This window comes from Hoplias malabaricus, chromosome X1, assembly GCF_029633855.1.
Source record: "Hoplias malabaricus isolate fHopMal1 chromosome X1, fHopMal1.hap1, whole genome shotgun sequence".
Classification (NCBI taxonomy): domain Eukaryota; kingdom Metazoa; phylum Chordata; class Actinopteri; order Characiformes; family Erythrinidae; genus Hoplias; species Hoplias malabaricus.
Window position 1 is genome coordinate 6,036,855 of NC_089818.1, and position 257,500 is coordinate 6,294,354.

Consider the following 257,500-nt stretch of genomic DNA (forward strand, 5'->3'; position numbering starts at 1 on the left):
CAGTGTTTAAATTCTACAAGAGAATGAACCCACACAGACACGCTGAACAGCAGCATCAAGAAACACATGGACTGATCTCATCACTGGATTATTATTATCTACAGAAACACACACAGGACCCAGTGTCACACACACACACACACACACACACACACAGACAAAAGGGTGGGCTATAAAAGAAGCTTTGGCAGAGAAACAGATCATTACAACACCCTCAAGCCCACAGACCTCTCCTGCTTTAATCCCAGATTGTCCAGCTCTGTCCTGTCTGTAATTACACAGTGTTATTCTGTGGACAGGAGGAGGGAGAGCAGATGTGCTGTGTCTAAGACTGGAATTACAGACTGAGAGACACTCCAGTGATTCACACGCGGCTGATAGGAGTGAGACACTTCAGTAGGTAGATCTTCAGGAGACTTCCAGAGCTTCAGTGCCACTGTACAGGAAAATGCCCACTACACAGGACACTGTCCACCCCACAAAACACTGTCTACTGTACAGCACACTGTCTCCTGCACAGGACACTGTCCACCCCACAAAACACTGTCCACTGTACAGGACACTGTCTACTGCACAGGACACTGTCCACCCCACAAAACACTATCCACTGTACAGGACACTGTCTACTGCACAGGACACTGTCCACCCCACAAAACACTATCCACTGTACAGGACACTGTCTACTGCACAGGACACTATCCACCCCACAAAACACTGTCTACCGTACAGGACACTGCCCACTGCACAGGACACTGTCCACCCCACAAAACACTGTCCACTGTACAGGACACTGTCTACTGCACAGGACACTGTCCAGCCCACAAAACACTGTCTACCATACAGGACACTGCCCACCTCACATGGCACTGTCCACCCCACCAAACACTGTCTACCGTACAGGACACTGTCTACCTCACAAGATACTGTCCACCCCACAAAACACTGTCCACCATATAGGACACTGCCCACTGCACAGGATACTGTACACCCCACAAAACACTGTCTACCGTACAGGACACTGCCCACTGCACAGAACACTGTGCATCCCACAAAACACTGTCTACCATACAGGACACTGCCCACTGCACAGAACACTGTCCACCCCACAAAACACTGTCTACCATACAGGATACTGTCTACTGCACAGGTCACTGTCCACCCCACAAAACACTGTCTACCATACAGGATACTGTCTACTGCACAGGTCACTGTCCACCCCACAAAACACTGTCTACCATACAGGACACTGCCCACTGCACAGGTCACTGTCCACCCCACAAAACACTGTCTACCATACAGGATACTGTCTACTGCACAGGTCACTGTCCACCCCACAAAACACTGTCTACCATACAGGATACTGTCTACTGCACAGGTCACTGTCCACCCCACAAAACACTGTCTACCATACAGGATACTGTCTACTGCACAGTTCTCTGTCCACCCCACAAAACACTGTCTACCATACAGGACACTGCCCACTGCACAGGTCACTGTCCACCCCACAAAACACTGTCTACCATACAGGATACTGTCTACTGCACAGGTCACTGTCCACCCCACAAAACACTGTCTACCATACAGGATACTGTCTACTGCACAGGTCACTGTCCACCCCACAAAACACTGTCTACCATACAGGACACTGCCCACTGCACAGGTCACTGTCCACCCCACAAAACACTGTCTACCATACAGGATACTGTCTACTGCACAGGTCACTGTCCACCCCACAAAACACTGTCTACCGTACAGGACACTGCCCACTGCACAGGTCACTGTCCACCCCACAAAACACTGTCTACCATACAGGATACTGTCTACTGCACAGGTCACTGTCCACCCCACAAAACACTGTCTACCATACAGGACACTGCCCACTGCACAGAACACTGTCCACCCCACAAAACACTGTCTACCGTACAGGACACTGCCCACTGCACAGGTCACTGTCCACCCCACAAAACACTGTCTACCATACAGGATACTGTCTACTGCACAGAACACTGTCCACCCCACAAAACACTGTCTATCGTACAGGACACTGCCCACTGCACAGAAAACTGTGCATCCCACAAAACACTGTCTACCATACAGGACACTGCCCACTGCACAGGACACTGTCCACCCCACAAAACACTGTCTATCGTACAGGACACTGCCCACTGCACAGAACACTGTCCACCCCACAAAACACTGTATACTGCACAGGACACTGTCCATGCGGAATTGAAATTGAGAGAGAGAGAGAGAGAGAGAGAAAGAGAGAGAGAGAGAGTACAGAGAGAGAGAGAGAGAGTGTGTACAGAGAGAGAGAGAGAGAGTACAGAGAGAGAGAGAGAGAGAGGACACTGCCCACTGCACAGGACACTGTCCACCCCACAAAACACTGTCCACCGTACAGAACACTGCCCACTGTACAGGACAATGCCCACTGCACAGGACACTGTCCACCCCACAAAACACTGTCCACCGTACAGAACACTGCCCACTGTACAGGACACTGTCTACTGCACAAGACACTGTCCACCCCACAAAACACTGTCCACTGTACAGGACACTGCCCACTGCACAGGACACTGTCTTCCCCACAAAACACTGTCCACCGTACAGAACACTGCCCACTGTACAGCACACTGTCCACTGCAAAGGACACTGTCTTCCCCACAAAACACTGTCCACCGTACAGCACATTGTCTACTGCACAGGACACTGTCCACCCCACAAAACACTGTCCACTGTACAGGACACTGCCCACTGTACAGGACACTGTCCACCCCACAAAACACTGTCTACCATACAGGACACTGCCCACTGCACAGGACACTGTCCACCCCACAAAACACTGTCTACGGTACAGCACACTGCCCACTGCACAAAACACTGTCCACCCCACAAAACACTGTCTACGGTACAGCACACTGTCTACTGCACAGGACAATGTCCACCCCACAAAACACTGTCTACTGTACAGCACACTGTCTACTGCACAGGACATTGTCCACCCCACAAAACACTGTCTACCGTACAGCACACTGTCTACTGCACAAGACACGGTCCATCCCACAAGACATTGTCTACCGTACAGGACACTGCCCACCGCACAAAATACTGTCTACTGCACAGGACAATGTCCAACCCACAAAACACTGTCTACCGTACAACACACTGTCTACTGCACAAGACACTGTCCATCCCTCAAAACACGGTCTACCGTACAGGACACTGTCTACTGCACAAGACACTGTCCACCCCACAAAACACTGTCTACTGTACAGCACACTGTCTACTGCATAATACACTGTCCACCCCACAAAACACTGTCTACCGTACAGCACACTGTCTACTGCACAGGACAATGTCCACCCCACAAAACACTGTCTACCGTACAACACACTCTCTACTGCACAGGACAATGTCCACCCCACAAAACACTGTCTACTGTACAGCAAACTGTCTACTGCACAAGACACTGTCCACCCCACAAAACACTGTCTACCGTACAGCACACTGTCTACTGCACAAGACACTGTCCATCCCTCAAAAGACTGTCTACCGTACAGCACACTGTCTACTGCACAAGACACTGTTCACCCCACAAAACACTGTCTACCGTATAGCACACTGTCTACTGCACAAGACACTGTCCACCCCACAAAACACTGTCTAACGTACAGCACACTGTCTACTGCACAAGACACTGTCCATCCCTCAAAACACTGTCTACCGTACAGCACACTGTCTACTGCACAAGACACTGTCCACCCCACAAAACACTGTCTAACGTACAGCACACTGTCGACTGCACAAGACACTGTCCACCCCACAAAACACTGTCTACCGTACAGCACACTGTCTACTGCACAAGACACTGTCCATCCCTTAAAACACTGTCTACTGTACAGCACACTGTCTACTGCACAAGACACTGTTCACCCCACAAAACACTGTCTACCGTACAGGACACTGCCCACCCCAAAAAAAAAACACTGTCTACCGTACAGCACACTGTCTACTGCACAGGACACTGTCCACCCCACAAAACACTGTCTACTGTACAGCACACTGTCTACTGCACAAGACACTGTTCACCCCACAAAACACTGTCTACCGTATAGCACACTGTCTACTGCACAAGACACTGTCCACCCCACAAAACACTGTCTAACGTACAGCACACTGTCTACTGCACAAGACACTGTCCATCCCTCAAAACACTGTCTACCGTACAGCACACTGTCTACTGCACAAGACACTGTCCACCCCACAAAAAACTGTCTAACGTACAGCACACTGTCGACTGCACAAGACACTGTCCACCCCACAAAACACTGTCTACCGTACAGCACACTGTCTACTGCACAAGACACTGTCCATCCCTTAAAACACTGTCTACTGTACAGCACACTGTCTACTGCACAAGACACTGTTCACCCCACAAAACACTGTCTACCGTACAGGACACTGCCCACCCCAAAAAAAAAAACACTGTCTACCGTACAGCACACTGTCTACTGCACAAGACACTGTCCACCCCACAAAACACTGTCTACCGTACAGGACACTGCCCACCCCAAAAAAAAAAACACTGTCTACCGTACAGCACACTGTCTACTGCACAGGACACTGTCCACCCCACAAAACACTGTCTACTGTACAGCAAAATGTCTACTGCACAAGACGCTGTCCATCCCTCAAAACACGGTCTACCGTACAGGACACTGTCTACTGCACAAGACACTGTCCACCCCACAAAACACTGTCTACTGTACAGCACACTGTCTACTGCACAATACACTGTCCACCCCACAAAACACTGTCTACCGTACAACACACTCTCTATTGCACAGGACAATGTCCACCCCACAAAACACTGTCTACTGTACAGCACACTGTCTACTGCACAAGACACTGTCCACCCCACAAAACACTGTCTACCGTACAGGACACTGCCCACCCCAAAAAAAAAACACTGTCTACCGTACAGCACACTGTCTACTGCACAGGACACTGTCCACCCCACAAAACACTGTCTACTGTACAGCACAATGTCTACTGCACAAGACACTGTCCATCCCTCAAAACACTGTCCACTGTACAGGACACTGCCCACTGTACAGGACACTGTCCACCCCACAAAACACTGTCTACCATACAGGACACTGCCCACTGCACAGGACACTGTCCACCCCACAAAACACTGTCTACGGTACAGCACACTGCCCACTGCACAAAACACTGTCCACCCCACAAAACACTGTCTACGGTACAGCACACTGTCTACTGCACAGGACAATGTCCACCCCACAAAACACTGTCTACTGTACAGCACACTGTCTACTGCACAGGACATTGTCCACCCCACAAAACACTGTCTACCGTACAGCACACTGTCTACTGCACAAGACACGGTCCATCCCACAAGACATTGTCTACCGTACAGGACACTGCCCACCGCACAAAATACTGTCTACTGCACAGGACAATGTCCAACCCACAAAACACTGTCTACCGTACAACACACTGTCTACTGCACAAGACACTGTCCATCCCTCAAAACACGGTCTACCGTACAGGACACTGTCTACTGCACAAGACACTGTCCACCCCACAAAACACTGTCTACTGTACAGCACACTGTCTACTGCATAATACACTGTCCACCCCACAAAACACTGTCTACCGTACAGCACACTGTCTACTGCACAGGACAATGTCCACCCCACAAAACACTGTCTACCGTACAACACACTCTCTACTGCACAGGACAATGTCCACCCCACAAAACACTGTCTACTGTACAGCAAACTGTCTACTGCACAAGACACTGTCCACCCCACAAAACACTGTCTACCGTACAGCACACTGTCTACTGCACAAGACACTGTCCATCCCTCAAAAGACTGTCTACCGTACAGCACACTGTCTACTGCACAAGACACTGTTCACCCCACAAAACACTGTCTACCGTATAGCACACTGTCTACTGCACAAGACACTGTCCACCCCACAAAACACTGTCTAACGTACAGCACACTGTCTACTGCACAAGACACTGTCCATCCCTCAAAACACTGTCTACCGTACAGCACACTGTCTACTGCACAAGACACTGTCCACCCCACAAAACACTGTCTAACGTACAGCACACTGTCGACTGCACAAGACACTGTCCACCCCACAAAACACTGTCTACCGTACAGCACACTGTCTACTGCACAAGACACTGTCCATCCCTTAAAACACTGTCTACTGTACAGCACACTGTCTACTGCACAAGACACTGTTCACCCCACAAAACACTGTCTACCGTACAGGACACTGCCCACCCCAAAAAAAAAACACTGTCTACCGTACAGCACACTGTCTACTGCACAGGACACTGTCCACCCCACAAAACACTGTCTACTGTACAGCACACTGTCTACTGCACAAGACACTGTTTACCCCACAAAACACTGTCTACCGTATAGCACACTGTCTACTGCACAAGACACTGTCCACCCCACAAAACACTGTCTAACGTACAGCACACTGTCTACTGCACAAGACACTGTCCATCCCTCAAAACACTGTCTACCGTACAGCACACTGTCTACTGCACAAGACACTGTCCACCCCACAAAAAACTGTCTAACGTACAGCACACTGTCGACTGCACAAGACACTGTCCACCCCACAAAACACTGTCTACCGTACAGCACACTGTCTACTGCACAAGACACTGTCCATCCCTTAAAACACTGTCTACTGTACAGCACACTGTCTACTGCACAAGACACTGTTCACCCCACAAAACACTGTCTACCGTACAGGACACTGCCCACCCCAAAAAAAAAAACACTGTCTACCGTACAGCACACTGTCTACTGCACAAGACACTGTCCACCCCACAAAACACTGTCTACCGTACAGGACACTGCCCACCCCAAAAAAAAAAACACTGTCTACCGTACAGCACACTGTCTACTGCACAGGACACTGTCCACCCCACAAAACACTGTCTACTGTACAGCAAAATGTCTACTGCACAAGACGCTGTCCATCCCTCAAAACACGGTCTACCGTACAGGACACTGTCTACTGCACAAGACACTGTCCACCCCACAAAACACTGTCTACTGTACAGCACACTGTCTACTGCACAATACACTGTCCACCCCACAAAACACTGTCTACCGTACAACACACTCTCTATTGCACAGGACAATGTCCACCCCACAAAACACTGTCTACTGTACAGCACACTGTCTACTGCACAAGACACTGTCCACCCCACAAAACACTGTCTACCGTACAGGACACTGCCCACCCCAAAAAAAAAACACTGTCTACCGTACAGCACACTGTCTACTGCACAGGACACTGTCCACCCCACAAAACACTGTCTACTGTACAGCACAATGTCTACTGCACAAGACACTGTCCATCCCTCAAAACACTGTCCACTGTACAGGACACTGCCCACTGTACAGGACACTGTCCACCCCACAAAACACTGTCTACCATACAGGACACTGCCCACTGCACAGGACACTGTCCACCCCACAAAACACTGTCTACGGTACAGCACACTGCCCACTGCACAAAACACTGTCCACCCCACAAAACACTGTCTACGGTACAGCACACTGTCTACTGCACAGGACAATGTCCACCCCACAAAACACTGTCTACTGTACAGCACACTGTCTACTGCACAGGACATTGTCCACCCCACAAAACACTGTCTACCGTACAGCACACTGTCTACTGCACAAGACACGGTCCATCCCACAAGACATTGTCTACCGTACAGGACACTGCCCACCGCACAAAATACTGTCTACTGCACAGGACAATGTCCAACCCACAAAACACTGTCTACCGTACAACACACTGTCTACTGCACAAGACACTGTCCATCCCTCAAAACACGGTCTACCGTACAGGACACTGTCTACTGCACAAGACACTGTCCACCCCACAAAACACTGTCTACTGTACAGCACACTGTCTACTGCACAATACACTGTCCACCCCACAAAACACTGTCTACCGTACAGCACACTGTCTACTGCACAGGACAATGTCCACCCCACAAAACACTGTCTACCGTACAACACACTCTCTACTGCACAGGACAATGTCCACCCCACAAAACACTGTCTACTGTACAGCAAACTGTCTACTGCACAAGACACTGTCCACCCCACAAAACACTGTCTACCGTACAGCACACTGTCTACTGCACAAGACACTGTCCATCCCTCAAAAGACTGTCTACCGTACAGCACACTGTCTACTGCACAAGACACTGTTCACCCCACAAAACACTGTCTACCGTATAGCACACTGTCTACTGCACAAGACACTGTCCACCCCACAAAACACTGTCTAACGTACAGCACACTGTCTACTGCACAAGACACTGTCCATCCCTCAAAACACTGTCTACCGTACAGCACACTGTCTACTGCACAAGACACTGTCCACCCCACAAAACACTGTCTAACGTACAGCACACTGTCGACTGCACAAGACACTGTCCACCCCACAAAACACTGTCTACCGTACAGCACACTGTCTACTGCACAAGACACTGTCCATCCCTTAAAACACTGTCTACTGTACAGCACACTGTCTACTGCACAAGACACTGTTCACCCCACAAAACACTGTCTACCGTACAGGACACTGCCCACCCCAAAAAAAAAAACACTGTCTACCGTACAGCACACTGTCTACTGCACAGGACACTGTCCACCCCACAAAACACTGTCTACTGTACAGCACACTGTCTACTGCACAAGACACTGTTCACCCCACAAAACACTGTCTACCGTATAGCACACTGTCTACTGCACAAGACACTGTCCACCCCACAAAACACTGTCTAACGTACAGCACACTGTCTACTGCACAAGACACTGTCCATCCCTCAAAACACTGTCTACCGTACAGCACACTGTCTACTGCACAAGACACTGTCCACCCCACAAAAAACTGTCTAACGTACAGCACACTGTCGACTGCACAAGACACTGTCCACCCCACAAAACACTGACTACCGTACAGCACACTGTCTACTGCACAAGACACTGTCCATCCCTTAAAACACTGTCTACTGTACAGCACACTGTCTACTGCACAAGACACTGTTCACCCCACAAAACACTGTCTACCGTACAGGACACTGCCCACCCCAAAAAAAAAACACTGTCTACCGTACAGCACACTGTCTACTGCACAAGACACTGTCCACCCCACAAAACACTGTCTACCGTACAGCACACTGTCTACTGCACAGGACACTGTCCACCCCACAAAACACTGTCTACTGTACAGCAAAATGTCTACTGCACAAGACGCTGTCCATCCCTCAAAACACGGTCTACCGTACAGGACACTGTCTACTGCACAAGACACTGTCCACCCCACAAAACACTGTCTACTGTACAGCACACTGTCTACTGCACAATACACTGTCCACCCCACAAAACACTGTCTACCGTACAACACACTCTCTACTGCACAGGACAATGTCCACCCCACAAAACACTGTCTACTGTACAGCACACTGTCTACTGCACAAGACACTGTCCACCCCACAAAACACTGTCTACCGTACAGGACACTGCCCACCCCAAAAAAAAAACACTGTCTACCGTACAGCACACTGTCTACTGCACAGGACACTGTCCACCCCACAAAACACTGTCTACTGTACAGCACAATGTCTACTGCACAAGACACTGTCCATCCCTCAAAACACGGTCTACCGTACAGGACACTGTCTACTGCACAAGACACTGTCCACCCCACAAAACACTGTCTACTGTACAGCACACTGTCTACTGCACAATACACTGTCCACCCCACAAAACACTGTCTACCGAACAACACACTCTCTACTGCACAGGACAATGTCCACCCCACAAAACACTGTCTACTGTACAGCACACTGTCTACTGCACAAGACACTGTCGACCCCACAAAACACTGTCTACCGTACAGCACACTGTCTACTGCACAAGACACTGTCCATCCCTCAAAACACTGTCTACCGTACAGCACACTGTCTACTGCACAAGACACTGTTCACCCCACAAAACACTGTCTACCGTATAGCACACTGTCTACTGCACAAGACACTGTCCACCCCACAAAACACTGTCTACCGTACAGGACACTGCCCACCCCCCAAAAAAAACACTGTCTACTGCACAGGACACTGTCCACCCCACAAAACACTGTCTACTGTAAAGCACAATGTCTACTGCACAAGACACTGTCCATCCCTCAAAACACGGTCTTCCGTACAGGTCACTGTCTACTGCACAAGACACTGTCCACCCCACAAAACATTGTCTACTGTACAGCACACTGTCTACTGCACAATACACTGTCCACCCCACAAAACACTGTCTACCGTACAACACACTCTCTACTGCACAGGACAATGTCCACCCCACAAAACACTGTCTACTGTACAGCACACTGTCTACTGCACAAGACACTGTCCACCCCACAAAACACTGTCTACCGTACAGCACACTGTCTACTGCACAAGACACTGTCCATCCCTCAAAACACTGTCTACCGTACAGCACACTGTCTACTGCACAAGACACTGTTCACCCCACAAAACACTGTCTACCGTATAGCACACTGTCTACTGCACAAGACACTGTCCACCCCACAAAACACTGTCTAACGTACAGCACACTGTCTACTGCACAAGACACTGTCCATCCCTCAAAACACTGTCTACCGTACAGGACACTGCCCACCCCAAAAAAAAAATACTGTCTACCGTACAGCACACTGTCTACTGCACAGGACACTGTCCACCCCACAAAACACTGTCTACTGTACAGCACACTGTCTACTGCACAAGACACTGTCCACCCCACAAAACACTGTCTACCGTACAGCACACTGTCTACTGCACAAGACACTGTCCATCCCTTAAAACACTGTCTACCGTACAGGACACTGTCTACTGCACAAGACACTGTCCACCCCACAAAACACTGTCTACCATACAGCACACTGTTTACTGCACAGGACAATGTCCACCCCACAAAACACTGTCTACTGTACAGCACACTGTCTACTGCACAAGACACTGTCCACCCCACAAAACACTGTCTACAGTACAGCACACTCTCTACTGCACAGGACAATGTCCACCCCACAAAACACTGTCTAACGTACAGCACACTGTCTACTGAACAAGACACTGTCCATCCCTCAAAACACTGTCTACCGTACAGGACACTGCCCACCCAAAAAAAAAAACACTGTCTACCGTACAGCACACTGTCTACTGCACAGGACACTGTCTACTGCACAGGACACTGTCCACCCCACAAAACACTGTCTACCGTACAGCACACTGTCTACTGCACGAGACACTGTCCATCCCTCAAAACACTGTCTACCGTACAGGACACTGTCTACTGAACAAGACACTGTCCAACCCACAAAACACTGTCTACTGTACAGCACACTGTCTACTGCACAGGACAATGTTCACCCCACAAAACACTGTCTACTGTACAGCACACTGTCTACTGCACAAGACACTGTCCATCCCTCAAAACACTGTCTACCGTACAGGACACTGCCCACCCCAAAAAAAAAACACTATCTACCGTACAGCATACTGTCTACTGCACAGGACACTGTCCACCCCACAAAACACTGTCTACCGTACAGCACACTGTCTACTGCACAAGACACTGTCCACCCCACAAAACACTGTCTACTCTACAGCACACTGTCTACTGCACAGGACAATGTCCACCCCATAAAACACTGTCTACTGTACAGCACACTGTCTACTGCACAAGACACTGTCCAGCCCACAAAACACTGTCTACAGTACAGCACACTCTCTACTGCTCAGGACAATGTCCACTCCACAAAACACTGTCTACCGTACAGCACACTGTCTACTGCACAAGACACTGTCCATACCTCAAAACACTGTCTACCGTACAGCACACTGTCTACTGCACAAAACACTGTCCACCCCACAAAACACTGTCTACTGTACAGCACACTGTCTACTGCACAAGACACTGTCCACCCCACAAAACACTGTCTACTGTACAGCACACTGTCTACTGCACAAGACACTGTCCACCCCACAAAACACTGTTTACCATACAGCACACTGCCCACCCCAAAAAAAACACTGTCTACCGTACAGCACACTGTCTACTGCACAGGACACTGTCCACCCCACAAAACACTGTCTACCGTACAGCACACTGTCTACTGCACAAGACACTGTCCATCCCTCAAAACACTGTCTACCGTACAGCACACTGTCTACTGCACAAAACACTGTCCACCCCACAAAACACTGTCTACTGTACAGCACACTGTCTACTGCACAAGACACTGTCCACCCCACAAAACACTGTCTACTGTACAGCACACTGTCTACTGCACAAGACACTGTCCACCCCACAAAACACTGTTTACCATACAGCACACTGTCTACTGCACAAGACACTGTCCATCCCTCAAAACACTGTCTACCGTACAGGACACTGCCCACCCCAAAAAAAACACTGTTTACCATACAGCACACTGTCTACTGCACAAGACACTGTCCATCCCACAAAACACTGTCTACCGTACAGGACACTGCCCACCCCAAAAAAAACACTGTCTACAGTACAGGACACTGTCTACTGCACAAGACACTGTCCACCCCACAAAACACTGTCTACTGTACAGCACACTGTCTACTGCACAAGACACTGTCCACCCCACAAAACACTGTCTACCGTATAGCACACTGTCTACTGCACAAGACACTGTCCACCCCACAAAACACTGTCTACCGTACAGCACACTGTCTACTGCACAAGACACTGTCCATCCCTCAAAACACTGTATACCGTACAGGACACTGCCCACCCCCCAAAAAAAACACTGTCTACCGTACAGCACACTGTCTACTGCACAAGACACTGTCCACCCCACAAAACACTGTCTACTGTACAGCACACTGTCTACTGCACAAGACACTGTCCACCCCACAAAACACTGTTTACCATACAGCACACTGTCTACTGCACAAGACACTGTCCATCCCTCAAAACACTGTCTACCGTACAGGACACTGCCCACCCCAAAAAAAACACTGTTTACCATACAGCACACTGTCTACTGCACAAGACACTGTCCATCCCACAAAACACTGTCTACCGTACAGGACACTGCCCACCCCAAAAAAAACACTGTCTACAGTACAGGACACTGTCTACTGCACAAGACACTGTCCACCCCACAAAACACTGTCTACTGTACAGCACACTGTCTACTGCACAAGACACTGTCCACCCCACAAAACACTGTCTACCGTATAGCACACTGTCTACTGCACAAGACACTGTCCACCCCACAAAACACTGTCTACCGTACAGCACACTGTCTACTGCACAAGACACTGTCCATCCCTCAAAACACTGTATACCGTACAGGACACTGCCCACCCCCAAAAAAAAACACTGTCTACCGTACAGCACACTGTCTACTGCACAGGACACTGTCCACCCCACAAAACACTGTCTACCGTACAGCACACTGTCTACTGCACAAGACACTGTCCATCCCACAAAACACTGTCTACTGTACAGCACACTGTCTACTGGACAGGACAATGTCCACCCCACAAAACACTGTCTACCGTACAGCACACTGTCTACTGCACAGGACACTGTCCACCCCACAAAACATAGTCCACCATACAGAACCCTGCCCACTGCACAGGACACTGTCTACCGTACAGGACACTGCCCACCTCACAGGTCACTGTCCACCCCACAAAACACTGTTCACCGTACAGGACACTGCCCACTGCACAGGTCACTGTCCACCCCACAAAACACTGTCTACCATACAGCACACTGTCTACTGCACAGAACAATGTCCACCCCACAAAACACTGTCTACCGTACAGCACACTGTCTACTGCACAAGACACACAAGACAGTCAACCTGAGGCACTAAATCATTAACTTATTCATTCGTCTATGCACCCTCTGTAGCTGTTTCATCCTGATCAGGGTTGTGGTGGGTCCAAAGCCCACCCAGAATCACAGAGCACAAGACAAGAACTAAACAGAACAGGGGGCAACACACTCACCCAGTCACTCACACACTATCTCTCCAAACCACACTCACCTGTGGACAGTTTCACACACACACACAAAAACACACACACACACACAGAGAGAGAGTGAGAGTGAGAGAGAGAGAGAGAGAGAGAGAGAGAGAGAAAGAGAGAGAGAGAGATGCTTTCCTCTTGTTGGTCCTCCTTGTTCCTTGTTCCTTTATCCCTTGTTCCAGTCAGTGCTCCGTGAAGTGGTGAAGGTGTAAAAGGGTGAAGATGAGGGAGCAGAGTTCATGTGAAGGTGATATGGTGAACACACCTGTCCCCGATCCCTACGCAGGGCTGCTTGACTGACTGCTCCATAGATTCAAAACCTGTGTGCGCCTGCCCTCTGCAGGCCATCTACAAAACTGTATCACAGGCTATGATGAGGTCCTCAAATCCAGATCTTCAATCCATGTTCCAAGTCGGGGTTTTAAAATGGTAAACAGGGGTGCTGCTAATTCCCTTGACTGACCACACTGTAAACTTTGATAAAGTGCATAACTCAAAAAAAAAATTTAAAAGACAATCAGTCGCCTTAATATTTTAAATTCATAAACTCAAATGTCAAAAGGGTGCATACATATTTAATTTTAAAGTGTCTACAAGTTCATTTAATGTTTCATACAACTCAGAAAATATGCATTTCTGGTACTCAGTACTATTAAGTACTATTAACTAATTGGAAATTATTTTAACTAAATATTGATTGTTGTCTAACCTTATCGTGTAAGAGCTCTTCTAACCTAACTATAAATTTATTGTCTGTAACCCAGGCATCATTCCATCACAGCACAGGACTGTGGACACTTTTGCATGCAGTAATCCAGTACAGGTCTTGAACCCACATCCCCAGGATTCTGGAGCTGTGTGACAGCGATGCTACCTGTTGCATCACTGCCACTTCCACTGAAATGAATGCGTGAACCTGTCCACATTCATTCATTATCTGTAACCCTTATCCACTTCAAGGTCACAGTGGGTCCGGAGCCTAGTCTGAAACATTAGGTGCAAGGCAGGAACACACCCTGGAGGGTGAGTCAGTCCTTCACAAGGCAACACTCACGCACATTCACTCACACCTATGGACACTTTTGAGAAACAATCCACCTACCAACATGTGTTTTTGGATCGTGGGATCCACGCAGACACAGAGAGAACACCCCACACTCCTCACAGACAGTCACCCGGAGGAAACCCACGCAGACACAGGGAGAACACACCACACTCCTCACAGACAGTCATCCGGAGGAAAGCCACGCAGACACAGGGAGAACACACCACACTCCTCACAGACAGTCATCCAGAGGAAACCCATGCAGACACAGGGAGAACACACCACACTCCTCACTGACAGTCACCTGGAGGAAACTCACGCAGACACAGGGAGAACACACCACTATCCTCACAAACAGTCACCCGGAGGAAACCCACGCAGACACAGAGAGAACACACCACACTCCTCACAGACAGTTATCCAGAGGAAACCCACACAGAGACAGGGAGAACACACCACACTCCTCATAGACAGTCACCCAGAGGAAACCCACGCAGACACAGGGAGAACACACCACACTCCTCACAGACAGTCACCCAGAGGAAACCCACGCAGACACAGGGAGAACACACCACACTCCTCACAGACAGTCACCCAGAGGAAACCCACACAGACACAGGGAGAACACACCACACTCCTCATAGACAGTCATCTGGAGGAAACCCACGCAGACACAGGGAGAACACACCACACTCCTCACAGACAGTCACCCGGAGGAAACCCACGCAGACACAGGGAGAACACACCACACTCCTCACAGACAGTCACCCGGAGGAAACCCACGCAGACACAGGGAGAACACACCACACTCCTCACAGACAGTCACCCGGAGGACACCCACGCAGACACAGGGAGAACACACCACACTCCTCACAGACAGTCACCCGGAGCGGGACTTGAACACCTGGAGCTGTGTGACTGCGACTCTACCTGCTGCGCCACCTGAATGTCCAAATGACATTCACCAAAAGCAGTGAACCCCAATTCATCCGCCATCTTTGGCTGAAAACTGCAGTGCACTGGTTCTACGTATGTGACTTCAGACATCATGACTCACAAACTTACAACACTTATGTTCAGTTATATCTCTCATATACAGTTATTTTGACTTAAAACCACAAACAGGAGTCATGCTAAATCAAAACTTAACCATTCAACAAACTCAGGTGTTTAAGATAATTGTTAAATTGAGTGCAAATTTTCAATGTATTTTAAGTTAGAATCACTCAGTCCAGTTAATTACTTGGAACCTTAGGGCTTACAGTGCCGTATAGTGCCATACCTGCCGGCCATTTTAAAACCCCAGGCTGGACACTGAATACATGTTTGGCCCTGGAGCCGGGAGCACAGGAACCCTGACCTGACCTGGGCAGCTGTTCAGGGGGCTGCCAGGGGTGGGGGTGGGGGTACAACCTACATAACAACCAATCAAATAAAAGCATCCGTCCGCTACAGGAACTCAGAGACCAGCACCCCACAGCTATGAAGGTGCGGGGGAGAGAACACTGATGCAACTGCAGAATATATATTTATTTAAAGGTGTGTGAATGGAATATGAATGGAAGTGCGTTTTCATGAAAAAACGAGACAATTTTACGGGACAGACAGTAAAAAATAGAACAATCCAAACAAACCAGTACGTGTGGCAACACTAGCCGCCACCCAGAGGGCACCATGGGATAGAAATCACACACACAAAAAAATTCAGAATGCTGACATGTGCCATCACTACATCACTACAACAATTCCACGGTTCCCAAGAGTGCCATACAATCCAGATTTGCCACTAATGATTATCTGCCTGCTGTGATTAATCAGTAAAAGCGCCACCTTCAGTGTGGTACTGCTTTATACAACAGGGGTGGGGTATAGGTTCTTTAAAAAGTTTGTGTCCTGGTCCTCGTGGTAGGTTGGTAGGCGGAGTAGGGGCTGATGGGCGGAGCAGTGTTTGGTGGGAGGAGCTGTGGTTGGAGGACAGAAAAGCGACTGGTGGGCGGAGCAGTGTTTGGTGGGAGGAGCAGTGTTTGGTGGGAGGAGCTGTGGTTGGAGGACAGAAAAGCGGCTGGTGGGCTGAGCAGTGTTTGGTGGGAGGAGCAGTGTTTGGTGGGAGGAGCTGTGGTTGGTGGGAGGAGCAGTGTTTGGTGGGAGGAGCAGTGGGGTTGTGGGAGGAGCTGTGGTTGGTGGGAGGAGCTGTGGGGTTGTGGGAGGAGCTGTGGGGTTGTGGGAGGAGCTGTGGGGTTGTGGGCATGGCTGCTGGACTGTTTGCTGAGCGTCACATCCGTGAGGTGGAGGTTTTTATACCAGAGTTCAGGAAGTTTTATGAGTTCTGGAGCGCATACTGAGTGAGTTTCGGTCACGGTTCATTTCCTGCTTCGGTTCCGTCTGAGAATGGGCAGCTGCGCAGAGAGTTCAGTCGGAGTCTGGGTCCGAGCCTGAGAGTATCCGCAGACCGAGGAGAAGATGCTGCTGATCCGGGAACTGCTGCTCTGCCTCTGCGCCTCCGCGGCTCTCGGGCTTTACCGGATCCGCCTGAATATCACCCCGACCCGAGCATTCAACAGCTCGGAGCAGCTCGAGGCTTTGGAGTGGAACCAGGCGGCGCCGGAGAGCGCTGGGTCTCTGGCTCTGGCCTCGGACCCTGCGGGAACAGTCAACTTCTTAGATATGGTCAACAACCTGAGGGGCGACTCGGGACGAGGGTATTACATGGAGATGGTCATCGGAACCCCGGGACAGAAGGTGGGTCATTTCAGAGAGAGAGTCTTAAATGAGCCTGAGCCAGGTCTGGGGTCAGCTGACTGTGGTCACTCCTGCTTCCCAGTTTTAGTTCAATTTTAGATCCACGACCACCGAGCTTCCACTGTTCCACACTGAAGGACACTCGCAGCTGAACGCTCTTCCACTGTTCCACACGCTTTAAAACCCCTTCAGCAGCAGCAGCAGACCCACATTCTTCCTCCTATAACCCGTGTCCCACCGCTGCTCGTTTTAATAGTTTGTTTTTTGTGTTTAAGGTTCTAGTGTCCAGCCCCTGAGAGTAAAAGGGACAGTCCACCAAAAACTCATCCTTATTAAATCTGCGCTCTTATGGATAAACGGGTGTCTACAAACTTTGGAACTGTAGCGTAAGCCTCAATCAACGTGTGCTCCACAGAACATCATCACCCCAGGTTTCAGGAAGTGTGGAGTAAGGTATTAACTTTATTAAAGCCGAAGGGGAAATCTAATTGGCTCTAATTGATGGGGGAGGGGGCTGCTAACTCCAGCCCAAAGTTGAGAATGTTTGGCTGGAATCTCCCAGCTCTGCTCCTGCTGAACAGGCTTAAGTTATCTGGCTAAACTGAGAAATCCTGCTTTGTGGAACAGCCCACTGCACTCAACTGTAAATAGACCCTGACCTGTGCAGTATTTCCTGTTTTTTTTTTTTATTTGTAACATTCCTTGTTTTGAAATAAGACTCTGAGTAAGTAGGTTGTCATTCTTCAAGTTTTAAAACACAGAGAAACAGAGCCTTATAGTTTGTGTTGTGTTAAATGTACAAGGCCTGTCAAAGCTGAGCGGCTTTTCAGAACAAGGCCCGTCATTTACATAAAACCAGTCTTAAAGCCACAGTAACAGACACGGCTCGCTTTAGAGAGAAATGGAATCATTGTCACTTTCCAAAAGGGGAAAAAAAACTTTCTCCAAAATATTAACTTCACAGGAGAAGGGGAAAAAACCTTCTTAATTTTAAAAAGATGTCAATGTAAAAAGGTTCCAAGTAATTTTGGATAATTTCTATTGGTTCATTTATTGTCAAATTTACACACAGTGTGAAGGAGCTGTTGTGTCCAATTCATGTGGTAAACTAAACATCCACAAACATGAAGAAACATTTTTATGGACAGCGGTTATCTAGAAACATGTTGTTTTGAAGAATAAACCACACGAGTCCGAGGGGAGGAGAGGAAATGAGGTGCTGCAGTGGTAATGACTGTCTCTTTAAGGCTGTGGGTCTGAGGGCAGCATGTGATGTGAGCGCCCCCCGGCAGCACGAGGGAGACCAAGGCTTCCTTCATAGGTCTGAGGTGGGAATGTAAGCTGGACCTCACATGAGTTCACATGACACCGGGCCTCGGGCCGGAGCTCTGCAGGCAGCTGACTGAGATTAGACCAAGGGAAAAAAAAAAAAAAAAACAGCTCCTCAGTGTAAGGGAGCCACCCAAAAGCCACAATATTAAAAGCATCTCCTCCTTATCAGCTCCCCTGACCACTGACGTTGTGATGTTTTGTTAGTATGTGTTGTGCTGGTGCGAGTGGATCAGACACAGCAGTGCTGCTGGAGTTTTTAAACCCTGTGTCCACTCTCTGTCCACTCTGTGAGACACTCCTCCCTCGTTGGTTCACCTTGTAGATGTAAAGTCAGAGACAGTAGCTCATCTGTCGCTGCACGGTGTGTGTCGGTCGTCCTCTAGTCCTTCATCTGTCGGCTGGATGTCGGCACTGAGGGGTTTAAAAACTCTGAACAACTTGTACAATCACAACACGCCACCACGTCAGTGTCACTGCAGCCCTGAGAATAATCCACCCCCCAAATCAAGGGGTCCTGATCTTTGAAGATCAAGTGGACAGGGGGAAAATGAAGTATGCAGAGCAACACAAGGAATACAGTCTGTAACTGTAGAACTACAGAGAGACTGGAGTGGACAGTGAGGTGTCAGTAAGGGTACAGTGAGAGGTTAGCAGACAGTGGTCACACCTGAGGTCAGGAATCCCCCTGTGATAGATGTGTGATGTGAGTGTTACTTCAAAAACCCTGTGTTTATTTAAAGGCATGTGGATGCATCAGGCTCGTTATCCCAGCTCCTCACATCTCAGCCGTCTCTCCTGTCCTGGGAACAAAGAGGTGTGTGTGTGTGTGTGTGTGTGTGTGTGTAACCTGTGCCGGGGTCTCTGTGGATGTGTGATTGTGATGAATGGCACTTGTGTTAATTGAGGCGGGGGTCTGTAATTGTGGAATCCGTGGAGTGGCTCACAGCTGCTAATTGCTACAAACAGGTAGCAGATGTGTTAGTGGCGGCAGAGCGGCAGTAATTAGCTCAGCATCTCAATGAGGGACAATTAAACCCGGCGCGCTACAGCAGAGCGGAAGAATGGAGGGGATGAGTGTCGGATGAGTGGTAGATTAAATCAATGTTACGGACCCCCAGAGCGTCCATATTTTGCACATTGCTGGCCATTTGGTTACGGCTGCGGCACTCCAGCCCTGTGTTGTTGGAGAAGAACACTACTGGAGCTTTTCCACTGCAGGGTCCCTTCTCTGCTCGACTGGGCTATACTAGGCTTTTTATGCTTCTCCATCAGGTAAATTTGGTCCTAGTCCCTGGAACCTGGTTTTTTTTTTCTCCTTCCTATTCTCTCATTGTTCACAGTAAGCAGTGTAAGGACTAAATGGTGACGTATAAACCTTGCAGAGCGCAGTTTGTCCAGAGGGACTTGTCACTCTATGCAGACATCCAGCACAAACTGGCCATCTGTAAAAATTTCCAAGCTACAGCAGAGATTACATTTGTTTTTATCCAAATCACAATGGCAGCGTAAAATTACGCCTTGGTCTTTTGGATTGGTGTTCAAAAAAGAATCCAGTGAGATCTGGATGTTACTGGATGTTACTACTACTACATACAAAGAATGAGCAAGCTCTACAGATCTCTCTGAACTGATGACGCCGCTGCGTTAAGTCCCAAACTACAACAACACGCAAATACACGCTTAACATTACCATCGCCATTGTAGCCTAAACTTCCAAAACCCTGGCTTCAACCACATTGCCATAAACTGGTTCCAGAACACTGTGGGTTGTCTCTCGGCCCCAGCTGCAAGGTCTCTGGGTCCTAGTGATGCGAATTTCGGCTCTTTTGGCTCGGCTCTTCATAAAGAGCTGGCTCTTTCGGCTCCTAAATGGCTCTTTGTTTTACCACTTATTTCCACTGGTACAGAACAATATTACCTACATTTTACATGACTATATGGACAAAATATTATTGTTCAATGCTAAAAATAATAATAGTGTTGCAATGGCCAATTGTTTTTATGGCTGTCTTGTAATAACTCACTGATTGCACTCACACATTAATTGTATAAATAATTGGATTTTTATTTAAACACCTTAATAAAAAATCACTTGTAAACTCTGAAATATAGCCAATGGAACCCAAAAGGTAGGTATTACAAAATAGCTTATTAAATTAAATCATCATCCATTTCTGGGTAATAAAATAAACAAATAATCTGCAAAGTGCAAAACAGCAGCATTCAACGGTAGTGATTAAAACAACCACAACTGTCAACAAACATTTAACTGATTTAACATTTTCTTCAACTATTTTTTGGAAGGCAGATTGGTATTCAGGAAAACCAAATGTCTCAGCTTGGAGGGTTGGAGCTTGCTTGTTGTTCTCTGATTGGTTGAATGACAAGCCTTAGAAAAAAATGGCTCGGTCTTAGACGGGAACCGGCTCTCATCGTTCACTTACAAGAGCCGGCTCTTTGAACCGGTTCGTTCGCAACCAACACATCACTATTGGGTCCTGGGTGGAATCCTGTCTGTGAGGAATGTGGTGTGTTCTCACAATTCCTTCCCTTCGAGGATCCAACACAGGTCACTGAAGTCACTATAGGTGACTAAAGAGGTGGACCCTAACCGTCCCCCTGTACAGGTGCTGGTCATAAAATTAGAATATCATGAAAAAGTTGATTTATTTCAGTAATTCCATTCAAAAAGTGAAACTTGTATATGATACTCATTCATTACACACAGACTGATATATTTCAAGTGTTTATTTCTTTTAAGTTGATGATTATAACTGACAACTAATGAAAACCTCAAACTAATTTCTCAGAAAATTTGAATATTGTGAAAAGGTTCAATATTGAAGACACCTGGTGCCACACTGTAATCAGCGAATTAACTCAAAACACCTGCAAATGCCTTTAAATGGTCTCTCAGTCTAGTTCTGTAGGCTTCACAATCATGGGGAAGACTGCTGACTGACAGTTGTCCAAAAGACAATCATCGACACCTTACGCAAGCAGAGCAAGACACAAAAGGTCATTGTAAAGAAGCTGTTTACCGAGCTGTGTGTCCAAGCTCATTAATAGAGAAGTGAAGGGAAGGAAAAGATGTGGTAGAAAAAAAGTGTAAAACCCATTCAAAAATGTGGGGGAGATTCACAAAGACTGGACTGCAGCTGGAGTCAGTGCTCCAAGAACCACCACCACACAGACGCATGTAAGACATGGGTTTCAGCGTCGCATTCCTTGTGTCGAGCCACTCTTGATCAAGAGACAGTGCCAGAAGCGTCTTGCTTCCAAAAAGGACTGGACTGCTGCTGAGTGGTCCATGATTATGTCTCTGATGGAAGTAAATTTTACATTTCCTTTGGAAATCAAGGTCCCAGAGCCTGGAGGAAGAGAGGAGAGGCACAGAATTCATGTTGGTTGAGGTCCAGTGTAAAGTTTCCACAGTCAGTGATGGTTTGGGGTGCCATGTCATCTTCTGGTGTTGGTCCCCTGTATTTTCTGAGGTCCAAAGTCAACGCAGCCGTCCACCAGGAAGTTTTAGAGCACTTCATGCTTCCTGCTGCTGACCAACTTTATGGAGATGCCATAAATTAAGAACAGGACTGCACACAGTGCCAAAGCTACCAGAACCTGGTTTAAGGACCATGGTCTCCCTGTTCTTTATAGGTCAGCAAACTCACCTGACCTTAACCCCATAGAAAATCTATGGCGTACTGTGAAGAGGAAGATGTAACCCAACAATGCAGAAGAGCTGAAGGCCACTATCAGAGCAACCTGGGCTCTCATATAACACCTCAGCAGTGCCACAGACTGATCCACTCCATGCCGCGCCGCATTGCTGCAGTAATTCAGGCAAAAGGAGCCCCAACTAAGTACCGAGTGCTGTACATGCTCATACTTTAAAGTTGGCCAGCGTTTCTAAAAATCCTTTATTTGTACTGTTCTTAAGTAATATTCTAATTTTCTGAGACACTGAATTTGGGGTTTTTATTAGTTGTCAGTTATAATCATCAAATTAAAAGAAATAAACACTTGAAATATATCAGTCTGTGTAATGAATGAGTACCATATACAAGTTTAACTTTTTGAATGAAATTACTGAAATCAACTTTTTCATGATATTCTAATTTTATGACCAGCTCCTGTCTATATTTTGTGGCTGTCGCAACAACACCAAATACAACTGAAAGGAGAATTCATGTATTTTCTGCATAATTAAAGGATTAAGGTTATGAACATGGTGAGTGATGATGTGTTAATATACTGAAGCACTTAAGTTTCTGAACAAGGAACTGTTTCTCACTGAAGCAGTGGATGATTCTCTTTAATCCAATGAAAGCAGATCTTCTCAGAGCTGAGGAACACATGCATATTAAACAGCACAACAAAACTCTGATTGTCTTTGGGGTGTGTACACTCATGTGAGTGTCTGCTGTCCGAGGCAGCAGTGATTATGGGCAGAGAGATGGAGGTAGTGATTAAAACACACTGGTCTGGTTGGACGAGAGCCGGAGAAACATTCCCTCATTCCCTTATAACGAGTACAGGATGAAGGCCTGTCTGAATCCACTGTTATTCCATTCTCCAGGGAACATCTCCTTTAACACAGAAAGATTTTCCTGCCTTGAATCAGTGAACATCCGGGACAAGAACCTCAGGGCCTGCTGGAGCTTCTTAGAAGATCCTGATTCTCTCTGCAGTTTTAGTTCTTGTTTATGGGGGAGGACTGAGAGAAATCTCCGAAGAGAAATGGTTAAAAATAGCAGCTTAACTAAGAGAGAGTGAATTAATCCCACCTTTACTCCACTGAGGTAACGATGCTGGGTTGATTGGAGATGGGGCGGTGTGCAGTGAGGTGGAGCCCGTTGGGAAGGGGTAGTTGGGGGTGTTATTGTGATGGAGTTAACGATGAGTAATGCCCGTTATAGCCCCTCTGCTTCTCGGCACGATGGCACCGCTCTGTTATCTCATTAGTTCCCCCTCGTTTAACCCACGCTCCAGCAACATTATTCCAACCACTTGCTAACATGCGCCTGCCAAACACCAGCAATGTGTGGAGAGGTTCGGGGGGGGGGGCATTGAGACAAAGACGAGAGAGGAAGAGAAGAATGGAGGGACACTAGAAAGCAAGGTGTCTAAGCAAGAAAGAGGGGGAGTGATGGGGAAAGAGAAAGGAAAAGAAAATGATGGGAGAGAGGAAAAAGACGAAAGTGAATTACAGGGAGAATGAACAGCAGCTGAAATGATTCTGATTAATCTCTTGTGAAATCCACAGCCACTGTTAAAGGGTAAATACACCACATTAACACTAGTTTATATCACAACGGGAGCATTGCCTTCACTCACTGCTTCTCTCTGCACTTTTCTAATGTCAGAACTAAACCCTGTCCCTGAATCTCTGTTCCAGAGGTAATGGGGAGCTGAATCACTGGGAGCTGAACACAGTACATGGTTTTCCACAATATGAGCCCTTTATGGAAAAAACTTTATGGAACAGTGTAGGGCTGGGCAGTTAATCGAAAATTAATCAAAATCGACGTTCAGAATTTCTAATAAGCTTAATCTTGTCTATATTATATCAGTAATAATATGGAGTAAGATTATATCAATTAATTTTATTCTGTGATGTCCACACTGTTTATTCATGTACTGTCCCTTTAAAACCACGCTACCAAGCTGGGTCATGTGATTCTGCTCTCATCTGCCACGTGGAAGCAACCTAAACGCAGAGGACGATGGAGTGTCTCGAGCAGCTCGTACCAAAGAAAAACACAAAGCTACATTAAAAAAAAAACTGTCAAATACAAAACCAAAATAATCGTTCAGTAATCGTAATCGTGGTAAAATGTTAAATTAATAGTGATATTGATATGCGCTCATATCGCCCAGCACTAGAACAGTATGTAGAGCAGAATGAAAAAATATATTAAAGGTTCTAAAGAGATTTTGTGTAGCATATAATTTTATCTAAAATGTCAAAAATTCTCCACACTTTTCATTTCATGGTAACTGTTGTGTATTATTAAAATCACGATTTACATTTTTAGATTATTTCTTCTTGAATAAAATGACAAAGTATGAATGTTCGTACATATATGGGCTGAGCTGGGCGTGGACCCCAGTGACGGGTGGTGGTCTGGGAAGGTGTGTGGGGCTGAACTGGGTGCGGACACCGGTGCCCAGTGGAGGTCAGTGATTGATCAGTCTGACTGTGCTACCGTTTGTGTTTCAGCTGAACATCCTGGTGGACACTGGGAGCAGTAACTTTGCGGTGGCTGCGGCTCCTCACCCCTACATCACCACCTTCTTCAACACAGCTCTGTAAGGCCACACCCACCACCGAAGCTTATCTTTCACCACTCTGACCATGCCCTTACGGCTCTGAGTGAGCTTTACTCTGTTTAGTCACCCTGAGTTTGCTTTGAGATTGTTTATCCTGACTCCACCTCATCAAACACACTTTTACAGCCACTTTTCTATCTAGAAATCTATGAGGTGTTAATTCTCCTGACTCCTTGGAAACTTTTTCTTTCAGCTTTTGTCATTAAATAATGATATTTTTAAATAAGTATTTGATACACTGCCAAATGTAGAGGTCTGGCATTTTTATTGTAGGTACACTCTAACTGTGAGAGACATTGTATGATTTTTTAAATAATTAATTAACATTTTATTCCATGAAATAAGTATTTGATCACCTACCAACCAGCAAGTAGGAAACAGACCTGTTAGTTTTTCTGTAGGAAGCCCTCCTATTCTGCACTAATTACCTGTATAAACTGCACCTGTTTGAACTCGTTACCTGTATAAAAGACACCTGTGCACACACTCAGTCAATCACACTCCAAACTCTCCACCATGCCCAAGACCAAAGAGCACAAGGCTGGGGTGTGCTGGACAGTAGGCAGCAGCTTGGTGAGAAGACAACAACTGTTGCTGCAATTATTAGAAAAGATGACTGTCAGTCTTCCTCAGTCTGGGGCTCCATGCAAGATCTCACCTGGTGGGGTAAGGATGATTCTGAGAAAGGTCAGGAATCAGCCCAGAACTACACGGGAGGACCTGGTCAATGATCCGAAGAGAGCTGGGCCCACAGTCTCCAAGATGACCGTTAGTAACACACTACGCCGTCATGGATTAAAATCATGCAGGGCACGCAATGTCCCCCTGCTCACGTCAGCAAATGTCCAGGGCCGTTTGGAGTTCACCAGTGACCATCTGGATGATCCAGAGGAGGCGTGGGAGAAGGTCATGTGGTCAGATGACACCAAAATACAGCTTTTGGGTATCAACTCCACTCGTTGTGTTTGAAGGAAGAAGGATGAGTACAACCCTAAGAATGCTGCCCCAACCGTGAAGCATGGGGGTGGAAACATCATAATTTGGGGGTGCTTTTCTGCACAAGAAAATCTTTGGAGGGAGCTGAAACTCAATGTTGCCCAGCGACTGCCCCAAAACCTGAAAGATCTGGAGAAAATCTGTATGGAAGAGTGGGCCAAAATAGTGTGTGCAAGAACTACAGAAAACGTCTGACCTCTGTAACTGCAAACAAAGGTTTCTGTACCAAATATTAAGCTCTGATTTCCTATTGTATCAAATACTTATTTCATGCAATAAAAAGCTAATAAATTTATTTTTCAGATTTTTCTCAATGTTCTATTATTATTTTTTAAAAGATTCCGTCTCTCACAGTTGAAGTGTACCTATGAGAGTTTATCGAATTTCCAATTTTCACAGTTTTGAGTTGGTCCACAGAAGTGTGTGAGGTTTTTTTTTTTTTTTTTTTTTTTTTTTTTTTTAGGGTGGTGAGGAGGATTGTTGGAGCCTCAGTTGTCTCCTAAACAGCAGGGGGCATTCTAATCATGTTTCTGTATTCCACAGCTCCAGCACCTATAGGACGGGTGGGAGGCCGGTGTCGGTCCGGTACATACAGGGGAACTGGGAGGGGCAACTGGGCTCTGACCTGATCTCCATCCCTCAAGGTCTCAACAGCTCCATCACCGTCAACATCGCTGCCATTCTCGCCTCTGACGGGTTCTTTCTCCCTGGCATCAACTGGCAGGGCATTCTGGGCCTGGCGTACCCTTCACTGGCTCGGGTAAGGAGAGAGAGAGAGAGAGAGAGAGAGAGAGAGAGAGAGAGAGAGAGAGAGAGAGAGAGAGAGAGAGAGAGAGAGAGAGAGAGAGAGAGAGAGAGAGAGAGAGAGAGAGAGAGAGAGAGAGAGAGAGAGAGAGAGAGAGAGAGAGAGAGAGAGAGAGAGAGAGAGAGAGAGAGAGAGAGAGAGAGATTTACACTGCTTTTATTAAAAGAAAACTAACTATATACAAAACATTCCACACTTTAGAAGGGAAAAAAACACTCCCTCAAACCCACCCCTGACAGTCCTTCATTAAGAAAGCTCCCTCTGTCCAAGAATGGGAGGGACATCAAACACACATCAGAAGAACTCCATCTTCAACACAATACAGTGCTTTGTCAATACACCACATGGTTTCAAATATTATAAAATCTAAACTAAAATATGCAAAATCCACCTTTTATCGGTATCGGTAAGTCCTTTTCCTCTCATCTTGTTTCTCCTAGTTAGCCATATTGCCAGCCTAGCCTGGCCAAATATATTTGTGTGTGTTTATATATAATATGCCCCTCAGAATAAACGCTCCAAAGGTTAAAACCAGTTCTAATCGTGAACAAAGTCTATTTAAAAAAACGAATAGTTCTGTCAAGATGGGAACAGTTTATGAAAAGACGCTGTACTCTCTCAGGCTGGGAGCAGAAAAGGCACCCCACATTTACCCCCTGGGCAAAGTGAGCAGTATGTGTATTCATGGCTATTGCACCATCAACGATCTGCCACTGCAGGTCTCCTGTCCTCTTGGGGACAGGCAGTTTGTTGAGGACACTCCACCTATCCTCACTTCAATGCACACTGTGCACAGAGCCTTCCCATCCGCCTCCTCAGCTCCTTGTGATTCATCAAAAAAAACTCCTGTACTTGTTGAGGCTGAACTTTCAGCACTTCACGCAGGAACTGCCCGAGAACTGTGTGTGGAGATTCCAGTCCACTGGGCAAGCAGCTGTACTGACATCCACCCAGTGCCAACAGCCCCATCATGCTCAGCCTTGCATTCAGAATCCTCCTTATCAGCTTAGTGGAGTGCATAGAGTGGAGGGGTATTTTTATTATTAAATAAGGGCCCTTCCTACACCCATGGTGTTGGCTTCATCGTCGGCGCATCCAGAGGAAACCCACGTGGACATGGTGAGAACCAAAGCCCTCCCAGACAGTCACCCGGAGGGACTCGAACCCACAACCTCCAGGTCCCTGGAGCTGTGACAGCGAAACTACCTGCTGCACCACAGTGCCACCCCAGATCTAATTTAAAAAAATAAATGCTGATCAAGCCCCATTCATCCAACTACAGCAGTCTTTGTGCCACTGTCAAACGGAAGGTTTGACTATTTCTGCCAGCAGACCAGCAGGGTCATTCAGGACAGCCTTCCTGTGCCACAGGGTAGATGCTACGAGGTTGTTAATTACAAGCACTCTACCAGTGTAATATATTTGTGTCAGCAGCCATTTCCAACGCTCTGGTCTCTTGGTTACTGATGTCAGTACACCATCCCAGTTTTTCTGAGTCCAGTTAAATGCCCAGCACTTTGAACCCCATCCTACTCCACTGTAGTACCCCAGGCAGTTGTGGTGGTTCTGCAGTTTCCCAAAGACCACAATATATATTTAAGCATCCTCCAGCTGTTGTGCATCTTTTCCATCACGAACAAATACAGACTCATCGTCTGCATGTGATGAAACTGCAATACATGGCAGCCCACAAATACTTACTCCATTAACTTTATTCCGCATCAGCCGCAGCTGAGGCTCTATGGCAAGGGAGTATAGCAGTCCTGCCATGGGACATCCTTGTTGGATTCCTCTCCCTAACTCAACTGGTCTGGATAATCCCCCTCCCACTCTTACCAGGCAGGTGACACCAGTGTACAGCATCTTCACACACTTAATAAAGTTCTCTTTCAAAGCCAAAACTTGACAATGTATTAAAAATATATCTATGATCAACTCGGTCGAAAGCTTTTTCTAAGGAGATCAGTCCAATATCAATAGGAGTAATCTGTGCCAATTCCAGAACAGATCAAGTATCAAGTATTGATTGACCAGGAAAGCAGTACGCTTGGTCGTGATGTACCATTTTGTAAAGCTTATCTTTCAATCTATTGGCTAAGGCTTTGGAGAACACGTTATAACCTGTACACAACAGCCCAAGTTTTTCAAATCAGACAAATCTCCTTTGTTGGACAAAAGAAGCTGTTAAGCGCTGTTCTCCTACAACTGAGGGGCAGCTCACCATTCGTTATACATTCAGACAACATTAAATATAGGTCATAACCAATCAGCTCCCAAAAGGTTGTTTAAATTCCACCGGCAAGCCATCAATGCCCAGGTCTGAAACACACCAATCTTAAGCTCCTCTGGAGTCAGAGCAGACTGTAACAAGTTCAGATCTTTAAAAGTTTAGGCAGGTCAGCCAACAGTGTTTTGTACACATACATTGTCGCATGTGTCTGTATTGTACACGTCAAAGTAAAATTCAAATGCTCTGTCCCATTTAATTCATGTTAAATGGCGAACAAAAATTGGACATGTACAAAGCATGAATCTGCTTGCTTTCATTGTATTGTTTTCAAGATGAAAAAACAAGGTACCTGGAGCATCCATGTCTTTCGAAGTTTTTGATATTTAGCTTTTACATTTTTGTTTTGCTTTAAGAGGAATGCGTCCATATTGTGGCACAATCCCTCATTCTACCTGTTTGCCCACAATTTGTTGCAACTGAGCTATATTTTGTCCAAGAGTTGCAATCGCTTGTTTACCTCTGATGTAAAATATGAGGTAGACTTTTGACCAAACAACCTGATCTGAACTTTCCCTACATCCCACCACTGTCTAAAGGAGGTGAAATACACTTTTCTATCTATGATCTAAACCAAAAAAGTCAAAAGCCGGAGCATAAGTCTAAATCTTGTCAAAGCTTTACATTAAACAGAACAGAACCAGAAGACACCAGTAGTGTTGCGCAAACCTATCCGTCAAACTATATAAATTCAGGCTTTTATGTACAACTGTGAACACAGTACTTCTTTAACCTGGACCGTCTTTTTGGGTGAGAGCGCCATAAGGGTCTAAAATTTTAGCAGCATGCTGTGCCGGACTAATATACATTTTTGGGAATCAGGAAAAAACTATTCAAAGATCCTAGAAATTGTTGATTTCCGAGAGTGTATAAACATCATCTGTCTGTCTGTTCTCTGCAGTAGATGCCTCAGGTTGTCTAGGCAAACTAGGCTGGAATATCAGACAAGTCTGAGCAGTCTGAGATCACTCTCTCGGGCTCAGACTCAACTTCCTTAAACCATCCCATGAGTTCTTCTCATTGCTTATGCTTATGCTTACGCAGTGTGTATGCTGCTCTAATATTTGCCTTTCATTCACAGTTAATGAGTCAATAAGTCACAGGCTTATTGCTTTTAAACTGGGCTTTCCTGTTTGCCAGTATGAACTTCCACAGTAACAGTAGGAATGAGCTCCTCATGTGTGTTTACATTGTTACTTCTAACTGTACCATCAGCGCCATTAAAAGTTTTAGGAGTGTTTTGTTTGGCGGCTGGGCGGCACGGTGGCGCAGCAGGTAGTGTCGCAGTCACATAGCTCCAGGGGCCTGGAGGTTGTGGGTTCGATTCCCGCTCCGGGTGACTGTCTGTGAGGAGTTGGTGTGTTCTCCCCGTGTCCGCGTGGGTTTCCTCCGGGTGCTCCGGTTTCCTCCCACAGTCCAAAAACACACGTTGCAGGTGGATTGGCGACTCGAAAGTGTCCGTAGGTGTGAGTGTGTGAGTGACTGTGTGTGTGTCTGCGTTGCCCTGTGAAGGACTGGCGTCCCCTCCAGGGTGTATTCCCGCCTTGCGCCCGATGATTCCAGGTAGGCTCTGGACCCCCCGCGACCCTAAATTGGATAAGCGGTTACAGATAATGGATGGATGGATGTTTGGCGGCTGAACATCAGGAGTCTTTTATTCAACAGTACGTCAGGGTTCAGGTCTATTCTTTTGCTTCAGCTGCGTCCTCTATATGCTCTATACGCCCCTCAAACGGCCAGAAACAGGTTTGCACCAACTACACTAACTTTATTTTAAAAAATTAATAAAAAATATCAAACGTATATAGGCAAGAAGAGCTGGCAGTGTCTCTGTATCGACTGACCTTTCTTTCATTCTTTCTTTCTGTACAGCGCATTACTCAGTAATACAGACTTCCAGTGATTGTAGGAAATTGTGGACTATTAATGCAAGACCGACCAAGCTAAAAGACCTTACAAAAATATAAGTGAAACTATAGATGCAAGAGCAAAGAACATTGCAGTGATAGACCATGCAAGAAGGTGCAAAAATATAGAAGGTCCTGAAATAAGGTCTCAATATGTGTAAACTGGCTAATACAGCCATTAGACTATATGTATATGAATCATATATAAGATCTTATACATCAAGAAGAGGAAAGTCTGAATGAGCTCGTAAGGCATTGGGGTTAGTTGCGATAACTGAACAGACCCAAGTCTAATTGCTCTTGGGGTGGAGGGAGGAGGATCTCTTGATTCTCACTAGCACTTTGGTCCATGGGTCGGAGAAATCCACACAGATAATGATGAGGTTCTGATGACTTAGACATGCATTAGCACAATACTAACCGGAGGTGTATTAGCTACCTTTTAGTTGTTTGCTTGGTTAGCTTTGTTAGCTTACAGCTAGAATGTAAACCTAAAACTGCCGCCTCCGGACGCCCGACTGAACTCGGCTGATGGATGTTTGGCGTAAACTGATGATGAAACGAAGCTGCTTGACCTTCGCAAAACAAACTGCTGCTTTTCTCTCAGCCAGATCCATCTGTAGAGCCATTCTTCAACTCCCTGGTGCAGCAGACCAGCATTCCAGATGTCTTCTCTCTCCAGATGTGTGGAGCAGGAGTCTCCATCAGTGCTGCGTCCAGCCCAGCAGGGGGCAGCTTGGTGAGCACTAGACTTTCTTTTAATTTAACTAAAGATGGAAGTTTTACAGAGTCCTTGCCAGCTTCACCTCACCTCACCTCGCTTCCTCAGACCTGTGCCACAGCGGGTCACTCGCAGCACGTGGAGGAGGGAGAGCTTAGCCTCAGGGATATAATACAGAAGGTTTTATTGAGCAACTGTTTAATCTGTGTGGCACTGTGGTGCAGCAGGTAGTGTCGCAGTCACACAGCTCCAGGATCCTGGGGTTGTGGGTTCAAGTCCCGCTCCAGGGTAATCTCCAGATGCTTATCCACGACCTTTAACTGGAAAAGTGTTTACAGACAATGAATGAATGTTTGATCTGTGTAAAACCTGTGGATAATTGCCTTCTCTAGCTTTAAACTTCGGTGTGCACCCCTTAACTTAGATTCCAATATTTGTAACCAAGCTGCCTTCCAATACTGATCTAACAAAATGCAGGACAACTGTTGTTCATGATGACGATGTTTCAGATCTTGGGGGGCATTGAGCCCACCTTGTACCGGGGCTCAATGTGGTACACTCCAGTCCTGCAGGAGTGGTATTACCAGGTGGAGGTCCTGAAACTGGAAGTTGCAGACCACAGTCTGAACCTGGACTGCAGGGAGGTACTATAAAATATTTTATATACTTTGTGTGTGTTTAAAAATCAGACATTATTCATTTTCAGACTACATTCGTGTGCCTTAAGTCCGGGATATTAAAACAAGCTGTGTTCTGACTGGTGGTGCCTCATTAAGAAGTGGTCCACACTGAAGCACTCCTTTTGAACAGACAGAGCTGACCTGCTGGAGGCTGATAAGGGAAATGTGTTTTGGTTTTAGTGACTTCAGTACATGTTTTTAATGGGTTTGTGTCCATATTTGGACGGTAAGGACAGGTAAATTTGACATTTGTGAAAGCACTGCTCCACCATAACATGCCTTAGCACAGCTCAGCCTCACGTTCTTATTGTTCTCCTCCGAAACAAATCCCCTCAGTCTAACATGTCCCTCTTGAGGGAGGGAAGAATAACAGATTGGACATTATAGAGACTTGAAAGGGGGAAGCAGCTCTGACTTTGCTGTTGCAAGGATATGAAAACACAACTGCTGATAAAGACATGAGAAGAACAGAAAGACTTTATTTGTTGCAGGTCTTGACAAGTTTAACCCCTTCACCTTTGTTTTATTCAGTATAACACAGATAAGGCCATCGTGGACAGTGGGACGACGCTGCTTCGGCTTCCCACCAAGGTCTTCGATGCTGTGGTGGAGGCCATTGCACAGATGTCACTGGTATGTGTGAGTTGTCTTGTAATAGAAAGCTTTATGGATCATCAGAAAAAAATCTGTACCTCATTTTCCTTAAGCGCAGGTTTTTAAACATTAAGAATTAAGTTTTAAAGCATTTTCGTGTTTTTACTGCTGTCTCGCTTTAGTACTTAGCTTTTTCTTTGTGGAGGTAATTAATGTCTGCATCAGTTTTAGCAAGACATCACAGAGGTCATTAAAACTTGATCTCCCCCAGATCCAGGATTTCTCCTCAGGCTTTTTTACCGGGACGAAGCTGGTGTGTTGGGTAAAAGGAGAATCCCCCTGGAGCTTCTTCCCCAAACTCTCAATCTACCTCAGAGCAACCAACACCAGCCAGTCCTTCCGCCTGACTGTTCTCCCACAGGTCAAAGTCTATATATATATATATATATATATATATACACACACACACACACTCAGCTGTCCTGATATTGATAGGATTGATTTTACTGTGGCATTTTTCTTTGTGTCTTGATGATTGTTATGGACCTTCATATCACAATAATGATAAAAATCTTCATCAGGAAGCCCCTATTTTAAAGCCATTGGATCTGATCTTTTTGAATGGAGTGGGCGGTAGAGGGTCCATATCAATGGCGTAGATTTGCTCTTGACATTGGTGGGGACCTATGAACCATCTTTAATTACATTTTTATTTTTTTTCTCCCCCCCTTTGCTCAGAGATAAAAAGTCAATGAAGGGAGCTGACAATTGGCAGTTTGTTGCGCAATTAATTTCCAAACCATGTTATTCCTAGCTAAAGACGATTTTAGCGAACTTGACTTTAAGTGACTTTTGAAAAGTCTCTTTGAAAAATAGCCACCTTCTTCATTTTTGCTGACATTCTCACTCACTTTTGACCCCCGTGTGTCACCCACGATGCTCCTGAGTCTTGCACAGTAACACCCGCTTATGACTGGAAAGTTTTCCTTCCAGTGTTGGCGCTGCTCACAACCAAACTACAGAGACTGTGACAGCAGGGAAAGGCCAATCACACTGGCCTTGTGTTACCAGTGTGTGTGTGTTTTGTTTTTTTTGTTTTTTTTTCTTGAGGGGATCAAATTATTGGTGGGAAAAATTCAACTATTGATAATAATAATTATCAATAATTGCTGGATATTGGTGGGACACGTCACCTCTGTCCATGCTAACTCTACACCCTTGGTCCATATGAGATGTGTTCATTAAAACTGACTCTGAATCTCAGAAATCTTAAACCTTAACTGAGCAAGAAACTCAGAAGTCATTGAGGCTGCTCTTACCTTGTTTTGCAAAAGTAAAATTGTAATTAATTAAACAAGTTTATATAAAAGCGGGATGTTTGCCAGTTTCTGGTGAAACCGTTGGACTCCTGTATAAAGATTAACTGACTTGAGTGCAGAGTGGGCACATTTTCCTGGTTGCAACACAAAGTAGCACTAATTCAGCGAATTAACGGTTTTGTAACTGGACTCGGGGCTGACCATGTCGCTCTTAGGACAGAACACTTCCGTACAAATCAGACCAGACTGACTCACTGACACTGAGTGAGGCTTTAACCCAGAGCTCTACTTCACACACCTCGCTCCCTCTGAGTCCTCCAACCCAATCTGTAATGACTGCAGGTTCCAGAATGAGAATAGTTTTCTTGTGTGATGTGTGTGAAATGTGAAGAGACCCTGGTCCTGCTTGTGTAGTCTCACTGATAAATGCGGGTATTATAATTATGATTGGTTTTCTGTGTAAACACTGACCTCCATCCACAGCTTTACATCCAGCCGGTCACAGACGTGGACGGCACACTGAACTGCTTCCGATTCGGCATCTCCTCCTCCACCAACGGCCTTGTGATTGGTGCCACTGTCATGGAAGGCTTCTACGTCGCTTTTGACCGTGCAAACAAAAGGGTCGGCTTCGCTGTGAGCTCCTGCGCAGGTGAGTGCACTCGGATCAGCTGCGCTGGGTTAGGGTTAGGGTTGATTGTCCAGAGGGTGGCGCTGTTGTGGCAGCTGGTAGAAGGCAAGGCACGTTTATTTATAGAGCACCTTTCATACACAATAACCATTTTAAAGGGCTTTACAGAAACAACAGGAACCATAAAGAACAATTAGTTAAGATACATTAAAATAATTTATATGGAGACATGAAATGAATGTTTATGAAAGGTAAAGTGTAGCAGAGCCCTTCTACAGGAGGACAGCTTAGATTCGGAGACCTAAATGGGCTTGACACCATCCACACGGTGATGACCTCCTGCTCTTCTTCCTGTTGTTCCAGAGAGTAACGGGGAGCCGGTGTCTGAGATCGAGGGTCCGTTCCCGGCAGAAGGTGGCTGTGTGGGTGGTCTTTCGCTGCCGGAGCCTGTGCTGTGGGTGATTGCATATGCTCTGATGGGGCTGTGTGCTCTGATCCTGCTGACCCTGCTGCTCCTGTTGCTCCTGCCCTGTAGCTGCCGTCGCCAACGAGACGGAGAGATAACTGACCAGTCCTCCCTCGTACGCCATCGCATCAAATGATGCCAGGGCCTGCCCTTGGGCTGAGGGACCCCGAATGGGCCCTGGTCCTGACAAATCAGGTGGACTTCCTTCTTTAATTCATGATGTCAGAAGCTAAGCTTCAACCACAGAAGTGGTCATTACATTTATGGTCAGGAAAAATCCCTTAACCCCAAAAATACTTTACAGACTTTACAAGCAGATAACAACACAGTTTACTTGGAAAACACAGGATAATGATCTCTCGGTCATCGATTTGTGGTAGCGATGGTGTCCACAGCACCGTGCTGATTCTGATTGTTCGGACACGGTTGTAGAAGCTGAATGTTTAAAACTGGTCGAGGTCGGAGTTAAACCTGCAGCTCAGCGTTTAGATCAGTGCACTCCTTCCAAACCGCGATCTCGATATGAACCACTCATCGCCCAGCCCTGGCAGGAGGTGCCCAAACATCTGCCTGTGGCTGTAAATGTGCGGTGAGATCCCAGCCGTCTGCTGTTTGACCGATGGAGACCACAGAGAGAACTGTATGAAGAGCACAACTCCAGGAGACAGAAGGTGATATGAAGACCATCCATGTCCAGAAGACAGCTGTTTTTATTCTTCATCCTTTGGTGCTTTGGTGATTTTTGGTGAACCTTTTTAAATTTTGGAGATATATTTCAGACATTGCACATTTCCTCCAAGTTTTACCTGCCATTTTTTTTATCAACCCTGGATTTCTGGTGTTTCTTGGTCACAGTTAAAATTATAAGCAGCTGTTTTTAGTTGTTGTGTAGTTTAAGTACGTTTTCATGAGTCGATTTATTAAAAAAAAAAGAACCTGTAAAATGATACCTTTTATTTATATTTCTAAAGTGGCAATCATTTCTTGAGGCGGAAAACTGGACAAAAGTCATACTGACATGAACCCGGTGAATTACTGATCCTTCAGTAACACCTGAAAGTGCCTCAGCGCTCCGGAGGTTTTATATTTGTGCACTCTAACTTTACACTGATCTATAAATAACTGCAAACCTCCGAGGAGTGAATGGTGTTTATGTAATAATTATAATTTAATATTTAACAGATGCTGAGGGTTGGTGGTAGTTGAATGTTAAGACGCTCAAATCAGCAGCTGCACTCATTGCAAAATTAAACTGAAATAAAATATTTACCAAAGTGTGTTTCTGTGTATGTTTCATTCTGTTGCAGGTTCTTAGGGTCCTTGTGGGATGCTGTGGAAACTGTCCATAGGGTTGTGTGTCTCTCTCTCTCTCTCTGTCCAGGGTGTGTTCCAGCCACCCACTAATCTTTATGTACTGCTTTTAAACATAAATGCAGCTCAAACGGCTTCACAAAAAAATTAATTATAATAAAAGTCATGGTTAAAAAGGAAAATTGAAGTGATTACAGATGAATGTCCACTTTAATATTCAATAAAATATTTAAAGCTGTTGTGTGCGTGACATACTGAATATAAATGAAACAAATGTCAACAAAATCCCACGTTCATAACTTAAACATGTAACAGGTGGAACATTACAGCCGTAAACATTCAGAGCTGATAGCTTTAGATTCAAGTGCAGTTAGAACTAAAAAAACAGTGCAGAAAGCCATAGTCCGTAACACACTCGGGTTCAGACAGCTGGGCCCAGGCTCTTATTTTATTTTTTTTGTGGCTGCTGCTGCTGGTGTAGAGGTGAAAATGAGACGCACACAACTCACTGACAGTGCGTTTTCTCTTTAAAATACCATTTATTCAGGGCCACATACAGGATGGAGGAGAATTCATCTCTGATTTCAGCTGGTCCCAGGTCAGGGGCACAGCCTTATAACAGTTAAAAGAAGTGAGTGACATGAACGGAGCTGTGTAATTTCCATTGATCTGGATCAGTACGTTTACTAAAGTCATGAAATCTGCAGCGACAGAGAAACATTCCTGAACGGCTCAGACCCAGGCCTGCCAGCCAGGGAAGAGTCTGCTGAGGTTTTTGGGGTCGATGGCCTGCTGTATGAGGAGGTTAACCTGCCCACCCACGCTGAGCAGGGCCCCCTGCTCCACACCCTTCAGCTTCTCCTGCAGTCGCAGCAAAACCCGCTCCGCCACCTTGTTGAAGCTTTCAATGTCACTGCTGCCACAGGGGAAAAACAGATCAAAATATCATTAACTTTTTTAAATAGAACGACTTAAAATAGACTGTAAACACGGTTAAAGATTCTGTCCATGTTTTTGTGATGACACAAATATCACAACATTTAGATCCATCACACGTTTACACACCAACCCCGGCTGTCTAAATCTGGAGGACCCTCACTACAGGAAAGGCCCTCTCTGTGACTGCACCAATAGCACTACCTCTGGCTGTTGACTGAGACGAATCACAGCAATAATCCAGCAGTGCACACCCCTGATATAAATGGTGGCAGCTCCCCTGCCGGGTAGACATTCTCGTAAGCCTACTTTTCTCTCTTCAGATACAAGGAGAGAAGGCTGAGATTCTCACTCCTGATTCAGAGAGCTGGGACTATTTTCGTGTCATATGCTTTCAGATCTGGATCGAAGGAGAACGTAAACTCTGCAGCTGAGGGAAGCTCAGACTGATGGTGTGGTGCTTGTATAAAATTATGTACATATTGTTAGAAGAAATACATAAACAAATAAAAATATATAGAAGAAGGAGAAGAAAGAAATGGTTAAGGGGTCATTCCTTCCACCCAGATACAGTGAGACAGCACAACAGACAGGTAAACAACAACAACAACAGTAAACGCCATAGTGCTGATGATGAACCTGGATTTGCGGTGAGCATCTGACTCCTCTCCGGCCGGCGTGGGGTTCAGGGTGGCGTTCAGTTCCGCCTGCTCATCCTGCTGCTGCTGCAGGTAAAAGGCTTTCAGAGGATTCATTGTCCAATCAAACAAAGGGTCATACAGGAGCACCTGGCCACGCACACACACACACAATAAGAAAAGGAAACCATTTCACAGATGTCCTGCAGGTGGCCACTTCCAGAGAGATTCATGGTCACAGCTGCCCTACCTCCACTATGGTCAGGAGAACTTCTTGAGAACTTCTCATGACCTCCATTGTCTTCTCACAGCATCTTTAAAAAGACAGAGTGAATTCGTTATCAGTCTTTCAGTGCTGAAACATTTGGGCCCTGGAAATTACTACTGCGTTAATTTTATAATTCAACAAACACTGTAAATACAGTTTAACCAGAGCATATAAAAATACATTTTCATCATCAGTGTGTGCTTCCTGTTCTTATCCTTAAATTTAAAATACGATGATATGAGGAACACACCTCCTGAAGACTCCCTCCACTCCAGTGATCCCCATTCCATCCACAATGTCTCGGGACAGCCGGAATGGCACGGTCTCCGGGGTGGGTAAAATCTTCCCCTGCTCAAACGCAACACCTGCAGAACAACACGCAGCCTCATGATTAAAAACAAAAGATTTTTTCACAAACTCTTCTCTTCTGTCTAAAGGTGTAAATATGACATTCATATTACATTATTATTCAGTATTTTAGAAGGTTTCTTAATTGATTTATGAAATATATTAAGTTAATGAAGTAAAAGGCTGTAAACCGGACTCACGTCCAGGGAAGTGCTTTTAGAAAATCCCACCCATACTCACCCAAGTCAATGTGGACCAGTTCTGCAGTCTGTTCGTCTATCAGGATGTTCTGAATGTGCCGATCCCCCAGTCCCACGATGTAGCCCACTGTAAACAACGTATACACCAATCAGCCACAAGATTAAAACCACTGGCAGGGGAAGTAACATTGATCATCTGCTCACAGAGCCCCCTGCTGAGGGGTAGTGGTGATAAACAGGGCGGCAGGTGAAGACTCAGGTTATTTATGGTATATTAGAACATCAATGGCTGCTGTTACTGAGGGGCTCTGTACCTATAGAAGACGTTGCTACACTGCGAGTGTACGCCAGCCTCTTCTCCATCCACACGGCAGGGTCCAGAAACCTCTCCATGCAGAAGTATCGGAACACGGGTCGAAAGTTCTGACAGACCTCAGTAAACGCCTGCAGCTTCACGTCAAACTCCATCCTCTGTGCTTCCTGAACCACAGCCAACAACCACACCACCATCGTACAGTTACAAACTACCAAGTGCAAAACTCTTACAGCACCTAGAAACATGACAGTGCTGAATTATCAAGCCCATTCATGTTTGGAAATCAGCCGGAAGGCTGTTACACACTGATTGTGGATTATTAGAGAAGCAGAATATAAACTGGAGCTTGTGTATAGCTGATGACATCTGCTACACACAAGAGACACTGAACACACACCTGTAAACAGCCTCTGTACTACATTTCAACATAAACAGTTTGTTTTGAAGCGTAACAATATTTTCAACAGCTCCACTGAATCCATCGTACCATCATTTTTTTGCGACAGGCCAAGTTTGTCCAATCTTTAGGTCGAAATCGTTTGTGCGCCCCCTTCTGGGGATCCACCAGAAATTCCCCTATGGGAACAGTACCAGAACACCACTCTAGAACCCCACTGCGCTGGGAGAATGGCACCACCTAAAAACACAGAGAATGGAGTCAGTGTCGATTTTGTGTGAATTTGTTCTTAACATTAAGTAACAGTAAGATTTTTTTAATAATTTCCAAGACATCACAGACCTTTTACCTTCCTAAAACACACTGTGGCCAACTTCTCAGTGCCACCTTCCAGTCAAACTCTAAATGCATCCATATATTCCTTACAGTGAAGTTTAATTCATTTTCATTGGCTGTTCAAACGTTTGCATGTGTCTGTATGATCAGGCTTTACTTTGTATCGGCGAATGTTGAGTTTCCTCTTGCGTGTCTCTGTGTTGCGCTGCAGGAGTGTGGAGCACATCTGGAAAACCTGTTGCATCACGGCATCCTGCCTCAGATCGTCCTGACCCTGCAAATATTCACATCCACCATTAACACCAGACCACTCCGTTTACACTTCCTCACCTTAATATAAGATCCAGCCCCAACCCACAAAAATGTACTTGTTCGGATTTACCACTATTTCACCATCACCAGCAGTTCTTTAAACAACTTACAAATACTGACATTTACATCGTCACAGACTCTGGGCGCTGAAACAAGAGCAAAGGGAATCTAGGCAAGCCTGGTTTAGTCGGACCGCCATTAGCCAAATAACCACCGTCACAGAGGTGTTTGGGGTGTTTCAGAAACAGAAAAAGCCCAAAATACACCCCATTGTCATTGGACGGTCTGGAGAAGCTTTGGTGCTTCATATCAATGTCTTTGTTTACAATAAAAACAAATGATTAACTTCAAAAACTGTTTATTTTGTCAGTTGCTGACTGTGTGTCAGATCACGGAAAGCCTGTTATTTTCTGTTCATACAAAGCTCCAAAAGCACAGTGTTGAGACGACATTAAAGCAACTCGTGTAACAGACAGCAACAAGATAACATTTAAGTTGATGAACATTTTTAAAACCAAGCTCCTTCACATTTTATGAACCAAGTATTCCAAGTAATAAATGAACAGGGCATTGCTGGGAACTACATATTTATTACTGTCTTACATTTCTATAAGGGTCTGACTGATAAAACGGCACTGTAATAAATTCACAGCCTCGTTTATTCTGAGTAACCCCTCGCTGTGGTGTTCTGGCTTTAATAATCCGGACTTTGCCCCGTTAAACAGTTAAACAAAAAGCTGTGCAGATGTAATTTACTCCAGAAAGTCAGCAACGGGTGTTTGAACCGTTTTTAAAATCCTCACTTTTACGAGCTGTCTCCTGCTCTTCCCATCAGAGCCCACACAGTCGATGATCTTGGGCAGGTTAACTCCTCCAGCAAGATGAAAGTGAGGTTTAAAGCAGCTGATGGTGACTAGATCCTCGTATTTACCTGAAGGATCTACCTGTTTTTAGAGGCAGAGGACACAAACATCAGTGACCTGTAAACACCTCTGTAGATGAGATGTTATCGATCGCCCCGTGATTAGACTCTGGTTCAGAAATTCACAGCCCATTTTTACCTTGATCTCCATGGTGGGGATAATAACGTTATCCAGATCTTTGATCCGCATCAGAGGCTGGTCTGTGGGGATGGGTATCGCCTCTGAACCAGAGCAGAACACAGAGCAGTTTTTACATGAAAATAGGCATTTTTTTCTCGATTCGATCTGATGGCATCTCAATTCTGAGAGGACTTTTCTTTGTATTAAAGTTAACCCTTTCCCATCCCAATGCAACTATGTAAAATACAATGTACACAGGTCTGTTGTAGGCAGTTTGGACACCTTAAGAAAAACACCTCGTCATTCAGCCCCTGCCCTGACTGAGCCCAAATTCAACCAGGACTGAACGCACTTCCCTGAGAAACAGAACAAGGGACACTAACATACTCTTCTCGGTTTTATGCCGGCTCGCGTCCATGTACGCCAGGGTGATGTAGGCACTGCAAAGGCTTTCAATATCTCGGATCATCTGAGCCTTCTCCCTCCGCATCACGTTCATTATATTTTGTGCCACCTCAGCTCTTTCCTGCAGAACAGAACCACAAAGCCTCACTGATCAACACCTGTTCAGAGCATCACTAATCAATGATCTTTTTGGTGGCGAGTGTACGGCAGTGTTGGTGTGTTAGTAGGTGCAGAATGAATGGTTAGGCTCCTTAACTCTGAACATCCAGGGATATTTTGGAGAAAAGTGAAGTCTGTACAGTTCTAGGTTTGAAACAATGTTGCTGACCACAGCAACGTTTAATTATACAATTAAATAACAAATAAAAAGATCATTCATCTCTGATTCATCTGCAACCCTAACCCTAAATCCCAAGACCAGGATTTCTTTGGGACATGAGACCCACTGCAGGTTTTAGAGGTCTATTACAGCTCTAAAAAAAGTGTGCAGTTCTGTGGACAGAATGTCTGAGCAGAGACAGAGACAGAAACAGGGAGAATCCCAGGTTTACCAGGTCCAGAGCGGAGGGCTGACGTGTGCTGCTTTTGCTCAGTCTGCTGCGTGAGAAGCTCTCGTCTTTGTTGGCGTTGACCAAAGCGAGGATGATGAAGAGAGTGTGATGAGGATGATCAATAGACACTTGACAGATCAGCTAATCACACACACACACACACACACACACACAAAAGAGACCAAGACAGACTTTAAACACAGTGTGACACATGAATTAAAATTGGACCCTGAAACTTTACTTGTAGATAATTCCTGCAGTAAAATGTTTTGCACTGTGGTTCAGTTTTGGGGGAAAACAAAATAACATTTCCTCAGAATACTTTAAAGAGAAAGATTAGTTTTATAAAATGTGAATATTTCACGAGTCATACCTCAGTGAGGACAGTGTGGAAGTACACTTTGGTTCCCATGCGGGCGGCGAGCTGGTACATCAGCGGGAGGAACTTATAGGTGGGGATCTTTTTTACTCCTTTCTACCACATTCAAACAAAACAAACCCGTCACAAAGAGAGAGATTAAAACAATGACAAAGACACACATTGTTGTTTAGTTAATTAGAGGGAAACCACTTTGCGGATTCTGTAAGGAAATATACTACGCGTGTCTGGACTGTGGGAGAACACCAGAACACCATGCAGACACACTCCTTACAGACAGTGAACAGTCCACTGAACTCTGACATACAGCAGTTTCAATGATACCTTTATCATATCATTGACATCCTTGACGTCAGCATTGTCCAGCCACAGCGAGACCAGTCGGAAGACCCATGTGTCGTGTTCCTCACCCAGTTCTAAACATCGAATGTAATTCTCCACGGCTTTGCAGAGGAACCGACTGCGGTCATCCTGCAGACTCTCCAGAGCTCTAACGTCCAGCTCCAGCTCCCTCTGGACCTTCACTGTATACCTGCACAGCAGGAGCCACAACTATCAAAGCAGCTCTGCCACTGGTGACGTGACCAATGCAATTACAATCATGTTGCATTATTATTTAGTGCTGACATAGGTTTCAAATATTCCTGTGCACCACAGAATAAATATCATGAAGGTTTGAACATTCAGGATTCTTTAATTCACTCTACATCACAGTTAAAAAAACAAAAACAAAAGGAAAACCATCCTTGCGTTTCAACCAATATTTAAAATATGTAAACACATGCCTCCAGAGTTCAGGCATTTCAGCCAAACTCCAAACTAACAACCCTACGATAAATAAAACCCCAAAAGACATCCACGTAATCTCCAGAGATGAACACTGTATTAGAATGAGACACTGTGGGAGCCTCTGAAAGTAGCTCAAGACCTCAGTAGCAGGAGCTTTAAGGACTGGGTTTCTAATGGATGATGTTTAATAAACTGGAATGGCATATTATATGTTGCAAAAATATTCGAAAATAAGTTTCCAAAGCCCAGGCTGCTGCCTACTAGACACTGCTCACTAATATCACTGTATCACATAAACCACAGTTCTTCAGATGGTGTGTCATTTACAGCTTTTGTAAAAACGGTGTCTGACAGAACAACATCACCTGGAAATGGAACAGAATTTATGAGCTGACCTGTTGTTGGTGACTTTCCTCTCTTTCATGAGCTCCACCTCCTCTCTGGCCTTCTCCAGTAAAGCCTGTTTATTCTCAAATTCCGAGGATCTCATGTAGTTCTCGATACTCTGGAACTGAGCATCAGAGAAACGGGCCAGAGACAGAAAAGCTTGAGTCTGCTGGCTCTGCAGCTTCGGGTCTGGAGTGCCAGCATGGCCCACGATCACCTCCACAGCCTACAAACAAAAATCAGAACAGACCTACATCATGTGATTTATCGACACAACAGAAAACACACCGTAGCACGTCATAAAACAACAAAAACAGAACTTAAATCTTCAGTTTAATATATAGAAATACACAGATCTAACACGTCTCCTAGATTCAACAAATTAACAGCGTTAGAACATAGTTGAGGAGCCAGGGAAGGTCACACCGCTGAGTAAAAAATATCTTAAAGTTATCATTTTAAAAACAGTGATGTACACATAAAATACCCTAGTTACATTCTGGAGCGCTTATGCGTCAATCTTTGGTGACAGTATGGTCACCTGGTGCAGGTAAAACCAACCAAATAACACAAAGTGCTCATGCATGGAGGAAACGAGCATGATGTTTCACAGTACAGTGCACCAGCTGCAGGTCTTGGGTGACTCATGCACATGTGGATATCAGTCAGTGGCTCATTAAGACACAGTGACTCTGGAGCTCTGCGTCCAAAACCAGCTGCACTAGACCAAAGGCGTTCTTTAAAAATCAAGGAATAAAGGTCGATGTTAGTCTTATTTACCCTCTCCAGATAACTGTCCAGAATTACAGCAGGACTCTCCAGACAGGTCTCAGACAGCCAGCTTCCACAGAGCCTCAAACACTCTGCGTACACAGGCACCACAGCGGGGTTCACCTCCACCTCATCACGTAAACACACACAAACATAGTTAACCACTTCAGTAAACTCCCCACCAATGATCATTACGATTGATACACTTCAAGGCAAACCATACATGTTAGACCCGCCCCCCACCCCCACACATAAACACTCCAGACTAACCAGATCTTCTAGCTTGTTAATAATTTGTCGGAGTAAACCCAGAGCCAGACTCTGCTCCTTCTTCACCCAGAACACCTGAGCCTCTTCCAGCTGCCAGAACCAGGAGCTGACGGACCCCGAGCTCACACTGCTGTTCTGCTTCATCTGAAACACGGCCCGCTCCGCGAGCTACGAAATAAACCATGCGTCAGAACCGCACTGCATCTCTGTTCATTTATACACAGTTTGAATGAAATGCCCATTTCTGGTAAAAGTGAAAATGCAAGGAAATGAATTGATTTGATGTGAGTTTAATATCAAAATAAATAATTAATGGCTAGGCACCTCGAAATCCTGGAATAGGAACATTTCAAAATAAAAGGATTTTTATAGGATTGGTATTTATAAGAAAGACAGACACAATGACAAACTGTGACAGACACGGTTCCCATTATAAAGCAAACCTGAGTGTTTCCTGCTGAGCGCGCCAACCTGCACAGCTCCATGAGGTGAGAGGAGTAGGCAGAGTTAAGGTAGATCTTCCTCTCTAGATCAGTCTCAGATGTGAGGAGTGTTTCCTGAACTGAGGAGCGCAGGGCCAGGATGGGCTCGATCAGCCTGAAATCACTGTCTGATAAAAGCTCTAAATGTTGACTCCATTTACTGTACACCTCCACCAGCTCAGAGTCAGACACAGGCCTACAGGAGACACATAGCAGGGTGGGGTTGGCTGGGATAATATAAAAGCAGTGTAATGTGTCTTTAAACGATATATGGAGGAGCAGCATGTGTATTTATCAGTGCACATGGAAAAGAGTTGTTGGCACAGATTTTTAGTGTTCGTGTCTGCTCCTGTTCTTATTGTCATGGCTGTTATTGATGATACAGAAAGTGAATGAAGTGCAGTCAGTGTTGTGTCTGTCATCTCACTGTGAGAACAGCAGTTTGACACTTTGGAGTTCCTCAATCATCTGCAAACTACAGAGCGTGGGGTAGAGGGAGGATACTGCTTCCAGACTGTCCCGACACAGCTCCTCCACGCAGTAACCTCTGGTGGGTAAAAACACACACAAAATTGTAAAGCAATAGACAATGACAGTTTCAGTTTCAACAGTTTGATTTTGTCTACAGAAGTGGCACATTTCCACTGTCCACAAAATCCCTTCTCCCATTGGTGCCTCTATTAAATATCTCCATGTGGGCTACCTCGCATACTCCAGGGTCTTTTCAAACAACGTGAGGTCTTTGTCCTTCAGAGCCTGCAGCACAGTAAACATCGACTCGTTGAAGCCAGGATTCAGTTTCTCACTCCTGCAAAATAAAGGTGGAAATTAAAATTCAGGCTGTCTCCACTCAGACTCCACACATTATAGTTGAATCAGACTTCACGTCAGAGCAGCAGACTCCAGAGGAAGTGTCTTTAGTGATTATGACAGAAATTTGGAAAATTGTTGCTGCTGTGCCTTGTGAAGAACAAAGTATTTCCAAATCTACTGAAAATCACTGGATCCTCTGAAATACAAGTTCATCAATCATGAACACCGGCCCCAGCCTGGGGGTGAGGTCACCAGTCTTTAGACGGCAGCCCCTTATGCAGCAACATTAGCTTAACTACAGGAGGCAGGACACCTGGTTTTAGACCACAATAATTTATTAGTATGGTGTAGGGCCTCCTTTTGCGGACAATACAGCGTCAGTTCGTCTTGGGAATGACATATACAAATCCTGCACAGTGGTCAGAGGGATTTGAAGCCATTCTTCTTGCAGGATAGTGGCCAGGTCTCTACGTGATGCTGGTGGAGGAAAACGTTTCCTGACTCGCTCCTCCAAAACACCCCAAAGTGGCTCAATAATATTTAGATCTGGTGACTGTGCAGGCCATGGGAGATGTTCAACTTCACTTTCATGTTCATCAAACCAGTCTTTCACCAGTCTCACTGTGTGTATTGGTGCATTGTCGTCCTGATACACGGCACCGCCTTCAGGACACAGTGTTTGAACCATTGGATGCACATGGTCTTACTGGTGCAGTGTGGAGTTAATGAAGATTGTCCACCAGGCTGCTCCAATTTAGCCATGAAACCTCCCACACTACAATGACAGGGGTTTCACTTTCATTGTCTAACCTCTGTATATTGTCTCCTTTATAATATTGTGATTCTGAGGATATGATTTGGAACAGTTCTGTTCATTAGAGTAAAACCCCACTTTTTGTGTTCAAGAAATTCAGTCAAGGCCTCAGAATTCAAAATAAGAGCATGACGCCTACTACGGAAACACAGTTACACATATCCCAGCCCCTTCCTACCATCCTGGCAGATCTTTGTCCCACTGTGTGGTCCTCCACGCCGCCTGGAAGTTAAGTTCTCGGAGCTCAGGCCCCCACTCGATCCTCTCTCTCTCCAAACCTGCCAGATATATGTTGAGGATTCCACACAGACCCAGGTTCTGCAGACCCTGGATCAGAACACAGGTTATACAGCAGATTTACTCCAGGGTTCATTTATTTCAGGCAAACCTGAGGCCACCTTCCACATATTTTTATTAATTAATGTCTATATTAGAGCGATAAATACTGATATTGTGAATGCAAAAGTCATGTACTTCATACAGACAAATATTACCAGGCCGCCATTATAAATAAGAATATTTTTTAATGATAACTATGGCCTCCTGTTAGAAACTCATCCAAAGGGACCAAAACTTCAATCTTCTCTAAGTTACCCTCTGTAGCCGGATCCAGGGAACTCAAGAGACGCTGACTCCAGGGAAGTGCATCAAGAGAGTTCTTCAGATCTGGCTGCAGAGGACGGAGGGCAATTTAAAGGAGAATTTAGGATCAATTTGACCTACCCCTTTAACGACAGCAGCAATGTTGTCTAGCTGATGATCTCTGAACGAACAGAACTGATGTTAGCAACAATGCAAAACAAATTACAGCGGGAATGAGACTAGAATCCAGCTCTTTTGGGATTCAATATCTTTCAGGTTTCCCTTGACGGTCTCAGACTATACAATAAAACCCAATGTACATGAGGTAGTGCCTAGTGATTTTAGATTCTCGAAATACTTTGACTTTAATCTTAAAACAATTATGAATAATTATTTTATTTAAAAATCATTACAACTTTACAACTTTTCTCTGTTTTCTTTCCGGCTGGTGTCTGGCCACACGCTGAAGACTGAAATCATTGAGCTAGCCCCTTGATCAAAGGACTCGAGGACCCCTGTTCCAGGGTAAATAGTACTTTGGTAAGAATTACACCATTTTTATTCTGATTAAATGTTCTTCTGCCCCTGTGTAACATGTAGAGAACTGTTAACTTCAGCATCACAGCTGTCCTTTTCATATAAAAATATAGCCACTGACACCGAAGGACTGTTTCTGAATGTGGTGTTGTTTACAATCAGACCGTACCTCCACTATCCCGACCTGCCTTGTGACCTCAGGAAGATAGGAATGCAGGTCGTACGAGGCCACTGCCTTCCCCCACATGGCCTCGTGCTCATACGTCCTGATCCTGACTCCACAAACACACAAGAACATTCATAAAAGTAGAAAAACGCAGTCACATATACAATACAATTTTTGCCCTGAATTCAAGGAAGAGGGGAGAGAGAGGGGGTGGTTCCCTACCCTCTTTCAAAAGTTTCATGGTGCAGTTTCTGAAGTGCTGAGCTCGGAATAGCAGTGACAGAGGCTCTATTCTCTCTAGTACAACTAAGTGGAACATCATAATTATTTTGATGTAATTTTAAGTTAAAAATATTACCTAGTTTTTGCTTTTCTCAAGTCAGTTAACATGTTCAGAGATACTATTCTAACGGTTATACCTCGGATTGCAGCTTCAGCTGTCGCTGAGACAAAAACTCAGGTGTGGAAAGAGTTTGGCGAGGACATGGAAAACGACTTTGAGTCGGCTCCTAGAAGGTTCTGACAAACTGTCAGGCAGCTCAAGAGAGGAAAGCAAGTTAAACCTCAACTGGGAAGGATTTTCTCAATCCCACCAAGACGCCTTCTACAGAGAAAGCAGAGTTTGGGGACTCGTCTATCACCCAGGCTCAGGTGGCCGAGGTAGTCAGAAAACTCCTTGGGGGTCGAGTTCCTCAAGGCTCTGGATGTTGTGGGGCTGTCCTGGCTGACACGGCTTTGTAACATCCCGTGGACATCAGAGGCAGTGCCTCTGGATTAGCAGACAGGGGTGGGGGTTCCCCTTTTTAAGAAGAGTCCATCCTGGTCATGGAACACTGGATGTGTTGAAGCTTGCTCAACCAGTCCACATGTGCTTTGTGGATCTAGAGAAGGCATTCAGATATATCTCTCTGGTATTCTGTTGGGATGCCCTGGGAATATGGGGTCCTGAGCTTATTGCTATGAGCTATCCAGTCTCTATATAAACAGAGCAGAGGCTTGGCAGTAAGGCAGACTGGTTGCCAGTTGAGGTTGCACTTCCCGTTGTCATTGGTTCTTTTAAAAACTTTTATGGACAGAATTTTTATGGCATAGCCAAGTACCAGGGATCTCAGGAGTCCATGTCTGCTTTTCGCAGATGATGTGGTCCTGTTGACTTCATTAGGCCAAAGAGGTTGTGGTGCACAAAGAGCTGAGCCAAAAAGCAAAGCTCTCGATTTACCGTTCAGTCTATGTCCCAACCCTCAGTTATGGTCATGAGCTTAAAACTGCAATGACTGAAAGAATGAGGTCGCGGGTAAAACCGGCTGAAATGAGTTTCCTCAGCAGGATGTCTGGACTTTCCCTTCGACACAGGGTGAGGAGTTCAGACATCTGGGAGAGACTCAGAGTGGAGCCACTGCTCCTCCAAGTCGAGAGGAGCCAGTAAAGGTGGTCTGAGCATCTGGTGAGGTGTTTCAGGTACCCAGAACAAGCTGGAGAGATTACATGTCTCGACTGGCCTGGCAAATGCCTCTGTATCCCTCCAGAAGAGCTGGAAGAGATGGCTAAGGAGAGGGAGGTCTAGGTTTCTTTACTTGGACTGCTGCCCCATAACCTGAACCCAGATATGCGGTAAAAAGGATGGATGGATGGATGGATGCACAAACCACATTATTCACAGACAATGACTTGAAAAGAGATATTCTTAAACATCTTTAAACAAATACCTTTCAAACTATTAAGTCTGGTGTTAGGGTTAGGGAAAGATCAGGTGTGTGATGTAGGTTTTGTGCCACTCTTTGCCTGCTATGTGAACAAAGTCAAATTTTAGACAAACATGAGGATGCAGAAATAAAGGGATTAACCTGGTTAGAGGATTGATCAGTTTTCCTCCTCCACATCCATAAAGACTGTCAGGTTCTCCAATGCTCCTGTACACCTCTATCAACAGATCCTGCAAGAACAACAGAGCTGGAGCTCATTTCCTCCTCACGCCTGCAAATAAAGTCACCTACACAAAGTATAAAGAGGTACCTGAAGACTAATGCCAGAGTCTTCCACACTGTTCTCCAACATGCTGCCAATGGACAGGTTCTGGCTGCTGTCATCAAACGTGATTTTTCTTGAGGTTCTAGACTGAGCACTGGAGTAACACAGGCAAACCGCACAGCAGCAAAAAAAGAGCATTAGGCTGATGTGTGTTTGGCCTTGGTTTCATGTAAACAGATGTTAGAGACGGCCTCTCACGCAGTTAGAAGGTGACGGACCAAAAATTCTTCGATTTTATTTAATCAAGCCTGCATAGAGATGGCACAGCTGAGGTAATCTGCCTCATATCTTCTCCATCCGTGAGTTAGAACAGAAGACTCTCCTGGGCTAGAGGTGATTGCATAACGGTCAACGCTCAGGACATCCATGAGAAAGCTGAACTTCTTAGGATGAAAGCACCTGAGCATGACATTTCTAAACCAAACCAATGACTAATGGAGCTCAAAGCAGAAAAAAAAAATAAAAGATAAATACTGATCTACTCAAAGACTCCAGAGAAGTGCTGCGAGTCCTACCTGCGCTTCTCCTCCAGGTTGGTCCGGATGTTGTCAATATAGATCTCAGAGTAAAGCAGCGCTGTGAAATGAGCTGAACACAGCTGAGCGGCTCGGGCAACTTCCAGATAATTCAGATCCAGCCAAAAGTTGGACTCACGCACAGTTCCATACTCAGAACTGGGGGGGGGGGGGGAGAGAAAATTAATAAATAACTAAATAACACTTATCAATCGGCTAAAGAGAACTAGAACCAAACCATCAACCCATCCATGACATGGAGAGGACCAGAAAGAAGAGGAGAAATTACAAACCTCCCTGGTCTTAGTGGATGACTCTGCTGCCGGAGGTAGTCAATGACTGCTAGCATGGTACGCAGAGAGCATTTATCTGGCTGTGTTTGTCTGGTAGCGTCTGCTTCTGCTGTTGAGACAGGATTGGAAAATCTGAGCAAAACTCACAATTTAGGTGCACACTGCAAAACTAGACAAGGCCCCAAACTATAAATACATGAGCCATTTTATAAATAAGGTTAGAGTGCAATATTCAACACATAATAATATTCTTATCTGGACATGTAACGTTTTAGATGCACAATTGTTATGTATAAATGCAGAGTGGCTCTATTTTTACCAGCGGCCACTTTCGCTTTGATCTCAGGCTGAATTAGATGTTTGTAAATCTGTGGATTTATTGTGTAAAGTTGAAGTTGTTATCCTCAGAGCATCAGGGTTTTAACACCCAACTCAAAAACAGAAATGAATGAAAGCTGCTGAGTGTTCAACCTTCTATTCTAACGACAGAATTCTCCAAATATTTTTATAATCAATATATTACTGATATCGAGAAAAGCCTATTAAAAATACACAACAAACTCTCTGAAATAAAAACTCTTTCATTCACAAGAGACATACGCTATTTTGACCAGGCCCTTATTTTGAGGCTCATTAGAACAGAGAGAAGCCTTGTTTTGTTAAGAAAGTGAGGATTCTGATGTCATTTCCTTTGTTACAGAGTTTATTTACATACTGTGTCCTTTAACAATACTGTTATTCTTTCAATAATGTCCACTTAATATCCCCCACCCCTAAGGAATCTGCACCTGAATCGAGGGGCATGGGTGTGGTAGTACGGCTGGTGGAATTAACCGGTCTTAAGCAGCTGCTGAAGAAGTTCTGTATGTGTGTGGAGAGGAGTTCCTTCCAGGAGCCCGTAGTGTCCCCTAGGAGCATGTCATGGATGAAGAGGGGCAGGATCCTCTGGCAAAAATCTGTCTTTACCTGCAGCAAGAGGTTAGTGAGATTAGTAATGAGATGTGTACAATGTTCGAAACCTATCCTCAAAATAACGACCAGCAAGCCGTGTGTTTATACACACACACACACATATATATACATACATATATATATATATATATATATATATATATATAGTGTGACTTTTAACACCATTAGAGCTTTTATTGCTCAGTTTATCTTTTGGATTCTGCTCGTCTATAATTAATTAAATGCTAAAATTTTAAAAATCACAGACGACCAATCACAAAAGGGCACCCCAGAAATGTAAAAGAAATCAGATTTTAAAAAATATGAATGGCTAAAATAGAGCATTACTCTGTATTGTACTTGAGTAGAAGAATTTAAAACAGTACACAGACTTAAGGTAATGTACAGATTTATCACAACACACACACACACACACACAGTTAGGGATAGGATCACAACTATTTCTTGATTTTACAGGAACGTTAATAAAACCAATCTGTTACCGAGAACTCCGGTCCGGTTTATACATCAGTTACACACAGAAAGAAGAGAGACAGGTGCTGTAATACTTCAGTATTTTGCTCTTGACCCGTATCTAAGTCATTGGTAATGTGTTTTTAGTAATTCTGCTGGAATACCTCACAGAGCTGTCTGGTTGTTAGCAGTGCTTCATTTTGGACTCCTCCACTGTCCAGTAAAGCCACACACAGGTTTCTCAGCCAGTCTTCGTGCTGACCAGGATTTACCCTCCACAGTTCCACTCTGTCCAGATCTCCAGACACAGGGGTCACGTCCATTCGCACGGGCTGTTCCTACATTGAAAAGGATGCATGTATTAAAATAACACGTTCATGTGTCTGTTAAAAGCCTAAAAGTGGCCCCTCAATAATATATTTTTTTATTAACTGAACATTAGCATAAACTACGTGAAAAATGCCTGATCATCACGGCCAGTAAAGAAGCATATGTAGATTGTCAGGTCCATCTCTAAGAATCTAATCCACTAGACCACAGTCAACAGACTCACTCTGAAACGCAATATGGGTGTGGCTCTAAATATAAATCCCTCCTGCGTAAAGACAACTTAACAAAAGCCATAAAGTGTATGTGACTTAAACAAAATAAAGCTTAAACAGTTACATGTACACGGTATGTACACTAGTTCACATCATCTAAATCCCTACCTTCCTTTTGGCAGAGCGGAAGGGGCAGATGTAGAGCAACATTGGGTCTCTGTGGCTTTTGTACATTTCCCAAAAGTCCAGGCCTTGCTGCGTGGCCAGAACGTCCTTTAAACACAGAGCAGCTGCCTGACGGACAGAAATACTGAAAAGCACAGACAAACACTTGTCAGAGACAAACATAGTGGATGAAGATCTAGACTCTCTATCTGCCACAAACAGCCCACGATCCATGACGGCACGTCTGACAGTCAGTGCAGTGTGGGGTCACATTACGGCTCTGCATCGTTTGTATATGTTCGGTTCAGCGCAAAGTAACAAACACGACCCAAAGACAAATTTATGGCTGATTATTTTTAATGAAATGTCGCAGTTCTCCACCAAAATCTCCCAACTCAAGTCTGACCTGCGTACATCGACTGAGGACGTTTCTGCTACCTGTGGTGTGTCAGTGCATTGTCCATGCAGCTGAGGATGATGAAGATCCACTGAGGCAGAATGTCAGGGTAAAGTGCAGCAGCCTGAGTGTAGATCTGGTCTTTCCCATGATGCAGTGCGATGGTAGACAAGTCCACAGGCCCTAGCTCTCCTAAACAACCCCCAACAGCCTCTAAAACACAGACACACAGAATATCAAAGCTTTAACTAGCACCAACACTTAAAAATGGGTTCTGAGAAAGCCACCCACAATTAATACAGTAACACTGCACTGGCACTTCACTGCTGTGCTGGAATTACCGCATCCATGCATCTGTACACAGTACACATCTTGACCACTATACATTCTGTTTATAACATACAGTCCTTACAGTAGCTTACATCCACATAAATTATCAAAATATATAAGCAAATAATAAAAGCATGTAACACAACTTTATTGATCCCAGAAGGGTCAATGGTTTCTTCTCTTACTACTCCTTCTGTGTGATTGTGCTTAACATTCTGTAGATTCTTGCAGATACACTGACATTCACAGCTCCAGGAGCTCATCTACATGCTGTGTGCATCCATTAAAGGCTGATTGGTGCTGATCAGGTGAAATATGGGCAAGAAACAAGCTCAACAAATGACTGATGACAGATGAGGAACTATTAAATCCTGGTGAATTGGGACAAATATTTCGTTCTCTACAGAACAAGGTCTAAAGGGAGCTGGTGAATTCGCCCCATGCTCACCCAGGATCTCTCTGCCTCCAGGGTGATTAGCTGCCAGTTTGCAGAGCTGCATGAGATTCAAAACAAGCTTCACCACGACACTTCCAGCTGGGTCAGCTACACAAACGAACAGATTCAGAATTACGGATATGGAATTAACGTAAAACCACATTTTATCACTGCAGTTTTTTTCTGAACAATTTTAAGTGGAGATTAATAAAGTGGATCAACACCAAGGTTTAGTGAGAGACGACAGTAAAGACGTAGGAGTGTGTTTCTGACCATGACATTCTTTCAGCAGCTGTCCGATCTGCTTTTTGTGTGTATAAAGCTGTCTCTTTAAATCTTTCAAACCCTCCAATCTCGTGAGAGGCAGCGAGCCACAGGACGTAACAGACAGGAAGTGCTCGATCTCCTACAGAATACAAAACACACACAAAAAGAAAAAGGAAATATTAAAAGCGATAACCGTAGTTTCACAGCTGAGAACTTTCAACTGGATTAAGGGCAGCACATGGTGTGAAACATGAAATGTTGAATATGAAAACCCCGATGCTCTTCCAACTTCTCAGATCTCAGAAAAACAAGACAGTTTGGTGAAAGTTATGTTTTGTGAACTTATATTTTTTACTGTATCATCTTGTTCACTCCCAACATCAGCCCATCTCTAACACCTGAACCCAAGTTCAGAGTCCAGTGTCTGTTTAATTTAATATTCAAATTGTAAACCACTGTGAACAGAGAGCGGATGTGAACCGATACTGTTGTCTGACCTGTCTAAGGCAGAATCCTCCCCCTCTGTATTTGAGAGCACGCTGCGCTGCCCTCAGCTCTCTGAACACTGGTTTATCAGGGAAAGGCTCCAGCAGAGGAATAGCTCTCCTCAGGAAACTGTTTTCGGGATTATCCAGCACCAAATATTTCAGCAGATGCAGAACCTTTCACACAGAGCACAGATTAAACAGAGGTTCTCGTGATTAACGCTGAAGACAAATGCCAACTGTCTTCCGTTTTAGGAACTGTTGTACATCAGTTTCTGAGTTGTTCTCTGCACTGACCAGTTAAGGTTTCTATTAACTTACCTGTGGCGTAATATAGGAGTTCTGCGTGACCTGAGCTGTTAGAGTACCAACAATGACCTGCAGATGGCTCTCTAGCGCATCATCACAGAAGAGGACTGCGGTTTTGCAGACAGTGGTCAGCAGATCACAACAAAGGGCAAGACTTCGCCTGGAAACTTCGTCCTGCTGCACTGACCTGAGGGCAGACACCTGGACAGTTAGGACTCAAAGTAAAGTACTAAACCTCAGTTAGCACTCTGCATTGTCTTTTCACATAAGAACTCTAGAAAATGTTGGGAGAATCAGGTCGTTGTCCTTTCACACATGTAGTGAACAGCCAGAGATGCTTCATTTCAGTAATGTTTTCACAGCTGGAAATGTTCTGTGTGGTGTCCAGTATGTGCAGGAAGAATGCCATGAACACACCAGCCCTCTGGAATATTTCTGACTCTGTTCACACAGGGCTCTCTTTGACATTACCCTGAGACTTCTGAGTCGCCAATCCATCTATTAACATGTTTTTGGACTGTGGGAGGAAACCAAAGGAAACCCTTGCAGATACAAACTCCTCGCAGACTGTGACCTACCTGCTGCACCACTGTGCACATGTCTGGGCATTCATTTGTGTTCACACATGGGGCAGCACGGTGGAGCAGCAGGTAGGTGGCGCAGTCACACAGCTCCAGGGACCTGGTGGCTGTGGGTTCAAGTCCCGCTCCGGGTGACTGTCTGTGAGGAGTGTGGTGTGTTCGCGTGGGTTTCCTCCGGGTGACTGTCTGTGAGGAGTGTGGTGTGTTCTCTCTGTGTCTGCGTGGGTTTCCTCCGGGTGACTGTCTGTGAGGAGTGTGGTGTGTTCTCTCTGTGTCTGTGTGGGTTTCCTCCGGGTGACTGTCTGTGAGGAGTGTAGTGTGTTCTCCCTGTGTCTGCGTGGGTTTCCTCCGGGTGACTGTCTGTGAGGAGTGTAGTGTGTTCTCCCTGTGTCTGCGTGGGTTTCCTCCGGGTGACTGTCTGTGAGGAGTGTGGTGTGTTCTCTCTGTCTGTGTGGGTTTCCTCCGGGTGACTGTCTGTGAGGAGTGTGGTGTGTTCTCTCTGTGTCTGCGTGGGTTTCCTCCGGGTGCTCCGGTTTCCTCCCACAGTCCAAAAACACAGGTTGGTAGGTGGATTGGTGACTCAAGTGTCTGTAGGTGTGAGTGTGTGAGTGAATGTATGTGTGCTGCCCTGTGAAGGACTGGCACCCCCTCCAGGGTGTATTCCCGCCTTGCGCCCAATGATTCCACGTAGGCTCTGGACCCACCGCGACCCTGAACTGGATAGGGGTTACAGATAATGAATGAATGAATGTTCACACATGGATACAGGGCAAGCAAGTTTTTGTACTTTAAAAAAAAATTAAATAAATAAAAAAACCTCGACAAGAGGAAGAGGTGTTCCAGCTGCAAGAGAGCAAGGACTGGGGGTAGCACTAATGTCTTTCATTCTTTGTCTGTGACTGTTGTTCCAGTACAGGACGTGTCCAGAGACTACCCGGAATCATTGGGCACAAGGTAGGAAGGGACTAATTTTCTTAGGACCAAAAGGTGTGCTTTACCTCATACATCCCAATAGCCTTACACCCACATAGTGTGGTGTTTGTGTTTATTTTTGTATGTGTGTGTGGTGTGTGTGGTGTGTGTATATGCAAACCTGCTGTTGATGTGGTGTATGAGGGTGTAGATTATGTCTCTGAGCACAAAAGCCCATGCTCCCCCCAGTCCGTCCTTCACCTCACACAGCAACAGGTTGACGAACAGGTGATACATCATCAGGATACGGTGCCTTTCATAAGCATTGGTCGTCTCTGCCACTTTCTGACAAATGGAGGCCAGAATCTTTTGCATGGAAACCTGTTACAGAACAATGTCTGAGGAGTCAAGAAGTTTCACTCAAGGCCTGTTGATGCAGGCGTGTTCCCAAGGTGCTGTAAATGATCAGCTTTTGTACGAGTAACATCTAGGCAAAAACTTATTCTCTTAATACACACATCACAGAGATTTACTTTAATCTCACAAGCACCAAAATCATTTCATTTTACTGAATGGAGAAGAGAACTATCTGCTGGATTTAAACCGTATGAAATTTAATTTTCAGAAGCAGCTCAAAATCTATCAGTCAGTCAGTGATGATTGTGTAATAGCCTTACTGGAGTCTTGGAGAGAATGGTGACCAGAGATTTGTGAGTGGTGCTGTGGCACTTGCTGAGGTAATCCAACGTAGCTTTGATCACAGTTGAGCTGAAGAAAGGAGGATTGGGGGCAGGATCCAGTTCTCTGGAAATAAAGACATGACATTCCCTGCTCAGGACTGCCAGACCATCCCTGTCTATAAAGTAAATTATATCTACTTTTTGTCCCCTCTCAGCATTCTGAATTAACCTCTTAGGGACATGTCTTTTTGGAATAATTCAGCGCTAGGAAAAATAAATGTAAAATTTTAAAATAAAATGCATTAAAAATAAATTAGTTTTAGCATTTAATTATTATTTATTATGAGAAGACACAACATTTCTCTCATCAGCAGCGCAGGAATGAGCTTCAAATCAGATTCAGCGTTATGTTCTCAACTCTACAAACATATTTTAGTCATTACCCAATGAACTTCTGCAGGTCTCCTCTGTCTGTTGCGCTTGTCCCTGCTCCCTCATACAGTGTCATCAACAGCTCCACCACGATTTCTGCCAGGTTTCCACAGATCAGACTGTCGATCCGCTTTAAAAAGAGGTACCATAACGTTTTGGAAATTTTATTTATGGAGTAGAGATGACTGACCCAACACTAGGGCTGTGCCACGGCGTATTATTCACAATAATATCATCATCATTTTTAAAAGTCAATATCGTGATATTCTAACGTTTAACTAACGACCTCATGCAATTAGCCATAATATGGCCTACGTTCTTTTTATGAGTCGTTTAGGCAGTGATGTACAATGGAAAGTGGCTCAGAATGATTGAAATAACATTTTTTATTAAATAAAACCATTTAATATTTTAATATGTATTACATTTTTAATATAATTAATATTTTTGTAAGTGAGATCCTGCCTCAAGTGGAGGAGTTTAAATACCCCGGGGTCTTGTTCACGAGTGAGGGAAAGATGGAGCATGAGATTGACAGGCGGATAGGTGCAGCGTCAGCAGTAATGCGGGCTCTGTACCGGTCCGTTGTGGTGAAGAGAGAGCTGAGCAGAGAAGCAAAGCTCTCGATTTACCGTTCAATCTACGTCCCAACCCTCACCTATGGTCACGAGCTTTGGGTAGTGACCGAAAGAACGAGATCGCGGGTACGAGCGGCTGAGATGAGTTTTCTCCGCAGGGCGTCTCCTGGACTCTCCCTTAGAGACAGGGTTCGGAGCTCGGACGTCCGGGAGAGACTCGGAGTGGAGCCGCTGCTCCTCCATGTCGAGAGGAGCCAGGTGACCAAGAACACGCTGGAGAGACTACATGTCTCGACTGGCCTGGGAACGCCTCGGTATACCCCCGGAGGAGCTGGAGACGGTGGCTGGGGAGAGGGATGTCTGAGTTTCTTTTTTACGACTACTTCCCCCGCGACCTGGACCCGGATAAGCGGTGGATAATGGATGGATGGATATAATTAATTTTTTTTTTGTTGTTGCAACACTATGTTCTTGAAATTAATGCAAGTATTTTTCATTGTTTTTTGTAATATCACCAAGGATATCATTATCGTGAAAAAACCCTAAAATATTGTGATATTATTTTAGGGCCATAATCGCCCACCCCTAGCCGGGACACTGCAAATTCAGAAATGCTGCCAAAGACATCCCCACACCGCAGAAGCACATACAATACACAGGTGGAACATACTCAATCCTAGCCATAGCAACCTCATTTCTCATGTTTGTGATACACTATATGGCCAAAAATGAGAGGACTCAGCTCCTCATCATGTCACCATCTAAATAATACAGGATGCAACACACGATTAAATACTCAGTGCATACAAACTTTCCCAAGGTGCAGATGGCGAGACTGTGTTTCTTTGCCATGTGTAAAAAGGAATGAGCAAACCCTGCGCTTTGTTCCGTTTTAGTTACGTTTTGTTGACACTTGCACATTGAAGGTGCTCCCACCTGTTTCCCGAGGCAATCTTTGTCCTTCAGCAGGTCGTAAACCCTGTGGGCCTTCTCCCTCTGCTGTGCAGCCTCTGTGTCCTGTTCGGGGAGAGCAAAGTGCGGCAGGATGTTCACCATGATCTTCGGGAAACAATCTGCCAGGAGCTTCTTCCAGTCCTCGTTAAGAACTTCGCCGACAGACCTCACCTGATCAAAGTCATTGAGGAAGACCAGGTGTGGAATGAGCACCTGATAAGATGACCTGAAACGGACAACAAACAGAAGAGCACACAGTGAGGAGCAGTGACAATACATCAACACATCTGCACCAGGAAGAGGTATGTCCCGTTTCAGGGCGAGAGAGTTAAGGAGTAAAGGAAGTTACAAGGCAGTTAATAAAATAGTAGATGTGGGTAAATGGCAGCAGCTTGTAAAAACTGTACCTGTAGAACTCCTCCATGCTGCTGTAATTGAGCAGGGTATACGGGAAGGACTGCAGAGTGTAGCTGGGGTCTGTCTCGCTCTGCCTCAGCCACTCGGCCACCAGGTAATACAGGTGAGAGCAGACGAAGGCTTTAGCATTCCTGTAGCCCAGAGAATGAGATACACTGCCCAGAACCTACACAGGAACCACACAAACACCTTTAACGCAGTCCTCCTCTGCTCAGCAACTCCTCTTTGTTCACAGTTACATACAAGAAAAATCACCTCTAACGCCTTAAAGTGGCTTAGATTTAACTCCAACGGTTTTATTTTAAGTAAAATCGAATATTGTTCATTTTCAGAATCTTATTTGATACCAATATTATTACAAAGTCATTGTGCTTCCTCTTTCTCTAGGGTGCTCTGTACCTTTTTAATGAACTGCTCTTGGATGCTGTTCTCCTTGTATGAGCGAAAGAGTGCAAAGAGTGCCTGTTTTTCACACACTGGGCTGCAGCACATGACTATGGAGAGACTCTTCAGCAGCGTGGCCCGACGGTTAAAGAGCTCATCAGGGAGGTGCTCTGGGGTTGCGCTCTGGAAATATAGTCTTTAAATATCATTCCATTTTCAGAGCAAAAAACAAACAACAATCTCCTAAACACCAGCTTTACATGAGAAGGAACATATCTCTTATTTCTTAAACAGAAGAGAGAGTAAATTGAAGGGAATTTCAAGTCATTTTGCATGACTTCTTTAGGACCATACTCTGTTTATTTTTCAAGACATCGATTATGTGTAAATGATGAATAAATATCACTAAATATGAGGATGTGTTTTCAGACAGAGACAGAATCATGGTATGATCAAGTAGCTCTAGAACTCTGAACCTCTCCCTAGAGGGAAATGTGGTACAACATCTTATTAAGCTTGACTCAGTCAAGTATTAAAACTAAGTTTAATTCTTTGAGAACAAGCAAGTTTTTAAAAGTATGTTTAATATATTTACCTGGACGTTCATTCCCTCCTGAGCTTTCAGGTAAATGTTCTCAAAAGCCTTCTGCTGGTGTTTAAGAGGGAGCATTTTTTTCTGAACAGACTTCTCCAAGAACAACCTGTAATACAACAGCTCACATTTATACACCACATCCACAAGTGTTTAATGCAACAAGCAAAACATACAAATATATATATATATATCCAGCTAATCAGGGTCAAATTTGCTCCATAAATGGAGTCCCCCAAGGTCACTGATGGGATGGGAAGGGGGTTAAATGAAGGGCTGAGTCTCTGTAATTTCAGACCCTGACTATGGACAAAACAGACCTGTCCACTGTCATCGCTGCCAACATTCGAACTTGGTGCTGGGGGTCAGCGAGGCAGGAGGGCAGAACCTCGCACACTGGTAGCTCCTCGTCCTTCAGAGTTAGGACTGCCCACTTACAGCAAGGGTCTGCCTATACAGGTACACGGTAAAAAAAAAAAAATAGACATGAATCTACAGGTAACAATAAGTTTATCAAATTTTAAACATTTCAGAAATGCAATGACAGTTCGGCAAAAAAAATCCAGTTCACAATTCTGTCCCTCAGACCTCGAACTTCATTTAAGAAAACAGATGCCTTACAGCTTATTACTTTATTATGTGTTTTATTCTATTCATCTGAGACATACTGAATCTACCGCCACCTCAAATGACTACGGGAACTGAGTTTCCATTACATTAATCCACATAAGCCTCTCAGCCTCTGTGCCAAGACTACAACAGGAATCAGGGAATATTGTTTACATTCATTCATTATCTGTAACCCTTATCCAGTTCAGGGTCGCGGTGGGTCCAGAGCCTACCTGGAACCATTGGGCGCAAGGCAGGAATACACCCTGGAGGGGGCGCCAATCCTTCACAGGGCAACACAGACACACACATTCACTCACACCTAGGGACACTTTTGAGTCACCAATCCACCTACCAACGTGTGTTTTTGGACTGTGCGAGGAAACCGGAGCACCCGGAGGAAACCCACGCAGACACAGAGAGAACACACTACACTCCTCACAGACAGTCACCCGGAGGAAACCCACGCAGACACAGAGAGAACACACTACACTCCTCACAGACAGTCACCCGGAGGAAACCCACGCAGACACAGAGAGAACACACTACACTCCTCACAGACAGTCACCCGGAGGAAACCCACGCAGACACAAAGAGAACACACTACACTCCTCACAGACAGTCACCCGGAGTGGGAATCGAACCCACAACCTCCAGGTCCCTGGAGCTGTGTGACTGCAACACCACCTGCTGCACCACACCGTGCCGCCCTATATTGTTTACAATAGATTTTATTTGCCAAAGCACTACTTTTAACGCATGAATAAATCCATCAAACGGTGTCCTTACTTCCAGCAGAGCAAGTAAACAGTGTCCCAGAGCCGTCCGTACAGCTGAAGAACATTTGCCAGTTCTGCCCAAGATACTGAGAAAGAAAAGGAATGCCATATTTAACTATTAAATCCCAATCAGACATCACTGAAGAAAACTGAATGAACGAATAACAGTCAAAGTCTCATGCATTACTTTCATTTCATTTGCACCTGTGTTTTGAATGCTAACCACAATGCTAACCCTCTACTCCAATACAGACTGGCGCCACTCACCTGAATCCTGAGACCACCTTAAGCAGTGCACCCCGCACATGCTTCATCTCCTCAGTCTCTTCATTCAAGACACATACTCGAGCCAGGCTTTGGACGCACTGCAGCAAAGCTAGGAGAATCTCAGAGCAAACTTCCTGATCCAGACGGTACAGAGAACACACGTCCCTGCACAAAACAACAACAAAAACATTATTAATGAAGCCCAACCCAGGAACCCCCCCCCCACTACACAGCAAAGAGCACACCACAAGGTCATGGTAAAAGGGAGAGAGTGATCAACAGCACCAGCAAGAAGTTCTTACGCCAGAGGCCTGAGGAGCGAGTCAAACTCTTCTGTTTCCAGAGCAGTCTCCTCTGTGGGGAGTTCTCTCAGCAGAACCAAATACTGTAGAACATCAGAAAAAGAGGTTCAGGATCCGGGAGGTGACTGTTATGAGATTAAAACTCTGTAATAAATTCTCTAAATATAGCTGCAACTATTATATAAAACTAATATCCAGTGTTGCCTTGAGTCCTCAAAGCTCCAGGAAGTCAGAGCTTATGAAAGTGTTGCTGGAGTCTCTGGGAATAATGTTTTTAATTTGCATTTGCTTTCCCAAGTACATATCACCTCCCGCTGCTTTATTACTGAAATGGTTCAGGAGTCAAACGTCAAATTCCCTGATGCACCCAGAATAACCAGCTGAATTTCCACAACCTACAGTGCTTATAAAAATGATTGGCTTATTGGTCAGCACGTTCGCCTCTCATCGCTAGGATCTTGGGTTCAAGTCCCATCTGGGTGGAGTTTCCATGTTCTCCCTGTGTCTGCGTGGGTTTCCTCCCAAAGCCCAAAAACATGGAGGGTAGGTGAATTGGCTTCTCTAATAACTGTCCTAGTGTGTATGTGAATGAATGTCTGTATGTGTGAGTGAATGTGTCTGAGCCCAGATATGGATTGGCGCTCTGTCCTGGGTGAAGCCCTAGTGCCCTATGCAGTCCTCCAGGTGGACGGTCGTTCCTGGTTCTCGCCAATGTGTGTATGGATTGAATGATTGTAAAGCGTCCTTGGGGTTCTAGAAAGGCGCTATATAAGTATAATGTTAAATAAATAAATTATTTTTTTTCTTTTTTATTGCTTTTATAAACTGTATCATGTTCAGTATAATTTGGACTTTATTTCAAAATAAATCCTCTATTGTCAAGTTGAAAACAGATTTCTACACCAATTAACCCAATCAAAGGTGCTCCATTGTGTTTTACACTACAGTCCCTGCTACTGGGGCTGGGAGCATCTTCATCAGTGAATCGACTGCTTCTCTTTCCCGTTAGCTTCATGTGCGCAGCATTCTCCCATCCGTCTGTGCTTCAGCTTTTCTCTCATCTACTCAACTTCCAGGTATTATTTTTCTGGGCAAAGCACTTGAAATGTACATGAAACGCTATTGGAGCACCTGAGCACACTGCAGGCACCGTTCCCATGTCACTAACCAAGACTAGAGTAAAGTAACATTCTTCACCATTCTGAGATGCTGAGGTTTGTCACAGTGAATCAGATCCAGCAGTTTCAGAAGCCTACGTCGGATATCCAGCGGCTTGAAGGAGAGCCCATGACCCGGTGCAAAAGACACAGAGAGGGAGAGGAACCTCAGAGTGGCCAGAAGAGCAGAGTCCTGATCGGTCAGCAGCTCTTTAGACAGGGGACTGTTGGCTCCTGAATAAACACAGAGAGCGTGGAGAACAGTGAATTATATATTAATGCATGCACACTGTTGGAACATAGAAATAAAAATTCTGGGACACACTGTCAGCAGGTTCATAAGTCTGGAAATATTGTAATGCTGCATTAACACCAAAACAGCAGGCTGTTTTCATATTTACCCAAGCCCTGCTGGGAATCAGAGTCTCCGCTAGACTCATTGGTGCCATGATGTTCTCCATCTCCATCACCGAACAGATCAACCTCCTCAGCAGGGTTATCCTCTGCTTGGGTTCTGGTGGTATCCAGGTCATTAACTGTTTCAGTTTCACTAACGATGCTGTCTCTCCTCTCTGCGTTACTTAGCTGTTGAGAGAAACGATCAACTTTCAGACAAGATTAATTCAAGCAGTTTAAAACCGTCAGCACTGAGAGAACCGTGTAGAATGCCAACAACGGGATTACCCAAGAAAAGACTTTCAAACCAGTTACTGAGTAACAGTATTTAATAAAGTACTCATGAGAGCTCACTGTGTCTCTGCAGGAACTCACCAGTGTCTTACATATATCAGAGAGTTCTGTGAGCAGCCGGCCAGGCAAAGCCTTCGCAAACAGACGGCGAGAAACTGTCGTGACTCTGTCCTGCACGAGCGAGAAACAAATCAGTGCTTTTAATGAAGGAAAACAGGAAACGAATAGAAGTGGAATCAGGTCTTCTTTTCTATCATCATCATTTTTATAATTAGAGTCCAGTCGATGCTGAAATTTCTATGTGAAAATAATACAAACACACTTTTTTTTTCTAAAATCGAACATACCTTCTTTTTAATGCTAATGCTCTCAGAGCACAGCAGCATCACTTCCTTAAATCTGGAAAGAGCCTCAGTTTCAGAAAGCTTGTTCTTTGCAATAGAAATGTAGTCGTTGAAGTCCTGCGCTAAAGACTGAAGGACACAAAGCTTTCAATTAAAAACAAACCCTGACATTTTAATAAAAGCAATCGTGTGATTCTGTGATTGATCAGGAAACAAGTGTCTATGGAAAATGTTGATATGGAACAGGGTTCTCTGTTCATGCCCCCCATGTTTTCCTCAGGCACAGTTCTTCATTGTGCTAGCCGAGACGCTTTAAAATTCATGACATGAACAATGCGGGGTGTTCCCTGCCCTCGGTGCAAGTTACCTTTGCTTTCTGAAAGACAGCGCTACAACAGGCATCTTCCTCAGTGAAGAGTCCAACCGAGACAAAGGCAGCCAGGACACCGGTCAGAAGTCTCAAACAGTGGACCATACACACAGCAGGAACAGAGCTCTAAAAAGATCGGTACACAGGAAACCACAGAGGACATTACTTTCTGAATGGAGCTGTCCCTGAAACTCTTTCTATTCACAAAGCTGTGATACGTAACAGTTACTATACTCCAAATACTTCAACCTATTTCTGTGAATCCCTGGATGAGAACTCCTTCAGGTTTAATCTATGCATTCCTATTTCAGTGCATTTGATCAGCGGGGCTGTTAACTGCTGTCATTTAAGGTGGATATTTTAAATACAGACTAAACTACAGTAAAATAAAGGACCAAACATGTACTACATACCCTCACTGCCAGCAAAGTGTTTAATACATTACACTGTAATACATCCCAGTTCTTAGAAAGTCAACTTCAGCTGTGAGTGGCCACTACAGTCAATACATCCCCAATGTTAACAAACTCAATCCTAAACTGGGTTCTTTTCTATTGATCCTGCTCTTTATACTGACACTCCTGTGCTCACATCTGAAGAGTTCAGCAGATGTTCTGCCACAGACTGAAGGCCCTGCTCCAGTTTGGTTCTCAGGGCAACGATGACCGTAAGCTGTGGGTTCTTTTGGCAGGTTCCCTCTTCTCTGATTGCAGAACAGGAGGAGGTTGTGTCATCGAAACTGAACTCCAGGTAAAGAGCCTCTATTTCAGACAACACTATTTTAGACTCTGCTGCAGGCTGCTCTGGAGGATAGAACCTGGACAGAGAACCACACAGAGAACAGACTCCAGACTTTATAATCAAGGTCAGGGTTCAACACATAACATGAAAGCAAACTCAAACACAAATCCCGTTTTCAGAAAAGTCAGAAATGGTGACCAAGGGCAACTGTGGAAATATTCCTTTGAGCTTTTGTGTTTAGATAAAGCTTCAGGAAAATTAACACAGCACAAAGTGTTACATAAAAGTACAAGTTGGAGACTTGTTCATCCAGGGTGTAGCCCATTGGCTGAGATATTTTGCTTGAAATATTTTTAATCTCATGTTGTTCTTGTTAATTTAACTCCTGTTCTGTTCGCTAAAACCTGCACACATTTTACCAACTGAAAAAACATCTTTTAAATCAAAAATTAAAAACATTAAAATGATCACAGATGGTTCTTTTACACTAGCTTTTCTCTGCCTTTGCCCCGGAGGCACATTTACGGCTTCCCCTTTCCCAGTACCTGATTCAACTACATTAGTAGTTAAAGAAGGGCTTGCAGTGCTGCAGTGGGAGTGTTAAGGCAGGGAAACCAATAAAATACGTAGTGTGCCTCCAGGAACAAGGCTGTCTAAGTCCAGCTGAGATCATATGTTCACTGTAATATATACATTTGATTTGACTTCCGTAAAGAGAAACTCTCTCACACTCACCCCTCCAGCTGAAGAGAGTCCAACAGGAAGAGAATTCCTGACATGGTGTCCTTCAACGTCAGAGCCACCAGAATCCTGGGAATGAGGTTTAGTGGAAAATCCCTAAAAAAAAAAGGCCAAATTAATCAACATGTACTAATATTAATCATAATCACCGTAACATAATAAATATAAACATACTGCCTACAATTGTATTTTATTTCATAAGCCACCATTTTACACTACGATAACTTTAAGTCACATACGAGACTAAAGCCTCAAACTGAAGGAAGCAAAAAGGTTAAAAGACAGAAGGAATTGCCCTAAAGTCAGGGGCACAGACCTGCAGACGACTGGGTGATGTCCGACATCCTCCGCCTCCTCACTCTGCTCATTCATCAGGAGCCAGTCGATGATGTTCTCCTTCAGAGACGGGGGTCTTCCTGCCTCCAGGAGTAAAGCCGAGGAAGAGTCGCTGTTGTACGCAGTCTTAGGGGTGGAACATTTACAGAGAGCCTGCGCAAGAGTCAGGGCAGAGACACTGGAGGAGAACAAGATAAACAAAATAAAACACACTTGTAGACTCCTGCTGCTCTTGGCTTTACCACAAGGCTGATAGCAGCAATAATACATACCATCTGGTCAATTTTAACCACACTTCATTCACATATTCTATATGCTGTGTATGTACAGTTTTTAGACAATGAAAGTGAAACACCTGTCATTGTAGTGTGGGAGGTGTCATGGCTAAATTGGAGCAGCCTGGTGGCCAATCTTCATTAACTGCACACTGCACCAGTAAGACCATGTGCATCCAATGGTTCAAACACTGTGTCCTGAAGGCGGTGCCGTGTATCAGGACGACAATGCACCAACACACACAGCGAGACTGGTGAGAGATTGGTTTGATGAACATGAAAGTGAAGTTGAACATCTCCCATGGCCTGCACAGTCACCAGATCTAAATATTATTGAGCCACTTTGGGGTGTTTTGGAGGAGCGAGTCAGGAAACGTTTTCCTCCACCAGCATCACGTAGAGACCTGGCCACTATCCTGCAAGAAGAATGGCTTCAAATCCCTCTGACCACTGTGCAGGACTTGTGTATGTCATTCCCAAGACGAACTGATGCTGTATCGGCCGCAAAAGGAGGCCCTACACCATACTAATACATTATTGTGGTCTAAAACCAGGTGTTTTACTTTCATTGTCCAACCCCTGTAACTGCTTCAGTCACATTCGTGCAACAAGTGTGTTAAAAGAACTATTACAAATATTTAAAGCAGAACTAGGTAGCCTTTTTACCTTAATATTACAGCTTCAAAACCATTGTGAATATGGGGTGAATAGAGCATCTGTCGTTGCTGTTCTGGGTTCAGCACTGCAGAATCTGCACTATGTGCAGAGCACTTTTCCAGAGCAGTATGAACACACTTCCTCCCTCCCCCTCCCCCTTGATTTCAGGAAACTGCTGTAAAATGTCGAATTTGACCTAGTGTTGCTTTAAAGAACTGCTGTGAAATCTGATGTCACAACTGAAATTAAACTCAGAAACTGTCACTGTTTCTTACAGGTTTTATGATTTTTAACAATTTTCAAGAAATAAATCTTCTAATTGAGGAGTTAAGGCTTAGTCAGTTAACTGAAATAAAACTGAGAAGGAAGAAAATGTTAGTCTACCAGTTACCTCCACAAATCTGTGTCATTCACTGTGTCATGAACCTGCGTTCCTAAGCCTGTTGAGTGTTGGGAGAAAGACAAATCGCGAGGTGTGATTTTAGACCCGATTTTGATCTGCAGTGTTTTACTCACATGGATGGTTTGCAGATGGCAGGGGAGAAGAGCTTCCAGAACTCTCTGTCGACAGGCACCAGGGAACACTGCACCATGACACGCAGCAGTTCCAAACACAGAGCCTCTGTGTGGGCAGAACTAACGCCCCGCATGGCCATGGCCCAAACTCTGCCCCAAATCCGACTCACCTCACCCTGCTGAGTGGAGGAGTGTCCCGAACTGAGAGCAATCTGCCTCAAGCAGCGCAGCGCGTACGGCGCCCTCTGTCCTCGCCGCTGCTGCTCGCCCAGAAGCTGACACAGCAGAGACAGCAGGGGAGGCAGTTCAGCCGCCGGGAGCATGGAGGGATACTTCGAGGTCAGAACAGAGGTTACCTGGAGCCTAGAGGGAATAGACATTCAAAATAGAAGCTGGAGAAAGGGGTCTACGTCAAATGTTTTTTGGGATAAATGGTTTTTCAACGTAAATTAAACGACTGATGTCTTCAAGACCCTGAAAACTCTGGGGGGCTGAGTCTGCATTAAACTCATGATCACACAGTGTGATATTCACCCACTGCAATGACAAAAGTGGCGAAATGTACTTTTCAACTACAGCCTTCAAGCCCAGTGTAAGAGACTGAGTGGGTCAGAGACCTTCACAGGGACGAGGCACTCCTTGCTAAGCTGCACCTATCCAGGTTTATCATAAGTGTGATGTGTACTGAAGGTTCCAGACGTCAACATCCCACACACTTGCACTTCAATCCCTAACATGCATTTTTTTTTTACTGTCAGAGAGGGTGCACACACATTTATTTAAAAAAAAAGCTATGGTCCCATAACATACAAATATTTAATCCTACTGATACTGAAAAATAACCTTAAGTAATTAAAACTGATTGTACTTTAGATGTTTAGATTTAATTGATACCATGGAATGAGGTCAAAATCACTGTGATGGGGCTGCAGGTGGTCTCTCAGCACCTCCCACCCAAGCTCCACACGTCTGCGTTTGCTGCTGTGGAGGCCGTGCGTTTCTCTCTGTGTGCTTCGGACCTCAACAACATGTAAATCCTGACCAAACAGCTGGAGAAACAAACAGATTCTCAGCATTATATAATGATACACAACAGATACAGATTCCAGTAGCTCCACCACTGCTCCACTAGAGCTCCAATAATAGCACAACAACATCCAAACCGTCAGATTTTTACAACGTAGAGTTTCTAGTGAAAATCAGTGGCAAAGTTTGAACAGAGAACACATTTCTGCACATTTCACTGCACAGTTACTCTTTATTTATAGGATTTAACATCAGTGGCCTGTGAAAAGATATGGCAATAAATCAGAACGATCAGACCTGGACTGAAACGACAGCCTCTTAATTCTTACTTGGTGGCAGATGTCTGCGGTCAGCTCAATGAGGTTTTCTTTGACAGCAATGTGGCGAGACCCCGTGGCGTATTTCCCTCGACTGCCAATCTGGTTAATCTCAACCACCAGGGCATCGTACAAGCTGTAGAGGAGACTCTGCCATTTCCCCCAGTCTTCTGCATGGGCACCTGTACCAACACAGACACCAATGAGCACACAACAAATACAGCCAACAGGACAATACCAAGAAGGAATAAATCGTTCAGATTAAACGCTGGCATTTCTGTGAATGACTAAGCAGTCTTAAAGAAAACTTTTAATATTTCACAAACGTATACGTGTGTGACACAAACATACATGATAAAAACGTACAGTAACACTTTACAATAATTAAGATAGTAATACGTTTTACTAAAGTAATCATTAAGTAATGATAAGACATACAAAGTAGCATTAATTAGCATTCTTTTAGGGTTTTTTTTTTTAAGATTTTGGTTATTTTTTTATCACGTATATTTGTGATCACCCTGCGATGGACTGGCACCCCTCCAATGTGTGTTCCTGCCGTGCACACAGTGATTCTGGCTAGGCTTCGGACCTGAACTGGATACAGTTCAGGTCCAGCAGTTACTGACAAATGACTGATTTAATATTTATGTGACACCTGTGAATTTTGACAGCTTTATTTCAATATTGTAAAGTGACTTCACGTAATCGCTTAGTACTGTCTTATTACCTAATACTGTCTTAAGTACTGTTAATTAATATACCCTTGTCATAATGTGTTACCATAATAACAAACAGGAGTCAGATTTATTACCGGTCTCCAGTGTTTTAGCTCCTTTGGGGTGGTGCACAGAGAGCTGTAGGTTAAAGAACTCCACCATCTGCTCTTTCAGCGCAGAACTGGGTCTCTTCTGACTCCACACATACAAAACTGAGGCCATGAGCTCCTCCCCGAGTCTGCACACCCACTTCCGGCAGTTCATGGCCACTGAGCGCAGGAAAACGTTCAGAGATGAGATCAGGTGCTCCAGCACCGTCAGCTGAGTCTCCTCCCTAAAATCAAGGACAACAAACTCTCAAGCACATTTGTATTTACTCTGCAGACTTCAAACTCCTGGATGTAGAGTCTCTGAAGCATGCTGCTCTTAACCTCCATTTATTAAATTTAACCATTTATTTCTGTGAAATATAATTTTTATGCAGCTTCAGATGAAAAAGGAGAACATACTTCACAAAAAACAACATATTCATTCATGTTCTGTAAACACATAATCCTGCTCAGGGTCTCAGTGGGTATAGAACACACACACACACACACGATAATAAACACACACACACACACATAAGAACAGTTTCACACCGTCACTTCATGTGTTTGGACTCTGGGAGGAACCCAAAGGAAACACACGCAGACACAGGGAGAACACACCACACTCCTCACAGACAGTCACCCGGAGGAAACCCACGCAGACACAGGGAGAACACACCACACTCCTCACAGACAGTCACCTGTAGGAAACCCACACAGACACAGGGAGCACACACCACGCTCCTCACAGACAGTCACGCGGAGGAAACCCACGCAGACACAGAGAGAACACATCACACTCCTCACAGACAGTCACCTGGAGAAAACCCACGCAGACACAGCGAGAACACACCACACTCCTCACAGACAGTCACCCGGAGGAAACCCACGCAGACACAGGGAGAACACACCACACTCCTCACAGACAGTCACCCGGAGGAAACCCACGCAGACACAGGGAGAACACACCACACTCCTCACAGACAGTCACCTGAAGGAAACACACGCAGACACAGGGAGAACACACCACACTCCTCACAGACAGTCACGCGGAGGAAACCCACGCAGACACAGGGAGAACACACCACACTCCTCACAGACAGTCACCCGGAGGAAACCCACGCAGACACAGGGAGAACACACCACACTCCTCACAGACAGTCACGCTAAGGAAACCCACGCAGACACAGGGAGAACACACCACACTCCTCACAGACAGTCACGCGGAGGAAACCCACGCAGACACAGGGAGAACACACCACACTCCTCACAGACAGTCACCCGGAGGAAACCCACGCAGACACAGGGAAAACACACCACACTCCTCACAGACAGTCACGCCAAGGAAACCCACGCAGACACAGGGAGAACACACCACACTCCTCACAGACAGTCACCCGGAGGAAACCCACGCAGACACAGGGAGAACACACCACACTCCTCACAGACAGTCACCTGAAGGAAACACACGCAGACACAGGGAGAACACACCACACTCCTCACAGACAGTCACCCGGAGGAAACCCACGCAGACACAGGGAGAACACACCACACTCCTCACAGACAGTCACCCGGAGGAAACCCACACAGACACAGGGAGAACACACCACACTCCTCACAGACAGTCACGCGGAGGAAACCCACGCAGACACAGGGAGAACACACCACACTCCTCACAGACAGTCACCCGGAGGAAACCCACGCAGACACAGGGAGAACACACCACACTCCTCACAGACAGTCACCCGGAGGAAACCCACGCAGACACAGGGAGAACACACCACACTCCTCACAGACAGTCACCCGGAGGAAACCCACGCAGACACAGGGAGAACACACCACACTCCTCACAGACAGTCACCTGTAGGAAACCCACACAGACACAGGGAGCACACACCACGCTCCTCACAGACAGTCACGCGGAGGAAACCCACGCAGACACAGAGAGAACACATCACACTCCTCACAGACAGTCACCCGGAGAAAACCCACGCAGACACAGCGAGAACACACCACGCTCCTCACAGACAGTCACCCGGAGGAAACCCACGCAGACACAGGGAGAACACACCACACTCCTCACAGACAGTCACCCGGAGGAAACCCACCCAGACACAGGGAGAACACACCACACTCCTCACAGACAGTCACGCAGAGGAAACCCACGCAGACACAGGGAGAACACACCACACTCCTCACAGACAGTCACCCGGAGGAAACCCACGCAGACACAGGGAGAACACACCACACTCCTCACAGACAGTCACCTGAAGGAAACCCATGCAGACACAGGGAGCACACACCACGCTCCTCACAGACAGTCACCCGGAGGAAACCCACGCAGACACAGAGAGAACACACCACACTCCTCACAGACATTAAATAAATGAAATAAATAAAAGTGGTCTCCAACATTTGCACAGTGCTGTCTGCAGCCTCAGTACCTGGTGTTATTCAGAGCTTTAGAGAAGAAGCCGAAGAGTGTGTGAGACAAGCTCTCGGTTTGGAAACAGATGCCCTGAACCACGATGCGGATGATCCTGCTGACCAGAACCCGGTTGATGGACCTGGAAGGTTCAGTGAAGAGCTCGCAGTACACCTCCAACAGTGCTGAGGGGCAAAGCACAGAAGTAAAATACATTTCATCAGTCAGGACATCCCTGGGGTCCGAGGCTCTCGTCATCATCCTCATCACTCGTCTGGTGTCTCAGGACCTTAAATGATCTACACATGACCAACCACAGAAACACCAGGAGGCTGACAGATGAATCCAGCCATGTTAAAATGAGACTAAATTAATTCCACTTGGGGAATTGTGGACGCTAAGGCTAACGAGCACGCACACACATTAACGTTTGAAAATCTGGTCTTATGGACCATGGGGTTAACACCTTCAGGGGTGTATCAAGGGGTGTTCTGTGATGGGGAAATAAAACCCCCTCTGAAATTATCATAGTCACATTATAATTACAATCATGACCAATTATAACTTCTGGAATTTCTACTATTTTATGCACATCTAGGACTACAGTATGGAAATAAAACCATGAGTAGTATGTTTAACGACCCAAAATGCAAGAACTTAAGTCTACTCCTTGGCCTAAATTTTCAACACTACGTCTACTGCTGAGGTGGTGCATCGAAATCTGACTTTAACAGACAGCACTGACAATGCCTTAGATGCCATAAGAGCATAAACATTTGTTTAACCATATTTTAAGTTAAAAGATCTACATTCTGTCACTTTAGTACTGACATCAGACATACAAAAGCAAACCATGATGTAAAACAAGACTTTAAATGTCTTTAATTATTCTACTACTTTCAAAAGAATGACTGAAAAAACACACTCAGGTTTGGCTTTGCACTAGCTAAAGTTACCCCCTAGCAAGTAGACAAGGTACAGAGAATGGTCAACTACGTAACAGCGCACTGCATTGTGGGTAGTGTTCGCCATTTTAGAGGACAAACTCCTTAGCAACAGAACAAAACAATGGACCGGGCGAAGAACAAGCGCAGGACGATTCCTTTTAGCAGTGGTTTTGAAACACTGCAGTATGCGTGGTACCACTGGTGTGTACGTGAAGCAGCAAGTGGTGGTATGCCAGATGACCTCGAAAAAACTACTACTTTACTAAAGAATTAAGAATTAATGTTTCACGGTTTTCAAAATTAAGCTTTAGTAAAATCTTAAAAATAAAACACAACATGGTTTACGAATAAACAGTAGTTCAGTAGTCTGTAAGGAAAAGGCTGAGCAGCGTTCCCCCCCCACGTCTTATTTCCAGGGAGGGAACGTGATCTCCCAGTTGTTTGCAAAACTCATGTAAAGAAAGCCCAGTTTCAGCTTCTTACTGAACGTAAGCAAAGGCTAGAGACAGACATGAGTAATTTGGACTTTATTGCAGAAAAGAGCAAAGTGGAAACAAGAAAAACAAACCGAAACCAACCCAGCGAAATACTCCTAAGCCCAGGAGGACTAAATCTAGAGGCATAAACAGAGAGAACACTTAACTAAAGGAAAATTATGTGGCAACGATTATGGCAGTTAATAACACAACAAGTTTCACCATTTCACCGATTGTCACTGCGTTTTAAGTTGGATAATATACCCAACACTGCAATACTCATCTCTCTGTCGCTTGTCCTGTTTTCCCCAAAATGCCTTGCGTTGCTCACAGCAGTTGACATCACATTCCCATCCTCTACACCCTAACAGTACTGTAAAGCAATGCCATCCGTTCAGATTCATATTAGGATGTCTAGAAAACGCTGACGTTGTGACAGACAGAGAATTTTGCTTCATTCGTTTAGAGTGACGCAGTGTTTGATCACTTCACTCTACCTGTTGAGTGTTGAAGCTTCTTCCAAAATCCTGAAGTACAGGAGAGCGTTCCTATATTTTGCTCAATCACACACCTTGTCCACTCACTTTGAAATCTGTAGCTCTCATTCCCTCGTCTCTGACGCTGATATATTTGCTGTGATTGGCTGAAAAGTTGTCTGTCTGTCTGTGTGTGTGTGTGTGTGTGTAGGGTCGCCAAGCCCTGCGTAGCATATTTTAGCATTGTTTTAATCTAATAAATTTGGGGGAATGGAATAGTGTTTCAGCAAACCCCCCACTCAGGCTAGTGAGTGCACACACACACGCACCCACAGGGTAGTGGGCAGCCACAGCCACTGGGTCTAGGCGTTTTGCTCAACGGCACTTCAGCTCTGAATGTTAATGGAGGAGAAAGTACTGTTCTTTCAGTCGCCCCCACCCCTCTTTTTTAATGCCGTTAATTTCAGGAGAAATACGCCCACAATATTTTGGCCACAGAGTGAAGAAGAAAGCCAGAGCACTTACTGTGCCACTGAGGCTGGGAGATTTCACACCAGTATTTACGAACAGAGAGGATGTTCTTCAGGAGCAAACTACTGTAATCTTCTCCATACACAGAACAGCTGAAGGAGCTCTGCAGAACCTCCACCACATGAGTCAAGAGATCTGCACACTTCAGCTTCGGACCTCCTGATGAACACACACAGAGAAATAAAGTTGACCTTCACTTGGTCGAGACGCTCGTAGCACACTGTTATGCTGTTGATTCAGAGAGTGACATCACGATCATTATATTCTTGAATTTATTTTATTTCTCCAGGCAATTCATTAAAAAAATATTCTTATCTAAAGTAATGAAAGGAACACTAAGTAAGATTGTGTATTTCTGGTCCTGGACTCCCCCTACACTTTCAGAGTCTAGTTCATTTTTACAGCGCTGTCCTGTAAAATCAAGTCCTCACGTTTGTTGGCACATCTCACAAAGTATTTGACCAAGCTGCTGATCTCCTGCATCTTCTTGCGTCTGTTCGTCTGCACTGCAGCCGAAACATTGGCTCTGCCTGACTTTAAGAGCTCCGTCTCTTTCTGAAGGTATTTCTTCAGGAACCTGGAGGGTGAAAATTCACAGAACGTCACGACCTGATTTAAAGAGGCAACATACTGTTTTAACTTTTACACAGATCAGACGACTGGCCTGGCTGGCCGACTCTGAACGAGATTAGTCTTAAAGGCCCGGAGTCACACAGGGTTTTTAAAGCAAGGTTGGAAAATAGATACAGCTCTAACACTGTGCAGAACTAAGACCATGTCCTTCAGGTTGAGGAGTGCTGACCTGAACACAGCGTCCCAGGTGAGTTGGGTATTGTTCCTTGAGGGTCTGCATGCAGAGGCTCGATCGAGTTCCCTGATGACGTCTGGATCTTTCAGAAGCCTCCTGAAGCGATCAACTTCTCTCTGGAACAGAGCGTTAATGATCAGTTACACTTCACACCATCATTTATCCTGGGTTTTATGTTCCTTCTTCTGAAATGAAGGGCTTTAATAGAGACACTGTTCATCCTCTTCTTCAGTTACAGCCTCTTTACCCTCCCGCCTACAACTGCTGTATGTTATTGATAGCATTCTGCAATAATGTGAGGTACTGATGTTAGATGATTATGATGATACAGGAAGCCATGTTAAATATATCTAAGCCATAAGCCAAGATACCAGTGTCCACTAAATGTCAGTATCAGAACCATTTGGGCTTGTGATTTCAGGCTCTGAAAACAGCATAAATAGTTTTCTCTACAGCTAAGACACATCAGAAGAAAAACACATGAATGTGCTTTGTAATCCGCAACGGAGGAAATAAAACTGGTCCAGGGATTGAACACTGAGGACCCCTTTATTTACTGATTGTAGCTCTGTTGCCCCAGAGACCCACTCTGCAGAGGGAGGATGTTTAATCGATTTAGTTGCAATAAGTTCAAAGCCAATGTTTCTTAGGCCTATTACACATCAACAATCTTGCTCCATGTGGTTGTGGATCGTACATTAAAATAGTTTTGTGTTTTAGACACCACTGTCTACAAAAACACTTTCTAAAATCAACACTGCAAAGAAAGTATGAGACTGTGATGAAGCCTTTGTCTTCAAAAGAAACTGAACAACTTTGTACAGATCTCAAATTATTATCACAGAATTATGCTGAAATTGGGGAAAAACTGATGGGATTCCGCTTTGAACTCCTCCGTGTGCAGGCGTTTCAAGTGGAGTGTCTCATCACAGAATCAGACACTGTAATTAAAAAATTAACTCCATTATTTAGAAAATAAAAATGAAGAACAGAAGCTCTGTACCTTCCTTTCTGTGGCTTTTTCATTCTCTAACCCTCGGCAGCAGAGCAGCAACTCCTGCAGCTGAATACTCATCGTGCTTCAGCCCATAGACCTTTGTGTGCTCAGCTGCTTCACTGTGAATACACTTCACATTAGGTCCACTCTCTGAAAACGTCCAGCAAACACACACAGAGTGACTTAAGATATAAACACTTGTGTTTCAGTTAAAACAGAGATATTCCTGGTAAAACATTACTACAGTAAAAGTAGATGCAATACCCAGTAAAAATTTAGCCGTTGATTCAACGTTGAAATAACGTAATGACTGCCGTCTAATCAACGTTCTCTTAAGGTTGAAAATGAAAGTTGAAAAGACGTCCAAACACAGACATTGAAAAGACGACTATTAGACGTATTTTGGACGTCCATTGACGTTATTAATTGGTCCCGAAATAAATTACTTGTATAAAACGCGTTTTGGACGTCCACTGACGTTATCGATTGGTCACCACTTAACTAACTTATTAAGATGGATTTTGGACGTCCACTGACGTTTAAAATATGTCCTTGACGGACAGACTACTTTTAGACCTATTTTGAACGTCCAGGGACGTTCCTTGTTTACTGGGTAGGTGTCAAGTTCTAATACAAAAGCTAATAAGTATCGAGATTGAAAGTCCTGAAAATCCTGTGTGTTTTACAACTGAACAATTCAGGGGGAGTCTGTGATCGTGACGTTACTCATCGTTATTCCACAGTGAATTAAACTGTGATTACTTCACAAAAATGAAGCTCCAGGACTGAGTTTATCACCAAGACCCTGAAGAAGTCTGGCTTTAGATCTGAGCGCTGAATGTCGAGTGCTGGCAGATATCCGGATAAATCTGACTGCTCTGACTCTGTAATAAAAGCTGAACGTCCCCTGTTTAAAACGTGGAAAGGTGTTGTTGAAGATAAAGGTGAGAGTTAAACCTTAAGCTTACATGATGGAAACTATTAGATGTAGACACCATTAAAAAGCAGTACTGTACTTTGAAAGTCCTGTGACTCTGTTACTCGTCTTTTCACCTTTAATTCAGTGTTTATTGAATGACATTTAGGTACGTGATTTCAACGTTGAAATAATGGCTTTAGAAGGACGTCTTTAATGTGACTTTTTTAGTCGTCTTTTCCATGTCTGTGTTTGGACGTCTTTTCAACTTTCATTTTCAACCTTAAGAGAACGTTGATTAGACGTCAGTCAAGTACGTTATTTCAACGTTGAATCAACGGCTAAATGTTTACTGGGTAGAGATTTTAAACCATAACACAACCAGGATTCATCCTTCGGCCCTGGTGAATGTATTATTTGGAGTTGGGCATTCATTCTTACTCATTTAAAATCAATTTAATGTTATTCAAATTCAAGTACATTTAAAATATTTAACTAAATTAAACATGAAACAGCACATAACTGCAACATCCGCAGATTCTCAAGTGAATTACAAAAGGAAAATACTTTCCTCCTCGAGCAGACTGACATTTTTTTTAATCAAATAATGGTTCAGCGGGAGTGTTTTTGTTATTTTTGTACAGGTGCAGAAGTGCCTCTGATAGCTCTCCAATACTCCACCGGCACTGGCCTGATAAACTATCTGTAATATACGGCCTAACAGTTTAAAGGTTTCATTTGTTTTTTTCTCGGATGTGTTCATACTGGAGTTAGCGAGGAAGCTAAACACGAAACTGCAGTCACAGTTCCACCTTAAGATAAACAGCCGGGTTTAAGGTGGAATAGAGAAAAACTAAGTATCTGGAGACCAGGGGGAGGTTTAAGAGATAAACAGACCTCTCCTCGGAGATCAGAGCCGCAGTGGGTCCACGGAGTGTGAGTGAGGAACGACCCGCTCGGGTCTCACTGTGGAGCTGAGGAGCTGAGGAACGCCCCCGGCTCTCACCGCTTCACAGGTTTTGTTTCTCTGTAAAATCTCACGTGTTATAAAAGTCCCTCAATCTCTTCCTCTATGGTTGTCTTTCTATCAGCCGGAGGATGAGCGCCTCCAAACGGCTCTTTTTTTAATAGACATGATTTCATTCATTCATTCTCTGCCAGCGTTTCATCATGTTCAGAATCGCGTTGGATCCGGAGCCAGTTCACTCACACACTCACCCACTCATCAGTGACTCACACACTCACCCACTCATCATTCACTCACCCACTCATCATTCACTCACCCAGACACTCACCCACTCATCAGTCACTCACACACTCACCCACTCATCAGTGACTCACACACTCACCCACTCATCATTCACTCACCCACTCATCATTCACTCACCCAGACACTCACCCACTCATCAGTCACTCACACACTCACCCACTCATCAGTCACTCACACACTCACACACTCATCAGTCACTCACCCACTCATCAGTCACTCACCCAGACACTCACCCACTCATCAGTCACTCAGCCAGACACTCACCCAATCATCAGTCACTCACCCACTCATCAGTCACTCACACACTCACCCACTCATCAGTCACTCACCCAGACACTCACCCACTCATCAGTCACTCACCCACTCATCAGTCACTCACCCAGACACTCACCCACTCATCAGTCACTCAGCCAGACACTCACCCACTCATCAGCCACTCACACACTCACCCACTCATCAGTCACTCAGCCAGACACTCACCCACTCATCAGTCACTCACACACTCACCCATTCATCAGTCACTCACACACTCACCCACTCATCATTCACTCACCCAGACACTCACCCACTCATCATTCACTCACCCAGACACTCACCCACTCATCAGTCACTCACACACTCACCCACTCATCAGTCACTCACACACTCACACACTCATCAGTCACTCACCCACTCATCAGTCACTCACCCAGACACTCACCCACTCATCAGTCACTCAGCCAGACACTCACCCAATCATCAGTCACTCACACACTCACCCACTCATCAGTCACTCAGCCAGACACTCACCCACTCATCAGCCACTCACACACTCACCCACTCATCAGTCACTCAGCCAGACACTCACCCACTCATCAGTCACTCACACACTCACCCATTCATCAGTCACTCACCCACTCATCAGTCACTCACCCACTCATCAGACACTCACTCACTCATCAGTCACTCACCCACTCATCAGTCACTCACCCAGACACTCACCCACTCATCAGTCACTCACCCAGACACTCACCCACTCATCAGTCACTCAGCCAGACACTCACCCACTCATCAGCCACTCACACACTCACCCACTCATCAGTCACTCAGCCAGACACTCACCCACTCATCAGTCACTCACATACTCACCCATTCATCAGTCACTCACACACTCACCCACTCATCATTCACTCACCCAGACACTCACCCACTCATCATTCACTCACCCAGACACTCACCCACTCATCAGTCACTCACACACTCACCCACTCATCAGTCACTCACCCAGACACTCACCCACTCATCAGTCACTCAGCCAGACACTCACCCAATCATCAGTCACTCACACACTCACCCACTCATCAGTCACTCAGCCAGACACTCACCCACTCATCAGCCACTCACACACTCACCCACTCATCAGTCACTCAGCCAGACACTCACCCACTCATCAGTCACTCACACACTCACCCATTCATCAGTCACTCACCCACTCATCAGTCACTCACCCACTCATCAGACACTCACTCACTCATCAGTCACTCACCCACTCATCAGTCACTCACCCAGACACTGTAATTGTCAGCAAAACCAAGAGTTTATAAACCATTTCTCATCTAAAATTTCTCAGTGTTATTTAAATCCTAATTTGTGATCTTTTTCTTCTCTGTGGATGTAGAATTTAGTGTGACGGGTAAATGTTATTCTTTACTATAAGGTTTTATCAACTCATCATCATCAAATTAATGATAAAATAAAAAACATCTCTAAAAGGAATTCAGAAAAATGAAAATAATGATTTTTTTAATGACAAAAATGACAATCCAGAAAAAAAAAATCTGTATATATCCTGGTGATGTAGCTTTGCATAACTGAATAAAATACACACAACTAATAATAACCATGCCCAAGCTCGTGCTCATATTTTACAGACTAAATTAGTATATATTAAAATATATATAATATAAAAATTAAAAACATTAAATGCATTAAAAGCTATTAGATAAATGTATTTTATAATACAATAAACAAAAATGGCCCTGTGAAGGACTGGCGTCCCCTCCAGGGTGTATTCCCGCCTTGCGCCCGATGATTCCAGGTAGGCTCTGGACCCCCCGCGACCCTAAATTGGATAAGCGCTTACAGATAATGGATGGATGGATGGATGGAATAAACAAAAATGCTCGCATAAAATTAATTAAAGATTCTTTAAAATAGATGCAATAAATTACATTATGGGCCTCGAAATTTTAATTATTATTTATCATCATAGTGTAGCATTCATCGGTTGTTTTAAAAGTCTTTATGTATTTTATGTAAAAAACAAAATATCACAACGTGGGCGGGGCATAGCGCATATGAAACCGCCCCTCACCCACGTGTCATTAGAGAAAATGGCGGCGGTGAGGAGAGCTAAACGCATGGCAGCGGCGCAGACCGGATTCCTGTCTCTGAACTCGAATCCACCCAGTACCACCCGAACCCGTAAACGGGTCAGTAAGAACAAGAAGAAGAACTGGAACAAATACAGCGACATTCAGGACGTGGAGGAGTTTCTGGACGACGTCAGACTCCAAGAAAAAGCCGCGGGGTGAGCAGTGTGTCTCTGTGTATCTCTCTCTTTCTGCATATCTTTTGGTCTCTCTCTCATTCTCTACATCTCCTTTTCTCTGTCTCTCGCTTTCTGTGTCTGTCTCTTAGTCTGTGTCTTTTTTTAATTGTGTGGATTGAACCCCTCTTAATTCAAGGTCTTTTATTGTCAATAAAATTAAGTTTATGTTACAGTAATTGGAGTTAGTCTTAAAAATTCAAAAAGAAAATAACTTATGGAGTTTATGAATAAATATTTACAATATGGAACATAACGAATTCTTGGAAACAGTTAAATCTGGAATAAAAACAGTAAGAGAAATATATTAAGTCTCTGCATTTGTCTCGAGTTCCTTTTTAAGGCGAATCTTCAGAATTTAGAGCTTATTGAAGCCTCTGTTGTGTGAAGGACTCTGCTAACTCTCTCTGTGCCTGTTCCACAGGGGTGTGATTGCGGATAAACCAGACAGTAGCCTCTTCTTTGTGGACACTAGAAACGAGGAAGTTGTTTCTGTGCCAGGTAACTGTTCCAACTTGTCATCATCCTGGCTGTGTGTTATTTTTTTTTTAATAATTTCTGAATGCAGATTTTGGGACCCCTGGTCTATATTGACATTGTGTTCTGTCTCTGCTCTAGAACCCATTGGAAAGAGAAGCAAGAAGTCAAAGCCACTTCGGATAGATTTGATTCTCCAGCCCGATTCTCATGTGCCGCCTCCTAAAGAGTGAGACCCCCCCCCCCTTATCTCCTCCTTGTGTGTTTTAACCAGATGATGTTTCTTCACTCTTGAGACAAAGATAAAGTCAGACAATTTAGATGTTTAGATACTGTTGGCCTTTTATATAAAGAGTTAAAATGGGCGGGGAAAGTGCCCTCCTCGAGTGACATGGTTTTGATTGAACAATTTTGTAAAGAAAATCAAGAATCACAAGTCCCTTTATTATGTTGAACATATCAAATCTGCTATTTGGCCAAGTGTCAATGCTGAAAGTGGTCAAATCAGAATTCATCTGTAGTTTTAGCAAATCACTCGCCAAGGGTGAGAGTCAGTTGGAGATTTATTAAACACAATACCTGAAGCAAGGTCAAAACCAAAAGAAATGTTCCAAAATCCTAAAAATTAGAACAGTACACATCCAAAAGACAAAAACGAGTATCAGGCAAAAAGTCAGAAAATCAAAACCGTAGCCTGTTTAAGAATCTATACTCTGCACTCATATAGACGAAAGAGTTTAAAGGACCACTATGTAGTGCTTTTACATTTTAAATTACAGCTTCATAATAACTGTGAACCTCCACTGAGCGGTGACAGGGAGAATAGAGCCTCTGTAGTGGCTACTCTGGGCTCAGCACTGCAGAAACTGCACTATGTAACTTTAGGAGGAACCCACCCGCAACTGTAAGGGGAGCCCAGGAGCAAAGTGTTACCTAGTGCTGTTTTAACACTTGTCCTTGGTCTGCAGTGGCAGCTTTCACTCTTGGAGCATAGCAGCACTGAACGATGATACACTTTAACGCTGTCCTTTCTGCTCTGTCCTGTCCAGTATTTTGGCCTATCAGCGTCCCAATGCCAAGAAAGAGCGGCGCATTGCCCAAAAGGCAGAGAAACTGGCAGCTATGGGCATTTTACCCCGACGAAAGAAGCTTCTTCACAAACCAGCAGCAGCCTCTGTTCAAGAGAAGCCAGTGACCAGTAAAGACCCAGAGAGACCATTCTACGATCTCTGGAGTGCAGGCGGTGAGTACAGCTGGTCTCTCTGAGGTCCAGGTCATAGAAATGGGGTTCTGTTTACTCACAGAGATTAAAGAATGTTATGGTATTGTTTCCTAGGTTAGATTACAGGTGCGGTGGTATTATGAGCCTCTGTTATTTCATTGGTCACTGTTGGTCCAGTGTTGGAATTTGTCTGTGAAAAGTTTTTTGCCCTGTGACGATCTCATCCTTGCGCTCCCAGCATTTCTTTGGGAATGTGAAGACAACCGATTGGGACCCGGAGGACTGTTGTGTGAACGGTTCTTCAGGATCTGAGGGTGATGGACACGGTTTTTGAGATGTCGTGCTCACTTCTCGTGCCATTCTCGTAGTAATAACTTGTTCAGTGTATTTATTAGTTTTAGTTATTTATGAGAACAATATTAAGGTGTTGCTTTTAGCGCCTCTTGAAATGGAGGAGTCCAGCATCCACCTGAAACAGCAAGATCTCCGTGTCTGGAGGCCTAAACAGTTTAACAGTGTGTCTGTCTTTCAGGCCCTGAGACAGCAGACCTGTATTTTCTGGAACAGACCAAGAAGAAGTTGATTAAGGTGTGATTTATAGTTTACAGAGATATATAAGAGACAAAGACGATGTTTGTGTGTCATTAAAACACTGTTATCCTGCAGAGGCCAGAAAAGCTGAATAAGAAACCTTCGGTTCTTCCAGCTGTTGAAGTCATTGCTCCTGGTGCCTCCTACAATCCAGACTTCTTCTCTCACCAGGTGAACACAAGCTCAGTGGCTTTTGGTTTAACTTGTGTGTAAGAATAAATCATCATTTGTGATCAGGGTAAAATCAGTATTTCACAGACTAGGCTACTCACTGACCCCCTAAGATTTGGTGTTGAGTACTGAGTTAAGGCTGGGGTCTGTTGGAGCAATTGTGCTGCGTGATGTCTGTTTTTCTTTGTGTGTTTGTGAAGGTTCTCTATGCCCTGGAAAAGACAAGTGTGTGTGTGTGTTCTTTAGGCTTTGTTGCTGGAAGCTCATGAGGTGGAGGTAAAGAAGTTGAAGGCAGAGGAGCGGCTGCAGCGACAGATCGCCATAAATAAGAGTGATGTTGCTACTGTGGTATGAACCATCAGTATATTCCATTCCACCAAGTTTCACGATGTAAAACTTGCAGGATATTTATATAAACACTGCCCTTTGTATAAAACCTCATATCTCCAGTTCAGGTATTTGTGCATCTCTAGAGTTGTGTGAAAATCTCATTTTTAGAAACACAAATAATGATCCAGATTTACCAGGAAAACCTTTCTACAAGCCCTTTTCAAACCCTGTCCAATCAAATCTTCTGCCTCCCTCATAAACTGTGCATGTCTGTGCAGGAGACCACATTTAAAGAGCAGATTGAAGGCCTAGTGGAGGAAGAGGAGGAGACTAAGGAGGAGGAGCCTCAGGGAGAAACTGCTGAAGATGGGGCCGTCGGTCCAGTGGCCCAGCAGGAGAAGAAAACTGAGAAACAGAGAAAGAAAGAAAAAGCGGAAAGGAGAAAGGTATGGAAACAGAGTGCAGAACTGCTTTGTGTCTGGTTCTGGAAGCTGAGCTACACTAAAATTATTGAGGTGTAAATCACACTATTTACAGGTGTGTTTGCTCATTCAGATGTGAAATGAAGTTCTTAAAGACTGAGCTCGGCTCACTCTCCAATCAGACTAAAACTCTTTACATGAATTCACCAGGACTTGCAGAGGAAGGCTGAGAGGAAGATGATCGCCAGCCGCCAGCAGCTCTTCAAGCTGCGCTCTATTGGTGCCGAGGTGAAGATGAGAGAGCAAATGACCAAGATTAGACGAATGAAACGTGCAGCTCAGCTCGAGGCTCAGAAATCACTACCCCACCGCCTGGGCAAACTGAAGTCAGTCTGGTGGCTTTACTCACTGTGTACAGAATACTCTGAACCTCCGATACTAAACAAATATAATGATTATACAGTAGTTTCCTGAGGTTGTTGACGCTGCATATGTTTTGTGTTTGATTCTTGTGCAGGTTCCAAGCCCCTGATCTGGATGTGCAGCTGAGTGATGAGATTGCAGGTTCTCTCCGCACGCTCAAGGTCTTTCTCTGGTTTCTAGTATTGATATTTATTCCTAAATGCACTCGATGCTTGTTTGGCATTGTGCAGATGTTTTTAATATTTACATTAGGATTAATCTGGGGTCTGTTAATCAGGAAATATTTCCACCGTCACTCGCTGAGTATATAACGTCTAACTCTAAGTCTTGTTTCTTTGTTGTGCAGCCAGAGGGCAGTGTCCTCAAAGATCGGTTTAAGAGCTTACAGAAGAGGAACCTGATAGAACCCAGAGAACGAGCCAAGTAAGAGTCTGGCCTCTGTTTAAAGCTCACATTTACTCCAATGTTAAAGTCCTAATGATTTAAATATTCTTAGTTAAGTCACTACATGGCCTTCCACCAGAATACCTCTCAAAAATGTGTTTGGCATGTGAACCAGGAAGGCTCCTCAGATCTTCAGTCTTCTCTCTCTTAGTTGTTCCAAAAAGCAAAACTAAAACCTCTGGTGATGCTGTTTTAGCCGTTACACTCAAACCGCTGGAACAGCCTTTCAGTAGACACACGAGAAGCCCAGAATAGTGACGTTTCAAATGTAAATTAAAAACCTACTACTTCAGGCTTTCATATAGTGATTTAAACCTATTCCCTATTTTATTGACCATGTTTGCTTTAATTAACATTTTTTTAAATCACTTATTATTTATTATATTTTTCCCCTTCTATGTTTTCATTCCGTTTTTTTTAAATAAATAATTGCATGTCAAGCACCTTGAATATCAATGTAGTTAGTTTGAAAGGTGCTATATAAATAACACACTGATCTTAGAAATAACACAACGTTGAGTGTGTGCTTAGTGTCTGAGGTAGTTCCAGCTCACGCAGTTCTGTTGTCTTATGTGTGTTTGTGTTGGGTTTGCTCTCCCAGGTTCAAGAGGAAACACAAGGTGAAATATGTGGAGAAAAGGGCCTTCAAAGAGATAAAGTGATCATGGTGCTGCTCTCATCAGATCAGTGGATAATGCCGTGGATCTTCATTTGTAATGAAGGGGTGCAGCAGAGTTCCTGAATTTATTGTTGTGATTATTATTGTTTTTAATCACAATATTCCCACATTGTTCTGCACTAAATCCAAGTAAACAGGACATTCTCTGCAATTAAATGTACAGTTGGTCAGTACTGCTCAGGTAATGTTAGTTTAACACCATAACCATAACTGATGCAGAGGAGTGAACCCCGAACTGTAACTATTCATGTCTTCAGTGCCATAAATGATTTGATATCCATAGAACCTACTACCATCTTATAATCATTATCAAACACAACAGAAATCTTAACATTGATATGGGGTGTTAATTCATTCCCAAAACAAATGACTTTTTATGGCATCAGAAATGTTTAATACAGTTTAAAACTCCAAACACCCGGTCTCAGGCAGAGTGTGAAATGCCATAGTTATTTACCTTAATTGTTTAAGGGAAGGACTTTATTATAATAGACTTCCAAGCCTTAAAGCTCGCTACAGCCAATGCGTCCTGTTTTTGAGTAAACCAAAACTGTTTGAGTTGATTTGTCTTCAATCTTCAGTGAAATCCTGGGGTCTGTTTTTGTCCAGGGACCTCTCCTTGTAGTTCTAGGCCCAGGAAATCTGGCCAAGATCTGGAAATCCCTTTTAATGTCACGGTTTTTCTTATAAAAGCCTGGGTCAGAAAGCAACACCATTTCTGTTGCTTTTACTTTTCAGTGAAAGCTACCAATTGTAGCCTTTTTTTTTTTCACCCCTTAATAAAAAATATATGTGTGAATTTCAAAAGTTCGAGTGTATTCATTCTATAATTTATTTCTGTTTTTTGCACATATCATATCATAAACAATTTGCAGCTTTTGTAGGTGTAGTATTACTCACTGGTATAGAGATGTGTGTATGTAAAAGGAAGAGAATGGAGGCTGTAGTTGTGGTGCCAGATTCCTGGCGTGAGGGCAAGGGGGTTGCGCCAGGCTGGTGGCTGATTGGTGAACGCAGAGAAAATCTGCTACAACCGATTAGCACACGCTTCACTGAGACACAGCCCACAGCTATCACCCTTCTGTCAGCACTGCTCTCTATCTCTCCATCTCTGTCGATCCCGTTATGTATCATACACTTTTCCAACCGTATCCTGTTTCCACTTGCCCTTTATGGCATGACCCTTCTGTCTCATCATGGAATACACTGAGTTTCTCAGATGCAGAATTATTCAAATGTTCATGATATATCCACTTCATACACCTGACCCTCAGATCACCCGGAACACTTTTGCTTCCACCGGGAAAGGGAGGGTTAAGGGAAAGTGTGAGTGGAAAATGTAAGTATTTTCCATAATTATTAAAAGACATAATGAGAATGGGATACTGGAAACCCGCTGAATCATGGAACAGAATGAAAACATCCCCAGCAGATCGACAGTACTGAAAGCTTCAGAGACTGGAGAAAATCAGGCTCCACTCTTAATAGATCTGAACAGTCCTCAGCTCTTTGTGTGCATCGTAGCCTCCACAGAACCCACACTGCACAGCATTGCAGTGTTGGAGGTTCGGAAAAATGTTCCTTGTGGTCCTGCGAGTGTGTGGGTTCCCCCCAGGTCATTCACTCTCCTTTAGAAGTCTGAACACATGTTGGTAGATGGAGTAAATGAGATGCTTTCCACAGCAGTGTGAGAGAGTGACTGAGTGGCCAGGTGAGGATGACAGTGCTGATGTGGGTGATGGATGGCACTGGATGGTAACACAGGTGATGGATTGTGATGGTGCTCATGTAGGCATTGGATAGTGATGAATGTTGCTGGTGCACGCGATGGAAAGTGCTGGTAGAGGTGCAGATGATAGGTGGTTATGGTGCTGATGCAGGTATTGGATAGTGATGGTGCTGACGTAGGCGGTGGGGTGCTAAGGGTTTTGACAGACTGCAGGTGAAGGCCGCAATGATTTACTTATTGGGAAAAAGGCCTGTGATCCCTGCCTCACTCTCAGGAAGTGACGTGCTTCTCTGGCCATCTGTCTACACATTAATCCCCTCAGCGCTTAGCGATATTACTGCCTGGCTTATCACCGTGGCAACCGGCCTTCAATCCTAACTCGGCAATGCTCCTACGTGATGTGGGGGGCGAGATGAGGGAATTTGATGTGAGTGCACAAATACCTACACACGTGCACATTTTATATATATATATATATATATATATATATATATATATACACACACACACACACACACACACACTGGTCAGCCATATCATTAAGATGTTTATATTTATTATTATTATATAACTTGTTTCTGCACTTATTGTCCACTGAGAGTTCTACCCGGAGGAAACCCACGCAGACACAGGGAGAACACACCACGCTCCTCACAGACAGTCACCCGGAGGAAACCCATAATTATTAGTTATAATAAGTTATAATTTAACCGTTATTATTTATAAAACCAGTGGTCCAAGATGTTTTTTTTTATATATAAATATTCATAAAAATATATCGCAATAATTTTGCTTTCAGCCTTAATTTGGCGGGGCAGAGAGGGGTTGATTGGTGGTGGTGTAACTTTATCCAGCTCAAGGTCGGGGGTCTGGAGTCTATACCTTAGCTGCAAGGCAGGAACACACTCTGAACGGGGCCAGTGAAAAACAAAAAACAAGGTAACAACTTGTTACACACACACACACAAGTCTCAGCTCATACAACATTCAAGGTGTTTAATTCAGTCATCATTTACAGTACACAAGTCAGAAACAAACAGAACCAAACCTTCCAAATAGGTCAGATATATATATAAAAAAGGGAACAGCATGTTTTCTTTAAAAATCAAGGATGAGTGCGGTAACATTAGAAGAAAATTAGAAAAGACCATCAAAGAGCGTTTTTTTTATATATATCTCAGGACGTCTAAACTCAAGGCTTGTTGGATCTCAGCAGAACTGTTCCTGAATGTTCTCAGATGTGTGATAGCTGTGTGTACGTTATCGAGCGGAGCAGACGGTGCCAGTTTTGCAGCTGTCAGTGAAAATGTTCACTTTTTTGCTAAAGATAGACTCTGGCTTATTTTAGCTGAAACTGCAGAAGCCTAAGGCTGTGATTTTCTCAGAGAATTATTTCTGGATGCAGTGAAGTCATTCAGTGTTATCTGCAACAGCTTGATGAAAGAAAAGATTAAAAATGGATTTTAAAAATCCAGAACCTTGTTTTCTGTGCACTTATTTTAATTAGATGTAATTATTGATATCATGTAAAGAAGGATTAGAGCATTGCACATTGACCTCATAAAAGCTGAATGTGCCTAATCCCCAGAAGGTCCTGGGTCCAGCTTAAAAAGAACAAACACCTCAGAGTTCAGTTCAGTGCAGTTAACCTTCACTTGGCTTTGTGCGGTATTGTTTCTTTATGGTGGGCAGAATAATGCCAGTGCAATAAGCTGCATATAAAAACACCAGCTAGATCCTAATATGGCTTTTAGTCACAAGTTCTTAAAGGTTTGTCTTCCATTAAAGGCTCTTAAAATGTAACATGGCTTAGCATTTTTGTTTGTTTCGTGACTACACTGAAATGTATATCTTGTGGCATGTGAAAATATATCGATCCTAATAAATAGCTCCAGCTAATATTTTTATCTTAGCTTTATATTTATATACAGATATATAAAGATTATTTAACTTTTTACTAGAGGTGATGTTACTTGTGTTTTGTCCTTTTTGCTGCCTGTGAATAAGTAAGTAATATGACATAGTATAAATATAAATAGCTGAATAATCATTTTATATCCTTAGTATATCTCAAAAAGAGAAAAAGTAGGTTTAGTCACTGGGTTTAAGATGATTTAACTCGCTGAGGTTTAATTTTTTGGCGTAGGCTAGCGTAAGCATTAGCAGAGGTTTAGGATTCCAGGTAAAATGAATCTAAATGCTATCAGGACTCAGCTAGGTGGTGGAGCTCCCCTTTCTCTTAATGAATTTCAGATAATCCATTAAAGGATCAGTAGAGCGAACCAAGGCTGCGCTTCACAAACAACAGCTCAGCACAGAACCTTCTGCATCACAAACAGGGCTCATTCAGCTGAACTTTAAGCTGAAATGGAGCTAAGCCCTCGGGAGTTCTACAGTTTACTAGTTTGGAATTGTTGAACTTGTATAAAATAAATAAAGAAATAAATAAAGGCATAACATTTTTTCGTTCCGCTTGTTCAGAATTAAAATACACTTCTAAAATAGCAGAGAAATACATATAATTTTCAATTTCCACCTAATCCAGAAATCAGTTTATTATAAATCTCAAACCAGAACGAAAAAATCAAACAAACAAACAATAAATAAAATAAAAATGAATAAAAACCCAACTCTGTTCAAATCCCTAAGTTACCACCTTTAGCCTTGAACAGTAATAGTTTTTTAATTGCTAATGTATTGTGAAATATAATATATACCTGACTTTAATAAAACTATCAGAAAAAACTATTTCCAGCAGCTGATTGACCACTAGGAATAAATGTATTTATTGCAGCATTATTGATTATTTCTTTCGCTTCTTAATAAACAAACTGTTGTAATGTTTTGACAGTATGTTGATTATAGAAAATAAAAGATGTGATTCAAAACCTTATTGAATGTTCATGTATTTTCGTGAGTAAATCTATGTCCTGATTTATAGCTTCAGCAAATATAGTATTGTTACCCTGCTTACAGATTATACCCTGGCTTCCTGCATTGCACAGTCTGTGCATACATCTTTTTAAATAACATACAAATAATGATATACACCAATCAGCCATAAGATCAAAACTATTGTCAGGTAAAATAACTTTGAATATCTGGTTACAGTGCCCCCTGTCAAGGGGTGGGTAGGAGTCAGTGGTCTTAATCTTGTGGCTTTTCAGTGTGCAGTCACTGTCACTTTGTGGTTGTGTTTTACACCGTATTAAAAACTTCTTGGAACGTCATGTGGGACGTAAAGAAATGATCAACACCTTCTGTTTTGAAAGTGATTTCTAGTTACGACAGCGATACACGCAGATCCCGCATTGATGGCTGATTTGTTGATGGTGTTAGATTTCTGAGAAGGATGGGAACCAGTGTTTATCCAGCTGCGCAAGCCTTGGTGAGTTATGAGGGCATTGTCTACTAATGGTCTCTGTGGTAGGAGTTTTTGGGTTGATCTGTGATCAGTGTTTATCATTTTGAAACCGTTCAAAGGAGACTATAAAATCTTATGTGGTTATTTACGGTGCCGAGACAGACAACACAAATTTGCAAAAATAAAAACACATTTACAAGTTGTGCAAACGGCCAAAAGGAAGGAAAAGTTAGGTACAATACATATCAAGTGCTGCTGTTATTGTCAGTAAAACTGCTTTGCAGGGAAGAAGCGAATGGAGTTTGGGAGGGTAATTTCCAACCTTGTTTTGTCCATTTTGTGGGAGTCATTTGTGGCACCCTTTTGTTTTTCATGGGGGAAGTCTTTAGAGATTTTCAAAGAGCAGAAAAAAGAAGGAGATGCACAAGTGACGTCTACACCACCTGTAAACATTACTGAAAGTAAGTGGATTGTAAACACTAGCTATAGACAAAACGTGGTTTGATATTACGCTCACAAACTCCATTCACTTCTTTTCCTGTGTATTGCACCTAGTCTTTCCATCTGATTTGCAGATTGTAAAAGTGTTTTGGCTGGTTGTAAAAGTGTTTCACAGCTTGTAAATGTGTTTTTATTTTTGTCAATTTGTTTTGCCCTTCTCGTCCAGTGTAGTTTAAAGAGGAAAAAGTTTGAGGAATGAGTGGATCAGACACAGCAGACGACCAACTGATGTAATTACAAATAAGTAAATATTTCCATAAACTCATAACACATATTGCTGTTGCTTTACTAATTTATTTGGAAAAATGATCTCTAATTTTTGTCAATTTTAAGTAACGGTGGAGCAGTTACATTTGCCATTTCTAGTGACAAACGTCATTACATTTGAGAAATTATAAGGGCTTGGGTCATTTTCAGTATTTTGGCTTAATGTTAAATAATTTTATTTGCCTACTTTTTTTAAAAATGATTATTATTGAAAGGGTTTCTTTATTTTGAGGGTAACAGTGTAAACTGAAACTTGAAGAGTGGAACCGCTGTGTGTGACTACACTAGGACCTGCAGGCACAGAGAGAGTGCATTACGACAAAGCAGGGGCTCTTTTAAAGGGATTAATGCGTGTCATTGTAATCCAAGATTCCGCACTAGTTAGCTTTAAATGCTGCTGCTTCCATACGTAAAAGAACTCTTAATCCACAATGTTCCTTGGCATGACTGAGGAGTTCCAGGCAAGTACATTTCCTTTTTTGTTCACAAAACAGCAACTCCTCCATAAGAATGAAACTAATACACTCTGCACGACACAATTGTCAGAAGTTTTACAACTTGTTTGAAATGTTATAAAATGTGGGTAGACTCCCAAATGGCTTTTTCACTAACATATCTTGAAGTATTAATTGTAGAAACAGTAAAAACTAGGTCATTCCAAATAGACAGATACAAATTTTTTACATGCCTGAGACGCTGTTTGCATGTGTAGTAGACATGAACACGGGTCCAAGACTTTATCCGAGCACTTCACTGACATTATGACCTTTTGGAAAAGTATGATTAGAAAACTAATCCTCACCTCAAGAGTGAAGGATTAGACCAGTGGCAGTGGATAAGGTCTTACTGTCATTTAAAAACTCAGACGATGCCTACAAACACATCACTTATGTCTCAAAAATTTCAAGAAAACGTATAAAATTTCGTGGCAGTGTTGGGCTTCATGTATGATGTTGAACCTGTGCACAAACCTGTGTACTTTTAAATAAGAAAAATAAATAAAGCAAAAAAAAAACTGCTAAAAATCTTTTTGCAGCAGATTGTGCATGTGTAGTTTCAAATGTGAAGCTGTAAAAGAAATACATTCTTTCCTATAAACTCTAATTGCATTTGCTTTTGGATTTCTAAAGGCTAAGACTCTGTCATGTACCATGCCTTTTTTCATGGGAAATGTATACCATTTAGCTTTTTGTCTGATTAAGCAAACAAAAAGATACAAAACATGCTAGTTCCATTCACACAATCTAATGCATGCATAAATCCAGGCTTAAAATCTCTGAATATCCAATTCATCTACAAAGTTGCATATTACAGTACTTTGGCAAGGGAGTGGCTCAATTACCATTACCCTTCTTTCTTAATGCAAATGCCCAAAAGTTACAGCACTGCAAAGGAAAAAAAGAAGGGCAGAGGTGCAATCCACAAACCTAAAAAACAAAAAAAGACCATCTTTGCATAAATTCTATTTTTCACTCTTTTCTGAATATAGAACAAAGTACAGCAGAGACTGTGGAGAAGAGGGGGGCTTTCTGAAGAAGAAAAGCTTGCTCAGGGAAATGTTAGCCTAATGCTAATCTAATAACAATATAACAGTCTCAGTTTTTTCTGTGAAATTTACCTGATTTCAGACTGAGTCACATTTTGATAGAGATTATTTGTCCTTGGGTTCAGGGATAAAATGTCACATTTGTGAACTGAGAGATTTGCAAAGGTGCTCATAATAGATGCTAAAGTTAGCTGCTTGGCCCCTGAAGTTCACAGCCTTAGCCCTTTGCTCAGAATTACATAACACCTAGGTAACATTAGGTAACAGCACGGGAGAGACCGGTAAAACCTGACTCCAATTATCACTCTGTCAGCTGCCCTTAGAGCTAATTACTGAAGGTGTTTAGCTTTATGGCTAACAATACACATGTAGATACCCTTGGCTACTCTGTGTCTTCTGATCTCTCACAGCTGATCATTCACAGCTTCAAAAACTATTTTAGAAAAATTTAAAGCCTCATGTTACTTAATTATTTGAACCAAAGCAAAAGAAACAGCCATCGTACATCTTATTTTAGTATCATGTGTTTAGCGAGCTGGGAGCAAAAAGTGAATTATGGCTTTAGCAAATATATGCTATAGCTTTTGTTGTTCCAAATCTAATAGCTCCTCTCCTCTAAGGACTTTGTGTGTGAGACGTGCCAGAGATGGAACACGTGACTGTCTGAACGTCTCTCTCTCTCTCTCTCTCTCTCTCTCTCTCTCTCTCTCTCTCTCTCCTCTGTCTGTCTTTTTCCTGACGGCATTTTCTTCTGGTTTGTCTGCACTAGATGCTCTGGTTTGTCTCTGTGTTTTTTCACTGCTGTCTGTCACTGCTTTTCTCTGCACGTGGAAGGCAGGGAGGGGGAAAGTGTGTCGGCTTAAACACTTACGCTCAAGTGCAGCTAATGCAGAGCTAATTGTGTCTGAATGGAACATTAAGTCCAAGTGTGCAGAGACCTTACACCCTGCTTTAACCTGACACACAAGAGACTGACAGTAGATCACAACCTCTCCTCCTTTTTAAAGTGAACCTCTTTCAGAGTGATTTGATGTGAAACAGTTCACTGCTGTTATAGAAACCAGGAGCCGTTTTAATTTGCTATCAAAATGTACAGTGCACCCAGGCTACCAGGCTTCTGAGAGTTAGGCTATATGCTCCTGCTGTGAAACATATCTCAGGCAGACAGGCGAAATTACAGTTATTATTTTCAATAATAAACGTATTGAAATAATTAGCCGTTTGCTGTAAACATCTGAAGGAAATTTCAAATTTCAAAAACCCGCAGTAATGACCTTTCAGGGAACTTCATTATCATCGGTTTTGTTTAAAGGGATGTTCATGGTCAACGTGAACCCAGTAAAATACTGTTTAAGGGCAGCAGCTGTAAATAATGCAAAACCTGTACATTTCTGAGTGTAAAAGACGCTACACAGAGAGATACATAATTTTCTCTTGACACTCAGCAAGGACCCAAAGCATTTGTTCATTTGCTTATATCCCTACTTCCACCTAAAGCCAAATGTTTCTTTAAAGAAGCCGAAGTCTTTTTGGCCTTGGACTACAATTTGTCTGAATATAAGAGCATTATCAGCTAGTTCTTCCCTCAGTGAGTCCCCTCAGCCATTCCCACACCCCCTAGTCTTATACAAGGTGCAGCGCTTACATGCGTAAAGACATGTTCATTTCTTGCCATCTTTTCTTTTCTCGCGTAAAGGCATGCGAACCAACACGACACACTGAGAAAGCAAGCAAAGAAAATCCAAATCAAAATAAATTCTGTCTTTTGTTTCAGGACGAAACTCACAATCCACATCCATAGTGCTTTGTAAACATGCCGTTTTAAATACCTTTACATCTCCTTTTTTTTTTTTTTATAAAATCAGTGTCGATAGAAAGAAAAGCTTTGAAAAAAACAATAACTATCTGTATATATGAAATCTCTGAATAAATAATTTTTTTTTATTCTAATTAAGATAAAATGGATCTATGTAAATATTGATTTGGTAACTAAAATATGATACTACGATGATAAATTATGACATATGATTATAACAGAAGAGTCATTCTGAAGATGATGGCACCAAGTCATGTCACAAAAAAGTTTTCATTCACTCATATCCATTTCTCCCGTTCCTTTTCTTGTACACATGTAAATTTCATGGCACACCAGGTGAAACGTTCCTCTTCTTGGGCACATACAGTGCTTTCTCAGCCACACAAGATGATGGCAGAGGTTGCTAGACTGAAACGGAGACAGTAGGTGTCTGCAAGGGCACTGTCAAGCTGAGGTAAGTCCTTTGTGCCATCATGAAGCCCATGGAGATAAAATGATACATTTTTTTCTTTACATGATACATTGACAGGAGACCAAATATAAACAATATTTTTGTTCTGGCACCAGTTCCATGACAGTGATTCACAACATTTGCAGATACTCTCCCATTTTCTTTCCTTCTCTCCAGCACTATTCATCTGCAGTAATATTCCAAGGACTTATTTCTGTAGCACATTGCCGTGGAAATACGTCATCTTTTCTTGAAGGCCCTTCCGCTCCTCTTTCCACTCTTGGCCCTCATATCTCACTTGATATTAAGCAGGACTAAGAATCTAGGAATATGTATTCACCTCCTGCGCTCCCCCATTGTCCCCCTTCATTCAACAGCCCGAATGGAATGCAAAGACTATGTACCATTTCTGCTCTGTTCAACATTAAATGTTGTGCAGATTGCGATAAATAAACTTTAATCTTCAACACTGCTTCAAATTTTCAACACTTGGCAGTCAGAGAGAGGGAGTGGCTTGTGGTTATTGGGCTTGGCTTAATGGAGCCACTCTCTCTCCCTTACTTTAAACATTCACATGCTCATCTTTGCCTTTTGAACTGGGCACAAGGGGAATCAAACATACGCTGACTCACTAGACTGGGTCCGGCCCAGATTCGGTGGTTGCGATAAGTGAGCCATGTCCTTTTTTCGGATTTCACAGATGGACTTTCTGCGTGCTTGTACTCCTCGGATTGCCGCCTTGATCTTCCTCCAGCCCAAATGGTTGAGTTCGGCGAGATTGAGCACCACACAGATGCCGCTGACGGCAAACATGAACACAAGGAAGACTGTTTTCTCTGTGGGGCGTGAAACATAGCATTCCACTTCCTTCAGGCAAGGGTATCTGTCACATTCGAAGATCCCCTGTACACTGAATCCATACAAAAAGTATTGACCCGCAAGGAAGCCGATTTCGAGGGCATTGCGGAACACTACCTGGATGATGTAGAAGCGGGAAATACCTTCTTGCCTGCGTACCTTGGAACTCTTGCCATGGGTCAGTCCTCGTGGTGCATTTGGGATCTCTTTTACTTCCAGGCAGTCAGGCTCCTCCTTGCCTCCCACACTGTCTGGATGCTGCACCAGGATGCCATTGATGTTGCGTAGTTTGCGGGTGCCTTCGCGGGTGTAGTCTCTCTCCAACATCGGATACAGGAAAGAGTACCGGCGATCACGCTGCTTGGCCGACTGGTGTACTGAATAGGTAATGAAGCACAGGCTTGGGGTGCACACCAGGATAATCTGGAAAACCCAGTAACGGATATGCGAGATTGGGAAGGCTTTGTCGTAGCAAGCTTGGTTGCAGCCAGGTTGGAGCGTGTTACACATAAACATCGTCTGCTCATCCTCGTACACTGTTTCACCCACGATGGCCACAATCAGAATCCGGAAGATTACCACCACTGTCAGCAGTATCCTAGAAGAGGGATATAAAAGGAGAGTTATAAAAGCAGTTATAATCTGAGGTATATTTGTCAATTGTTTGAAAGATCACAATAATATGAATCCACCAGCAGAACTGAACCAATCACATGGGACCACAGCAACCACTTGGCACCCTAGCAACTACCTGAAATCAGAGCAACCACCTGAACTGCATCTGCCCTGAAAACATCTGGGGTAACATAGCACCCACCAAGAAATAACTTAATAACATCTATTAATGACACCTTAAACACAGCATAAAATACTAGAGCACCCCCTATATCAACTACCTGAAACACCTTTGCATCCACCTGAAATACCATAGCAAGAAACCTTGCAACAACCTGGCCTTTCATAGAAAATATCAAACAAACACATTGGGTATACCACAGCACCTATTCATTCATTCATTCATTCATTCATTCATTCATTCATTCATTATCTGTAGCCACTTATTTGGTTCAAGGTTGTTTTAGCACCTATTTAGCAATTATGAGGAGGACCTTAGCAAGTTAAACTACTATTAGGATATTAAAAACCATGTTTTATGTTTAGTTACATATTTACAGTGATAAAGGGCAATTCTAGACCCCAAGGACACTTTACACTTAATATTACACAGAACACAATTCCATTGCTCAATCCACACACACACACACACTGGTGAGAAGTGACAGCCAAACACACACAGCATCCTCTCAACCAGGAACAACTGTCCAGATGAAAGACTGCATCAAACATTATGGGTTTTACCAAGGATAAAGGGCCAATCCATATCTGGGCATACGTACATACAGACATTCATTCACATACACACTCATTCACTCACACAAGAACAGTTATGAGAGAAGTCAATTCACATTAAGCTCCATGTTTTTGGACTGTGGGAGGAACCAAAAGACCTCAGAGGAGACCCATGCAGACACAGGGAGAACATAGAAAACTCCACCCAGATGGGACCTGAACCCAAGATCCCAGCGCTAGGAGTTGCCAATCCACCTGCAATGTGTGTTTTTGGACTGTGGGAGGAAACCGGAGCACCCGGAGGAAACCCACGTGGACACGGGGAGAACACACCACACTCCTCACAGACAATCACCCGGAGGAAACCCACGTGGACACAGAGAGAACACACCACACTAATCACAGACAGTCACCCGGAGCAGGAATCGAACCCACAACCTCCAGGCCCCTGGAGCTATGTGACTGCGACACCTACCTGCTGCTCCACCGCGCCGCTGATTTTGTAGTTCAGCTGATGGCTAATACTTAAAATAATCAGCTGTCAAGTGTGATGTATGGCTAAGATACATCAGAACCTTCCTTGTATACCTTTTTGATTTTGTCCAAGATTTTGTCTTAACATTGTGTGCTTTTGCACCTTGATCATTTTTGCTGAGTGAGACACAATGGATTTAAGAGACACAATACTGACTTAGAAATATAGTTAATGTATCTACTGACTTATTTTGCTTGCAGATTGGAATATGACTATACCATAGTGCAATTTGAATTTTACCCCGATCTCCTTTGGCCATCTGAAAGCAGCGTTTCAACTGACGTAATTTCTTAGCACTGGAGCAAGAGCATGCTAATTAGCCTTTTTTCTCTATTTAAATGAGCCTCACTCCTTTTTTCCTGCCATCTCCACTGTTATAATGAAGTGGTCTAATTTGAAAGCGAGAGCTGCTGCTTTCTTCAGCTCTAATTATAGAAGCGCCTTTTGTACCATTAAACTCAGTTAACACAGTAACCTTCAGCACTGATGTTTCACACATTAATTTGCTAAGCACATGAACACGCTCTGCTCTCTTGCTATGGCAACAGGCAATGTAGCAAACCTTAATTTCTATTCTTGAATTGCTATTTCTGTAGGAGGGAGAGATTAAAGGTGAGAGATTTGTGAGTGTATCAAGAGATGTAATTAATGAACTAACAGAACGATATGCTGTAATGAAGTATTCACACTAATCAAGGTGCACCATTTACTGACAATGTATCAATAGTGTATCAATTAATCATTAACCAATAGAACAGGGTGGCCTGACACAAAGGTTTAATGTTTTAATTGCAGTCTTAAAGGCAACGTCTGCGATTTTGAGAAATGTTCTCTTGTTTGTTTACGTTCAGAAGCTCCGCGTCTTTTAAGGTGGAGAGGTGTATTTGGGGCAAAAATGAGTGGCTGAAGATTAAATTTGTAACACATTTGTAAGTTTTGTAGCACATTCGCATGCAGTTAGTGTTCTTCTGAATGTAGAATCAGTTCCATCTACAGCTTAAAAAAAAAAAAAAAAAAAAAAAAAGACCCTCCTATGGAGAAGAAATAGAGCCACAGGCTTTGAAAACCATAACCATGCAGGTGGTAAATGTTACGCACGGTTTAATTGTTGTGTATTTGTGTGTTGTATTTGTTATTCTGGAATGAAAACAGTTCCACGCCCCAGTTCTCAGATCAGTTTTCCTTGTTGCACGTTGGCTTTTACTGGAGATTTTTACCAGCCACAACCCAAGGAGTGTTTCAACCTTTTGAAAACAGCTCGTAATTGTGAGTCATTTGCCATTGTGAGTTGGATAAAAACAAATGTGTAAGCTGCCAGTAATTAAGTATTTTCTGCATTCGCTCTGCAGGGTTTACAAATCACGATTTAGTTCCTATTAGGCATGGTTGGAACTGTAAGCGAGCAGGGAATAAATGGCCAGTGGAAAAGCAAAAGAGCAGAGTCGAGTTGAGTCATGTAGGTTCCATGCAGTGGAGAAGCTCCATTAGACCAATCATAAAGAACCACTCCATGCAATTTTGCAAACATCCTGAAATATGATTGGCCTTCTTTGGTGCCACAGTGACATCATTGAGTAAAAGGAATGTCAATTACTTGTTGATTTTCAATGTGAAATCGCAGCACCCAGTTATAATGATTTAAATGTTGCAGTCGGTGCTAAATGATTATTTAATTTGAAACTATTTTCACACTCTGGAAAAGCACCACTTTTTCTGTTTTACAGTCCGTTTAATGGCACAGGGCACTACACAAGCATTTTCAAATCATTCCTGATGTTTTCTAAACCAATTTCCTGTATACACTGTATTTACTGTTGATTTCCCTTGCCCCCTTCTTGGCTGGTTTATGGTTGCCCCTGCGCCACCTTGCCTTGTGTGTTTTGACATCCCAACCCTGACTTACTCTGTCTGCTGTACTACATCCCGCACTCAAGCCTTCAAACCTGAAGCCAGAGAAACCTGGGTCGGCTTCTCAGCACCACAAGACTTCAGTACCCTTATCTCACACCAGCAATCAGGTGCAGAGGATTAACGTAAGGTAAAAATAAAAAAAAATATTTTCTGCAAGACACCACTGCACTTTAATTTACAGAGAATGTTAGTCATAAAAACACAGCCATAATATGCACAACTGAACATTTAAATCTACAATGAGTGCCACATTAAAAATGCTAAATTCACTATATAAATCTTTTGGCTGTATGTGCTGTGTCAGTAAGGTGAGCAAAGGTAGTTAGCATAAAACTATGCTAACATTTTGCTAACTCTCCCTGTTCTGAAATAAATTCTCTAGATGTTCTCTCCTCCTTGTCCTTGTCTGCTTCTAACAAAGTCTCTCATTTCATTCATTTTTAAAGTGGACACAAAGGAAGGATTTGATCACGCTACACAGGCCTCGTCTTTGCCTGAAGCTATCTACAACCCACACACATACACCGCACGCACATGTGAGTACATCCTACTGCACATACACGGCACTTCAGCCACAGTGTTTAACCATCTTTGCAGCGAGCTACCTCTTTAAAGATCAGTTGATATAGGCATCATTAATGTCAGGCTAAAGTACAGCGTAAGGGGTGACGAGGGGAGAGGTAGTAAGTCACAAATTTAACGCATCAACAATATTATGACCAGATTTTACATGTTGTGCTGAGCTAAAGAAATAACAGTACCATTTTTGAATAAGACTACACTTAAAGGTTTATAAATGTTTTACAATTTGTTTATTAATTAGGTTATAAATACTTTAAAATCATTAATAACCTGTTATAACACATAGACAGAAGGGTAACAGCTACTTGTTTGCAAAATTGTGAACCCACATCCATCTACATTTAAACCTCAGATCCTGCCAGACACTGACCTTACATTGTTTTCTCCATCGCACTGCATTAACCGTGTTAGCTTTTAACCATTTAACCACCAAGTTTAATAAATTCACCACCAACAGAGTAACTGTTTAGACATTAAAGATAATCTGCTCTACCTTAACATATGAAATTCACATCGTCACAGCTGAGCTTATTCTGTACCTCAACATAGTTCTCTGACACTTTCAGTATTAAGGCTCATTTACGTTTGTCACTGCCCACATACGTCCTTGCGTTAGCTCCATTGACATGGCTGTTGAGTAAAAATCAAACTTGGCGGCAGCAGAGGAACTTTAAAAAGTGACTAAAAAGGCAGCGTACCCCACAGCGGTGGTCTGTGAGGCCCTTAAATACTGTGCAACGTCTGGACAGAGAATTTTATTCACTTGTCTTACCAACGAGGCAAATTGATGACAAACATTTCCAATATTTTTGGAAATTTCAGGGCATTCAATAGCTTTGGCCCAATAACACATCAGGCATGAGAATAGCACAGTGCGCCTGTGAGTGAGGCCCAGCGATTCACATCTTGCCCCCACTGTCTCCAGAGGTATTTCTCTGTCCCGTCCACATCCATAAGCTTTCAGAAAACATGCAAATTACATACGAAATGAATGCAGAGTATGGACGTATTTAACGTTGAGCATAAATTTGCCTTTTTATCCGAAAAAAGGTCACCATTTCTATGTCTGTGTTACAGATGATTATTAATGAACTTTAAGGTGTTTACAACCTAATAAATGACCATGTAACAAACAGATTTTAAACCTTTTATAAAGGTTTCTAAACCTTTATAAGTGTTTTCTTACTTTGAAATGGTGTCAGGATAGTTCCCAGTTTTAGACCATTGTCTCAGTGCTACTCAGCATAGTGGGCTGACGTGACAAGGGTGGTGTGTGTTCTCCTCTGGAGCATAGAGCTGCTTAGTGTTAGGGCTGAAACATACTTCAATCAACAACGCAAACGCCAATGGCAACGCCTGGCCAACGCCCTGCAGTTTGTCAACTGGACTCTAGTTGTAGGGAGTGCTTAGAATGCATCTCGCACTTGCACTGTGGAGGAATCACTCACAGAATAGGTTCGCTCATACAAGCACATCTTCACTTCTACATTCTGATCGGACAGGGTTCGGAAATGCCTGGCAAGAAATCGCAACTATACTCGGTTCTACTGTCCTGTAATTCATTCATTCATTATCTGTAACCCTTATCCAATTCAGGGTCGCAGTGGGTCCAGAGCCCACCTGGAACCACTGGGCGCAAGGCAGGAATACACCCTGGAGGGGGCGCCTGTAATGTACTCTACAATAGATATGTTTAACCCTGTCCTGTTTACAGACGATATAATTGCTCTCTATCAGAGTACTACATGTTCTAAGAGTGCATGTTGAGTTTGTACAGCAGGAACATGCACTTACAAAGCATTGGCATTTGCATCCTTGCGTGAAGTATGTTTCAGCCCTTTGCTCACGTGTCGTGAGACATTTTTAACACAACTATGTGTGAAAGCCATCTGCACAGCGTCTGTGTTTGCGTCCTTGTGTTCAGTATGATTCCGGCCTTAGATTAGCAGCACTTCAAAATGAAGCTGTGGGTTCACCGCACGTGTCTTGAAGAAGACGTGAGCCTGAGGCTGAGGGCAGCATTTGAGATCATCGGAGACTCAATGGCTAATAAAGGTGAAAACAAAATAAGAAAAAACTTGGATTTATTATAGAGAAATATGTAAAAGGCTTCAATAGGTTGAAATATTCACCCACTCACCCACCTGTGGACAGTTTCACACGCTCACACATTCACTTGATGTCAGTGTGTTATTATAATAAATTAAATCAGAGGTCAGTGTTTTCAGACTCTGTGGTTTAAACTAATCACTAATCACTAATCAATGTGTGATGTGGCGTGAAACACTAAAGCTGCACAGACATCAGTGAATAATTACCTGCAATAAGCGATGGTCAAATAAGTAGAAAATAAAACTGATGAGACCAAGCCAACGCCGCCTGGGGATATAACAATCTAACTGTCAGATAAACGTCAAATGCATCACTGACATTTAGCAAAGCCCCTCCAAAGTCTGAATACTGTAACGCTGCTGATTTATGAGACTGAGCACTGTTGAGATGGAGCGCTGTTTGCCCGGTGAAGGTGTCAGTCTAGATAAATATCTGATGCATCTGAACAGCCCTGGTTTCTAATCTAAATCGAAATGGATTTGTGCACAGCGCTCGTACTCCAGCTGTGGGGTCAAGGGGTCCGGATTTAATCCACGCCAAATCAGCCACATTGTCCCTAGCTGGACAGAATAAACATAGACCTCCACCTGTAATCTGGTTCAGTCCAAGCCAAAAATAAATAAATAAATTCATAAAAATGCATGTTGCCCTTGTGAAGAATCAAGAACTGAGTGGGATCGAGTGCAGAGTTTTGTTTGTTCCAGTGAAATGTTCTGTGGGTTGTTTACAGTCAGAGACATGAGAGTGATGAAGAGTAAATGCAGCTAGGGATGGACAGAAACTCACTGAAGGAGATTTTCTGTAAATTAAAAACAAATGCCAATATGGAAAAAAGCAATGTAAAACAGGAGGGGGAAAAAAGAAAATCTCATCAGAGAATGAATTATATAATGGCTTCCACAACCAAAACCCTCAACCTTTAATCTGTACTGGGGCCAATAGAGGGATTCTTGCATTAGTAGGTTTTTTTTTTTTTAATGCCATCCAATAGCTTTAGATTATCCATGGCCCCAACCCCCACCTAGTCCAACTTAACGCCAGTTCTCTCTCTCTCTCTCTCTCTCTCTGTCTCTCTCTCCCTCCGTCTCTCTCTCTGCCTCTCTCTCACTCTCTCTCTCTCTTTCTCACTCTCTGCCTCTCTCTCACTCTCTGTCTCTCTCTCCCTCTCTCTCTCTCTCTGTCTCTCTCTCTCTCTCTCCCTCTCCTCTCCCTCTCTCTCCCTCTCTCTCTCTCTCTCTCTCTCTCTCTCTCTCTCTCTCTCCCTCTCTCTCTCCCTCTCTCTCTCCCTCTCTCTCTGTCTTTCTCTCTCCCCCCCCCCTCTCTCTCTCTCTCTCTCTCTCTCTCTCTCTCTCTCTTGCCCATGGCACTGTAATAAAGTGTGCTCCTAAAAGAGATTATGTTAAGAAGTTTTCACATCACCTTATTGAGAAAACATGTTAAACACTGCGTTATTTTTCTTTGTGTGAAATGTTTCTTTCCTCAGGGGCTGATCGGTCTGTCAGACTGGATCAAAACATCGCATGCGTGTTCAAAATTCAAAGCAGATCATTTGTCATTTGTTTGGATATACGCTGTCATCAAACACAGGGGGTTCTTACTCTGTATGTTCTGAATGCTGAAGTTTTTATTACCTTGTAGCCCACACATGATATTAGGCATGGGGATCTAGGGCTCATCTGCAGCAGCTCCAGAGTGTTTCTATTGGTAAATATTTGTACCCAATGATTCTGGTCAGGCTCTGGACCCAACATGACCCTCATCAGAATGAAACACTTAAAGAATATGAATAAATAAAGGAATCACTAAAACATCCCTGATTCTGCCAGGGGAAGAGGTCTGATACGTAGCAAAAACAAGGACTGCAGAAGTACTGAGAGAAGAGGACATCTACAGGGGTTGGACAATGACAGTGAAACACCTGGTTTTAGACCACAATAATTTATTAGTGTGGTGTAGGGCCTCCTTTTGCGGCCGATACAGCGTCAGTTCGTCTTGGGAATGACATACACAAGTCCTGCACAGTGATGCTGGTGGAGGAAAACGTTTCCTGACTCGCTCCTCCAAAACACCCCAAAGTGTCTCAATAATATTTAGATCTGGTGACTGTGCAGGCCATGGGAGATGTTCAACTTCACTTTCATGTTCATCAAACCAATCTCTCACCAGTCTTGCTGTGTGTATTGGTGCATTGTCGTCCTGATACACGGCACCGCCTTCAGGACACAGTGTTTGAACCATTGGATGCACATGGTCTTACTGGTGCAGTGTGGAGTTAATGAAGATTGTCCACCAGGCTGCTCCAATTTAGCCATGAAACCTCCCACACTACAATGACAGGTGTTTCACTTTCATTGTCTAACCCCTGTATGTTACTGTTATCATGTGTTTGGCTATGTGTATGTTGCATTATCAATGTTTATTTGAGGCATATTTATAACACATTTAGGACAAATGAAGAACATTTGACTGCTTTCATTTTATCACATAAAACATCTTAATTGTGTTGATTTATCTAAATAAATAACTTAAAGATTATGCAGCGATTCATTTGTAGTTTGTTTTGTTCCCTTCAGGCTTTGAGCTGTAGTCACACTGCATTATGCCCTAATTGTAAATTCATTATTAAATGGAAATGTAGAAGTTGTTTAACTTCTCCACTTCTACATCTACATACTTCTACAGATGGAGTCACTGTCTGTGGAGACGAATGGCCATTTGATAACGGAAATAATTATTCACCACAGAAGATCTTTTGAGCTCATTGTGAGTGAAATAATCTTAAATGCTGACACTCTATCTAATCTTTTAGAAGTATTTTAAGTACATTTATAAAGTTTCCTCAATCTATTGACCTCATAATTCATTGAGATTTACATAATTTCCACAATTTCCTTAATATTAATGTTTATGGAATTCTGAGGCAATTTCACAACAGTTATTAGCTCATAAAGACGAGCTGTGTACAACAAAATGAGAAAACACCCCCCCCTGTGGCTAGAATTACTACAATTGTATATTGCTACGTCCAAATGATTCATTTTTTTAAAGAAATAAGGTTTGAAAGCTATAAAATTTCACCTGAAAATATCACTTTATATATTTTTTTAAATCTAGAAATGTGGCATAATATTCTTTAATAGTGAGAAATGTCTGAATGTTTTGTTGTCTGCAAGATGCCAAGAGAATATTTTCTGCAGAACAGAAGAGAGAGAAAGAGGGGGAGAAAGGCTTTTACCCACAACACTCTCACCCTCCTTCACATGCCTCACTCCATCTCTCTTGCACCCATCTTCCTGTGCTTGTTACCACGGCAACAGCACAGGGGCAGAAAGAGAGCAGGGAAGGAGGAGGGAAGAGGGTGGACCGCGGAGTGCTGGAGCAGTCACTGTATTGAGATAACGACCAGCCACACAACAACCTGCAGCTTTTTCAGCGTTAGCTGGAAACAGGAGAGTGTGCACCTGAGAACAGCTGATGTTTACAATCATAGGCCATGGGTTGGTGGTGAACTAAAGGACACAAGAGCACAAGCAAACACCTCCTCCTCTGTGCAGTGGCCCATTAAATTAAATTCTGTTCAGTGAGATCCTTCGCCACCTTCTGAATGCAAAGAGAGGGAGAGAAACACCAGACATGATGCAGCTAAAGAGAAGATGGCTGAAATGACTGTGACGAAAAACAGCTAGCAAAAAAATGGTTAAAAGGTAAAGAGTAGATAGGTACAAGGAACATAGCTAAAGCCAAATGGGAAAATGCTAGCTAGATCTAAATAAAAGGTAATATTATCTAAAATATTTAAATTTTATTTTTATTTAAAATAATTTATTTATGTAAAAATACAAGGGGACTTAAGAGGAGAGGGTTAAAGAGTAGGGGGCTAAAGAAAAGGGGACCAAAGAGAATGGGCTAAATAGGAGAGGACTAAAGAGAATAGAGCTAAAGAGAAAATAGATGAATATGGCTAAAGAAAACATGGCTAAAAACAAGAGGGCTGAAGGATAGGGGTATAAAGAAAAGAGGGTCAAAGACAAGGAGTGTAAAGAGGAGAGGGTTAAAGAGTAGGAGGCTAAAGGGAAGGGGCAAAAGAGAAGGGGACTAAAGAGGAGAGTGCTAAAGAAATGAGGGCTGAGGAGAAGGGTTCTAATAAGAAGGGGACTAAAGAGGAGAGGGTTAAAGAGTAGGAGACTAAAGGGAAGGGGACTAAAAAAAAGGGCCAAAGAGAAGGGAACTAAAGAGGAGAGGGTTAAAGAGTAGCGGGCTAAAGGGAAGGGGACTAAAAAAAAAAGCGCCAAAGAGAAGGGAACTAAAGAGGAGAGGGTTAAAGGGTAGGAGGCTAAAGGGAAGGGGACTAAAGGGAAGAGGGCCAAAGACAAGGGGACTAAAGAGGAGAGGGTTAAAGGGAAGAAGGCCAAAGACAAGGGGACTTAAGAGGAGAGGGTTAAAGAGTAGGAGGCTAAAGACAAGGGGACTTAAGAGGAGAGGGTTAAAGAGTAGGAGGCTAAAGACAAGGGGACTTAAGAGGAGAGGGTTAAAGAGTAGGAGGCTAAAGACAAGGGGACTAAAGAGGAGAGGGTTAAAGAGTAGCGGGCTAAAGGGAAGGGGACTAAAAAAAAAAGGGCCAAAGAGAAGGGGACTGAAGAGGAGATGACTAAAAGCTACAGAGAAGGTGGTTAAAAAGAATGCAGCTAAAGAAATCTATAGAGATGTTAAACTGCATATCCAATGAACAGAAAGGCTGGATTAGGAGCTGAAAGCTATCGTTTGGAAACCGGTGAAGCTGTAGCCTATGGCACTCTCAGCCAAAGCTTTTCCTTTTGTGTTTAACCATGACAGCCTGTGGTTTATGATTTTTATTTACTGCACTGTGCAAATCAAAATCCTTTGAGAATCTTTAGAACTGGTTTGAACAGATCACCGTCTCTGAATAAATTAATTACTCACACAGAATTTACTTCTCTGTTCAGCTGAATATGCTTTGCTCTGTGGTTTACACTATTTTTACCTTTTCCTTCGTGGCCTTGAGTCAGAAAAGCTTTGTGTCTTTTAATGGTTCCCATGTCCTAATGAGGGGGTTTATATAGCAGTTTCTTTAAGCAGAATTCCAGTGGAGGTATGGTACTACTTTTTACAACAGTTCTACAAGCTCTGTTTATTAGTGAACATTAATAAGCTTCAGTCCTTCACAGGGTGACACACACATTCAGTTACATATATGGACACTTCTGAGTAGCCAATCCACCTACCAACGTGTGTTTTTGGACCATCAGAAGAAACCCACATGGGCATGAGGAGAATACACCAAACTCCTCACAGACAGTCGCCGGGAGCCGGGTTCAAACCCACAACCTCAAGACATGAGCTGTGTGATTCCAACACCACCCTCCACCCACACAAACACTGTGTTGCGCACTAGCGTGTTGCTTTGTACAGGTCTGCATTAGTGCAGATAGTGCAGAACTGCTTTGTTCTTCTCTAACATAACATTTTGCATGATTCCTTACATTTTTGAATATGTTTATTCCTTTTAATTGTTTCATTTACCTATATTTCTTTCTTCACTTATTTGGTTATTCCTTTCTTTTATCTATTCTGTTTTTGCATTACTTTCCCCTTTTCAATAAATTTTCTCTTTCCTTCTCCAGTTTTCCCCATATTTCCTTCTTTAATTCATTTTAATGATATTCTCCCTACAGATGCTGTAGTTTCTTCAGGAAGTGTACATCTGTTTGTAGAGTGTACTACTCACGTAGTAAATAGGAATATCACGAATGAATGTGGTGCACACTTTCTGAAGCTCATTCCTCCAACTGAGATTCATATGATTTATGATCCTCAGTGTGAGACAAGTCCATTAGTCTTGGACGTCTCATCATCTTCACTCTGGCGATCACTGTTGGCTGCAGGCAGCTGGTTAGTCTCATGTGATCAGGAGATACTCAGCTGTCCTGCGTCTGTAGGAGGTCACAGCTTTATTATTCTAAATGCAAATACTTTAAAAGGATGCATGCAGTGTGAGTTTATTCAACAAGATCAGAGAAAGTCTAATTAGCTATCGTAATGAGATCATCTAATTAACATTACTGAGTGTTGTGAATGATGTTCCTCGTCTGCTCATAACACAGTGTCTGAATCTGAAACTTTCATCAGCGATTCTTCCTTAACAGTGTGATTATTTGTTGTCGCTGCATTCCTTTTTAAAGCTAAGAATACAATCTGTTTTCTGAACAAACACCTACGAACAGGAACGTATTCTTACTTCAGTGGCTGTGATTCTGATGGAAGTGGTAACGTGTTGCTCTAAGACTGTTGCAGAGCTTCCTTTAATGAAGGCAGCATGGAGCTTCTTTTATACAGTGATAGGATACACAGCAGCACAAGGAAACTCCTGAGTCTGAGATGCAGTCCTGTAGCTTTAGTTTAGTTTAGCATTTATTCCAAATCACCTACAACCTACCTCTGGTTCTAATCTGGCCTAATCTGAGTCTGTGTGTGGATGGCTAAGGGTATATACATATTCATGTATTTTTCAGTTTACTGCGTCATTTGAACAAAGCAGCTGTCCTTGACACTGTGAAAAATTCATGATGAATGGACCAATAGAACTGCTCCAAATTTACTTGGAATTAAATATTTTTATATTGACTGTGATTTAAAGTTAAGAAGTTGTTTTTTTACCTTCTCCTGTAAAGTTACTATTTTTGAGATTCTGAACGCTGTTTCTGCCTTTGCTTTGTGGACGTGAGTTTTGGGGAAAGAGCTGCAGGTCCAGGAGAATGGAAGGGCGCCCGTAATCCAGATTAAAGCTGCCGTTCATCCTCCCCACATCCTGCCACGTTCCGCCAAAATCTCACATGCCAATCTGATTGGAAGATGGCTCAGCGCCAATGGTAACCTTCAAGCCACACTCTTAATCACCTTCCAATCAAACAGACAACAGAGCCTTACTCTGGGGGGTGCTGCTGGGAAACTCCTCTGTGCACTGCTTTGTATTACTTAGCAACACTAAGTAAGATTTGGTATTTTGCTCCTGGGATCCCCCTATGGTTGTAGAGTGTAATTGACTTATACAGCACTGTCCTGAAATGAAGGGATTCCTACCTTCCTCTAAAAGTTACATAGCACAGTTTCTGCAGTGTTGAGCCTGGAGTAGCATCAACAGAGTCTCTGTTCGCCCCATTACAGCTCATGGATCATCACAGTGATTTTGAAGCTGTAATTTATATAGTGTTACTTTAAGGTTAGCTGCTCCCTGAAATAAACGCCGCCTCCAAAACAGATCAGGACCACCTTTCTTTTTGGGCCACAATGTGTGGAGAGAGTCACTCCTTTACACTGCAACTCAAACATTCTAAGAGAATTCGTATGTAATGCTTGTGTGTCTAAATCAGTTTGAGAACAGTTTGAGTTTTTTTTGTACAAATAAAGAGCAGCCATGAAGACTCAGGGCACTTGGTAAAACCTCCAAAAGGTGGAGTTGATGGGAGGCATGAGACCCCTCATCTTGGAGGTTACTGTGTCAGTGGCAGAGACAGCAGTAAGCAGTGAAATACTGAACATAGTGTAAACAGATTAATGCGACACATTTGTAATTGCAGAAGTAAACTTTGGTGAGGATGATGTGGAAAAACACTTTACGGATCATATGTTAAACTGCTTCCCCTCCAGGGTGTATTCCCGCCTTGCGCCCGATGATTCCAGGTAGGCTCTGGACCCCCCGCGACCCTAAATTGGATAAGCGGTTACAGATAATGGATGGATGGATGGATGGATGGATGTTAAACTGCGGAGTATCAGGCTCAGTGTGGAATAAAGAGTAAAGAGCTCTGCTTTTGGAGTTTCTGGTTCTGCTTTGAGTGTTGGCAGATTTTACAACGGAGTAAAATATATCTGTGATGAGGGGAGGGATGTGGGGGTGTAACGACCATCTGTCTCTTTGACTGTGGTGTGTGTCTCTGTGAATATGAATGAGCTGTAAGTGTTTGTGTTTGTGGTGGGTGACGTCCATGTGTTGACTCATGCTTATTATTCCATCAGGGCATCTGAATGTGTGAGACCCCCCTTTCACTATTACAGACGCTCCATTAATGCTGTGCCAACACAGAGAGAGAAACATGTTACGCATTTGTGTGAATTTGAGACAGTCCACACCATCCCCGCTTCAGGAGAAACATCTATAACCAATCAGACTACAGCTCCCGATTTTAAAACCTGCCCATTAAGTCTAGCGGAGTCAATCAAACACAAGCTCCTGATTAAGGAACCACCCTATGCAGCCAATACAGATTGATCCACACAAACCCTTCTGTGTTAATGGAGGACAGAATGTGCAGAATGTTAATGTGCAGCAGAGGGAACCAGCAGCGCCCCCTACACTTTAGTTTCACTGAGAGGGATGATGACTGGTTGGTGTGTTTAGGGAGGGTTCATGATTGGTCGGGGGGGTGGGGTTTTTAGTGCGGGATGATGATTGGTCATGGGGTTTAGTGAGGGATGATGATTGGTCAGGGGGGGGTGTTAGTGCGGGGTGATGATTGGTCATGGGGTTTAATGAGGGATGATGATTGGTCATGGGGTTTAGTGAGGGATGAGGTGGATGATGATTGGTCATGGGGTTTAGTGAGGGATGAGGTGGATGATGATTGGTCATGGGGTTTAGTGAGGGATGATGATTGGTCATGGGGTTTAGTGAGGGATGATGATTGGTCATGGGGTTTAGTGAGGGATGATGATTGGTCATGGGGTTTAGTGAGGGATGATGAATGGTCATGGGGTTTAGTGAGGGATGATGATTGGTCATGGGGTTTAGTGAGGGATGAGGTGGATGATGATTGGTCATGGGGTTTAGTGAGGGATGAGGTGGATGATGATTGGTCATGGGGTCAAACAACAGCTCCATCCTTCACCACTCAAGGAGAACTGTGCATTGGTTCTTATTTGTAGACCCACCACTGTGCACCCCAGGGACCCCAGGAACCACACAGACCAAGAACCCAGGAATGCAATCTGACCTTTAGACCCCTTTATAAGAGCAGGTTCACTGTATGTACACACGACAGCTTTAGATTCCAGATGATTTACATTCGACACATCGATATATTAATGTAAGATATTATTTTGGAGATAAGAGCTTGGTGACTATAGCAGGGGAGTGTTCCCTCGGCCATGGCGTGTCGAGGAGAGTACATTTATAACCTATGTAAGTCCAGCCGACAGACTCAGGCCTTATTAAGGGCTTGGCCTCAGTGTGCACTCACACCGAGGAGACAAACAGACTCCAGTCACTTCAGGGCTTGGCTAATCTCACTCACCTTCCCTCTCTGTGCTCCCCTACTCTCTGCCTCTTATCTGCTACCTCTCTCTTTTTCTTCTCCTCTCCTCTGCATGTTTTTTCTAGGGTGTTCTTTAAAACTGTTTTGTATCCCTTTACTAACATGTATATTAAAATGTTATTATTTTTAAAAATGAATAAATTGTGTGAAATATTTGCAGAGATTAACAGGAAGATTGTTCTATTATAAAAATAGATTCATTTTTAGATTTAATCATAAAACATCGTTACTTGACTTCATTCAATTTCTTGTGAAGGCTGAATGCAATCAGATCTTATCAGCAATGTTACAACATTAGTGTAAAGCCTTCCCAGAGGTTAGGACAAACTCCAGATCAATCCCCTTCATTTCAGAAGACTGACACATTTTAGACATAAACTGAAGGCAGACAGACAGACCGAACAGACCAGCACTGCCCCCAGAACCAGGGCAGCATCACATATTCACCCAGTCACTCACACATTCACACCTGTAGACAGTGTCACACTCTCACCCAGACAGTCACACACTCACACCTGTAGACAGTGTCACACACTTACCCAGTCACTCATACACTCACTCAGTGGATACGCTGTGCGTGTGAGTATTGCTGTGTTCAGGATAGAGTAGTTGGGGTTAGCGGTGCCGAATGTTCTTCTCTCCTTCTAAATGGTGACAACCCATTTGGACTGAGCTCAGATGAATGGCTGAAGGTGTCGCACTTTCTCTTAGATCAAATAAAGAACACTGTGACAGTGCAATAACCACACCATCCCTCACGACCCACTTAAACTGCGTCAGCGCGGTGGGTTAATGTCAGTCTCAGAGCTCTGCGGACGATCACAGTGTGCAGTGACACAAACATCTGAGTCCATTAGGAACTGCCAACTCCGAATAAAGAGTCATACACAGTGTCCTGTAAAGGACCACAGACCACATGAGGGACAACCAAAGTCTTAAACGTGTCTGTTGTAGAGTTTCATTTGCCCGTATCCTGTCCATAGGGGGATAACTATCATCCATCTTATCTTATTTCTACCCTCTGCATCTCCTCTTATTCTCATCTTTGTTGTTCCCCATAACTGGCAACTTCCATGATCCCAAAAAGGTGTTAACTATCCCAGAAACAAGGATAACAATTCCTCTAATTTTTCCTGCAATAATCACTGAAAATACATGGCAAGGGCAGAGCTTTTGCAGGTGACAGTAAGTGAGCTACAATGTCACATAACTCTCTTATGGCAATTAATTACAAGGTGTTTATTCTGACCTGTAGATGAGCCAAAAAAAAGGATCCAAATCACTCCAAAAGGAGGAGTGTTTGTGCAGGTGTAGAACAGAGGTCAGGGAGCCGTGAAGCTGTTTGATTCACATTGGACCAGTACCAGAGCCAGCACCATATACGGACGTATATTGATGTATAAAGAGCCAATCAGAATGTGGCTAGCAGAATCCTGACAGTGAGGCCAGATTAATGCACTGCAGGGATCAGACTCTCTGCCTATTTGTGGACACAGAGTCTGTGGATGAGACTAGGACTAGGCTGGGCCCTACTCTTATCCCTCCTCAAAATCCTACTCCCTCTTCCCAGTGTCCAATGTATATAAGGCCCTCCTAAAATATTCCTTGTTGCACGGGACTGGATTGGTGATGGACAACTGAACTGTGTCTGTGCTTATTTTTTGCATGCATCCGAATAAACCTCAGATTCTGCAGACTTGACTGAGCTGGTGACAGTCTGTAATCCACTCAGCTGCACTCTCTTTATGTTTAAATAATCTCCAGTCAATGCTAAGCTCCAGTCTCTTGTCTCTTCCTAACAACACAAAAACAAAGACTTGCTAAGGACAAATACTTAAAGATTGCAGTACACCACAGAAAGCATAAGGGAAGTAGATATATCTTTTATTTCATTTTAAAGGGCTCTGTATTTCATTCATTCATTCATTATCTATAACCACTTATCCAGTTCAGGGTCACGGTGGGTCCCGAGCCTACCTGGAATCACTGGGTGCAAAGCAGGAATACACCCTGGAGGGGGCGCCAGTCCTTTACAGGGCAGCACACACACACACACACACACACACACACACACACATTCACTCACACCTATGGACACTTTTGAGTCGCCAATGCACCTACTAATATGGTTTTTTTTTTTTTGGACCATGGGAGGAAACCGGAGCACCCGGAGGAAACCCACGCCAACACAGGGAGAACACACCACACTCCTCACAGACAGTCACCCAGAGGAAAGCCACGCAGACACAGGGAGAACACACCACACTCCTCACAGACAGTCACCCAGAGGAAAGCCACGCAGACACAGGGAGAACACACCACACTCCTCACAGACAGTCACCCGGAGGAAACCCACGCAAACACAGGGAGAACACACCACACTCCTCACAGACAGTCACCCGGAGGAAACCCACGCAAACACAGGGAGAACACACCACACTCCTCACAGACAGTCACCCGGAGGAAACCCATGCAGACACAGGGAGAACACACCACACTCCTCACAGACAGTCAACCGGAGGAAACCCACACAGACACAGAGAGAACACACCACACTCCTCACAGACAGTCACCCGGAGGAAACCCACACAGACACAGGAACACACCACACTCCTCACAGACAGTCACCCGGAGGAAACCCACACAGACACCGGAAGAACACACCACACTCCTCACAGACATGAATGATATGAATGATGGAATGATAGTTCCACTACTACAGCATTTTTCTAGACCTCCATAGTGCTGGACATTCTCTGAAACATTAGCAAGTCCACAGTCATCTCTAAAAACACAGGCATTAAAAGGTAAGTATTTCTAATGTTCTGTTTTCCTACTCTTCAGGAAGCCGTGCAGCTTCATGCAGCCACCTGCGGTGAGGCAGAATCTCCTTCTGCACTCATGAAGGCCATTCTGTTTCTCTTTGTCGTCCTGGAGCAACACATTGACTCATTCATGCTGTAAATAGAGCAGTCACACTGAGATTCATACTCCCAAGGTATGACATAATAATAATCATCATCATACGCTTCAATACGAATCATTCCTGATTTTCTGGAAGGAATAGGAAGGCCACTTTGTGCCAAATCAGAGTTCACTCTTCAGAGGCTGGTTCCTGGTTCTCAGCTTAGACTGACAAACTGTTCAAGGACACACTTTTAACAGGCGAAACAGCTACAGATTTACAGAGGTTCTTTAAAGATGCAGTTGGCATAATGTTTCGGCTGTAATTCTTTCCTGAAAAATGCTGGAGGTGAGAGTACAGACCATGGGTTGGGCTCAATTCTTTGCTGACATTAAGGGCTGCAGTCTTCGGGCACACGTGCCGTAACGTAATATAATTCAGCAATGGGTCTGAAGGGAAGAGGTCCAGGAAAGAATTTGTGGAGATACCTGCTCAGGTTAATCAATATCAAAGGTGTGTCCTGACCAGAAACACTGCTCCACAGGGTCTTAATGCCCTCCCATCACAGACTGTGTTGACAGGGCTCTGTTCTGGATAATATTTACAGAGGACATTTTCAGAAAGATGTGGGAACATCCCTAGTGTAAACTACAAATGATGTAGTAACTGAAAATCCACAAAAATGGACATATGTATTTTTTGCACAGCATTAATATACTACCTTGCATTCATCATTTAAAAATCTGTGCAACAAAACAACAGAAGCCTTATAACCTCCTGCACATCCTGTAGTGTGTAAGAATTTGTCGACCACATAAGGGTAATGAATATTAAATGGCTGTTATAGAGCAGTATTAACGTGTGCTGCCCGGCCGTGTCGACCTCAAAGGAATATTGTAGTAAAGTATGGAGCATAAAACACACACAGATGGAAACAAGAGTCTGAGGGTTAAACAAAGAGAAGTAATCTGTGTCAAGTAAGGTCTCTCAATCCTCTGTGCCATTAAAGCAGTGTCCACGAGGCTGGAGCTGCGTCCCTCAGCCGACGGATTAATTCAAAACCCACCAACATATGATCAGCCAGGAAGTCACTCACTCAGACATAAGCCACCGTAATACACCCAAACCTCCAACATACCAACATAGAAGCTCTGCGTTCTAGATATACTCTTCTGAGTTCTAGATACAGGGATCACACAGTCCTGTGTCCAGATACGACCAGCTATCTTCAAAGATACACAGTGCAGAAAACAATATTCTGAGGATGAATGTGTGAATTCAGCAGATTTGCTCCGAAAATCTAGAATAACATCTGAACAAAAATGATCTCTAAAGAAATTCACCAATTCACCAAGAGAAGCTCAGGCACAGAAAAGAATACACACAAACTGATTTGTTCCATTATATTAGCATTCAAATGAATACATGAAAATGTGAAATCATATTAAATACAGCGTAAATGTGAGATTGTTGTAAGAACTGTGTAAATATATTTCTAAAGGTATAAAATATAATTTTTTGGGGTTGTCATTAAACTGTGAGATTTTTGCAAGAATGCTGTACTTATATTCCATATTTTCATGTTTTAAATCATTTCCCAATTAAACGGCAAAGAGTTTTTGCTTATTTAAAAACAGAATTTGTGAGACACACTGAATGTGACCAATATTTCTCTAGATTCAGTAATGAATCATTTTGTATCTTGGAGAATGCTGAAAAGTGCTAGGTTTCTTTGTGAAAATCATAAATGGTGTTTCTGCCTCTGAAACTGTAAATCTGAGCTAGTTTCCTTAAACTGAGTAATTTGTAATAAAACTATTGTCAAAAGTTAAACAAATTATAGAAATTCCACTTAAATTTACTGCTCCTAACAAACCCTTGTGCCTGAAACCTGATGGTTACAGGAGAAGAAAAAACCCTTGACCCTTAACAGCAGCTGGAACCCTCTCTGTTCCGGTGACTGCTCACCCTGTGCTTTCTGTGAGTCTGGATACCTTTGCTCAGGGGTCGACAACGGCAAGGGCATAAACAGACTTCCTCACCTTCCTATCATAGTAGAGTGCTGCTGAACGGCAGCCTCCAGGAGGCGCTCCAGGATGGTCCACTCCCCCATGGCTGGACTCAGGAGGCATTCACCAAGAGCTGGTTACTGACCGAGGAACCAGTAACGTTCTCCTCGTCTCCCTGGAGGTAGAGCAGTGACAACAGCAGCAGAACAGAGAAACAGAGGCACTACCGCAGTTTCCTCAGTTCCGAGAAGGTCCAGGCTCCCACATTCTGCATGTTCCTCTCGTGGTTTTGCCTCGTGGTTCTCCTGAGTCTGCCTGGTTCTAGTGTTACTGCATTTTCAGCATGTTCTCTTTAGTCTTCATCAGGCTTCTTTAGGTCTGCTGAAGATCCAGCCTGGCAGCTTCTGGGTCTTCTAAATGTTCATATTGTTCCTCAGAAACTTCTGCTAGTCTGGTTCCTTAGGCTTTATCTTGGATGGTCCTGGTTCTTCAGGGAGAGAGGAGGAACCTGGAGAGGAATGTTAATTATACTCCAGCTCTGACCTGCAGCAGCCACTCATAAACAGCCCCAGAGTCCTCGCCTGTGCTTTATCTGTTATAATCCACCAGACACGTTCACCAGGCAGCACCAGCGGCACAATGCCGACCGCGCTCTGGACTCAGGGAGCTGTCAGTTACACACCGTACACATATCTGCACTCTCTCTCTCTCTTTCTCTCTCTCTCTCTCTTTCTCTCTCATGCCAAGCCACACTGATCCTCCACTTCAGCCGTCCGTTTCACTTGCTTCTCTCCAGCCCCGGCAGAAGGACCCCCGCTGCTGTGGTCCCACCTTCGTTCTGTTTCTCCACATCATCTTCTTTTATTCCCTCTCTCGTCTTCTCAGTTTCTTTTCTTCTTTCCCTCCGGGTGTACTCCCTTTCCCCCTCCCTCACCGCACTCTCTGTCCCTCTCTTTCTCTCTGCCTCCTTCCTTCTGACCCTGCTGTCACTACGAGCCTCTCTTACTCTCCACTTCACTCACACAGCTCCTTGTGCTCTTTCATGCTCTCTCTCTCTCGCTCTCTCTCTCTCTCTCGCTCTCTCTCTCGCTCTCTCTCTCTCTCTTTCTCTCTCTCCCCCACACACACTTCTGTCCTCCACTCTGCTCACGCTTTCTGTCACTGTGGCTGTACGCTCCCTCCCTCCTTTGCGCACCCTCCCTCTCTACTCACACACACAAATGCAAACACACATATTCTCTCTCTCTCTCTCTCTCTCTCTCTCTCTCTCTCTCTCTCTCTCTCTCTCTCTCTCTCTCTCTCCTGTTCTTCTCTGTCTCTTTCTGTCCACTCTTGCTCTCTCTACCCCCTGCTCCTTTCTCAGTTTAAAAAGGCCTTAAATTGGTCAAAGGAAAATCTTCCAATGTCACTCTCTATCTTTCTCTATTTCTCTCTCTCTCTCGTTCTTCTTCCTCTCCTCACATGCTCACAAATCCAACTCCATAACTTAGGAGACATTTCCATCACTGAGATTTGATCCATTTAGTTCTTTGAACTCGCTCAAAATGATGAGATAAATCCACAGGGAGGTGAAATGCAGAATGCACAGAATGTTCTTCCGCATGTTTCTGCAGTAATGTAGTTCCACCAGGGAGGGCGCCAACACTCCAAACATGCCAAACATACATAGTACAGTTTTAATATTATGTACAATCTAGTATATCAGTTAACATTGAACAGTGCCTTCTGTGGGTTCAAAGCAGCTTGTTTAATATTAATTCACTTTTGTAATATTAATATGAATATCAGCATCACGGTAGTGTCACTGTCACACAGTTCCAGGGTTTTGGGGTTGTGGGTTTGAGACCTGCTGCGGGGTGACTGTCTGTGAGGAGATTGATGTGTTGGCCCAGTGTCTGCGTGGGTTTCCTCCGGGTGCTCCGGCTTCCTCCCACAGTCCAATTACAGACAATGAATGGAAGAAAAGAGAAGCCTGTGAATAACTGATCGTATTTTGTCCTGTACCTCATTCACTGAGCACCACACATTTATGATTACAACCTCATACCACTTCCAACACTGGGTGTGTTGATGCGACCCTTGCTTTCGACCCTTGTCTGCCCCTTTTTCTTTCTCTCTCTCCCTCTCTCCCCCTCCTCCACATTCAGCTCATGCGTGTGTCCAGAGGATTATGAGAGAGGAATCATCGCTCTACTCCTCCCTCCATCTCTCTCTGTTTATCCTAGCCCTTCACCTCTTCCTCTGGCTTCTCCCATCCAAACACCATGCAGAGCTCAGTGTCTTTCTTTTACATCTCCAATCTTTACTCTCATCTTCTGGGAGCTGTTTTGGAGCGGCGTGTGGTCCCGGGGGTGTGTGTGTTGTGTTATCACAGTGGTGCTGATGGATTTGACCATTTGTGGTGCTTATTCCCTCCGAGACGGCTCCGGTGTTATCTTCTGTAGTGCAAATACAGCCATAATTTTCTGAGCAGGGCTGCACTGAGACAGAGCATGTGTACACAAACACCATGAACTCACACAACACCAAGCAAGGGCACAGCTTTCGCCTGGAGAGACACAGAGACACACAGAAGGACTTGTGCTGGAAGATGGAGCTTCATTCAGTTCATCTAGGATGAGTGCTATCTGTGATCCAGAACTGATCATTACCACCATCACCTGACTCTCACTGATGATTATATGAAGGCTGAATGCAGGAAAGTGTGTAACTTAATCACACTCTTCATTTCAGAAGAAACCCTGTAAATGAAGGAAGGAAAAATTATCTGGTCAAGCTCTCACCCAGTGGTGAGAACTTCAGGATCTATGTTAAAGGCCTTACAATAAGAGCAACTACAACCTGTAGAAAATGTAGAATGTAGAATGTGACCGAGGAGTCAATTATGTTCTGATTTACTATGGATGGAGAATGTTTAACTAAGTAAAGCTGAACACATCTACATAAAGTCTTCTAAAGCCTGAATGAAATGGACAAGATAGACAGAGACTAACCTGTAACAAAAAGAAATGAGTAAACAAGGGCTTTACTATTAAACATACAATAGAGGCAAAGCACGAAAGCCAGAAACACTTTCTGAAAAGAACATTCATTCATTATCTTTAACCCTTATCCAGTTCAGGGTCGCGGTGGGTCCAGAGCCTACCTGGATTCATTGGGCGCAAGGCGGGAATACACCCTGGAGGGGGCGCCAGTCCTTCACAGGGCAACACACACACACGGACACTTTTGAGTCGACAGTCCACCTACCAACGTGTGTTTTAGGACTGTGGGAGGAAACCGGAGCACCCGGAGGAAACCCACGCAGACACAGGGAGAACACACCACACTCCTCACAGGCAGTCACCCGGAGGAAACCCACACAGACACAGAGAGAACACATCACACTCCTCACAGGCAGTCACCTGGAGGAAACCTACGCAGACACAGGGAGAACACACCACACTCCTCACAGACAGTCACCCGGAGGAAACCCACGCAGACACAGGGAGAACACACCACACTCCTCACAGACAGTCACCCGGAGGAAACCCACGCAGACACAGGGAGAACACACCACACTCCTCACAGACAGTCACCCGGAGGAAACCCACGCAGACACAGGGAGAACACACCACACTCCTCACAGACAGTCACCCGGAGGAAACCCACACAGACACAGGGAGAACACACCACACTCCTCACAGACAGTCAGCCGGAGCGAGAATCAAACCCACAACATCCAGGTCCCTGGAACTATGTGACTGCGACACCTACCTGCTGCGCCACCGTGCCAGCCCTGAAAAGAACAGGCTCTGCATAAAGCTAAAATAGAAACTATAAAGAAAAACAAAAAGCACGGTTACTATATGAGAAAAGTATAATTAAACTAAAACAGACACTAACACGGCACTGAAACAAGCTAGAAACACAGGACTACAAATATAAGAATAACCAATACAAAGAGTCCAGTCAGGAGGAAAAGGAACTCTAGAAAAAGCTAACCACAGAACTACAGAAACCATGCAACAAAGCCACAAACTACTGATGAACATATGTGTTCTCGTGTTCTCGGTAAACGTCATCAGTCTCAGCCCAAGTACTGTTTCATTTAAAAGTCCACATCTAGCCAATTGTAGTTCAAATATCCGGATGTGTTCTTGTTCCACCCGTATTATTGATGCACTGGGACATGACATCTGTAGACTTGACAGAGTCAGATATCCCAGAACGCATTTCACACCAACCTCAGCCCTATTAATTTTTTCATGCCACGGAGACGGTGACTCATCAAGTATGCCAGCGTTCCAATTAGAGAACGACCACAGAGCCTTCGGGAGGTTGTACTCACGAGTCGAACTCGCTCAGTTTCTACTGCTAGGTACAGCAGGTCGAACTTGACATGTTTTGTATTGAGAAACAGCCAGAGATAAGTGGCTAGGCTTTTAAGACAGAAATGAGAGACACCTGTGAACAAAAGTCACATGACACAAATGAGGGTGTGGCTAAGTAAACAGAACAGGGAATACCAAAATACCAAGAGCCGAAACCTGACAATTAGCATGAACACATTCAGCCTCTGTGAGGTTATAGATACATCATTGTGTGAATACAAGCCATAGACTGACCATGCTTCAGTTAGCTGTTAAAAATGATAAATCTACAGCAGTTCCATGCCAACACCGTTACTGACAGACACACTGTAAAACAGACAAATACAAGAGGAGATATATGTTGACATTTGTTGCAAGCTTTAAATAACACACATGGAGCATATTTTACAAGCATTTGTGTTTAGACTGGAATGGTCGAAATATGTTTCTGTACACCAGTTCACTGAGTGCTTACAAAATATTACAAATTCCATAGAGGCACCAGCAGAATCTAGCATCATTGCAGGGCTGATATTTTTCTTGAGTTTAGTAGTCACTGTTCTTCACTGAAGGAAAAGCTGAAGAAGATTTTATCCTCTGTACACTGTCAGAAAAAAGTACTATACAGGTACATTATTGTCACTAAAGCTACAAATATACCTTGAAGGGTACAGCAGTGGTGTTAAAGTGGTGTCTATTTGCGCCCCTTAAGTTTGATTATATTCTCTTCTCCAGAAGGAGAGGGGAATACTTCAAATCTATCATTCTAGAAAAATTGTACGTAAAAAAAGAATATAACATAAAAGTAGGGAAGCACAGTGGCGCAGCAGGTAGTGTCGCATACACAGCTCCAGGGACTCGAGGGTTTCCTCCGGGTGACTGTCTGTGAGGAGTGTGGTGTGTTCTCTCTGTGTCTGCGTGGGTTTCCTCCGGGTGACTGTCTGTGAGGAGTGTGGTGTGTTCTCCCTGTGTCTGCATGGGTTTCCTCCGGGTGACTGTCTGTGAGGAGTGTGGTGTGTTCTCCCTGTGTCTGCGTGGGTTTCCTCCGGGTGACTGTCTGTGAGGAGTGTGGTGTGTTCTCCCTGTGTCTGCGTGGGTTTCCTCCGGGTGACTGTCTGTGAGGAGTGTGGTGTGTTCTCCCTGTGTCTGCGTGGGTTTCCTCCGGGTGACTGTCTGTGAGGAGTGTGGTGTGTTCTCCCTGTGTCTGCGTGGGTTTCCTCCGGGTGACTGTCTGTGAGGAGTGTGGTGTGTTCTCCCTGTGTCTGCGTGGGTTTCCTCCGGGTGACTGTCTGTGAGGAGTGTGGTGTGTTCTCCCTGTGTCTGCGTGGGTTTCCTCCGGGTGACTGTCTGTGAGGAGTGTGGTGTGTTCTCCCTGTGTCTGCGTGGGTTTCCTCCGGGTGACTGTCTGTGAGGAGTGTGGTGTGTTCTCCCTGTGTCTGCGTGGGTTTCCTCCGGGTGACTGTCTGTGAGGAGTGTGGTGTGTTCTCCCTGTGTCTGCGTGGGTTTCCTCCGGGTGACTGTCTGTGAGGAGTGTGGTGTGTTCTCCCTGTGTCTGCGTGCGTTTCCTCTGGGTGACTGTCTGTGTGGAGTGTGGTGTTTTCTCCCTGTGTCTGCGTGGGTTTCCTCCGGGCGACTGTCTGTGAAGAGTGTAGTGTGTTCTCCCTGTGTCTGCGTGGGTTTCCTCCGGGTGACTGTCTGTGAGGAGTGTGGTGTGTTCTCCCTGTGTCTGCGTGGGTTTCCTCCGGGTGACTGTCTGTGAGGAGTGTGGTGTGTTCTCCCTGTGTCTGCGTGGGTTTCCTCCGGGTGACTGTTTGTGAGGAGTGTGGTGTGTTCTCCCTGCGTCTGCGTGGGTTTCCTCCGGGTGACTGTCTGTGAGGAGTGTGGTGTGTTCTCCCTGTGTCTGCGTGGGTTTCCTCCGGGTGACTGTCTGTGAGGAGTGTGGTGTGTTCTCCCTGTGTCTGCGTGGGTTTCCTCCGGGAGACTGTCTGTGAGGAGTGTGGTGTGTTCTCCCTGTGTCTGCGTGGGTTTCCTCCGGGTGACTGTCTGTGAGGAGTGTGGTGTGTTCTCCCTGTGTCTGCGTGGGTTTCCTCCGGGTGACTGTTTGTGAGGAGTGTGGTGTGTTCTCCCTGTGTCTGCGTGGGTTTCCTCCGGGTGACTGTCTGTGAGGAGTGTGGTGTGTTCTCCCTGTGTCTGTGTGGGTTTCCTCCGGGTGACTGTCTGTGAGGAGTGTGGTGTATTCTCCCTGTGTCTGTGTGAGTTTCCTCCGGGTGACTGTCTGTGAGGAGTGTGGTGTGTTCTCCCTGTGTCTGCGTGGGTTTCCTCCGGGTGACTGTCTGTGAGGAATGTGGTGTGTTCTCCCTGTGTCTGCGTGGGTTTCCTCCGGGTGACTGTCTGTGTGGAGTGTGGTGTTTTCGCCCTGTGTCTGCGTGGGTTTCCTCCGGGCGACTGTCTGTGAAGAGTGTGGTGTGTTCTCCCTGTGTCTGCGTGGGTTTCCTCCGGGTGACTGTTTGTGAGGAGTGTGGTGTGTTCTCCCTGTGTCTGCGTGGGTTTCCTCCGGGTGACTGTCTGTGAGGAGTGTGGTGTGTTCTCCCTGTGTCTGCGTGGGTTTCCTCCGGGTGACTGTCTGTGAGGAGTGTGGTGTGTTCTTCCTGTGTCTGTGTGGGTTTCCTCCGGGTGACTGTCTGTGAGGAGTGTGGTGTGTTCTCTCTGTGTCTGTGTGGGTTTCCTCCGAGTGACTGTCTGTGAGGAGTGTGGTGTATTCTCCCTGTGTCCGTGTTCCTGCCTTGCACCCAATGATTCCTGGAAAGCTCTGGAACCACCGCGACCCTGAACTGGATAAGCGGTTACAGACAATGAATGAATGAATAAACATAGAAGTCCATGAAATGGGGCGTATTAAATCAATCAACTCTCATATTTGAGAGTGACATGGTGGCGCTACATGTAGTGTCACTGTCACACAGTTCCAGGGTCCTGAGGTTGTGGGTTTGAGGCCCATTCCAGGTGACTGTGTCTGTAAGGAGTTCCTCCAGGTGCTCCTGTTTCCTCCCACAGTCCAAAAACACATGTTGGTAGGTGGATGGCCTACTCAAAATGTCCATAGGTGTGAGTGTGTGAGTGAATGTGTGAGTGTGTGTCACCTTGCGAAGGACTAGCACTTGCTCCAGGGTGTATCACTCTCAGTGATTCCAGGTAGGCTCTGGACCCACAGCATCCCTGAACTGGATAAGCCGTTACAGACAATGAATGAATGAATTATAGTAGAATAAAGTACAATTATTTTCCCTAATTAAAGGTACAGAATATGTTCCCTTGAGGGTACCAGTATAGTGACAGTTTTTTGCTAGTGTTAGATCACACTGGTCACACACAGTGCTTGTGTTTATGACAGAGCTGGACCCTGTCCGAGTAAAGGCAGGGATGCAGTGAGTGGGGAAAGTAAAGCTGTGGGAGAGCTGGAGATTTAAAGGCGTTGTTTCAGCTGGGTTTCTGCTGCAAGCTCTGGGCTGGAATTAAAGCCAGCCAAAAGAAGGCAGAGTCACACGGAATGCAGTTTGTGTACATTACACGAGTCTGTTCATCATCTAGCCCTGAACAGCAGTCCCCGTTCTGCGCCAGCCCGGGAGAACTGGCCCACGATAGCATTCCGGCCCGGGAGAACCAGACCACAAAAGTGCTCCTGCCTGGAAGAACCAGCCAACAGCCCTATTCTGGCCCAGGAAAAACAGCCCACAGCATCACTCAGACCCGGGAGAACCAGCAGAGACTTATGGAGCTAAATTCTTCATGGTGTCTCACACCCTCTCACAGCTCTCCACGAGAAACTACAGTGAAATTAAGGGTTTCAGACTCATGTGTCCTGTGTGAATGTAAAATGTTCAGAACAGAATCAAGACTCTGAGGTTTTCAGACAGAACCTGGACCTCCTGGAGGTTTCTGTGGGGGGTCGATGGACGATGGGGACATTATTGAGATAAAAGAGCAGATCCTTCTGATTATGTGATTAAGAGCTTTGCTTCTGTCACCAGAGGAAGGGGCAGCAGGGCACTCTCTCACGAGCAGGGGTAATTAAGCTCAGGCTGAATGCTTGAAATCAATTTCCACCCTCACTCTCTTGTTCTGGAGGGTGAGTGGGGAGAGCAGGTGTGGCCTCATGCTCATGGTCCAGCCTGGTTGGATGTAGCAAGCAGGGACACCCCAATCTGGACCATCTTTCTGAAGCCTGTGCATTTGGCCAACGCCGACCATGGACCATCAGACATCTGGTTGGGTCACCCGGGATCTGCAGGTCTCCAGAGCATCACATTATGTTCTCCTGTGGTGGTTAAACTTCTTGTGCATGTGCAACTGCAAAGGTATTTCTGAGGCAATTACATGAAAATATATTAAAAACAAACAAATAATAATCTGCATGACGAAGCATACACTTAAATGTTGAAATACTTTATAAACAAGGGGAAAATAACAGACGTATTGAATTAGTGATGTGCTGTGTACACCTTGAGAGTCAAAGTCATATACTTTGAAAACAGTAAATGGAGCACTGCAGTGAGAAATGAGGCTGATGATGAAAGTGATTTAGAGGAAAGCATCAGCCTTCACCATGCAGTCTATGTGGAGGACAGAGATGGGATCACTGCACACAGAGTCTCCTTAAAGACATCCATCACAGGAGCTGCCATCACTAGTGAGATACAGATAATTGAATATTGATCTCAGAGCACAATGAGGTGGTGAGGGGAGGAGGACAGGGTTTAAAGACTTTGGCAGAACAACTAAGGCACTCTGTGAACAGGGAACTGACCGACACCAAAGAACATTGCAGTTACCCCATGGACCCTATATATATAGCTATTTTGCTATTCCGTTTATTTGTCAGTGCCTCTTTCAGTTGCATTTAAACAGTAATTATGTGACATATTGAATATGGCTATGTTGTTTTATTTTCTAAAGAACCTTAGCTACTCAAATATGTAATCACTTGAGGTTTTCATGCTGACCGATAAATCAATTTTTCTATAAATTTGTCATGTTTTGACCAAAAATTTTACCTAGCGCCTGCTTTTTTTTTCATATTTCTCAATGTACAGCCTTGAAATCACATTCCCACATCGGATATCTTGACACAGATTGTTAGTGTGAGGTGTCTTTTAGTTGAAAACATAAGCATTTTTGATGCTAATTTATTACATGTCATATTACTGTGATAAAATAAATTTGTAGCATCAGACGGACATATTTTTCTTGATATTCTAAGCTCTGGGATGTATGACTGATAAAGTTCTGACAGTCACAGCAGGCCCAGACTTTCAGGAATTTAGTTCAGGGCAAATATGGACAATATCCCAACAAATAAAAAAACATTTTGGTACTTTGGCAGTTTTCTCAGATGCTGATAATATTTACAATTATTATTATTATTATAATCTTTTTAAAAAATGATGAAATAATACTTCTTTATTTAGAAAACACACAATAAATAATTATTTAAGCTTTTTAGTTTATATTTGTTGATCTAATGCAGTGTTATTTGATGTGAAACCTAAAAAAAACCTTGAAAAACTATAAATCAATAATAGGAATATATTTTTGCTGATGACTCATATTTTTCTGCCCAGAGACAGCGTGGGTTGACGTTATGTGAGTCAAAACGAAACTGAAAGTAAACAGCGTCTTTCTTGTCCCTTTTTCAGCGGTTTTTTCTGATTTTAGCGCCTATCATTATAGTCTTTCATGACAAGAACATAACACACAGATTTTGAAGGAGCGCCTTGATTTTTAGGTGGTTTTTCACACTGGATTACTCCCAGAGGCTTCACAGCACCGCGATGAGAGCGCTATTTTTAGAAACGGTAGGATCTGCGCTTTCTAGCGGTATACGGAGCTCACAGATGCATTCAGACATTCAAGACTTACAAAGCTGATTATATAAGGTGTGTTTCTACCCCGCTCATTGCGGGGTTCGAGTTGAAAGGGTTAACTTGCTTCCGGGTAGATCCTTGAAGATGGCTCACTCCGTGTTTTAGGGGTCACTTTTGGGGATTCCAGGTAGTTTCTATGTTGTTTTAAAAGCAAAACCTATAACTATGGGAATCTTTTAAGGGTGGAGTGGTCTGTTAGAGGAGAAAAACTGCTGTTTTTGTACGTGTCTGGAGTCTAACTTGTTTGTATTCACTGTTTGAATTACCACAGAAACTAATTTGTAACTCGAGCTGTTTCGCTTTGTAGCACGTTCTCTCTGTGTTTACTTTAACGCAGTTAGTGCTCTCCTAAATTTTTCTCTCAGAGTGGGTTCCTACTTAAATAATCTGAAACAGCATAAATAAGTCAATGTTCCCCACGTATGGAGGATGATTCCTAATCTTTTTTCATGATTTTCAGTGTCTGGAGTTCTCTTTCTTTGCTGTGAGCTGGACAGAGCCACTTTTTACCCATTTCCCTTCCTAAACACATAAGACCAGTTTCTATCTCGAACCAACTTGAGAGCGGCACATGGGGAGGAAACATCTTGAATTTTATTTATTCATTCATTATCTGTAACCCTTATCCAGTTCAGTGTGGGTCCAGAGCCTACCTGGAATCATTGGGCGCAAGGCAGGAATACACCCTGGAGGGGGTGAACAGGGAGAACACACCACACTCCTCACAGACAGTCACCCGGAGGAAACCCATGCAGACACAGGGAGAACACACCACACTCCTCACAGACAGTCACCCGGAGGAAACCCACGCAGACACAGGGAGAACACACCACACTCCTCACAGACAGTCACCCGGAGGAAACCCACACAGACACAGGGACAACACACCAAACTCCTCAGACAGTCACCCGGAGGAAACCCATGCAGACACAGAGAGAACACACCACACTCCTCACAGACAGTCACCCGGAGGAAACCCATGCAGACACAGAGAGAACACACCACACTCCTCACAGACAGTCACCCGGAGGAAACCCACACAGACACAGGGACAACACACCAAACTCCTCAGACAGTCACCCGGAGGAAACCCACGCAGACACAGGGAGAACACACCACACTCCTCACAGACAGTCACCCGGAGGAAACCCACGCAGACACAGGGAGAACACACCACACTCCTCACAGACAGTCACCCGGAGGAAACCCACGCAGACACAGAGAGAACACACCACACTCCTCACAGACAGTCACCCGGAGGAAACCCACGCAGACACAGAGAGAACACACCACACTCCTCACAGACAGCCACCTGGAGCGGGAATCGGACCCACAAACTCCAGGCCCCTGGAGCTATGTGACTGCGATTCTACCTGCTGCGCCACCGTGCCGCCCATCTTGAATTTTATTCATTTATTTATTTATTTATTTATTTATGATTACAATTTCAGATGTTCCCTTTAAGGTGTGTCTAGATTGTTGCTGAGCAGTTTGTGTTATTTAAGGTGGTTTCTATAGTGCTGGGGTCTTGACAAGTGGGTTCTATGTTATCTCAGCTCATTGCTATTATGTTGCTGCCAGTCTTATATTCATTCAAACACTCTCCCTGTTACTCACCTGTTGCAGTGACACCTCCTGCAGCCACACAGGTAGGCTCTGGACCCACCGCGACCCTGAACTGGATAAGCGCTAACAGATAATGAATGAATATTAAAAAATTAAAAGGGCCCATATTTTCTCAGATGCATTAGCTGTCTCTTCACAAACAAGTCATCTACATCACAGCACGACAGTGTACAGGACATTCTACTCTGCTCCGGAAAAACAAATAATCTCTTCTTCCCAATGTGTTTATTCCAATTACTGAAGATATAGAACCGTATTCATGAAGCTGTTCTGCTTTTGTTTCTGTAAAGCCAAGGGTCAAAAACCAGTCTAGGCTTCCAAACATCAGTATCTAAAGAGTGCATCTACAGCCAAGGTTATTAACTAACTGCCTAAGGGGCTGATATATGTGTGCACACACAGTGCAATGTGAGCCAACTCTCGTTCATGTCTCCAACATGTCTCTACAACAAGAGTCCCAAACATCAGACAGGAAACACTGACATGGCAAATGGGAGAACTCCACTCACACACATAAGGCTGCGTTACGTAATCCCTCCTCTCACAGCATGTACTTTTAAAGTTGGCTCCGAGTCCTGGCCTTGCTCAGTGCTCTCCTGCGGCAGGTTATTCACATCCTCAGAGTCACTCTGCCTCTGTGCCTCTTCAGAAGAGTCTCAATTTCTTTGGTCTTTACAAATAATCTACAGCATTATTACAATTGCCCACTGTCTTTTGCACATTTTGCAGTTCAAAATATAAACAGAATTATTCACCTCTGCACTGCAAACCACTGCTCTGACATCCCGTGTTTATTTGAGATCTCTATTATGTTTTACTCTATTTATATTTATTGCTAATCTCTTATCTGTTTAATAGATTGCACCTCATGCATTTTCATTCCTATTTGCACAGTGTATCACAAAAAAAAATTATTTGCATTTTACCTTTCACCTTGTAATATTCCTGTAGCTCTACACAATAATGTTCCATTTCACTGCAGAATCCGCTACATCTCTCCAGGCCAAAACAGTTACATACAACCACTGGCAAAATGAGGAAATCACCACACTTAGATGAGGTTCACTCAGCTTTTTACTAATAAAATCGAAAAAAATCACAAAAAATAATACAAAAGCGTTTTTGTTTAATAGCGGAGTATTCTGCTTTCCTCAAACACTTCAGCTAATTACATTTAATTTAAATTGCATGTTTTATATAGTGGGGGGTTAGGTGTCTTTTTTGAGGGCATGTCAGCCGTGGATATTGAGGGTAGAGACAGCGCTGTTCCTTCAACTCGACAACGACTGTCCCTGAGCTCAATCTGTATGGTCATTCTTCTAAACCTAAGGTAGAGGTTAAGCTTAAACAGAGTTTGATTTTCACAAGAGCTTCATGTTCTCTACACCCCTGAACACAAAGGCTAAAAAATAAATAAAACAGTGGCTTGATTTCCGGTGCCTCAATTATTCCGCGTTCGTCTGGCGCCCCCTGCTGTTTACCTAGTGGAATACAAGCACTTGAACAGAAACGCGGTGAAATTTACAAGTTTGTCCCTCGGCGGTTGCAGTAGAAGAGTGCAGTAATGGCTGTATCCGTGTCGGTGAGAATACCCTTCACTCTCTCTCTCTCTCTGTTTCTGTGTATATACGTCATGATAAAACAGAGAAACAACTTATTGCTATTTCGTTTAAAGGCTAGGTCTAAATATCTGATTAATGTAAAGCAGCTAGGGCTGAGCAGGCTTAGGGGCCGTCTGTAAAGTGCAGCAACTCTTAAAAAAACACAATCACAAAGAGGAGGAACCTGTTAACGTTCTTTATAATACACACTTTAAACCTGCTGTAATACACAGACAATGTGGCACACAGGTCTAAACCACTCGCTGTGTACAGAGAGCCGTGTGGTGAGATAAACACGGGTTGGATAATAATCAGGGTGTGAATTATACAATGACAATTAGGAAGGGGTCAAATCTTTCTTCAGGTCATAACGGGAAACCAGTACAGTGCAGGTGCGTGCTTCAGTAAACTTTAGTCTTACAATCCTTACAGAGTCTTGCTTGTTTACTGTAATGTCTGCAGTACATTAATGATAAATCCATTACACCACCGAATGTGTCACATACCACACACAAACCTTTGTAGTCAGGGGTCAGCAGATTTCTTGCCCTGGAAAATGAAATTCATATTAAACAGAATCTCTTCCACGGGAACCATGTGTTAATTAGTTCTGAATAAATGGGAATAATGTCACTGAAAGTCACTGTAGCTTAGGTTTTTGTCCTGCCTCATCCATTCATACTGGGACCAATACAGCATCTACAGTGTGAAATGTTAGGGGGAGAGCTGTGGAGTGCTTTAAGATGGAAGTTTGGCTCTTGTTAGTCTCTGAAGTAAACTCTGTTTTAGTGAATAACGTTAGTTAACTAATGTGTCTCAGCCATGTATTTTACGTCAGTGTATTGATCCACTGCAGTACTGTTTACTGTAGAACTACTCACAGCCGCAGCTAATACCTCACGACTACAGCCACAGGATTAGTTTTAGGTTCCTGTTCAAATTTTCCCTTCCACCTTAAAATGGTGCGTACATTACACCCGTAGAATGATAAGTTCTTGATAAGTTTTATACATTTCTGTTTGTGTTGTGCAGAAAATACAAACAGTCCACATAAAAAAATAAAATAAAAGTGGCTTATTTGAAGGTTCCACTTTAAAAGCCGACGAAGTTAGTGATACGTTTAAAGCGCCGCCTAAAAACACACCGTCAGCCTGATACCTCTGTATCGCCGCTGCAGCTCTTAAGGTGGAACGGTAATTGAACAATCTGACATCTTCGTGCGAGTGATTTACTGAAGGCAGTAAAGTGTTTTTAAAAAGCTAGATAGATAGCTACATACACTAATGCCTTCTCTGGCCTGTGCAGTAACACATAACAAGGAATGGTATGCGGTAGAGCACCGCGGTAAAGTTGGCTCAGCGTTCGATATTCGCCAGACATTCACCCACGAATATCCTGGTTATTAATAAAAACAAAATGTACTCGCCAAATGACTACTTCAGTGCAATTACTACATATTGTGAACTTATTCACACACACTGGCGTTCAATGTTTTTACTGCTGTAAGATGTGAAAATATCATTATGTGATTTACAGATGAGTTCTTTCTGGCGGAGAAGCGCTTTAGCGACGCAACTTCTTTTCAAAATAAAAGTCTTGGGTATGAGCCATTTAAATATCAGCATTTAAATACGTAAACCCTGTAACACACTTTTGAAAGCTGATTGAACATCAGCTTCCCTGTGTGTTGTATGTAAACCTTGTAACAAATTTGTGAAAACAGATTCTGTGTCAGATTTTCTATATTTTCTGTTTCTGAACTAGGAAAAATGAGTTTCACAATTAAACGACATGACCCCTGGACCCAATTTCAGTCCTATGATGTAGTACACCCAAGGACCAATACATTTCATGCTCATTTGGACATGTGAACCTTGTAACAAATTTGTGAAATTAGATTTTATATGAGATTTTCTATATTTTCTGTTTTCGGACTAGGAAAGATGGGTTTCACAATTCAATGACATGACTCACAGCCCAAATTTCAGGCCTATGATGTAGTACACCCAAGGACCAATAAATTTTATACTCATTTGGACATGTGAACCTTGTAACAAATTTGTGAAAACACATTCTATCCGAGATTTCCTATATTTTCTGTCTCTGGACTAGGAAAGTTGGGTTTCACAATTAAATGACATGACTCACAGCCCAATTTTTGGGCCTATGATGAAGTACACCCAAGGACCAATACATTTCATACTCATTTGGACATGTGAACCTTGTAACAAATTTGTGAAATCAGATTTTATATGAGATTTTCTATATTTTCTGTTTTCGGACTAGGAAAGATGGGTTTCACAATTCAATGACATGACTCACAGCCCAAATTTCAGGCCTATGATGTAGTACACCCAAGGACCAATAAATTTTATACTCATTTGGACATGTGAACCTTGTAACAAATTTGTGAAAACACATTCTATCCGAGATTTCCTATATTTTCTGTCTCTGGACTAGGAAAGTTGGGTTTCACAATTAAATGACATGACTCACAGCCCAATTTTTGGGCCTATGATGAAGTACACCCAAGGACCAATACATTTCATACTCATTTGGACATGTGAACCTTGTAACAAATTTGTGAAATCAGATTTTATATGAGATTTTCTATATTTTCTGTTTTCGGACTAGGAAAGATGGGTTTCACAATTCAATGACATGACTCACAGCCCAAATTTCAGGCCTATGATGTAGTACACCCAAGGACCAATAAATTTTATACTCATTTGGACTTGTGAACCTTGTAACAAATTTGTGAAAACACATTCTATCCGAGATTTCCTATATTTTCTGTTTCTGAACTAGGAAAGATGGGTTTCACAATTAAATGACATGACTCACAGACCTAATTTCGGGCCTATGATGAAGTACACCCAAGGACCAATAAATGTCATACTCATTTGGACATGTGAACCTTGTAACAAATTTGTGAAAACACATTCTATCCGAGATTTCCTATATTTTCTGTCTCTGGACTAGGAAAGTTGGGTTTCACAATTAAATGACATGACTCACAGCCCAATTTTTGGGCCTATGATGAAGTACACCCAAGGACCAATACATTTCATACTCATTTGGACATGTGAACCTTGTAACAAATTTGTGAAATCAGATTTTATATGAGATTTTCTATATTTTCTGTTTTCGGACTAGGAAAGATGGGTTTCACAATTCAATGACATGACTCACAGCCCAAATTTCAGGCCTATGATGTAGTACACCCAAGGACCAATAAATTTTATACTCATTTGGACTTGTGAACCTTGTAACAAATTTGTGAAAACACATTCTATCCGAGATTTCCTATATTTTCTGTTTCTGAACTAGGAAAGATGGGTTTCACAATTAAATGACATGACTCACAGACCTAATTTCGGGCCTATGATGAAGTACACCCAAGGACCAATAAATGTCATACTCATTTGGACATGTGAACCTTGTAACAAATTTGTGAAAACACATTCTATCCGAGATTTCCTATATTTTCTGTCTCTGGACTAGGAAAGTTGGGTTTCACAATTAAATGACATGACTCACAGCCCAATTTTTGGGCCTATGATGAAGTACACCCAAGGACCAATACATTTCATACTCATTTGGACATGTGAACCTTGTAACAAATTTGTGAAATCAAATTCTATGTCAGATTTCCTATATTTTCTATGGGTTGATGGGTGTCACAATTCAATGACATGACCCACAGCCCCAATTTCAGTCCTGTGATGAAGTACACCCAAGGACCAATACATTCCATGCTCATATGGACATGTGAACCTTGTAACAAATTTGTGAAATCAGATTTTATATATTTTCTGTTTCTGGACTAGGAAAGATGGGGATCACAATTAAGTCTTCGAACTGCACATTTTATTTAGGTTGGTTGTAGATGCTCTAAAATATATATTTTTGAACATAAAATTATGCATTATCCTGCTGAACTACAGGAACTGTTATTTAACTATTTACATCAACACACACAGGGACATATTACACATCAGTGCAGTGTGGACAGTGCAGGTCCTGTCCAGTTTGAGAGAATGTCTCCCATTCTTCTGGTGTCATTGCCAGACATTTGTGGTGGAACCAGAAATTGCACACATTACACTGTATCAGCAGAGTAAAAAGAAAAAAAGAGAGAAAAAGAAACATGTAATTGACTGTGATTTAGAGACTGACAAACGTTGATCTATTACAACAAACTGGAATACTGACCCACTGTGTATAACAGGGATAAGATCTCCGTGCGCACATGTGGCATAATTCATCCAGATTATCTGAAATAGGTAGTTTTGGAGAAAATTCAATTAATATGACATTTTAACTGATTTCTATATCTTTATCCTGAGTTTTTATTTTAATATATATTATAAATTGCTGTTCACTCCCAGTGTTTTTGATTATTTGTAGGATTCAAGCAAATTATTTTGTACATTTTCATACATCACACTAACCTTGGGTTTCCCAAACTGTATATTTATTTTTAAATCAAATATTTCAAATAACATTTTTTCTCTTGATGAATAGTTTCCATAAATTCCCAACTCTAATGATCCTGTTGTAATACAGCTGCTTCAGTTTGTGATGAACTTTGCAAGTAGAGGTTCCAATAACTTACATTCATTGCTGCACAATGTGTTACATTAGGAATAGGAGGAAAGGTACTTACTTGCGAAGTTCTTCATGTTATAAAAAATGTTATTTGAAATATTGAATATTAAATATTAAATATTGAAATATAAAAACTCAGGATAAAGATATAGAAATCAGTTAAAATGTCATATTAATTGAATTTTCTCCAAAACTACCTATTTCAGATAATCTGGATGAATTATGCCACATGTGCGCACGGAGATCTTATCCCTGTTATACACAGTGGGTCAGTATTCCAGTTTGTTGTAATAGATCAACGTTTGTCAGTCTCTAAATCACAGTCAATTACATGTTTCTTTTTCTCTCTTTTTTTCTTTTTACTCTGCTGATACAGTGTAATGTGTGCAATTTCTGGTTCCACCACAAATGTCTGGCAATGACACCAGAAGAATGGGAGACATTCTCTCAAACTGGACAGGACCTGCACTGTCCACACTGCACTGATGTGTAATATGTCCCTGTGTGTGTTGATGTAAATAGTTAAATAACAGTTCCTGTAGTTCAGCAGGATAATGCATAATTTTATGTTCAAAAATATATATTTTAGAGCATCTACAACCAACCTAAATAAAATGTGCAGTTCGAAGACTTAATTGTGATCCCCATCTTTCCTAGTCCAGAAACAGAAAATATATAAAATCTGATTTCACAAATTTGTTACAAGGTTCACATGTCCATATGAGCATGGAATGTATTGGTCCTTGGGTGTACTTCATCACAGGACTGAAATTGGGGCTGTGGGTCATGTCATTGAATTGTGACACCCATCAACCCATAGAAAATATAGGAAATCTGACATAGAATTTGATTTCACAAATTTTTTAAAAGGTTCACATGTCCAAATGAGCATGAAATGTATTGGTCCTTGGGTGTACTACATCATAGGACTGAAATTGGGTCCAGGGGTCATGTCGTTTAATTGTGAAACTCATTTTTCCTAGTTCAGAAACAGAAAATATAGAAAATCTCGGATAGAATGTGTTTTCACAAATTTGTTACAAGGTTCACATGTCCAAATGAGTATGACATTTATTGGTCCTTGGGTGTACTTCATCATAGGCCCGAAATTAGGTCTGTGAGTCATGTCATTTAATTGTGAAACCCATCTTTCCTAGTTCAGAAACAGAAAATATAGGAAATCTCGGATAGAATGTGTTTTCACAAATTTGTTACAAGGTTCACAAGTCCAAATGAGTATAAAATTTATTGGTCCTTGGGTGTACTACATCATAGGCCTGAAATTTGGGCTGTGAGTCATGTCATTGAATTGTGAAACCCATCTTTCCTAGTCCGAAAACAGAAAATATAGAAAATCTCATATAAAATCTGATTTCACAAATTTGTTACAAGGTTCACATGTCCAAATGAGTATGAAATGTATTGGTCCTTGGGTGTACTTCATCATAGGCCCAAAAATTGGGCTGTGAGTCATGTCATTTAATTGTGAAACCCAACTTTCCTAGTCAAGAGACAGAAAATATAGAAAATCTCGGATAGAATGTGTTTTCACAAATTTGTTACAAGGTTCACATGTCCAAATGAGTATGACATTTATTGGTCCTTGGGTGTACTTCATCATAGGCCCGAAATTAGGTCTGTGAGTCATGTCATTTAATTGTGAAACCCATCTTTCCTAGTTCAGAAACAGAAAATATAGGAAATCTCGGATAGAATGTGTTTTCACAAATTTGTTACAAGGTTCACAAGTCCAAATGAGTATAAAATTTATTGGTCCTTGGGTGTACTACATCATAGGCCTGAAATTTGGGCTGTGAGTCATGTCATTGAACTGTGAAACCCATCTTTCCTAGTCCGAAAACAGAAAATATAGAAAATCTCATATAAAATCTGATTTCACAAATTTGTTACAAGGTTCACATGTCCAAATGAGTATGAAATGTATTGGTCCTTGGGTGTACTTCATCATAGGCCCAAAAATTGGGCTGTGAGTCATGTCATTTAATTGTGAAACCCAACTTTCCTAGTCCAGAGACAGAAAATATAGGAAATCTCGGATAGAATGTGTTTTCACAAATTTGTTACAAGGTTCACATGTCCAAATGAGTATAAAATTTATTGGTCCTTGGGTGTACTACATCATAGGCCTGAAATTTGGGCTGTGAGTCATGTCATTGAATTGTGAAACCCATCTTTCCTAGTCCGAAAACAGAAAATATAGAAAATCTCATATAAAATCTGATTTCACAAATTTGTTACAAGGTTCACATGTCCAAATGAGTATGAAATGTATTGGTCCTTGGGTGTACTTCATCATAGGCCCAAAAATTGGGCTGTGAGTCATGTCATTTAATTGTGAAACCCAACTTTCCTAGTCCAGAGACAGAAAATATAGGAAATCTCGGATAGAATGTGTTTTCACAAATTTGTTACAAGGTTCACAAGTCCAAATGAGTATAAAATTTATTGGTCCTTGGGTGTACTACATCATAGGCCTGAAATTTGGGCTGTGAGTCATGTCATTGAATTGTGAAACCCATCTTTCCTAGTCCGAAAACAGAAAATATAGAAAATCTCATATAAAATCTAATTTCACAAATTTGTTACAAGGTTCACATGTCCAAATGAGCATGAAATGTATTGGTCCTTGGGTGTACTACATCATAGGACTGAAATTGGGTCCAGGGGTCATGTCGTTTAATTGTGAAACTCATTTTTCCTAGTTCAGAAACAGAAAATATAGAAAATCTGACACAGAATCTGTTTTCACAAATTTGTTACAAGGTTTACATACAACACACAGGGAAGCTGATGTTCAATCAGCTTTCAAAAGTGTGTTACAGGGTTTACGTATTTAAATGCTGATATTTAAATGGCTCATACCCAAGACTTTTATTTTGAAAAGAAGTTGCGTCGCTAAAGCGCTTCTCCGCCAGAAAGAACTCATCTGTAAATCACATAATGATATTTTCACATCTTACAGCAGTAAAAACATTGAACGCCAGTGTGTGTGAATAAGTTCACAATATGTAGTAATTGCACTGAAGTAGTCATTTGGCGAGTACATTTTGTTTTTATTAATAACCAGGATATTCGTGGGTGAATGTCTGGCGAATATCGAACGCTGAGCCAACTTTACCGCGGTTCCAGAGCAGGGGTGTTCTAACAGATACGGATATATTTATTGTAATATTTACATTTAAATATTTAATATTTAATTTATTTGTAGATGTTATTGTAAATGTAAAGGTTTCGACCCCCCCCCTTTTTTTGAAAACCCTCTTTTGGTGGGGGTTCAAGTCTTAATCACTGGGGTCAGACCCCTCCAGTCCCCAACTCTTATAATAGTGAATTATTAATGTAACCTAATAACGCGTATATTACTGACTTAAAGGTGTGGTAGGGTTGTGAGGAAGCTCTCTGTAGGTTACAGCACACGAGATCTGTACGTCATATGGATGTGTCACAGTAGAAAATAATTTTTGTAGAAATGTAACCAAGTAAATATATTTAGCCAAAAGCACCTGGTGACCCCTGAATTCATCAATGCTTCATTTTTCTTAGTGAAATAAAAACAGACAGAGGATTCATATCATAGATGTTTTTGTTAGTTGCTATTTTAAGATAGATACATACATACTTACTTACATACTTACTTTATTGATCCCCAGGGGAAATTCAAGGGGACTAAGGGCCCTAACACTAAGGTCTCTCTCCAAAACTACCACTTTAACTTAATTTCCTGTTTCCTTGTCTACATCAGCTGAAAAGGCACTGTTTAGCCTTGACAAATCTCCATGTGGTTAGACGAGGATACACCTCCAGTCCTCTGCCTCCTTCCTCAGTCCTCAACAAGTTCCTTTTGCTGCTGAATCAGTACTTTCACGATGTAGAACATCTGATCAGCTGGAACAGCTGGATGAGGAACCGAGTGGTTCGACAAAAAAACGTGTGAGTAATTCAGTTCTATATTGTGTTCTTTGGCTCTGCTGGTAATTACTGATTCATTTCCTGTTGAGATGTTTTCTTGAGAAGTAGAGACTGTTCAGAGAGACCGTCTATTTCTGTCCAGGGGTGGTCTTGCTTGTAATGCTGTGGTTTATTTGCAGGTTCTATGGTTACACACAGAAGAATTTTGGCGTCAATGTGGCCGCAGCTTATTATATTCTGGGTCTGGGAGGGTCCTTCAGGTACAGTCTACTGCAGTTAAATCATAATGTGATGTACTGAATGTCAGCAATATAATATATAATACATACAGGGGTTAGACAATGAAAGTGAAACCCCTGTCATTGTAGTGTGGGAGGTTTCATGGCTAAACTGGAGCAGCCTGGTGGACAATCTTCATTAACTCCACATTGCACCAGTAAGACCATGTGCATCCAATGGTTCAAACACTGTGTCCTGAAGGCGGTGCCGTGTATCAGGACGACAACGCACCAATACACACAGCAAGACTGGTGAGAGACTGGTTTGATGAACATGAAAGTGAAGTTGAACATCTCCCATGGCCTGCACAGTCACCAGATCTAAATATTATTGAGCCACTTTGGGGTGTTTTGGAGGAGCGAGTCAGGAAACGTTTTCCTCCACCAGCATCACGTAGAGACCTGGCCACTATCCTGCAAGAAGAATGGCTTCAAATCCCTCTGACCACTGTGCAGGACTTGTGTATGTCATTCCCAAGACGCACTGACGCTGTATCGGCCGCAAAAGGAGGCCCTAACCCATACTAATACATTATTGTGGTCTAAAACCAGGTGTTTCACTGTCATTGTCCAACCCTTGTAGATGTCCTCTTCTCTCAGACCCTGTCACTTTTTTGTCTTCCTGTGTGAAAAGCAATCTTGAGCATTAGAAAGGTGCTATATAAATGCAACTTTAATAATAATTATTATTATTATTAATGTTAATGTTTACTAATAAACGGCGCTTGTAGGACTGCTGTATAAAACAGTATCTAACTGGAGGGGGCGCTGTTGCTTCACATCAGCACAGCTGCGCTGATCCTCAGTAGAACTGCGCCCCCTCCTGTAGAATATTATAGTTATATTATATTATTATAGTTTATTAATGACTATATAACACCAAAAATAACACCATGTCATTAATAAGTGTGTGTTCTGTTGGTCTGACCCGCAGGTTTAAAGGCCAGTCGGAGTGGTTTAGACCGGACTCCAGAGGAAAGTTTAGCTTTGACTTTCTAAACACACCTGAGCTAACGATTGAGGAGATTGATCTAAACAGGACACTGATAAACCATGCTGGACTGGAGAACATAGGTAAACCTCTGTTCAGTTCTATGTGTCACACCAAGGAAATATAAACCCTGTATCATTGAAAGAATAAGTCAGGGATAATTAAGTACTGTACATTAAAAGAGTCTCTCAGCGTGAACCTGAGCTATAAAGCTTTCGCTGCTCTCACTGCAAGGAGACCTCTAGAGTCATGGCTAATTATTCATGGCCTCTCTCTTCTTTTCCCTCTGCCTCTCTCTACAGTGAGTCAGGAGGGTCTGCGGTCCCTCTGTCTGCAGGGCTGCGTGGAGGTGGATGACTGGCTTCTCGCTCATTTGCACGTTTTTGGGGAGAGCCTGCAGGAGTTGGATTTGTCTCACTGTCCCCGAATCACTGAGGGTGGTCTCGCAGCGCTGCAGCACCTCAGGTTCACTCACATTTCAGACCTGTTTTAGAGAAACTCCCGAAGTAGAGATGCATCATGTGTGTAAATATCTGATGTCTAAGGACTCTGATCTGGTAGTGGAATAAGTCTAATGTTGTGTAGAGAACCTGAGTAAACCAGACCTGGGAAATGGTTAATGCTTTTGTTTGAATGTTTGATGAATTGGTGAATGAAGATGAATTGGACAGTTGTTTCAGGAGGAGAGCCCCTCAGTTCTTCTCCTATTGGTCTGGCTTGACTTAGGCTTAAATTATTATTAATAAGAATTATAAGATGAAACTGTGATTATATTAACAATAATTTCATTTTAGTAAATCAAGCCTGAGATCAAATTCAAGCTATGTTAGCATTTAGTCCACTTGGAAGTTCCTGATTCCTCTCAGTAGAAGGGCTGTACCAACACTTCTGAGAATGCAGTGTACACTAAGTAACCTCAAGCTCATTTTGTTCCTGTTAAAATCTGCAGGAAGCTGCGGCGTCTGGATGTGTCCTCTCTCCCGCGGCTTAAGAACCCAGGTTTGGTGCAGATTCTTCTGGAGGAGATGCTGCCTCACTGCGAGATCACGGGAGCAGCATATGAACAGGGACTCATACACACGGAGGAGTCAAAGACAGCGGAGTTACAGAGGCACAGCAAAGAGACTCAAATGGAGAAATTCTAAAACACTGACGGGACTGTGGGCAGAGATTCAGCTCACTTCCACATTCACAGTATTTAAGGTTCATGTCACGGTGTATTGAGGACATTCTGAAATATTTATTAAGCCACTGAAGGTGTGTGGTCTTTCTGGTCTCAGCTGGATTTGGTTCCAGTCATAACATGTTTTGCCAATACTTTCCTCAAACGTCACTGTATTTTTGGAATTATGATGTAATTAAGGGGAGACTAATGTAATATAAATAAAAGGTCAACACACTGACATTTTAAACCTGTGTAACATTCGTTTCTTTTGTGAAATTATGTTATTTCTTCTCTTTAAAGATTGTAAAATCCCAGATCAGTGATGAAATGGAACATGAAATAACAGCATATGTGACAGAGCACATGCATTTTATGGGCTGCTGCTGCTGTTCATCATTTTCTGAAGTCTATTAAATAGTGTGCACCTGTAGACCACACTGCTAAACCTCTATGTGATTATGTGCATTAATATTTAAATGTCCTCGTGTCTTTGATTAGGTGAAAATGTAAGGGTCTCCTCTTTTGTACGGTTGTGTTGTGTCTATGCAGGTAAGAGATTTAGTTCAGAGTGCAGTAAATCCTATAATCCTTATTATAATGGAGTGTGAACTCTATGTGTGTGGTGGGAGATGACGGAGGACGACTCTGAGGAGAGGTAAGGTGTTTTTGCTTTGGAAACCTAATCTTTTGTGTGTGTGTGTGTCCACTTATTGCTGTAACAGATTTAAAGGGAATTAAATAAAACAGTCTGAATAGTCATTGTTGAGATGTAAACAAAGTGAATGACTTGTTTTAAATACACTACTGATGAAACAGAGCCATGAGAAGGATCTGAATAATTGTTTACATCTAAACCACAGGAACCACAGGAAAATTGGGAAAGTTCTTTAAGTGGAGTATTGTGACTAATACAAAATTCCTGTAGGACTTTCCAAATGCACAACAATATATTTTCAGCAGCTCTGGTCATGTTGAATATTTTTGAATATTTTCTAAGTGAACAAATCACATTTAAATGCACAATAATATTAATTGTGCAAAATATATTGTCAATACTAATGTAAATGGACAGATATGTTCTAATAATAGCTGGATGTTTTTGTCCAGCAGTGACACTGAGGGGTTTAAAAACTCCAGCAGCACTGCTGTGTCTGATCCACTCTACACCAGCACAACACACACCAACACACCACCACCACGTCAGTGTCACTGCAGCAGCTGAGATTGATCCACCACCAAAACCATTCCTGCGGGGGGTTCTGGGGTCCTGACCACAGGATAACAAAGTATGCAGAGCAACAAATGGACTACAGTCTGTAACTGTCGAACTACAGAGTAACCGTAGTGGACAATGGAGGGAAGAAATAGAACGCTCTAATGGTTTTAGAAGACGGTTTTTTTAATGTTTTGGCTGATCGGTGTATGTTTCTGAATTATATCTGAACTCTGTTTCCAATCGGACACTTTATGCAGCGCACAACAACAAACCCTCTGTCCATTTAAAGGAGAGGAGGAGAAAAACAGGCGTTGAACCTTACAACTCTCCATTAAAACTTAATTATTTCGGGTCAAAGAAAGCGGATAGATGTCTGAATCCCGAGGTAGTGTTTAGTTTATAATCCATCTATAATTCTGATAAATGACAGTTGCGCCGTTGTTGCTTGTTCGCCAAATTCTTCTCCGAACTCTCCGCGCCACATTAAATACAGCAGTGTTTAAGGTGGAACAGCGAGTTTAAATGGGAAGACCACTTCATCGTTAGGACAATTTGACAATTGATTTAGGGTTTTTTTTTACACCTAAATGATGCTGTTCAATCTTAAATGGTGCAGAGGATGTAATATTTAAAGTGGAACCAAAATTCCTGTAACAATCCAGCTCAAGAAATGTGTTTATTTGTATTTTAGAGCAAAATAAAAAAGCAGAAGAAGAGACTGAAACACCAGGTCTGGAGGTATTAAACACTAGCCTTAATTACATACATTTGAATTATTAGTCATAATTGTTATATATATGCTTAACAAATAAGACCATCATATTGCCATGGTTATTTTATGGTTTCAGAGAGTTTTATCAATGTCCATTCAAGTATACCATACTCCATGGTTTTCATATTCACACAAATCAGGACACTGTTTCTATAATAAGTTGATTTTGAATTACATTGTTATGTTAATTCCTTGGTATGGCAAAGGTTGTATAAAATCTACCATGATATTGGGAAATATACTCTTGTATTTAATTTCTGCAATGTATATACACTATTCACTAGTACTGCCTATCAGTCCTACATAACATTCAAAGACATTTTTCCAAATGATAAAAATACATTTTTTATTGTGGTCAGTTCTCTGCAGCACCCTCTGGTTTAATTGTGATGGATAACGTATCGTTCCGAAGTACAAAGGCGTGTCCTATTCTGCAAATTAGTCAGCCAGTGTTAGCGCCCCTGGTGATGCCCACCTACACTCTGCTCATAAAAATGAGAAGCAGATCAGTCGAGTGCCAAGGAGTACCCCCCCCCTCCCTCCCTCCCAAAGTGCTCCTATTTCTGACCATTCCTTAAACTCAAGTAAAACCAGTGTGGTGCAGTTACTATGTAATTAAACAGAGACCATTTGTAACCTCGCTTCATTCTTCAGAGTTATAGTTATATTAAATAAGAGAGTCTTTTTTTGGGATTAATTTGTTGATGGCGCTTTAGGAAGACTCTGATGACAGCAGTGAGGAGGGTGAAGCGTCTGGAGACAGTGAAAGTAAGTGTCTCTCCTGCTGACGTCAGCCCACAAAACTAAAACACAAGCTTTTAGCCCAACGTTAATGAAGTCCTGTCCTCATTTTAGTGGACTTCCTGCGTAATCTCTTCTCACGGACTCTGGGCCTGAGCCCTGGAGAGAAGGTTCTAGATGAATTGAGCCTTGCAGGAGTCGCTCACTATATCCAGAGTGGGAAATGTAAGTATTACCATTGAGTCCATTATTGATGAACAGTGATGTCATCACTAATCATGTGGTGCTTTAGAGAAGTTTAAAGTCAGAGTTTAAATCAATAGTTTTTTTTTTAACACAGTCTTCATTGTTGTGTCTTTAGGCAAGAATATTATCTGTATGGTGGGAGCAGGGATATCAACCTGTGAGTGTGGTGTCTTTAAAATATTTTTTTTAATGTATTTATTTTTCGAGACAAGCTGCTGGTAACAATAATTCTATAATTATATACAATAAATATTTGTGTCATGATGAATGAATCTTGATTGACTGCTTTTTTTACTCTCACACTTCCCCGCTTGCGTGCAGCGGCTGGCATTCCTGACTTTCGCTCTCCAGGAACTGGTCTTTACGCCAACCTGCAGAAATACAACCTGCCATACCCTGAGGCCATCTTTCAGATAGACTACTTCAAGGTCTGTGTGTATTTCTGATGTAAAAAAACTGGGTTATCTCATAGTCCACATATTCCACTTATTTTTCGTTTCAGAAATGAACAATTTTCAAAAACAAATCAAAAAATAAAAGCACAAATTCTCTGTACGTGTTTGTATGTCAGCTTGAGGCCCATAAACGTTCATTAGTAAAAAAGAAATGGAAATGCACTGGCTGCATACGTATAATAAATGCAAATTGACCATCGGTAACTGAGCATCTTATTAAAGAAAGCTCAAATCAAGGAGATTAGAAGGTAGTGAGAGCCAGTGAGAATATGCTGCAGCTGATTGATTCACATTTTCCTCATGTCTCTTAATGATGCTTATAAACATATAAAAGAGATTTTGTTTCCATTTTAGGAAGATGCTGGAAAATAATTTCAGTGTGTTTCACTGTTTAAATTAGTTTTACTTACTGTTATTTTTTCCCCACCTTCTCCTCATCAGAAACATCCAGAGCCATTTTTTGCTTTGGCCAGGGAGCTGTACCCAGGACAGTTCAAGGTAGGATTGAGATGCTCCATTATATCAGCAGTAAGACCCTGCCCTGAGTAAAGATGCAAAGAGTTTGGAATTAAACCATTTGAGTATTTGATTTAATTGCAGGGGCTCACTTACGCCTCGCTCACAGATTCTGAGACCATCATAACTCCTCTCCCTCACTCTGGCTCTGATCACCTGACAGTGTTGTCCTAATGTGAAACACCTGGTGTAGGAGTCATGGACAGGTATAAAAGAAGGGCCAGAGAGTGCTAAGTGAAGAAAGGGCAAAAGGAGAAAGATAAAGAATTTGTTTGGTTTCGTTTCTGAACCAAAAAGCAAGTAACGCTTGTCACTGTTGATAAATGGCCATTCTTCTCAGAACAACACTTTCAGGCATCAAACATAAGATGGAAATCTCTGGAACTACCTTTAAAGCTGATACCCCCGGTGTTCACCTCTGTATTGTATTTCATTTTATGTTCAACATATTGTTTTTATTTCTTGTAGCCCACAGTGTGTCACTACTTTATACGAATGCTGAAAGATAAAGGCCTGCTGCGGCGCTGCTACTCTCAGGTGAGCTTCTGTCTGTGCTCTAAACACATGCCGTGTTATTTTGAAGCAAGTGCCATTTAATCCAGTTTTTTTTAATCTGTTAGAACATCGACACATTAGAGAGAGTGGCAGGGCTGCAAGGAGAGGACTTGATTGAAGCCCATGGTACTTTCCACACTTCCCACTGTTTAAGCATCTTCTGCCGGAAAGAATACACCCTGGAATGGATGAAAGGTTAATTTTCTCTTCCTTGTGTTTAACTGGAGCTATAGCTGTTACAGTTAATTTGATTTTTAATAAACATTTTATTGAATGTTTATTTAACCCACAGAAAAAATATTCTCAGATGACCAGATCCCAAAGTGTGAGACCTGTAACAATCTGGTGAAACCCGGTGAGGTTAACCTCTATTTATGTCATTTTTATTGTATTTAACACAGAGATTATTAAAGTAAATTGTATTAGACTTAATGTTCATGTTACTCTAGTCTTGCTAACTGGAACTAATAAGATTAAGTGTTTTATCCTCGTCAGAGTCACGGGGGGTCGAGCCCACCCAGAATTATTTGACACAAAGCAGTGAACACTAGCTGCAGTGCCACCTTGCTGCCCAGTTTATAATCTCATACCAACATTACCCTTAAGGTCCTGTATCTGATAATGCCTTGAAATAAGCTACTGACTTAAACCCTTGCTGATTAAAACCTTTTTTCCTTCCTGACAGATATTGTATTTTTTGGGGAAAATCTTCCCTCTCGGTTCTTCAGCTCCATGAAACAGGTGAGGAAGTAAAACAGTGAGTGCAGTTTGATGTGCTTAACAGTGTCACTTACTGTAATACTCTGTTATACACTGTGTTAATTCTGTCTTTCTCTTCTTTACCGACTCCAGGATTTCCCCGTCTGTGATCTCCTCATCGTCATGGGCACCTCTCTGCAGGTTCAGCCGTTTGCGTCTCTTGTGAGCAGGTGAGAAATGCAGACCACAGTGTGAATGGAAAAACTGGAAGCTTAGGTTTGTTTTTTCGCCTGAATTTTAATGTCAAATTTCTTCTGTCTGTCCTCTTCTGTCCTCAGAGTTCCAAATAGCTGTCCTCGCCTCCTCATCAACATGGAGAAGACAGGACAGGTGATGATTATTTACATTCTTCAATTTCAGATTCATTCATTCATTCATTATCTGTAACCCTTATCCAGTTCAGGGTCGCGGTGGGTCCAGAGCCTACCTGGAATCATTGGGCACAAGGCGGGAATACACCCTGGAGGGGGCGCCAGTTCTTCACAGGGCGATATACACACACGCACGCACACACGCACACACACACCTACCAACATGTGTTTTTGGACCATGGGAGGAAACCGGAGCACCTGGAGGAAACCCACACAGACACAGGGAGAACACACCACACTCCTCACAGACAGTCACCCGGAGGAAACCCACACAGACACAGGGAGAACACACCACACTCCTCACAGACAGTCACCCGGAGGAAACCCACGCAGACACAGGGAGAACACACCACACTCCTCACAGACAGTCACCCGGAGGAAACCCACGCAGACACAGGGAGAACACACCACACTCCTCACAGACAGTCACCCGGAGGAAACCCACGCGGACACAGAGAGCACATTGACCATTCCTGGTGACGACTTCATGAAGCTGATTGAGAGAATGCCAAGAGTGTGCAAAGCTCTCATCAAAGCAAAAGTAGATTATTTTCTACTTTTAAAAATCTAAAGTATAAAACATATTCTGGTTTGTTTAACACTTTTTTGTTTAATAATTAATCCCATGTTTCTTCATAGTTTAAATGTCTTCCATATTTAATTACAATGTAGAAAATACCAAAAAAAACAAAGAAAGAACTCTGAGTTAAAAGATGTCCAAACATTTGACTGCTCCTGGATTCACGCGGAAGTTTTAGTGAGTGTTTAAGCTTGGGCTGTTTACTGAATGAGACACAGTCAACCACAGCAGAGGCCAATAACAGTCATCAGTTTAAAGTCACACAATCACTGTGCAGTTTTCGTAATCACATGGGCTCAAATCCGAATGGTGAAAGATTTTTCGTTTATTGTGACTAGCAGATGTTAACAACGATGAAGAAGAATATTAAATGTAAAGACAACACTTAAGTTATATTGGTTATATTGTTTCTTTTCTTTTTTGTGTGTGACAGTCGGATTTTCCGATGGGATTACTGGGATTTGGAGGAGGAATGGATTTTGATTCCGATAAAGCTTACAGGTGAGTGGTCTCTGCTTTGTCCTGCTCAGGAAATATGGATTTGGTAATGGTTATGGTTTGATTTCGCCTGTGTCTTGTTTATAGAGATGTAGCACACTTGAGCACATGCGATGACGGCTGCTTGGCTTTAGCAGAGCTGCTCGGCTGGAAGGTAACGGAAAGAAAAATCTGACATAAACACCCACCCACACAAATAACAGAATTACAGCTCAGAGGGAGCTGAGGGTGTCTCTCACAGCACACGATTATTTGAAAGTTTTTGAAAAACAGAATGCAGCATTATTATTTATTTAAAATTATTATTTTGCTCAGTTTCACGCGGGTCACGGGATGTGAGCTCTTCCACAGCCAGGAGAATGCTTCAGGAAAAAATTTTACACATCTCTGTTCTTTGATGTTAATCGGAGCACTGATGAAGGGTTAGGGGATTACTAACACGAATCATGAATAAGAAGATGGGCTCCATTCTCTAACTGTGCACCCATCATGAGGGACCTTTGAGCGAGAGACTTATACATTCATTCATTCATACATTCATTCAGTCATTATCTGTAACCCTTATCCAGTTCAGGGTCACAGTGGGTCCAGAGCCTACCCTGAATCACTGGGTGCAAGGTGGGAATACACCCTGGAGGGGGCGCCAGTTCTCCACAGGGCAACACACACACATTCAACTAATTCACAGTTACACTGAAATATAGAGGAACAAAATAACAAGAACACAAAATAACTTTAAATATCTGGATCAACAGTTATAATACTATGTCTACACATTTCAGCTGTTTTATTGTAGAACATAACTTTTAAATGAGGTTTTAAATAAGAACGAAGCACCGGAAATATGTGCCTGCTGAACGGTTCTGATGGCTAGAAGAACAGCTTTTAGGGGAACCATAAACAAGGAGTTCTGTTTGTGAGAAACAGTGGTCACTAAGTAGAATGTTACTGGATTGTTTCTACACACAACAAAAAGTGACTGATATACTTTATTTCAATTTAAGTTGGGGTTTATTAATGACAGAAATGACAGCGCTGTATCATTACCCCACCTTTTCTTCCTCTCAGGCAGAGCTGGAGGAGCTGGTGAAGCAGGAACATGCTTTGATCGACAGCAAAGACTTCAAAAAGAAGGGCGAAAAGGCCGATCAGACCTCTGGGAATGCAGAGAAGGCTAAAGGGGCAGAGCCTGATGCCACCAAGAGTGACAAGACAGAGTGACCAATGGGGAAGTGAAACACCAGCCAGGGACTGCCCATACGACACTGACTATGGTCATTTTTGCACTTGGAGTCTACTTTACCCTTAGTTTTCTGTCCCTTTGAAGCTGGTACACACCCAAAACAGAGGTTTGTTTTCCTACAGGTTCAGAAGAGTCTTAACATTAGATTTAAGATGATCTTCTGTTAACACTTAAGGAACTCCAGGACTGCGTTAGAGCTTTAGGCCGAACTAAGTCTCACAGAGTTGAGGGAGGCTTAGGGAATTTGCAAAATTATGCATGGGCCCTCCTTTACAGGGGACGTCCACCATATTTTCCAAAATTCTGCTTAAAATAAATATGATTTCTCAATAATTAACATAACCATAAGATGTCGTAGTCGTAGCGTGCGTTTGTAAACATTGCAAGCCCTGGTTCCTATTACCACCACTTTACAGAAATCTGAGCTGGTATTTATCCAGGAGTCACCATATTACTCCAAATTACTAAATTATTCTGTTTTCATCTCCAAACGAACAGTGAATGAAGTTTCCCTGTGACTGCGCTGGAGAGATAAAAACATCAGGCCTTTAACAACTGTTTTAATACTGAATTATACTCTGTTCCCTATGGCCTCACACTAACTGATCTTGTACGTATATGAGGATATTTACTTTGAATAATGAGCTGTTTTACTGCTTTTATAAATGCCTAAGAATTAAAGCTAGACCTGGGGAGTTTACTCTAATACTCCTCCCCCTCTTTACAGTAGTTACTTTCTTATGGTATTGTTTTAAACAAGTTTTTTTTTATTGTTTTATGCCTTTACTGAATATAATGTATATACCAAGCCGTCTAATAATTAGAGTTAATTTGCAGTTTCTCTAATTTTGCTGGCTTTGGTATGTTATGGATTTCTAGGGCATGACTATACAGAAAAAAAGTAAGAAGGAGCGTCATTAAGTAAAGCTGTGTGTGAACAGCGATCACAAGAAATAAACAGTACATGATAAAGGAGTTTCTTTTCATATCTTTTTCATCAGGAATGATGGTTTGATTCAGTCTGGTTGTACGGTCAGCGCTTTGGAACTGCAGGGTCTCAGGGTCCTGGGGGGGATACTCTCCTCTGGTGACTGTCTGTGAGGAGTGGGGTGTGTTATCCCTGTGTCTGCATGGGTTTCCACCCACCCTGAGACCTTGTATCTACGCTGACTTACACTGAACAATGCAGAAAAAAATGTTAAATATTTGTACATTTTTAAACTTTAGACACAAGGCTTTGTTCCAAACAGTCGTCTCATTAATCTGCAGGACATTGGCCTGGTGGTGAGTGAAATGTAGGTCTCTGATTGTCCAATGGGGGGTTTGAGGTACTGAGAGGGGGAATAAAACAATAAAGGAGGAAGATGAGTGACAGAGTATTCATGTTTTTCATTGACAAGTGACAGTAAGTAATATTCGGTCATAATCATAAAACTGAGATTTTGGGGCAGATATTAAAGTAAACAAAGGAAACATTTATTTTACGTGGTGTGTAATAGAAGAGGAACAAAATATAGTTCCACTGGAAGATGATGCTTCATTCAACCGAGAACAGAAACACAATTAGACTTCCCAGTGTAACCGCTGTTAAACTACCTCCAATTTCCATTTGAACGAAACCTCTACACGTTTTCTTCCAATGATATAACAGCTTTGTCCAAATAAACTAATAACCTGTCCAATAATGTCATAAATTCCCAAAGTACAAACACAGGTTGTGAACACAAGCATATTTGCATGTCTTCAAGGTCATGCTCTTTCCCAGGAGGTCCATGGTTACTGCAGTAGACAATGACATAAATTAGTACCAATAATGGAGTGAGTTATTAAAGCTTCAGTACGTGTGTGATTAAAATGAGAGGGAAGTTTTCGTGTTACATTCTCAGAAACTGTTCACAGGTATTTTATTCTAAGCCCTAAGTGTAGCACAGGGCTGAAGAAAGCTCTTGAGTGTGGTGTGTGAGCGAGAGAGAGGTTTACCACAGAGAGAGGAAACACGCTCACTCACACACATTCACACACACATTCAAATGTAAAACGCAGGCTTATAGAGACAAAACGTCAGATCCCATTGCTGCTGATCTGTCCAGTGTGGGTCCAGTAAACTCCAGCAGGACAGAGAAACTTTCTGGAAGTCTCTGAAGTTAACTGTTTCTGGCCGTGACAGTATCAGGAGGCGTGAGAGGGGAAGGCCCTGTGCTGAAGGGATGTAGGTGTGACATTTAGTGTTGGAAGAACGTGAAGAAACGTCTAGAGAGTTCACATGTGAGTTACCAACCCTTTCTTTCCATTTTCTGTGTAAAATATTAACGTTATAGCACTTTAGCTTAGGATTTGAGCTCTGGCTTTAGTGATGTTAATGTTACTCCCTGACGCAGGCTGGGGTTAGTTTCAGATGGGCATCCCCCCTCTCTGAGTATAGCATCACGAAGAGTGGTTTTGGAAAGGAAAACTATTTAAAGTATTTTAAAGCATTGTTGATGTGTATTTGTCAGGTTTACCTCATCAAGTACAGAACATATGTGTAGATGCTTGTCCTTTGTAGATGATGATCTAACTTAGTTTAGAAAATAAAAAAATTACCAATCTCATTTAAACAATTCAAGTAATATACACAACTCTGTATGCTGTGTGATCAAATAATATAACAACACGTGCTTCTCAAGTGACTTTAAATCAGGTGCATTCATAATCTCAGTGTTGACTGCTTTCATAGTTCATTCTTTATTTAAATTCTTAAATTGTCTCATATAAGTTTCGGTCCATTCTGAAGTCTAATATAGAGCAAATACTATGTTGACGTTAGTCATAATAACATTATAAAAAGAGAGTATATACAGATATAAACACAAATGTATAGCTGTACAGCAGGGACCCAAAAAAAATGTTTTAAAAATAGAAACTTCATGAAATACTCAAGACTCACTGATCCACTGGTCAATGGTGATATGTGATGGTCAGAGCTTTAATTTGGGCCATAAATGTCAAACCCTATTTAAAAATAAATTTAAAAAATGAAACACTTCTTCTGCTAGCGCCTCTATGTGGTTTCTAACAGAATTCTAGTGCTAAGCTAACAGAGACGAAGGACACCGGTGTCTGTGTCTGATACAGGGTTCACACTCATACATATCTAGAACCTCCAGAATGCCCAGTGACATTGTTTCTGTCTGAGTTGGTTCCGTTTTGGTTCTGTTGAGTCCTCTGTCACAAATGTATTTGGTAAAAGTCTTGTGGTTAACTCCTGGGGTTCTTAGCAATCTAACAATTCACTGTGCTGAATCTCCCCAAAGGAAGAGTGGTTTTCTGGATCAGGATTACACTCCTGACCCTAAATCACACCCTAATAATGAAATAGGTCTCTTCTTCCTGGTATAAAACTCCAGCACTGCTCTCCCTGATGCACTCCTGTTTCTGCTGAGAATGATCCAACACTCAAATAATGATTTCTTGATTATGAAAGAAACGTGTTTCTGTTGTTACAGATAAGAAGATATTTGAAAGCCACTGAGCCACTGCATCCTATATTTATACAGTCTAAACAAGCCCCACATCACAGGCCATGCTTACTCACTGGAATCAGGTAAAACCTCACTGTTGAATAAATCTGTTAACAAAATAGCAATGATAATAATAATAATAATAATAATAATAATAATGAAAAATAAAGGAGAGCGCAGGTAAGAACAAAGAGTAGAAATAGTTCTGTGTAGAAGGATGTAGGCATGCTGCTGTGGCATTGCTTAATTTCCCTTTTCATGTGTCTTACTTCATTTCCTCCTGTTGCTGGAGGGCAATGTCATGACTTAGCTGTCACGACTCAGATGGCAGACCTGGGGCTGATATCTGACAGCGGCCTGAACAGACGTCCTGCACCGGTCGAGGCTCCACACAGCTAAACTATGAAGGGATTGGACGATGAGGCCACAGACGGTGGGGACAGGTCAGACAACATCTTTTTCATCGTAACTGAAAAACACTAAATCCGTCAGCCTGCCTTGTCCTCTTTGGTGTGTTAACACAATCTCTTATTTAAATAACAAGTAACGTATCTTTTACCACCTTGGTTCTGATGACCAATGGTCCATCAGAAGTCCTTCAGTGATTCAGATGGAAAGACTGCAAAACCCCAACATTTGAACAGGGTTCAGGGGGGTTATATATCAGGACCACAAATGGGTTTTTGCATTTTCTGCTCCTTTCTCACTGTTGTGAAATCATAACAGAAATAACCTATAAATGAAGTAATGTGAATAATGCTGCATTCGTTATGAGCTCCATCAGGAAAAAGGCTGCAGAAGCATGTGATGGACTTGTTCTGTTCTTGGGGATGATATTGTATCCAAAAATACGTGTGAGTTGTGGTTTAGACGATTTACAGATGGGGATTTCGTTGTTAACAATCGTGAACGTAGCGTATTAATACTTCATTTTTAGGATATTCTTTGTTGAATCAAATTACAATTGTGACTATTATACATAATGGTTATGATAAAATTACAAAAGAACAGAGAATGAAATTTGAATTACAGTTATATGCCACACAAAAAATGATTGGTACGTCTGATGTTTTTGAAGCTGGGACTTAAGGGGTCAGCTGAAAGTCTGTCTGCTGCAACTCATTACAGAGGGAAGGCCTTGGTACACAGCTCTGATCTTTGAAGAACTTGTGTTCTCTGTGCACACCAACGCCTTAGATCACAGTGTTGATTTTGTTAATCCAGGATCAAATTATCATTATCAACAGTTGTTTGTACAGCTGGGCGGCACAGTGGTGCAGCAGGTAGTTGTTGCAGTGACACAGCTCCAGGGACCAGGAGGTTGTGGGTTCAAGTCCCGCTCATGGTGACTGTCTGTGAGGAGTTTGTTGTGTTCTCCCTGTGTCTGCGTGGGTTTCCTCCCACGGCCCAACAACACACATTGGTAGGTGGATTGGCTACTGTCGATAGGTGTGAGTGTGTGAGTGAATGTGTGAGTTAGTGTCACCCTACAGGGTGTGATCCCACTTTTCACCCAGTGGTTGCAGACAATGAATGAATGTTTGAACAGCTGCTTGTAGTACCTTTAGTTTTTTGAAAATTGCTCTTAAGGATGAACCAGACAGGTTCACGATTTTTCAGCTGAGTTGCTTTGATTGTTCACTTGCTGTAAAGAGAAAAGCCAAAGCACTTAAATGATACACTACACCAGCCAAAATACCTGCCCGGTCAGAGCTGCGTTGTGTAAGATGGTGTATTATTGTAGAGTGCCGTACGCACTCTTGTCCTTTGCTGTTAATGAGTTCAGTGGAGTGTTGTTACTATTTTCTACAGGACACGCCCAGATAAGAAGTTAATGAATGGGGACTTTGTGCCGCAGAAATGCCCCCCGGGTTTGCTCCAGGGTTTGCATCTGTGTCAGGAGGCCTGGGAGCCGGGCAGCCCCTGGGACCGACATGGAGCTCACGCTGCTCTTTGGGGCAGGCCTGCAGGGGTAAGGCCCACTTCAACCCAACACACGAAATATGGTCATTTTGTTTCCACTCAGAACATTCAGAAAAAACTTCTGTGTGTGTGTGTGTGTGTGTGTGTGTGTGTGTGTGTGTGTGTGTCAATAATGTCTCTCTCGAATGTGGTCAGATGTAGAGAGATGTGTTGGTTTTAACAGTTATCATAGTTTATTCACGTCCTTCCCTTTCTCGCTCTCTCCCTTTTGATTGATGCAGAAGTAGCAGCAGTTAAGCAGTTAATCCGACATTGATACACAGCAAAAGAAAGAGAAACAGAGACAGGGAACGATAGAGAGACAGACGTGAACATTTGTAAATGAGAGACAGAATTTGGATGAACATGTGGTAAGAGATAAAACCTTTAAATCTTTATCTAGTCATAAATACGTCTCTGTGCTGGAACAGAACTGTGTCTCTACCGCAGTAACTTTACAGGAGACGGAGACAACATCCTCCACTTTCATTGTAAGTTAATGCAGAAGGTTTAGTGCTAAGGACTTTTGGACCATTGCTGTTGATCTCTTTATGGCACTTTCACACGTTATACACAGCTGCTAGGTGTTAAATTTAAAGCTTTGTGTGTTTTGGAGGTGGTCGTGGTGGGGAGCGCAGGCAGATTCCCAAATCCGTAATTCATCAGTGTTATGATAAGTTTAAGTGTAGGGTTAGGTTGGAACTACTGAGTTAAAATAACTTTTTATTCTGTAACAGCACTGTCTTCTTCACATTTTTTATTTTTCTTTACTGCCTTTATTTTAATTTGCCTTTTATTCTTGCACATTCTTAACTGTTTTAAATGTATTTTATGTTTTAATTCTTGTCCTTAATGAATGCATTGCCCTTGTGTGTGGAAGATGCTCTATTTCTTATGGATTATGGTTAATGTACGGGGTTAGGACTAGAGTACGGCTTACAGCGGCTGTGTGTGTATCTCTCTAGACTAGAAATGGAAGCTGAAATGTCCTCTTCCAGTCAAGAACATATAAGTTCAAACTGAAATGGGGAAATTGATTTCTGCAGAGTTGCCTGGTTTTTTCCCAAAGGGTTAATGCACTCCAGGAAGAGTTAAGACAGAGGAAGATCAGAGGTGTCTGCTTTCACTTTATGTTTCTGTGCCTTTAAACTACAAACACTATTTTGTAATCGGTGTAATCTGCAGTGGAACAGGAACCTGTGCTCTATTTGTTCTCTTTAAGTTTTACTTTAAGACTAAAGCTCAATAAAAGCGTTTCCTGAGCAGATGGAGTCTTGTGTGGAGAGAGTACTCCACTCCCCAAACTGCAGCGCTGAGTCTCCTCTGTTTCCAAACACTTAAGCGGTGTGAGTGAAGAACTGGTGATGGATCCCGTGTCACTTTTTTAGAGCAAGTTGCAGGCTTCAGATTCTAAATGTGTTTATTTTTGCAAACGGCAGTCGAAGTGTTCAGAGACAACTTTGGAAATCTGTTCTCTATGATTTCGTTGTTAAATAAAGATTCAGAAGAATTTACACCCCACTGATTCCTAATTTTACTGCAGTTTTCACACGGGCCGAATGTTCTGGGAACGTGTTTGTATTTAAACATTTATTATATTTTTGTCATTTTGTGGACTTTTCTATTTTAATTATTTTGTGACTTTCCCCACCTTTTGAAAGAGGATTATTTTTATATCGAATTTTCTCAGACCTCTGTGTGGCCTCTGTTTGACTCTGTGAGATATATGAAAGTAAGAGCTCATCCAGAACATGATTCATTCTGATGAATACGATGAATAATTCTCTCATTTTCCTCCTGAATGCAGGGGCGGTGTGTGGGGACAGATGTGTAGATTTCCGTTTGATTTCAAGTAACTCTGAGAGCTTCTGTACTGCTTCAACACCAAGTTCTTTTTTTCAGTTTTGGTTTTCTCTGTTCAACACATCAACTTCCTTTTGTGTGCGTGCGTGCGTGCGTGCGTGTGTGTGTGTGTGTGTGTGTGCGTGTGTGTGTGCATGCATCTATGTTTAGCTTGTGTTTGTGTGTGAGTGTGTGTGTGTGGGTGTGTGGGTGTGTGTGTGTATGTGTGTGTGTGTGTGCATCTATGTTTAGCTTGTGTTTGTGTGTGTGTGTGTGTGTGTGTGTGCGTGTGTGCGCATGCAGCTTGCGTGTGTGTGCGTGCCCATGCATGTGTGTGTGTTTGTGTGTGTGTGCATGCATCTAAGTTTAGCTTATGTTTGTGTGTGTGTGTGTGTGTGTGTGTGTGTGTGTGTGTGTGTGTGTGTGTGTGTGCGCGCGCACAAGAATATTTCTTCAAAGTGCATCTAGCAAAACTTAAAAATCAGAAATGGTTCACTGTTTTACAGCCGCTGTTACACCGTGTGATATTTGAACTATAAGCATGTTCATGTTGTCAATTTTATTATTTATGTATTTATTTTTGGATGGAGGACATCTGTATTCGTGTTCTGAGAAAGACTTCCTCCAGAAAAATGTGAAGTGAACATATTTATAGCTGTAGACTTTTCAGGACGTCCCATGGCCTCTGCTCGTGTTTTACCTGTCGAGACAATGCTGAGACAACATCCTCCAGAGTGAAGCAGACACTCACATCCCTGTCTCCACAGAGACACTGTGGTTAACACAGAGATAAAGAATGTCTTAAATAGAACTTGTGGCACTGCAGACTGCAGCTGCTCTAAATGTGCTTTGTGTAAATTTATAAACACTGCCTCGAGAATAACTGGCAACCTCCTGATTGTGAATATCTGACTAGCCAAGATTAACACATAGTGACAGGAGATATTTAGACCATTGAATTTGAAAATCTGAGTGTATGGTTAGATATCATTAAATTGATTAATGCTGCTGAAGCAATAATGAAAGAGTGTGAATATTACATTGTTCAAAGTTTGACAAAAGACAGAACCACGATTCCTAACACTTCCTTTTGTTTCCAGTCCAGTCCTCCTTAAAACAGCTCGTCTGATAACTCCCCCCCCCTTTCCTCCAGAGTTTCCTGGTGGTCCCTGATTTCTCATCTCAGAGTAAGCTGCTATGTGTGGCCGTGGAGGGACAGGAAGACACTGTCAGAGACTTTTCTATCGTTCACACTGGCTCAGGTAAGACCAGAAGATAGAGGTGCAATGATACACAAATTTCACAATATAATACATATAGCTGTTTTTGCTCCACAATACGATACATTTTAATACGTGGACAAAGAACATGACTTTAATTTCCCTTTTATTTTTTGATGTAGAGGTCAAAGAGGCCAGTACAAACACAACAATATATCTGGAATGGACGACTGGTACCAGAAATTTACATAGGAAAATAAAAATATATAAAAAATGGGGACACGGTGCTAATTAGGGTTGTCACATCTGAGTAATGGAATACCAGGACGCCCGGTGGGGGGGCGAGGGGGGGGGGGGCTACTGCTGCTCTCAGCGCCACAGCAAAACAACCCCCTGTAGGAGGGATCGTGACTCCACTGGCTTCTGATTGGCTAAATAAAGGTGACGAAGCGTGTTTCTTTGTTTAGGAGCCGTGAAGAATAAGAAGAATAAAAAAACACCTTTATTGGGGAATAAGGGATTTTCCTTAGGGAAATCACTTATGCCCCTCGCTACGGCTGAGTGTTTCTGTCTCAAATCATCACCATAACAGTGTGACCTCTAAAACACGGAACAAAACACGTCCCGTATCAGACGATGTTGTATCTTACGAGACGGTTGGCAACACTAGTTCCAGCCAAGTGTTGCTCTCTCCGCTAGCAGTTCACATCCAGCTAATCGTCCAAGAGGCCAATCAAAATTATAGCATGGCATTGTTACCCCAGTAGCGCTCAACACTTCTCCCGCGTCGTCATAGTAACACAGCCTACCAATTACCAAATTTTTTTTAAATTAATTTTACTGTATTTTACACGATTCACAGATCGTATCGTATCGAGAAATATGAATATTATTAGTTGTATTGTGACACCCCTACCAGCATGTTTAATTTTCCCTCTGGCCGTTTGCTGAGCTCACAGTTCAAGGCCGTCATCAAAGAGGGCAAGAACAACGTAGTGCATACAGACTGAAGGCTCTTTATTGAACCAGCACTTCACCAGCAGTTTTTCAAAGACTTGAAAATGTCCCAGCCCTGAACACACACACACAAAAACACCATCCTAGTACAAAAGATAACACCACAAGTAATTATCAGATGACTAAACACAACAACGAACAAACAATAAACGGCACAGTCACCGAGCAGAGGGGCAGACAGGGAGCCACTGTGCTCCAGATCCCCACCACCGCAGGGTGACCTCCGACTGAAAACACTCCTTCAGTGGAAATGTGTCAGTTTCTGTCCTTTTATGTGTGTTTTGAATCAGTGGGTTTTCTGTCTTCTTCTGAGTAAAGTTTTATGCCTCAAACTGTCTCTGATAACCGACCACACTCAGCACTGAAGGCAAACAGAAACAAGGCTGAAAACCACTGCAGTAACAACTCATTTTGTGTCATGAGCTTCTGTGGACCACCGCTTGATGTAATGTGACCGTTTGAGACAGTGTTGTATAAAGATTGTGGGCTTAATGCCCCTGGTGTACAGACCTTTGTGTATGGAATTATTGAATGATGGTGTTTGTATAAATCAATAACTGAGAAGTAAAAAAAAGTCAGAGCGAGTTGATGAAGTGATCGTGAAGACTTGTTTACAGCGGTGGTGATGTCTTTACAGAGGTGGCACTAGGAGCCCGAGGTCATGATGATTCCACAACATGAACAAAGCCTTTTTATTTGCTCTTTATAAAAATTCAGTAAACTTCTCCTTCTCCTGAATAATTATATTTAGTGTGTTATGTAAAGTATAAGGTTACAGAGAGTTAACAGTTTACCCACAGGAACCCAGGTGACGTTTTTTTGGTGCCTTGTTCCAACATCTTATATTACCACCAGTCTGTCCGGTTCTTATCTTTCCATCTCTCTCTCTCTCTCTCAATCTCATTCGTAATTCTCCCTCTTAATTCTCTGTCACTTCTCTCTGATCTCTCTCAGCTCTGAAGTTAGCCTCGTCTCACCTGGCCTTCTCTAACCTCCTGCATTTGGTTTACTTCTACACATTGAGCAGGTAAACTCCAACACATCTGTTCTCTTTATTAGCGCTGTCAGATTCCGGGTGGTTCAGTATCGCGTGTAGAGACATGTTTGAGTGTCAGCAACACAAGGGCTTACTCCGTTCTGTAAACACAATTAGTTTGTACATTTACTGACATCGTTTTAGGAAAATTTTTATTTGAGTAATTTGACCAAATATTTAATAGCATCATGAGCAAAGTTAAATGTAAATAAGCTTCCAACAAAAACACACAGCACAGTAGAGCACACGATGGTTCAGCACTGAGCACTAGAAACGGTCTCAAAACCTGCTCCCTGAAGAAGCTAGTGTCCCATTAGAAAGACTGTATGAACATATCTCAATCTCTGTGTATGTCTTTAATTTATTCTGTTTCATTTAAATCTCTTTTTATATCTTACTCTTATTTTTAGAGCTCTGATCTTCATCATGCTTCTGTGCATTTTTATTTTGTACCAATTTATAGCGTTTAAACTTTTTATTTTAGAGAACCTCTAACTGAGGTTGATTTTTTTTACATTGGAAGGATTCGTCATCACAGCATTTCATTGCACATCGTACGGTGTATGACTGTCTATGTGACAAATAAACACTGATGTGATTTCATTTTAGATTTTTCTACATTAAGGAGTGGTTTCCCAGACATGGATTAAGCCTAGTCCTGAATTAAAGAGCATTTTGCACTGTGTTTGTCAATTCAAAAAAGGGTATAACCCAGCCCATAATATGTAATATCATAATTGTGTTCTATTAGTAAACTGTGAGTATCGTTTCCTCTGTCTCTTCCTCTCAGGGACGTGCTGCCTCTTTGTTTGTTCGTCCCCTCCTGGGTGCACAGCGTGGCTCAACAGCCTGGTCATCTGGTTTCTCAGCTGGGTCCAAGTTAGTCCTTTATTCTCTCATTCACTCGGGATTTAGGGGGTATCTGGTATAAATAAGTGTGAGGGGTAAAGGCTCCCTTCCTTCTATTTCTATGAAAAAAAAAAGATCCCACATCATTGCCCCTGCTGCAGGACACAGGATGAATTATATCTACCCCATGTTTTAAATTCACACAGCTCATCATATATTCACTTTCTATTTGTGCTAATTTTAAAGACACAGTCTCCAGCTCCTTCTCCTTCAGCACCAGAGTGGAACAGTCCAAATTCGATTAAAATCGAGACTTTCTCATAGTTGTAATATAACTTTCACTGAAATAGTGAGTACGCCTTTAAAATATTATGTTTAAAGTCAAACGGTGTAATATCATTCAGAGCTCTGATCATGTTTGTGGTGAATTAAAGCTCAGTGCTGCTGTGAAAGAGTTGATTGTTCTGTTCAAAGAAGGTTTAAAGATTAAATATGGTGTCTACAATTACTTGGTGAATATTGTCCCTCCCGTGGAGTACAGTCATCAGCTCTCACTGAGCCTCATCGGTCCGTTTCGTTCAGTAGTCTGACTGTCTGCTGTGTTTCTGTGATTCATGTTTATTCACGTGTTAATTTCAGAGGCCTGGCTTTGTCCCTCATCTGATCTCCAACCAGACACAATGAGTCCAGGAACACTGGACGCTCAGGACACCATGATGTGCAGCATACAGGTAGGCTTTCATCTCCATGTGGCTTAAATATGAATATATTACACTTCAGTCAGACAGAATCTCACATCATATTATACACAGAACAGCCATAATATTAAAGCAATTGTATCTACACTCACTGCCCAATCTCTCAGCTCCACTGACCACACCGATCTATCTGTAGTTCTACAGCGTGGGCCATTTATATGGATACACCTTAATGAAATGGGAATGGTTGGTGATATTAACTTCCTGTTTGTGGCACATTAGTATACAGGAGGGGGGAAACTTTTCAAGATGGGTGGTGACCATGGTGGCCATTTTGAAGTCGGCCATTTGGATCCAACTTGTATTTTTTCCAATGGGAAGAGGGTCATGTGACACATCAAACTTATTGGGAATTTCACAAGAAAAACAATGGTGTGCTCGGTTTTAACGTAAATTTGTTCTTTCATGAGTTATTCACAAGTTTCTGACCACTTATAAAATGTGTTCAAAGTGCTGCCCATTGTGTTGGATTGTCAATGCAACCCTCTTCTCCCACTCTTCACACACTGATAGCAACACTGCAGGAGAAATGCTAGCACAGGCTTCCAGTATCAGTAGCTTCAGGTGCTGCACATCTCGTACCTTCACAGCATAGACAGTTGCCTTTAGATGACCCCAAAGATAGAAGTCTAAGGGGGTCAGATCGGGAGGCCTTGGGGGCCATTCAACTGGCCCACGACGACCAATCCACTTTCCAGGAAACTGTTCATCTAGGAATGCTCGGACCTGACGCCCATAATGTGGTGGTGCACCGTCTCGCTGGAAAAACTCAGGGAACGTGCCAGCTTCAGTGCATAAAGAGGAAAACACATCATCATGTAGCAATTTCTCATATCCAGTGGCCTTCCACTGATGAAGAATGGCCCCATTATCTTTGTACCCCATATACCACACCACACTATACCATCAAGATGTGCAGCACCTGAAACTACGGATACTGGAAGCCTGTGCTAGCATTTCTCCTGCGGTGTTGCTATCAGTGTGTGAAGAGTGGGAGAAGAGGGTTGCATTGACAATCCAATAAAATGAGCAGCACTTTGAACACATTTTATAAGTGGTCAGAAACTTGTGAATAACTCATGAACGAATAAAGTTACATTAAAAGTTGGATCCAAAATGGCTGACTTCAAAATGGCCACCATGGTCACCACCCATCTTGAAAATTTTCCCCGCTCCCGTATACTAATGTGCCACAAACAGGAAGTTAATCTCACCAACCATGTTGTGTATCCATATAAATGGCCTGCCCTGTACAATTAATTGATTCTGGGCTTCAGTCTGTATCAAACTTATCTTCTCCTGAAGAAAGGCTTGGTAATGTTTATCTAATCAGAAGGAAATGGTTTACGATGATCCTGTTTGGTGATGAGCAGCGCAATACGGTTTCAGCGGATCCAGCTCAGGTTTAGTGCCTCTTTCATTTGCCTCATTAATTTCATCATTGTTTTACGGCAGTTGACCACAGCCACTGGAGCTCTCTGCATCATTAACCCACTGTATCTCCAAGAGCACGGAGACGACTGGCTCACAAACCCCCCGGCCAGCTCCCAGCACCTCACCCATCCAAGCAGCACCAGGAGAGAGAGGAGGCTGAGCACCACCAGGGCCTGGGGGGGTGCTGGAATCAAGAAGAGAGCTATTTCACTGGACGAGTCCTCAGGCAGTTCAGACAGGACAGGTGAGAGGAAACAAACGGTTACAATGTCTCTGGCTTGGCACTGATTCATATCAACTTTTCAGTGTAGTGCTCAGTGTGTTTAATTTCCTCTGTTCTTCAGGATCGCCACTGAAGAGTCCAGATTCCCCCACAGCTCCAAGTCTGGAGGGTGTTGTCATGCGCAGGCAGAGCACATCCAGCAATCTGGACACTCAGAAGAGAGCAAGCTCTGATTCTTTAAGCAGCCAGATACCCCAGTCTCCGCATCGCGTGTCTTGGGTCGAGGACAAGTTCTGGTTAAACCCCCCACCGCCCACCACATTACTGCACCCCCCATGTCTGGAACTGGACTCCCTGTCTGTCAGCAGCATGGAGGAGGAGCCTGAGCCTGAATCAAGCCACTCCCAGTCACTCCCATCACCCCGCCTCCCACTGGCCAATAAGGTGAAGAACCGCCTCTCTGCGGTGGGCTTGGCCCTGGGGGGTCTGGTGTCTCCCCAGCGACGGCTGTACAAGCGTGTGCAGGAAATGAGCGAACGCAAAGATGGACCCTTTGCTGAAGCCGTGAGGAGCTTCATCGACCAGAGCCTGAAGGTTGGGCCAGTTTACGGCGTGAGCAGCACAGAGATGCTGCAGGACGTGCGCACGTCTCTCACGGCCCTGAAGGAGGCACTGTACGAATACTCTGAAATCCAGAGCATCATAGAGTGCCTTGGGGACATGCCTGATTATGAACTGGGTAAGAACACCCGGGCACAAAAGTACAGAAAAGCTGCAGAGGGTTTGTATTGTGTGAGGGGTGAGTTTATACTGATTTAATGTCAAAGTGAACAGAGAAAGTGATCATATTCACAAAAATACTTTTTAATTATGTACAATTTTTATGAATTATAATCCGGGTGACTGTCTGTGAAGAGTTGTCTGTTGTGTTCTCCACGATTCCCCGCGTCTGTGTGGGTTTCTGCTGGGTGGTTCTGTTCCCTGCCACGGTCCAAAGCACATGTTGGTAGGTGGATTGCTGGCTCAAAAAGTGGCCGTAGGTGTGAGTGTGTGAGTGTGTGTCACCTTGTGATAGACTGGCACCCCCTTCAGGGTGTGTTCCTACCTTGTGCTCAGCAATTCCATGTAGACCCTGAACTGGATAAGGGTTACAGATAATGAATGAATGAATGAAAAGAAATGTAGTGGCACTGTGCTGGACTGGTGCTCTGACCTGGGTGGGTCCCTGCTTTGTGCTCAGTGATTCCTGGTGGGCTCTGGACCCACTGTGACCTTGATCAGGATGAAACATGTACAGAACCTGAAGGAATGAAGGAAGGATGGGTGGGTGGATGAAATGCAGCCATCTTTTTTAGTAGGCTGCTGCTGATTTGCAGCCCTAACCCTAACCTTAACAGCTTTGAACGCAGCTCAGTCACAGGCTTCATGAACACAGTTAATCATTTGCTTATTTAACCTGAAGCTTAGTATTCCATTATTAATCTTAAAGCAAAAACCTGTTTGCAGGTTACTTCATTAGTGTTAGCGCTAGAGCAAAAAAAGTAATGGCAGTAGATCAAAGGGTTAGAATGGTTTTAACCACCTGCTTAAATCACCGCACTGGTTCCAAACTGTGTGGAGTTCAGTAATCTGTAATAGACCTGATCAGCCGATGCCTGTGACTTTTTAAGCTTCAGGCGGTTCTTCCTCTGCCTCTCAGTAAAGGATCCTATCAGTAATTCTTCTTCATGGTGGTGGTACAAATAAAAAGCTCAGTATACAAAATCTTATCCCTGAATATTTATTTCCTCTCAGATGCGCTGGTGGAGGAGGCTCTACATAAAGTTGCTCTGAAGCCAGTGTCTTCTCACCTGTACATGTTTATGAAGTCTGCGCGGCAGGACGATGGCAGTTTTCAGCGTCTGCAAGAGAACCAGAGGACACTGTTAGGACACAGCCTGGAGGAGCTGGACGGAACTGCAGGAACTGGAGTTCCAGACCCTGTAATGATGGAGAGAATTCAGCAAAGGTGGACCACCATGCACCAGGCGTATTCCCCCAACAAGAAGGTGAACACACTGCTCAAAGTCTGCAAGAACATATACCACAGCATGACGGCCAACGCCAAACCTGGTGAGCCCCTCAACTTCTGTACCCCACCGTTTTTCACTGTTTGTTATTAGTGATAAATATCGTGTTTGAGGGCGGTGCGGGGTAGAGCTGCAGGGTCTTGGGGTTCTGGGTGGTATCCGCTTCTCGGGTCACTGCGAGGAGTGTAGTGTGTGTGTGCTCCCCGTGTCTGCTTGGGTCCTGCTCCACAGGAATGAGTGTGTGATGGACTGACACACAGTAACTGGAAATCGTTTGTGCACTCGAACATTTAGGCACTTTACTGTATTCATGTGACACACTGGGAATATATTCTTTGTGGTTTTGCTGTTAAATAAAGTTTAAAGAGTTTCAATGGAATTAATTCATCACATTTTCCTGTTTTTACTGCAGTTTACGCTATGACCCAACTTTTCCATAAACGGAGATTTGCATAAATATAAATTAATCTAAAATTATATTCAGTTGCTATGCGTTCTGTGTTTATTCCTATTTGTTTCCTGCTTTTTTTCTGATAAATAAATAGCTTTTAGTGAACGGCAGTTTTGGCCAGAGACTGAATAAACCTTTAACAGAGGTCATAAATTGATTCTGCGTTTTCTGCTGCACAGAAGTTGAGCTCGTGTTGTGTGTCTTTGTGTTTACACCTGTGAGTGTGTGGATGCTCAGGGGTCTTTTTTCTGTGCTAGGTGTTGTTTTCGGGGCTGATGATTTCCTGCCGTGTTTGACCTGGGTGGTGTTGCGCAGTGATGTTTCTACTCTGCAAATAGACACCGATTACATGATGGAGCTGCTGGCTCCCACTCAGCTACAGGGAGAAGGTAAGGAGCATCTTTACACAGAGAACACACACACACACACTTACTTTATGCTTTAAAACTTATCTTTTTAAAGACTACCCCCTGTACAGATTTATAAATGGCTTAAATTATATTCATTAATTCTTTTTAATTATGTTGTAAACACCTTAAAATGAATAATCTAACACATAGATAGAAAGGGCAACGTTGAGGTGTTGTTTACACGTACACTTTCTCCTCTGTCAGTCGACACATATTTGTTGCTGTTGTTATTTAACCTCCAAATTTAATCTGATACTTCACTGATAATGTTCCTCATTAACTTTAACATGAAATGATTAAAATCACATTCTTGAATCTTAGAATATTCTTTACTTTCAGATTGTTCAGAAAGCTATGACCTTTCACCCAGTGCCAAACACCAAATCACTGTTGCACGTCTGGTCTGTGTTATAACTGATTTTCAATGAATATATAGTCTTTACACCTCGTTAATTATCATTTAATAAGCAATGTATAAACTTTTATAATTGTAGTGCTATTTTAAAATGGTAGCATTATTGCTTGTTAAACAATAATTAATAACAAGAATCTTATTAAACTAAATAACAGTGAACTATGGTATGTATTTCTATTGAATTAGCCACTGTGGGGGCAGCATGAGGTAGGGGGTTTCTAATAAAGTGTCCAGTGAGTGCTTGTGTTTAGATGTTTTTAATAACGCGCTTCATTTCTGGTTTCTGTCTCTCAGGGGGATACTACCTGACGTCTCTCTACGCTGCGCTGTACTACATCAGCAGTTTTCAGCCTCGTCTTCCTGCGCGTCAGCTTAGTGTCGAGGCCCAGAAATCTCTCAGCCAATGGCATCGCAGACGTACTCTCCACTGTAACCAATCACGTCGCAGCAGGAACCGCAGAACCTTTAGGAGAAACACACGAGGAGAAGGAGCCTCAGAGGGGTCAAAAGATGCAGAAGTGAGTGTGCCAAACGAAGGGGAAGACCCAGGAGACGGGACTGATCCTGAACTGACTCTGCCTCACGATGTCACTGAGGCACTGCAGAGACTCGGTGAGGACCTGGAGATCCTAGGGGAAGAAGAGGATGAGGAGGACAAACCACACACAGGGGTTTAAAGGGTTAATAGGAGAGTAAGGCTGCTGTCTGTGAGGGAGGGCAGTGCACAGCTGTAGTGGGGTTCACATCAGACACTTTTGTTTAAGAATTGAAGCACCTTTCTTTGGAAAGATGTGTACTGTGCACTATTCTGCATCTTTGTCATCTTCTTGACTTTAAACGATAAATGTTTTATTTATAAACTTTTTAAAGAAAAAGCTGCATCTGAAATAGGTTTCTACACATTGTGCACTTGTTTGTAAAAGCAACATGTAACAATAATAATAATAATACAATACATTTATTAAGCACTTTTGAAGAACCCAAAGACAGTGTACTGTTCTCATGAGGCACTCAGTACTACTTTCAAATGAGTGCAGAACCTTTTGGACACAGTTCACTCTTGGAGCTCTGGGGTGAATTTTGTGAGGAAAGAACCCACGCTGATTATTATAATGTCATTAATATAAACTCTCTGAGCAGTTTCTCAGAATAAAAGTGTGTAATCAGCCCAGTTACACCCTCAGAAGTCACAATGTTACATTACATTTAATTTGTTTAAAATTATCTTTATTAGCAGCATGTTAGTGTCGCAGTCACACAGCTCCAGGGGCCTGGAGGTTGTGGGTTCGATTCCCGCTCCGGGTGACTGTCTGTGAGGAGTTGGTGTGTTCTCCCCATGTCTGCGTGGGTTTCCTTCGGGTGCTCCGGTTTCCTCCCACAGTCCAAAAAAAAACACACGTTGCAGGTGGATTGGTGACTCGAAAGTGTCCGTAGGTGTGAGTGTGTGAGTGAATGTGTGTGTGTGTATGTTGACCTGTGAAGGACTGGCGTCCCCTCCAGGGTGTATTCCCACCTTGCGCCCAATGATTCCAGGTAGGCTCTGGACCCCCCGCGACCCTAAATTGGATAAGCGGTTACAGATAATGGATGGATGGATGATCTTTATTATTAATTTAAAAACTACCTTTATTTATTTATTTTAATTTAGGGCCAAAGAGCTCTGGAAATTTGGGAATTATTAATTCTTTTTTGTTTGTTTTAAAATAAAAGTGCAGTAGTCAGACCTCATCAACCACCAGAGGGCAGTGTTGTATATATTTTTTATGTCATTCTCTCAGTAAGAATATTGCAACATAAAAGTCTTACTGAAGTGCATTATTATGTCTATTTCAATGTAAGTATTTTAATCACTAAGAGAGATGAATGATTGTACACGTGGTTCTGGATTTACACAAACCAAACAAAGCAGTGGCTAAATCACATAGCACTGCAGTGCAAAGTAAAGTAAATTAAATGAATGAATCCTTCCTTTAAAAACATATGTAGCTTTTCAGTTAATACATTTGAAATATTTTTTTTTTAAATAAATTAAATCACTGTATCCATTCTGATATCCGGAGCAGTGACAGGTATCACGTGGCCATATGTATTTAGACACCATAGATTAAAAATATGATGGTTTGCTAGTGATCATTTTTAACCATTTTGTTTATTATAAAGACTAAGCAATTAATAAAATGTATTGTTTACAGAATTTAAATATGTACAGAATTTAAAAAAAATAAAATGTAGCTATAAATAAGTAGCATATTGTTTTTGTTAGGCCTTCTTTGATGTGCTGTCCGCTAACGTACTCATGCTACTATTCAATGTGTCCCATGTGCTAACGCACACTCCACACCCACAGTAATCCATCCTCCATAATCACATGCACACATAACAACTATGTACACAGGCTACATATGGAACCCCTCGATTTGAAGGCAAAAACTGCAAACCCAATCACATTTGCCTAACGGGACATCTGGCATTTGGCCTGCATTTATGACCTTAGCATTGCTAATAAAACATCTGGGTCACACTCTGCGATGCGCACTCACAACACCCAACTTTAAAAAGCATTCAAAAGCTTCTCTGAAGTAGTGGTTAACACCACAGCACCTCTGTTAGCATTCACGATCAGCCCATTTTTCATGTGATATCCCATGCTATGCTGCAGCTGAAATGTAACGGCATTATGGATTCAGTGCAGGCATAAATTAGATATATGGCAGTTGCGCATGAGTTAGTGAATACACAGATGGCTGGAGGCCCGAGGCGTTTAAAACAGGAGGCTAAACATAGGAGCAGAGTTTCTACAGTGAGGGAAGAAGACGACAGTGTGATGACTATAAGAGAAGATAAATATATCAATAGTAATCTTTCTAAAAAATGGAATATTTATTACTATGTTAGCTACAGAGTGTATTTGCTACTGAAAAAGGGGGAAAAAGTTGTAGCTTTCTGTGTGTGAGCACTCATTGGAAGGTACTAAATAAGGAACGGCAGGGCTAAGGAGGGTTTCCATGTGAGATAAATGAACATCATTGTGATGAAGATAAACCAGACCCATTTTTTAAGTAGTCAAAACACAAGTACTATGTATTTAATGCTAATGTAATATGCTATGAGTGTTAGCATATGTTTAAATTCAGTGTCCAGGAACATTCTGGGTAAATACAGCAGATGTATCTGGTTTGGAACGATGTAGTTATTGTAACTCTAATGAAAATGGTTCATGAGAAAAATGACTTGGACCTACTTCCTAATGATGTGCATGATGTCCACTACAGAAATGTGCACACCATCTGAGGTCTGAGGATGTCATGTCGTATATAAAAAGTAGGTCTACATTAGCTGTGTAGGCACAAAACCTGGAACATATTAGAGTATTTGTTTACTTTTACATTACATTACATTTACTGCCACATTCAAGTGTTTTGAACTTGCACATCATATAATGCATGTTATAAAATGTATTTAAACACCATTTAGAATTGTCTTTATCTTCTCTTCAAATTGTTTCACTACCTGAAGCAGGCTGATTTGTCAAATTTTTAATGCTTTTTATGAGTTTGGATATTAGGAAAAACAGGGGCATTGCTTACCCCTACAGCATTTTGTAATCAGTCCTTGTAGTTTATAATGCAGCCTGTGTTTTACAGTCTACATACCTGCTTTTACAATGTGTACTTTCCTGGTACTTTAATGTGTAAATTCCAGCATTTTAAAATGTATTTTAATTTTTGAGTTGTAGCTTCCCACATTTTACAATGTATTTTCCTGGTACTTAATGTATAACTCTGATAAGTTATACAATTCTCTTTGGAGATTTTTTAAAACTGTGAGGTAAATGGAAAATAAATAAATAAATAGGATTATTAGAGAAAGCTGTCAAATTGGGTGGAGTTTCAACCGCTGTTCCATGTTCCTCACCTCTGGTTCCCTTTGGAAAACACCCTTCTGAGAGGAGGTGCAGCCCTGTATATTTTGGGCTAAACATAATATGATTTAATTGTGAACAGAAAACACCTTAATCCAATTATTTCCAATATCTAGTTATATATTTATTATGTTTCATTATGCGCCCAGTGATTCCAGGTAGGCTTCGGACCCACCGCAGCCTGAACTGGATACGCAGTTACAGACAATGAATGAATGAAAGTAAAGTATATTTTCTCTTAGTCACAGAGGGAGATGAGGCCTGTTTCGATTCTTTTGAGCACTTTGTGCAGTCAAGGGCAATAAATGCTCTTATTCACTACTCAAATGTGTTGGTGTCTTCAACAAGTTAAACTCACTCCCTTCTGTTTCATAGTTTTTACAGAATAAGACAGAGAAAACTGGTCAACTACATAATCCAGCCTGCTCCCTGTGGTTTCACTGTATTTACAGAGCAAGGAGGTAACTGTGGTGGTTTTTATGTTTGTATGTCTTATTATTTTGTATATATATTGTGCATATACTATAACTGGGAGCACATTTCCAAAGTACAGTGCCAAAAGTCCATTATATTATTTAGAGCCATACAATAAAGTACAAGATGTAATTTATTAGAAGAATATACTACCTAAATGGCACATAGGCTGTTATTGTAGTTGTACTCATAAGGAAGTTATGGAAAAGGTACACTGTATGTGTTAGGTATCCACTTGGTACCCGACCAGTGCGTAATACTAATAGTGGCGGTTTTAGTGTGTTAGCGTGGTTCGTTGTGCTTTGATCTGCCGCACTGCTGTAAATCCCTCTTCTGGGAACTCTGTGATTGACAGATTGCTAAACAGTGTCAGCGCTAATGATGCTAGCGCTGTTAATGGAGATAAATGAATGAGCGCTGTTGGCTAAATATTCCCCAATACTTTCAAACCATTTACTTTACAAACCATTAATCCAGAAGATGCAGCCTCAACAATGCTCATCTTTCCTTCCATTGTTTGTTTAGTGCCAATGAAGTTCTTGTACAGACCTTTATCCACTTTAGCAAAATTGCTAACATTTTGGTTTACACGCTAATAACACATCTTTCCTGTTATTACATTTGTAAATAGTAATAGTAATAATAGGAACTTCCTTCATATTATTACCTTGTTTGGGTTAGCTTAGCATAGCATAGTTTTCTTTAAATTCAGAAAATGTTGTATCATACATGTATTAAAAAATATTCAGTAAAATTATTTAAAGGCTATTACTTTTTGGAAAAAAAACAAAAAAGGTTTAACTTAAGTCTGCGCTGCACAAGCTACGGAGAGGGAAAACAGACAGGCTGCTGTACAGTAACCTCCATTCAGGCCTGAAAAACATGTCCATAACAGACATTTGCATAAATGTTTAATAATGTAAAAAGATTGTGTGAAAACAGGGATTTCTGGTGTGTTTAATGAACATGTAGTTACTCCTTGTGTACGCATCACAGATTGCTGTTCTATTGATGCATGCTGTTGCCATATGTCAACAACAAATATAATTTCTCTTTATTTATGGAACCTGTAAAAATCTAATCAGGTGTAAATAATGAAATAAGAATGTAAGAAGATTTACTCAATTAATGTTGGTGTTTTTAAGTTGTTTTGTTTAAATATATGACATACATTGGAGCAAAACTGATGCCAGAAACACTACAACAGGCTTGTGTTCAGAAAACATTCATATTTAAAATGATTTTAAGCATTACTTAATGCAAAACATTATTTTTAAAATCTTTGTAGACGCAATAAAAGCTCAATACAAAGATTTATTGTGGCATCAGTATTTTTATGTATTTTATAAATATATACTGTTGAATTAGGAAATAAAAATGTTCATATGTATATTCATTTATTGCACATTCACCTAAAGCAAGAAGTGATACAGAGTTGCACTGTGTTGTGATTTTGTCCATCTGCTTTAAGACTTTAGCCTTTAGCCCTACTCCCCTGTCTTTTAGCCTTTGGTCTTTCCATTCATTAATTTTCTGGGTGAAAGCCTGTTCCTTTGCAGTTTAGCATATTTTCCCCCCACCCTCTCGCTTTCTTTTTCTCTTCCCCTCACTCCCTCATCCCCCTTCTTGTCTATATTCTGACAGGTGTGTAATTGGATGATTAATGTTCACTCAATACCCTCCCGTCTGCACAACGCTACATACACACACACACACACACACACACTAGCAAACCCACACCATGTGACTATATAATAGCACTGAGGCCCTTGTGAGGAGGTTGTGTGTAAATCATGTCCATAGTTTGTTGCCTGCGAAGGAAACAAATACAAGCTCCAAAATCTACAGACATTTGAGTTCATAAAATCTTTCTTTAAGTTCCAATAACTCAGAAGCCCTTTAATTTTTCTCCTGTATACTGTACGTGTTCATTTTTCAGTGATGAGTGTTATTGTGATTAATCTTTTAAAGGCTTAAGACACATTCAGTTTTGGGAAATAAATTAAAAAATAATTGTAATTAGATGTTTTACAGTAAGAGAAGTAGATTCTTCACAAATATTATTTCAGAAAAAAATGGTTAATGTAATGTCTGTAAGATATTGTCTGTACATAAAATAACTGAGAGATAAAAACACATTGTAAAACTTAACTTTCACTGATGATGATGATGAGGGCAGCAGGGTGCAGCTGCAGTGTATCAGGGAGAGAGTGGTGTGTGTTCTCCAGTATGAATGTGTGAGTGACTAAATGACTGTGTGGGTGAGCGTGTGATGTCCTGCTTTGTGCATAATGATGCAGTGTAAGATTGACCCTGACTATGATCAGGGTGAAGGGCTTACAGAAGATGAAAGAATGAAAATGATGAATTTCATTTAGATTTTTAAAGTATTTCCTTCAGAACGACCCTTAAACTCCCCTCACTTCTTAAAATAGTGAATTTGTCAATAATTTTGACTCTTTTACTTTATACGCCATATGTCAGCTTCAAAACAGTGGACGTACTTTCGTTTGTGACCAGCCTCTGCATGTTTTACCTGCTCAGAGCGTCAGAAAACTCAGCTTCAAGGTCTAAACCAAATGTCCAGAAATGTGTGTTAAAATAACCATCTTTCGCTGTTGGGGGTAAACACCCTTTGGTTTGGAAGGAAAACAGTGAAAGAAAGTAAATGAGTGTGAGGACAGGGACAGGAATTAAAGAGACACAGGGTCAGCTGAAATGGTCAGAGTGATCGGACATTTCCTGCTGACCCCAGAGTAAACTCTAACCCCTGCAGTAGTCCGCATCCATCACATATCTGTGGGGCTGGAGGTGAAAGAGAGAGAGACAGAGAAAAAAGAGGGAGAGAGAGAGAGAGAGGTGGATGAAAGAGAGGGAGGCAATGGCGACATTTAAGATGCACAAGAACTTCATGATAGTCCACAATTATTCATCGAATTCTCTTTCTACATTCAGTTTCACTTAAATTTTCACAAAACTTCAGAATGTTTTTTCTTTGCTGAAGGTACCAATGTAGAGTTTGTATTTCTAAATAGTTTTAAAGACGTTGTGCTCCTTTGAGTGATCCTCCTGGGACTCTCTGCTGCCTGACGGAACCAAAGGTTTTTCAATGATAGCAGTAACACCTAACTTATTATATATATTATTATTATTATATACATTTAAACGAATATCTAGACTATATTCAACTGAAGTAAAATTCATTCATGAACGGGTTCTACACATTGAATCTAAAATATGAGGCAAATAAAGAAAGAAACGAGTCCAAATTTAGAAAAGACGGTGGTTTAGTACCATAATAATAACTGTCAACATTTTCATTCCATCGTCAGAAACATTGTCTCATTATTTTCATTTCAATGCAAATATGAAGATAGAAAAAAAAAACCACATAATTTCATTGAAGAAATCCATAGCTTCCAAACTGTTGTTCAGTTTTTTTCAAAAACAAAACACATATGTAAGAAAAAAAATGGATCTAATGCTGGAACTTGTTGGGACTGTTATTAGTGATGAACAGAAAGTGATGTGGAGATGGATCATAAAAAAAAGAAAATGTGTTTGATAGGACTTTGCTACCATTAATAAATGCTTCAAAAAACTGAAGATTAACATGAACTCAAGATTTGTTGAGATTTTTTTGAAATACATAAATATAAAAATAGATTCAACATAAAAACTTAAATTAAATATAGTTTAATGATGACAGCGAGAGAATTACGTTGGGAACTGAACTGCTGTCTATTGTGGGAAGACTAGGACTGGTCCGTAGCTCAGAGGAATAGCAGCCACAGTTCCAACTCTCTCTCGTTTTATTGAACACATTGAAATAAACGTCTTTGGGTTCTGTGGATAGGCTTGGCAGATAGTGTTGGTTCTAGAAGACTGTTGCAGGACTATTTGGTACAATTGTGAAGGCACCAGACCTCAGAAATCTGGCTCTTCTGTTGCTGTTCCTGAAGAACGGGGCTCTAGGCAAGGCAAGCGAGGCCTTGAAGGCCCCCAACGGTCAGTTTCAGGGAAGCAGGACGGGGCTCAGGTCACCCCAAGGCCATAGGAAGACGCCGTGTAAGCCGCAACGTGAGTTTTTACATGTGACGTGCAAAAATCGAGAAAAGGTTTGGTGTATTCACAAAAAGCAAATGTGAGTTTGAGCAACACTTTCTTTCAGGAAACCGTCGAACACAGCAGTTTTGTGAAAACCAAATGTTTTGTTGATTTTTGGAAGTGAAAATAAGCACAAAAGAAGGCGTGTGTATGTTTAATAATTTATGTTTTAGTTTATATTTTATTATTAAATGTCTAGTGTATTATTACTGCATGGATTCTAGCGGTTACGATATTGGCTCTGCATCACAGCTCTGTGAGAATAACACGCTGATGAAGGTGATCAACGATATCTTAAAGAATAAAAGGTGCAGAAGTGTGCTCTCTTGGAAAATCAACAAACATTTCGATTTCAAAGTCGACGGGCACCTAAAGGTTTGCAGGTGACTGAGGAAGTGTTTGTGTGTCCAGGTTTAAGACACTGTGTTTATAAAGGGTCAATGTTGCTGAAGAGACAGTGCATATGTGTGAACCGCAGAAGTGTCCGTCTCGTCCTCATCAGGCACCGCCTCCTCGGCCTGCGTGCCCCTCCCCCTCTCAGTGGGCATGGATGTCGAGGCTCTGTCCGATGAGAGGCTCTGCGGTGTGGGGGTGGGGGTGTGGGTGCAGGAGCATTGCCGTGTGAGGGGCAGGGTACGTGTGCAGTGACGGAGCAGCGTGTGTGTAACTGGGCTGTGGAAGGAGAGCTCCGGGATAATCAGACGCCAGAGACGGCATCCCCTGCAGACCTGCGGCGGCACACAGTCAGAAGCCTGGTTATTGTTATCAAAATAACTGACAAAATCTCCACCATCCAATTATGACTTTACAGCTGTATTTGCCTGTGTATGTCAGTGTAAAAGCATTTAATTCCATGTCCATTTTGATCATTTCTATTGCCCCTAACATCAAAGAGAAGCCATCGTTTTCAAATGATACAAAAATAAAATTAAATTACAAAAATATACACAGAAAGAACAACATAGTTAATGTTGGGGAAATATTTGCCAACATGAGCAAAGGTTCAGATTTTATTTTTCCAGATTATTACAGACTATGGGGCTGTGTTTTATTGATTTGTATAAACTGTAGAGGCTGTGATGTCTGGAGTTTTTACTCGGTTAGGGTTCGAGTTCATCTTTTAAATGTACAGCCCTGTGAACTGTGTGATGAAGTGTAATGAAACAGTGTTTCTGTTGAATGTGTGATTAACTGTGATGTATCTCACCTGCTGTCCTAAGGCCTAAGTGAGGTTGACCCTCTAATCCATAGCCTATTGCTGCTCCCTCTGGGCTGTATGGGGCACCTTGACCTGTGAGAAGGCACACAAACACACACAATTGAAAAGACTTTTACCATTTATTCATCCATTCATTTTCTATAGGTGTCTCCTCCTAATCAGAGTTCGACCACTGACTGCACGGCTCCCAAAATGATGCCTGAAACCAAGCTTTGAGGGGCCGCCAACTACAGCGTTTACATATTCAGTCTTAAAGGCATAGGAACAGCCTGGTTAGAAGAGGTTGGAATGTCATGTCGCAGTGAATTATGTCTGGTTTGCAACAAGGAATACAAAATATGAGGCGTATAACATAAAGTGTAATGTACATTTAATAGAGTGGGGCTTAGGGGAGAATAACAGAATATAAGAACATTTAAGGTAAGGCCCGATACACACAGGGAAATGGACCAGAAAACATCAGTTGTTTACCTGAGCGATTTGACTGGTCAATCATGGGCTGGACTATTCTGCGTCTGGCGTTTATAAACCTTACCAAAGGGAAGACACAAATCACACTACACATTAAATAATGTCATGAAGAAAAAAGAAACTTTTTTATATGCACTAAACCCTCATCACAGATGAATGAGCACTGACTGTGGTGCGGGAACCAACTTTCTCCTTTGGTGTAAAATTCTAAAGCTCAGAAACAGCAAAACCACAACCTAGAACGAAACTAACACGTCAAAGGAATTAGCAAATACTGAGGGGGATGCAAAGGGATGCCACCTCCTGGTCGACACACTTGACATGAACAACCCCTGCCCCCTTAAAAAAGGGACTTCCACCTACCTTCTTAATATTAACAAGATATCATTTAATGTATGTTCAATCAATCCACGTGAGAGGTTTACAGGCTGGTCTCTGAAGTATCAGGAAGTTCAGGTTCTGATCAGAGAAAGGAGATGTTCACACAGTGTTTAATTCAGAGCAGGAACACTGCGTACAGTGCCGTGTCTGAGCAGGGGCAGCTCTACAGTTTTCTCTGATCCATTCCTTCCCATATTAAATTACTCAGACGCTGAGAATCTCCTCCTCATAAGAAATAATGTTCTGCAAGAAACACACAGCAGACGGCCCTGAGCCTGTCCTTCGCTCAGTGAGGGTCTGGTGTGAGACGTGCTGTGATTCTAGAGGGAAGCCGTAGCCCGTGTCTGAATGATTGGTGCCAGGCTGAGCTCTACACTGCTCAATGGATTTATTCTAAAGTCAGTGACTGCTCTCTTAAGTGCTGGATTTTAATCCAATACAGATATTCATAAGTTAGATAGTGTACACTACCCAGCCACAAACAGGGACAATGCATCTGTCACCAATGAAGGATATGGACACATGAATATGAGATATATACCATAACACCCCCTCGACAAAATAACATTTTCCCGTTCAAACTCTGGATATGAGACGATTAAACAAGCATTAGGTACATGAACCTGAATTTAAATACATAGGAAAAGTATCTATGTACACCACATCTGAACAAAAACAAGAGTTATTAACCTTTACCCAGAGAACATAAATCCCTATTACAGGTAAATAAACATTGATCAAGGCTCAGTAATCAACAGATTGGCATTGATTGGGTTAATGTGAACGGATGACCAGTGTTAAGAAGCTGAGAGCGAGCGGGAGGTGAGGGAGTACTGACCAGTTGTTGACCTGCAGGATGGTGAGTCCTGTGTCTTGAGAGAGCTGTTTTTTCTGCTCTTCAGATGGGTACGGGTGCTGGAATGGGACAGAAAATGTTGTTTTAATAAGACGGCCTTTTTCAACAGAGAGGAATCACTCTCATTTCACTGAGGAACAGAGGAGGTGCTGGAACCCAGGACCCTAAGACCCCAGAGAGTATCACTGTTTTCTTATTTTAACATAAAATTTTGAGTAATTAAATATCAAGTTATACACCATGATGGAAAATGGTTCATTTACGATATTTCGATTAATTACAGGGCGTTCATTAATTACCTAGGGCCTTGCTCTCAGTGTTTCCTCTAGGAGTTTTTCAGCTTCGGCAGCAGCTCACATTCGCAAAAGAGATTTATTTGATTTTGCCAAATGAAGTGTACATGAGCTGATAGAATTTTTTAAAATATTGGAAAAACTCTAGTTAATATATGAATACAAATGAGAACTTTAGACATTATCATTTTTTCTCCATCTTCAGATAAAGCGGTGGATTTATATCTAAAATATTATATATTATTATTATAGGAGGAGGTTTTATTTACTTGGCATATTCATATTTGTAGAAGTTTGTAGGTACCATCCATGGTGGGCATCTTAGCAGTTTCTCTGGCTTTTATAATGTTCATATTGATATCAGTATTAAACTATTGACTGAAATGAAGAATTATAGTTTGATATAAATTGTGTATATCGTCCTGCTCTAATTCCAATGAAAATGTCAGAACCCAGCTCTAATCATAATGTAAGTCGATTTAAAATATTTGCTACATGTTCCATGAAGTTTGACCTCTGATAATTTAACACCGTGGACCCTGTTCTGGAGAAGCGCAGCAGCGCAGCGGTATGGCGTAGCGTCTCTCTGCTCCTTATTTATAGTCTCTGCGCTGGAGCTAAATTCTGTGTGTAATTACAGCAGCTTCATTAACAGCTAATTACCATATGCTCATTACTGTAATGCTCCAGCACCTCTGATTTCAGCTCTGCTCTACGCCCTGCACGGAGTTATACAACACATATTTCACACTCACTGCCTCAGAGTTAATACCCAGTGTTTTCACTCCTGCACGTTCCACCTCCTCTCTGTATTTCTACCCTAGCCTTAAAAACACAATCCTTTTATTTAAATGTGCATCAAATTCTATAAACTTTGGCAAAATTCTTTTGATAGGTTTTAATTGATGAGTAAGTGATGCACATCTGGTCCAGGCTTTTTTTCAGGTTTTGATTCTCATCTGGTTCACATTCTTACCGATAAATGCTGGAAGAGCCACGCCCGCATGATGTTGGTTGCCACTTTGGGGAAAATTCCTCTTTTCTTGTTGCTCCTTCTGTCTCTGTCTGAGTCGTCCTCCTCTCCTGTACTGGGAGACGCTACAGCTCCGTCCAAGCCGTCTCCTTTAACCGACAAACGCAAACACACTCGATTAGCCGTAACATTTAAACCACCTCCAATGACCACACAGGAGCATTCTGTGGTTCTATACTAACAGACTGTAGTCCATCTGTTTCAATTCAAATCAAAGAGAATTTTATTTTATTTCATTCATTGCTCTGCATACTTTTTAGTGCAGTGTTCCTCAGCGCTCAGGACCCCCACAGAGCAGGTGTGATGTGGTGGTGGATCATTCTCAGCGCTGCAGTGACACTAACGTGGTGGTGGTGTGTTAGTGTGTGTTGTGCTGGTGTAGAGTGGATCAGACACAGCAGTGCTACTGGAGTTTTTAAACCCCTCAGTGTCACTGCTGGACTGAGAATGGTTCACCGATCCAAAAACACGCTGCCAGCGTCCTGTGTCACTGATGCAGGGCTCAAGGTTGAGCAAACCCAAACTGTGTAGCAACAGATGAACTACTCTGTGGGTGTGTGTGTGTGTGTGTACATACCAGCGTCACTGCAGTTCTCTGCGTTGTGTACGCTGAGTCCACAGGAAGCACTGGGGGTCCCTGAGGAGGGAGACACACAGTCGTCTGTGTCCCGCAACCAAGTCTGATTCTAAATCAGGGGAGAGAGGAACAGTCAATCTAGAAAGGTTCTAGATCAGGGGAGAGAGGAACAGTCCCCCACTCATTAATTCAGCTTTGGGGCTGAATCAATTTTGTAACTGACCTGCTCTGAGAGGCTGGTGCAGGAGCCGGTGAAATCTTCCATATCAGATTTAGAGCCACTGTCTCGCTCCTCTAACACCAGGTCAGTGGGCATCTTTCCCTTCAGGCAGGTGATGTAGCGATGACAGAAATTGTCACACAGGTCATGAACCTACAGTAATGAGCATGGAACAGCATTCGCTCAGACTAGACTCACATGCACAGGGCGATCGGAACCGACCGTAAAGACACTGTTGATCAATCGGAAGCGGAAGTGATTACAGTAATGTTATATATTAAAGAAAAACATGATTATTCCAGAGAGGGACTCACCTTTTCCAGCTCCAGCAGGTGAAAGCGCAGTACTTGGATGGCCTGGATCATCTAAGGAAGAACAGACAGGTATCAGACAGTATTCTCTTTTTCTAAGTAACTGAGTACCCTCTGATCAGGACTGTGCGCCTTAATCCATCTTCAGGACAGACACAACTCGAACGGTTAAAGAGTAACAGAGAAAAACAGGACAACACAAACTCCACCTGTGCTATCATTACAGATATGTTTGGGTCTTACCAGGTTGTCCAGTTCTGGATTCGACGAAAAGATGGGTTTCTCTGAACGAATCTGAAATCATTATTGAACATTTGTGTATGAATATCAATTTACACGTTTAAACATACTGACTCTGCTCATGCAGTGTTTATATAAAGAGCTCTCAATATTGATAATGTTGTTTACCTGTTTGGCGAAGGCTGCGATGTCCTCGTTGAAAGAGTCAGAAGAGCAGACATCGCCGTGGCCGGTCATTCCAGAGAGATGGGCAGGGTTCGAGAGGGAGGTCGAGTCACGTGGTGAGCAGGTGGCCAGTTCACACTTCTCAAACACCAGAGCCAGGAGCGGAAACAGTGGATGGCTACAAACACACACACACACACACACACACACAAGTGTGAGGGCTGCTCAAAGTTTATGTCTGGTTTAAAAATCTATACAAGAAAACATTTAAATGGCAGAAATATTGATATTAATATTTGGTAAAAATCTTAATGATACACAGACATTCCCATTAAAGAACCAGAGGCTAAACAACATGATTAAATTCATATTTGGTGCACTGTATATTACATTAGATCAGCACTTCATGGAAAATGAACCCAGGCTGAACTTATAAAGAGTGAATTAGTTTAAATCCTAACAGAGAAAACAGTCCTGACTGTAAAATTCAGGACATCCAGTGATTCTTTGGCCAAAATAAGGTACCTGCCACTTACAACTACGTACTGCACCAGAGCGACCTACAGTAGTCAATGATGTTAAACTCATTTTACACAATGTACAGAATAAGGTATTATCTGTAAAAAGATATAAAGTCTATACCTGGTATTTCCATCATTACATACTGCACTAAAAAGTGTCTGAGTTACTGAACTGTCCATAAATTAAGAGCCACAGTGACCACAGTGTTCAGTCTTTAGAGCAGAGTGAGAGTGATATAACAGTTGCAGGTTTAGTTAACAGATGTAGAAAAATGCTGTTTATCATTTTGTTTGAGACAGATATAAAGTTCCTTATCTGAGAAACACCTGACTACTGACCACAGCATGACGCAGTGGTTTCTGACACTCACCCATAGATCTGATCTCGGTGGTGTTTGAGCGAGTCGGGTACAGTGTGACCGTAGTGAGGGGGTGGCAGGGACCTCATTGCTTCACCATACCCCCCCACTGGCATAACTTCAGACCCTGGGTAGTGGACCAGCTCTTCATACTGAGAGAGAGAGAGAGAGAGAGAGAGAGAGAGAGAGAGAGAGAGAGAGAGAGAGAGCAAGAGAGAGAGAGGGGGAGAGAGTGAGAGAGAGAGAAAGAGAAAGAGAGAGAGAGAGAGAGAGAGAGAGAAAGAATACTGTTATTGTACACTCAATGGGACAACTGCATAACAGTGAATTAAAGTAAAACAATGTGTGTGTGTGTGTGTGTGTGTGTGTGTGTGTGTGTGTGTGTGTGTGTGTGTGTGTGTGTGTGTGATCTGAGAGAACAGGGAAGCCGTTTGAAGTCGTTGCTAATTTTTGCTCCTCCTTGACAAACACTGGGAGCCAGCAGTGTTTGATGTGCAATTTTTCCGCACGCTCAGCAACATTCACCGAGGGACGTATGAAAAAACAAAACAAAACAATAACAACAATAGCAGAGAAAACAATAGAAAGTTACTGGCTTTAGAAACACGGACTGAATCCTCTCACTGCCTTCAAGCCTCACTGTGTGTTTCAAAGCCCACTCATCACTACACACCAGGCCCAGGCCCAGGATCAGGATCAGGGTCAGGTTTGGCATTAACTCAGTATTAAATCAGCAGTGTTTAAATGTGTGGTTACAGCAGCACAGAGGTTTTCTTTTTTTTTTTTTTTTCAAAAAAAAAATTTTTCATCTAGCTAGATTCATTTTAATAACATACTTCACCACAGAACATTATGTAATTGATTTAATCTGGTGCAAGATTTTACTGTTATACCTTTGAAAAACATCTACAAGAATGTGTTTAATTATGTGTTTAATACACATTTATACAAGAATATTTCTTTAATGTAATTCAAACATTGCAATTAATAATCAAAAGCAGATTTTCAGTAATTTTGTGAAACATAACAATTTGTTGAAATAAAATCTATATGACACCTGTGAAAAAGACCAAATAGAATAAGACCAATAGTCGTCTGAATGCAGTTAAAGGGATTAAGTAAAATATAAAGCCTAATGACTACTGATTGAAAGCCTTATGAAGCAGCTAATAAATATTCAATACTATGCAAACATGTAATATTAATATTAATAATTATTATTATTATGTTTAGCCACCAGTCGACCACAAAGCCTCAGACTCTTAGCAGACGTAATCACACTAATGTACCAGAGCCACCATCACACACAATAATGTCACCAGCTTCACACGCAGCACGGACTACAGTGCCACACTGAAGCTGAATTACCCTTTTATTGGTTAAATAGAAAATCAACAGAAGTAAATTAACACAAAGGTGTACTGCTGTTTTTATTATAAATAAATAAATTAAAATCTATCTTCAATAACTGATGAATAACTTAAGACAATTACCACCATAATGAGTTAAAAAACACAAAGCTACCTCTTACAAAATTAAACAAAAAATCATACATCCTAAAATGACCTAGATAACAAAAACAGAACCGTTTTATGTCGTAGAAAAGCTACTGATACTAGAACACAATATCACACAAGTCAATTACAGCAAGGATTCACCTCAGAAATTGAACACACACTTCCTCTTTAAACACGCAATTACATTTTAAAGAGAGAGAGAAAAAAACACTCTTCAGCTCAATTTTTTGTTGTAAATCTTAAAACGTATAATGTTTTATTTGGACTAACGTATTAGGGTATGTTTTTAATATTATGTACAATATCACAAATAAAAACCTAGTTTCAAATTGAATAACACTGATTTGTGTTAAATTTTAATGGGGAAAAGAAGTGCATCAGGCCTTTCCTGGAATCAAATGATTGAATACAGTTTCCTCCTTTAAAAAAACAACATATTTTATATTTCTGTTTACTTTGAACTTTTATAAAATTCAAGTAGAAACTTATTGACTACTGCATATTGTTGTTATTGTATCACAGTATATATTACATGTATTTTAATGTGTGTGTGTTAAGCCCTTCAGGCTCTTGGAGAAAGTTCTGTACATAAACAAAATATATTAATGTTGTTATTATAACAATAATAATGATTATTGTAAATAATATTTAAGAAAGCACAGTGTATTTTTCAGTGACACCGATGGACATTAAAAGTCATTAGATAAAAGGATACTCTCTGAATGTAAACAACACCGGTGGCCTTTAGCTTGTCCCACAAAAATAAGGCCCGAACTGCACAGATTTATAGGATAAGGTTGTGTCAGAGACTGATATAATGATGTATTAGTGTTATATTATTATCTGTGTTTAGGCTTCTATTGAGAAGCAGTGGGCCACAGGGAACAGTTAGCGCTTCACTCCAGCACTGTGACCTACTTTAGCCTAGCAAACATCTCTCTCTCTCTCTCTCTCTCTCTCTCTCTCTCTCTCTCTCTCTCTCTCTCTCTCTCTCTCTCTCTCTCTCTCATTTGCTTATTTCTAGATTTTAAAGAATCTTAGCCCCGTTACTAATTTGTCAGAAAAAGCTAATTCTGAATTGAAAACAGATGGTGGCAGGAGCTAAAGAGCTTATATTACTGATGATTTTAATTAGCTCTTTTGTATACAAGCGACTATATGCATGTAATATTAATGCCTATTTAATACTGACTGATAAAGCATTGGACATAATCAGAACAGGTTAATTCTGTTGGTCAAATCATATGCAAGCTTTTATAAACTAGTATTATATGTTAACTAAAAATGAAAGTTGAAAAGACGTCCAAACACAGACATTGAAAAGACGTATTTTTGACGTACATTGACGTTATTAATTGGTCCCGAAATAAATTACTTGTATAAAACGCATTTTGGACGTCCACTGACGTTATCGATTGGTCATGACTTGATAACTAACTTATTAAGATGGATTTTGGACGTCCATTGACGTTTAAAATATGTCCTTGACGGACAGACTACTTTTAGACCTATTTTGAACGTCCAGGGACGTTCCTTGTTTACTGGGTTAACATTAAATGTGGCATGTAAAGTGTTAAAACCATCCTGCAAACTTTATTATTCTTCTTTCCTAAAAATACATGAACACAACTGTATTTTTCTCATTATGTCGGTTATGAAAATGAGTAAATAATCAGGAGCAAAATTATATTATAACACTATTTTATTCTTAGGACGTAGTGACACAGGTTTAAATCCATAACCGGTTCGAGTTGGATTTAAAACAGAATTAAGTGAATTAATGTACTTTCCTTCAGCTCTACATACATTTGATGGCACTTAATATTGGGTTAATTTAAAAAAAGTTGAAACTGTAAATGTGTAAATACGTGTTTTTATTGGTTTTCTGGTTTTAAAGTCGTTTGTAACTGAATGCATCTGCTGTCCCCGCACTGCTCCACTGACTCGGAGTGGACGGAACCCCGTTCCCAAGCTTCATCTCTACAGAACCCTCAGAGTGCTCATGCACGCGCCTCGTCTCCATCCCTCGCGCAGGTGGACGGCGCGCGCCGTGACCCACTAACAACATCCCTTCAACGGAAGCAGCACATTTAGAACAAACAAATCCACTTACCCTTTTCTCCATGCGCCACGGGGGTAGTCCAGCAGTGTCCACGACCACTAACAGCACACACACACACAAACAAAACAGCGTTCAAATTCACACACGCTTGAGGTGCAATACGAAAACCGCAAAAATGCGTTGATTCAGCGGAAACTGTGTGCAACAAAAACACGAGCCATACGCACACAACATCATGCATTTAATAACATCAGCGCACAACACTGCAACGTTAGGCTTCTTATTGGAATGTTCCGTTCCACCTTAAATGCATCGGTAGTGAGTGCTGAGCCTTTTAAGGTGGAGTGGAAGAAAACCAAGAGAAGAAACCGTCAAATAAGGAATCAGCTTGTGTCGTTTACACATAACAGAAGGCAGAGACTGATTAAGCAATGAATTTAAGGTCGTACCGTGCAATAAGAGCGTCTGTCAGGCCCAGGGGATGCTCTCCGGTGCGCGCGCGTGCTGCTCTAGCTATGTGCATGGAGCGAATGAGGGTCTTATATGGGCCTTTAAAGCAGACAGAGAGAGAGAGAGAGAGAGAGAGAGAGAGTTGTTTCGGGGGTCATAACGCGACGGGGGTCTCTCACCCCCCCTCCTTATCGCACGCGATAAGGCCCCCCGTGCACACAGCACAGATCACAATTACAGAACCATTACAGTTCTTAAATCTCGTCCCAGTGTAAAGTTCTCCTCACAGGGACAGAAGGGTGGAGCAGGTGGAGTTTTAAATCTCATCATTTAAAAATGGTCTACGTCACAATATAAACGGTTAAACTTGAGGGTGAATTTAGAAATGACCTGTGATCAGAATTAAAGAACCATGGGACATTCCACTGTAATCAGTGCTGAGTCCCTTAATGAGCTGAAAAACTGTTTATCTGGCAATAATCACTCTGCTGCTCGGCTCTGAGGCAGCTGAAACAGACTTCAGATGAAGGCAGAAGGGGATGAAATGCTGATCATCACCTGAATTTAATTCCAGAAAATGCACTGTTTAATCCCCTTTTCCCCCCTTTCATTTCATTCATTGCTCTGCATACTTTTTAGTGCAGTGCTCCTCAGCGCTCAGGACCCCCACAGAGCAGGTGTGATGTGGTGGTGGATCATTCTCAGCGCTGCAGCGACACTGACGTGGTGGTGGTGTGTTAGTGTGTGTTGTGCTGGTGTAGAGTGGATCAGACACAGCAGTGCTGCTGGAGTTTTTAAACCCTGTGTCCACTCTCTGTCCACTCTGTGAGACACTCCTCCCTTGTTGGTTCACCTTGTAGATGTAAAGTCAGAGACAGTAGCTCATCTGTCGCTGCACAGTGTGTGTCGCTCGTCCTCTAGTCCTTCATCAGTGACACAGGACACTGCCCACAGGACACTGCTCATGGGATGCTGCCCACAGGACACTGCTCACAGGACGCTGCCCACAGGACACTGCCCACAGGACGCTGCCCACAGGACACTGCTCATGGGATGCTGCCCACAGGACGCTGCTCACAGGGCACTGCCCACAGGACACTGCCCACAGGACACTGCACACAGGACGCTGCCCACAGGACACTGCCCACAGGACACTGCACACAGGACGCTGCCCACAGGACACTGCTCACAGGATGCTGCCCACAGGACATTGCTCACAGGACGCTGCCCACAGGACACTGCTCATGGGATGCTGCCCACAGGATGCTGCTTACAGGACACTGCCCACAGGACGCTGCTCACAGGACACTGCTCACAGGACCCTGCCCACAGGACATTGCTCACAGGATGCTGCCCACAGGATGCTGCCCACAGGACACTGCCCACAGGACACTGCTCACAGGACGCTGCCCACAGGACACTGCTCACAGGATGCTGCCCACAGGATGCTGCCCACAGGACACTGCCCACAGGACACTGCTCACAGGACGCTGCCCACAGGACACTGCTCACAGGATGCTGCCCACAGGATGCTGCCCACAGGACACTGCCCACAGGACACTGCTCACAGGACGCTGCCCACAGGACACTGCTCACAGGATGCTGCCCACAGGATGCTGCCCACAGGATGCTGCCCACAGGACACTGCTCACAGGACACTGCTCACAGGACGCTGCCCACAGGACACTGCTCACAGGACACTGCTCACAGGACGCTGCTCACAGGACACTGCTCACAGGATGCTGCCCACAGGACACTGCTCACAGGACGCTGCCCACAGGACACTGCTCACAGGACACTGCCCACAGGACGCTGCCCACAGGACACTGCTCACAGGACACTGCTCACAGGACGCTGCTCACAGGACACTGCTCACAGGACGCTGCCCACAGGACACTGCCCACAGGACACTGCTCACAGGACGCTGCCCACAGGACACTGCTCACAGGACACTGCCCACAGGACACTGCTCACAGGACGCTGCCCACAGGACACTGCTCACAGGACACTGCTCACAGGACGCTGCTCACAGGACACTGCTCACAGGACGCTGCCCACAGGACACTGCCCACAGGACGCTGCTCACAGGACGCTGCTCACAGGACACTGCCCACAGGACGCTGCTCACAGGACACTGCTCACAGGACGCTGCTCACAGGACACTGCCCACAGGACGCTGCTCACAGGACACTGCTCACAGGACACTGCCCACAGGACGCTGCTCACAGGACACTGCTCACAGGACACTGCCCACAGGACGCTGCTCACAGGACACTGCTCACAGGATGCTGCCCACAGGACACTGCTCACAGGACACTGCTCACGGGACACTGCTTACAGGACGCTGCCCACAGGACGCTGCTCACAGGACACTGCTCACAGGACGCTGCTCACAGGACACTGCCCACAGGACGCTGCTCACAGGACACTGCTCACAGGACACTGCCCACAGGACGCTGCTCACAGGACACTGCTCACATGACACTGCCCACAGGACGCTGCTCACAGGACACTGCTCACAGGATGCTGCCCACAGGACACTGCTCACAGGACACTGCTCATGGGACACTGCTTACAGGACGCTGCCCACAGGACACTGCTCACAGGACACTGCTCACAGGACGCTGCCCACAGGACACTGCCCACAGGACACAGGATGCAGGACAGATGGGCTACAGTCTGTAACTGTGGAGACTACAGTTATGTTTCTTTTTACCTTTTGTTGTCTTCTAAAGCAAACAAAATTAATAAGAGGTCAGCAAATGTCTCTAAAACATCAACAATCTCTGGTTGGTCCTCATGCTGGGCACATTTGGTCCTCAAACACAGAGGCAGACACGAGGAGACATGCATCAGCCACGTCTTCAGGAACAGCATCCTGATATTTTCCCAAGTTCTGCAGCGGAGATGAACACATTACGAACAAGAACCTTAAGACCTTCACCTCTGTGTCTCGGTACGTATCACTGGGGGGCTTTCCGATTGGTCAGCAATTCATTAGGAACTGACAGAGGAATCATGGGATCAGGATTGATTCACATTGGGTGGGACCAAGAAAGGAGAGAAACACTGTAAAACAGTAAAAATGGACGAGGTCCTGTTTAGATTAGTGTTCAGTACAAGCTTCAGATAAAATTACACACAAAAGGTAGTGGTTCTGTATAAAACCAACTGAAACCATTAACCATCTGAATGTTTGTCCATTTGCTTTAAATGGACATCAAAAAGAGGTTTTGGTAGAACTACGTTATAGAACCAATATTTCTGTACTTCAGGATCATCCATCAATTTACCAGCCATCAACATTCAACATATCATTACATCACGCATCTCTGCAAAGCACCTCATCCAAGAATTCCCTGATTCTCCTTGATCATTTAAACTGGCCCCATCCAACATGATCTCAGGTCTTTACAGATGTGTGGAGTCTCTGACTACAGCATATGGCCACCCAATCCATCCCCTCCCCTCATTCACAATGCAGTAGAAATAACTGTACATGACAATTCACCATTGTGGCTGCTCTGTGGCACCTTGCTAACGCTAACTCTGCCTGTGAGCATATCCATTCCAGACCAGCTCACACTGGGCTTGCTGTAACTTAACGTTTCGTTGTGAATTACAAAAAAATGGGAACTTTGTGGCAAAAGGGACCTTTTCTTCTGTTGTAAATTACCTTTAAGGAGCACAATGGCAGCAGAGAGGGTTTTTTTTGTGGGCCACCAGCTGGGGGGCACTGGGGGGCTTCAGCACTTCAGGATCAAGCAATACGAAGCCTTTCAACACCACGGGGGCTCCTTCCCCACACACACGATCACAGCAGCAAAGGCCTGAACAGCAGTGGCTCTAAAGGACTGCCAGGGGAGCACGGTCCTTTTAATGTTGCCCTAATGGACGATTCCCAGGTGTAATAGGCCAAAACTTAGGAAATATTCAAGATGAAGAACTATCTACAGTCAGCCGTTACATCATGACATGGTGCTTTGGTTGTTGTTTAATTTTTATACTATTTGAAATGATGAGCGAAAATCTTCATCTGTTAAATGCTTCACAGTAACTGTTGGCTACTAATGTTTCCTTTTTCTTTTTTTACAAACCCTGCGTTTGTAAGTTGGTCATTTTTTCTAAACTGGAGTATGAACATAAATCAGTGCTGTGTTAATTCCCTGGAAGCTTTATTTAATGACAAAAACACAAAGAACAGATTTCCAAAGTTATCTCTCAACAACTCAACTGCCTTTTGTAAATATAAACACATTTAGAATCTGACGCCTGCAACTCGCTCCAAAAACAACATGGTGGTGGAGTTTCCAACTGATCTCCATCACCTTTTCTTTACTGACATTGTTTAAGCATTTTCATTCATTCATTCATTATCTGTAACGCTTATCCAGTTCAGGGTCGCGGTGGGTCGAGAGCCTTCCTGGAATCATTGGGCGCAAGGTGGGAATACACCCTGGAGGGGGCGCCAGTCCTTCACAGGGCAACACACACTCACACCTACGGACACTTTTGGGTCACCAATCCACCTACCAACGTGTGAGAACACACCACACTCCTCACAGGCAGTCACCCGGAGGAAACCCACGCAGACACAGAGAGAACACACCACACTCCTCACAGACAGTCACCCGGAGGAAACCCACGCAGACACAGAGAGAACACACCACACTCCTCACAGACAGTCACCCGGAGGAAACCCACACAGACACAGGGAGAACACACCACACTCCTCACAGACAGTCACTCAGAGCAGGAATCGAACCCACAATCTCCAGGCCCCTGGAGCTGTGTGACTGCGACACCTGCTGCGCCACCATGCCGCTGTTTGGGAATTAAAAAGATTCAGCACTCCAGATTTTGTGAGTGGAGTGTGTGAGTTGAGTTCTCGCTTGATACAAGACTTCAGGTCTTGGACACAGGCCAGTCACGCTCATGCACTCGGTGTCGTCATAGAGGCTTGGCATCATCCTGCTGAAACAACAATAGACTTCCCGGGAAAAGACATCATCCTGATGGGCACATTCCATTACAGATGACGGTTTCTGAACATGCCGCTGATGACACTCTGGACAGTCTGTTTCGTCTTTGGCATGGAGAACTTGACATCCATTTTTTTTCTGAAAACAAGCTTAAACATGGACACACCTGGCCACAGCATACCATCTGAGGACTGTTTATTGTTTCTCTGTTTCTCTGATGTCCCTGAATAAACTCATTAAGAGGGGAGTGTGAAGGGGTCAGTGGTGAATGGGTTTAATTTTACATGCCTCTTAGTGCCTCACTGTCAGAGAATGTTTGTTTTGTCTCACTCTCTCCTCCCTCTCTTCCTTTATCTCACTTCGTTCTTTATTCTCTCTCCTCCTTCTCTCTCTCTCTTTCTCTTCAACTTTACATTTTCTCTCTCCCTTCTCCTTTCGCTCCTCACACTCTCTCTATAAAGATATATTTGTCTTTATCTCTCTTTGCTCTTTCTCTCTCTCACTATAACTTGCTCCCTCTTCCTCCTTTTCTCTTTCTCACCTCTCTCTTCCAGTTTCATCCTCCACTATTCCTTTCTTCAGCCAATGTCAAGGTGCATGTGTTAAAATCAAAAGTGAGGTATGGAGAATGTCAGAGCGTTTCTCAATTCCCCGCCACGACACAATGTAAAGAGTGGCTACTTAATGAGGTAAAGCAAGATGTTTTACAAGTCATAAGACATAAGACATTATAAACAGAAGTCTTGTGAAGAAGAACATCAGGCAGGTTTACGTCAGTGAACTCAATAGTGCTAATGCCGTCTGGCGATGAAACTGTATCTTTATAGCTGTGTGATACTGTTCGGGAAGGACTGGTGCCCCCTTCAGGGTGTGTTCCTGCCTTGCGCCCAATGATTCCAGGTAGGCTCTGGACTCACCGCGACCCTGAACTGGATAAGCGCTTACAGATAATGGATGGATGGATGGATGGATGGATGGATATTGTTCTGAGGACACAGGGGTGAGAATGTCAGCAAGGTATTGGAGGTAAAGTCAGAGGAGCTACAGGAACGTTGGGAAACTCACTCATCCTAAAGTGATTTTAATGCCATCTGGTTGCAGGAGGTCCATTGCAGAGGAGACATAGACAGTGCTTTGTTACAAACATCCCTTGTCCATGCCCAGCTGGGCTTTAGTCTAAATCTGGGTTTAGTGGAGGTAGTTTTTCGGCCATAAAACTAGCTCAGTAACCTTGGCCAGCCTCACTACTTGACACCATTGACTTGGCTGTAAACTTGTAATGGGCACTGTGACCCCACGCCCCAGGGACCGGTGGGGCATCTAAACCCTCCAGTGAGCAGTGGTGTTGAGTGGAGTGGGGTGAGAGTGTTCATTCTAAGCTGTTTTACGTGTGTAGAGCTCACTTGCCCTCTCTCGCTCTCAAACTCTCACAACCCTCACAGTAGAGTGAACCTGCTGGTGTGGGTTCACTCTATTTCAGTGAGAATCTGCTAAACACAAATATATATTAAGAAACAGGCTGTTTTTTGTCCATATCACATATTAGCACTAAGCTAATTCATAGACAATTCTTGATATCATTCAGTCATCCTCTGCGTCCTGGTCCTGTTGATGGTCACGATTCATGATATGGATCAATGTTTTTGATCAAGTTCCACACATGAGAGTATCTTATCAAAATAGATTTGTTTTGTGTTGTGTTTACATCTACAACCTGTCTTCCCTTTGTTATCATATAATAATCTCTCCATCTTTCCTCTCTTTGACTTGGAAGGATCAGAAAAGCCTTGGCCTTGTTCTTCGCTTCCTACAAAGTCATTCTCTTTCTCTCTGGCTTTCCCTCCATCTTTCTTTCCTTCCTCCTCACTCTCTATATCTCCCTCCATCCTTCTCTTCTCCTATCCCTTTCTTCTCCCCTCCCTCCCTCTCCTGGCTGGTCTCCTTACAGATGGAGATTAACTCAGAGCCCGAGCCCCATCCGTTTTCCTGACTGTTTGTTATTAAGGAGATGGATGGCAGCTTGCAGTGCCAGGCCGACACAGCCGCAATTATACAGAGGCCTGTGATAGATAGAGGGAGAGGAGAGAGAGAGAGAGAGAGAGAGAGAGAGAGAGAGAGAGAGAGAGAGAGAGAGAGAGAGAGAGAGAGAGAGAGAGGAGATGGAGAAGGGGAGATATAGAGAGGTGCATCTATCACGCCCCTTAATCTACCTGTCACTCTGGGCGAAAGGCAGAGGAAAAGAAGGAGAAGGTTGGGAAGAGAGAGAGAGAGAGAGAGAGAGAGAGAGAGAGAGAGAGAGAGAGAGAGAGAGAGGGTGAGAGGGAGAACAAAAAGGAGAGAGGACACTCTCATAAAGTAATAAACCTGCTGCAATGGTACCTTCTGTAAATACTGAGAACAACATGACTTTTGCTTGATTTCCCTCCTCCGGCAACTTTAAACATTCTGGGGTCTTTTGCATTTAATAGCAATCCTCACATTTTTAACGATGGATTCTTTCAGCCATAACTTCAGCCATATTCAAGGCTTCATGGCTTCGGATTCAGCCGTAACTGAGATGTGCAGATTATGCCTCCAGAACCGAACAGACCTAGCTTTGGAACCTTACGCTGATAACAATCTGGACAATGCTTTCTGTTTGGCCGAGAGCCCATGGCACCCCCTATTTCCACAACTCCCAGAGGACCACTGCACACGCTTCCACCATGCATTTCCAAACATAGCTGTTCAGAATACAGTCATAACCTTTGGATTCTGTGTCTGTGTTAACAAAAATATTGGCAATAACCTCCATGGTAACATCAGAAAGTTTAATATTAACTCAGTATCATTTTATCTTTCCTCTCACTTGCCCCACACCCCCCACTGCCCTTGAATTTAGGACCCCACAATCTTTAGAAATTACCCTGATCTAAAGTTCACATTTCACAACATCATCAAAACAAATCTGACACACACACACACACACACACACACGCACACACACACACACACACGCACACACACGCACGCACACACACACACACACACACACACACACACACACTCACACTCAGTGTATTGTTACACGAGCAGCTCGTATCATATGTGCGTGTATTCAGTGTGACGCGAGACAGTGTTTCTTCTTCTTTGCTGCCGAAATGTTAATGAAAAAGTAATCCAAGGTTCTCCCGTTTCCCCCCTGCACCCGCCTCACCCTCTCGTCTGTCCAAAAGAGTGAGGGATGGGATGGGGGGATTAATGCTCTTCCGCTGGCCATGGAGATGATGGATGGACAGATGTGGGGAAGGACAGACGGAGGGGAGGAGTGAGGAGAGGGGCAAAGGAGAAACGCCAAGTCAAGTGGATCATAAATCTGACCGAAGGTCTGCTTTGCATCACTGCAGCAATAGCAGAGGTGTTACAATGAGCCGCATGTGATCCTGAGATCTAGAGTAAACAGCACGGGTCTGGGATGTTTTCATAATTTCTAACTCATCAGCTATTGATTGTTTACGATTGTTAAGTTATTTTTAGGTTAGAGCTAACTGCTAAAGAAAGGGGTTTATAAACACAGCAGGCCTTTGTTTCAGAAGCAGGGAAAATGGAGATATGATGGTATCAATATTTTCACACACTGTTTTCATCAAAATGTATCACTGCAACACACCACTGTACTGTACTTAACTGAGTCAGGGATGTTGTCTTTTGCCAATTATTCAGTTACAAATGAAAAACAATCACATGTACAGTTCTAGTCAAAAGTTTGAACACATCTCATTCAATGGTTTCTCTTTGTGTTTTATTATTTTCTACATTGTAAATGAATGTGGAAGACATTAAAACTATGAAGGAACACATATGGAGTGATGTAGTAAACAGAAAAGTGTTAAAGAAAGCAGACTATGTTTTATACTTTAGACTCTTCACAGTAGCCCCCTGTTGCTTTGATGACAGCTTCACACACTCTCTCCGTTCTCTCAGTCGGCTTCATGAGGTCGTCACCTGGAACGGTTTTCAGTGAACAGCTGGGGCCTCGTCGAGAGTTAATCTGTAGAACCGCTCCCTTCTGAATGTAACTGGGGTTGTGCAGAGGTAGGGGCTGGTACACAGCTCTATAAAGTGACTAGCTCTACTCCACCAATCACTGATGAGGAGATGTGTCCAAACTTTTGACGGGTGCTGTAAGCACAGGATGTGAGAATGAAGATGTACAAATATGAGCACTTTCAAGAACCACAGCTCACAAATATGTGTTCTAAACTGCAAAACGCTGCAAAATCTGTGGGCCCTAAAACGTATAAAATCCTTCACACAGTTTTAGTGACCTTTCTATCTACAGCGTGACTTAAAGAAAACCAATATATATACTGCATAACGTTTTACAAACATTGTTTTGAGAAGGTTTTCATAGTGTTGACTTATATTAGAAAACATGGATTTCCCTCATATCCAACTTATAGTGTCCCATATGGATATGTGATATATAACTCCAAATGATTTAAAATAACAATACGTATTTTCGCCAAATATCCACCAATACATAAATAAATATATGCGTATAACACATTTAACAATATCTGATTGGTCTTATTACCTTGATGATTGTTATTGTTTAATGTTTACTGTTTAATGATTGTTATTGTTTAATTTAATTTAATTCACAGAATTCACCCCTGAACATTAAATTAAATTAAGGTGAACTGTAGCACAATAAACTGTGTACACACACTCACTCCTGTGACACTTTACAGTCAGTCGACCTAGGATTACCCACAACAAACCAATGCTCACAGACAGTGACCGAAGGTGACCTGCGGCCGCTTTGCATTGTACAACCCCAATTCCAATGAAGTTGGGAAGTTGTGTAAAACATAAAAAAAACAGAATACGATGATCTGCAAATCAGCCTTTCAACCTTTATTCAATTAAATACACTACAAAGACAAGATATTTAATGTTCGAATGGATAAACTGTTTTTTTTTTTTTTGCAAATATTCAGTCATTCTGAATCAGGCCTGCATTCCTAATCAAATCTAGGGATTTCATAATCTACAGCCCATGACATCATCAAAAGATTCAGAGAATTTGGAGAAATCTCTGCCAGTAAACGGCAAGTCCAAAAACCAACAGTGAATACCTGTGACCTTCGATCCCTCAGACGGCACTGCATTAAAAACTGACTTCATTCTGTAACGGATATTACCACATGGGCTCAGGAACACTTCAGAAAACCACTGTCAGTGAACACAGTTCATCACTCCATCTACTAGTGCAAGTTAAAACTCTATCATGCAAAGCAAGAACCATATATCAACAACATCCAGAAACACCACTGCCTTCTCTGGGCCGAGCTCATCTGAGAGGACCGACGAATTCCAACTACAAAGCTTCAACAATTGGTGTCCTCAGTTCCCAAACGCTTACTGAGTGTTGTTAAAAGGAAGGTGATGTAACAAAGTGGTAAACCCGCCCCTGTCCCAACTCTTTTGGAACGTGTTGCAGGCATAAAGTTTATCCGTTTGAACTTTAAATATCTTGTCTTTGTAGTGTATTTAACTGATTAAAGGTTGAAAAGGATTTACAGATCATCGTATTCTGTATTTTATTTATGTTTTATGTATTCTGTGTTTTATTTATATTGTATTATACTGTATTACATAACATCCCAACTTCATTGGAATTGGGGTTGTACATATGTGCCACAGTTCTGTGCAACCAATTTTTTTTGTAGTACAAATTCTGTTATAGATATTTATTTTATGAATTCTGCATTCTGAGTTAGTAAAAAAAAATTAGATTTATTTTACCAATAATAATAATAATAATAATAATAATAATAATAATAATAATAATGTTAAAAAAAATAATAATTGTAGATCTGTAATGAAAGCAACTTATTAAAAAAGAAAATGTTCATTAAAAACATAATGAAGGGTTAGGGTTAGGTTTTTCCTGAAAACAGAAGTGTGACACTCCGACTTCTCCAAGACACTCTGTAAAACTACCATCAAATTCCTTTATAAAAAGTGTGTCTATGACTAATATTTAAGAAAAAAAGCAAATGGTTGTCACATATAATACTGACTTTCTTTTGTTTATTAATGTTTACTGCATTTTTTCCAACATTTTTTGCATGTACCTAAACATTTTGTACAGTACTCTATTTCATCTGTTTACTGAAACTGATGTTTACTAATAAGTTTATGGCCTATATGTATTCACATGCCAATCATAGATATATGTTTAGTCAATATATTATACAGATAGATTCTTAGTACACATGTGTTTGTTTAAATTTACACTGCGTAGTAAGGTCACAATCTCAGATTTAAAATGTATTTATAAAGTGTTGAATATGCATTTGTGGATCCAGGCTTTGGAGGATCAAACCTGACAAAATTACAAATAAAATAATTAAATGGGCGAATTTCTATATTTATTCCTATTTTTTAATTTTATGCATTTGTTTATTACTCAATATATTTATTTCTTTATTATTTACCATTTTTATTAAGTCCTATATTCATTTTTTAATGTATTACTTTTTTAAATATATGCTAATGAAGGGGCATGTTTTTCATGTTCAGGCAGCAATCAAATCCAGTACAGAGCAGTTGATTCTAATAGAAGTGTCCAAGAGCACCAATGTTAGGGTGATGGTTGGTGTCGGATCTGTTCAGAGAAGCAGCTGCTCACCTCAGAGAAATGGAGCAATGCATGTATGCGCTTGTAAAGCATGGTGCTATGCTGTTTCATGGGTCCATACAATCCATATATACATAGACATGTGTTTACTGTTTGAATAAAGCTGAATTCCGTAATCAATCACGTGATCTCACTTCAGACAAAATGAATAAATTCAATGTAAAAGGAAGCAAAGTGTCTTTGGCAGCCCTTTTTACACATTTGCAGTTCATTCTGATGTGTGGGAGCTGCCGGGGGGCTGACTGTGCTGCTCCGTCTCTAGGAGCAGAGGTGCCGTGCCAAGGACCTGTGTCTCCCGCAGCTCCCTCTCTGGAAGCAGAGTGTCCGCATAGGAAGAGCAGTGTCTCCCGCAGCTCCATCCATGGAGCAGAGGAGCTGCATAGAGAGACACGTGTCTCCCGCAGCTCCAATTCCTGGAGCAGAATAACCGTGGGGAAAGAGCAGTCTCTCCTGCTCATGGTCAGTCCTGGTGTTCCATCAAGTTGCAACTTGGGTATTTCAAGGCCGCCATTGCTTTACCGCCGAATACCGATGATGGAACAAGACGTGCAGTTTATCTTTGGCATCGGGCATCGATCAACCAATAAGAATGTTTAGACTCTGTGACATCATTGATGGACAGCCCCCATATTATCATAATAAGAGCCTGGAAAAACTGAAAAAAAAAATTATTTGGGAAATAAATGAATGCAAAAAAATAATAAATAGTTATAGAAATAAATGATTAAATAATAAAATAAATATATAAATATAAAATAAAAAAAATAAATAAATGAATAAATAAATAACAAAAATCAGGGTTCATTTACATTTGGAGCGGGTGAAATGCGAAAGTCTCAAAATCCAAATACCTTGATCCACAAACGCAGATTCAACACTTTACAAATACAGTTTAATACTTTAATACGTTTCTCTCTCCAAATGTAAGACACAATTGTTTATGTGTGTGTCTATATGAACATTGAACAAATGTGTGTGTGTGTCTATATGAATATTGAACAAATGTGTGTGTGTCTATATGAATATTGAACAAATGTGTGTGTGTGTCTATATGAATATTGAACAAATGTGTGTGTGTCTATATGAATATTGAACAAATGTGTGTGTGTGTCTATATGAATATTGAACAAATGTGTGTGTGTGTGTGTGTCTATATGAACATTGAACAAATGTGTGTGTGTCTATATGAACATTGAACAAATGTGTGTGTGTGTGTGTGTCTATATGAACATTGAACAAATGTGTGTGTGTCTATATGAACATTGAACAAATGTGTGTGTGTGTGTGTGTGTGTGTGTGTCTATATGAATATTGAACAAATGTGTGTGTGTGTGTGTGTCTATATGAACATTGAACAAATGTGTGTGTGTCTATATGAACATTGAACAAATGTGTGTGTGTGTGTGTGTCTATATGAACATTGAACAAATGTGTGTGTGTCTATATGAACATTGAACAAATGTGTGTGTGTGTGTGTGTGTGTGTGTCTATATGAACATTGAACAAATGTGTGTGTGTGTTTCTATATGAACATTGAACAAATGTGTGTGTGTGTGTCTTTATGAATATTGAACAAATGTGTGTGTGTCTATATGAATATTGAACAAATGTGTGTGTGTGTGTCTATATGAACATTGAACAAATGTGTGTGTGTGTGTCTATATGAACATTGAACAAATGTGTGTGTGTGTGTCTATATGAACATTGAACAAATGTGTGTGTCTACAATTAACCATTTCACATCTCTCTGAAAACCTTTGTTTACATCTCAAACACTGAATAAGTGACATCCCCTTCACATCTGTAACAAATTTAATCTAGATTCGTGTGATCTGAAGGTTTAGTCATTAACAGATAAAGTCGAGCAGTGTTTATGTATTTTATTCAGTTTGAGCCACAGCACTGTTCTGCATTTAAAATATGTTTGTTTTTGTTTATCTACAAAATATATTTTCAGTCTGGAGTTGTCTGTAAGTGCTGTTGGTCTGGCTCAGATTAGATAACACACACACACACACACACACACACACACACACAAACACTCAGCAGCCCACTCCATCGCCCCTTGCTCCATTTGTCATGGGGGAGCTGTCGGCCGCTGTGATTGGTTGTTTCTGGAGACAGATAGCCGATAGGCTCTGATTAATGGTCGTGGCTCCAGCTCCTGCTCATTGATCAAGGGAAGGGGCAGGAGAGGGGAGAGAGAAAGAAGGAGAGAGGGATGAGGGATGGAGAGTGGGAGGGAGAGTGAAATGAGAGAGAGAGAGAGAGAGAGAGAGAGAGAGACAGTACACTGCTGTTCTGTCAAGCTTCCAGACTCTGCCAATGATCTGCTTGTGATTATGTTTCCAGTATAATCCTGTGATCCATTTGTCCAGACTTCAACATGTTTTTAAACGTTCCAAATCTTTGTATTTGCATTTTTTGTCATTTGTCCTATCCTTTACCTGCCCTTTACACTGCATCACAATTTCACAAGAAATGGACCAATAGAAACATTCCTGAAATGGGCGGCAGTGAAGTCATGTTACATTTCTCCCTGTTCAGTCTTTAGACTGCTGTTTCGGGGCAGGGTCAGAGATGTGAGATTTTGTACAGACTTTTGGAGACAACTTTTCAGCTTCAAGGTGCAACCATCTTAAACCTTAAAGACATTCAGATGCGCACAGTCAGCTCATACACTCTCAGAAAACCTGCCACAGTGGTGGGACCGTCAAGGGAACGCATTGAATACTGTTAGTTATTGATCATAATTATACTTTATCATATATTCATAGGTTGTGTGGATTGTTTATGCCCCATTTCACCTCCAGGACTTTTATTATATTATTTTATTCTCCACAGTTGTATAATGAAAGATTACAGCGATCCCCCTCTCCTTCTGGAGAAGAGAATGTAACAAAACTGGACTTTAACACCACTGCTGTAGCTTTAAAGGAATATTTACACTTTTTGTACCTTTAGTGACAATAAGGTACCTGTACAGAACCTTCTTTCTGAGAGTGTACAATCTTTATAGAAAACCCTGTGTAGATGCACATAAGCATTCCGGGTGTTTAAAAAATGCTCATCAGGAAGTGGGTCATTAGAATGTAGGCGGGAGCGTCAGTGTTAGCGGTCACACTTAGCCTTATGCTACACATGGACAGCTGGGGCAGAGCGAGGTGCGCCTGGGTCTGAGGAAACTCTCAGAGAAAGTAACTTCAATTTATGCCCTGCATCCTGCTTTGTTTTTAGGCTAAATCCAGTGAGTCTTGGCATTTATTTAGACCAAAAATGGATGCTGAATTTGGGCTTTGTTTAGACTGTGGTCCAAATTTAACCCAAGACGGACATATTTATCAAACAGAGGGACTTCATTTTCTAGATGTCTTTTTGGTTTTTTTCCTTTTCACTGGTCATTGTTTAGTTGAAAGGTTGAAGGCATTAGTTGGAGCATTGCTGAACTCTCCGCTGGCTGCTCCTCCAGCTTATTCCCGCTGTTCTACAGGCAGAGCCGGGGTGCTGTCGTCTGCAAGACACTCTGCTTCCCCGTCTGAGAGGGTCTATCCTCTTCTTCTGCTTTCCCTTCGAGAAAAGACACCTCAGAGACAGATGTTAAGCCTTCACTCTCTTACAGGGAGAGTTTAGGGAACTGAGAGTTTAGAGTTAATCAGGGAATTGTTCATCTAGGTTTCAGAACTGAACCCAACATGCTGTTAAAACCTTGACCTGGGGTTCCTTGCGGGAAGTGGGTTATTGTGGTTTGGGTTTATCCCTGTAATTGACCCCGTGATTTATTTATTGATATTTATATTGACTGTGAGAATCACTGTTAAAAACTTTAAATGCTGAGTTTAATGCTGAGTTTAACCCTTTGATACTCACTGTCATGGCAGGTCATGTCTAATAAGGCTGTTTAGCTCTGTTATTTTTACAGATAAACTGAGCAGTGGTGGTCATCTTTGTGACCCCAAAACCTCTGCTATGATAACACTCAGGAAAGAAAAAAGATTAGGAACCAAGGGACGGGCGTAACATAAACCATGGTTTTACATCGTCAAAAGTGTGACGGATTAATAAAATGTTAATGCTGAGGTTCGTTACAGATGTTCTCTCCGTAGTAAAGTCACCTCCGACACACAGCTCATTTATTACAGTTATAAACGTTTTAAAACACTTAATACTGTTTTACTGATTGATGCACATTCTGTTAATATTCTGAGTTAAAATACGTAAACAGCTCTTTACAGAACTTGCTTCTGTGCATTTGAACACATTTTAATTTAATAACAAATGGTATAAAATCCTTTAATAATTATATAAAATATATGAAGTCCTCAGAAAATCAACAGTGAATGCCATTTGACCAGGGGTTTCCAAACTTTTGCATCAGAGAGGGACAGGCCCTCTGTAATCTGCATGTATTTGTGTGAGAAAGAGTGTGTGTGTGTGGCTCTGTATGTGATGGGGGACTCTCTGTGGGGGGGGTCAATGATGTGAGGTCGTGACCTTGTTGACCCTGGGGGAGTGGAGATCATCAATCAGCAAGAGGCAGTACAGAACAGCAGGACACACATACACACAACCCCCCCCCCCCCCTCACGCCACCCTCCCAACGACCCCAAAACCACCCCAACACACACACACACACACACACACACAGGCTTGTGTTTACACTAAATCAGTGTCATATACATCACACTGAGTCATAAGATTAAAACCACGTCCTTGTTTCTACCCTCACTGTCCGCACCGGTCTCTCTGTACTGCATTCATTAATTATCTGTATTCAGTGTTTGGTTTGTTTACTTTATTAGTCTCTTTTACACCTGTTCTTCAATGGTACGGACCCCTTAAGGACGCTGTTTGTTGAATGTTTTTTGCTGGTGGACTGGTCTAAGTCCTGCAGTGACACAGAGGGGTCCTTCTGTTTTTCTGTGAATATTTACTTCATTGAAATGTGTGCATCGTTTCTACGTCTGTCAGCACTTAATATAAATAATACATCTGTTATATTCATATTACATTCATGCTCACAAACAAATGCAACAGTTTACATTCTTATCTGAAGGTATTGATACTGAACGTCACTGAGTCAATCAGCAGCACGCTCCACACCGTAGACTCACCATTACTTTAAACTCATTTCACATCTCATCTATTATTACAACACATATAATATATTATTATTACATTCATCCATCCATTATCTGTAACCCTTATCCAATTCAGGGTCACGGTGGGTCCAGAGACTACTTGGAATCATTGGGCGCAAGGCAGGGACACACCCTGGAGGGGGCGCAAGTCCTTCACAGGGCAACACACACACACACACACACACACGGTCACTTTTGAGTCGCCAATCCACCTACCAACGTGTGTTTTTGGACTGTGGGGGGAAACCGGAGCACCCGGAGGAAACCCACGCAGACACAGGGAGAACACACCACACTCCACACAGACAGTCACCCAGAGCGGGACTTGAACCCACAACCTCCAGGCCCCTGGAGCTGTGTGACTGCGACACCTACCTGCTGTGCCACCGTGCCGCCCATATTATTACATCATATTACACAATTCACATCTCATATTAACACATTTTTAACACTAGTAATTAATTGTAATCTATAAATACCCCCTCCCCTCCACAACCTGCCCCTCACACTAACATCTCGTAACAACATCAGTAATTAGAGTTTTATTTGAAAGGATAAAATAAAGCAGAAACATACAGAAAATAGTTATGAATGAGTGAAAGAAACTTGGTCATGTGATCCATCATTCTTCATTCTGATTGGTTAAATCCTGTGCTCCAATTCCGCTCTCTTCAGCCACACAGACACACACCTTTCAATCTCCTGTAGAGGAAAAGCTCTATTAAAATCTAGCGAATCCAAGAAGGAACAAGGTAAAAAACAGGAGGCAGAAAGAGGAGAATACAGAGAGGAAGATGTCAGTGTGTAAACACTTTGATTTAATGGGTTCATTTGCATATTTAGCCATTTTAAATCTTCATAATATGATAATCCCTACATGTATAATCCATTCACATCCATTTAAGGGTTAAGTCTGTTGACATCATGTTTTCCTCTCGTCATTTTCTGTTTGTTTAATTGTTCCGTTTACTTTGTTCCTGGGGTGTTCAAGCCCCGCCCCTCACCGCTGAGCCTTTAGCTTTATTATGAGACTGAGCTCACAGGTGCTCCCTATTATCTCCTTGTATTCAAGCTCTGTTTCTCTCTCTTTAGTTTGTCATTCACTGTGTCTGACTCTTGTTAATTTTTTTGTACGTGTTCCATTTGTTTATACTCTGAAAGTGTTTACTTTATTCTTTGTGCATGTTTAAAGGGTTCTCTCGTTTATTAAAGCATCACTCGACAACCCCCTTACACTCAAAGGCCTTCTGTATTGTGATTGATGTTTTTTTTAATGTAAAAATGTTTTTTAAATCACTGCTGATTGGTAGGATTCTCTGAATGAGCAGTGTGACACCCCTGTTGTTTAACATATAAGTGACATGAGTGGTCAAAGTTACAGAATTTTGGCTGTAAACCTTACAGTGTAGGAAATTAAAACCCGTCAACCTGCACTGTAGCACCCCTTGAGGATGATTAGTGTTATGTCCTGTGTCAAAGTGTTGGTAGGGACACTGAGTTGATGAATATTCACGTACATGACATGTTTGATCTGACCTGTTCATTTTAGAGGAGAGCTAAAATAATAATAATAATAATAATAATAATAAACATACCTGATTAATTCCAGTGGGGTTTCAGGTTTACAAAAAATAAGCAGTATTTCTCACGATGGGGAGGGAGGGAGAGAGAGAAAGAAAGAGAGAGAAAGAGAAAAAGAAAGAAAGAAAGAAAGAAAGAGAAAGAGAAAAAAAGAGAGAGAAAGAAAGAGAGAGACAGAGAGAGAGAGGGAGGGAGAGAGAGAGACGGAGAGAGAGAGAGAGAGAGGGAGGGAGAGAGAGAGACGGAGAGAGAGAGAGAGAGAGAGAGAGGGAGGGAGAGAGAGAGAGAGACGGAGAGAGAGAGAGAGAGAGAAGACGGGGTGGTGGTCTCTGAAGTGCAGTATTAAAGTAATCCATCTTTAGTCCTCAACATGCCATCACTGTTCCTCCACACAATTCATATCCGTTTCAGATTTCCTACTCTACTTTCACTACCTTATTTTCTCCTCTTACACTCTCTTCCCACTTCTCTCCTTCTCTTTTTTCTTTCTCCCCTTCTGTCATTTCTTTCAATAGTTTTTCTCTCCTTCTGTCTTTTACAGTATGCTCTTCCCTTTACTTTCTTCCCCACATTCTGTCTATTATTCTCCTTTCTATTCTTGTCACTCTCTATCCAGCTTTAATCCTTTTTTATACACTCTTCCCTCCTCTCTCTCTTTCTATTTCCCTTCTCCCTCTCAGTCATTTTGCTTATTCTCCCCCTTCTCTTTCTGTCCCTCATTCTCCCTCTCCCTTTCACTCAGTCCAGCGTTAGCCTTCTCTGGCTACTCCTCTCTCTCACCTGCCGGGCATGTGTGAGTGAGGGTCTGTCTCTGGTGGTTGCTGGGTTCATATCAGCGCAGTGTGCTGAGCTATGGATGAGGATTGCTCTGTGATCATCACTGGTTCCGTTACGGACGATGCTTAGCGCCATCCACGGGTCGATGTCACCTAAGATTGGGGCAAGAAGCCACAGTCAGACTGTCACACATCATCCACATGTCTCTTTGGGTCTCAATCATACATTTAATTCTAGTCTGATATTAAAGGTGCTGTGAGATCCCACAATATGCTCTTAATTTCTAGTAAATGTCTGTAGGCCGAGGCTCTTTCTGCTAAGCACTCTACTCTCTTTGGAGTGTGGAGCAGTGTTTTCAGCAGTGAAGCAGTATTTGAAAGCTTTGCTATGAGTTGTGGTGCTGTTTCTAACCCAGAACTCATGTTCCAACATCAGCATCTAACCTCACTCATGCTCTCATAGCAGTATGCCATCAGATCCTCACAGAAAGACTCCAATAGCTAGTCTAAGTCCTTCCCAGAAGAATAGTGACTATGCAGCCAAGGTTTATCAGGGGTTCCCATCCCATGTTTGTAGAGGATGCTGTACACTAACGTCAGCAGAATATATGTAGAATAAGTCATCCATTAATGCGTGTCCTCACCATTGACGTAGAGCACCTGCTGGGTCCGAGGCTCCTCTCCTCCGTAGTACTGGTTGGTGAAGTGGATGTTTGCGGGCAGTGTGCTCTGAGGGATGTTGAAGAGTAGGGGGCAGAGCTGAGTCTGAGTCTGGAGCGTTAGCCTGCGTGAGAATGGGCAGCTAGCGTCTTCACAAGTCTGATCTGACTCCAACAAAAACATGAATGCGTATAATATTTTATTGTGATTGGTTTTAAAGGGAGGAAGGAGAAGGACGCTTGGTTTGAAACAGATGGAAAGCTAGAAGCATGGATACGTACAGAAGCCGAACTCTGAGCAGGTTTGATAGAACCACTGTCTGTACCCAGGGATCCCAGAGTCACTGGTTCTGTTGAGCTCGCTGATTGTCTCCCCTCGAGAGACGTCCAGACACGGTGTGTGTCCTAGAGTGTGAAGGTAAATCTACATACACAACACAAAGAGAAGGCACTGAGATGGCTCCCTAACATATTTTACCATGGGGCTCTGGCTTAAGAGGGAGGACATAACGTGGAAGCCTGGGGAAGACGGTCAGGAGCTTTGCCAGAACCACTGACCCAACAACTAGAGAGTGCTGTGGTTAGGGGGATGAAACACAATCACGCTCAGGGCCATAGCCACTAGAAATAAACAAACACTATTTCTAGGTTTGTTTGTTTGTGTGTGTGTGTGTGTGTGTGTGTCTGTCTATGTGTGTGTGTGTGTGTGTGTCTGTCTATATGTGTGTGTGTGTGTGTGTCTGTCTGTGTGTGTGTGTGTGCGTGTATGTGTGTGTGTGCGTGTGCGTGTGTGTGTCTATTTCCTGTTCTCAGTAAAATGTTCTTCAGCTTGTCATCCTTTCAGACCCGTGGTTATCAGTTGTCTCGTCACAGATCACATTATAAACACACACTTATGGATCTGAAGTGAGAGGAGCTTCAGCTCCCCATTTCACTTCCAGATGAATGTTTAAGATCTGATGATTTTTTCATATTCATAGGTTAAACCTTTTTTTTTATTATTAATAGTTACCCAGCCTCACTGGATTCTATCTACTCAGAAATCAAAGTAAACAGAGTAAAGGCTGGTATGTAGAAGCCAGCTTCGCTGCTTATTTAATGAATCAAGTGTCTCTGACTTTGCACATAACTTGTGTGGTAACAGAATTTTTTTATTGTTTGAAAATTTCCCGTGGTGTTTTCACAGAAATATCTGGTGGCTTGGGAAAACACGGCCATATTTCATGGTTAACATCGCCCCCTGATGGATAATTTGTGAACTCTTAAAGCAGGAACTCTGCTTCTGTCTCATGAAGGTTGACATATTTTTGTTACATTTTTTTATTAATAATTAATTAATTAATATAGATTAATTCATGAATACATTCACCCTGCTATTCCACAGTGTTGAAATATTAACTGTTTCAAATACTCAAAATAACCCCCAAATAAACCCCTTTTTTCAGATTAATGATATTTGTAGCTGATGCTATAATCAATGTTCCATTTAAAACTCAGAGGATGTGTAGGTTCATGAGAGATTTTGGATTGTGAATATAACGGAGAGCTCTGCTGTCCAATGAAAAACACGTATCTCCATTTTTCTTCATTTTTCTCCATGTTTAGTTTACCACAAATTTCACAATGACCAATAGGAATGCTCCAAAATAATTTTTTTTTTTACATTAATTCCCATTTAAAATTAAGAAGTTTTTTTTATCCTTCTCCATTAAAGTTGCTGTTTTGGAGATGTTTTCATTGCACAGATGATAACATTAGAGTTAGTTATAGTATTAGCGTTCTCTCAGCACCTTCGTAAGTTTGACGAGTCTTCTGTATGCACCCTCGTCGCTCTGGTTGGTCATGATATCGCAGAGATAGGCGACTGTCAGTGGCCCGACCTCCTCGTTGTACTGGACGGTTCCCAAAAATATATCAGCAAGGACCTGCAGGAGCTCTGTCCGGTCCTCTGGGCTTTTCGGGGTTTCACAGCAGTCAAAATCTTTCCCCACCTGAGTCTCATTTCCCCCAAAGAGAGCAGCTTCCACCACAGAGAACGCTTCCCTAACCGCCTCCACACACTAAGAGAGGGAGACACGTACACAGACAGGTACACAGACATGCGCCGCAGTGTTAGGGGTGTCCAGATGTCCCTTTAGAAGATTAGGTGGTGGATACATACTTTACAATTTACAAGGTACAAACCTTATCAGATCCGCCCACACTCTCGTCCAGAAGACTATGACCAACTACCTGCAGAGATTTAATGGATAGAAATATGCAATAGTTATTTTAGACCAAGGATAATCTGGAGAAGAGTACTGGGAGTTTTCATTATAAAATATTCATACATTCTTTATAAAGTCGTTTATTTAATAAATTCATATCTTTTTACATTTGTGTTCAAATTCTTTCTGTTTTGCTCCAGTGTTGGTTTGTGATTGAGTCACATCACTGATGTTAACAATTTCCTTTAAAATGATGGATCCATAAAGAGAAAATAGAACCTAAATAAAGTTTACTTGCAGTAAAGTGTCACTGATCCATGTTTCAGTGTTTTTTACTACACTACAGTCCTGATTATTTTATGATAATAACAATACTGGAAAATGGATTTAGGCTGCTGCTGTTCTGACCCTCTGTGTGATGTTTCATACCGTGTTGTAAGCAGAGAAGTCCAGTTTGGCCTGTACTGGTGCGGAGGACGCCACTGCCCCGAACACAAGGTGAGGAAACTACAACATGAACACACCGTTAGTGAAAACAGTCTAAACCTGAAATAGGTCAATATTCATGCTGAGAACCTGTTTAGAATAATTTGTTTTTAAATGTAAAACTTACACAGAAAAACAAAACAAAACAGTATTTAATGAAAAGTTAGCTAACATTGTGTTAGCACTATCATGTTAACAGCCCCTTCTTCCATTTATTAACTTCTCATTTATAGCTTTCATTCATTTGTAGCCATGTTAGCCATGTTAGCATTTTAGCATGTGACAAAACTGAAGTAAATACCATTCCCGAAAATGAACGAATGGACAATTTAAGTGAGGCACTGTGACACTTGGACAACACTGGCTAATACATTCCATTCACTGAACTGGAGACAGTGGTCTGTTAGTCGTTTGGTGACAGAAAATACTACTTCAATTCCATAGAGTGGTTGTAGGCTTAAACACACAGTTCTAGGAGAAACATTTTAATTGGTTCCACTTTTATGTTATAGAAGCAAATACAGTGTTTCAGAAAGTTATGTCATAAATCTAGATTAAACGTTAAATTATGAGACTTTTGTAATTATTTTTTCTTCTTAAACTAATTTAAATGTTTTTATATCTAGAGGAAAATGTTTGTCTATTCATACAATATCTAACATATCACTAAATAACTTTGATTTAATGATCCTTAGTCTTTGAATAATACTCAATATAATATTAAATGTATTAACTAGATTGAAGATTTCACTTTTTCTGCATGGTTTGTTACACTTTGCTCCATATATAAATACGCTTAAATCATTTCTGTTTAAATGAGTGTGTTTGTACACACCTTTCCTCTGAACCATGCTGACAGAGCTCCAGCGTATGAGCCTCCAAAACTGATCCAGATATTCCAGCAGGTAAGGCTGAACTTCTCGCTGATGTGCAGGTGGAAAGCAGCGAGATCAGCGAGGCTGAGTCAGAAGAATGTCAGCGTTAATGGAGCATTAAAGAGGCAGGGTTCATACACTTTATGGTTCTATACAGGATTCTTAGTACGGTGTTGCACAGTCGTACACTCACGCCTGCTGGCTGGAGAGGTACTGCAGGTTCTGGATCTCCAGGCCTCCTGGAACTATGCTCTGGCCATAGAATCTGTGCTCAAGAGCCACTAGCAGAGCCCCGTGCTTCTTGGCCATGGAAACGTGATGACCTGAGCAACAGAGGGGCATGAATTCAACAGGTAAGACACGTCAACATTGAAGGTTTGGTCAAAAATCTGACTCAGTTTCCATGTAAATGTAAACTACTATCTCTGTAGTGTGTGTATTAGCGAATTATTAACACAACTTTTAACAGCTGCCATCATCTGAATCAATGACAGCCATTTATAGGGTAAACAGAGCGATTCAAAACCTGACAGGCTTTTAGAGTTAAACCACAAATTAAACACAAGTCACAAACAGAGTGGGATGTGTTCATTTGTGAACAGTGAAACATATCTGTGACTTGTGTTTAATTTGTGGATTAACAATTACGCATTTGTAAAGTATTTTGGGACTAATCTCTCTCCACAGGTGTTTCCCTTCAGATTGTTTCCCTGAATGTCACTGGATCTTCAGAATTATGAGGTTGGACTTAATGGAGCGTATCTGTAAGATGTTTGCTGTTGTCATAAACTGTCCAGAGTGTGATCATAGATTAAGGAAACAGTGAAAGCTGAAACACTGCTGCCTCTCACAGCATTGGTAAAGCAGTATATTCTCTTTTTGAAGTGATCCCGGCCTCCGAGGTCCTGCCTGTGTCCCACCCTCTATCCCATCATTTTACAGTTCAAATCCACTGCGTTGCCAGGTCTACAAACATAGTGTCTTGCAGCCTTAATAAGACCAAGTGAACAGAGTTAATGTTATATTTTTAATGGACCCAAAAAGCCAGATTCTAAAAATCTCCATGACAAGAAACGGAGTAAAATGAGAGGAAATATTGGCCTTGTGTTTGAAAGCTGGAGGCCATTAAGAAGCAGCAGCACTACACAACAGAACCAGAGCTGGCTAATTTACTCCTGAACAGGTAACAGCTAATAATTATAGAGTAAAAAATTATAGAAGAACAGACGTCTATGTGCAGATTAAAAGGAGTAAACGCCATAGGTCGTGTGTTTCATATAAACTAAGTGCATAGTGACAGTGTCAGGACTGTGTTTTGTGTGTTTTATACGAAGAAGGAGAATAAAAACATGATTGAAAGGTGTAAATACCATTGTTTGTTTGTTTTAAAGAAACTGATGCAGATCCGTGTGTGTACGTCAAACAAATTAGGGAGCAAGAATTATGTTTGAAAAGCCTCGCATATTTACGGTAGAACCAAGAAATAAGACCCTTAAACGGATCCATTTAAGGTGGAACTAAATCCTTGAATATTAAAATTATGAATAAGCAAGGATCTGCCCCTTAAAATGACATTTGTGGTTGAAGGAATAATAGCACCAGTCTAGTCTAAAATTGTAAGGTGGTAAATGCAGGAAAATGGCAGGGGCTCATTCCATTTTTGCCTTTCACTTAGTGACATCACATATGATTGGTTTGTGTGATTTAAATGGATAAACTGGAATAACTGTTACTTTAAAAAGTTTCAAAAGCTATAGCACTAGCCTCGGCTCTTAAGGTGGAACAGAGAATTCAAGAAGCTGGTGAATAACGCCAGTAAGACTCGTAAACAGACACATGAAAGGTGGAACAAAATGTCTGACTACGAAAATTGTGAATAAGAAGCAAAATTCTGCATCCTAAACGAAGCAGGGAAAATCGATAAGTAACACCAGCATTTTCACAGTCACTGTCGCAGTCCGCGTGGGTTTCCTCCCACGCTCCAAAAACACACGTTGGTAGGTGGATTGGTGACTCAAGTGTCCACGTGTGTGTGTGTTGCCCTGTGAAGGACTGGCGCCCCCTCCAGGGTGTGTTCCCGCCTTGCACCCAATGATTCCAGGTAGGCTCCGGCCTCAAGGCAACCCTGAACTGGATATGTGATTAAAGAAAATAAATGAATTAATTAATGAACACCAGCCTTGTCTAGCCAAAATATTTAAGGTGGATTTGAGAAGTAAAGTCTTGTAAATGCAGGGAAATGGTGGCTCCTTCAGTTAAATTAACTTTTTTCACTTTTTCTTGCGGAGGTAGATGTTTTAGTGAAATGATGAGCACTTGTCTGTGTAAATATGTTAATTACAAATCAAATCAATCAAATTATCTTAACGGGGAGAGAGAGTGTTCAGTGTGATGCTTACTCTACCACTTAATAATCTTTTGTTCTAAGACGCATTTGAGAAACCCAGCAATGCTCTTTATATTAAGAAGAAGAAAAAGTACCGGCCAATACACTGAACTGAGTGAGAGGACCTTCACCACCGATGTAGAGGAACACTGGACCGTGGGGACACTTCCAGTACACCTTATTCACAAAGAATCTCTGAGACAAGAAAGAGAGGTCTGCAGTGAGACATTTTTAATCCAAATATCATTAATAAATCAATATGTGATCAACAGATTTCTGTGTTTTGGATCCACAGATTAATGGTTCCAGGCAAAACACCCATGTGGGGTCCATATGGGCAACCCACCAAGGTACCAATGGGTTTTGAGCATGGGTTAAATTATCTGCACATATGGAGCCAGTGATGGGACCAGGGTGGGAAAAACACGGCTGAATTGGGAAGTCCACCTGCAAACACTCTAAATCATCTCTCTAAATGAAGAACACCCACTAATAGGCCATGTACCACCCCCCTCCAGAGACCATGCTCATTTTAAACCTAGCTAGCCCATGTTCAGCACAAGTGGACCCCAGTATGGTGTGCTGGATGGGAGGATTGTCCCTGAACTCTTCTCCAGTTGGACACATTTAAGACAAGTGTTAAACTGAGAAATCTGGTACAGCCCTGAATTCTCCCACCTGAGTGAAGGTGCTGTTCTTGTGGTGGTTAAAATGATCCAGTGGTTGCTCCATGTTGCCCTCGAATGCTTGCTCCATGCTAGCTGAGTGAAGTTTCAGGTGTTCCCGGGCTCTCTGCTCCTGAACTTCATGCACATGTACTTTCATCTTCCAGAGCAGGCGCCCTGAAATGTACCAGAACGCTAGAACTCACCCTGTATACTGTAAATATTGAGCTTAGTGCTACAGCGACACTGATATGGTGGTGGTGGTGGTGTGTGACGGAGGCATCCTGTGTACTGTGGGCAGTGTCCTGTGTCTACTAGAGGATGAACAACATGAACAGCGTCTGATTTTACATCTACAAAGTGGACCATCAAGGTGTTTACATCTAACAGAAAGTGGACAAAGGGTTTAAAAAATCCAATGATCCACCCCAAATCATAACTATTCTATGGAGGTTCTGACCGTTGAAGAAAAGGGGAAAAAGTACTACAAAAATTACGAGATCTGTAGGTTTTTGGACACTACACATCTCTGTGTTTAAGGAAGATACATCACTAAATGTTTTCAAGACAGACTCATACTGATCATAAAGTAGGCCCCTAACACGTCAGGAAAAAACGTGCTGAGAAAATGTAGAAAAACTCGTTTAAATAATTTTTTATTACTCTCTTCTAAGACACTTTTAAAAGAAATTCTTAAAAATGATTAGAAAAGGTAACTAAACACTTAAATACATTATATTATCGACATCTTAATTTTGCTAATATTTAAACAAAAGTATCTTTGTACCTTAAAATGAAAAAGAATAGCTGAAGAACAGGAAAAACTGTATATCATCAAGAAAAATTAAAAACACTTACAAAATAGTGTTGAAGAACATTCTGAAAACCATTTCAGTGAGAACCTCCAGACATTTTTATGCATAAAGTCTACATTTTGAAAAACAAAAAAAAGCCTGTTTTTAGTAGAGAATGTTTCTTACCAGAGGACGAAGAGTGAATAAAGAGGATCATGATCATCAACCACTGACTTAGAGCCATGACTAATGTACCTTCACTGACGAACACAGGTTATTAAAGCCGTCTCCGTTTGTAGTAAACACGACACCAAGCCATTTATACAGGAGGATACGTCAGTGACCTCTGAGTTTGCTTACAGCCGAGCTTCTTTCCCAGCGTCCTTAAAACGAACGAATCAGCCAGAAATCAGAACCTAAAACCACAGCACTCTCAAAAAAACCACACAACACAGACTCTGTGGTGTAGTCTCAGATTACGGAACACGGTACTCAGTACTGTACAGCAGTGTTTCAGTAGTGATGCCGAATTATAAGAGGATAAATCACTTTTGATAAAACAGTACTGACTCATGTAATTGTCAGATATCAGACTCAAATACACAGAAGATGTGATAGCGCTGGAACAGAAGTATGGAAATTCATAGTTTTTCTAGTTTAATCATTTATCTGACTCTTATTTTTCTATTTAAAATATAAAATGGCAGTTTGTGTTACTCCGACGCTGGAGATGTCAACTTTGACCCTGGCTCTGTGTGTGATCAATGTGTACTCACACTCCACACTACCAGTCAAAATTATGAACACACCAAATAACAGAACGTATAATAAACATAAAGAGTGGTGCACTCCCTGAAGCTCTCATTATTAAAGCAGCGCACCGTTTGACATATGAAGCCAGCCACAAAATCTGTCAGTGTGGTGTGTGCATGAATGATGTATGGATGGATGAGTGAATGAACACAGCCATCAGATTCAAACATATAGAGCGATGCTAAGTGCCAGGCTCCATTATAAAAGACACCACACCTGTTTTGTCTGGAAAGGTGCTGAGGTACAGGGAAGGGAATTAAACCGGAGACAGAGGCAATGCCACCTACAGGCTGATGTCTAATATACACAGGAGTAAATGGTACAAAGCATTTTGTAAATTAAATATCAAAATTAATTTAATGGAGAAATGTCATTAATCAAAAAAAGGCAATGTACTGAGTCCAGTGCTCCTTCAGAAAACAGGTGGAATATTTCTCTCTCTGGCTTCTTTTTCAGTCATTAGAATAAAATCCTTGAATGAATGAATCTGTTAAAGATAAGGCAAGATCCCTTTGATCAGTCTGGCTTTGTGTTTAAGGGGTTAGACTAACCGGCACAAAAACTACAGGAACAGAGGAACCGAACCCCGACTCTGGATTATCTTGGTCCTGAAGAGACACGAGGATCAGAGCTGAGTCTCAGACATGCTTCACTGTTACAGAAGAGGCCACTGAACACAATGTTCGTCTTGAACCTGTTTCCATTTCTCTTCACAGTTTGGAGAAGGGAACATCTTTGGGGCTTTTCCTCTCCAAGGCCGCCTGCGCCGACTTCATCAGATCCTGGGTCTGCAGCATGCTCATGTTCCATGTCGCCTGGACACACAGGAGCGGAGAGAAAGAGTCTCATTTTCTCATAATCTCCTCAAAATATTTTAAGAATGTCTTCTGAACCTTCATCAAGATCTATGAATATGCATGAGTATGCAGATGAGCTGAGATGGCCTCACCATGTACTCCAGCCCCTCGGTCACACTGTGGTCTCGAGAGTAAATTAGATTAATTTTAGTCCCTTGAACAGCGACAGGACTCCGGCCTGCAATTTCTCCTGCAATCTCCATCGCTCCGGCCATCAGTGACTCTTTATCCGGAAATACACGGCTGTGGACAAGCGGCAAAAAACACAACCGTGCATTTAAATCTTTATAAAATCTTTAAAAGTTTATTTCTCTTTTATTACATCAATATTTGAAGTAAAAAGAGCAGAATCTTCAACAAACAATGATCACTTTTCTAAAAATGCTTTGTATTTAATTCATATAAAACACAATACAAATATATATTAGCAGCTTTTGCATGCACCATCCCAAAGATGTTCTTAACCTCACTGTTAGGACAGGTCTCTTCAAACCTTTCTCCTCCACTAAACAGAAAAATAACTTCTAAAAAACATCAACGTGCTTCCAACCCCCTGAAATATCATTAAGAAAATGCAGTGAAGTAGAACTGTGACAGTCTCAAATGTAAAATATTTGTACAGTATCGTACCTAACCAGTCCAGAACTCTTGGCTTCATCAGAGTACATTTTCCTCGCAGTCAGAGCCAGTTCATTCACCAAACTAGGAACAAACAGAACAGAGAAGTCAGAGAACAGTCTGATATCATGTCTTTACTTTAGATGGTGTATAACAATGACACCCACCTACGACTGCCAATTACTTTGGGAAGACGCTGTAAAGTTCCAACATCTGCCGCCAAACCAATATCAATCTCCTAAATATCACAGAGGATATGAGATGATCCATTTGCACAGCAACAAATTATCAAATAAAATTCTAAATTGCACCCCCTGTGCTCACATTTAAGGATAAATTCTGGGATTGTACATGTCACAATTAACATGTCCTAATGTTCTGGTAAACCACAAAAAACAGGTTTTCTGCACATGTAGTGGCCAGAACCGAACAAAAAGCGAATGGAGGAAAGACGCACTGTGAGTGGAGACAGGGTCCTGGGGCCCAAGTCTCACTGATGTGTGAGGGGGAGTGAAGGGGGGAGTGTGTGGCCTGACTGTGGTCTTAGGAGAGAGCAGAGTACAGTTTCTCATACCTTCACCTGGAACCAGGCGTCCTGTGTACACAGACGAATATCACATGCTGTAATCAGATCAACCCCTGAGAAAGAAAAACACACAAACAAACAGAGTAGAGACACACTATGTGTTCACACCGGCAGGCGACAAAGCGACCAGTGTCCAGTCATTTCCCACAAAGGAATTAGTGATTCAACCACAAGCAGTAAGCGACAGAGCGACAAATCAAGTTGAGATTTTCTCTACTTTATGCAAATGAGTTATGACGCAGTAAGTCGACATTCTAAACAATTGGCTGCAAGAAATTCTTTGAACCAATTGTAGACAGGGATTACAAAATTCAGCCAGCTTCTGAATTTTTTGTTCCTTCCTGCATTTCATTGCTTTGCTAAATAGTGAGGTGCTAAACATGGAAGAGAAGCTCATTACTGCTGTTTCTTCTTTTCCTGTGCTACATGATGCAATGATGCATCCTTGCCTTATAAATAATACATATATACACACACACACATACATTTTCTGGTTGGAAAGCGGTCCTTGTGCACAGACCCCATGAGTGTGGGATATTAAAGGCACACAGTCAGCACCAGGCTAAGCAGTGCATTTAGTAATGTACAACGTTTTAGTGGCATTAGCATTTTAGCGGTTCTAAACTAAATAATCAAATTCAGAAAATACTCATCACTTCAAACAGACCTGCTCCTACACACGCTCCATGCACTGCCACCACCACAGGCTTTGGACACTGCACAGAAACATCAGAGACAAGGTGTTACAAGAACAAGAGTCCTTCAAATCTGCATTCTTTTAAATTAATTACTGATTATAAAATGTAGGCCAGTTTCTTCAAAAGCAATTACACCTAATACTGAATTGTGGAGCATTCTGAATGGAAATCCCCTTTTTAATGCAAAGTGCTGCTCAGGACTGGGTTCATTCTCCAACTGGAATCCAGCTCTAATTATGCAGAAGGTCTTTATACTTTTGGGAAAACATGGTGTTACAAATTTAACATATTTTAGTGTAGGATACTTGTTTCGACGTTAGCAGCATTGAAAGCACCACATTAATGTGACACTATTTGATAATAATAATAATAATAATAATCATAATAAGATATACACAATTCTACATGAGTTATTGTAGTGAGCCTTAAACAAAATGACACGGTAATCTAACCTTCTCAATGACTGAGAAGGTGTCCTGGTATTTGGAGATGATTTTCCGAAGGTACCATGACACCCTGGCACTGTCGTCTCCTTCAGGCTGCAGCATATCACCCGCAATGTCCATAAGATCAATACCTACACACAAGGTTTGAGTTAGTTTTGGCCACAGTAAAGAAGACCAGATTTACAAAATGTACACGGATCTTCTCTTGCTATAGACATCAACACCATAATAAAAACACACATAAAATCAATTAAATACATTTGCCATGTGCTGAAATGTTTATATACCGTGTTTAAACCAGAATATAAGAACACTTTATGATGCAAATAGTGTGATGCCAACATTAAAATTTTAAATGGCAGTAAAAGAACATATTTTTTTAAGATTAAGGTTTGTGAACTGTACCTGCTGTAAAAAGCTTCCCAGCGCCTGAGAAGACGACCACGCGACACTCTGGGTCTTCTTTGATCTGATTAAAGCAGTCAACCATTTCACTGCAGAAACACCACATTAAAGAAATTACCAGTGCAGATGACCACAGCAGGTCTAACGATGCTGTCTACGAAAATCCACTGTGTCAATATTAATGTCTTTAGTCTTTTTTTATGACCATTATATCTCTAAAAATGGTCTGGCACTACAGCTGTTCCTACTGCCAGGTGGATTTATGTTAAACACCTTTGTCGAGCACCTTAGTGATGGCACCCGGAGTGCGTCATGTCCTGTGTGAAATGTTTGCATAGTGGGGCATAGGCCTGTTTAAATGCTCCCTATTCTGTATCTGCATTAAATTCAAACAGCACTCTACTGTGTCAAACTGAATTCAGAATTTTCTGAACCTCCAAAAGGCCTTGTTCATGGCGTTGCGTTTCTCGGGGCGGTGCAGCTCCACATGAGTGATGTGATTGACTGGATGGCTGATTGACAGGGTGGTGAACGGTGGGGTGGGGCCTCCGGATGCAGACATCGCTCTAACAGTATTCAGCGTGGGACGCCACAGACCCCTGCCTAAAAACAACATGAATCAATACATTAGTACACTGCATATTTACAGAGACCTTCTCGGTGGTGGAGAGAGGAACCAGACATAAGTCTCTAAAAGCTCCCGCCCAGAAACGTTTTAAAGGCAGTGCAAATGAGGTCAATGTCTGATGCCTGATGATAGTTTCAGAAATGTTTTGGCCAAAAGCGTGTTTTTTAGAGAATGAATTTGTTAGGCGCTGTTAGGAAGAATAGTCCTTAAAGAGAAACTTCATCTTACATCAGGTCAGATTTCAGATTCTATCGGATTACACTGAGAAAAACAATCAGTTTTACACGTTATTAATAAAAGTACTAAATTCTGCATTTACGATCCTGTTAGTCACACCCACCACGAAAGAGTCTTTCATCATTCATTCATTATCTGTAACCCTTATTCAGTTCAGGGTCGCGGTGGGTCCAGAGCCTACCTGGAATCATTGGGCGCAAGGAATACACCCTGGGGGGGGCGCCAGTCTTCACAGGGCAACACACACACAGTCAAACATTCACTCACACACTCACACCTACGGACACTTTTTGAGTCGCCAATCCACCTACCAACATGTGTTTTTGTGTTCTTAGCCATATCTTTTGCACTTTAACGTGTATGCACTGTTTAATGTTGCACTAGTTGCACTTTAATGTGTGTGCACTGTTTTATGTTTGCACTAGCTCTGCACTAGTTGCACTTTAATGTTGTGTACTGTTTTATGTAGCACCTTGGTCCTGGAGGAATGCTATTTCGTTTCACTGTATGCTGTAAACACTGTATACTGCTGAAATGACAATAAACTTCTTGAACTTGAACATTTTAGACTGTGGGAGGAAACCGGAGCACCCGGAGGAAACCCACACAGACACAGGGAGAACACACCACACTCCTCACAGACAGTCACCCGGAGGAAATCCACGCAGACACAGGGAGAACACACCACACTCCTCACAGACAGTCATCCGGAGGAAACCCACGCAGACACAGGGAGAACACACCACACTCCTCACAGACAGTCACCAGGAGCAGGAATTGAACCCACAACCTCCAGGCCCCTGGAGCTGTGTGACTGCAACAACTACCTGCTGCACCACCATGCTGCCTGTCTTTCATCATTTATGGAGAAATTAATAAAAAAATTTGAAAGACATAATTGCTGACATCTCAGATAATCTCCATTGCACATAGAATGCCCTAGAGCTGCTGTATATGAGTAAAAACTATTAATGCCCAATGCTTCCAGCATGAGCACCTGACCTGTTCAGTGCAATCAATCTTCCTCACAGCAATGTTCCAGCAGCTGCTTTAAAGCCTTACCAGAAGATCAGAGGTTGTTATTACAGCAAACGTGGGCAAACTCATTTTTAACTCTTTTATTATTATTATCAGTGTTTATTGTATTATTAACAGATCAACAGCAGGGTACGACCTTTGACCTACTGTGGTTTGTTTTGCTCCTCTCTGAAGCCGTGTACACTCAGTAACCCGTAAATAAAAACCCACAAACCCGAGTAAACAAGAGCACGTCTTGTTCTTAGCTAGTTTTAGATCTCTACTTAATTAAAACCCGTTCAGCCGAGGTCTGTCCATGATATAAAAATAAAAAATCTGATGCTTTACTAGAAACGTGAATATAAATTAAGTGTAACACTAATTTAAAACCATTCCTCCAAAATACACACGTTAATACGTTAAACGCTTCAGCAGCTCCATTCTCCACTGCTGACTGTTAAGGAATGGGACTGTAGTTACCATTTAAGGTGGAACGGAGAAGTCGAAACAGGAGCTTATACCAACGTTTGTACATTGCGTTAGTTTTATAATTAAAACGCTAAAATAATATTTTGCTGAACAGAGGTGACCGTACTTACTTCCCACAAAAGCAAATCTGAAAAAACTGTTCATTGCCCTTCGCTCAGGACTTTGATGTTTCTGCCCCAGAGAAACAGATAGAATAAAAGCACGGAACAGCCGTTACACCGAATTCTGTTACCGTCGAGTTCTGTGGCCGTAGAGGGCGCTGCTTCATGTCCCAACGGCTGCCGTCAGAATTTGTGACCCCACTGAATATTAATTACATAAATGTCCTTAAACCTGAATGTGTATAAGGTTTATATGGAGATTCAGTTGGGGGTCACAGATTCTGACGGCTGCTGTCACAGATTGTGACCTCCTATGCCAAAGCTATGAAGTAGTGCCCTCTAGGGTCACAGAATGCGACGGTGACAGAATTTGGTGCAACACCGCAACTTACAGTGATTCCGCCTTTTATATTTAATTTAAATATTTTGACCAAAGTAAAACCGCGCTCCACTGATCCTGAACCTGTTTCTTATAAATATTAAATTCAAATATACGGCACTACCCCTGGATTCCTCTCTCGTGGTGGCCAAGCGCCATCCTCTGCCTTGTGTGCTCCAGTGGAACCGAGCTACAATGATTATTAAATGTTCATCGGGCAAAATTGTTTAATTTTTTTTATTACATGACATTTAAAGCTTTAGTAAAAACTCCACTGAAATGTCCATTTGGTACAAAGTGATGCATGTATCAGCATCTTAATATTTATTACGTTTTACTTTTCATACTCACTATTTGGGGATAGTTTTGTTAAGTTTCCACCTAAAAATGTTCATAGACATAGTCAATGTACATCGAGCTGTGAAAGATTGAAATCTGGTAAATATGGTATACCCAATGGTAAAGTCTTAGCAATATTATTGCTGTACTGCATACATCTGCCTGTGCACTGATTTACTTTAATGCCTGATTTATTTTTTATAAAAATAAAACACTGTAACCTGCTAATTTCTCCCTGGATTTAGAGAGAAACAAAAGTTGACAATTAAATTTTTTATTGTATTTTACAAGCAGTAGTACTTTGGAAAGGGGATTCAAAAAATGACTGGCAGTCTTCTTGAGCAAATACTTCTCACAAAAATGGAAGACATTATCTTTTATTACTGTTCTGCACTGGCACTCATTTTAAAAAAAGAATATTACAAACAAAACACGAGACATCCATTTTTACTATTTTGTTTTTATTTTACAATTAGAGAAAAATGCAGTCATCACCTCCACCACGGAGAGGTGCTGAGCACAGCTAACAGTCAATAATGGAAAGCAATTAAAAAAAAAGTAAATATAATGAAACACAAACAGAAAAAATACTGGTACAAAAGCATTTTCATAGTCTCCCCTTCTATAAAAACAACTGGACAAGTTTAGCCAGGTTCATTCTCTCAGTGTGTGCTGCGGCTCGCTCCACAGAAAGACGCATCAAACAGGACTGTACACATACGCTGAAGATCCAGGACCTACTGAAGGACAATACACAAAGCATGGACAGTGATGTGGCAGTAAGGAGGGAATGCTTGCAGTGAGAAGGATCAGTTTGCGTGCTGCGCAGTGGAGAAACACAGCTTCAGCGTGTAGGGGTATGGACCATCTTTATATAAAAAAAAAATAAATAAATAAAAAAAAATAAAAAAGGTTAGTGACAGAAAATCCATGTTAAGAACAAGCAGTTCTGGTTCCAAATTATTTCACAATCATAAGAAAAGTTAGATTATGAGTAGATATAGATTACATGTTTTACACAGGTTTATATTACTTTAAACTTATTTTTAATAGTATAGCTAAATATAGTTTTTAATTCCACGTGTCACTTTGTTACAGCTACTCATTCTTCATTATCTCTTCCACATGGAAAGGAATTTTAAATTGGGGCAGCAGCAGCGGCCTTGGGCTTCAGAGAGAGTTTATATCCTTAGATAAATGTACATGATACGAAGCAGCTGCCCGTGCTAACGTAGACCTAGACAAACAGCTGCCCGTGCTAACGTAGACCTAGACAAACAGCTGCCCGTGCTAACGTAGGCCTACACAAACAGCTGCCCGTGCTAACGTAGATCTATACAAGGCAGCACACTTCTGCGCAGGACAATGTTCATGTGCTGCTTAACCTCAGTCCAGCTCTTTTCAGGTGGAACCACATAAATAATTAAATAAACAAAATAGTTGGGCTGATTACTGTTTACAAATAAGTTGCACTTGGACTGTTGTGTAAAAGCAGTATTATACCAGAGGTGGTAGTAGATTGCTAGTGAAAAGCTCAGCTAGGGAAATCTTATAAATGCTAAGTATCAAGGAATGCGGTCTAGCACTTACTAGGGTTCTTCATCTGGTAATGGTTCATCACAGAGAGCGCCTCCATGGCATCATTAACAGAGTCCCACTCTAACAGCCCTGATGAGCTCCGCTCTGATGAGGCACCACCTGCAAAGATGAAAGGGTTATAAATTACATCCTGCACTTAGAGTATTACTCATAGACCAGTGCAACTAAGACACTGCCTCAGTCCCGGTCCCGAATTCTAGGAAGACAGTATGTGGAATCACAAACTCAGTTAAACCATGATTTCAAATATAGTTTGAGCTGAGAAACATCAACATAAGTGCAGTAACAGAACAGAATCTGACAGAAGAGCAGTTAAAATGGCCTTAAATGCATGAACAAAAGTCTCTTCAGTAGAGGAACTTGCTCACCCTTCGCTGCAAAGAGTTTTACATTAGATGGGCTCTTCACACCAAGTTCTTCACAGATCTGAAATCAGGAAGAGAATCATTTCAATAACCATCTAGTGCTTCATATGAAGGATTCTGGTCCTCAATGTTAACAACACATAGTACAGCCATAAATAAACAGCCCGCATTTAGATATGGTACCCATTAGTTTACAGCCAAATAAAAGCAAATATAAATAAAAGGGAATTTATGGGCTGATACTTCACTACGGCTAATCCCAGGCAAGTGAGGACAAACCTCGGAGAAGACCTCGGCTGAGGCCTCTGGGGCCGCGTTGAAGTAGTGCAGGACGTTGCTGGGATGCTGGATGCGGTTCTTTGCTGCCTGCTCTGGGGACGTGAAGCGGTTGTTTCGACTGCCGTGGAAATCTTTAAAGCTGCTGCTGCCATCCTCCAGCTCGTAGGACTGACCCGGCATAATTGCCTGCTGCTTAGACACACTGGAAGGAAGACGACGACGACGCCGCTTATAAAACGTTCTCTCTGTACAGTCGAGGAGAAGCTCATAGTAAATCAGCAAATATAAAATACAGCTCTCTGCTGATTTGTTCTTTATTGTAATGTAGAAATATGAAAGCTGTGTGTAAATACAAAAATAGTTCAACCAACACAATTACAAACTGTTTGCACTCTCCCCTCAGGCTCTTTACTAGGTGATGCAAATTTTTCTGGACTGTTAAGGAACTATAATATAAAGGGCAACAGCTGCACCCTGTGGACGTGGAACCAAAGTGTATTGGAGTAGAGTCAAATAATCGAATAGATTAATCATATCTTTCTCATACTTAAGAATAAACTGGATATTGTGAGGTGTTTCATAATCATTAAAAGGACAGATTGATTCCCCCGAAATAGTGGTCTGAAAAATTTTAAATAGGAATTTCCTCATTAATCAAACAGAAATAAGTGATCAAATTAATGACAAGCTAAAACAGGACACAAACTACACTTACCAGACGACAAGTTTCTGGCTGAACAGGAAATGGTTGTTTAGATGGCAAATGGCACGATCAACAGCATAACAATCTCCCATCTCCACCATGGCTGCTCCTGGCTTGCTCTTCATAAACTTCACCTAAAATATAAATAAAACATTGTATATATGCTGTGAGATGACACTTCCGGTGCTTTTCCACGGCATGATCTGGCTCTACACGACTCGGCTCACTTAAAGCTTGTTGCTATTCCACTGGCAGGGCTCCCTGCAAAATGGAAACGGTGATGTCACAAAACCACGCATTTCTAACAGGAATCGCTGCTGTTTACCCATTGTGTATTTGTATGTTGCTTTTGTTGCATGTCCGGCTTTCATTGGAAATTTGTCGGCCATCGGCACAAGGAGTGTATAAAACTCTTCAAAACACCTCAAGGTATAGTTACGAGCTGCCATTGAGAGTCAGATAAATATGAAAGCTGCTGTAAATTGATTATACAAGCTACAAGCAGCGAGTTTGTGCTGGATCTGTATGAGCTCTGCATTTGGTGGTGATTGACATGCCTCTGGATTCTGGACTGTTGTGATAACACATTTCATGAGTAAAGAAAATAATTGATATAAAATGAAACATCTAACACTAACTACTGATATGCTAACATTGTGCCATTTCTATTCTAGAATCAAACTCCTAATGAACTGAAGAATGATCTCCTACTGCAGATGAATACAGAGTGCTCCCATTCTTACCCTCTCCACGTTTCCGTAGAGGCAGAATATGTTGAAGACCCTGTCTGCGTTTATTTTGGAGGGCTCCAGTCCGTACACCATCATAACGGGGGACTCCGCGTGAGCACCATACTCCCCTGGTGGTGGTGGTGGAGCACCGTAACGCTGGCTCCCGCCGCCATGTCTTACGCCACCCATCGACGGACCCATCCGCCGCCCATCATAACCACCATAGCCATCGTCTCCGTAACCATGATACCCACCTGGACATTCAAAGAAAACAGAGATACCGCTTTGAACACGGCTGCATATTTCCAGTTGATATTAGCTCTGAGTGACTCAACACAGCACCGTCTTGCTGCCACTGTGGATCTTAAGCACCCGATTTTAACAAACCAGTCACTTCCCTGTTCATTTGAGACCCAATGTGTTTGGTGTTAGAAAGTGTCCGTCAAGAGCCTTACCGTACTCTGGAGGGTGATCTCCCAGCAGAGCCGGCTGCCTCTGACGCTTGTTGGGGTTGACATTCATATCTGAGAGGCAAGAGAGGGAAGGAGGCCAAGAAAGAAAAAAAAATGAATAATAGAGAGGGATAATGAAAGTGTGGAAGATGAATTTGCTGAGAAGCAAATAGTCTGTCTATAGGTTATAGATTTCACATTTTCAATAGCTACCTTTGCATCAAAGGATTTTTTTACTTGAAAAATGTATCATATCTAAGAACATCTAGATACATTTTTCCCCTCTTCGAGTTAATATCATAGGTACAAACCTATATTTTTTGGGTAAAAATTAATATTTTAGCCAGATTTCCCACAACACACACTTAAGAGTGCTGTCCAAAAAAAGACGAAAAAAAAATAAAAAACTCGTCTCTCAAAAAGATTTAGATGGAAAAATAGCAAAAACAAAACCACAGTCTTTGCATCCGTTGGCTGTGGGGAGGTCAGGGAAAGCCAAAAGGAAAAGTTGAAACAGATGTGAAATCTGAACGTTGACAATGTTGTACTCCAGGAAAGGACATTACACAGAGTTATCCTTAAATGCACAGTGAATACAAACCAGTTAAACAGTAGCAGTAATGCTCCTCAAAATGTTCCTGTTCATCTAAAACAAATAAGCAGCAAGGAGCAAAAGACAACTAGCTTTGTTTACACAGATTCAGTGCAGTGCAGCTTTTAAATTGCATTGTGTATGTGTGGTAAATAATGTGGTAGGTACTGTGTCTAGGTATCACAGTAAGATTTCTGCCATATTACCTCTACATTAGTGCCTGAAACTTGCAGCACTGTTAATAATATACAGCTACTCAATGGCAATAAAAAGGGGCAAAACAGACACCAGATAAAAGTGTGACACCAACACTTAACTGCAGCGTTGACTCTAGTAAAAATGTGCACCAGCCCTAATTTTGATTTCAATAGTGAAGAAAAATGAACATAGAAGTGGGTGCGGGCTCTAACCACCATCAGGTGCAGTCTCAGTGACTGACTGTGGCAGTAACTTAAACACGTAGTGAAATGAAAGGGAAAGAAAGATGAAAAGCCTGTTGCACACACCTTGATCGCCCCCCATGACATCAGCATCTGCACCTGTGCAGGTACACACATGGCAAACAATCAAACTAGTTTCTGTGCATTCAAATTCTGCTCATCAAGTAGCTACACTACTAAAGATGTTCTAAGTTTCGGGAATCAAGGAGGAATTGCACCTGTTTTTTTTTTAATGTCTGCATAATTTTGTCTTTGAGATGCAAACAAATACATTCAGAGCATTTTGAACTGCAATGCCTGATTTTAGAGAAACACACCAGTGGTAATAAGAGTCAGAGGTCAAATACTGAATTCTGCTTTTCATTTTCTAATCAAAAACACTTCAGAGTTTTGAGCATTCGTAAAACTGATCATGCTAAACAGTAACTCCTGTAGGTCTGGTTCCCATCACCACCACTGTGAGAGTCCTCCAGATGCACTAGAATGGTGCCCTGCTCTTACTGATTATTTGCATCTAAAACATTTAAAATCACACATACATTTTTCACAAGGTGAAATAATTCTAAAAAATAAATAAATAAATAAATACAACACCCCATTGACTGAGGTCCACTTTATGAATATTCATTCTTTGAGGGGAACAAAGCCAAGTTAATAACAAAATGTTTTGGTCACAAAACCTCATGAGAGAATCACTCCAAGACAACATAAGCTTGGGGTTACTTACAGCTGAATTTAAGTTGGGGGAAGGGGGTTGAGGGTGAGACGAGCGCTGAAATTTAGCCAGCTCTTCTTCTCTGCCACTTTTAATAAATTTCTTCATTTTCCCCCAAAACTTGGTTCAAGTTTCACAGCCTCTTGTGGCCGTCTTCTGTCCGAGTTTAGTCCGTGCTCGTTGCAAACTTGCATTTGAATACATTTTCCTTCATGGGTTGCATTGTTGTCTTTTTGCACATTTTCAGACAGTTCCCATTAGAGACAATGCCAAACCTGCATCATATTGGAAGCTGTTATAAAGTAGCCATAGGTCTTAATAAAAAGGAACAATGAATAAAAACGATCAGTAAGTTTGTTACTGTAGGGCAGCCTACAGAGGGAGGAGGTATGTTGGAAGATAAATAAAATGAGTTGGGAGGCAGGCTATATTCCAGAGCAAATGGCATGTTTGACTGCATGTCAGTGGTATCTTCTTCGTGAAAGTCAGTAGGGTGGAGGAACTGCTCAGCTCTTTAAGAAGCAAAGCACCCTGTAACTCACTCGTGTTTAGCAGGCTGAAGATCTTCCACAAAGGGGCAATATTCACACCATTAACTATTGGTGCTTCTTAAGAGAGGTGCTTTGCATCAATAACAATGTCCTTGTTCTGTGTTTTGGCTTTCCCTCTAAAGAGATTGGCATCAGCAGTGAAGTAAGGGATGGTGCTGTGTCACAGTGGGATGTGTTCTTTTCTTGGAAAATGTGTCATGCCATAAGATGAAGTAGCGTCCTCGTGGCTGTAGGGCCGTGCTGGTTCAGTAAGGTCAGTGCTGTGTTGTATAGTCAAATTGTGTCTCATAGGGTATGTCAATGTCTTGTCTCTGTTTTTGGCAGGGTAGGTGCTTTCCATTTGCGTGGAAAATGCTCTTGCAGGTATAGGACGAGTGGTATCTGTGTTGTTGAGATAACTGAAATGTCTTCAGTGCAAGTATGAGAATTGCTCTCCAGTGTCCAGATGTGTTCTGTTGGAGCAGCTGATGTTCTGTGGCAGTTTGTGTTTTTTGGTTTTTAAAGCAGTGTAGATGCTGAGGAGCAACTGGCCAGGAACTGAAATATGATGCCTCTGATCAGCTCCTGAGAAACATCTAGAGAATCCGATGCTAAAATGGAATACTGCGAGCAAGGCCCAAAAGCCTTTTACACAGTTAAAACACGGAATACGTCATTAATGTTCGGGATGCAGTATGTGACTCTCTCAGCATGGAGGATCAAAAGCTAATTCCTGAATGATCTACAAGTATCAAATACCTGTGAATGATAACTTTTAAACTAGGTCTTGTACAAATGGAGGCAGTCATTGCCTGAAGATTAGTGACAAACTGGAAACTGCTTCCATCCCCTGAAGTGGCAGAACAATTAGGAGCTGTGGGAGTTAAGGAACATGACTGTATCCACCCTCAACATCCACAGCTGAGGTGTCCTTGAGTAAATCACCTAACCCTCAAATGCTCCTCGGGCACAAAGGGTGGCTCACATGAATGGTTTAAAAGTAGATGTCAAATTTTCTGGGCATTATGCTGGATCTTGTGCAGGTATTTACCTGAGAACTCTATGGAGTATCATGTGGGGAACTTCCCAGGTGTTGTACTGGGCCTCATGCTGGTTATATGAGTCAGGCTTGACTGGGATTTTCACTCTAGCTCAAGTTCACACTTGAACCCCTTTCTGCTTGATTATACACCAAGACCCTGTTATACAAGAAAATGTTCGAAAAGGGGCTAAAACTCTATAAAGCATTGCTACAAATGGCTGGACAGGGCACAAAAGAAAAGCGAGAGACAGAAGAATTTCTGACTCTGACACATACCCAGTAGTCCAGTTGCTCCTCACATCCTAGCTTTACTGAGAAAGGGAGCTTGTGATGTTGAGATTTTCACAAACTGAGAAAACAATGTCAAACAACCATCTCTACTCTAGAGAGCAGGTAAAATTAAGGGACGCTGCTCCTGACCAACAGTCTAACATGGCCCAGTCCCACCCTCATTATCTGTTCCCCACAGTGGCAGTAAGGGTGCTGAGTAGTGTCAGAATAAAAGATGTGGATGCTTGCTCACTTTACCTTGGCCACCCAAATTTGGATTTGTGTAGTCCCATGTGTCCTGGTCATTCTTGAACACATTTAGGCGTGTTGGCTAAGAGCAAAAAGGAGCAGAATGTATTTTCAAAAAGGTTAAAATCACAAAAGCACTAATAAAGAAGCAGATGAAACTCATTCTGCAAACAGTTTAATGTAATGCCTGGTATAAATGAGCTTGGCATCAGATTTCAAACTTGTATTTGTTTAAAAACTACTGTTAATAACACTACCTGCTTTTTACGACAAAGATCATTACCTTTAAAATGCCATTGTGTATGAAAGGTGCTCTAGGAATAAATTTGCCTTGCCTTTTTCAATGTAAATTTCAAACCATTATCAACTGGACTTCTTCAAATTAGTACCGTTTATAAATTTTACACAGAGGTAAGAACATGTCTAAAGAACAAGAACCTTTAATTTCAGAATACGGGTTCAACCCATCTGAATCTACTGGTTGAGTCAGGCAGTAAATAGCTGTTTAAAAACCCTTTTAACATCTATTGATTTTTCAGTGGCATTATATTTGTGTCATTTTGAACTTCTTTAAATCTGTATTGGTAAAAGTTACCAGTTAGACCTGGTTGAGTTCAATACTTTCCCTTACCTTGGCATATTCAATCTTAAGCGTACAGCAGCCTGAGTAAATATCAGCTCCATTGAGAGAGGCCTTCGCCCTCTGAGCACTCTGGACCGAGTCAAATGTGGGAATCATTAAGGAAAATGGAAACAGAGTTGGACGGTTGAACGGACTTTCACAAGGAGAAGGTTAATAGGGAATAGAAATTCAATGTAAAATACTTGCACTAAACATTTAAATAGTTAAAAACATTCTGAATTATTACTAGCAGGAATATTATCTAATGACTAAAGTATTTAAACGTTTAAATTAGTAAAACTAATTTCTGTTCTGTAAGAGCATCTTCCTGATGAGGGTCACAGTGGGTCCTGAGCCTCTTCAGAACAAATCACCCCGGACAGGACGCCAGTCATTCACAGATCAGGGACACACCAGAGGTTTAGCTCCATCTCAATTAGTAAAGGATATTCTACCATGGCCTGGACACCATTTTTCCTGAAGATGACAATTCTTTGAACTGGACCGCAGTTGTTGCAAATTGTATATAGCACATCCTGTTGGATACACACACACATAAAAGCCAAAAAACAATAATAAGACAAACAGGTAAGAAAAGCTAACTAAATAAATATAGGGAGAGAAATGTGTGAAAGAGGCAGAGCACTCATGGGCATTACCGTAGTGATGGGATAAATAGGATTCATGATTGTGAAAAGTAAAACATTATTAACACTGCGGGAATCATTGGGATCTCCAGGCCGAGAAATTTTCTGACTTGTGGAGTAATTCACAAATGCAGGATTTCCAGCAATATAGATCTGGTTGTCGTTGGCGTAAGTCACAGCATTGCATGAACCGCTCATGTCCTCGTATTCCACCAGGGCCTGGCGCTTTTTGGGCATCAGCACGACATAACTGCACAAATATGAAGACATGCAATTTATCAGAAACTAGGTCTGTATGCAGACATTTCAACACCCAGAGCCAAGTTATGTTTTGTACATTTTCTAAGTCATTAAATTTAACTCAGTTTCACTTAATCCACAATAATTACACAAACAGGACCAGTAACTTACCTAATGGTTCCAAACTCCTGCAAAGCTTCAACAAGGTCTGCTTCCAAAACACCGTCTGCCAACCCTCTTACATGGACCACAAGTGACGGGAGAGGTTTGTGAGGATCATCATAGCCCTCCTGCAAAACAGAACAGAATGGTTTATTAACTTTAAATGTGATGCTCCATAAATGCAGAAAAATGTCTCTGGGGTCTAATGAAGTTAGTAAATATGAAATGCATATTTGAAGAGCAAAAATGTAATGTTTATCTAAAAGGCATTTGTATAAGTTGTGTTGGATCATATGCTACAAAATGATAAAAAAAGCAGTATATTTTGAATATTGAATAGCAGTGCATTGTGGTTTCTTGTTTATATAATGAAAATGAGGCTTTTCTTAATACGAGAATGTCTGTCCCTAGGGATTTGGGGAAGCCTTAATGATCACTCATTGACTGGGATAGTGACACCTTCAAACCACTGCTTAAATTTGAACTTAAGTTCATCCACCTTCCCAGCAAGATCCCAATTCTACCAACAACGTATCAATGAACTTGTGGAACACAGCTCGTACAAAATGGCTTATAAATTGAACACTTCTGGGGACTTTTGCATTGCCTCCACTATAATTTTCTTATGTGAGCTGCAATTTCCTTCTGGATGAATAAGTGTGGTCTGATCTCCTTTTATCCATGACCGAATAATGAGACTAAAATTTTCCAGGGCATATGGGAATTAAGACCAAACTCTTTATTCGGTTGATCAGATATATGGTAACAGAAAATATTCAGGGTACTGGGTTACCAGGACTGAACCTAAAGAACAGCATGAAACAAAGTAGCACTTTGCTTTCTGGTCCGATGAAAGGGTTCAGTCAATGCATGGCACTATTGCCGTTAATAAGCGATTCTGTAAAGCAAAATAGCAGTGTGACTGCACCCATTTTTCTCAGTCGGTGTGCCTGCACGCCAGTGAAGCTATGAAGTTGAAATGTGCAGCAGTACTAGGTTTCTGCAGGTTTATTAACACACAAAGTAAACACTCCCGACAAAGCGCGCTAATCTAAACTATGCTAAGCTAAGCTATGCTAACGGAGGAGAGAGGCCGTTAATGTGGGTCAGCGTTCCAACACTTTCCAGTAAAAGAAAAGCACACCTGAGCCACGGTATAACAGCACGACCCCTACCCAACCCTGTACCACTCTAGGTGCTCACCACTGCCCCGTCGTTGTCTGTCTTTTGGCGTTTGCTCGCCCGGCCTCCATCACCGTAATAGCGGTCCGTCTGCGCCGCCATCTTCTCTCCGCATCAGAGCCGCAAAATGGACGAGACATACAAGCATTCGCAGTCCCGCCCCCCGCACACTTCTATTGGAGGAAACTGTCAGCATATACCCCCAATAGCGTCTGCCAATAGCAAACGTACAACGCTACACAGTGCGCCGTGATTGGCCGATGGGTTTCTAAATAAATATGATAAAAATTGCATACATGTAGCACACTGAGTTGAGCCACAATATGTTGGAAAACGTAGTTTTAAAGGTTTAACAATTAAAATTAAAGCAGCAGGCGCAACATAAAAATATTATACTTAATAATATTATACTTAATTATTTTTAAATATTACAAGTATAAAATGAGTAAATACCGATGATATTCAATGTAGTGTTATATTAAAAGAATGTTTAATAAAAGACAAAATTTTTGCTCATTGTATATTTGAAATGCACCAGCAACTTATATCACAATATTTTATCAGCTTTATTGTTTCTACACTGTCCATACTCTCAATTATTTTTAAAAGAGTGTTCACTCACTGTCTACTTTGTTAGATGGATGATTTGGGGTTTATTTTATTTATTTTGTTTTATTTTAGGATAGATCATTCTCAGTCCAGCAGTGACACTGAAATCTAAAAACTCAGCACTGATGTCTACTGTTATCTTCAGTGTTACAATGTGGCGGCTAAAATATCCCAAGTGGAAGGTTGCTGTTTATTTGTTGCTACAGCCTGACAAGTACCAATAACTTAACTGTATAATATGTCTCATAATAATAGCATAATAACAAAACACTATTATTACATTTCCTAAATTAACCTTAACAAAAACAATCAATATTACACATTATCTGACACTCTCAAATTGTTCAAAACACCTAGACTTTAAGTAGGCTAGAGTTCCAGACTTTCATTTGGGAAGAAAAAAAAGTAACTTTTTCTGTCATTTTAGTTCATTCATTCATTGTCTGTAGCTGCTAATCCAGTTTAGGGTCAGGTTAGGCTCGGAGCCTACCTAGAATCACTGGGAGCAAGGCAGGAAAACACACTGGATGGGGCGCCAGTCCTTGACAGGTTGAAACGCACTCACATCTAGGGACACTTTTTTGAGTCGCCAATCCACCTACCAACGTGTGTTTTTGGACCGTGGGAGGAAAGCAGAGCACACGGAGGAAACCCACGCGGACACAGGGAGAAAACACCACACTCCTCACAGACAGTCACCCGGAGGAAACCCACGCAGACACAGGGAGAACACACCACACTCCTCACAGACAGTCACCCGGAGGAAATCCACACAGACACAGGGAGAACACACCACACTCCTCACAGACAGTCACCCGGAGGAAATCCGCACAGACACAGGGAGAACACACCACACTCCTCACAGAGTCCCACAACCTTCACAACCATCCCTGGAGCTGTGACTGAGACATTACCTGCTGCGCCACCGTGCCGCCCTGTCATTTTAGTTAAATTATCTAAAATAAACAAACAAACAAATAAAACAACCTATGCAATTTACAAGTCTTCCTTCATTCATCATGCCATGAACTATTTATTATTGTTTCTAGTTCATTTCCAGTGTACATTACAAAACACAAACAGCAGGTAAAAAAGGAAGGAAAACAATAACTCAGCCCTTTTAAACCTGCCGATCACTATAAGAAAAAAAAAAAAAAAGATGATTTAAAAAGCAAAAATAAATCAACTTTTTATTTTCATGTAAAGACATTGGGATGGAAAGAAACAAAACAAGAAAAGAATATCTCTATGATGAAACAGAACTCAACAAAAATTAAACACCAAAAGAGAGTAAAGCTTCATGTGGGAAAGAAAACTAAGCAAGACATGAAGGTAGGGAGGGAAGTGATATGTTTTAGGGGTTCTTCCTCAGTCACTCGTCTCCTGCGGTGGGGCTTTTTTTCAGGCTGGGAGATCTGGAGCGGCTGGAACAGACAGAAGCGAAGAGTCAGTGCAGAGAATGTGTTTTCAAAAATAAAAACACATTTAAGAACCTACAGCTGCTCCAGCCCTGTTCTCTTAAAACAGACAGTTTAAGTCATTTGTTATACACATATTAAGAATTCTGGGTCCAAGTTGGATTACTGCACCACAGTAATAAATGTTTGTAACATCCTAAATGCTGTCTACCGAGGCAGCTTTCTGAGAGGGTAAGGTGCCGCTTTGTGTCCGAATCCAACATCTGTATAAAAGCTGCCCGTTTTATGTTCTGATATCTCCAAAGTTGTAAACATTGTGGCTAGCCAGTGATAACATATCGCTGTCCTGACCATGCGGTTATGTACTTGTACCTTCAAAGCATAACTCAGACATGATTTGGTAACACGTCCCTTCAAGTCGACACATCAACTTCTGAGGCACTGACTCATGAGACAGCACAGGCAGCAAAGGCTTCTGTTTCATGTTTCAGAAAAAGCTTCTGTCATAGAAAAGTCGAGTTTAGATCCAGAGTTATTTTATTGGAGCTAAGCCCAACTAAAGAGTGACAACACTATTTCAGAGATTAATGGCTCTGCTAACAAGAGGACTTCGGTCTTAAGAAAAAAAAAAAAATTGGGCTTAAAACTTGCATTGGTTTTAGGTTTCCTGTTGAAACTGACAGAAAAAAACAGTTAGTACTTGTAATTTAGTATAAAGGCAGCCAATCAGAAAAAAATAAGTTATTTACAACCATCTTAAAGGAACTGTAACATAACATACGGACTAATTCTAAGGGATACAGGGAGGTTTTAAACTGAAACAAGCAATGAATCATGGCTGTATTTAATTAATGAAACCACAAACATAGTGTACGTTGTCCTATATAAGTAACTATAACCTGTATTATGGTAGTCTGTGATACACACTGTACTCTATATAAAAAATAATAATAAAAAAAACTGTAGAATAAAAGAACACGGAAAGAGCCAAGAGATAGTAACTGAAACAACAGAATAATGAAGATGACGTGCTTCAGGGGTGTCTGCGCTTGCAGGTTGCTGTTGACCGTGACAATCAACACCACAGTTCAAAAAAACAAGAGCACCACTCTTATATGCATCACAACCCATCTACATTAAAAATCCTCATTCTCTTTTCTATAAGACCACCACCTGGAAGATATCCACAAATGTATGTAGTCAGAATCCTTCTTTAATATGTGGAAAAACCCAAAGACGCCCCGAAACCAGGGTTAGTTAACTGAAAACACACATACAGAGCACTGCATGTGTTTAATAATTTCACATGCAGATTTCCCTCCGTCTCAATACTGTTTAATGAGCCCTCACAGACTTTATCTTAAGATGTTTTGAAACTAGTAATCAAGGATTCGTAAACTAAGAATCATAGGCTACGTTCACACAGCAAGTAAAAGTGACCTATATCCAAACAGATTTGACAGTGTCTGAATAGATCACGCCCATAAACCGTCCCCAATATGAGTTCACACCAATACACATAAGATATCTGTGTCAAATATGAGAAAAAGATGAGATTTGGGGCGCACTTTAACCAGCTCTGTGAAAGCAGCTGCTGTGTATTTGTGTAAAGTAGATGATCCTGGTCTTAAAACATATGACTAAACAAAGAATAAAGAATATTAGCATTTTATTTCCTCTCTAGAAATACTCCAGACTTGGCTGGTCACAAGGGAGGTTTGGAGACAGTATTGAAACAGAGAGTTGCTCTACATCCCACACTCAGTCACTCACTCTCAGCGGTGTTAATATGTGCATGCTCTGCACACGCTCTGTATTAATAACATATATGTCTTTACAAAAATAATCTCTTTCTTTTAATAACTATAACCAGGGCTTATATCAAGAAGGACATTAACTCTGGGGTTTTGGTTACCTTTAGGAGACAGTGGCGGAAACAACATACAGAGAAGCGACGGATGCTAGAACTCGAAGACACACTCGGAGGGTCTTGAAGTCTGATCTCTCGTCAGCTCTCTCCTCTCTCTCTCTCACACACACCCTTCTCAGAAGCTAAGCAAGAAGGGATGGGGGGGCATTCTGGTCTGCAGTAGTAGGAGTAGTAGTAGTGCACGGGTTCGGGGAAAGGAGTGGTGTGGGTGGAACAACTGTTTGTGTACGCGCAGGAGGCTCGTCTCGTCAGAATTGTGCGTCGGACGACCTCTTTAAATCACCGTGGCGGAGGCTGATCTCAGGTAAGCTCTTTTGTCACCCTCCTGGAGGACGCTTAACATGGCAAGGATGAACCCTGGTCAGTGCTTGAGCCGTCGACTCCCACACTCTTTAGAAAAAAACAAGAACAGCCTGCAGCAATTGGTCACCGGAGTCTGATAATGACATTTTGTTTTTTTGTTTTGTTTTTTTTTGGAGATTTGCGATCTGTAGCTAACCAACATGAGGCTGAATCTGAGGGAGAAGAGAGAAGAGAAGATTCCCCAAAGGTTTTAATCACACGTCCCTCCCTCTACCACCCCAAAAATGAGTAATAATAAAAAGTTATCTTTTGGAGGTGTGTATGTGAGTCTATACCTAAGCATGGGCCTGGAGAAGTCTTGTTTTTTCTTTAGATCTTTGAGGTGACTTTTCAGAAGTTTAAAATAGGGTGGGAAAGGGCTAGGATGGGCTTGTTTGTTTTGGATCCCTAACTTATAAGATTCCGTCTTCCCTGCATTGCTGGATCCATCCATCTCCGTCGAAGGTTGTCCTTCTTTGCAGCAAAAAGACTGGCTTACCTGAAGTGTAAGCCGGCTTCCGGGGACAAAGCTGAGTGCATGTATTGTGGACTAAACTAAACCAAATTCTGACTCTTAGTAAGCCAGTTTATCTAAGCTAGCTGTACAGATCTGTCACTATTTCAGTTTGTGATATGCACAAATACAAATAGCAAAACAATACATTCTAAGCAACATCACTAAATATTCATAAACAATATAGCTTCAAGTAATTTAATGACTGTTTATGAGGTAAGGCATTTAGAAAAACAGCGAATATTATATTAATACATTACCTATCCCTCTTGGGACTGGGGGAGTGAGACCTGGAGCGAGAGCGCGAGGCAGATCTGGACCGAGACCGAGACCGAGAGCGACTAAGCAAAAACAAAACAAACCAAGTTCTGAAATAAGCAATGATCCTCCAAAAGCGTAAACAATGTTGGATGTATTAGAAATTTCATTGCAGAAAATTACAATTTAATTATTTTTGACAGAAGCATTGTCTCTCACACTGTGTCACATTAGCACTAAAATCTTACAGCTGTGTACGCATTAATATTAATATAAACTGAAGGAAGCATTTAAAATCATGCAAATGATGTCCCTTAGTAACTAAATACTGCAAATAAAAGCAGTTCAAATGTTGAAAAATATTAATGACTACTGATTTTCATTGAATTGTACAATAATGCACTTAATGAGAACAATAGTCATGGGCTGATACTTCACCTCCGAACTGGAGTCCTAGACTTTGAGCGGGCTGGAGTACCAGACCTAGATTTGAAAAGAAAAGAAGCAACTTGTTTTAATCAAATTACCTGCTATGAACATGCAGTTAAGTCCAAAATTATATTTACAATTAAGTTATTTTGACCAGCAGTAAGACCCTGGTAAGATGCTGTGCTAGAGTTAATAATAAAAAAGGATTTGTTATAAAAATGATGCAACTAATAAAACATTTTCACACCACTATTCTAAACTAATCAGAATTGTTTACAAATTCTTTAATATCTACCATATGTTATTAAGTATCTACCCTGATTTTCTTAGTAAATACTCCAAGTTGTTTAGTGCCCACTCATAGATTAATGACGGTGAAGAACTGCTTTGTAGGTCTGCACACGTCCTTTGCTGTTTATTTTAAAGAGTAAAAGTTTGAAAATATTGCCAGTGTTAGTTAAAACCTTACCTGCTCCTTCGCTTCGAATAAGACGGGGAATGGTACCTCCTATTAAAACACAGAGAAAAAAAGACTAAGTTATATGTGAAATCTGTGTTTTCTCCACAAAACCCTCTCTTTCTCCTAGTATAAATTAATGCCCCAAATTATTACAAGTCATCCTGGCAGAGTGACATGACAATGTGACAATGCAAAGATTTCCTTAGCATTAAACATATTTTACGCATGACAGCCATAGCTTACACATCTCATGAATAAAACGTTTTAACCACAGTCTACAAAATTAAAACAAATTAAATTGAAAATACAGCAATTTTGGGAACTGTAATAAAGGCAAATGCCTAAACGGGTCCTTTCTGTCTTTTCATACTTAAACATTATAATCCCAAAATATTTCACAAAGAGTTTGCTTTAAAAAATGACTTAATTTGATATGTTTTACAGGTAAACACAGTTCAGAGTGAAAATAACTAACCTTTCATTACTGCGGCTGCGGGAACGTGAGCGGTTGCGTCTGCCCCTGGACCTGGACCTTGAGCGAGAGCGGGACCTGAAAGAGAAATGGAATGGGCTTTACAGCTTTGTAAAATCATCACACACTAAAAATATTCAACAGAACCCCAAACATTTCATTAATGTTGCTAGATACCACAGTTAAGACTGAAACTGTGATGCAGCAGTCACTGAAGAGCGGGAAAGGATGGTGAAGATGAATTCTCTGAAAATAAGTCACTTTGGCTATCTCTTTCCTTTTGAGTAATGTTAGTTTAGTGAAGAAACATTCAGAACACGTATTTCCCCCCTTTGCATACTAGCTAAGTGCGTGTAGAGAAATAAGACTTACTAGAGTAAAAAAAGTCTTTTTTTTCTTTCACATTATCATAGATAATAAAAATGCAAAAAAGCAAATTAAATAAACACAAATAAATAATAATAATAATAATTTATAATCATTTAATTAGCAACCAAACACTAAATTCTGTTATCAATTCAACATTGAAAATACAACACGGTAGTTCAGTGGTTCTCAAACTGTGGTGTGCATAACACTGGTGGTCCCTGAAGCAGAAAGAGTAAAGACTAGAGAAAAACACAAACAATTTGGACTTTATTACAAAAAGGGCAAAGCAGAAATGAGAGAAACAAGTCAAGACCAAGCCCGAGAAATTCTCCGGAGCTCAGATGGACTAAAATTCAGAGGCAAAAATAGAGAGAAACTAAGCAGGAATTCTGTACACATGAAAGCAAAAGAGAAGAAAACACTCAGCTGAAGAAAAACAACATGGCTGATCTTCATAATCCTAAAACACTGTTTAACACTAAAGCACCACGCCTCCTTGACCTACTGATACAAGTGCCGAGAGCTGCTGTGAGCCCCCGCTCAAAGCGTCATGCTGTTTTCACCTATAGCCTTTTAAAGAGCTTAATTTATATTAAATTGACCTTTGTTCTTGTTTTTGTCTTTCAAAATGCTTACTTCCCATAAATTCTCAGAAATACATAATTGTGTTTAAAACATTTACTTTAGGGCTATTTATTTGTATTCTCTCTATAACTGTCATCGATGCGATAGACGCGACTGAATATAATGAAGCATGAAGCCCACAGGGGATGAAGTTTTGCATAAGTGTGTACCTGCTACGGCGCCCCCTTTTGCTGAAGCGGTAGCAGTCATAGGCGTAGTGGCCTCTGTCTCCACACTGATAACATCGGTCATTTGGGTCAAACTGGCGCCGGCTGGGTCTGCCATATCGGCTCTTCCGAGACATTCCTGTGGACAGCTCCACACGGATCCGAGACCCACACAGGACCCTGAAAAATGCAGCAGGAGACGCTGATCATAAAAATCCGTTGCAATACAGAACAAAAACCAGACCTGTTTGATCTTAACAATGACACAACAGACACACTACTCTTACTCTTCTGACTGATGTATACATACTTTCCATCCATCCCTTTCACAGCATCCTCAGCATCTCGGGCATCTTCGTATTCTACAAAGGCAAAACCGGGAGGGTTCCTAGCCACCCAAACGCTCCTTAGAGGACCATAATAACTGAAAGCTCTTTCCAGTTCACCTTTAGCAGCTCCACTGCCCAAATCACCAACATAAACTTTGCATTCTAAGTTGCGAGAGGAACCGCGAGACGACGAAGAGTAATACGACATCCCTCTCCTTATCTACAGAAAGAGAAACAGAAAATGAAACAAAGATGTGTTAAATTCTGCAACTGAGTCTTTTCAGGGACGTTTTAGAGTCTTCGTATGGTTTACATTAATGTCCAAGTTTAATATTTTTTACAGTCACAACTGCTATTATTCATGCAGTACTTCCTCTTTAATTCTCTATCAGGCACATTTTATTACAAATGAAGAGAGTGATAAGGCAATATTTTGTGTGTGTTTCAGTTTAATTTCTTGCTCTACGTGTAGAAGCTATTTTAAATTAGCATACATAAAAATAAGACAATGCTTGTAAGTTTTCGCACAAACTTATAGATAATAGGTTAATTTAAGCTATTTAAAATTACTGACTTAAGTATTAATTTTATACATGGATATATGAGTTAATAGATACTTGTACATTCTCATTTCTGCATGTTTATCGATACCACAGTAAATAAACCCTGAAGCCCTAACAGCTTATCTGTTAATGTTGCTGAACCTAGCTTCAACTCTACCCCTTTATATTACACGTATAATCTTTCTACAGATATGTTCAGTTTAGCGAGTGAAACTGCAGTGTTGTCCTTTAGTCTTTAAATATTACTCAGCGACACACAACAGCTATGTTGAGTTAGTTTCGTATCTAAATCTTCCGTTCCACCTTAAATGGTACATCAGTTACAATGCAAGTTAAGGTGGAACGGTAAATATTAGTAAGAAGTGGGCGAGCAACGAGCTAGCAAACGATAGCCAATTCACAACGCAGTAAAAATAAGACTTTACCTGTTTGAGCAAGTGATTAATCCAGTTTTACTGCAGTCAGATTAAAGCGTATCCAGCGGAAATATAAGGCTAAGGTTAATGTTAATGTTAATGTTGAGCTGTAAATTAATAAATAACCCTCACTGTAACGAAGCTCCCTCCGCAACGAGTCAACAACCGGAAGTGTCTTTACACTGATGCATATCAGTACACATCATTATAGTATGTATCTATATTTTGATAACAACGGCGTCGTGAACATGAACCGAATAAAAACACGACTTCGGCTTGGAATGAGGGTTCAGTTTTTACAGGAGAGAAAATACATTTTTGTCATATTCAACATTTAGACATTTATTTATATATATATTTAACAAACAAATAAATGAATAAATAAACACATTTTTAAACGAAACGTTATATTAGATCTAACGTTTTAAATGAATGTGTAATATGTTTATAAGATTTATTATTTTATTTCTTTAAAATATTTATTTTGTATCATTATTAAACTTTTTGCACATATATATATATATTTAGATTGGTTGAAATATTAGAATTTAACTGATTGTATGTATGCTTTTTTTCCTAATTTCTAACTTTTTATTGTATTTTGTTTCTGAATATTATTATTGTTGTTATTATTATTAAAACATCAAATGATAAAAATTTCGAAGATAAAAGCACCGCCTCGACTGTTGTAACTCAGTGAAACGATCCTGGCGTGGAACCCCTTCCCCTGGTTTCCTGTGGTTGTTGTCGTCATGTGATTGGATGTATGTATCGGCCGCTGCCCGATTTGGACTGGGCATGGGCATAACACCATACTTTTGTACACTACTGATAACTGCGACATTTCACTAATTTCTTCTTCGAGTATAATTGCAAAGAGACACTTTGCTCATGCTCCAGTTGTTTAAAACTGTAAAGGACACTTTGGGAAGGCTAATACATGTTTAAACACACATAAAGTTACTCACTCTTGAAGATAAAGCTCTTCTTTGCTTTGGTAAATAGTTTCTTTGCTGCAATATACTATATATGACCGTCAGCGCATGCGCCGTCCAAATCGGATACGTCGCGCAAATCGGGTAGCGACAATTTACAGATTCAGCCGTCAATCAACAACAAGGCAAGGCCCCTCAAAACGATTAGATGGTTAATACGTGACTAAGTTTTTATAATAAGAATTTATAACAAAACAACTTTAATTTTTTTTAGTGTCTGTGAAACAGAACTTAGTTTAGATTATAGGAATACATTGTTCTTTATCTTTATTAGACTTTATTTTTTATTTTCTATATTGGGTGTAGCGTAAAGTAATTAATGGTTGTTAACATTTTTCATCTTACTTTTTCATTAATATTATTCATGATTACAGTAACACTTCAATGAGTAATTCATGATCATTCTGACATTTATTTTATATACAAGGAAAATGGGAAAGGACTCTGTGATAATTAATTCAAAATTCCTGAAGCACTTTTTTACCAAGATCGTTGTATTGAAAAAATGAATATAATTAAATGCACTCTTATTAAATACCATGTGCCTCATGGTTCTTCAATTTCACATATAATCTATTCAGTAATATACAAAAATTGTGCTTATCTCTAAGGAGCTTTCTGTTCACTATAATGTAGTGAACAGTTTCAAAATGATTTTTTTATACTAAACAGCAACTACATTTTACATTACTAAGAAACTGGCTAACGTATTAGCAGCTGTAAACTTCATCATATATACACTTCAAGTTTGTTTTTATTTTTGAGATATTTTTGATTTAAAAAAAAAATCCTGTGTTCTGCACTAACCACATAACCGTATTCAGTTTACTAAATGCAATACCAGTAACGCTTAGACACTGTTCTGGTGTTTGATGAGAAGGAAACCAAGCCTTGCACTTGTTATAAACAGAAACAACAGGAATTGTGTTGTGCCAGTGCTGCTTGGTGACATGTGAGCACGCGAATGGAGTCAGATTCTGACGGTGCTTTTGTTCTGTGTTTTTAGGAGTAAAGCAGCTGTCAGGGTCTTCCATTGTGTTGTGACTGGATTTGCAGCGTTTCTGACCTTGCATCGCATTTCTGAAATTACATTGCGTTTCTGAACTTGCATTGTGTTCTTTTAAATGAAGCACAAATGTCATCGTTTTGATGAATGTGTTTGTGCTTTTGCAGGTCATTTGGGCTTTCCCAGCCACCATACAGTAGTGATGTTCGATACTACCAATTTCTTTTCCGATCCGATACTAAGTAAAATTCAGGCTGGTATCGGCGGCGATACCAATACATTGTGCAAAAAAACACCTAATGTCCCAGACAGCGAGCGTATACACTGGTTTAAAAGGTTGGCACACCACTGGCTCTAGACTGCCATCGGACCACTCAGACTGCTGTCCTGTACAGGATATAACAAACATTTTTTTCTCCTCAAACTCATTTGAAATTCACAGAGAATTTTATTCTGGAAAACAAACAAATACAAATATTACCAACAACTATGAGAGATATAATAATGAGTATAAGCCTGATATAAAATGATTATGCTGAAAATGATGACACTGTGCTGGATTTTAATTATTAACTAATCTAATTTATAAAGAGCCGGGTGGCACAGTGGCGCAGCAGGAAGTGTCGCAGTCACACAGCTCCAGGGGCCTGGAGGTTGTGTGTTCGATTCCGGCTCCGGGTGACTGTCTGTGAGGAGTGTGGTGTGTTCTCCCTGTGTCTGCGTGGGTTTCCTCCAGGTGACTGTCTGTGAGGAGTTGGAGTGTTCTCCCTGTGTCTGCATGGGTTTCCTCCGGGTGCTCCGGTTTCCTCCCACAGTCCAAAAACACACGTTGGTAGGTGGATTGGCGACTCAAAAGTGTCCGTAGGTGTGAGTGTGTGAGTGAATGTGTGAGTGTGTCTGTCTTGCCTTGTGAAGGACTGGCGCCCCCTCCAGGGTGTATTCCCGCCTTGCGCCCAATGATTCCAGGTAGGCTCTGGACCCACCGCGACTCTGAACTGAATAAGGGTTACAGATAATGAATGAATGAATTAATTAATAATTTATAAAGAATAATAAAAGAATGTAATGAATGAGAAATGTGGCCTTTTGTCTAAAATTCTGTTTGATTACCGGTAGTCCGCTCAGAAAATGCTGTGCAAAAAAAAAAGTGAACCTCCAACTTTGCCCTCAGTGGACTAACCGTGCTCCGCCGTCTCCTTGCTCTCAGGGGCGTCTGGTAAATAATTGTATTTCAAATCATAGCTTCATAAATAATACAAAACACAAAAATATTTTATTTATTTATTTTAAACTATGAAGTATATTGAGGTAGCGGCCTCATTTACAATACAGCCAAACTATAATTTAATGACACCTAGTCTCACTGTAATTTACTTTAAATGATCAAATCTTTAGGAAACCTTACTTGAATAAATCTTGGCTTTTTTTTTTACCTATAAGAGATTATCTCAGTGATAAATATTATTAGTCCAAGCTGAACTCTTGTATTTGTTGAAGCATGTATTTATTTTGTTAATTATTTAATGACCATATTTATTAATTTGAACAATTCTAACAGCAACAGTGCTTTGCGCCGCTTAAAGCACCATGTTGTCTCCCTCTGTACCTGGATAGTGCCTGCCTGCAGCACAGAAGAACTGAGATAGCTGTCTATCATTTACTGCGGCAGCCAATGGAGTCATAGTCCCGCCTACAGGGGGTTGTTTCGGGGCCCTGAGAGAAACAGGTCAGTCCTGAGACACTGGAGGAAACAACAGTGCCACCTAGCGGTGGCCACATTTGTGGATCAGGCTGCTGTGTGTGGAGCGGGTGAAATGCGAAAGAAAAGTCTCAAAATCCAAAAACCCGCGAGAGGAAATGAACAAATGTACGTCACGGAGAACACAAGAGTGACTTGATTCACAAACGCAGATTCTACATTTTACAAATATTTGTACAGCAGGTAGGTGTCGCAGTCACACAGCTCCAGGGACCTGGAGGTTGTGGGTTCGATCCCCGCTCTGGTTTCCTCCCACAGTCCAAAAACACACGTTTGTAGGTGGATTGGTGTCTCAAAAGTGTCCGTAGGTGTGAGTGTGTGAGTGAATGTGTGTGTGTTTGTGTTGCCCTGTGAAGGACTGGCGCCCCCTCCAGGGTGTATTCCTGCCTTGTGCCCAATGATTCCAGGTAGGCTCTGGACCCACCACGACCCTGAACTGGATAAGGGTTACAGATAATGAATGAATTAATGAACGAATGAAATATGGGACAATTCCGTATTTTACGTGACAGTTGGCATTCTGTCAAGAAAGCAATACACACGGCTGTATATTCTGGAGAGAGAACCGTTGCTGAAAATGAAAGGTATACATTAATTTTTTTTTTAAACTTAACGTGATTCACTAAGAGAGAGTTTAGGGGCTGTTCTAATACAAAGCAATATGTTAAAACTGTTAAAACCTAGAAAACATAGTTAAAGTGTAGATGAAAAATCTGTGCTCCTTCAGAACAATGATGAATTCTGTGCTCTTTGGTGGTCCCTGACTAAAGGTGGTGTGGAATATGACGCATTAGCTGGTGTAATGGATTGATCGTTAATGAACTGCAGACATTACGAGACTACAGTCAGTTGCCATTGTATCATTCACACCATGTAAAATAAAAAAATATTAAAAATAAAAAAACGCAGTTGTATTTTACTTACTGTGAAAAAAAGAATTTAATGTACATAATGCATTCAGAAGACTATCGACAATGAATAACACTGATTAAACTGATTAAAAATATTTGCATCTAATTACGCAATCCCTGAGTCCATTTTGTTTTTTCTCTCCATATGTAAACGTTCTTGGCTTCGAGCAAATATCACACTGTATGTGTTTATTTTAACCAGGTTAACGCAGAAAAATAAATAGTTTAATGCACAGAAAGCATTCAGAGACATTATTAACAGCGAGGAATAAGTCATGTTTTTAATCAGGCGTAACATCAGCTGCCCAGGGGTCCTTGGGAAGGGAATTAGGACGGAGATGTACGGTGGCCTGTTCACTACAGTGTGAAGGTCGCTGAGGGAGAACGGAAAGAAACTCAGAGAGAAAAATAAATAACTTTAAAACTATAAACGCCGCGCAGTCCGTGAGGTCAAAGCCGGGTTGAGATTAAACTTGTAGTGTAAAATGCCGAGAGGAAGTCGAAGCCGGACTTCTAGGATGGCTCCCCCGAGGTAAAATGTCTGAGTTAACGTAAGGACCTTATCGCCAGTGACGTTAGTAAAGGCAGTTTCTCTCACAGGAAATGTACCTCTAAATAAGATCAGCTCTTAATCTCATACTGCTCCTGGGCACAGTCAGGGTCAGTTTAAATTTACTCCTGTTTTTGTAATGCATCTCATGGAGTTAATTAATTTTAGTGTCTGGCTCCATCTCTCCATATACCAACTTGTATCTCAATTATTGATAATGGAGAGGTGTAGGATTGAATACTCATAAGTATTATGGATATTATTATTATTGAATACTCTAACTTTATTTCTCATCTCAGAAATATACCTGTCAAAGTGTAAAGCTGAAATATATATACAACACAGTTATAACGGTTTTTAAGGTGAGGTTCTCTATGATGTGGTTTCTCCAGCTTGGAACACATCCACAGTCATTATCAGGAATCTCTTGAAAGCGTAAACATGCATTTATTTTTCATTGTTTAACGTAGAGTTAAATGCCTCTTCTGCATTTAAGCCATCAGTGGAAGCAAGTTCATACAACCCACACAAACACTTGCGTTAGAGGCAGTGAGTACATTCACACACACACACACACAGGGAGCGCTTGGGGTTTTGATGCCTAGCTCAAGGGCACCATGGCTGTGGATGTTGAGATGTTCCATCCAGTCCATTAGACCATGACTCTCATCCACTAAAATAATCAGAGTTTACTGTTCATGAGCACATTGTGTCTTATATCTGTTGGTTATCTTTCCATAGCTATTCCTCAAAGCCAGCACCGCCGCCTCCACCGATGTCCAGAGCAGCACCTCCACCGTCCTATGCTCCTGCTCCAGCTCATGCTCCTCCATCCGCAGTGGGCTCTCCTGCTGCTGCTGCTCCCAGACAGCCAGGGATGTTCGCTCAGATGGCCAGCACGGCAGCGGGTGTAGCAGTGGGCTCTGCAGTGGGACACACAATAGGCCACGCCATGACAGGTGGCTTTGGTGGTGGAGGACACTCTGAAGCTTCCAGACCTGATGTCACTTATCAGGTAAATCTCATGCCTGTATCAATGCCGTCTTTAAAATCCCTTGTCCGCTTTATCTTAACATTTCTTAGAGGAATCTCTGATCTTGCAGAAAGCCTTCTCCATTATTGCAGTAACCCCAGTGAACTTGGGCTTTTAAAAAAACAACTTTCTCGGGAATCACAGTGACCTGATACCTTTTCCTTTTCAACCCCGGGGTAATTGTCTGGCTTTGCTGTTTATTAGGCAGTGAAATATATTTCATGATACAGCACCATAACGTGGGAATGCTCTAGTGCTGGCCAATTTTCACGATTAATTGGGTTAATTCTAGGGATGCATAAATGACATGTATGTGTATTTTTGTACTTGCTGATACCAATACATGCTTAAAATTAAGTCATGAGGAGTATTGTGTAAAAGTGTAGTTATTAATTAAAATAAGAAGATTTTAAAATAATAAATAAATAAATACTCCAAGTGCTGAACTGTAAACATATTGCACTTAACCCTTATCCAGTTCAGGGTCACAGTGGGTCCGGAGCCTACCCAGAGTCACTGAGTGCAAAACGGGAACAATTGCAACCCTTAGGAGTGTTTATTTATTGTCCGTGTTTATTTAAGAGGTGCGGCCTGATTTATGGCGTCGGATGCAATTGGTTGTGCCTCTGCCACACGTCCAGGGTCGTGGGGTCATGGGTTCAAGCTCTGACTCAGTTCACTGTCTGTGAGGAGTGCAGTGTGTTCTCCCTGTGTCTGTAGGGGTTTCCTCCCAGTGGTTTGAATTATCCAACAGTCCAAACACAAATTGGTAGGGAGATTGGCTGTTCAAAAGTGTCCACAGGTTTTTGTGTGTGTTTGCTTGTGTGTGAGAGAGACAGTGAGTGACTGCTGCACTGTCCAGGTCCAGCTGGAAGCCTCAACAAGAAAAAGCAGTTACAGAACATGAATGAAAGAATGAACATCATTAATTTCAGTGGGTTTGATGGGTTTTGATGGGTGTTACTCTCCCTTGTATTTTTCAGTAGTTCTCATGCAATTCATCACTTCATGCATTCAGGTGTTATTTTTAACTGTTACATTTACCACGGTGTGCTGTGATTGGTCTGTTGTGATTTGACACGGCTTCACCTACTGCGTGCAAACCATGCGTAAATGGCCCAGGATGCTGAGACCCACCCTCCTGTCAGTAGCTCAATGACAAAGACCATGTGTCCTTGGCTGTAAATAAATGAATTTGTAATGTCATTAATTTATTCATGTGTTTTTAATTTCTGAACCTGTCCTGCAGGAGCCGTATCAGGGTCAGCCTGCGTATCAGCAGCAGCACATGTACCAGCAAGATCCGGTGCAGCAGAACCCCTGCACTTACGAGCTGAAGCAGTTCATCGAGTGCGCCCAGACACAGAGTGACCTCAAGCTCTGTGAGGGATTTAGCGAAGTGCTTAAACAGTGCAAATTCTCCAACGGTACGTATTCGTGGCAGGTGTGTGTCCTCTTTGCAGAAAAGGATGTGAGATGTTTTGGAATTCGAGGGTCAGATGTGAACAGAGTAAAGATGGCTGTGATCTCCTGAGGTTGTGCTGATGGTGACATGTCTGTGCTCCCCAAATATTTAATGTTTACTGAATGTTGGATGAATATTGAAAAATGCTAATTTACTCTCCCTTTATTTTTCTTTGTAGGATTGTCATGAGATCGGAGACTGGCGAACCACTTTCCACATTCTGCATCTACATCTATAATAAATTCTAATATGAGAAGTGTAGGCCTAGGATTTTATGATCAGTGAATAAACAGCATTGCTTTGGAGGAAGCAGAATCACTGTATAATTGTTCAAGACTGATGTTTAATATTTATATATTCTGCTTAAGTGACATGGTTTAATCTTAATTCATGTTGAAAATTTCACCTCTCCAGAGTTTCTGCAGGTTTTGCAGTGATGATCATGCTCATGTGAAATGGTTTCTGAACAAACACAAAATAAACTCTTTAAACACTGTCTGGCCTAGTTTTTTATTTGTAGTGAAGTCACACAGTTTATTTTTTAGGGCTAGGTTTTGCTATTGTAGGCAGGTCCTTGTGATGTATACTTTGTAATCAGGGGTTCTGGTAAGTGTTCGGCCTGGTGAAGACATGGCTGGGTTTGTGGACCACTGTTTCAGTTTTGTAGCGTGGGGATGATATACTCACACAAAGCATTTTCCAAGTGTATCACAACATCAGATATAAGTTAGCATTATTTAAAGTTGGTTTCAAAAGCTCAGTGGCTGAGAGGTAAACAATCATTTGGAGAGTTTGATGTGAAATAATTGGAGAAATTTAGATTTCTGTACAGTGATGCTGATAGGAAACGAGTCTAAATGCCTACAACACACAGCCATTTTATTTTCTTAACACAAACTACAAGGGGTTGGACAATGAAAGTGAAACACCTGGTTTTAGACCACAGTAATTTATCCTTTTGCGGCCGATACAGCGTCAGTTCGTCTTGGGAATGACATACACAAGTCCTGCACAGTGGTCAGAGGGATTTGAAGCCATTCTTCTTGCAGGATAGTGGCCAGGTCTCTACGTGATGCTGGTGGAGGAAGACGTTTCCTGACTCGCTCCTCCAAAACACCCCAAAGTGGCTCAATAATATTTAGATCTGGTGACTGTGCAGGCCATGGGAGATGTTCAACTTCACTTTCATGTTCATCAAACCAATCTTTCACCAGTCTCGCTGTGTGTATTGGTGCATTGTCGTCCTGATACACGGCACCGCCTTGAGGACACAGTGTTTGAATCATTGGATGCACATGGTCTTACTGGTACAGTGTGGAGTTAATGAAGATTGTCCACCAGTCTGCTTCAATTTAGCCATGAAACCTCCCACACTACAATGACAGGTGTTTCACTTTCACTGTTACAAGTTTATACATATTGTTGATAATGTTAACATGTTGGGACTATTTTTTTACCCCACGTTCAAATCTACCCTTAAACAGGACATGTACATGAGGCACACATTTCATAAATACCACTGTAAACGATTCTGCAGTGCACAGATGGTAGACAAGATTTAAATGCAACACACCTTGAATACCTTGATTTTGTGATGTCACAAAAGCAAATACATCACTTATGCTAAAATTTATAACTATAAAGTTATATATATATATTCTGGGAAAAGCCAATTAAAAAGAATGAGAGGTTGTTAAACCGAATTAAGACTGGGTTTTTAGCATAGAAACTAGCACATAAACTGTTATTTGTTATTAGTAATCCTCGTGGAAAATTGGATATTGGCCCTTTAATGCTACAACATTCCAGTAATGAATGAGTAAAGCTGCAGAGAGCTGTATGGGTTATCAAGGGTGTAACTGTGGACCTGCTCCGGGACTAATAGAGGCTAGGTTTTTATTTTTGGATCGTGACATTATCCCTTGCCCTTTCTACGTTCTGTAGCCTGCTTCACTAGACTCAGCCTCGAGGACGACACTACAGAGTATACCGATGAGTCCAGGTATGAAGCTGATACTGATGTAAAACGTGACTTCATTAATAATTACATTACTGTAGGTGGAAAAAGCAGCAGCAGAACAACATCAGCCTGTATTCCCTCTCCGAGAGCTGATAAATAAAGCTAGAGCTCGTTTAGAGTTGTTGGAAATAATTGGATCGGTGCTGAAACTGGCGTCTTATAGAGATTTTCCTTTCCACCTTAAATGCTGTAACAGGCGCCTCACTGTAGCGAGGCGCGGTGAGATATTTGCTGTAAAATTTAAGGTGGAACGGATCATTCCAGTAAAAAGGCAATTTCAGGTTTTCCTTGGATTTAGAACTAACCCTAAATAAATGTTACGCTAAATGTCAACTTATCTACTTTCCGTGATAACAATGGTGTATATAATCTCTATATTTTCATACTCTGATGGTTTAATTGCTCCTGTACACAATTTAGAATAATTTATTCAGAAGCAAAAATGGAAAGTGTTATTCAAACATTTCAAAAGAAGCCATTTTATATAATGTTTGAATTATTTGTATGAGTTTTTGTCCTTCTTTTTTTCCCCTATTATTCAATGACCTGTATTGCACGCGCTGTCCACACGGGGGCGACATTTTGTGGACCAAAACCTATATTGTTTTTAACATGTCCGCCTCTGGTCAGCAATTAAACGTTTATTACAAATTTATAAAATTACATATTTATTACATGATTATTTCCAATAAATTAACTTCTGTAATCCTTTAAAAGTGACGTATATATAAAACACCTTCATAATCCGTCGTTAAGTAAATGCATGTAGGCCCTTAACTGTCTCGCGTCTGGAAAAGCCCTGCACTGTGATTTGAACAGATTAGTTCTTCAGTTTAATTTATTTGTGACATATGAAACCCCGGCTGTCTGAATCCTTGTTTTGGAGAATGTTTTGAAAACACTGCCTTTTAAATAGGGTGGTTTTACATATTCATTAATGGGGTATAATTGTATACATAAATTCCCACTATAACGTTTGTGACCTTGAGTTTTTCACTGTATCATTTCCTGCTGTCTTCCAGGTCAGAGGCCAGTTACAGTGGATAATAATTGAAGCCGTTCATTATCATCATGACCAAAACGGATGAGATTCCAGACTGGGTTGGAGCACAGGAGTTCTATGACAAATATGATCCAAAAGAGATTCTTGGAAGGTACAAATTCTGCACATTTTCTTGATTACGTTAGTTGCTGTAATAAATATACATTGAAACAAACAAGTTATTTATTTTTACCAGTTCACCATCAATGTTTAGAGGTTAGTATAAACTGGTCAGTTTTATTACAGTAAATATACATACTCTCCAGAGTGGCTCTGTCCTAGTCCTGACTTTGTTTATATCATTCATTTGTGTCATTTCGGTGACATTTGTCAGTTTAGGTCAGCAGTGCACACACCTCACTGCCAAGTGACTGAACTGCACTGCTCAGTTTACACGATCTGACCACAGAGTTAGAGAAGGATACAGCGTCCATTTCAGTTCTTGCTCTTTTCTTATGAAAGAGATCAGGTTTTTTTTAATTAATGTTTAATACAGTTTCAAAACACATCACTCCCTCTTAAGCCCAAAGTTCATAGAGTGACCATGAGCTGAAAAAACATGCAATTTTGTATTCAATATTTTTGTGATATCACAAAACCAAATTATTTTATGAATCTACAGTGGTGTGAAAAAGTGTTTGCTGCCTTCGTGATTTCTTACTCTTTTGCACGTTTGTCACTCTTAAATGTTTCAGATCATCAAACAAATTAAAATATTAGTCAAAGACAACACAATGAACACAAAATGCAGTTTTTAAATGAATGTTGTTATTATTAAGGGAGAAAAAAAATCCAAACATACAGGGCCCTGTGTGAAGAAGTGTTTTAAAACTCAATTTTGCCAGAAAACATCTTGATGATCCCCAAGTCTTTTGGGATAGTACTCTGTGGACTGACGTTCTGGTTCTCTCTGACTTTCAAAAAGACTGCCGTTAAAATAATCTACAGTATATATTTATCACCAGTATGTGCTCCATTCATAGTTCTACACTGCATATTATCTGTGTTTTTTACATGTAATATTAGACCCAACCGCGACCCTGAAATGGAGAAGCGGAAAAGAAAATGTATGTATGTATGTATATTAGACCCATTTGCTTATTTAACCCAATATTTTCACCCATTCTTTAGATGTCTCCTGTTCCCCCTTTAGCTGTTACCTTCTAAGCTCCTCCCATAATACGATGCCACCATCACTGCGGTGAGGACAAGTGCTTCCTCTGAGACATGTGATGTCCACCATTATCTAATGTCTCACTACCTCTAATGCACTATCTCCGGCCCAAGTACCGTAGGAGAGTGCTATTCTACTCCACCAAAGACTCCTGGCCTTGACCAGATGAGGCATCTTCGATGCATCACACCCCTGATCTCCAAGTGATACCTCCACTCGGGATCCTGTTTGCACAGTTTCAGAATTTGAGGATTGTAGAATGTCTGTGGATTGTTCTGAGTTTCTCCTCCTGTTTGTTTGCAGGGGGGTCAGCAGTGTGGTCCGGCGCTGTGTCAATAAGCGCACCACTGAGGAATTTGCCGTGAAGATCATAGACATCACGCCATCAGATAAAATGGCCCCTGCTGAGATTGAGGAGATCAGAGCGGCCACGCTGAAGGAGATCGACATTCTCAAGAAAGTGTGTGGACAAGAGAATATCAGTAAGAGTCCAGACTTTTTCTAACACAAAGCAGACTGCACAAAACACAACAGATAGAGGAGCTACACCTCTTGGCCTATTTATCAGAAACAGCTACTTTCCAGGTGCACCACATAAGTAAAGGTGGTGATCCTGTGAACAAAGCATCACAAGAGGAGAAGGAAAACTTCCTGCTTGCTACTTGTTGTTACATTTATTATGTAACTGTATTTATTAGCGGTGTCTTATTTCATTAGTAAATATTAATAACCATTTCAAGCTCCTTTTCTTAAAATAAGAAATTTAATAAAAGGTTTTGGGCGGCACAGTGACCCAGCAGTCACACAGCTCCAGGGTCCTGTAGGTTGTGGGTTCGATTCCCGCTCCGGGTGACTGTCTGTGAGGAGTGTGGTGTGTTCTCTCTGTGTCTGCGTGGGTTTCCTCCGTGTGACTGTCTGTGAGGAGTGTGGTGTGTTCTCCCTGTGTCTGTGTGGGTTTCCTCCGGGTGACTGTCTGTGAGGAGTGTGGTGTGTTCTCCCTGTGTCCGCGTGGGTTTCCTCCGGGTGACTGTCTGTGAGGAGTGTGGTGTGTTCTCTCTGTGTCTGCGTGGGTTTCCTCCGGGTGACTGTCTGTGAGGAGTGTGGTGTGTTCTCCCTGTGTCTGTGTGGGTTTCCTCCGGGTGCTCTGGTTTCCTCCACAGTCCAAAAACACACGTTGGTAGGTGGATTGGCGACTCAAAAGTGTCCGTATGTGTGAGTGAATGTGTGAGTGTCTGTGTTGACCTGTGAAGGACTGGTGCCCCCTCCAGAGTGTATTCCTGCCTTGCGCCCAATGATTCCAGGTAGGCTCTGGACCCACGGTGACCCTGAACTGGATAAGGGTTACAGGTAATGGATGGATGCATAAAAGGTTTTAAATAATTAAAAAGAGTCAAAACAAGTCCTGAAAAAAGTTAATCTTGTAAATTTGTATTAGCATCTCCCTAATCATGTGCATTGTTTCTACAGTTCAGCTTAAGGATTACTATGAGACGAAAGCCTTCTTCTTCTTGGTCTTTGACTTGTGAGTATATCTGTGTACTGTGTTTCTGATGCTCTACTGGGCTTTTTCTTTTGGTTTTATTTTACATGTTGTATTCATTTTCAGCTCTTGTGTTTGCATGTTCAGTGTAGTCTTATTATTTTATGTAACTTGAGGAATATTGTCTCACTTCCCTGTGTCTTTTATAGGGTTTAAATGATCAGTGTTTTATACAAACCTCAGAAGAGATGTGTAGGAGGTTTTGGATTGATTTCCTAATGCACTGTTCATCAAATAATCCTCTTATCCTTCCACAGAATGAGGAAAGGAGAGCTCTTTGACTATCTCACAGAAAAAGTCACACTAAGTGAGAAAGAGACACGGTTGGACACTTTTTGTGTTAATAGCATTTCTCTCCTAAAATCATTTGCATCTTTAAAGCCACTAACATGAACATGTGGTTCTCTTGTTTTCAGAAAGATCATGCGCGCTCTGCTGGAAGTGGTCCAGTTCCTTCACTCTCAGAACATTGTCCACAGAGACCTGAAGCCTGAGAACATCCTCCTGGACGACAACATGAACATCAAACTGACTGATTTTGGTTTCTCTGTCCAGATTGCACCGGGACAAAAGCTCAATGGTAAACACATATTATATAGTAGTTTACACGCAGACACAGGGAGAACACACCACACTCCTCACAGACAGTCACCCGGAGGAAACCCACGCAGACACAGAGAGAACACACCACACTCCTCCCAGACAGTCACCCGGAGGAAACCCATGCAGACACCCACAACCCACAATCTCCAGGCCCCTGGAGCTGTGTGACTGCGACACCTACCTGCTGTGCCACCATGCCTCCCCTCCAATATTCAAGAACATTCATCCATTCATTCATTATCTGTAACCGCTTATCCAAGTCAGGGTCGCGGTGGGTCCAGAGCCTACCTGGAATCATTGAGCGCCAGTCCTTCACAGGGCAACACAGACACACACACACATTCACTCACACACTCACACCTACAGACACTTTTGAGTCGCCAATCCACCTACCAACATATGTTTTTGGACTGTGGGAGGAAACTGACTGATTTTGGTTTCTCTGTCCAGATTGCACCAGGACAAAAGCTCAATGGTAAACACATATTATATAGTAGTTTACACGCAGACACAGGGAGAACACACCACACTCCTCACAGACAGTCACCCGGAGGAAACCCACACAGACACAGGGAGAACACACCACACTCCTCACAGACAGTCACCCGGAGGAAACCCACGCAGACACAGGGAGAACACACCACACTCCTCACAGACAGTCACCCGGAGGAAACCCACACAGACACAGGGAGAACACACCACACTCCTCACAGACAGTCACCCGGAGGAAACCCACGCAGACACAGGGAGAACACACCACACTCCTCACAGACAGTCACCCGGAGGAAACCCACGCAGACACAGGGAGAACACACCACACTCCTCACAGACAGTCCCCCGGAGGAAACCCA

The 257,500-nt window shown here is 42.3% G+C and overlaps 14 protein-coding genes across 27 annotated transcripts in view; 7 read left to right on the plus strand and 7 right to left on the minus strand.

Moving 5' to 3' along the window:
- Window positions 1–17,470: 17,470 nt before the first annotated feature.
- Window positions 17,471–37,290, plus strand: LOC136675908 (beta-secretase 2-like). Its single transcript, XM_066652711.1, has 9 exons — window positions 17,471–17,954; window positions 25,510–25,598; window positions 27,159–27,375; window positions 32,222–32,353; window positions 32,845–32,979; window positions 33,547–33,648; window positions 33,881–34,030; window positions 35,412–35,580; window positions 35,923–37,290. Exons 1-9 carry the CDS (start codon window positions 17,676–17,678, stop codon window positions 36,159–36,161), a joined length of 1,512 nt encoding a protein of 503 aa, XP_066508808.1. The 5' UTR covers window positions 17,471–17,675; the 3' UTR covers window positions 36,162–37,290.
- A 319-nt stretch (window positions 37,291–37,609) lies between these two features.
- On the minus strand, window positions 37,610–80,300 carry LOC136675637 (serine-protein kinase ATM-like). Of its 4 annotated transcripts, none has more exons than XM_066652293.1 (63): window positions 80,207–80,300; window positions 78,400–78,512; window positions 77,391–77,512; window positions 77,020–77,165; window positions 76,583–76,747; window positions 74,178–74,343; window positions 71,740–71,978; window positions 70,938–71,107; window positions 70,477–70,631; window positions 69,583–69,945; window positions 68,115–68,312; window positions 67,793–67,894; window positions 66,908–67,133; window positions 66,314–66,442; window positions 65,950–66,075; window positions 65,684–65,773; window positions 65,314–65,497; window positions 64,953–65,146; window positions 63,756–63,838; window positions 63,454–63,618; window positions 63,197–63,272; window positions 62,119–62,249; window positions 61,802–61,907; window positions 61,222–61,389; window positions 60,813–60,988; window positions 60,388–60,631; window positions 58,885–59,003; window positions 58,439–58,565; window positions 57,943–58,142; window positions 56,281–56,455; window positions 55,972–56,136; window positions 55,481–55,613; window positions 55,220–55,315; window positions 54,483–54,654; window positions 54,048–54,189; window positions 53,502–53,675; window positions 52,701–52,878; window positions 51,913–52,021; window positions 51,620–51,778; window positions 51,090–51,198; window positions 50,921–51,009; window positions 49,080–49,182; window positions 47,970–48,118; window positions 46,868–46,972; window positions 46,592–46,711; window positions 46,126–46,360; window positions 45,683–45,850; window positions 45,422–45,541; window positions 44,650–44,867; window positions 43,790–43,997; window positions 43,460–43,561; window positions 43,087–43,227; window positions 42,518–42,656; window positions 42,149–42,231; window positions 41,891–42,031; window positions 40,933–41,049; window positions 40,530–40,679; window positions 40,041–40,206; window positions 39,767–39,853; window positions 39,429–39,543; window positions 39,161–39,224; window positions 38,912–39,060; window positions 37,610–38,252 (listed from the first exon to the last, which is right to left on the minus strand). In XM_066652293.1, the coding sequence occupies exons 2-63, from the start codon at window positions 78,469–78,471 to the stop codon at window positions 38,069–38,071; spliced, it is 9,207 nt and encodes a 3,068-aa protein (XP_066508390.1). In that variant the 5' UTR covers window positions 78,472–78,512; window positions 80,207–80,300; the 3' UTR covers window positions 37,610–38,068. The 4 variants fall into 4 exon arrangements, with proteins under 4 accessions (XP_066508390.1, XP_066508391.1, XP_066508389.1 ...); XM_066652294.1 differs by having other exon boundaries at window positions 51,913–52,018; window positions 78,400–78,543; window positions 80,207–80,284; XM_066652292.1 differs by having other exon boundaries at window positions 78,400–78,543; window positions 80,207–80,284.
- Window positions 80,301–82,951: 2,651 nt separating this feature from the next.
- Window positions 82,952–88,714, plus strand: LOC136675743 (ribosome biogenesis protein NOP53-like). The gene is made up of 12 exons (XM_066652482.1): window positions 82,952–83,148; window positions 83,591–83,667; window positions 83,785–83,872; window positions 84,693–84,886; window positions 85,398–85,453; window positions 85,532–85,627; window positions 85,874–85,975; window positions 86,236–86,403; window positions 86,590–86,765; window positions 86,897–86,963; window positions 87,149–87,225; window positions 87,848–88,714. The coding sequence occupies exons 1-12, from the start codon at window positions 82,952–82,954 to the stop codon at window positions 87,906–87,908; spliced, it is 1,359 nt and encodes a 452-aa protein (XP_066508579.1). The 3' UTR covers window positions 87,909–88,714.
- Window positions 88,715–98,011: 9,297 nt separating this feature from the next.
- LOC136676010 (gap junction delta-2 protein-like) lies at window positions 98,012–119,294 on the minus strand. Its single transcript, XM_066652858.1, has 2 exons — window positions 119,224–119,294; window positions 98,012–99,055 (listed from the first exon to the last, which is right to left on the minus strand). Exons 1-2 carry the CDS (start codon window positions 119,292–119,294, stop codon window positions 98,212–98,214), a joined length of 915 nt encoding a protein of 304 aa, XP_066508955.1. The 3' UTR covers window positions 98,012–98,211.
- A 13,332-nt stretch (window positions 119,295–132,626) lies between these two features.
- On the plus strand, window positions 132,627–143,917 carry LOC136675999 (distal membrane-arm assembly complex protein 2-like). Its single transcript, XM_066652845.1, has 6 exons — window positions 132,627–132,671; window positions 141,065–141,252; window positions 141,411–141,491; window positions 142,444–142,583; window positions 142,803–142,965; window positions 143,450–143,917. Exons 1-6 carry the CDS (start codon window positions 132,654–132,656, stop codon window positions 143,643–143,645), a joined length of 786 nt encoding a protein of 261 aa, XP_066508942.1. The 5' UTR covers window positions 132,627–132,653; the 3' UTR covers window positions 143,646–143,917.
- Window positions 143,918–145,142: 1,225 nt separating this feature from the next.
- LOC136675575 (NAD-dependent protein deacetylase sirtuin-2-like) lies at window positions 145,143–152,973 on the plus strand. Of its 3 annotated transcripts, XM_066652194.1 has the most exons (16): window positions 145,143–145,266; window positions 145,573–145,619; window positions 146,370–146,421; window positions 146,509–146,619; window positions 146,756–146,797; window positions 146,962–147,068; window positions 147,537–147,593; window positions 148,080–148,148; window positions 148,232–148,361; window positions 148,459–148,521; window positions 148,852–148,907; window positions 149,019–149,095; window positions 149,204–149,255; window positions 150,310–150,377; window positions 150,462–150,528; window positions 151,443–152,973. In XM_066652194.1, the coding sequence occupies exons 1-16, from the start codon at window positions 145,251–145,253 to the stop codon at window positions 151,593–151,595; spliced, it is 1,167 nt and encodes a 388-aa protein (XP_066508291.1). In that variant the 5' UTR covers window positions 145,143–145,250; the 3' UTR covers window positions 151,596–152,973. The 3 variants fall into 3 exon arrangements, with proteins under 3 accessions (XP_066508291.1, XP_066508292.1, XP_066508293.1); XM_066652195.1 differs by lacking the exon at window positions 145,573–145,619 and having other exon boundaries at window positions 145,188–145,266; XM_066652196.1 differs by lacking the exon at window positions 145,143–145,266 and having other exon boundaries at window positions 145,579–145,611.
- An 808-nt stretch (window positions 152,974–153,781) lies between these two features.
- Window positions 153,782–171,006, plus strand: LOC136675882 (ras and Rab interactor 2-like). Its single transcript, XM_066652677.1, has 13 exons — window positions 153,782–153,882; window positions 155,103–155,200; window positions 155,442–155,560; window positions 156,930–157,089; window positions 160,075–160,183; window positions 162,113–162,185; window positions 162,985–163,073; window positions 163,683–163,774; window positions 165,257–165,479; window positions 165,580–166,197; window positions 167,253–167,570; window positions 168,236–168,367; window positions 169,098–171,006. The coding sequence occupies exons 3-13, from the start codon at window positions 155,520–155,522 to the stop codon at window positions 169,478–169,480; spliced, it is 2,238 nt and encodes a 745-aa protein (XP_066508774.1). The 5' UTR covers window positions 153,782–153,882; window positions 155,103–155,200; window positions 155,442–155,519; the 3' UTR covers window positions 169,481–171,006.
- A 5,505-nt stretch (window positions 171,007–176,511) lies between these two features.
- On the minus strand, window positions 176,512–188,069 carry LOC136675596 (homeobox protein Meis3-like). Its single transcript, XM_066652228.1, has 13 exons — window positions 187,981–188,069; window positions 187,583–187,629; window positions 183,965–184,104; window positions 183,076–183,250; window positions 182,911–182,961; window positions 182,671–182,721; window positions 182,360–182,509; window positions 182,137–182,245; window positions 181,503–181,648; window positions 180,216–180,292; window positions 178,997–179,055; window positions 178,514–178,597; window positions 176,512–178,034 (listed from the first exon to the last, which is right to left on the minus strand). The coding sequence occupies exons 2-13, from the start codon at window positions 187,592–187,594 to the stop codon at window positions 177,844–177,846; spliced, it is 1,245 nt and encodes a 414-aa protein (XP_066508325.1). The 5' UTR covers window positions 187,595–187,629; window positions 187,981–188,069; the 3' UTR covers window positions 176,512–177,843.
- A 17,284-nt stretch (window positions 188,070–205,353) lies between these two features.
- LOC136675989 (thymus-specific serine protease-like) lies at window positions 205,354–215,502 on the minus strand. The gene is made up of 12 exons (XM_066652826.1): window positions 215,405–215,502; window positions 214,438–214,601; window positions 213,855–213,954; window positions 211,567–211,696; window positions 211,334–211,457; window positions 210,442–210,519; window positions 209,990–210,037; window positions 209,596–209,865; window positions 208,088–208,229; window positions 207,791–207,970; window positions 207,151–207,299; window positions 205,354–205,491 (listed from the first exon to the last, which is right to left on the minus strand). The coding sequence occupies exons 1-12, from the start codon at window positions 215,460–215,462 to the stop codon at window positions 205,432–205,434; spliced, it is 1,503 nt and encodes a 500-aa protein (XP_066508923.1). The 5' UTR covers window positions 215,463–215,502; the 3' UTR covers window positions 205,354–205,431.
- Window positions 215,172–222,306, minus strand: LOC136675990 (delta(3,5)-Delta(2,4)-dienoyl-CoA isomerase, mitochondrial-like). 5 transcript variants are annotated; one of them, XM_066652830.1, is made up of 10 exons: window positions 222,245–222,306; window positions 220,076–220,244; window positions 219,642–219,730; window positions 219,243–219,367; window positions 218,760–218,808; window positions 218,081–218,145; window positions 217,674–217,744; window positions 217,519–217,590; window positions 216,981–217,131; window positions 215,172–216,846 (listed from the first exon to the last, which is right to left on the minus strand). In XM_066652830.1, the coding sequence occupies exons 2-10, from the start codon at window positions 220,201–220,203 to the stop codon at window positions 216,742–216,744; spliced, it is 855 nt and encodes a 284-aa protein (XP_066508927.1). In that variant the 5' UTR covers window positions 220,204–220,244; window positions 222,245–222,306; the 3' UTR covers window positions 215,172–216,741. The 5 variants fall into 5 exon arrangements, with proteins under 5 accessions (XP_066508927.1, XP_066508926.1, XP_066508925.1 ...); XM_066652829.1 differs by having other exon boundaries at window positions 222,123–222,262; XM_066652828.1 differs by lacking the exon at window positions 222,245–222,306 and adding an exon at window positions 222,004–222,066.
- A 1,018-nt stretch (window positions 222,307–223,324) lies between these two features.
- LOC136675703 (heterogeneous nuclear ribonucleoprotein L-like) lies at window positions 223,325–233,812 on the minus strand. 2 transcript variants are annotated; one of them, XM_066652411.1, is made up of 14 exons: window positions 233,673–233,812; window positions 232,479–232,597; window positions 232,080–232,317; window positions 231,869–231,956; window positions 231,430–231,524; window positions 230,808–230,880; window positions 228,059–228,091; window positions 226,964–227,032; window positions 226,521–226,762; window positions 225,790–225,911; window positions 225,075–225,276; window positions 224,799–224,856; window positions 224,422–224,529; window positions 223,326–223,699 (listed from the first exon to the last, which is right to left on the minus strand). In XM_066652411.1, exons 1-14 carry the CDS (start codon window positions 233,751–233,753, stop codon window positions 223,641–223,643), a joined length of 1,587 nt encoding a protein of 528 aa, XP_066508508.1. In that variant the 5' UTR covers window positions 233,754–233,812; the 3' UTR covers window positions 223,326–223,640. The 2 variants fall into 2 exon arrangements, with proteins under 2 accessions (XP_066508509.1, XP_066508508.1); XM_066652412.1 differs by lacking the exons at window positions 226,964–227,032; window positions 228,059–228,091 and having other exon boundaries at window positions 223,325–223,699.
- A 1,340-nt stretch (window positions 233,813–235,152) lies between these two features.
- LOC136675874 (serine/arginine-rich splicing factor 7-like) lies at window positions 235,153–242,723 on the minus strand. Of its 4 annotated transcripts, none has more exons than XR_010796224.1 (9): window positions 242,684–242,723; window positions 241,554–241,792; window positions 241,247–241,423; window positions 240,087–240,161; window positions 239,621–239,659; window positions 239,161–239,205; window positions 238,725–238,805; window positions 237,594–238,123; window positions 235,153–235,684 (listed from the first exon to the last, which is right to left on the minus strand). XR_010796224.1 is itself a non-coding variant. In XM_066652667.1 (8 exons), the coding sequence occupies exons 2-8, from the start codon at window positions 241,778–241,780 to the stop codon at window positions 235,633–235,635; spliced, it is 696 nt and encodes a 231-aa protein (XP_066508764.1). In that variant the 5' UTR covers window positions 241,781–241,792; window positions 242,561–242,721; the 3' UTR covers window positions 235,179–235,632. The 4 variants fall into 4 exon arrangements, 1 of the variants encoding a protein (XP_066508764.1); XR_010796223.1 differs by having other exon boundaries at window positions 235,176–235,684; window positions 242,561–242,721; XR_010796225.1 differs by having other exon boundaries at window positions 235,247–235,684; window positions 237,594–237,998; window positions 242,561–242,721.
- Window positions 242,724–247,552: 4,829 nt separating this feature from the next.
- On the plus strand, window positions 247,553–250,758 carry LOC136675936 (coiled-coil-helix-coiled-coil-helix domain-containing protein 2-like). The gene is made up of 4 exons (XM_066652754.1): window positions 247,553–247,754; window positions 248,514–248,787; window positions 250,055–250,232; window positions 250,449–250,758. The coding sequence occupies exons 1-4, from the start codon at window positions 247,708–247,710 to the stop codon at window positions 250,457–250,459; spliced, it is 510 nt and encodes a 169-aa protein (XP_066508851.1). The 5' UTR covers window positions 247,553–247,707; the 3' UTR covers window positions 250,460–250,758.
- Window positions 250,759–252,128: 1,370 nt separating this feature from the next.
- LOC136675785 (phosphorylase b kinase gamma catalytic chain, skeletal muscle/heart isoform-like) overlaps window positions 252,129–257,500 on the plus strand; it is a 10,335-nt gene continuing 4,963 nt past the window's right edge. The window contains exons 1-6 of the mRNA XM_066652536.1: window positions 252,129–252,272; window positions 253,313–253,444; window positions 254,810–254,988; window positions 255,974–256,028; window positions 256,304–256,369; window positions 256,463–256,626. Of these exons, the coding sequence (XP_066508633.1) occupies window positions 253,362–253,444; window positions 254,810–254,988; window positions 255,974–256,028; window positions 256,304–256,369; window positions 256,463–256,626 (547 nt within the window). The 5' untranslated portion in view covers window positions 252,129–252,272; window positions 253,313–253,361. The remainder of the gene's footprint in view (window positions 252,273–253,312; window positions 253,445–254,809; window positions 254,989–255,973; window positions 256,029–256,303; window positions 256,370–256,462; window positions 256,627–257,500) is intronic.

Bases quoted from the DNA above. Each gene is read 5' to 3' on its own strand.
- LOC136675874 (XM_066652667.1), bottom strand. From the start codon at position 241,780: ATGTCGTATTACTCTTCGTCGTCTCGCGGTTCCTCTCGCAACTTAGAA. The intron at 240,162-241,246 runs GTACACACTTAT...TTTCTCTTTCAG, and splicing joins AAAAGGGGGCGCCGTAGCAG to GTCCCGCTCTCGCTCAAGGT. The intron at 235,685-238,724 runs GTAATGTATTAA...TGTCTGTTCCAG, and splicing joins CCCAGTCCCAAGAGGGATAG to CCGCTCCAGATCTCCCAGCC.
- LOC136675989 (XM_066652826.1), bottom strand. From the start codon at position 215,462: ATGGCTCTAAGTCAGTGGTTGATGATCATGATCCTCTTTATTCACTCT. The intron at 214,602-215,404 runs GTAAGAAACATT...GGTACATTTCAG, and splicing joins TATTCACTCTTCGTCCTCTG to GGCGCCTGCTCTGGAAGATG. The intron at 210,520-211,333 runs GTGTGTACAAAC...TTCATGTTGTAG, and splicing joins CAGCATGGTTCAGAGGAAAG to TTTCCTCACCTTGTGTTCGG.
- LOC136675882 (XM_066652677.1), top strand. From the start codon at position 155,520: ATGAAGGGATTGGACGATGAGGCCACAGACGGTGGGGACAG. The intron at 155,561-156,929 runs GTCAGACAACAT...TATTTTCTACAG, and splicing joins GCCACAGACGGTGGGGACAG to GACACGCCCAGATAAGAAGT. The intron at 163,775-165,256 runs GTAGGCTTTCAT...GTTTTACGGCAG, and splicing joins CCATGATGTGCAGCATACAG to TTGACCACAGCCACTGGAGC.
- LOC136675637 (XM_066652293.1), bottom strand. From the start codon at position 78,471: ATGAGTATTCAGCTGCAGGAGTTGCTGCTCTGCTGCCGAGGGTTAGAG. The intron at 56,456-57,942 runs GTTTGCATATAC...GTCTGCCCTCAG, and splicing joins ATACACCACATCAACAGCAG to GTCAGTGCAGCAGGACGAAG. The intron at 45,542-45,682 runs GTTAGTCTGGAG...TTACGTGATGAG, and splicing joins TTAACAAGCTAGAAGATCTG to GTGGAGGTGAACCCCGCTGT.
- LOC136676010 (XM_066652858.1), bottom strand. From the start codon at position 119,294: ATGGGGGAGTGGACCATCCTGGAGCGCCTCCTGGAGGCTGCCGTTCAG. The intron at 99,056-119,223 runs GTGAGGAAGTCT...TCCCTCTTCTAG, and splicing joins CACTCTACTATGATAGGAAG to GATACTGCTGACAGTGGTGG.
- LOC136675990 (XM_066652828.1), bottom strand. From the start codon at position 222,058: ATGTACAAACGTTGGTATAAGCTCCTGTTTCGACTTCTCCGTTCCACC. The intron at 220,245-222,003 runs GTAACTACAGTC...TGTTGTTTTTAG, and splicing joins TCTCCGTTCCACCTTAAATG to GCAGGGGTCTGTGGCGTCCC. The intron at 218,146-218,759 runs GTCTGTTTGAAG...TTTCTTTCTCAG, and splicing joins TGGAGCGTGTGTAGGAGCAG to GGGTTGATCTGATTACAGCA.
- LOC136675703 (XM_066652411.1), bottom strand. From the start codon at position 233,753: ATGGCGGCGCAGACGGACCGCTATTACGGTGATGGAGGCCGGGCGAGC. The intron at 232,598-233,672 runs GTGAGCACCTAG...TCTGTTTTGCAG, and splicing joins CAGACAACGACGGGGCAGTG to GAGGGCTATGATGATCCTCA. The intron at 224,857-225,074 runs GTTTGTCCTCAC...TCCTGATTTCAG, and splicing joins CAGCCGAGGTCTTCTCCGAG to ATCTGTGAAGAACTTGGTGT.
- LOC136675936 (XM_066652754.1), top strand. From the start codon at position 247,708: ATGCCGAGAGGAAGTCGAAGCCGGACTTCTAGGATGGCTCCCCCGAG. The intron at 247,755-248,513 runs GTAAAATGTCTG...ATCTTTCCATAG, and splicing joins TCTAGGATGGCTCCCCCGAG to CTATTCCTCAAAGCCAGCAC. The intron at 248,788-250,054 runs GTAAATCTCATG...CCTGTCCTGCAG, and splicing joins GACCTGATGTCACTTATCAG to GAGCCGTATCAGGGTCAGCC.
- LOC136675743 (XM_066652482.1), top strand. From the start codon at position 82,952: ATGGCGGCGGTGAGGAGAGCTAAACGCATGGCAGCGGCGCAGACCGGA. The intron at 83,873-84,692 runs GTGAGACCCCCC...TGTCCTGTCCAG, and splicing joins CATGTGCCGCCTCCTAAAGA to TATTTTGGCCTATCAGCGTC. The intron at 86,964-87,148 runs GTCTTTCTCTGG...TTTGTTGTGCAG, and splicing joins GTTCTCTCCGCACGCTCAAG to CCAGAGGGCAGTGTCCTCAA.
- LOC136675999 (XM_066652845.1), top strand. The intron at 141,253-141,410 runs GTGAGTAATTCA...GTTTATTTGCAG, and splicing joins GTGGTTCGACAAAAAAACGT to GTTCTATGGTTACACACAGA. The intron at 142,966-143,449 runs GTTCACTCACAT...TAAAATCTGCAG, and splicing joins GCAGCGCTGCAGCACCTCAG to GAAGCTGCGGCGTCTGGATG.
- LOC136675596 (XM_066652228.1), bottom strand. The intron at 182,510-182,670 runs GTGAGTCCCTCT...TCATTACTGTAG, and splicing joins ACCTGCTGGAGCTGGAAAAG to GTTCATGACCTGTGTGACAA. The intron at 182,246-182,359 runs GTCAGTTACAAA...CCCCTGATTTAG, and splicing joins GCACCAGCCTCTCAGAGCAG to AATCAGACTTGGTTGCGGGA.
- LOC136675575 (XM_066652194.1), top strand. The intron at 146,620-146,755 runs GTAAGTATTACC...TTGTGTCTTTAG, and splicing joins CTATATCCAGAGTGGGAAAT to GCAAGAATATTATCTGTATG. The intron at 146,798-146,961 runs GTGAGTGTGGTG...GCTTGCGTGCAG, and splicing joins GGGAGCAGGGATATCAACCT to CGGCTGGCATTCCTGACTTT.
- LOC136675908 (XM_066652711.1), top strand. From the start codon at position 17,676: ATGCTGCTGATCCGGGAACTGCTGCTCTGCCTCTGCGCCTCCGCGGCT. The intron at 17,955-25,509 runs GTGGGTCATTTC...TTTGTGTTTCAG, and splicing joins TCGGAACCCCGGGACAGAAG to CTGAACATCCTGGTGGACAC. The intron at 33,649-33,880 runs GTATGTGTGAGT...GATCTCCCCCAG, and splicing joins CCATTGCACAGATGTCACTG to ATCCAGGATTTCTCCTCAGG.